The following is a 252,886-nucleotide window of genomic DNA, read 5'->3' as shown; positions in this document are numbered from 1 at the left end:
ACTCCCTTCTGATATGACATACTAGAAATAGATGTCTGATGTTTTTGAGTCTGGTCCGAGTTACAATTTTGATGATTTTCACCTGCCAAATATTTTCTGAGTTTGGAATGTGTATTGAAGACAGATTTCTGAATTCTGCCACAGTGCAGTAGCTGTTCTGTGTATAAAGTGCAATGTATGGAATGTTAGTGTATGCATAGTTCAGTTGCAGAAAACTCCAAGTGAGCAAAAATTCAAATATTGCACCCATGTGTTTGCAAGGAAATCTAAAAGTAATAAAGTCCATGCAGCTGCATTTAACATCTTGAAAATTAACATGGTAAAACGTTTCTCTATCCACAGAACTCCGGACTCTTAAAACCCTTTCTGCAATTTGTTATGGAATCCTTACTGAAGTCCAATCGAGCAGCAGTTTTCCTGGTGAGAACATGTCTTATGAAGTGTTGTGGTTGGTTCATCAAATATGATGGCATCTCAATTAAATTTCATGACAGTAGAATTCTTACAGCAGTATTTTTTGTATACAACTGGTAAATAGCTTTTAATAACTGTCGTCTACAGCATTCCAGTGAGTGATTTATCTGAATTGTGACATAGATATGAAAGCATCTATCACTTTATTTTGGCTTTCAATTCCATTATTGGTGTGAATAATTGTGATGAAATATTTTTCACTAAATGCCTGTTCCCACCTGTGTTTGTGAGATGGCCAACGAGTAGCGAAATTGGAACGTTTTAAAGTTTTGTTTTGTTTTTTACCAATTATGATTTTGCAAGCACAAGTGAACCCTTTCTGGAGAGGGGCTTTTTTATCCGGGCGAGGGGGGCTAGGCCCCAATTTTCCGCCCCCGGATATACACCCATGATTGTTGACATACTGAATATGTATAATTGTAAGTTCATGCACAATTTTTCAAACTATCTGAAAGCACAGAAGTTTACAATACAAATGTATGCAAATATTTTTGAATGCAGCTGGGTTCAGTGAGTTTATATGAAAAACTGTGCATTCAAGCTACCTACAATCAGTTTACATTGTACATCAAGGCTGTTCGAATGTCTGATTTAGTACTTTGACCTTTGAAGTGTAGTTGCTTGGAGTGCAAACTCAGTTACGTGGGAATTTGCTTTCAAATTCCGGGTATCACATGGGCCATAAAAAAACTGCCTTTGGCATACATTGACTTACACGTATGAGTCATGAAATGTCATTAACTGTTTGAATTTGAAACATATTAGGTATAACTGTTAGTTGACCAAGCATTATATTTTAATGAGTTGTTTCTATTAAGGATTATCATGAATTTGTGTAAACTTAAAAACTAGTAATTTTGGTACAATTATAAGAAACTGGTGTCAGCATTTTTATTGATGTTATCAAAATGTTGATCTATTGTTCCAGAATAAAATTATGACATGAAATATAACTAGGAAATGTGGTGTTTTTAAATTATATGTAAGTAGTGAATTAACAAAAGAAAAGGCTGTGTTTTTATTTTATGGCTTGAAATGTTCAAGTTTACCCATGTTATTTACAAATATGATAATATATGTTCTTTTTATATTTGAGGCATTGAAAATTTTTCTGATATAGCGGTGTGAGACTCTATAATGGCTGAAAAGACCAAGAGATATGATGGACACATGCTTCAGGTTGTGGTATCTCAAATTAGAAGTCACTTTGTAAAATGTAATATTCTGTTTCAAAGAACTAAACACATCATATTATTTACATGCTGCATTACAGATTATAGAACGTTAATCAATATTTAATGTGTCTGTGTAAATTGTTGTATAAGTTTAGTGTGGCTCAGAATACAATTATTTCACATTAAAAATAATACTTTATTTTGGTATCTAATTTGGAACAAAATTTTTACCTACTTTTTTATGTTGAGGTTCAGTCACTAATTTACTTACATATGTACATACTTGCAGCATGAGCATTTAAGAACTTCTGTACTTACCAATACACACACACTCTAGCTTTTCAATATTAAATTGGAAAACCAGTACAGAAAAAAGTACAACTAAAATAGTTATGAGTTATAATTATGCAGTCTATTTGTCTACTGTTGCGGACAATTTATACCTATGTCATAAATGTAAACAGTTTATACAAACTTTGAACGTGTGGGTCATGGTGATCATTCTAGTAGACATCAACCTTAATGGCTATGTTGATAAATTTAAACAGTTGGTTAGTTATTGACATTTTACTTTTAGTATGTTATAAATTTATTATGTGTTTTACTATATTAAGAAATAAAAGAATTATTTAATTAAAAATAAAAATATGAAATTTTCATGTCAAAAATTTATAAAGTGTGACTGGAAGGACTATCTCATATGACAATGGCCGGGTCAGGTGTTGTCATTTCCAGCATGGCCTTCTTTAGCCATAAGCACTCAAATTAACATTAAATAATATATGTTGTGTTGCTTGTCTTGGCCTTATAGAAGAGAAAAATTGGTGTTAAGAATTAGGATGTAATCTAAGAATTTGTAACAGGTATTTAACTTATAGTAAGTTTCTTCTTCAAGTTTGACGAAGAAAAATCTTGGCTAACACATTTGGTTGCCATAACGGCTGGTCAATCAATTTTCTTTCAATTTTGAACCTAAAACTTTTTTTTCGTTGTGTGTGGATGATCAGGCTTGAGGGAAAAAAAAACCAGATCCAAATTTTGTTCTGCAATTGATCAATTTCAACTTTACATCCAAAGTAACCATCCCTAAAAGTAGTGATGGGTGAAAATCCCATCATGTTATAGTCATGATGACTAATTTGAAAGTTACTGTTGTAAACCGGTGCACAAGTCTGTATGAATTTGGGGAAGTGGGAGGAGGGTGAAAAATCTTCTCAGGGGAATACGACTTTGCAAGAGTAAGCAGGCCTTCACAATGAGGAGCTTTTCAATTCCACCCCCCCCCCCCCACCCCCTCGCCAAATCTACACCCATTAGAAACATATGTTTCTGTCTGGACTCAATAAACACAACTTTGACACTTTTACAACAAATTTTATAGTTTTCGAATGCAAGCTCAGTAACCAGTTCAAGCAATTTACATGTGACACAGATTAACTGAAAATGTCTTTCAGCTGAAACTTTTTCATGATTAATTAATTAATCTATTAATATAATTTAATTCTGTTTTAAACTGATACTATATTATTAATATACTGTGGCTGTATAGCAGAATTAAATTAAACACAATAAAGTAAGTATCTTTAGAAAACTAAAAAATTAAAATCCAATCCCCTAACAATTAATACTACAATGAACAAACCAAAATATAAATTTATTTAGCAAATACAGTAAATTCCAGCAAATCAGAAAATTTTTGCCTAAAATTATCACAATCTTACTTATCAATAACTGCTCACAATTCAACTTATACACATTGTATTACATGTCCAACAATTTACACACTATCAGATCAAGTATTTTCATGTTTAAATTTTTTCCCTGAGAGAATAAAACTTTGCTAATTATCAAAAGTTTTCGGATTATCTGGAATCCACCTTAAATACAAAATGTTGGATTTTTCTCATAAAAACAATATAAGTATCAATTACAACACAATTCACATAACTTACCAGTTGATCAACATTCTGTTTCGAATCAAAATACTTTGAACCTTGGGAACACTGCATATTCGTCTTCTTATCTATTGTAAAAGGTTCCCCGAAATAATCAATAGCAGGTCCCAGGTTCCCATAGCTATATTGAAAAAAATTTCTTTTGTTTGAAATTTTTTCATCTGAAATATATGAACAGTGCAAAAACATATTTGCATACCCATCATATATTCTTAAAATTAGTAACAGAGAACCAAAACAAAGCCCTTAATCTTTAAGGCTCCTGGCTACCTACTCATTTGCTGTAAATGCAAGGTAATTTACTGAAGGGCAAAAGAAAGAGACCTAGGGGTATATGGTTTCATCTCATCAACAATGTGGTCTTTAACAACACACTTCGGACCATGGTGGTTGAGTGGTCAGATCACTGGCGTGCTTCCAAGGTGTTCCGGTTTTGATTCCCGGCAAGGTTTAACTCTGCTTTTTTAGAGGTGGAATATGAAACAGTTTTGCAGTGCTCTGTGGGTGTTCTTGGGGTACTCTGTTCACCACATTTTCTTATTCTGTTTATGCTCCATTAGCAACTCATTGCCTTTCACCTTAATGTTGATGAATCATTAAGCTCAGGAGAGATACATTTCAAGTCAGGGAAACCTAGGAGGCAATCAGGCATGGCCTGCAGTAAGATGCCATCACAGCACTTGAAGTCAGACATGCGTGTCAAATGGAAAGACAGTTAAAAGGACCATGATAGAACCCAGGTCATCCTGAAGGCAAGTTACTTAAACGATACCTTGTCTTGAAAAATCGTTATTTAAATCAGTACATTTTGTTTTTAACCGTATTTTTGTCATAGTTTTGTGTGTATCTAAACAGTATAAATACAAATATTAATATCAAAGTGAGCAAAAATTTTTATAGGTACCTACTATCACAATAATTTAAGCTTCATAAATTTTTAATGTTAGAATTATATTATATACGTAAATGAACTTACCTGCTGCCTCATGAACTCTACTTTCACGAACTCAAAAAGAATATCCTAAATTTTTCAAACCTAATAAAAATTGTCATATGTTACTTGATCATTAAAATACCCCGGATTTATTTTTCTGTTTCCTGTAAAGAGGAACTCTGTAATTTTTGCTTTGCAAATTCAAACAAAGTCATTTCGCTAGTAATAAAAATAACTTTCAACCGCGCTTTATCATTAGAAGAAAAAAAAAGATGCTACCGAAGTTGCACGAGCGAGCTACGAATTTCGGATATCATCGGATATCCTCTGCAGGATACTGAGAAGATCGGTAGATGTCGCTTGCCTTGTGACTTGGAGGCATAGGGACATTATATTAGTTGCCGAAATAGCCACGAGATAGCATACAGAGCGCGAAAGCAAGCATATAGGCGGTGCCAATAAGTATTAACTTTGTCTACGGGGGAAGGGGGGGATATATATATATATATACATGTATATATATATATATATATATATATATATAAATATAAATAAAGAGAGAGAGAGAGAGAGAGAGAGAGAAAATACCGGTAGTGTGACTGAACACGGCCTACCAACGGTGATCCATGTTCAAAGGGGGGGTAAACTTAGTACTTAAATTAGCAAACGGGTGTCGTGGCGCTGCAGCAAGGCAGGAGAGGGCTCAGTCCAAGGGTAATATCAAAAAGGTTTGGTCGCGTGGGGCTCTGCGCGGGGGCTGGGTGGGGGGGGGGGGGGGGGGGGTTACGACAGTTCGAGGAAGAACCAAAAAAAGCGTGGGTGGGGGTGGAAAAGCTGGCGTGGGGTAATGTCGGTGGTGCGCACGGCATGGAGGCGGATCGAAACGCAATGGCGGTCACTGAACATGGGTATCCATATGTTGCATGTTATCTGTTGCGCGTTATCGTTACGTATAACCCTGAGACACGAAACGATGCAACCATGTTGGAATTTCCACCATGCCATTCATTCATTACAGTGTATCCATATCAAAAACAAATGTCACGTCCCGTAGGCACACGAGAAAGGCAGTTCATAAGTAGCCATGAGCGCAGGTGAACTTGCAGCGGCCGTCTACAGTTTTACAAACCTCACGATTAAAATAGAAAGAAGAGCAAGCCACATCGTTGGTTAATGTCAAAAGTATTTCCTAGTAAGAAACTGACGATGGTTCGAGTTTGTTGGCTGATTTGAAGTTTCAGGCCGTGAGTTGCACAAATACTTTACGAGAATACATTCGACAGTGTTTGAATTTTTTTCTTCGTTCAATTGGGCCGAAAAATGAAGATGAACGACACTTGGTTCTTTCGTCAAGCCGTGAACTCCTGTGATGTGACGGCGAAAAACCGACAAATGATGGATCGAGCCCGTTTCGTATCATGTTTTGACATGCAATGCTACAACGAGTCCCGTCTTCACATGCTGATGTTGGTTGCATAACGGGACTACGTTACGGTCGTTTGCAAATTACAACACATGATAGCCACCCTCACCGGACATGCCAGATCGCGCCGGCCGTGTCTGGAGTATGTGTGGGCAGGCGTGGCAACACAGCAGGAGATCAGGACTGAGTGGCGCATAGCCGCCCATCGCTGAAACACTGAAACACTAGCGGCAGTAGAGCTGTCTGCGGAGGTCAAAGTTGGAAGGACCACACCAAAGCAATAGTAGGTTTAATTCATGAACCCCAGAAAGCATAACCTGGAGATCTTTACAAGGTACTTAAGAAACACCAAAATAAAACTTTCATTGGGCCAAGAAAATAACTAATTTGCGGCACATCTTTAGTTTAGGTAGAGAGTGACGAAATAAAATGTTTATAAATTTTTTTTTCACACTAGGCCTTGACATCATTTTTCAAGTGTTTTCTACAATGTTAATCTATGTACCGCAGTTTTGCAAATATTTTGACCTTTGCCTTGCAACAAAATGCGCAGTAATGTGCTTGGTGTTTGGTCAAGTGCTGTGGTGTTGTGGTTGTTATCAGCAATACTGATAAGGAACACGCGCCTTCACCACTTGGACCGCGGAAGATGAAAAAAACATTTCACTCCTTTAATTCAAAAACATTTTCAAGTTTTTGTAAAGATACAATTGTTTCTTCGGGAGTTTTAAGTGTCGTTTATTGCAAAAAAATGTATGCATTGAAAACATGTTCGCAACTCATAAACAACATACGTTTTTCAAAAATATGCTTTATCTTTCGCAAGAGTAAACCATAATATGTAAACACTTATAAGTAATATACAAACTTTCAACGTTTTGTTGCAAATGGTTTCTCGGGAATTTAGAGACGCAAATAACCTTATTAGTTAAATTCCATCTGGGCACTATCAGTATCCTAGAAAACCTTGTATTATACTCATCAAACAATAGCTGGGCGAGGCCTCCAGAGGTCTGCATCCAGAGGCTGCTAGGCACAGCGCACATGCGGGAGGTGTGTGCGGGGGCGTATCTGTTATCAGAAGTGAACTGGCTGTCCAACAATCGCACAACTGTGTACCGCGTTAAAAAAAAATTAAACAAACACGACTTCTGATTTTAAAGTCAATTCATTTTAATTAAGGACGGGCCAATCAAATCGTCAAATCCTGAAACACGTAGTCTACTATCAAATTTTTAGTATTAGAAGGATTCGATATTCGAGGAAAAAGACGCGAATATATATATATAGGAAATAAAGTAAAAAAAATCAACACTGAATACATCTGAAGTGTACTAGGTCAGAATTTTTCTCCTTAATTCTTATCCCTTTACCATTCCCCAAAATATTGTACTTTTTTAACACGCAATATATTATAAAATTACAATATATATTGATTCTGGAAACTTATTTGTGAAACAAACATTTAAAAGATTAAATGCTTGAACACCGTAGTTAATATTTTATATTTCTTGTATATTAATATATTTTTGACACTTGAACTTAGATTCGGATTCAAGAGGTGTATTATAAGTAATCTTTGGGATTCGATTTCGAGATTTGGATTTGAGAAAATTGGGATATAACACATCACAAATTCTAATATTTTATATTGCGTATTAGAATATTATTTATTCCAACTGCAGGGATTATAGTTCTTCTGTGCTAGCCTGATTATTTATGAGCGCTATTTTTTTGAATATTCTATACTTTTTACTGTTTGCTGTAGCGCCTCGTGGCACGTGTGCTCGCTGCCTTCCTGGAAGCGACTTGTCATGGGAACTAACCATCGCTCGGACGAAGGCTATGTGACTATCTCAACTGCGAACTAGCAGTTTTCAAAATCCCTTAGAGGCCCCAGAGACGTAACTAGAGGGGCAGACCGGGCTTTGGGCCGGGGGGGGGGGGAACTGGTAGAGTAATTTTCACTATAGATATTTACTTGAATATCGTAGTGTTCGAACACAAAAAATGAAATGTTGTAATGCAGATGTACTGAATTATTTGTTTTAAAAGATACATACATGTGTATCGTCAAAAAAAATTGCTATGTATGTAAATGTATGCGAGTGTTAAAAATGAAATAATTGCAAATAAATATATATATTTACAATCTAAGTTAAATCAGACATTTTTTTAATAGTGGAATTAATATGTGGTGGTGATGATATGGAATGTTGTCAGGAAAATTTTGATTCAGTTATTTTGAAAAACAAAAGGAGGGGGGGGGGGGGAGTTCTTCCCCAGGTGGAAACTAGCCCTGTCACGTCACTGAGAGGCACCTGTGCTGCGCATTGGAACAGCGAATGACGTTGCCAGCATCGTAAAGCGATGCTAGCCGGGGAACAGTAATGTTGGGAAAGGGGGTGGGGGGTCATCTCACATACCGCGGGTATCTCACAACGCAATCAATGTTCCAAACGGTGACCTTAACCAGAGTTCCTGATAGCGATCTGACAGCGTGACGCCCCAGGAACACAGTGTGGGAGTGGTTATCGGGAGAGCTGCTATAAAGGCGGGGCTCGGGCCGACCACCCCCAGGGCTTGCAGTCAGCCAGCGAGGATGAGACACCTGGTGATCGCGCTGACGGCCTGTGTGCTGGCGGTCGGCGGGGCAGAGGACCTGGAGTGGTGGCAGAGGACTGTCCTGTACCAGGTGTACCCGCGCTCCTTCAAGGACAGCGATGGTGACGGCATGGGCGACCTGCAAGGTGGGCCGACATACATGCACCATGTGCGTCTCTGCCTGAGGACGGGAGCAGACAGCTGTTCCCGAAACTTCGCTTGTTTCTGTTTTGGAAAACTATTGTGTTTGTTTCGTCTTATCGTTCTGTCGTGTTTTTTGTCTCGTTACAACTGTTGTGCTGAATTTTTTTGGGTTCAATATTTTTGTGATGTCATCATTTGTGGTTTTTTTTTCGTTCTCTTAGTCCATTTTTCTTTGTTTTTCTTTGTTTGTTGACCATATTCCTGTTATGGAATATAATGTATTATCCTGTTGACAACGGCAATTTTTTGCTTAATTTGTGTTTTTGTCTTTGGTTTTTTGTAGTTTTCTTCTACAGACATACATGTGCTCAGCAATGGGATATGTCCAAAAGCTTACATCAAGTCATTCTTTAAATGGTTCATGGTTCTTGGACATACACCATTGCTGTTGTGCATTCAAGAAAGCAAATTAAGAAATAAAAATGAAAACATAAACCCACAGAGAACAGACCTAAATAAACTATTTCAAGCAGGTAAATCCAACGATATACTTAAACATGTATTATGGACGACTCAAGAAGACAGCACAGACGAACACATTGGACTAACAAGGATGAGACAGTTTCAACAATAACAGTAAATGCAGGCAGAAAACAAAACCTGGACAACGCAGCAAATATACGAACACAACGATGCAGATAAACAGTTATTATGGACAACACAACTACGGCAACACTAAACGAACACGACGAACACATTTGGTTTCCGATGACAAAACACTGGCGACGTTTCGGGAACTGGCAATCTGTTTTTTTCATCGGGCACATCATCGTTGTGTTAATCTGTTTGACGCAGCTAATTTAGGCTCGTTCTCTGAGGGTTTATGCTTTCATTTTTATTACTTAATTTGCGTTATTGACAGTGCAAAACTGCAGGGACGTATGCCCAAGAAATTGTATTAAAATACAACTACACGTTATGTGTTTTCCAATTTGTATAAACTTGAAAATTAATTTTCTTTTAGTTTATAATTTTAGAATTATGGGGCGTAACGTTCAGTTGACGTGTTCGCCGTACAAAGCCTCGTGTCGCCACAGACGTGCAGTGGAACAAACATGGCGCCACATTGCAATGAAGATACACCACTCTCTTCCTGGGGAAACTTACGTTGCACAAAGCCTTTCCAACACCTGGAATACTGGCCTTCTCGTAACTTCAACGTTCCTTGAACTGCACACGTGCCTAGTCGCTTCAGCTCGCCAGTCGCCAAGATAGTCGCTACTGAGCCTGCAAACACTCGCCTCGACAATGAACCTGCGTCATGCGACGTAACTAAGATACCTGCAGCAATCCTCAAATATTCTTCTCTTCTTTAATGGCTTAAGTATCTTTGTTACGTCACTTGATACAAATATGCCACACCTTTAACTCACGCGTTTTTTAACTAAAAAAAAAAAATCGCGAAGTTACACGAAAGCCAGTATTCGGGCGTGTTGAAAGACTTTGTGAAGTGCAGGCTTCACTCTTCATTATGGAACCACTTTCCAAAACTCTATGAGAGTTACACTTTTTTCGTTACGCTTTTTTCCGTTACGCTCTGGTGACGTAATCGCCTCGATTTACTCTATCGTCTGTAAAGAAGTTTTACTGTAAAAACAATGAAACACTGACAAGTAAAAACATTATTCTCTAGCCCGCGAGTCCTCTTTCACTGTGAAATCAACTATTTATTCTTCTTATCCAAACCAAATGAATAACATTTATTTAGCTGTATATCAGTACATATACGTCAAAATAAATCTGTTTCGTTTTTACCCCGTAGCGAGTATACACGTAGCGTATTATACATATATATATATTTTTTTGTGGTAGACAATAGCGACACGCTTTTGGATTGGAACACAAGGACGAATAAGTGTACTTCGCGAGTACTCTGATAGTGGCTCGTGCAATGTACGTTATGTGTTCGAATCCTGGACACTGGTTGCATGCGTGTCGCTGTTAGAAGCACGTTTTGGAAAATGCGTTATTTTATCTGTTTCTCTGTTAGCATACCATCATAAGTATAAATCATACCTGATAATTATGTAAAACATGCCAGTAAGTATATATTTCTGATAAGGAAGTATTTTTCACCAAATAGAAAATCCCATCTGGCGTAATCAGCGAAACGAAACATAAAAGTTTTGAAAGATGGCGTGGGAAAGTTTGAGATAGGCTAGTTTGAGAGGTTATTTAGAGTACCTACTTTGATTTGCTATCGCAGATCAAAGATAGCCGCGCTTTTATCTTTCATATAAATGTTTTTTTATACCATTCAGAACTTCTTTGGATCTGAAAAAATGCAGTTCCAACCAGAAAAAAGGGCGATACCTGTTGGCAGAGTTGCCAAGTCGACACCTCACGAGCAAAAGGTTCCGCGTTCAAATCTCGGGCAAGCGATCTTTCTGCTGTTTTGGATGCTAACATTACCTTAATTTAGCGCAAAGCTTTGGCCTGATTAGCATTCCGGTGTTAACATTACTAGCGGTAGTAATTCATACTAATGATATAAAGGCAGTGTGTGATTAGAATCAGTGAATTACATATTTCAAGGATAGGGATCATGGCATCTGTAGGCGCCAGCAATGCTGACAAAGTCTAAGAGTTAAGGACACAGCCAACTCTCTGGTTAGCTGAGGCAGAGGGCTAAGGTGGTGACTATGCTAGGTAGCCCTGGCCTGGTCATGGCTGAAACTCTAACACCATCCTGATCAAAGGAGGGAGTAATCCCTTGACATCTTTGTATAACTATTACTTGTTCTGGAATGATAAATTGATCTGTAAGCCTATTCCCAACCTACCCTAAAGAGCGCATATTTGGGAGGACAGGTGGATGGTGTCTACCTTAGGTAGGAACACAGATGTACATGCAATCAATTAGTGAGCCTTCATTTAGCAACACTGCATTCTCAGGACATTTGCGTTAAATGTTTTTATTTTTCACTATCTATATCAGGGATAATAGAGAAGATGGATCACATAAAAGATGCTGGGGCGGACGCATTTTGGATGTCGCCCATATTCACTTCGCCAGGAGTCGATTCTGGCTACGATATCTCGAACTACACCGAGATCGACCCGATGTTCGGGACCATGGAAGACTTCGAAGACCTGATCTACAAGGCGAACGAACTAGGTAAGATTGTGAAGATCGACAGTTTTGTGATTTAGCACCAGAAAACGAATTTCGTTGATTGCACGCTTACGATTTGTTTTTAATTTCTTTCCAGATCTGAAGGTGCTGCTCGATCTGGTACCCAACCACGTGAGCAACGAAAGTGAGTGGTTTGTGAAATCCGTGCAGAGGATCGAGCCGTACACTAATTATTTCGTGTGGGCTGACCCGAAGTACGACGAGAACGGCACCAGACTGCCGCCGAACAACTGGGTAAGGAAACCACCGCCACACTGCACACGGGGAGTTCTTATAGTCACTCAGTGCCGGAACCCATGCTAGTGTTGTCTTTCACTCCTCAATAATCCACCGGTACAAAATATCCAATAATTTACTAGAACGATATAAAAAAAACAACTAAGTACACAATAAATATACTTAAACATACTAACACTAATGGGAATGTATTAAAAAATTATCACAATTCTAATAAAATTATATTGAAGTTCTAACGAGAGTTTTCAGCCTAACGAGAAATGTAGCATTGTAGCTTGGCTTCACTAACGGTTGTCTGACAGTGTGTAAGGAGTGGAACAATCAATATTTCTCCTTTCCTTCTCTATCATCGAGCATTGCACTTTTCGTTACGCTCTGATGAGTCATAGGCCGTGTGTATAATAAAGTTCCCGGACTGTAAATGTGACGTATGATTTGAAAGCCAGAAATGGAAGGCCACTTTGCCACGTCTCAGCTTCCTTGTAGCCTCGTGAGCTCTTGCTGAGGCAGGTGCTTGCTTGCAGCTGAGCTACTTCGGCGGGTCGGCCTGGGAGTGGCGCGAGGAGAGGCAGCAGTACTACCTGCACCAGTTGGTCTGTCAGCTTCCTTGTAGCCTCGTGAGCTCGTGCTGAGGCAGGTGCTTGCTTGCAGCTGAGCTACTTCGGCGGGTCGGCCTGGGAGTGGCGCGAGGAGAGGCAGCAGTACTACCTGCACCAGTTGGACTGTCAGCTTCCTTGTAGCCTCGTGAGCTCGTGCTGAGGCAGGTGCTTGCTTGCAGCTGAGCTACTTCGGCGGGTCGGCCTGGGAGTGGCGCGAGGAGAGACAGCAGTACTACCTGCACCAGTTGGTCTGTCAGCTTCCTTGTAGCCTCGTGAGCTCGTGCTGAGGCAGGTGCTTGCTTGCTTGCAGCTGAGCTACTTCGGCGGGTCGGCCTGGGAGTGGCGCGAGGAGAGGCAGCAGTACTACCTGCACCAGTTGGTCTGTCAGCTTCCTTGTAGCCTCGTGAGCTCGTGCTGAGGCAGGTGCTTGCTTGCAGCTGAGCTACTTCGGCGGGTCGGCCTGGGAGTGGCGCGAGGAGAGGCAGCAGTACTACCTGCACCAGTTGGTCTGTCAGCTTCCTTGTAGCCTCGTGAGCTCGTGCTGAGGCAGGTGCTTGCTTGCAGCTGAGCTACTTCGGCGGGTCGGCCTGGGAGTGGCGCGAGGAGAGGCAGCAGTACTACCTGCACCAGTTGGTCTGTCAGCTTCCTTGTAGCCTCGTGAGCTCGTGCTGAGGCAGGTGCTTGCTTGCAGCTGAGCTACTTCGGCGGGTCGGCCTGGGAGTGGCGCGAGGAGAGGCAGCAGTACTACCTGCACCAGTTGGTCTGTCAGCTTCCTTGTAGCCTCGTGAGCTCGTGCTGAGGCAGGTGCTTGCTTGCAGCTGAGCTACTTCGGCGGGTCGGCCTGGGAGTGGCGCGAGGAGAGGCAGCAGTACTACCTGCACCAGTTGGTCTGTCAGCTTCCTTGTAGCCTCGTGAGCTCGTGCTGAGGCAGGTGCTTGCTTGCAGCTGAGCTACTTCGGCGGGTCGGCCTGGGAGTGGCGCGAGGAGAGACAGCAGTACTACCTGCACCAGTTGGTCTGTCAGCTTCCTTGTAGCCTCGTGAGCTCGTGCTGAGGCAGGTGCTTGCTTGCAGCTGAGCTACTTCGGCGGGTCGGCCTGGGAGTGGCGCGAGGAGAGACAGCAGTACTACCTGCACCAGTTGGTCTGTCAGCTTCCTTGTAGCCTCGTGAGCTCGTGCTGAGGCAGGTGCTTGCTTGCAGCTGAGCTACTTCGGCGGGTCGGCCTGGGAGTGGCGCGAGGAGAGGCAGCAGTACTACCTGCACCAGTTGGTCTGTCAGCTTCCTTGTAGCCTCGTGAGCTCGTGCTGAGGCAGGTGCTTGCTTGCAGCTGAGATACTTCGGCGGGTCGGCCTGGGAGTGGCGCGAGGAGAGGCAGCAGTACTACCTGCACCAGTTGGTCTGTCAGCTTCCTTGTAGCCTCGTGAGCTCGTGCTGAGGCAGGTGCTTGCTTGCAGCTGAGCTACTTCGGCGGGTCGGCCTGGGAGTGGCGCAAGGAGAGGCAGCAGTACTACCTGCACCAGTTGGTCTGTCAGCTTCCTTGTAGCCTCGTGAGCTCGTGCTGAGGCAGGTGCTTGCTTGCAGCTGAGCTACTTCGGCGGGTCGGCCTGGGAGTGGCGCGAGGAGAGGCAGCAGTACTACCTGCACCAGTTCGTCGTGCAACAGCCCGACCTTAACTACCGCTACAAGCCCGTGGCCGAGGAGATCAAGGTGACCAGGGGGCAGGGGGGGGAGTCCCTCACTCAGGGTAGTAACTGTGGACCGGGGTTGATAAATGTAAACCGCAAATATATGTTCAAGGAAAACTTTCAGCATATTTTAGAGTTTTCTATTTATTGTATTCATTTGGGGAGTATACAACATTCAGGCACCTACCCAGAGATGACTTGTGTCGGTTACAAGCCACGCGCCAAACACTCGCCCCCCCCCCACTCCTCTCCACAGTTTTGCAGCCCTGGGTGAGGTCCGTTTCTTCATTATCAAATAAATTATTTTATTGCAAAAAGTATCCACTTAAGTGTACAGAAAGATTTTTTTTTTAAATAATTTTACAGATTTTTTAAATTAAAGGAATATGTTCGTGCCCTGAGATACCTGTATAACATTTTAATATTAACTGCTTCATAACGAGAATAGGATCTTTGACATTTGAACTCACACTCACCAATTTATTAAAGTAGAAATATATGTTTTGGTATGAAAATATTTAACCTTTAAGCAAGTCGACAAAATGTATTTGTTAAAAATGTCGTTAACTATGCGATGAATAATTTTTATTAAAAGTAAAAAGGCCATTGAAAACAGAAAGGAATATATTTCATGGCTATAAACCTGAAATGTTCGTGTTATTGTCTGGCGCCAGTCTGGCACGCAGATGTTTATTGAAGGAAGTTATCACTGGATTACGGGTTATTGACACGCTTTGTAGTACTTCAAACGAATAACAACGCTAAAAAAACATCTGATCGAATAATGTGAGACTTTATTTGCGCACGCATAAGCTACTGTGTATTTCTATGCCTATATTAAATTATTTAAAGCAGAACTTACCATCGTTTTTTATTTTACTTATTATTTTAGTTTTTTTCTGGAGCAGTTTTAATGAAATATACGCATTACAGTCTATAATAGTTATTTACGATTGGAAGAAGGTTGACAGTTTTAAGTTCGGTACGTTGTCTCTTAAAGCATAGCTTGATAATATTGTCAAAAATACAAACATATAGCACACTATTTTCGATGCAAAAGTTTTCGACATTTATTCATAAGTGAATTCAAAATAGGTTACGAGTTAAAGCACTACATTAAGTATTATATATAAACATTTCTACAGAAATAAAACGTGTACCTTTTGAATACCATTTTGATATGATTTCGCCAGGATGTTCTAGCCATACAGCAAGGCTCTGAGATGATCCAAATAAGTTAGACGAGTTATAAAAAGGAATGAATATGGAAGTTACATTCAGTTAGCAAGAACCGAATTGAATGAGCCAAATGATAAGTTAAATATAAATATAGTATGGTGACTATTTGTTAACAAACTTGTTGCATTGTTTACATGAGTATTTTGCTGGGAATAGTCATAGGCCATTGATGGCCTCACACGCAGAAGACAAGTGGTCTATCCTATATCGAGGTTACTGGGAAAGGTTGGTAACGAGACAAAATAATTACTTTCCAAAATAATTTTAATATGTAAACATTCATAAAAAGTTATTCTTTCCTGACTTCTCCAGAATACTAAAACCTGTTACGAAAACACCAGATGCCAGGACACACACACACACGACGCGCAGAGCTTCAGAACAAACCACACGATTTGACAACTGGATTTAAGAAAACGCCGAGTTAGTATGATTAGTTCTGGGTCCGTATTTCGATTTCAAACTGTATTTCTGGGAGAGTAAATATGGCTAAAACGCGTGTCTTTAGAATAATGTTTAGGTATGAAAAATCCAGTACGGATTATTGGAAAACCTCATTTCTCCGCCGTCTAACATTATGGCAACCACTCATATTTTATGGCAGTCCAATGCACGACGAGAAGACTGCGTGCCAGCCCACAATAAGAGGCGACGGGTTAAGTTCACAGTTATCACCACGGTAACATCCGCGCCAAACTAGAGGATGCGAGCATTCATCGCCACAGGAGACTTCCGTGGCGACCTTCAACAAGTATTGCTCTATGTACACCCGAGCCGTCACGACGAGCGCAGCTCAGATAACCAAGACCTGAGGTGTAGGCCAAGCTGTACGAGGCACGGCTTGCGCAGGGCGTGATGCGGTTCTGGCTGGACAAGGGCGTGCACGGCTTCCGGGTGGACGCCGTGTCGTGTCTGTACGAGGACAGACGCCTGCGCGACGAGCCGCCGTCGGGCCAGAACGGCACGGCGCCCGACCAGGAGGGCTCCCTCAGCCACGTCTACACGCACAACCAGCCCGGCAACTACGAGCTCATCCACCAGTGGCGCGAGGTGGTCGACGAGTACACGAGGCAGGACGGCGTCGCGAGGTGAGGCGGCGCTGCTTTTTGTGGAAGTGACTGTCTTCAAACGACAGGAATTCTAGTTCGTACTCACTAACCGCCATCAGGCGCGTTCAAGCACTATTTCAGCAGTGTTTTGGGTGTTGCAGTTGGGCGATGTCGTAGACAGGGGCATATGTTTTGTTGACAGTTCCATCGCTGAACAATCTGTTTAATGCTGGGTTCACAAACTATTAACAATGCACAGCTAACGATAGTGAGTCTATGACTTTGGTACTCCCCCACTCAAGGAAGTTCTCATTTTGCTTTCAACAATATAACATAGCAAATGTTTCACACACTGGCTCCCGAAGTTCCTGTCTCCATGGAGCATAAGGCCTGTTTATGGGTGACATGAGCGAAACCTAGGAAAGGAAGTGTTAATTTGTGTGGAAAGGGGGGGGATATTGTTAGTAGTAGTGCTAGATCACTAATTTGGAGGTTGGTACTAGCTTGAAAACAAGCTGTGTTTGCACTGAAAGATATGTAGCTATGGGCAATGACACGTTTCAAGGTAGAAATAAAAAGTAAATGGACTGATGTATTAGTTGGTTGATGTTTACAAAACGAAGGTTTGGTGAAAATAATCTCAGCGATAGAAATGATTGATATTTAGAAAGAACCGAACTACAGCAAAGGGACGTGCAAAGGTGCATGAAAGTGCTCATATTGCGAATATTAAAATGATATTTATTTTCTCAGGATCCTGATCACTGAGGGAGACTCAGGACTGAACTACACCTTCAAGTACTACGGACCGAAGACTCGGCCAGGCGCTCACCTGAACTTCAACCTGTTCCTGTTCCAAGTCCTGTACAAGGACGCCGACGCCTTCGCCTACAACGAGACCATCAACACGTGGCTGGAGCACAAGCCCGACCACTGCTGGCCCAACTGGCTGGTGAGTGAACGCACTGGCCAGTGGAGGCGAGGCTAGGAGGAGGACTGCTCCCTGAGCGAGGCTAGGAGGAGGGATGCTCCCTGAGCGAGGCTAGGAGGAGGGCAGCTCCCTGTGCGAGGCTAGGAGGAGGGCAGCTCCCTGAGCGAGGCTAGGAGGATGGCAGCTCCCTGAGCGAGGCTAGGAGGAGGGCAGCTCCCTGTGCGAGGCTAGGAGGAGGGCAGCTCCCTGAGCGAGGCTAGGAGGATGGCAGCTCCCTGAGCGAGGCTAGGAGGAGGGCAGCTCCCTGAGCGAGGCTAGGAGGAGGGCAGCTCCCTGTGCGAGGCTAGGAGGAGGGCAGCTCCCTGAGCGAGGCTAGGAGGAAGGCAGCTCCCTGTGCGAGGCTAGGAGGAGGGATGCTCCCTGAGCGAGGCTAGGAGGAGGGCAGCTCCCTGAGCGAGGCTAGGAGGAGGGCAGCTCCCTGAGCGAGGCTAGGAGGAGGGCAGCTCCCTGAGCGAGGCTAGGAGGAGGGCAGCTCCCTGAGCGAGGCTAGGAGGAGGTATGCTCCCTGAGCGAGGCTAGGAGGAGGGCAACTCCCTGAGCGAGGCTAGGAGGAGAGCAGCTCCCTGAGCGAGGCTAGGAGGAAGGCAGCTCCCTGTGCGAGGCTAGGAGGAGGGATGCTCCCTGAGCGAGGCTAGGAGGAAGGCAGCTCCCTGAGCGAGGCTAGGAGGAGGGCAGCTCCCTGAGCGAGGCTAGGAGGAAGGCAGCTCCCTGTGCGAGGCTAGGAGGAGGGATGCTCCCTGAGCGAGGCTAGGAGGAGGGCAGCTCCCTGAGCGAGGCTAGGAGGAGGGCAGCTCCCTGAGCGAGGCTAGGAGGAGGGCAGCTCCCTGAGCGAGGCTAGGAGGAAGGCAGCTCCCTGTGCGAGGCTAGGAGGAGGGCAGCTACCTGAGCGAGGCTAGGAGGAGGGCAGCTCCCTGAGCGAGGCTAGGAGGAGGGCAGCTCCCTGTGCGAGGCTAGGAGGAGGGCAGCTCCCTGAGCGAGGCTAGGAGGAAGGCAGCTCCCTGTGCGAGGCTAGGAGGAGGGATGCTCCCTGAGCGAGGCTAGGAGGAGGGCAGCTCCCTGAGCGAGGCTAGGAGGAAGGCAGCTCCCTGTGCGAGGCTAGGAGGAGGGATGCTCCCTGAGCGAGGCTAGGAGGAGGGCAGCTCCCTGAGCGAGGCTAGGAGGAGGGCAGCTCCCTGAGCGAGGCTAGGAGGAGGGCAGCTCCCTGAGCGAGGCTAGGAGGAAGGCAGCTCCCTGTGCGAGGCTAGGAGTAGGGCAGCTCCCTGAGCGAGGCTAGGAGGAGGGCAGCTCCCTGAGCGAGGCTAGGAGGAGGGCAGCTCCCTGAGCGAGGCTAGGAGGAAGGCAGCTCCCTGTGCGAGGCTAGGAGGAGGGATGCTCCCTGAGCGAGGCTAGGAGGAGGGTAGCTCCCTGAGCGAGGCTAGGAGGAGGGCAGCTCCCTGAGCGAGGCTAGGAGGAAGGCAGCTCCCTGTGCGAGGCTAGGAGGAGGGATGCTCCCTGAGCGAGGCTAGGAGGAGGGCAGCTCCCTGTGCGAGGCTAGGAGGAGGGCAGCTCCCTGTGCGAGGCTAGGAGGAGGGCAGCTCCCTGAGCGAGGCTAGGAGGAAGGCAGCTCCCTGTGCGAGGCTAGGAGGAGGGATGCTCCCTGAGCGAGGCTAGGAGGAGGGCAGCTCCCTGAGCGAGGCTAGGAGGAGGGCAGCTCCCTGAGCGAGGCTAGGAGAAGGGCAGCTCCCTGAGCGAGGCTAGGAGGAGGGCAGCTCCCTGTGCGAGTCTAGGAGGAGGGCAGCTCCCTGAGCAAGGCTAGGAGGAGGGCAGCTCCCTGAGCGAGGCTAGGAGGAGGGCAGCTCCCTGAGCGAGGCTAGGAGGAGGGCAGCTCCCTGAGCGAGGATAGGAGGAGGACAGCTCCCTGAGAGAGGCTAGGAGGAGTTCATTAATTTATGCGAGGCTAGGTGGAGGAAAACACACTTTGTGAGGCTAGAAGAATAAAAGTGAACACTGATGCTGTGGAGATAGAAAAGTGTCACTGGAATCAGATTTTGGTGTGTGTTGAAATTTTATTTATATTTTCTCTCTTAAACCCATATTTAGGTCGCTGAGTAGTATTGAGTTTAATATACAGTACATTATATCGGATTTAAACTTATGCAACGTATATATACATATATACACACACCTTCAAAACATAAACTTCTTATTTCTGTAGCAAAGCAGACACGACTATTGCAGATTATCAGTGGCGATTCATCAGTGAGTCCAGTGCTCGTCATCTAACTGGACCCTGGTGATTGCACACATGAGCTACTGAATGATCTCTCAGGTTGAAATGGTCCGTATGCGTTCAGAAAAAAAAAATTCATGGTTTTGGTTGATTATTATACCAAAGCGTATTTTTAAATTCAAACAAAACGTTTTGTCGAACAGTGTATTTGTGCTCAGTAAATGCCGAATTTAGACAAGTGTATCTCTGCGGTGTTTTTATCGTGCTCTTGGAGGCATGGTGACCCATGTTTGCTATTAAAATAAAAATAATATGTACATACAAAATACAATAAAGGCGGAAAATTGGAATAGATAAAGGTGTTTTGAGGGATAAATAATCAATATCAGCACCTCTGCAAATCACAAGTTTTTGGGATTTCTGGAATGATATTGTAATTATTATTTAAAAAAGTCTCTAAACTCCACAATTACTCGTTGGACCCTGAACCAGCTGGAAGCCTGCCCGGTGTTCCGTTCCTGGCGCTGTCCGTGCTCGCTTCCTCCGAACCGCTTAGAACAAATACAATTGTACTCAGTTTAGCCGTCGTGCGTATAAGTAAGCCTTAATGTAGCCTGTAAAAGTTACCTGTACGCTGGAAGGAAACATAGTAACGCCGTTTGGAAAAAACTGCAAATTCAAAATGAATTCTTTAATAATTTTTGACTTTTTTTTAGCTTTGCTTTATTATTTTATTCTTAATTCCTTAAAATAGTTTAATTTGCCAAGTCCAAAAATACTTAAATATGATTCATATATTTTTAATATTTATTCCATTATCAATGTACTTAAAAAAAAAACCACATATAAAAAGTCAGATCTTGAAACTTGCCTTCTGAATTGATACCGATGCAGTTAATACAAAGTGTAAACATTATCGAGGATGTGCTATCTTCCATTGGTCATTGTGTTCATTATTTATCACGTCATGAGCTACAATTAGTGATTATCTATTATCTGTAAACACACACAAAATAAAAAAAACACAATGTTTTTAATCTTCTATTCCAGCCCTCAGATAGCACTTGTTTACTTTTTTAGCAGATAACTAGCTAGCGTGATAACTTTGAAGAAAGTTTGCAACAACGGGGAAATTCGCAGAAGTGACAGACAGCTACAGGGTGACCAGCGCCGAAGTTAGATTCGTGCATACCCGGCGGTGCAGAGAACGAGTTGTTCTAAACAAAATAACAAAAAATAACTTTTTATTCTTTCGTAAATTTTCGAACCACTGACCAAGTTTTGTAGCCAGATATTTGGACCACCATTCATCATAATCGTGATCTCTGTTTAAATTAGAATTTACAAAAAAAAAAAAAAAAAAAAAAACTTTAAATGTAGGAAGAAGTTCAATGACCCAGGGTATGTGTTATATATAGGGACACCTGTATTTCGCGATTTAATTTCATGTCAAAGTATTTCACAAAGCACTGTAGCTTTTTCTAAGAGTCATGGCAAAAATTGTGAGGGTGCAGCAGTACGGTGACCACATTCTCATTGGCCCCGTCAAGAGCGGGACGACACCTCTCACCGACCTCAGCCAATAACCACAGGAGAAAAGCTACAGTATTTTGTGGAATACCTTGACACGAAATGTATTCGCGAAATACAGGTGTCCCTAGTTATAAGTATATAAAAAGGGGGTTGCCTGTAAATTCGGTTTACGGACGATAATTTTACGTGATAACATCATAAGAAAACATTGATGAAAAATTGCATACTTTTTAATTTTCAAATATTATTTACAGTTTTTGCAAATTTAATTTTAAAAAATTGTTTGGATATAATCACGAAAAATTAGTTATAGAAATAAACTGAAATTGGACAAATAAATAAAAAGTTTTAAATTGCTGCTTTTAAAAAGCCCGCCTTCACCTGTTTGATATAGAAGATGTTCTCGCACGGTGGTCGGCCGGTTCTCGCACGCTCGGCACGGGCGGAGCGTGACAAGGAGTCGTACGTGTCAGAAAGCACGCGTGCACAAGGCGAGATCACGCCAGGAAGACCGCGTGTGCTGGCGCAGGTGGGGAACCACGACAACGCGCGGGTGGCGACGCGCGCCGGGCAGGCCCTGGTGGACGCCGTGAACGCAGTGCTGCTGTGGCTGCCGGGCACCGCCATCACCTACAACGGCGAGGAGATCGGCATGAACAACACGCACGTGAGCTGGAACCAGACAGTGGACCCGCCCGGCAGAAGGGCTGGCCCGCAGAACTACAGCTCGTTCAGCCGCGACCCGGAGCGCACGCCCTTCCAGTGGGACAACTCCACCAGCGCCGGTCAGTGGCTCAGTCCAGCGCGCAATCACTAGGGACTGGAAAAATTCGCAGTTTCGATCACCTCTAGGATAGACTCCACGATCCTCCATGTACACGAGAAAATTACACCAGCCCATTGGCTACTGACTCGTGACACCTGCTAACTGGGATGCTTGCGATTCGATACTTCTCACGTTGAGGGTCATTAATTGGCTCGCAGTTATTCAGGCAAACTGTGTTCTAATCACAGAAGCGGAAATAAGTTACACGCACTTGGATTCTAGCGTAACGCGAAATGAAACCGCGAATTTTTCCGGTCTCTAGCAATCACTTGTTGCGCATCAACAAGTACTGTTGGCGGAAAAATTTTTGGGCATGATGGGAGTAAAATTTTAAGGTTTTCGTGAAACATTGTTGTGAAACTTTTTTTTCTTAACCTAACTTAAAGCTATGAGTGTCTGGGTAGGGAAGACTCTTAAGTGTGTCTCAGGCCGAAGCCTATACGCTCTAATCATGCAGGTTGTGAACCATGCAGGAGAGGAAGCATGCATCATGTGCTAGGAGGGGATTGGCAAGCCATGGCAACGTTTTGGCCATGACTAACTCTCCTCACTGACTGTTCTAGACTAAAAACTAGATAAGTTGGGCCCAGGTAAAATCTGCATAGACACAGGGAAAACCCTGGGCACTGACATGCGGGATGCAACATTTCATGCATTAATTACAAGCAGGTTGGTTACATTGCTTCATTTTTGATATAAAGTTACAATCCTTATCAAACAAAATGCTACAAAATCCTTTTTAAAACAGAGCGAATGTCTTTACACTTTCTGAGCTCAGCTCTTAGCCTTTGAAGTTATTTTACATGTTATTTGTTTTTGATATTAGTGACTCTGTTACTTTAATATTTTCTGATATGTACCGGGTTTTCTTTGATCATAATTTTCCATGTTTATTTTGTTTGTTTCAAAGTCAGTTTAAATGGGTGTAATCCATTTACAGTTTCAGTAGGTCACTAGAGTTTGTGAATTATGTGCTTAAAAAATTAAAATATATCACTCCGTGAAAAGAAACATGTCTTATGAAATCAAAGCTCTAATTTTTTGCCTTAATTTAAGCTAATACGCTAAAACACTTGGTTGTTCTTGCTGTCTCCTAGAACCAGATATGTAAGGTCACCTTAGAATACTCCCTGCCAGCTGCTTCCAAATGAAGTTGATTAGATACAGTAAATTGGAAGATAACCTGTTCAAATGGTCGAGTGTTGTGATGTTGTCAGGGTTCTCCAGCAGCAACGACACCTGGCTGCCCGTCAACAGCAACTACAAACAGTTGAACCTCCAGCAACAACAAGAAGCCAGCGAGAGCCACTACAAGGTCTACAAACAGCTGGTGGCTGAGAGGAAGTCCAAGACCCTTCAGAAGGGAAAAACTATAGCTGAAGCCGTGACGAAGGAAGTCTTTGCTCTTGTCAGGTACGGCAAGCCAAGTATTTTGTATATCATAATTGTAGAAACATTCATTGCATTAATAATTCAAATTCAATTCTTTTTTAACTCAGGGCAAATAATTAAATATACGAAACTGGGATATTTGAAGTGAGCCGTAAACATAAATTACCTATATAAGCAACTCAGTTTTCTTTACTAGACTTAATCGAGATTCAACCTCGTTTACTCTAGAATGTATATTCTGTATGAGATCGTGTTGCCATTTGGCTATAATTATGATTACTGTCGTGATACAGCGTTGTTTTAATTCTTAATAGTTTCTAATGGTTTATCATGAAGATCATTAGAGAAACCCTCCAGTTTCTTGGATAAAACTGGCGCCAGGACAGCACAACGCTCATTTGAACACTCGAGCAACATTCTCCACTTGATCGTCTCGTCGATGTAGCGATGACTTGGTGACGTCTGGAAGACGAGACGCGCAGAGACGCGTGGCTTCCAGGATCCTGAGGCGCACGCGACCGGCGACTGTCGGCAAGACCACACTGTCGCCACAGAGGACGCACTTCGGGTCGTTGGTTCCTGGTTACATTCAATACTTAGTTCACGAAGAGTTATCAGTGTACAGAATGAGACAATCCGACCGAGAATCTTCGACAGCATGTCCACTAAAAAAAGTTAAAACCTACGACTCATGTTCTTAAAGTGATTCCCAAGGCTGGTGTCGGCCTACGCCTTTGAAGTCGGAGCTGAAAAATGATATTTTATTGAAAATAATAAAGCAATTGAGATGGCACACTCAACGTCTGGGTAACGTTCAGTGAAACAAAGTTCTACGACAACCGCAATACTTGTCGCTGTCGTAAAATGATTTCATAAAAATTATTGGTGATAAAATTCATTATTTTCCCAAAAATTTCACGATTTGTTGCGTGATGAATAGGGCCTTGTATTTTTCGCGAAAATATTTCCAGACCAGTTGTGTGTTAAATGTTTTCAGCAATATCTGTGTTTTCGTGATTGACTGGGTTTCTTTCAAGTACCTACATACCTACGGTCAGCACACCAATCACAGCCATCCAGCGTAGAAGCACACGCGTGCTGAATGGCCCGGACAAACAGGGCAATGGCTTCTCTTGCAGACGGCTGCCAGTCACAAGGGAACAATCACTAGCGCGTACATACCTTGTTGCAGTCTAATGAGCAATCATATTGTTTCGCTAAAAATACATGCTCCTAGTGATGAACCTCAGACGCAGTTTGTATGTCAAACTCTGACCCACTCTGTATGATTGCACACATTTCGCAAATTCTGTGTGCATGAAGATACGTTGTATTTCTTTTCTTAGGGAGTTGGACGGCGAAGATACGTACATTCTGGCTGTGAACTTGGGCAACGAGACAACAAGGACGGACCTGACAGCATCCATCCCCTCTCTCCCGACCAGCGCGGCGGTGGTGGTGGCGAGTGTGGGCTCTGGCTTCATCAGAGGGTAACTAGGACCTTTGTTATTGGTGTGGCTGGTTTTCCTTGAACGTTCTTCATAACATACACTGACAAAACAGTTTTACTGTCACCCCAAAATGTGTTTTAATTATTCACCCATACATAGATTTTGTTGTGGTAATTAAGTAATTATGTATCGTACACAATACTATTTAATAGAAGCAACAAACATATTTTGTTACAAATAAATATTTTTATGGCTTTAAATTTGACTTGGAGCTTTAAAGCAGCGTTTGTGTTCACTTATGGACACTTATGGCTGGATAAATTCTCAGGTTCATTTTGAAAGTGTTTTAATAATTTAGAATGCACTTTAAGATTAATTATGTGGTTAATTCATTCATCCATAATACAACTTTTTTTTACGGAGGCAAATTTTGTATGTTTTCGCAATTCAAATACAAGTTCTTACAAACCAATACTATGCAGCCTGGAATTAAAATTTACATTTGCTAGTTATCTTTGATTAACGCCTACTTCACAAAAATAAAATGCAAGCTATATTGTACATTGAAAAGTATTTGTTTGTTATTTATTTTCAGAGAGATACTGAACACGACAGAAATCTCTATCCCTTCGAAAGGCTTCGTGGGTTTGAAAGGATCACCGATGAAGTCACATTCAGCTTCATTTTCTTCTTCTCCGTCGTCTTCAGAAAGTTGGAAAGCGTTGTTCTTTTTCTTCAAGAGGTGGGACAGCGCACCCACAGTTACACGATGTGCTGACGGCCATGCTTGTACTGAAAGTTAGTTACTCGGCCACACTTTAGCATCGTCTGAGACACGAAGTTAGATGAATACTGCTTGAATGTATTGAAAAGGCGAGATGTAAGATCGAGTTAGATTTGATCGACTACTTGATTGTAGAAGTTAAATTAACGGGACCTCATGTGCTGAAAGGGTTTGACCATTTATGATATATTGGTGTAGTGGCACATGAGCTTTGTCACTGGGAACCTGGTGCCAGCTGGATCTAGGAGTATACTCTACCTCCGCAGCGTTATTTCATGTGAACCACTTTCTTTAATACTTATAAAGTCGCGAGCTACCAGAGAACTTGCACGATGGCGTAAGGAATTGAAAACAGAAAGTGGAAGACGTTGAATCAAAATCGAGAGGGTGCTTATGTTAGGCTTTTTAACTAAAGTACTTATACGGGAAGTCCAAAGTTCTTTAACATCTACGCGCTTACGTGTTTATACTTTGTTTAGCTTAGTTAATTTTGGGTATAAGGGAATCATCATTTTGCTCGCGAATGTTTGGTAGATTTGAGAAGTAAGTCATTTATAAACATTGACTTTAAACATTCGCACTTTCTGCGTCAACAGTAAAAGCTATTCCGTGGTCTGATTTGTTTAAGTCTTTAAAAATGTATACCTGCAGATACTCTTAACTCATTGTATAATGTGTACGTTATAAATAGTTGCGTATTTCTTGTTACAAATAGTTGTGTATTTATTGTTACAAATAGTTGCGTATTTCTTGTCATAAAGTCGTTTGCTATCGAGAGATTCAGCACAAAAATAAAATATTTTCGTCGTTACCATAAAATGCTTAATGCAGCTTATAAATGCACACTGCCAAAGTTGTGACAGAAAGAAAAAATGGCTTTTATTTTTTAAATAGGCTTGTGCTAAAGAAGCCCATATAAGTTATTGCTGTATATTTTTACTTTTTTTTTGTACCGGATTAAAGTTCAACTAAAAATACTCTTGACAAAATGAAAAAAAAAAATCTTAAAGAAGCAAAAAATAAAAAAAATAAATGTACTAGCTAAATTTGTATGTTGCTGATTGTAATCGTTTGTAATGTCAACACATATATTTCATAGCAAATATTTTTTTTTTGTTTTTTGTTAACAAAACAACATGTAATGTTCTATCTAGTAAAGTAGTAAACAAGTAAATGCAGAAAACAATTGTTTGTGGTAACATGATTTTACAGTAATGAATTTTATATTAATGAATATAGTTGATTTATGGTATAAATGAAAGCCCTGTTCAGTTTATTTTTTCTAGACACATTTTATTATTCCGAAACATGGCAGACTGTTCGTTGCCATGTAACTAGCGAATAGTGTTCATACGCGAGCCAAATAGAACATAAATACAGTTGATACTAATATTTACGTTAGTATCACACTGGCTCTCACTCGAATGCAAACACATTGCGAACAGTTACAGATTTCACTGGCCACATTCTCTACTTTTAAATTGTAATAAGATGTTAAAACACCGAACTACTATCGAAGTAAGTAGTCAACGGTTACAGTTATGCGAGGAGTCGATAAGTCATAGTCAGCGACGATTCTACAAATTTTCTCGTAATAGTATTGAGATAAAAGAAAATTTACTAAAACTACAAAAAATATGTGATTGTCTAGTCATAATAATAACTCATAAATTGATTCCTTAATTTTTTTAACATTGTAAATGTATGGAATTATATTTTTTATCTTTTATATCTTAGGTATAAGTTTTAGTTGCATTTTATTCACTTACTAACAATCATATTTGTTATATAAAATTAATTTAGTTTGTAAGTTTTATTTTGGTATTTTCTGAAAATATTCTTGTTAAACATTTATTGTATGGACATTCATTTTTGTAACTTAAAAATGATAGAAATTGTAACATATTTTAAGAGTCATAATAAATATTTGCACTTTTAAGACTATAATATTGTATTATTTCACTATTACATACTATAATAGGAATGGCGAACCTTTATTAGTGGACGTGCCATTCTTTTTTGTGAAATAAATAATCACGTGGCTATGATTTGCCATCAAAGAATCTTGACTTAGTGATAATAATAACGGCCAAAAATGAAACAAGATGCTATTAACTTAAAATTTCTTTATTTTCAACTAGATATTGGTACAGCAATCGAAATGTTTACTATTTTATGTTTATTTAAATAAAAGAAAAGGTTAGTGTGATTTATGGTGTTGCAAATTAGATGCTAAATATTTTATAATAGGTTTGTGCTTCTTTACTTATGACAGAATACAAGCCGAACTGTTCCAGAAAATAAAACACACATTGCTTTATCGCCTTGATTCATCAAGCCGTATTTCTCAGTCCACCAAGATTGTAAATATCTTTGACACTTATCTTGCATTTGTTTTTGGAAAACTAGCCATGCCAAATGATAAGATTTAAAAACGTTGAAAACTGTTGAAAACGTAATTGCAGTCGACGACGTACAAACGAACACAAACGAAGACGAAGACGAAGTGCGCACTCACTTCTCCCCGCGTCTCGTAAATCCGTCAGTTGCTCACTTCATTCGGAAGCTGTCTCTCTCACGCAATCTGTTACCATCCTGACACCGATTCAAAGGTTACACGACGCCAAATTAATTTTTTACAACAAAAATTTTTTTTCGATCAAATACATAGATTCTTTAATTGTTGGCGTCCCCGAATTATTTTGTCGCGTGCCACCACTGACACACGTGTCATTGGTTCGCCGTCCGTGTACTATGACCATGAAAACTTACCACGTTCTACTCAAAATGTGGTTGTCTTATTGTTGGCTACCGCAGGAAACTTAATGGTAACTAATGTTGAATCGAATTGTGCCTCATTGCAGTGATAAATGTATTGTAGCTATAAAATTTTCACGAGGCGTTACATCGTACGCAAGCAATGAAAGAACACAAACGTTACTCCAGTCTAATACTTTGTTGTGAAAACCAAATTGTCTATGAAATTTCACTATAGCCAAATAAAAGTTAGCACAAAATATTTGGAAGAGTGAATTTTCACAAAATATGTAGTGGCTACAAACTAGTCTCGGCTCCATCCGTCACGTTGATAGTTTTCTTCTTTTTTTCGCTTATTGAAGATTTTCGCCGAGAAAATGAGATCGTAGAAGGAAATATGTGTATATTAAAAAACTGTGGAACTACAGAAAAAAAAATTCTACTGAGTGACCTCGACTCAAAAGTTAAAGGAAAAAAAATAAACTATTTATTTTTGTCCAAATTTTTTACAAATATAAAATGACAAGTAGCGTATATATGGCGACAGACTGATCCAGAAAAAAAATATAAAGCTTATAAAGGGAGACTTCAGAAGAAATTGTGGTGGATGAAAAATAATGGCACGCAACATCCAAACCTCAACATTGTGCGTGAAGCCGAGGCTAGTGGCAGTAAACACAGTACACACAGAATAATTTTTTTTTAAAAAAAAGCAATCCACATTAGAAATGTATACAAAAAGTAATAAATGAGCATCTGAAACACCAACTCGGCCGGCGACAGTCGCCTGAGAACAAGCACCAGTCGCGCGGGGAGGGGGGAGTGGCTCAGACACCGAACAGGCGTAGCAGATCGTAGACGGTGTCATCGCCGTCATCGCCGTACGAACCGCCGCTGTAGTCGGACTCGTCAGAGCTGTCGGACTCCTCGTCAGAGCTGCCGGACTCCTCGTCAGAGCTGCCGGACTCCTCGCCGGAGTAAGAGTCGGCAGCGCCCGGAGGAGAGCTGACGGCCTCCCCTGCGCCAGAGGAGCTCCACTGGTCGGCGGCGGATCCCGCGAGGCTCGTGTTGGCGAGGATGGACTCGACCACCACAGAGTCACCCGGGGCTGCGCCCGCGTGCTGGACCGCCGGCACTCCTGGCGTCGGGACGCCGCTGGACGCCCCTGTGGACGGCCAGGGTGGACTGCCCTCCTGGGGCGCCGCGTCACCGCTGTGACCCCCCGCGCCTGCCAGGGTCGACGTGTCCCGGAGTGTGGTCGGCTCGTCTGAGGAGGAGACGGTCTCGTCAATGCGACGGAGACGTCATTTTTCACAACCGCGTACAAATACACACACGTGTTCATTAAGACACTTTATAACTGTAAACCTACAAAATCAACTGCGTGACTAGGCATTTAATTCTGCATTATCACTGGAAAATTATTTACGTAAGTGATGATAATACCATGGAAGGTCAGGAAACGTTTTCGCTTACGACAGGAGAACGAATTTTATAGACAAGTCAGATTAGTTCAGAGGTTAGTTTGTTCATTGCTGCCTGAAGATGTGTACCGCGTGGATGTGCTCTAAAAGGAAATGTTCAAATATTCACCGCCATATAAAACAATTTGTTAACTCACAACTTTTGAAGTTATGCTTCTTTAGGCGCATTAAGGGTGCAATTTTAGTAATCAACGGAAACGCAATGAAGTGCGCGCGCATCACGAACGGAAGCTCAACATGAAATCTATAGCGCATGCGCGTTTCTGCAATACCCAGGAGCAGAGGTCTTTCAGACAACATATATATTTAGCCTATATATTCGTTTACGTGAGCACATACCAAGCGCATGAGTGAGTGAAATACATATTTGTTACAGCAAAACTATTTTAGAAATATTATGATCTTAAATAGTCACAAAAATAATCAATCGCAAATTTAAAAATAATTTCAGATCCTGGAATTACAGCAATGATAATGTATCGATTTGTAATCATTACATAAATTATTGTATTTTTTTGCTAGTAATTTCAGTACAAATTTTAATGTAAAAGCGTATGCAGTCCATATGTTGTTTTGTTCAAAGGAAGTTTTAATCTACTTCCAATTGGTTAACTCTGTCAAGTATTTCTCTATACTAGTGCGATGATTACTGGAGTTATATATCTTTGGTAGGAAAAAAAAGAGAGAACCAAGAAAGGTTTAGTTTTAGGAATGATTCAGAAATGATTTTAGTAATGTGGTTATTTATTTGGGACAGTATTGTTTTAATAATTAATATGAAAATAAAATTCTGAATTATGGTGTAGTCAAAATATACCACATTGCGCCAAGAATAAATTATAAGGTAAAGAAACTTATTTAATATAAACTAAATATCGATATTAAACCACCTCACGTGCACAGCTGTTTTAATAATATCTAATGATACAGAAAGCACATTTGCCTATCTGAAACCAGGAGTCGGGTCATAATAACAAAATATTTTCTGCAATTTATTATTGTGGCAATATAATTTAAAGTTATGTGCGTGGTTTCGAACTCCAAGTATCAATTTTCGAAACTCATCATTAGAAAATACTTTTTTAACCATTTTTATTATATAACTTATTATTGAATTTTTAAACTATAGTAAGATAATTATATTACATCTATTTATTTAACTAATTGTTATAATCTATATATATAAAAATTTTGCTTCCGTATGTATTTGGCCGCAAAACTCGGAAAGTATACGATGGTTTGGATTGAAATTTTTACAGAACATTGCATCTTAACAGAAGAGTGTTTATATGAAATAAAAGTTTGGGAAAATCCACCGGAAAATTCGGAAAAAAAGTTTCTATAACTAAATATCATGGTCACCCAACTTAGTTGTGACCACGCTCGACGATGCTGTACAATATTGTCGAAGTTCAAGCACATCAGGCTACTTTTTTTTTTTTTTTTTTTTTTTTATTAGTTTATTAGTTTATTGTGATATCATGTGCATGTACATAACATTACAGCTCACATCAGATTACAGTCAGCACAAATGGGTTACACGATACTGATACCTCGCCCCTGCGGATTAACACAGTCCCACACCATCTGTACAAATTTCAAAACATGAAAAGGTAATGTCCAAACCTCCTTCTTAACGTATTGTTTTTTACCATAGACCATCTGTCACGTCGTAGCTGGGATATGAAGTCCCGCAAGAAGTATGGCACTTGAGTTTTGAGCACAAAAGCTATCAAATTCGCCATCAGCCACACAGCCGCCCGCCTCTTCACGGTAGGGAAGGCCGTGATGTCGAGGTAGCACATGCGGTCCGCGCACACGTCCCGTGGAGGTAGGCAGAGCAGTCTGGAAAGTTTGGTTTTACACCACTCCCACAAGGGGCGCGAGAATGAGCAAGCACATATGCGATGGAGGGCGGTGTCACGGTAGCCACAGAGTTCGCAGTGGTCATCCTGGGATAACGCAATGCGTTTCTTGCGACAAAGGGTGGGTGTCAGGTCGTTGACAAATGTGAAAGCTTCGGCACGGAGATGAGTAGGTAATTCAGGATCAGAAACGTTTTTCCATATGTTCAGCCAACGCAAAGAAAGGATCTTATTCTGAATATTCGGCACAGAGGGTGTTGCTCGTCGCTGGAAACCATACAGTTGTCTTGTGGAGACATGCGTACCTTCGGGAAGTTCGGAAATCGTCGTGCGAAGGTGATCGGCGGCGGACTTGTAGTGTCGGGGTAGGCGCTCCCTGGCGCCCCATGCGGCTGTGTACAAAGCCGAGGAGCGACCACCCTGTAAGACACGTTGTATGACGCATTTCTGGAACAAGGCTCGTGCTTTTTGCTCATGCTCAATGAGTCCGAGACCACCTTTACTGACAGGCATCGTCAGCTGATCGCGGCTGACCTTGAAGAGGAATCCTTTCCAGATAAACCATCCAATGTATTGCCTGATTTGAGCTGCAATCGCAGCTGGCATGGGGAACACCTGTGCCATGTACCAGAGTTGTGAAAGGGAGTACATGTTAACGATATATACACGTTGGATGATGTTGAGGTTTCTAAGGTGTGACTCAAGCAGGCTACCACGAACATTCCGCACCACTCCGTCCCAGTTCTCTTGAATGGTATGACCGATGTCACCCGTGAAAAGTATTCCAAGTGTCCTGATCGCATCCGTAGACACGAATGAATGCTGTGGCACAATCACATCTGGCGCTGCTTTCAGATTCAACACTTTGGTTTTCGCGAAGTTGCATTTTGCATGCGTTGCCTTGTGGAAGGCCTCAAGAATAGCATGAGCGGCCGTGAGTTCATGGTCACTACGCACAATGACCGTAACATCATCTGCATACCCAATGCACGTTAAAGGATTCCCTTGAATACTCAGTCCTGAGAGAGTAGAGTTAAATTTCCTTATAAGGGGCTCAATATAAAGGACGAAAAGTACCATCGAGAGCGGGCACCCTTGTCGGACAGAGGAGCGAATCGGAAATTTGTCACCAAAACAACCATTGATGGACATCTTCGAGGTTAGGTTCTCACGGAACGTGCGTAGGACAGCTCGAACTGTCGGAGGGAAGCAAAGGTGCTCGAGCACCCTGTCGAGGAAGCTCCATTGCACCCGGTCAAAGGCCTTCTCAAGATCAATGTTCAGGAGGGCGACAGCGCCCGGCGTAGTGCGCGCCAGGAGCTGCACATCGCGGAGCGCAGAAGTGCCATGTGTGATGGACGTCCCCTGCACAATACAATGTTGGTCCGGCCCGATGACATCAGACAGCGCTGATTTAATACGATTGGCATACACCCGTGCGATGATTTTGTAGTCAGCACACAGAAGCGTGATAGGCCTATAGTGGGCTACTTCACGTGGCTGTGGTACCTTGGGTATGAGCACAATGATTCCCTCTGTTTGCGTGCTGCACAGACGCCCTCGTCGAATGACCGTGCGCGCCATTTCGCAAAATTCCTCTCGAATCGTTGGCCAATAGTGCTGGTAGAATTCGTAGGGGATACCGTCCACACCAGGGGATTTGGTTTTTGGGGCCCTCCGAACGATGTGTGTGATCTCTTCGTCAGTTGGGTCGGCCTCCAGATGGTGCTGTGCTATGTCGTCAAGGCTGCTGTCATACACATCGAGGAATGACGTCCCTTCATCATAGTCAATGTCGTGGTCCGCATAGAGTTCCTCGTAACTACTTGTAAATGCTGCGAGGATGGTTGTGGAATCCCTGACGACCGTGCCATTCGCGTCCACAACCGAGCTGATGTGCCTTCGTGTACGCCTCTTCCGATCTCGCATGAGGGAGTGAATGCTAAGCCTTTCTTGCTGTAGCGCACTCTTGGTGTTATTGAATACAATGCGACTTTCCATGTTCGCTCGGTGTATGGCGATGATCCGTTCCTTAAGGCGACGGGCTTGATCCCTCGGATTGGTAACTGCGGTTGGATGCGTACTTAATTCCCGCAGGGCCCTCTCGTGCAAATAGAGAAGGGAGTCCTGCTCCCGTCTACAACGCCCGCCATGGTGCTTAAATAATTTGGCCAGACCTGGTTTGACGCAGCCATCCCACCAATCCGCTGTGTCCGCGTACCTCTGTTTACATCGCAACCAATGAGACCAGCGCCGATGAAAATCATTGTCCACTTCAGTTTGACCCAACAAGCGTGTTTGTAGTCTCCAGTAGTTACGCCCAGGTGTGGGTGAAACCTCCGGAGCAGCCACAGTACAAACGACCATGTAATGATCTGTGACAGCCACTGGCACCACATCATATGATCGCGCGTTGTGTCGATGCGTGCGGGACATATAAAACCTGTCTAGGCGCGAACTAGATGAATAGGCATGAAAGGTGTAATGTGGTGTGGGTACTTGAAGAATGTCGACCATGTCCTCCACATCAATGGCAGTAACGAGCTCATGCAGTGCAGTGTTAATGGGGTAGTGTCCACCAACGTGATCACTGGGTGTAATTATACAATTGAAATCTCCACCTAGAATAAGACCCGTGCCATCATTCCTTATAAATGGAAGGATTTCCTGGCGAAAAAATTCCTGGCATTCTGTTCGACGCTGAGAGCCAGAGGGGGCATAGACATTCACACATTGTCCGATAATGCTCCTGCCAGTAGCGCTGGAGGGATTGAGCGCTATGAGTGTGCCAGAGATTATCCTCCCAGATGCGTGCGCTCTGATGTGCGTGAGTTCAAGATGGTTCTTCGTGACAACAATGGTTCCTCTCCCTTGAGGGCCGATGTTGGGGTACACATTATATTGGTCAAAATATGGTAGCCGCTCTAGCGCACACTCTTGTAAAAATAGTACGTCGATAGCGTGCGCACGTACAATGCTGTGTAAAGCATGAAATTTGAAAGGAGCTTCAATTGCACAAATGTTGACAGTGGCAATTGTTAAAACTCTAGTCATCCGCTACGTCTTTGCTACTAGCTACGTCATTCCCTCCCCCACTCTGTTCCGTTATGCTGATCGCGCCCCCCTTGATTTGCTCGATCGCATGCTGGGCAATGCGGAGTGAATATTTACGTTGTGAACGCGGGCTGTCCGGTAGGGCGGTGTCGCGACTTGGACTGCGACTCGCATGACGGGCCTTTTTGTCCTTGCGCCCGCTCGGGGGCCGTTCACGCCCACCGGACTTTTTGCCTGAGCGGGGGTTGGTGGAGTGCGCCTCCTGTGAGCATTCGGACATTCCGTCATCCTCCATGTCAATGGGCGTATCGAGTCGTATATCCGGGGCGGGCATGTCCTGTTGAGTCGGAGCAAGAGGTGATGCGGTAATGGTGGACAGCAGAGTTTTGAGTGGGACCGCCTCATAAGGCCTCTCCTCCCTGTCTTCTGACGTCAGAGTTTGTGCCGGCGGATGTAAGCTCGCCCCAGAGGTGGTGGGCCGGTCCCGCACTTCGTGCGGTTCTGTCGAGCGACTGCTCTGCGCGCCACTCTGCAGTGTCTGCGCCCACGTGCGCGGCGCGCCCGACCGCTCGCGCGGAAGAGTGGGGCAGGCCGCGCGGTGGTGTCCCGCCTGCGAGCAGTGACTGCAGGTCTGGAGTTGTCCGTCATACACTACGAACCCGTGATGCCCATCGACTACCAGCTGTGAGGGAATATTTTGATTGAGTTCCATTTGCACTATTCGTACCCCTGTCTTGGCTTTGAACTTGCGATACACCCCCCACATTTCGTCCACGCACGTGTGTATCTTTCCGTACGGAGTGAGCGAGTAAACAATCCGTTCATTTGGTACTTCCACGGGAATGTTTACGACCCTGACGGTTTTCAGGTTGTCTAGCGCCAGTTCTATGTCTACTTGTAGTGACTCACCGCTCGCTGCGTGTATCTGAGACGTTCCGCCGGTCTCTCGGATGATCCTCTCGCAGTGTAGTAGTGATGTCAACTTCACAAAGATGCACCGTTGGCGTCCGTCGACCTGTACAGCAATCACTTCGTCATCCTGCAGCCCAAGGGTCTCGTCGAGCCATCGGAGTAAGTCCAACGCGAGCGGTTTGGTTTGACACTTCACGCGAAGGGTATTCACTCGTGGGGTCGGTTGGCAAGTCGCCATGATGGTCCTGCGAAAGTCAGTAAGAAGCCTTTAGAATACGTTACGTGTAAGCCGCACGACACTTAACTCGCTCTCGCACTAAACCAGGAGAGTAACAGCGCACGAGACACGTCGCGTCGCACACGTCCGCTCACCACGCGAGCACGGGGCGGACTGCTCGACCATTGTGCCTTGACGATCATAGTTTACACAAATATGTATATATATATATTTCAAGAAAGAATAAAAAACTTTATTTAATTTGAAAGTATATTCTTTCGACTCTATTGATAAAAATACGTTTAAATTAAAAAATACATTTCGTACAATACATTTGAAAATTAAATAATTCTTATCTTATAGCTTATATCTTATATATTGCTATTATAATTTGTTATAATCACGTACGTTGTTATGATAATTGTTCGTCCAGGAAAATACACCGAGACTCCTTCAAGAACAAAATATAGTATATAATACTATCATACAAGCTGTGGCCAACCAATCCGGTGGATTGTACTTTTTGGATGCTCCAGGTGGAACTGGAAAAACATTCTTAATTTCCTTAATCCTTGCTACGATCCGTTCAAATGGCCATATTGCATTAGCTCTTGCTTCCTCGGGTATTGCTGCAACATTAATGGAAGGAGGTAGAACAGCGCATTCAGCTCTTAAACTATCACTAAACATGCAATGCACAGAAAGTCCAACATGTAACATTTCAAAAACTTCAGGAATGGGAAAAGTTCTTCAGACGTGCAAAATCATTGTATGGGATGAGTGTACAATGGCTCACAAAAAGTCATTGGAAGCATTAGACCATACACTGAAATATTTGCGAAATAATCCAGATCCATTTGGGGGAGTGTTGGTGTTACTATCCGGTGATTTCAGGCAAACGCTCCCAGTGATACCTCGCTCAACACCTGCTGATGAATTGCATGCCTGCTTAAAATATTCAAATTTTTGGAGCACAGTAAAAAAAATGCATTTAACCACGAATATGCGAGTTAAACTTCAGAACGATCCAACAGCAGTCATATTTTCAAGACAATTAATTGAAGTTGGTAACGGCACTGTACCTACAAATCCAGAAACAGGAAAAATCAGCTTATCATCTGATTTATGCAACATCGTAGATTCAAAAGAGGAATTAGTAGACAAGGTATTCCAAAACATCGAAACAAAATTCAAAAATCATGCATGGTTGAGCGAAAGAGCCATTCTAGCGGCTAAAAATGTTGACGTACACGATATGAACAATAGTATTATAAACAGAATCGAAGGTGAAACAATGACATACAAATCTATTGATTCAGTAGTGCACCAAAATGAAGCAGTGAACTTTCCAACGGAATTTCTCAATTCACTCGATGTTCCAGGATTACCACCACATATTTTGAATTTGAAAATTGGTGTGCCAATTATATTGCTTCGAAATATCTGTCAGCCTAAATTATGTAATGGTACACGATTAGTAGTTAAAAAATTAATGGATAATCTTATTGAAGCAACAATTTTGATTGGACTTCATAAAGGTATTACTTCCACGAATGCCACTTATTCCGACAGATATGGCGTTCGAGTTCAAACGACTTCAATTTCCAATACGCCTTGCGTTCGCTATGACCATCAATAAAGCACAAGGACAATCTTTGCAAGTGTGCGGTTTGAATTTAGAAAATGAATGCTTCTCTCATGGACAGTTATATGTCGGGTGCTCCAGAGTCGGTAAACCATCTGATCTATATGTTTATGCAAAAAATGGGAAAACAAGGAATGTAGTCCTTCCATTAGCTTTACAATAAAAATATTTAAGCTAAACACATTTTTATTTCTTCTATTACATTCCACAGCCATGCACAGTAAAATATTAAATTAAACAATGAATTAATATTAAACTGTGCCACAGCAAAGCGTGGCCGGGTTTAGCTAGTAACGTATAATACATTGGTCAGTCCGTTGGTTTGGCTATTTTCCCCTAGGTGGACATACAGCATATTTATTTACAATAAACTATTTTGAAATGACTTATTGTTATCCTGTGCAGCAGGAGAGAGGCCGCACCTGCAAGAGTGTGTGTACCTGGGTCGTCGGCCAGGGCACATCTGCACAGCAGGATCGCTAGCGCCGCAACCAGCAACAGCTTCGAAGCAGCCATGACGTTAGCCGCGCGTGGTGGTCGACTTCTGACTGGCTAAAACTGCGGCTTCTCGCTCGCGGCACCACCTCTTGTGTTCACAGGTGTGGTGCACCTGCGAGTAGTGATGCGACACACAGCTGCTGTACGTGCCCGTGTTTACCTTCCACCTTGTACATAGCTGATGCCAAGTCGTCTCTCGCAGCACCAGCGGGTTACGGAATATGACGGAGTGCGTCTGTACAAGCTGTCAATCTCAGTGCAGTTGTAACTTACTGCATTATGAAAATATTGGTGGACGGAAAAGAATGACAAAGAACTTCTGATGTACTTACGCTGAAATAAAGGGCTCATTGTCTATAATAACCTAGATATTTAAAGGTTTTTGAAAAAATAATTCTTTACTCATGAAACTAGTTCATCTCTTAAGTTTATTTTGTTGTATGTATGTACCGGTACATCCCAAACCAATTTGTTTGCAAATAAAAATGATATGGGTAAATGAAATTTTTATTCCTGTTAAAATGTGTTTTTTTCTGACTGTTTCTTCTCTTGGCGTAAGTAAATTTGTGTCTCGTTTAGTGCATAGAAAATATATTGTACTATATTATGCTATAAAACGAGAATATTTTAAAAACAGCTATACATAATTTTCATGTACTATGAAGTAATTTAATTTTGATTCTGCAGAGTGAAGCTCAGTCACCTAGATAATCAAAAATTTTATTTACGCAATAATAATTAAATGTACAGATGCCTAGACTAGTGTAATTTTCCACAGAAAACTAAAATTAGATGAAAATAAGTAAAATGTGCCTTTTTATTCTGAAATCCATTAATTCCAAGCGATTATTCCAGCGTGCCGAACCATTTGTTAGTAGGCTATGCAGTTGTCCACTAAGTTTGCAGCCTCGTCTAAGTGAAAGCCACAGTGCTGTTTCAAATGTCACCTGCAGCCTGCGATCTGCCCCCCCCCCCATGAGTGTAGCATGCTGCACGTGGCGGGCGTTGAAGATGGCAACTGTCTACAATTCATATGTTAACTAAATATTGAGAAACCACTTTCCTGTCTTAACTCGGGTAGGTACACCGGGACAGGTCTTTAAGCTTGCATCCAGTGGTCGGCACACCCTGTAGTCCGGCACCAAGCAGGACCCCGGGTGGACTGGGGTTGCTGTGTCGGGACTCAGAGGTTCCCCTTTTCCAGCGGGCCGCAACACGACACGAGAGAGACAGTTCTGAACAACAGCGCTAATCTATACATTTATATTTCTCTAGAGCAGTTCATCACGACTTGCTTTAGGTACCATAAGTACTATACTCTTATTACGGTTGAAACTAGAGTGATGTTCGATAGTCATGCAAACCACTATGCCGTGGTCCGGAATGTGCCTGAATAAAGATACTTCAATGTAATTTACTAACAAAATAAAAATAATTTTTTTTAGTAAATATATTTGCATTAATACTCTTTATTAATTCATGATGTCTATTACAAGTGCACCAAGCTTCGTACGTGCTGCAGCTTCTCAGCTCATGTTCTTCCTTCGAGCGCCACAAAACCCTTCGCAGCGAGCGTGAGGGCTGAAGTGGTTTGGTTCGTCCTGGAAAAAGAATTAACATGGCCACAACATCATTGTTTACATTCATCAACATGAAGAGTGAGTTATCCTACTCTAATGTTTGATACGCTTGTTGAAGGAACTATCCAACACACTGTAACCCTTCTTCCTCCTTAATTGGAAGAGGGGTTGCGTCCCCGACTCACTCTGGGCGCGAAGGGAAAAAATAAATATTAAAACCAGGCATAAAAAGCTAAACAATATAAATTCCCCACACCACTGCCCAGGGGTCAGGCCAAAAAATTCAAAGGATATAATAGCAGAGTAACCATTAAACAAACAAGAGGCAAGACTTTGGACGTATGTTATTAAAAAATAGAAATTTGCAAAAATAATTTTTACTATACATAACCATACAAGCTTAGTTACAAAAGCTGACGTTAATAATGGCAGCATCTTATCCCCATTTGCGATACTAACAATAACCTTTAAAAAATCGTAAAAATATAAATACTGATAACAACAAGTATAAAAAAATATAAGGGCGTGAGGCGTGGCCACTATAAAATATCAAAATTTACTGACTGCCCTAATACCAAAAAAACAAACAAGACAATCAATACAAATATATAAAAAATTCTACAATAATAAAACTGAAGTACAAAAAATTTATTTAAATAAAGTTCTTAAACTCTCAATCAACGGTTTAGTCTTTCTTCAGATGTTCGTTGCTAAAGACTTGCCAAAAAAACAAAGTTAATATCCTAGGCGTACGCTGGCTTCCTGACCTTCCTCACCAACTCCAGAGTCTAATGCCACGCCGGGCCATAGGTACGAATTCACAAAGGCGTGAACGATGATCAAAAAAAAATTATCTTATTTTTAAGGGAAATGTAGCAAAAACTCTTCACGTAACATAACCATGTTACCACAGAAGTATTTATCATCAGCTTCAAACAAAGTCTTACTTCTTTATTAACTTGCCAATGATTTTATAAAAACGTAGAATGGCCGCACCAACCAACATCAGGCTGCGCATGTAGTCCAATACCGATCGCATACATTTAATAATACTGCACAAGCTGATATATTAGCTAAATGCCAACTTTACGTATGCCAATTCCGATGACAAAGTCTCAAAAACAAATTGCAAAATGTTCGTTTCTTCCAAACTTATACTTTTATTGCAACTACAGGCAAACGGGCGACCTTTTAAAAAAATCCCACACTGGAACAACGTGTGAAACAAATGGGCCTCTTCACCAAACTGGCTAATAAAAGTTCCGTCCAAATAAAATTTAGTATGGGAAAATACACAGTTCACTAGGTTTGCCAAAAACCAGTGCAGCACCACGAGGGTAAAAATCAAAATTGCGGCCTCTCTTTACCTTGATAAGTCCAGTATCACAGGGCAAACCATTGCCCTGTCACCCAGCGTGGAGCCTCCACCCCTATACTCTTCGCCGCCCGTTGCCGTCCGGCACACCAGTCCGCGCCGTCACATGGCTCTGTCCTCGACGGTCGCTCGGCACAAACACTTCTCCCGGCCCCAGCTGATTTTTTCTTCCCGGCAAGCCGAATGTCTGACGTCATCAGCCAACCGCCGGGCGCTCGCCAAGTGGTATTTACGTGAAACACAATCGATGTTCTTAAACTCATAATCGATAGCTACCAAAATGCGTATAACTAATTAACAGAAACAAATATAATTTAAAAAAAATTTACAGATAAATTAACATTAATTAAAAAAGGCGTAAAAATACGTGAAATAAAAAACCATATAAAACTAGAGACCAGCAACAAAAATAAATTACAAGTAAAAATGTGGCCCTGCCGGCCACAACCTCCGCCTTGAACAAAAAAAAATTTAAACAGCAAAGAAAATTTTAAAAATAACCACAACTACAAATTATAAAAAAAAAACATACCAGAGTAAGTTCCAAATAAAATAAAAATAAAAATATTTAGCCATATTCACCCTAAAAGGGTCATCCACATTCATTTTAGGAACTCCGCCTTACAAACATTTTCAAATGACTAACATGGGCCTTTTTTACCTTATTATTTCTTTCAACTTCTTCCAACAAGACAGTAACCGGCCCTAAAATCTTTACAATCTTATACGGTCCATCATACTTATTCTCTAACTTAGAGCTCTGATACCCTACTTTGTCACTCAAAACAAATTGTCTGCATAGCACTTCATCACCAATTTTAAATACATTATCCACTCGCCCCTTATTATAAAACTTACTCATTTTCTTTCTAACCTTTTGCAGATTTTCGGCTGCTTCTTCCCACATTTTTTCCAACAAACGGGGGCTTCGGGTTTCCAAAAGGGCTGGACGCAAACCCCAACAATTTAGTAAAGGATGGGGTACATTTCTTCCCAAAAAAATTTCCGATGGTGTGAATTTAGTACCACTGTGTATGGTCATGTTAAAAGCTAAATTTAATACGTGGATAACACTGTCCCACTTCCGTTGGTTACGTTGATGAAAAATCGTGAGGGCCACTTTGACATTTTTATTCACCCTTTCAACCAAATTAGGGTTGGGATAATAGGGGCTGGTAGTAATATGTTTTATACCCCAATCTAAACACATCACTTCAAAACACTTACTCTTAAAATATGTAGCATTATCTGATACTACTTGCTCCGGGCTACCAAACAAACCCCACACTTTAGTTTCTAAAGCCTTAATAATATTCTCGCTTTTCATATTACGCAAAGGCAAAAAAAAAACAAAATTTAGAAAAACCATCTACCGCTATAAGTAAGCAATTATTCCCCCCTAATGATCTAGGTAGGGGCCCAAAAATGTCCAAATAAACCCTTTCCCAAGGTCTAGTCAGAGCTTCAACAGAGTATTTACCTATCTTACTATGTCTAGATTGCTTAGCGCGCTGGCAATCTTCACAGCTTAAAACATGATCTTTTACGTCTTTTTTCAAACCTGGCCAAAAAAATTCTTTAGAGATTTTATCTATAGTTTTTTCGATTCCGCCATGCGCGCCTATATTAGAATCATGGTAATACCGCATTATCATTTTCCTTACCCCCTTAGGAACAAAAACTTTATGTTCTCCATCTTTCATCCAACACAAAAGCCCGTCTTTCATTCCTAAGTCTATAGTAGTATCCTGTCCCAAACGCGTTATTAAATCTTTAGTCTCAGGATCCTCTTTTTGTATTTCGCGCAAATCAATAAATCCTTGAGGGAATTCCCTCAGGATGTTACATTCTTCCTTGTCTTCAGTTCTCATTTCGTCTTTACACTGAAACTCATGTTCATCAAACATGCGCGATAAGGCATCGGCCACTACATTATCCTGTCCTTTCATATGTTTGAGGTCAAAACGAAAACGCGTCAACCGCATGATCCACCGCCCTATTTTCCCTAGTTGCCGCGGGTGGGAAAAAAGCCATGTCAAAGCCTGGTTGTCAGTCCATAATTCAAATTTCTCATGTTCAAGAAAACTCTCAAATCTCTCCAACGCAAATATGCACGCTAATGCTTCCTTCTCATATACACTGTATTTTAACTCGTGCTTATTTAGGGATTTACTAGCATACATAACAGGTTTTAAACCTCCCTCACGTTCTTGCAACAAAACCGCCCCCAGACCTACTCCCGAAGCGTCCACTTGCACAATAAATTTTTGCTCAAAATCCGGAAGTATTAAAATGGGGGGTTGAGCTATGGCTTTCTTTAAATTCCTAAAGGCCTGTTCTTCCTCTTCCCCCCATACAAACTTAACATCTTTCCTTTTCAAATTATTTAAAGGCGCGCATAGGTTAGCGTAATTCGGTATAAAACGGGAAAAATAACCAAGCATTCCTAAAAAGCGCATCACTCCCTTAACATTACGGGGGGCCGGGAAATTAACTATGGGGTTTATCTTATCTTGGTCCATGACCAATTCACCTTCTCGGATTATGTATCCTAAAAATTTTATCTCGCTACGGGCCCAAACTATTTTTTCCGGATTTACGGTAAAGCCGGCTCCCTTTAGTTTCTCAAGTACTTTTCTTATATGTTCTATATGTTCTTCAAAACTATTTGAAAAAACACAAATATCATCCAAGAAACTTATTACAAATTTATACTGATATTCTTGTAATATGTGCCCTAAAATTCGTGACAAACATTGGGCCCCAAAATTCACCCCAAAAGGCACTCTAGTCCATTCAAAGTGCCCCCAAGGAGTGACAAACCCGGTAAATTTCTGACTACTTGCTTCTAATTCACATTGATGAAACGCCGAGTTCAAATCAAGCACCGTAAAAAACTTGGCTTTTCCCAAATATTGCAAAACAATTTCAACTTTAGGCATGGGAAACGGATCTAGTTTTACCCTGTCATTAAGGAGGCGATAGTCAAGGACCAAACGATATTTGCCCTTATTTTTCTTATCTACTAAAAAGGCCGGTGAGGCAAAATTGGATTTAGAAGGGACTATTACCTTATTATCAAGTAAATCATTAATAATTTCTCGAAAGGCTTTCATTTTAGGCGGTGCACATTGATACGGCACACATTTAATAGGGGTTTCATCTACCAGCACGATCTTGTATGGCATTAGCGTACATTTGCCAATTTTAGTAGTGATAACATCCTTATATTCCTCGCTTAATTGCTGTATCTGCAATTTTTCCTTCTCACCCAACCTTTGCTCTAACCCTTCGATACCACCACAAACCACCTTTCTTTTTTTTTATTCTCCCACAATTTTATCTTAATTTTATCATTAAAATCGAACCTCATTACTTTCTCGCCGCACACTATTATAGCCTTACTATCTTTTAAAAAATCCATTCCCAAAACTACTTCATGGATCAAATCGGGCATTACCCAGAATTCACGTGTCCAAGATAAATGTTCCAATTTAAAATGTAAAAATACTTTCACCTTTACCTGAACCTTTTGCCCGTCCGCCATGGCCACATTAATGCCTTGACTACTTACGATCTTAGTTTTCAAAAATTTATGATCGCGCACCAAATTACTCAAAAATTTCTGCTGGATGAAACTACAACTAGCCCCCGTATCAAGTAAAGCTTCTATCTCACGATCATACAACCAAACTTTGACACATAAACCTCTTTTTGCCTGAATGACCGCCAAACTATGCTTATTGTTAAATCGATATTTCTTAACTTCCTTACGGAAATTACATTTCCCGCTATTATGACCATCTTTATTACAAAAACCACAAACTAATTTTTTCTTGCGATTACATTTTTTTATCAAATGGTCCATGCTGCCACACCTAAAACATGTCTTGTGTCTTTCCTGCTCCGGTTTCTTTTTAAAGCAAAATTTTTCTAAATGACCATATTTGCCACAAAAACCACAAACAAATTTATTAACCTCCGAAACCGAGCAATCCTTAGCAAAATGCCCTACCTTATTACACTTAAAACAAGTCTTATCAATTTTTTCATTACCCGGCGTTTTAAAACAAACCGGTTTAAAATTGATTTTGCCTTTACACTTATCGAATTCACATTTAGCGTAAAAAATATTATCAACCTGGATAGCCCAAGTGTTGAGTTCCTCCACACTATTAGGTCTGCCAATAAATGCGCATTCGTGTCTGATGGCAGGATTTAGATTTTCCAAAATAATAGCTACAAAACGGTGATCATCTAACTGCAGACCAAATATATTAACGTGATTTCTAATATCCTGTATAAATTCTAAGGTGCTTTCATTTTCCCGTTGAAAACGGAAAATCAATTCCTTAATTAGATCGTCCTTCACCCTCTTAGGGCAAAAATATTCCCACAAATTCTCTTTCACTACCGACCATCCAACAGACTTATTTATACCTGACGTAATCACGTCTCTAGCGATCCCGCTACATTTAGTCGAAATACACCTTAACAATTCTTGCTCATTTTGTAAACAACAATTAGTTTTAAAACTATCTACCCCCAAGCAAAACTTTATTAAATCTCTTGGCCCACCGGAGCATAAAGATGGCAACCTATCCAGTTCCTTAAAAAGCAATTTACTTTGCATAGCAGTATTCAATGAATTTACTTGGCTGATCTCCGAATTCTCCACATTTTCCTCAACAGGTTTTTCCCTCCCTTCTTTAATGTGGGTACTTAATTTCCTGCGTAAGGTATCAATGCCATCCTCCAGACCACTCTCTACTCCCGCTGCTTGCAAATTAGCGTAAACCTGTTCTTTGGGAAGTTTATAAATCCAAGAAACTGCCATTATTAAAAAAATCAAAAAAGTCAGCAAAATCGCAAAAGTCCAAAGTCTCTGCCAAGCAGAGTGGCGCAGGTTGTAACCCTTCTCCCTCCTTAATTGGAAGAGGGGTTGCGTCCCCGACTCACTCTGGGCGCGAAAGGAAAAAATAAATATTAAAACCAGGCATAAAAAGCTAAACAATATAAATTCCCCACACCACTGCCCAGGGGTCAGGCCAAAAAATTCAAAGGATATAATAGCAGAGTAACCATTAAACAAACAAGAGGCAAGACTTTGGACGTATGTTATTAAAAAATAGAAATTTGCAAAAATAATTTTTACTATACATAACCATACAAGCTTAGTTACAAAAGCTGACGTTAATAATGGCAGCATCTTATCCCCATTTGCGATACTAACAATAACCTTTAAAAAATCGTAAAAATATAAATACTGATAACAACAAGTATAAAAAAATATAAGGGCGTGAGGCGTGGCCACTATAAAATATCAAAATTTACTGACTGCCCTAATACCAAAAAAACAAACAAGACAATCAATACAAATATATAAAAAATTCTACAATAATAAAACTGAAGTACAAAAAATTTATTTAAATAAAGTTCTTAAACTCTCAATCAACGGTTTAGTCTTTCTTCAGATGTTCGTTGCTAAAGACTTGCCAAAAAAACAAAGTTAATATCCTAGGTGTACGCTGGCTTCCTGACCTTCCTCACCAACTCCAGAGTCTAATGCCACGCCGGGCCATAGGTACGAATTCACAAAGGCGTGAACGATGATCAAAAAAAAATTATCTTATTTTTAAGGGAAATGTAGCAAAAACTCTTCACGTAACATAACCATGTTACCACAGAAGTATTTATCATCAGCTTCAAACAAAGTCTTACTTCTTTATTAACTTGCCAATGATTTTATAAAAACGTAGAATGGCCGCACCAACCAACATCAGGCTGCGCATGTAGTCCAATACCGATCGCATACATTTAATAATACTGCACAAGCTGATATATTAGCTAAATGCCAACTTTACGTATGCCAATTCCGATGACAAAGTCTCAAAAACAAATTGCAAAATGTTCGTTTCTTCCAAACTTATACTTTTATTGCAACTACAGGCAAACGGGCGACCTTTTAAAAAAATCCCACACTGGAACAACGTGTGAAACAAATGGGCCTCTTCACCAAACTGGCTAATAAAAGTTCCGTCCAAATAAAATTTAGTATGGGAAAATACACAGTTCACTAGGTTTGCCAAAAACCAGTGCAGCACCACGAGGGTAAAAATCAAAATTGCGGCCTCTCTTTACCTTGATAAGTCCAGTATCACAGGGCAAACCATTGCCCTGTCACCCAGCGTGGAGCCTCCACCCCTATACTCTTCGCCGCCCGTTGCCGTCCGGCACACCAGTCCGCGCCGTCACATGGCTCTGTCCTCGACGGTCGCTCGGCACAAACACTTCTCCCGGCCCCAGCTGATTTTTTCTTCCCGGCAAGCCGAATGTCTGACGTCATCAGCCAACTGCCGGGCGCTCGCCAAGTGGTATTTACGTGAAACACAATCGATGTTCTTAAACTCATAATCGATAGCTACCAAAAGGCGTATAACTAATTAACAGAAACAAATATAATTTAAAAAAAATTTACAGATAAATTAACATTAATTAAAAAAGGCGTAAAAATACGTGAAATAAAAAACCATATAAAACTAGAGACCAGCAACAAAAATAAATTACAAGTAAAAATGTGGCCCTGCCGGCCACAACACCTGGGTTGTAAATGATAGGCTTTGGTGAGCGATGTAGACTAACATCGCCTAATATAACAGCTGTAATCTCAGTCATTATAAAAACACGTTTCTGCTCATTGTCCCATCTGATCTCACCAGTAATGTTAGAGAATTTGTGTTACATAAGACAAATGTTGCAGCCCAGTGATCTACTACAAAAAATGAATTTCATTAAAAAATATTTTTAAACTCAAGAGTAAAATCATCTTCTGGTTATTGATTCTGAAAAAATTAATTGAAATGATAAAAGACACTCAAGTTTAAAGACTACGAATTTGTGTAAACGTAGGCTTACCATATGTTGCTAATTTAACTATATTTATAAGTTTTAACGATTAACAATCTAACAGCACAGTGGCAAAAATTTTAATACTGAACAATGAATTGCAAAATATTACTTATGTCTTGAAAATTCAAGAAATTATCTGATCTTCAAGGGCAACAGCATTTGAGTGGTCAGATCACTCACTTTCCGTCAAGGGTGATCCAGAATCCAGGCTCGATTCCCATTGGGGTCAAAACTGGATTTTCTTTTCCAACGGGAAACGGGACTTTACATTGAGCAGGTGGGTTTCTTCAACAATTCAGTCATCGCTTCATCCTCATACCAGAGGGACACAGCAGAAGCATCCATCAGTTCTATGGTTACACATGTTCATGTGATATTCCAGTCCAGATACCTCCCCTGTTCTCACAAGACACGTGTCTTACCCTCTGACCAACGTGGACCCAACGCTAGCCACCACGACGGTCGCGGTGGCCGGCAGCCCCGAGAAGGACCTGGTGAGGTCCACCGTGGCGGAGGAGTTGCCCACGTTCATGGCGACGATGTAGGTGACCTCGCCGTCCAGAGCCCTGAGCACACATCCCCCGTCTCAGCGATGCGGCGAGAGTTACAACAGAAACATGACAATTTAATACCAAGCGTATCTCTACTTATATTATAGATGCGGAAGTGTGTTTGTCTGTTTGTCCTACTTTCACGTAGCAACGGAGCAACGGATAGACATGATTTTTTTTTTGCATAAAGACAGTTTATGAGCCTGAGAGAGACACATACTACATAAAATAATGAAATTCCATCCCTAATAGAGGGAAAAAGGGGTAAATTCAGTTTTATAATAGAAAATCGTAGGAGGTAGGTCATAGACAAAAACAGTAAGTATTTCTCATTTCATTAGATCTGCCACATGGTCATAATATCGTAAGATCTTGCAACTTACTATCCTTCTTTGCGAAACCCATTCGCTTGGTGAAGATCGCGGCTGATAGCGAACTAAAGGTGCTAATAACAGTTCAGTTTAGAACTCCGTCAATAGATGGCATTGCCTTGAATTTGTAACGCACTATCGTTTGGTGCACCCACCATGTTGCCTTCCCACATGATCCTCGGAAACTCGAATCCAGACTAACTGCATGACTTGAAGAATATTTGTCATGAAGAAGTTGGTAGGAATGTTTAATGATGTTTTTATTCTGGTCCTTGACTTTGTCTGGATAATGAAAGCAGTCGAATGCCTTGTAGTGAGGTAACCACTATAGTGCAGCTGTCGACAAAGGCTGCTTACAACACATCAAGCAAACAACAAGACCGAAGTTTATAAAACATCAGTTGAACGCTAGTGGACTTCAGCCTCTAATATTAGCAGAACCCGAGGGATGTCGGAAACAGTCTGTTTGCAGGCATTTTGTTAATTTTAGAGCTTGCAATTTTAAATATATAAACATAAATTTATGAATAATTTGATTGCAGAAATTCTCTTATTGTGCAAAATATATTGGTTAGAAGAAAACCCCTCATTGTGTACCATTTCTGCCTGCTTGGGTATCATACTACATTATTTCAAGTTGTGGTCTTCATTTCTTGTGATGTGATGATTTTTTTAGGTCCTGTAGCTTTCACACTTGCCCTTACCCCTTCAGTTTTCTTGGCTTCAGAAAAACCTGTTTTGCAAGCAGCTTCATCAACAACCACACTACATAAGTTTTCTAACTACTCGATATTCACTCAGTCATTTGAACTTCAATTTCCAATTTGCGTTTCTGTCCCTAATGAGCTACAGCAAAATGTGTCCCTTCAAATATCCAGCCCGAATAGTCTTCGTGAGAGCAGGTAGGATTATCGGAATACTTTTTAAACAGGCATGAAATAATAATAATAATAATAATAATAATGTCTTGTTGCTAACTATTCATGTTTATGAACGAGATATAATAATTATCTTTTTTTAAATTTAGAGACGAATTTTCATCATTGCCTCATGCCAGAAGTCTTTAGTGAAGGAAAGTTTACAAACTAATTATTGCTAAATATATTTATGCCCTAGACGACATGACCGTGAACCTAATTGAAGTCAGTTTTTCTGACCCCCACACCGAGCTAAAGCTAGCTCGTATAATCGAATGTGTATGTCCTACCTGACGAATGCGAACACTTGTTGTGTCACGGCGGCAGTGTGAGTTGTCCCTCGCTGTATCGTCTTGGTCTTCCTTAACTGCACCAGCTGCTTGTACACCTTGTAGTGACTGTCTTCATCCTCTTGTTGTTTCTGGAGATTCAGCCATTTGTAGTTAGAGTTTACTGGCAGCCATGTGGTATTACTGGTCGAGAAACCTACCAAAGCAATGGACAAGTAAGTAAAACAACCTGTAATTGGTTGACCACGAATCACAATATGCTACTGCTGTTTACATATATACATGTATTAAAATAAGAATTTGTTGTTTGGCTAGTTATGGTAAAAATAATTGAATGTCTTTTGGTATGATTATTCACACAGATTGTTCTTCTCTATACATGCAAGGCAAGCTGTGTACAAGTATGGTACTTTAAATTGTGACTGTATGATTGTTTTCCCACCCGACAAAAAATGCCTTATATATTTTGATGCTCTTGTATATGATTTTACTATATAATAATTACTTAAAAGTATCCATATTATCCATTTAAACAATCACCTAAATATAAATTTAGCAGACACAGTAAAACCTGGACTACCCGAAAGAAAACTGTCAAGTAGTTTTACGATAGTGGAAATATTTGTAAAACTCTGCCCATAAGTGAAATGGGCAAGCAGGTTTTTTATAAGGAGATTTTCATCTCAGTGTGGAACAAGAGTGTACATTTTTGTAAGTAAATGCTTTGCACCTTATAAAGATTTTTACATAAATATCCATCGGCATATAGTACTAGTTAATTGTAATTTTAAGAAAGATTGTTGCACTGCATGCTGCATTTATGATATTTTGGTATAAAATCGGTTTTGAAATATTTCCCCCAATTATTGGTATTAATTCACATGCTTCACAATAAAAGTTCAGGGGGAAAATAGTTGTTGATTCTACGTGAGCGACTGCAGGTAATTAACAGTTACACTAAGGCACGAAAATTGTCCAAAACTATGTATGTCCCGTTATTTTCCTCGGGTTAAAAAATTAAATAATAAATGTTTACTGCAATGTGTGGCTAGTAACTGAAAAATAATTAAAACTGGATTGTGTTAAATGCTCCACCAGTTAAGGGTGAATGGCAATACTCAGATAATTGGTCTATATGAGCACAATTGCTATTGTTCAATTTGAATTAATATTTTTTTTCGTTATTCTGGCATTCTGGGAACTCACTACAAAGGAAAACAAAATTGATGACACACTGAACCTTTTACATAGAGTTAGGATTTTTCAGGAGCTGGTAAACTGTGGCATAATTGAAGTCACTTTCTTCATCGCCATTACAATATTATAACACCCAAAAACATTGCTGAAATTTTGCTTGACCATGATTAACAAGCATAAATTAGAATTCCGTCGTTTAACTCAGTCACTTCCATGGGAAGCAGTTTTTTGAACCTGTTTCCCCAAGGCATACACTACACCTCACACAATGTTTTGGGTGTCCAGAAAACATGGCATGGAGCATCAGTTTTAGGTGGTATCCATGCAGCAATGCAAGCATGACGACCTCTAGGAACTACTTGGGCCATAGTTGTGCGAGAGAACGCGACCTGCGCTGGTGGTGTTGTCCCACTGGAAGGGGGTGCGCTCCGGGTCGCGGCTGAACAGTTGGTAGCGCTGAGGGCCGGCGTTAAGCCCCTGCGGGTCCACGGTCTGGTTCCAGCTGATGAAGGTGTCCTCCATGCCGATCTCCTCGCCGTTGTAGGTGACGGCGGTGCCCGGCATCAGCAGCGCCAGAGCATTCATGGCGTCCACCAGGCCCGGTCCCACACGGCTGGCCACCCGGTGCTGGTCGTGGTTCCCCACCTGCACCGACCAGCGCTCCTCAGCCCTTCCCCACAGCCAGCAGCGCCAGAGCGTTCATGGCGTCGACCAGGCCCGGTCCCACCCGGCTGGCCACGCGGTGCTGGTCGTGCTTCCCCACCTGCACCGACCCAGCGCTCCTCAGCCCTTCCCCACAGCCAGCAGCACCAGAGCGTTCATGGCGTCCACCAGGCCTGGTCCCACACGGCTGGCCACGCGGTGCTGGTCGTGGTTCCCCAACTGCACCGACCAGCGCTCCTCAGCCCTTCCCCACAGCCAGTACCGCCAGAGCGTTCATGGCGTCGACCAGGCCCAGTCCCACACGGCTGGCCACGCGGTGCTGGTCGTGGTTCCCCAACTGCACCGACCAGCGCTCCTCAGCCCTTCCCCACAGCCAGTAGCGCCAGAGCGTTCATGGCGTCGACCAGGCCCGGTCCAACACGGCTGGCCACGCGGTGCTGGTCGTGGTTCCCCAACTGCACCGACCAGCGCTCCTCAGCCCTTCCCCACAGCCAGTAGCGCCAGAGCGTTCATGGCGTCCACCAGGCCTGGTCCATCACGGCTGGCCACGCGGTGCTGGTCGTGGTTCCCCACCTGCACCGACCAGCGCTCCTCAGCCCTTCCCCACAGCCAGCAGCACCAGAGCGTTCATGGCGTCCACCAGGCCTGGTCCAACACGGCTGGCCACGCGGTGCTGGTCGTGGTTCCCCACCTGCACCGACCAGCGCTCGTCAGCCTTTCCCCACAGCCAGCAGCGCCAGAGCGTTCATGGCGTCCACCAGGCCTGGTCCAACACGGCTGGCCACGTGGTGCTAGTCGTGGTTCCCCAACTGCACCGACCAGCTCTCGTCAGCCTTTCCCCACAGCCAGTAGCGCCAGAGCGTTCATGGCGTCCACCAGGCCTGGTCCCACACGGCTGGCCACGCGGTGCTGGTCGTGGTTCCCCAACTGCACCGACCAGCGCTCCTCAGCCCTTCCCCACAGCCAGTAGCGCCAGAGCGTTCATGGCGTCCACCAGGCCTGGTCCATCACGGCTGGCCACGCGGTGCTGGTCGTGGTTCCCCACCTGCACCGACCAGCGCTCGTCAGCCTTTCCCCACAGCCAGCAGCGCCAGAGCGTTCATGGCGTCCACCAGGCCTGGTCCAACACGGCTGGCCACGTGGTGCTAGTCGTGGTTCCCCACCTGCACCGACCAGCTCTCGTCAGCCTTTCCCCACAGCCAGTAGCGCCAGAGCGTTCATGGCGTCCACCAGGCCTGGTCCCACACGGCTGGCCACGCGGTGCTGGTCGTGGTTCCCCAACTGCACCGACCAGCGCTCCTCAGCCCTTCCCCACAGCCAGCAGCACCAGAGCGTTCATGGCGTCCACCAGGCCTGGTCCAACATGGCTGGCCACGCGGTGCTGGTCGTGGTTCCCCACCTGCACCGACCAGCGCTCGTCAGCCTTTCCCCACAGCCAGTAGCGCCAGAGCGTTCATGGCGTCCACCAGGCCTGGTCCAACACGGCTGGCCACGTGGTGCTGGTCATGGTTCCCCACCTGCACCGACCAGCTCTCGTCAGCCTTTCCCCACAGCCAGCAGCACCAGAGCGTTCATGGCGTCGACCAGGCCCGGTCCCACACAGCAGGCCACGCGGTGCTGGTCGTGGTTCCCCAACTGCACCGACCAGCGCTCCTCAGCCCTTCCCCACAGCCAGCAGCACCAGAGCGTTCATGGCGTCCACCAGGCCTGGTCCAACACGGCTGGCCACGCGGTGCTGGTCGTGGTTCCCCACCTGCACCGACCAGCGCTCCTCAGCCCTTCCCCACAGCCAGTAGCGCCAGAGCGTTCATGGCGTCCACCAGGCCTGGTCCAACACGGCTGGCCACGTGGTGCTGGTCATTGTTCCCCACCTGCACCGACCAGCTCTCGTCAGCCTTTCCCCACAGCCAGTAGCGCTAGAGCGTTCATGGCGTCCACCAGGCCTGGTCCCACACGGCTGGCCACGCGGTGCTGGTCGTGGTTCCCCACCTGCACCGACCAGCGCTCCTCAGCCCTTCCCCACAGCCAGCAGCGCCACGGTTACCAGGACAGACATTTGGTTCATAACGTCTCGCCTTAATATGTAACTTATTGCATATTTCGAACTGAAGCGTGTGTGCTGCTGCTAACACTGAGAGCAGCAGCGAATACCTAAGCATACTTTCCTAACTTTCGCATACTTATACGTACTTCTGCATGCTTTCGCATAATTCTTCATAATTTTGCATACTTTCGTACACCTTTTCATACTTTCGCATTTTTTGGCATAAATTTACAGATCATACTTTTTCGTACATTAATACACTTTCATGCACGTTTACATACTTTCACTTACTTTCACAAAATTTCTTATCTCTCCACTGTAAAGCTGGATGTGATGCTAGAATATGAATGATTAAAATCGTATAAATATTTACAATAGAGATATGTGCCATATTGTGGCTATCATAAACCTTATCATTCGATCTTAGATTACACTTACGACATGGTATATTTTCGATGCATAATTACACGTGTTTCAAATATTGGTGTATCCTAAGAATATTTTATTCCTCTCTCTGTGTACTAACGCACATGACAATCAAGCACAAATGTTTTTATTTGTTTTATTTAATCTTTCGATGTTAAAACAGTATTTGTTTCAATTGAAATACCTAATGTTTTTATAGCAATGTATTTTAAGGTTGCCATTTATTTTTGTTGGACAAACTAGGGAATATAAAAATTCTAAAAACAATTAAATCTTTTCTAGAATGCACACAATTGCCATGAAATCCCCAAAGCAACTATATACAATGCCTAAAATATTACATTCAAGAACATTTATAACATATCCGAAACGAAAGAATTGATAAAAAAAGAGTTTACACTCCCTCGTACGAAAGAAAGCCATGGTTACGATGTGTTATTTACGTCATGGACTTTCAGTTGATTGAATTCTTTGAGAATTGAATATGATTTGAGTAGAAATTTGTTGATGCAAATTACAAGAAAACACACTCACCACCCAGTTGGGCCAATCACCGGCTGGTATGTTCTTAAGCCACAAGCTCGTTATGTTCTCGTAGTCGTCGGCGGTCGACGTGTTCTTGATGTACTCGATGACGAAGAAGTTGAACGTGAAGTGTGCTCCCGGCCGCTCCTTCGTGCCGTAGTACTTGAACGTGTTGTCGAGGTCCGCGTACGCCTCCGTGAACATGACCCTGGAACAGTTATCATCGTGCAGTGGCCACGATGTCGTGGTATGCTTGATTGCTCGCCTCATACCTCGGAGATCGAGGTTCCATATTCGGTGTGGCCAAAGCCCTGATCTTCACTCCAGACGAATGTCGGGATGGCTTCCTACTATATTGTACACAGCCGATTCCTCCCCCAGTTCCCCTTCCTTATGAATGCTGGGTGTGTCTGTTCCTACCAAACCGATGACGAGACACGAGATAGCTTCTTTTATTTTGTGAGATAGTGCTGATAAGGAGTTTACAGGGTGGCTTGGTTGCCCACTGCCAAATCCTCATCTAGGGCTACGAGTACCCCCTCGGGGCTTGGACTGGCAAGAGGAGGACCTGAAAGGCCTCGGCCTCAAGAAATCTTGGGAGGGATGAGACTAAGACAGAGCCCACTGGATGGAGGTCTCTTGAGAAGACAGCACGTGGTCTGTAGGGCTTGTGGTTGTTGCAGTGAACGATTGGTAAACATGGTGAACAATGCAGTTGCAGAGGGCCATTCAGCTTTATAATACACAAATACTCCATTGCTGGGGCCCTCATTCCTTAATATGGATCATCCTTCAGGGACTAGCCACACTCTCCATACGCCCAGTCCTGAAATCTGGATATCGATTACATATGTGATGCCACTGTATCCATGTACACACATGGTATTATTAATATTTTATGTTAAATTTAAAGGTGACAAGTCCTCCATAAAAGTTTTCCTTTCATGTCGAGGCAGCATTGTGATGTTGAGGTTAAATTAAGTTTAGCTGTATCTTAGTCAGAATCATCACAGTGAAAATCTTTATCACTGAGAGCTCAAAGTTGGAGTTGGCACTTCGTTGCCAAAGCCAATGAGAGAAGGCCTTGTTTCTTTGACCAATGTAAATATATTTATTTACATTCTGACACTTATGTGAACAATAATATTTTTTCTCTACATACACACACACTAAATACCGCCTATGTCTGCCATTGGACAGTTTTTTAAAAATACATTTCGGCTTAACTTCTCGTCGATGAGATCGTTAGAGATGGCGACCTCAAAAAACCATGAATACTGTGACAGCAATTGGCCAAGACCTGTGGCGAGGAACCACGCCTGAAGTGACTCCGGGAGATCATGGATAACCAAAGTCAGAACGGTCGGCCCTCCGGAACGTCAGTCCCGTGCTCCACGGACGCGAGTCGCACCTGGTGGAGTGGTCCTTGCTCGAGTACTCGTCGAGGAGCGCCCGCCACTGCTGCACCATGTCGAAGGTGGCCGGCTGGTTCTGCGTGTACACGTGCTTGAGGTAGCTCTGGTCCGTCGGCTCGGCCCCCGGGTCCCCGGACAGAGGCTCGTCCCGCAACTGCTCGTCCTCGAACAGGAAGGTCACCGCGTCCACCCGAAAGCCATCCATGCCTTGGTCCAGCCAGTAGCGCATCACGTCCTGCGGGAGGAGACACCCGTCACCATGGCAACACGGCTGGTTGCGAGTCAGACCACGTTTGTATCTGCAACTCCAGCTAGAGATGTCTTTTAACTATTCCTGCAACTCTTGGAACTGTTTTGAGCTATGTTATAGAATGCTATTATACAGAAATTTCTGTTGGTGGTGCTGACATATTGCTACATATGTTTCACAACTGTTCTGCTCTACTTATTTGCTCATTTTACCCCAAAGAAGTGTCCGAAAAAATTTGCTGTTTCATTTCGCGATAGGTTGAAATTCAAATATATATATATATATATATATATATATATATATACAATCTTTTGAATTCTTTTACAATTGGCTCAGGGTTTATTTGAAAACAGCGAGTGAGCCAATGAAAAACCTCCTAAGAAGGAATTATTGCATTGTAGGCAACACAGTTGGGATTTCTCTCATGTCAGCAGTGAATGGAGAGGTGGCTATTATCCAACTATGTACAGGAATTTGGAGTCCGCCCTAAATTAAATTTAGCGAGGGATTTTTCCAATGCCTAATATTGCTTTTTCCCAATAATTATATGATTTTATTTTTCTTTAGGAGAGTAATTTTTATAAATATTTTATTTGTCTCACAAATATCAGAACAATGACAGAAAAATAATCATGTTTGATTTAATGAGGTAATCCATTAGTTCAAATTACTATCATTGAAATGAATAACATATATTGGTGCTAAAATATGTTTTACTGTAATGATTTTTGGTTATCTGCTGCTGTGCAGCAACGAATTTGAGGCTCATTTGTCAGTAAAACTATCCGAAGTATGAGTTGTGGCCAGAGATTCTAACATCTCAAACACCCGTGATTTTCTTCCCATTGTGTGATTGGACGATATGTTTTAAGACACGATCCGGAAGGCCCCGAGCCAATGGTAAACATTTGGCTCCATGAGTACAAACTCAACAAGGGCCGAGTTGGGGATGGAGGGGGCACTAACATGTGTGGCAGTCAATGATAAGTTAAATATTTATTTTGATGTACAGACATTTATCGCGTGGTAGCAGAGGCTTGGCGAAAGAAGTAGCCAAAATGGGCTCTAGCACGTCCTTATAATTAAATTGATGACTGAGATAATACCCCCCCCCCCCCCCAAATGGCCAAATTTCAAAAGTAACATGTAACAATTTAAGTGTAGTTAAAATGCTGTAAAGCCCAAGACTTGTTTGTTAGAATTAATTGAAATTGAGATATTATCTTACAGGTAACATTCTTTTGGCAATAATAAAGTTTTCAAGCAAAAATTGTTGTCTTTATGTCCTCCTCACTACGGACAATAGGTTACAATATTAGTGCCCTGATTTTTAATTCTCCACAATGGTTGACAAATTATTGGCCACGTTACTGCCTGGTGGTCAAACATACTGTGCAATGGTAGGGTCCATGACCCAAAAGCGAATACAAAATATTGTGAGGTGAGATCTTGTTCGGAAACTAATCCTCAGATTTGGTAGGATCTACCTCTACTAGTCATAATTAGGGACGGGAAAAATTCGTGGGTTATTCGACCTATAGGATAGACTCCAAAGCCATCTACATACACCGGTGAAAGTAAACTGTTTAATGCTGACTTGAGAGATGTATATTCTTTGGATGAAGTTTTCTCATCAACCTAGAGTTCTTCAGGTAAACTGCAACCAATATCATGAGTGAAATGACAACGCGAATTTTTCTGGTCTTCAGTCATAGGTTGTGTATTGTTTAGGTCACAAAAATGACATTGTCTTTTTAACTTAATAAAAATATTTTCCAAGATCAATTATAGTGTTTTGTTACAAAGAGAAGTCAATGTTGTCTAAAATGATGTATGCCAGAGATCAGGCATCCTCGCTTCGTGGCAAACAGATACCAGGTACCACAATCTTAAATTTTAAACGGTTAAAACCACTGTAAATCAGTGCAAATTAAGTTTAAATTTCTTCACTGATGGAGCACTCTCGGTTGTTTATTAGTGAAATGTTACTGATGCGCAGAAGTCTTCGCAGCAAGTGAAAGGATTTTTCCTGGGAGACTGACGTCACCTTGATCTCCTGCACCACGTGTTTGTTGCGGTAGTTGAGGTCTGCTTGCTGCACGGCGAACTGGTGCAGGTAGTACTGCTGTCTCTCCTCGCGCCACTCCCAGGCCGACCCGCCGAAGTCACTCAGCTGCACATATTAGAGGGAGTGGTAGGAACATAATTGTGCTGTATTAGTTTCTATTTATTTGGAAAATTGGTATAAATAACAGAAAAAATTTCCTTCACTAAAGCAGAAATCACACATAAGGTGATTAAAAAAATTGAAATTGTGTTTATTGACATTATTATAGTCACTCCCAAAAAATTAATTAAATACTAAACTCCAGTGACTTCACAGGGAAAACTATTTGTAGCAGTCATTTACTATTGACTTAGAGCATTTTATTAAATTATACACTATCTGGAGTACTCGGCGTTGCCCAGGCTGAACACAGGGTGATTTATTGTCCACGAGTTATAGCAAAATGGATATCGTGAAAACATTCTCCGTGTTCATATATATATTTTTTTCGTGGAGATCGGTTGAACGGTGTAGATGTTGATGCACTGCAACGCCATCTAGCGGCGAGTTACAAAATATGGATAGCATAAATACCTTCTCCATAAAAAAATACTTCAATGTGCCAACTTTCATGGCAATCGGTCAAACGGTGTCGGTGTTTATCAACGTCATACACACATACCAACATCATATTTTATATATTAAGAAGATTCTTTAACAAAGATAAAATTTAAAAAAATCCAAAAACAGAAAATTATGGTCAACAAGCTGTTTGAAACCAAAACGTTTACTTTATAACTCCTATCTCGTCCTCTTTTATCAATCAGTGTTGTGTAAAGTTTCGTAAAAGCTTCCACCTGGTGTTACCTTTGAAGCACAACATCAATTTCTGAGTGAAGTGTGTATTCGAAATGTACCGGCTCAGTCATTCTTATCTCACTCTTCCACAGGTCCCCGAATCAGGGCCAAAGCTGGAACAGGGCTTATTTTTTCTCCAGATTCCATTACTTGAATTGTCTATAATGACCTCGTTGAAGAGATGTAAACATCGAAATACCTACATACCAATCAACCAACAATGTAGATTGATCAGGATAAATTGTTTATTTGTCTGTGGGATTGTGTGCTCTGTGACGAAATTGAAAAACATTTATTCCCTCACACAAAAACACAGTTAAGCAAGCAAATATTAGCTAGGACCATATCATTACTAATATCAAACACACATATTTACTTTATTTTGCTGATTGATTATTTATTCGTTTCCTTCATGTCTAGCTTTTTTGTTTCGTAATTAAACTGACTAAATTATTTCTGCGAAATGTTGATGGTTTTTTAAAAGGCAAGGACTAGCAAACTGATAGTTCATTTGTACTAAATTGGGGGGATCAGAAGGAAAGGCAGTTTCACCCAATGACTATAAGTAGCGCGCTCCGAGCCTCTCTATGCTGACTTGGTGTGCTCACAATGAGGCATCAATCATTGGCCAACAAAGTCCTCCCGTATGCTAATATGTTACACAGTTTAAAAATTTTAACGGATATGTTAACAACAATGTAGTTATTATTAAAGCTAGCAAAAACAAATATGAAGAGGAAAACAAAAACCTTTTTTTTACCCAGTTGTTTGGAGGCTGCCTGGTGCCATTCTCATCTTTTTTTGGATCCACCCAAACAAAGTAATCTGTGTATGGGTCGATCTTTTGCACTGACTTTTTGAACCATTCGCTTTCATTACTCACATGGTTCGGTACCAAATCAAGCAACAGTTTCAAACCTGAAATCATGGAAGGATTTATTCAAGAAAAAGTCGAAATTTTGTGTACCTCTGAGGCACTCATGAACGTAGATGCAATTTATAAAGCATACAAGTTTATTTGCAATCCGTTAGTTCATACTAAGCTTAAAATAGTAAAAAATTATGTTCTTTAAATTGTTCAACTTCTGGAAATATATCTCACCAAGTTTCTCGGCAGCAGATTTAAGCTCTCTCAAATCTTCGATGGTCCCGAATAACGGGTCGATCTGAGTGTAGTTCGATATATCGTAACCGAAGTCAACTCCTGGAGAAGTAAATATAGGCGACAACCACAATGCACCGATTCCTGCGTCTTTCAGATGATCCAGTTTCTGTGTTATACCTAAAAACAATAAAAGCATCTTGATTAAAAGTGCATTCATTATAAGTATGTATTATATTTATGGATACAGGCTGTTGTTATGGGTTTTGACTTTTTCTGTGCGACGCTTGACATGACACAGAAATCGGATTTGTACCACCGAGTTCACCCAAATGTTCTTTCCTGGCCTCACAGTTTATTAGTTGTGAGCATGGGCGCAAATCTGTAGGATTTCCAGGGGGGACCCGTGAATTCTGTGGTTTAAGAATTTTGCGCTAGAGGTCAACCGAAACAAGTCTTCTCTGGATGATAAGCTCGTATGTTATACACTTTATTTTTACGTAAGTGATATTAACAATAAAGCAGAGCAACATATGTTTTAGTAATTATTAATTAATGACTATAAGAAATGATCTCTCAAACATGTTTGTATAATTTGCTAACCTAAATACATAAAATATCCATGAAAAAATCTATTAAAATAATATACGTGAATATAACGCTGTCCGTCCGTCTGTCTGTCCGTCTGCCACCAGGCTGTATCTCATGAACCGTGATAGTTAGACACAAATACTAAAAACATAGTAAAATAAATATTTAAGGAGGCTCCCATGCAACCAACGTGATTTTTTTGTTCGTTTTTGCTTGATATTGAAAACGGCAACAGGTAGATGCTTGAAATATTCACAGAATATTTAGTTATATATTCACTTTAAAATAAATGATTAAATTAAAATAAAACAAATTTTTAAGGGGGCTCCCATACAACAAACGTGAAAACAGAATAAAATTTCACAAATGATGTATTTCTGTTGCCGCTATAACAAGAAATTCTAAAACAGAATAAAATAAATATTTAAGAGGGGCTCCCAATCCCATTCAACAGACATGATTTTTTTTGCCGTTTTTATAGATAATGGTACGGAACCCTTCGTGCGCGAGTTCGACTCGCACTTTGTCAGGTTTTTTATGCCACATCACATAATTACTGCGATTCAAATGCTGTTCGTGAAATTCTTTGTTCACAGTTTTTGATGCGCCCTAAAAACCCAAAGCTCCAAAGCTAATAAACGGATCAACATCAAATGAACGATCGAATCATATTAAAACCCTTAAAGACTCTTTTATTTAGTAAAGTCATCAACCAGGTAAAAAAGAAAAAAAAAACTTAATGACACAAATGAAAAATCTCGTAGATAGAACTATGAAATTTATCCTACAGCTAATTGAACCACATACATTTCTCGGCTTATTTTTAGTATAATCAGTATTTTGGCAGTGAATATTATTTAGTTAAAATATACCGCTTGATTAGTTATTAAAGAGACGCGTTTGCTTCCTTATTAACTTAAATACGGATGTGTAACGTTTAAATACTTCTTTCTCAATCTTACTTTTGTTTACTCGTGCAGTGTTGCAGTTATCAAATAACAAATGTTATAAAGTGATTATCGGCCATGAATTGTGAAAATTATCGTTTGATAATAAAAGGGGAGTGATTTTAAATTCCATATTGACGAGGAAAAAAATTATTCCCTGTATATTCACATGTAACGTACAGAGCAGCTAGCCTTACAGAATGGAGATGAGCTAAAAAAAATTCCAGTAATGGTATATAAGTTTCAGTTCGTAAATAAACTAAATTCTGCTATAATTACTGTTAAAGTATTAAGTTGTTTATTTACTGGAAAAAATAACGTTACATAATCACTTAAATAAAATATATTACCTAAATAATAGTCACTACTTATAAAACAATCAAGCTTACCAGGTGAGAATCAGATTCTGTTTTCCGTTTCTTCCGCGTCACGAAATTATCCATGTTGATGTTTGCCAAGAAAGCAGAAGACTGGCGCACACGAGAGCAAAACCACTTTAAAAACAGACTACCTGAAACCTTTAATACTGTCATTTCAGAGGACAAGGTAGTGTGGGTATCAATGGGGAGGAAATGCTAACGGAACCCTACCCTAGCTTCGTCCTTTGGAATGAACGGTTTCTAGGAATTAAGGGTTTCAAAGTTCTCACTGGAAAACTCCATACCATGGCTTTCGCAGAAGGGGTAGGGGAAAATAACTACGGAACTCAAAGGTAGGAATATAAAGCATGTCAAAGTGTCTGTCGTCGTTGTAAATAATAATCTGATATATATGCTGTGTACACCATTAACTTTAAAACCACGAAGTGGGCCCCCCCAAGGAGGGGCCCATTAATTCCAGGGGGGGCCCGGGCCCCCCTGGCCCCCCCGGGATCTACGCCCATGGTTGTGAGTGACATTTTACTCGAATTAAGTGCCGGTAACTTGTTTATTTAAATAATATATTTACTTATAGCAATATAACTAATGAAATGTTCTGAGAAATACTTTACTTAGCGTAAATTCTCACCTTTAAGATCACCCACTCCGTTTCCATCACTGTCCTTGAAAGATCTCGGATACACCTGGTAGAGGACTGTAGTTTGCCACCAATCTAGTGCATCCTTTCCACTGGCAAAGAAAGCGAAAGAAGTAGCCAACAAGAAAAAATATATTAAAAACTTCATTGTCCTCAGCGTATCGTCCACGGAGTCCTGTACAGCGCTTCACACGAAACTGACAAATCTAACTTATATAACACTGTGTTTACACATTGAAACTGCTTTAAGTGTTCATATTTATATCAAGATAAAGTTATCGTATTTATGAGATAAAGTGATAATTTTCAAATATTTTGTTTATTTGCCACTTGAAGTATTTTATTTCATATCGTTATTGATAAGCAATAAAGGAGACCTAAAGTGCTTATTAAAAAATACAACATATTTATTTATACATTAAAAGTAATTTGTAACATTGATGTGCATGAATACGCATCCACATATAAAACTTAATGTTACGACCATGGTTTGCCTATTTCCTCTAGATTCATAATAAAACCTAGACAGTGGAGATGGCATAGCTAAAATCTCTTAGTGATGTGGTTGTTTGTTGCAAGCACATCAGACTGTTTCTGTCGACTGATTTAAGAGTCAGCTGCCCCTTTTGCTTCAAAATTAGATGTTTCTGACTTTGTTCTGATATCTGCTCGTTCCTAAGACATATAACTCTCAGGTTCACGAATATCTTCTGCATGATGTTCTCTTGGTAGGTGGACGGATGGATGGGATTGGAATATGCTTTAGTAGTATATAATAGTTCTTCCTGCGGTGAGGTGCCTGATGCCGTATGCCCTCTTAGAATGTGACGTCACTGCGCCCAACTTGGATGACCTTGACCCTAAACCACCATCTTGGATTCCGGCATTTTTAATTATTACATCACCGCCAACATTTTGTTTTCTAGAACTTTCCGCCATCGTGGGTTGTAGAACTTTCAGCCATCTTGTTTTTGTCTGATGGAGGTGGCCATTTTTGTTTCTGCTGTTTGTTCGCAGAGTGTGCCAGCATCACTCTGGCTCAAGCTCATAAGGTCTATGATACATCGGAAGGGAGGCCATTCGAACCGACAGATCGGACCTCTTGTATGGATGACTTACGCCTTCCACATACATCGAGACATATGCAAGACTAAGACTTAAACAAGGTATATAAAAAAATAACACATATTTAAACATGTTTTTTTTTAATGTTAGGAGGCCGAGGAACCATCTTTGTTTTAAATATTTTCTACTAGAAGCGCTAGTGTCTCATATTGTATATTTCTTCTGCTAGAGTGTGTTATAACCATCTTTTTTTTTAAATGCTTGTTCCTAGGAGCACTAGTGTCATAAATTGTTCACGTCGTCTGCTAGAGTTCGCTAATGCTATATTAGTTCATTATTTACCAGCTAGAGCTTAGTGGTGTCAATAATATATTGATTGATTGCATCGATAACTGACCTTGTTTTGATCTGTGGCTGATGCATAAAAGGTTATTTTACTCTAAAAATACTTATTTAATTAAATATGAAGACGTAGATTATTGCCTTGTTTTTACTTGCATTTGAATAAAATTAAAAAAAAAGTAATTATATTTTGGATTTTAAAAGTGATTGTTTTATTTCAAAAAATCTGATTTATAACTAAGACTGAGTTCTCAAAATACAATGTCTAACTTAAAGAAGTAAAAATCATCATATAGATGACTAACAAAATGGAGAATAATAATAAAGTAATTCCAGCAATCGGGGCATGTTTGATTAAAATGAAATTGAATTCAGTTGGAACTAAATGCACTTGGAGCACTTGTAGAATTTCAGAACTTGGAGCTATTGGAACACTTGGAGCAATTGGACCAGTTGTAGCAATTGGAGCTTCGTAACCACTTAACCCAGTCGAATATGATTTGTTAATCCTGAATTTATAGAAAATAAAATTATTACTTTAAAAAAGGAATCAAAATTGATTGTTGTCTTTACTCGTGTATTTATGGAAAATGAGTGTTGTTTTGACTCGCATCTTATACGAGTCGCTGCGAGTATTTATGTGATGTCCAGACGATGGAGTCCTCAGTCCTCCTCAGGCCACGGTGCATTGCGGATTGACTCTCTTCAGGACGTTTCCTGAGATTCAGTTGGTATTTGAATTTCGACCTTTGATGACCGGTTTAACATCATGTACTTTCATCGTGCCAGTGCAAATACTGTGGTACGTCATTCACCACCACTTCAAATGCTCGCAGGCATGAAAGAGGCGGATGTCGGAATAATGCACAGAGAATACTGTCTCAGTGCATAAAATGTGGCAAACTAATTTCACGGCTAAATAGTCTAAATCGACATTATGACATCTGTACTGGGTCAGCTAAGTGCAGGCAAGAACATGTTTGTAAAAATGAAACTGCCTGTTGTTTCAACTCGCGTCTCACGCCAGTTGCTGCGAGTATATAGGCGATGAGAGACTCAGTCCACCTCTGGTTGTGGTGCAGTGCGGATCGCCTTGTTTGACTCCTCTCACACATTAGTCCGGTATCTGTGAATTCTTGAGAACTCGATGGCATCATTACCATCATTAACTTCGACCTGGATGGAAGGTTTACCATCGACGGCATCGTTGCTGACAGTACAAAGATCTCAATGGTGACGACGGTGGCGGCGACGGGGCAGACCTGGTGGAAACGGCGTCAACAGTTGCGCCTACTGTTCCGGCAGAGCAGGAGGTCTTAACGCCAGCAGTGACTTCAGCAGCGGAACAATGGATGTCAATAGCGTCAGTGACATCGATAAAGGATCCTGCAACTAACGGTGTTCCATAATCTAACTGTAAGTACTTTGACAGCATAAAACACTTGAAAATTCGTGATTACATAATAGACGATTGTTATAGTAACTTTGGCTGCATTAAGTATCATTGCAACAGCTGTTGTAGTCTGTTTATACGCTACGGAAACCTGATAGAGCACACGTAGTTTTGCAAAGAACTGATTAAATATTTATCCGAATCAAACTATATATTCTGCATAAAACATGGAAGGCATCATAAATATATATATCACTGTGCTTTTATCGAAATTGGGATCTTGGGATTATGCGAATATGTAACTTTATTGGTAATTTTAATTAAATAATATTTTTTTTACCTAAAATTAACTTTTCGTATTGATCAACGATCGAACCGAGGTGATCGAATCAATCAGTATTTTAAAAAGTGATTTTTTGTAATGATTTTTGAAATTTTAAATATTTCTCACATTTTACATTTCGTGCGGCGACACCAACAATAATTTAATGAGAATATGTCAAAATCGAATTTGCGAACGAGTGGTAATTTTCTCTGCTCGCTGAGATGCGGCGTTTTCTTTCATAGAACCATTTCGGACAGTCTGCCTGGTCGTATATTGTTACAGAAATTAATACGTTTATATTTATATTTATTTTATATTTAATTACATCTCTCTGTTGACCCCTATACATGTATGTAATACAATTGGGGTATAGAGAACGTCAATAATTGCACATATAAATTATAACAAAGATTACAAATTGATAAAAACAAATAGACATATTAACAAATCATAATCACGATACAAACGTGATACAAAAAAGACAACATACCACACCATATTGAATAACAACTACCTATATAAATTATAAATGATTTTTAAAAGAACTACATGAGTTAAAATATTCATTGATATTATAAAAACAATTCTTATGTAATAATTACTTTACTTTAACCTTAAATTTATTTTTATCTTGACAGCTTAATACTTTATATTGGTTAGGTAGTGAGTTAAAAAATTTTGCCAGAGACACAAAGGGACCTTTCTGAACAACTGATAATGATACAGAAGGTAAATGAATGTTTTCATTATATCTTGTATTATATTTGTGCACTTCATGATTATTTATAAAGAATCCTAAGTTATCAATTATGTATGATAAGGCATTGTAAATGTATTGATTAGTCAGAGAGAAAATTCTTTCACTCTCAAATAAACCTCTACAAGAGTCTCTGGGTCTTTTATTACACAAAATTCTTAAGGCTCTTTTCTGAAGAATAAATACGTTAAAATAGGTGTCCGAGTTTAGTATTATGAGTGTATTTGCAACATGAGAACACTTGTTGCTCGTTACCGATGTTAGATGTTTACACATCACTAGCGAATTCTAAGAGACTAGCTGACAATTATTATTATTTTTTGACTGTTCTGAAGATGCAAGTAGAAACCATTCGTTTGAAATAAGTAAAGAAGCATTATCGTGGTTTGATATTTTCTCGAAAAATAATGTTAAATTTGTCACTTAACTGTCTTCGCTAGAAGCACTTAGAAGTCAATATTGTCTCGTGGGAAAATCCAACAATAGCTAGTTTTTAGTGTGTTATCAATTATCATAATCCAGAGGGATAATGAAAACATACATTTACCATTATGTAATTAAATAACTACTTAAATGATTGAAAATAGTTTATTCACTGTACATGTACTGCGTTTATTCAATTATTGCACTAGACGGCATACATAATGCTAAAATATTAGTTTCTGGGTCAGTAAACGAAAATTAATTCCTTGTTTTTTTTCTGTTAGCATACTTGATTCAAAATATTCAATACTGTACATAAAAATGGCCCACAAATTTTCTCCACACTGAAGCCAAAGAGTGATTTAACATTATTGTAAACAAACAGTTTTTAAAAATGATTAATGCCCTGCGTAATGCCGGCGAGGGAGGGGTAGCTACCTGACAAGCACGTTCAATGTTAGGCAGTTAGTGACGCCTGCCAGGTTACGTTAAAAAAATAGTTCGATGTGACGCCGTACAGCATTTAGCTTAGGGAATGTTTATAAAATATGCATTTTCTTTGAGTATCGCATGCATATTGTCTTTATGCATGTTTTGGCACCTATCGGTTTATTATTTTATATATACGTGAAACTTTATTTTTTCTGAAGGGGGAAAAACACGTATCTATAGTTTGCGTACTAAGCTGTACAAAATAGCTATTTTAACATTCTGGCTGCCTACCCACGACTGAAACTTCCGCATAGAAGTCAGTGTCACTGGCTTCTTAGTGACATGTTTATTATTTGTGTTACATAAATTAATTTAACCTTACTGAGGTGTCAAATATGACAAATATTAAAAAATTGACATTCTAAATAAAGCTAAATATATTTTTTTCTTTGATAAACCTGAATTATCTGGGTTGGAAGTAAATAATGAAATAAATGATTTTAATCTTTAAACAAGCTAATCATTTTTGTATGTAAATTATTTCAGTGTGTTATTCTTAGAAAATAAATTTAACGAGATATTCTTATATAATAACTTTAACATTACAACAAGTTTTACTCTGTAAAGCAGCAGCATTTAATTCTTTGGTATCACGTGAATTGTGCTGTCGTTTCATTTGGTGCTTGGCATGAGTAAATATTAAATTCTACTATTTGTGGTAAAGACAGCTTGGATTGATCATTTCAGATCCCAGGGTTATTTTGGTCTAGGCAACTGATGACTTTGGAGCCTTGTTAATGTAAGTCTTAGGGTACCCAACAAAAACTGTAAAATTAAAGCTATGAAGCTGTGTAAGTACATCTGGGAAGTATCTGAGATAAATGATTATGGGTATGTTGAATGTAAAATAAAAGATTTATATATTTAAGTATATATATAACTAGATCATCATTGAAATAGCGTTTGCTGCAAACGTTTTATAAGCAGTATAATGTGTCAGAGCAGTAGAGTTCTGTTTTGCATCCCTTTTTTTTTATTTGTCTGTTGACCAAATAGTTGTAAATTGTATGTATAAGTTTAATGATCTAGTCAAAGAGTAAGCACACACACATACATATATTTCATATAACTATCCCAAAGAATATTGTAAATTCTAAAAAGAAAATTGTAATATAATTATTGATGAGGTATATAAAATGGTTGGTGAACCAGGCCTGTGTTTGGAGTAACATGATGTTGAGATGTATGTGTGGTTTAGAGCAGTGTGTGCTAGGAATGCGCATGTGAATTGACCAGCACACGCAATACTGTAAAACATTCCTCATAGTTATACACCGTTTCCCCTTCGTTCGTAAAATATGATCAAATTTCGGTGATGATAAATCTATTAATATCTAATGCACTGATTTTCTTTTCTCGAGTCTTACATTTCCCCTAATCTATCATTATTCTTTTAGTTAACTGCCTTTTTCTAGTCTTACACCCCCCTTTTTTATTTGTTGTTTGACTGAAGGAAATGATAGTTACGATACGAACACAAAATAATTATTTTGAAGTATTACCAAAACCATTGAGTATTTGATAAGTGCACAGTAAACACAGTCTTATTTTGACGCCGCTAGTTCAGCTTGTTTACGGCGGAACACAGAGCTCAGAAGTCGGGATCTACGAAGATCCAGGTTACTGGAACTACAAAGAGCGCTAAGTTTATATGAAGGTCAATAAAAACTGAAAAGTCCTTAAAAATGTAGTCATTACACCTGCAGCATGACTACAGGTGTGTGGAGAGGGCGAGCTACGCCACTATCAGCCTGGTGTGGTTGTTCAGCCAGCCGAGGTAGGCCGTGACCCTGGTGTGCGCGCTGGGCAGAGCGGCGCGGCACACGCTCCTGGCCGAGAAGGATCCCACCCCCACCTGCACGGGGCCTCTCTGGCCGCGCAGCACCACCGGGTCCCCGCTGTCGAACTGCAACAGTGCAGGTAGTCGCGGCACACGCTCCTGGCCGAGAAGGATCCCACCCCCACCTGCACGGGGCCTCTCTGGCCGCGCAGCACCACCGGGTCCCCGCTGTCGAACTGCAACAGTGCAGGTAGTCGCGGCACACGCTCCTGGCCGAGAAGGATCCCACCCCCACCTGCACGGGGCCTCTCTGGCCGCGCAGCACCACCGGGTCCCCGCTGTCGAACTGCAACAGTGCAGGTAGTCGCGGCACACGCTCCTGGCTGAGAAGGATCCCACCCCCACCTGCACGGGGCCTCTCTGGCCGCGCAGCACCACCGGGTCCCCGCTGTCGAACTGCAACAGTGCAGGTAGTAGCGGCACACGCTCCTGGCCGAGAAGGATCCCACCCCCACCTGCAGGGGGCCTCTCTGGCCGCGCAGCACCACCGGGTCCCCGCTGTCGAACTGCAACAGTGCAGGTAGTAGCGGCACACGCTCCTGGCCGAGAAGGATCCCACCCCCACCTGCACGGGGCCTCTCTGGCCGCGCAGCACCACCGGGTCCCCGCTGTCGAACTGCAACAGTGCAGGTAGTAGCGGCACACGCTCCTGGCCGAGAAGGATCCCACCCCCACCTGCAGGGGGCCTCTCTGGCCGCGCAGCACCACCGGGTCCCCGCTGTCGAACTGCAACAGTGCAGGTAGTCGCGGCACACGCTCCTGGCCGAGAAGGATCCCACCCCCACCTGCAGGGGGCCTCTCTGGCCGCGCAGCACCACCGGGTCCCCGCTGTCGAACTGCAACAGTGCAGGTAGTAGCGGCACACGCTCCTGGCCGAGAAGGATCCCACCCCCACCTGCAGGGGGCCTCTCTGGCCGCGCAGCACCACCGGGTCCCCGCTGTCGAACTGCAACAGTGCAGGTAGTAGCGGCACACGCTCCTGGCCGAGAAGGATCCCACCCCCACCTGCAGGGGGCCTCTCTGGCCGCGCAGCACCACCGGGTCCCCGCTGTCGAACTGCAACAGTGCAGGTAGTCGTGGCACACGCTCCTGGCCGAGAAGGATCCCACCCCCACCTGCAGGGGGCCTCTCTGGCCGCGCAGCACCACCGGGTCCCCGCTGTCGAACTGCAACAGTGCAGGTAGTCGCGGCACACGCTCCTGGCTGAGAAGGATCCCACCCCCACCTGCACGGGGCCTCTCTGGCCGCGCAGCACCACCGGGTCCCCGCTGTCGAACTGCAACAGTGCAGGTAGTCGTGGCACACGCTCCTGGCTGAGAAGGATCCCACCCCCACCTGCAGGGGGCCTCTCTGGCCGCGCAGCACCACCGGGTCCCCGCTGTCGAACTGCAACAGTGCAGGTAGTCGCGGCACACGCTCCTGGCCGAGAAGGATCCCACCCCCACCTGCAGGGGGCCTCTCTGGCCGCGCAGCACCACCGGGTCCCCGCTGTCGAACTGCAACAGTGCAGGTAGTCGCGGCACACGCTCCTGGCCGAGAAGGATCCCACCCCCACCTGCAGGGGGCCTCTCTGGCCGCGCAGCACCACCGGGTCCCCGCTGTCGAACTGCAACAGTGCAGGTAGTCGCGGCACACGCTCCTGGCCGAGAAGGATCCCACCCCCACCTGCAGGGGGCCTCTCTGGCCGCGCAGCACCACCGGGTCCCCGCTGTCGAACTGCAACAGTGCAGGTAGTAGCGGCACACGCTCCTGGCCGAGAAGGATCCCACCCCCACCTGCAGGGGGCCTCTCTGGCCGCGCAGCACCACCGGGTCCCCGCTGTCGAACTGCAACAGTGCAGGTAGTAGCGGCACACGCTCCTGGCCGAGAAGGATCCCACCCCCACCTGCAGGGGGCCTCTCTGGCCGCGCAGCACCACCGGGTCCCCGCTGTCGAACTGCAACAGTGCAGGTAGTAGCGGCACACGCTCCTGGCCGAGAAGGATCCCACCCCCACCTGCAGGGGGCCTCTCTGGCCGCGCAGCACCACCGGGTCCCCGCTGTCGAACTGCAACAGTGCAGGTAGTAGCGGCACACGCTCCTGGCCGAGAAGGATCCCACCCCCACCTGCAGGGGGCCTCTCTGGCCGCGCAGCACCACCGGGTCCCCGCTGTCGAACTGCAACAGTGCAGGTAGTAGCGGCACACGCTCCTGGCCGAGAAGGATCCCACCCCCACCTGCAGGGGACCTCTCTGGCCGCGCAGCACCACCGGGTCCCCGCTGTCGAACTGCAACAGTGCAGGTAGTCGCGGCACACGCTCCTGGCCGAGAAGGATCCCACCCCCACCTGCAGGGGGCCCCTCTGGCCGCGCAGCACCACCGGGTCCCCGCTGTCGAACTGCAACAGTGCAGGTAGTCGCGGCACACGCTCCTGGCTGAGAAGGATCCCACCCCAACATGCACGGGGCCTCTCTGGCCGCGCAGCACCACCGGGTCCCCGCTGTCGAACTGCAACAGTGCAGGTAGTCGCGGCACACGCTCCTGGCAGAGAAGGATCCCACCCCCACCTGCACGGGGCCTCTCTGGCCGCGCAGCACCACCGGGTCCCCGCTGTCGAACTGCAACAGTGCAGGTAGTCGTGGCACACGCTCCTGGCCGAGAAGGATCCCACCCCCACCTGCAGGGGGCCCCTCTGGCCGCGCAGCACCACCGGGTCCCCGCTGTCGAACTGCAACAGTGCAGGTAGTCGCGGCACACGCTCCTGGCTGAGAAGGATCCCACCCCCACCTGCACGGGGCCTCTCTGGCCGCGCAGCACCACCGGGTCCCCGCTGTCGAACTGCAACAGTGCAGGTAGTCGTGGCACACGCTCCTGGCCGAGAAGGATCCCACCCCCACCTGCACGGGGCCTCTCTGGCCGCGCAGCACCACCGGGTCCCCGCTGTCGAACTGCAACAGTGCAGGTAGTCGTGGCACACGCTCCTGGCTGAGAAGGATCCCACCCCCACCTGCAGGGGGCCTCTCTGGCCGCGCAGCACCACCGGGTCCCCGCTGTCGAACTGCAACAGTGCAGGTAGTCGCGGCACACGCTCCTGGCTGAGAAGGATCCCACCCCAACATGCACGGGGCCTCTCTGGCCGCGCAGCACCACCGGGTCCCCGCTGTCGAACTGCAACAGTGCAGGTAGTCGTGGCACACGCTCCTGGCCGAGAAGGATCCCACCCCCACCTGCAGGGGGCCTCTCTGGCCGCGCAGCACCACCGGGTCCCCGCTGTCGAACTGCAACAGTGCAGGTAGTCGCGGCACTCGCTCCTGGCCGAGAAGGATCCCACCCCCACCTGCAGGGGGCCTCTCTGGCCGCGCAGCACCACCGGGTCCCCGCTGTCGAACTGCAACAGTGCAGGTAGTCGTGGCACACGCTCCTGGCCGAGAAGGATCCCACCCCCACCTGCAGGGGGCCTCTCTGGCCGCGCAGCACCACCGGGTCCCCGCTGTCGAACTGCAACAGTGCAGGTAGTCGCGGCACACGCTCCTGGCTGAGAAGGATCCCACCCCCACCTGCACGGGGCCTCTCTGGCCGCGCAGCACCACCGGGTCCCCGCTGTCGAACTGCAACAGTGCAGGTAGTCGTGGCACACGCTCCTGGCCGAGAAGGATCCCACCCCCACCTGCACGGGGCCTCTCTGGCCGCGCAGCACCACCGGGTCCCCGCTGTCGAACTGCAACAGTGCAGGTAGTCGTGGCACACGCTCCTGGCTGAGAAGGATCCCACCCCCACCTGCAGGGGGCCTCTCTGGCCGCGCAGCACCACCGGGTCCCCGCTGTCGAACTGCAACAGTGCAGGTAGTCGCGGCACACGCTCCTGGCTGAGAAGGATCCCACCCCAACATGCACGGGGCCTCTCTGGCCGCGCAGCACCACCGGGTCCCCGCTGTCGAACTGCAACAGTGCAGGTAGTCGTGGCACACGCTCCTGGCCGAGAAGGATCCCACCCCCACCTGCAGGGGGCCTCTCTGGCCGCGCAGCACCACCGGGTCCCCGCTGTCGAACTGCAACAGTGCAGGTAGTCGCGGCACACGCTCCTGGCCGAGAAGGATCCCACCCCCACCTGCAGGGGGCCTCTCTGGCCGCGCAGCACCACCGGGTCCCCGCTGTCGAACTGCAACAGTGCAGGTAGTCGCGGCACACGCTCCTGGCCGAGAAGGATCCCACCCCCACCTGCACGGGGCCTCTCTGGCCGCGCAGCACCACCGTGTCCCCGCTGTCGAACTGCAACAGTGCAGGTAGTCGTGGCACACGCTCCTGGCCGAGAAGGTTTCCCACCCCCACCTGCACGGGGCCTCTCTGGCCGCGCAGCACCACCGGGTCCCCGCTGTCGAACTGCAACAGTGCAGGTAGTCGTGGCACACGCTCCTGGCCGAGAAGGATCCCACCCCCACCTGCAGGGGGCCTCTCTGGCCGCGCAGCACCACCGGGTCCCCGCTGTCGAACTGCAACAATGCAGGTAGTCGTGGCACACGCTCCTGGCCGAGAAGGATCCCACCCCCACCTGCACGGGGCCTCTCTGGCCGCGCAGCACCACCGGGTCCCTGCTGTCGAACTGCAACAGTGCAGGTAGTCGCGGCACACGCTCCTGGCCGAGAAGGATCCCACCCCCACCTGCACGGGGCCTCTCTGGCCACGCAGCACCACCGGGTCCCCGCTGTCGAACTGCAACAGTGCAGGTAGTCGCGGCACACGCTCCTGGCCGAGAAGGATCCCACCCCCACCTTCACGGGGCCTCTCTGGCCGCGCAGCACCACCGGGTCCCCGCTGTCGAACTGCAACAGTGCAGGTAGTCGCGGCACACGCTCCTGGCCGAGAAGGATCCCACCCCAACATGCACGGGGCCTCTCTGGCCGCGCAGCACCACCGGGTCCCCGCTGTCGAACTGCAACAGTGCAGGTAGTCGCGGCACACGCTCCTGGCCGAGAAGGATCCCACCCCCACCTTCACGGGGCCTCTCTGGCCGCGCAGCACCACCGGGTCCCCGCTGTCGAACTGCAACAGTGCAGGTAGTCGTGGCACACGCTCCTGGCTGAGAAGGATCCCACCCCCACCTGCAGGGGGCCTCTCTGGCCGCGCAGCACCACCGTGTCCCCGCTGTCGAACTGCAACATTGACCACGGTTTGTACTGTGTCCCCACCCACGGCCCGTCACTTGCAGGCGTTCTTCTGTTTGCACGTGTTAAACAAGCAAACCTTTCTTGACGTGATATCGTCTTATTAATCGACGAACGCCGACTGCACGCAAGAAAAATTGTCATGTTCTGCCTTAGCCGAGCGTGCAAGAAGCAACCAACCACCGTGCGAGAAATTCTTCTATAATATCAAACAGGTTAAAGTGGGATTATTATCTAATTGTTGTGATTATATTCTAACAAATTTTTGAAAAGTAATTGACAAAAACTGTAAATAATATTTGAAAATTAAAAAAAATTATGCAATTTTCATCAATGTTTTCTATTACGTTATCACGAAAAATTATCTACCGTAAACCGACTTTACAGACAACCCCCTGTTTTTTCTTTTGTGACGAGACTGCTGTAGACTGCCGGACGTCGTGCTCGAGTCGCATGATACTTCTAGGTTGTTTGTTGAAGCCACTCTCGCCCGTGGCTCACACGAGGCGAGCAGAGCTCAACTACAAACCACGCGATTAGTAAACTGCTCAGCATATCCGAGTGGTGTCTGGTCACGAAAATCTTTTAAGAATATTCCGAGGTAGGATGATTAGTCCTGTTTCCGTATTTATTTTTTTAAAAATGTAATTTTGGAAGAGTGAATATGGCTAAATGGCGTTTTACGAAGATAATTTTAGGCGTGAAACATCCGGTACAAATATTACTACTAATGTTTTTGTAGGGATACAGTTGCATTCACGTGCAAGGAAAAAATTTAATAATAACATCTATAATTTTACACGATGGTTTCAGTTTCATTTACATCAAACATTTACAGTAAAACATTATAATTTTCCTACAACGTTTAATTTATGCATTTGAGACTGCGGTGTTTAAAAAAAAACTATCATTTCAACTCATGGATTAGTATAAAAAGTTGAAATCTGTTAAAACTCGTAGAATATTTAAGTAATGAAATATTTAAGAAATAAATAAAAAAAAGCATTGCCCCATACTTGTCCTTAGCTGGCCGCGTGTAAAGGCAAGTTCACTCACATGCAGCAATCCCTCGTTGCGAGAGTCCCAGGTGCACAGCTTGCTCGCTGGAACCGCATAATCCGGGTACACGCCGGCGCACCGGGCGTTCGATATGACATACGTGCTGATGAAGTGCAGGTTGTCCACGTAGTTTCCACCTTAAGGAAAACACGGAGGTAACTTGAATTGCAATATCGTCTATTTTACAGAGCGATACATGAAGGCATTATACAGTACTAGTGCTAGCGCGGCTGGCTGGCGGACCAGGGTCCAGGACTGGGGGTTTGTGGTGTCCCTTCCACCGTCATCCCGCGGGAGGCAACACATTCCATCGCGGAATCATCCTGTCTCGGTAAGAATGGAAAAGAACAAGTAACATATGCAGACAACAATAAGAGATATGGATGTCAAAACGTCAATTGGGAAAAATTTGATAAAGCACTGGTAAATGAAATGATCCATTATAGAAGAATTAAAAATGGGAACCCTCAAATAGATGCGCCCCTTCTGACAGAAGCCATTCAAAGAGTTTGTGACAATAATCTACATGTGGTAGAAAACAAAAACCGAGAAAGACATAGATGGTGGACGGAGGAGTTGGAGAGACAAAGAAGGATCACCAGACAAAGGCGCAAGGAATTTAAAAGAGAACACAATCAAGGTCGAAGAAAATCTTTGATTGACCAGTACAGATTAACCAAAAAAGAATACAAAAATATGGTTAAAAGAGCTAAGCGCGAATCATGGATGAATCTGGTAACTGTAGAAGGGAACAACAATCCATGGGGTCTGGTTTATAAGTTATGTGCCAACAAAATCAAGAACCCCATTGAAATGCCTGGGCTCATAATAAATGGTATTCAGACTACTTCTGTAGCTGAAAACCTAAGGCATATTATACATGGACTGTTGCCTGACGACAATATGGACACAGAAAACAATGAACAACAAAATAAACGTCAGGAAATGAAGATTCTCCCTAATACAGAGAATACACCAGAATTTACCAAGGAAAATCTGAACTGGATCATCAAAAACCTAAAAGCGAAAAAAGCGCCAGGTCATGACAATCTGACCACCGAAATAATATGGAGAGTGTACAGTAGAATTAAGGATGATTTACTAATACTGTACAATCAGTGCTTACATCAAGGCATATTTCCGGACATCTGGAAAAAGGGCATACTTAAAATACTGTACAAGGGTAATGGGAAAGATCCTGGAGCTCTCAACTCCTACCGGCCATTAACTGTGTTACCGATTCTGGGCTAAATCTATGAGAGACTACTCTCACAAAGATTAACGGACTATCTTGAAACCGTCCAAGGACTCAATTGTAGACAGTATGGATTCCGGAGAGGAAAAAGTACGGAAACTGCCATATTGGACATCATGAAAGAAGTTAATAACAATGGGCAACAATACACAATGGCAATTACTTTGGATATTGCCGGAGCGTTCGATAATGCGTGGTGGCCCCAAATTATGTGGAGGCTAAAACAACTACAATGTCCATCTAACCTGTATATGGCTATCAATGCATTCTTTGAAAATAGAGAATGTCAGTGCACATTGGGGAACTATACGTATGTCAAGAAATTGACAAAAGGATGTCCCCAAGGGTCTGTCTTAGGCCCTTTGCTTTGGAATGTGCTCTTTGACGATATATTAAGACTCCCACTTCCTGAAGGATGTATTATATACGGATATGCGGATGATGGGTTGCTCATAATACCAGGAACATCTCGAAGAATGCTAGAGGAAACAGCTGACATAGCACTTCAGGAAATAGGTAGTTGGACAAGCAAATGTAAACTTCAGATAGCCCCACATAAGATGGAAGCCATCATGCTCAAAGGAATACTTAGTGCAAACAGACCACCTGCAATACGATTTATGGGAAGACCAATAAGAACTGTCAAAGAACTGAAATACCTAGGTGTACATATTGATGTCCGCGGACGGTTTCAAAGTCACATAAAGAATATAAGTACAAAGGCTATCACATTGTTCCAGAAACTAAGAACTGTTGCACCTTCTAACTGGGGGTTGCAGTTTGACACGCTGAAGACTATATATGAGGGAGTATTTCTGGGAGTTACGTGCTACGCAGCGGCTGTCTGGTACCAGGAATTGGAAAACTGCCATAAGATAAGGCCACTGATCTCGGCACAAAGAAGTACCTTGATCACAATCACCAAAGCATACAGAACTGTGTCAACAGAGGCACTACAGGTGATTGCTGGAATACCGCCAATCGACTTAGTTGTCAAGCAAAGAGGAGAATTTGCATTACTGGCATCCAGAAAGGCGATAACATCTGCCGATAAGAAGACTTCAAAGGAACTACTGCTGGATCAGTGGCAACAAAGATGGGACGACAGTGATAAAGGCAGGCATACATACATGATATTCCCGAATATCAGGGAAAGACTTCAGAGGAAATTGATTAAGCCAGAACACTATGTAACGCAATACCTGTCTGGCCATGGTAATTTCAAGGATAAGTTACACAGTATGGCCCTGGCTGACAATCCAATATGCGTAACCTGCCTGGTTCCTGACACCGCCATGCACGTATTACTAGAATTCGAAAAAGCAAACGACCTGAGAAACACTGCAGCAGGAGAAGCTGAGGCTGTCAACTGTGACCTCCAGAACACAAGGAACATGTTAAGCAACAAGGAAAGCTATGGAATCTGGAGAAGATATGTGCTGGCGCTTGGCAAAAGACTAGAACAGTTTGATACGTGGTTCGAACAAGAAGGCCAATTCGAAGAACAAGATGGCTGATAAAAGATGCACATCTGCTCTATGGCCCTTTCAGTGGAAACCTCTCTGCTTTGTCAGAGAAGGTCACACTGAAAAAGTAACCGGTAAAGAAAGAAGATCTCAAGAGAGAAGAGCAGTGCATAACTACAGCAAAAAAGTCAATGCGCCAGTAACAGTCCAACCAGGTCCCACAAACAGCATAGAGGCGAAGGACGAGCTCAAAGAGGAGAAAGAAGGAGGAAATGAAGTTGAACAACTAGAAACATCTAAGCAAGAACCTTCAAAAGTTCAAGAACAGAAAATTGGAGGGATTGACCCAGCCATGATCTACAGCAAATGGGAATACGACATGAGGCTTGCAAGACTTGACGAACGAGACATCCAGAATGCAGCAATAGCTGAAGTGGTAAGAAGTATGGAGGGTGGGGGGAAGATAAATTTCCCAAACCTTCCGCTTCAAGATAAACATCTCTTGGCAAGAAACAACCTACCCCTGGATGTCGAGGAACTCAAGGAACTCCTGCAAGTAAACTTTGGTCGACTGGGCATACCTCTGGATTTCCAAGATCTAAAAAAGCAAGCGGAACGGACCATCGGACGTTTTGTATTCGATCATACAAAACCCTTTACAGGCTACCGGCTTGTAAAGAGAGAATGAAGGAACACCGCAGACCAGCTTATCACAAGATACCCGATCAAGACAAAAACCACCCAAAGAGAGAGGAGAAGAAGAAAAAGAGGAGAAAAAGGAACAAATATTTTACTATTGGACGAGAAATGAGAAATCTTAATCTGTGGACCATATGTTTTTATGCTCGAGACTTGGAAGAAAAGTTTTATGTGTGGACAATAAAGATCTTAAAAGAAGACATTCCATGTATCCAGTATTTTAACAATATGACCAAGATTTTAACTATGTATACACAGAAGACGGAACCAGAAAGCTATGGTTGGAAACAAGAAAGCAGGAGGAGGAGTGAGGCTGCGGAGGCAGCAAGAAGGACAAGGAAAGGCAAAGGAACAGTCACAGAAAGATTGGAAGAGAAACACCAGAAGGAAGTGAGGTCTGTGCCCTTACATGGTACTGTGTCAGGGTCTGGTCAACCGACCTGTCACAGTGGCATGTGAGTGACCTCACTAAGGAAAGAAAGGATGTTTTATTAATTACCGCCGTGTTTTTATGAGTCGACTCAAAAAGGACAAGGAGCATATTATCATCTTGACAAAGCTTTATTCTGGCTGCTGGCACGGTGGTGAAAACAGAATGGGCAAGTTATTTTCTGGTAAAGGCGAATGGTATGATATACCATTCAGAGGAGTGAAGTACATCAGAGGCCAAGCCACCCAGGGGTCCTCACCGAGGTAACCTGGGTGTAGCAAAGAAGAAAAGTTAGTGCTCTTGGTACGCCCTCACGGGTTTAGTTCCAGGAGGTGGAGGAGGAGAGGCCAGGCCGGGCTTTTGCCCGTAAATAACTTGTCTCGGTAAGCAAGCTGGCTAAAGGGCCTTGCGTACCACAGGGTTTCCCGTCAACCCTGTGGGATGAAGAGTGGACCTATGAAGTGTCGGAGCTGTAGTCGGCTCTAGTATCCGAATGATGCTCTCAGCAAGATCCAAAAAGGGCGTGTGATGCGAATATATAGCCTCTCCCGCTTACGGCAACCCATAGCCTTCTCGTGGCGCCAGTGTTTAAACAAATATGGGATATTCCGGGGGTGCCCACTGCTCTGACTTCAACGGTGCGTCGGAACGGGAATTCTGGTTGACTAGTAAGCTGTGGGCAGGTGACTACGCCTTGCTCCTGCAGAAAGTCCACTGGGGGGTTTTGGACCCCCAAACCCTAGGTGGTGTCTCAAAGCATCGGATTCAACGTGAAGAATCCATGATGCATATGGAATAGCGAAGGGTGGTAGCGCGGTGGGGGTGTCCTCCCGGCCTGGGCACCCGGGCCCTGGCAAGGCTGTAACCCTTGGGCGGGGGATAGTCTAAGGGGCATTAATTAAGGCAGTCTTTGGTTTGGTGATATCTTACCTACCCGGGCTTTGGCACAGCTGTAACCTTCGGGCGGGAGATATGCTGATATTGAAGTACCCAAGGACATCCATGTCCGGATTCGGGGGTGCTCTGCCGCCGTGTGGCTGCCTGGGAAAGCACTATACCTGAAGATGAAGGGTGCCACGGGACTGATCCTTTACTGTGATAGTTCCCTGCTGAGATTTCCTCTAATGGCTCAGGATCAGGATTGGAGTTGTAAACGTGGTGGTAGTGGTCCTCCTATGCTTGGAGAACACTCCGAGGGGTCCCCGCCCCGCTGACGAGTGGAAGTGTTGAGCTACTTAAGCTCGGGTACTAGTCTGCTGAGCTAGTAGAGGTTGGATAGGCCTCAGCTGGATCACGAGTAACTGGGTGACCGAGGGGTCCCAGGGATGTGAGAGGTATGGTTCCGTGTCGGTGCTACTCAGATCCCACAGAGGGGGCTGGCTCTGCAGGTGGTCTGGGGGTGGACGGCGGAGCTGGGGGCGGGTCGGTGGGGTCGAAGTTGGGATGGGTCTCCTCAACCTCTCGACCTAGCCGTGCGCTCACCAGTAACATGCCGCGATTGGAAATGGCGTATCTATTTCCCGGTTCTAGGAACCCATATTGGGCACTGGTAACAGTGTCTGGTATGTAAAAGACCCATATTTCTGCTAACCAGGATCACGCCCTAGCGGGATTATATGCCTGGGGGAGTATTGATGCAAATTTGAGGTGTGAACCTAATGTACATGTCTCGGTAATCATAGGAACATCATGTCTTCCCTCACTGTGACGTTACCTGTTCTCGCGACACCCTGTACCGGGTGAAATGACTAATCGTCATTGTACAAAGCATTCGTATGAAAATAATAATATTCATGAAACGACCAATTCAGCTAATGATCGGTTGTATAGTGGTCATGATACGAAGTTACGTATTATTAAATACACATCACTCTAAAACAACTGTAACTTAAAAAGTGGTTTTAACTATTTAACATTCTTTTGAACACGTGACAAGTCCTTCCTCAAAGTGCAGACAAAACAGCTGAACGAATTTTTTTTTCAACAGACTCTTGTGACGTGGTTAAAACAAATTTATCTTTGTTTCTGTAAAACGACGTAGCCTGTACATCCATGCAGTTGCTGAATTATGGGCCTAGTACACAGTAAAGACACTGTAACGTGACAAAAAAAAAGATTTGTAAAAGTTCAAGAATACTACTGTAAATGTGTAAATTATGAGCTAATTTATGGGTAAAATACAAAGAAAATCCTGCGGGTTTAGCTAGCAACAAGCTCAACAAACTGCAGAACAAGTGTCTGGGTCGCATTGGCAGTGGCTGGCTGCCAGAGTAAGGACGATCTCTAGTAACAGTTAATTTTATAAATATTGCTGTTAATTTTTGTAGTTGTTCGGAAGTCACAGGTAAAAAAAAATTCGGAGCTTTGCAAATATTTAAACTTTTACAAAAATAAATACTTTAGCTCTGATTACAATGTTTTCTTAGTGTGAAGGTTGTTTGGAAAGCCCAGCAATCACCACGGGACTGACCGAGGTGGACTGAGCGAGACGATCCTGCAGTGGCTTGCCGTTCCCTTCTGGCGTGTGGACAATCAGTCCTGGACTCGGGAAGGAACAGGCTGGGAATATAACCTGCTATCTTTAAAACCGATTTAAATATTTATTTTGTACATAACCTCACTGCTAAATTACTCTTCATTTCATACAAAAAACCTGAAGAACGGACAAAGAAATATGAATACACAAATACATAGAAAACGTGTCAAAATGAGCCAATGTCAAGTGTAAACTGTATAGACAGCACAGAGAATTCCTTGGAAGGAATGTCACAGCACAGAGAATTCCTTGGAAGGAATGTCACAGCACAGAGAACTCCTTGGAAGGAATGTCACAGCACAGAGAACTCCTTGGAAGGAATGTCGCAGCACAGAGAACTCCTTGAAAGGAATGTCACAGCACAGAGAACTCCTTGGAAGGAAATTCACAGCACAGAGAACTCCTTGGAAGGAATGTCACAGCACAGAGAACTCCTTGAAAGGAATGTCACAGCACAGAGAACTCCTTGGAAGGAATGTCACAGCACAGAGAACTCCTTGGAAGGAATGTCGCAGCACAGAGAACTCCTTGGAAGGAATGTCACAGCACAGAGAACTCCTTGGAAGGAATGTCGCAGCACAGAGAACTCCTTGAAAGGAATGTCACAGCACAGAGAACTCCTTGGAAGGAATGTCGCAGCACAGAGAACTCCTTGGAAGGAATGTCACAGCACAGAGAACTCCTTGGAAGGAATGTCGCAGCACAGAGAACTCCTTGGAAGGAATGTCGCAGCACAGAGAACTCCTTGGAAGGAATGTCGCAGCACAGAGAACTCCTTGGAAGGAATGTCGCAGCACAGAGAACTCCTTGGAAGGAATGTCACAGCACAGACGAAGACAGTGAGCTGACGCCGAGACAATTGCAACAAAAATAGTAAAGATTTATGAGGGGAAACAAATCTCAGTTACCAACCGTCGCAACTGCATCTTGGAAAGTTTACTGTGTTCTGTACTGCCGTCGTTGTGTTGTCAGAATAACTGTTTAATTTAATCGCTGAGTTCACTTGTGCGCCGCTGTATTGTCGATGTTTTGTCCTGTTCATTTCTTTAGTATCATCGTTGGGTCCATTTGTCTGTCTCTGTGTTGTACAAGGTTGTTGTTTGTCTTTATTTACTGTTTTTGTTCTAACTATCTCGTAGTTGTCAGCCCATTGCGTTTGTCTGTGCTGTGATATTGTTTTGACTAATTTCTTCCATGGAAATCTCTGTGCTGTCTATACTTTAACATTTAACAATGGCTAATTTCGAATAGTTTTCTGTGTGTTTTTGTATTCAATTTTTTCATCTGTTTCCTCTACGACATACTGTGTAAACTAGAAATGTTGTATGTACAAAATAGTAATTTAAATCAATCTTCTCCATTGCATTGGATATCATCAATTTAAATCTCTAACCACTTAGTAAACAGATGGGTCAGTAAAACAATATTAACTGAATATTCTGTACAATTCTCTGCAAATATTTGCATTATATTGTGGAATACCTTATGAAATCAATGCACTTGGTTGACAGAGAAGTGAACTTCAGCCACTAAATCAAACTGGAATATTTCACATATTCAATTTGGGAAGTTTTAACAGATTTGTAGTAAAATTTAATTAATCTCTGGGCAATATTTCAAAATTTTAAATTTGTTGAGTGTGTGTCCACGTTCGACCTTGTGCCTCTTAATAATTTGTTAAACTAGTGGCCTGTGAAAGGAGGTATGACGACTGTACCGTCGCACATCTCTCCCCAGCCAGACACGTCCACCTCGCGGTCGTCGTAGCTCTGGGAGGCGTCGGCGAAGGCAGGCAGTCCCACCGGGCTCAACAATGCTGGAACAATAAAATAATATCATGTCTATGGCCGTGTACGGGCAACATCAGTTTCATGTCGCTCTACAGCTTGAGTCGCTCTGGTTGGCATTTGGTTAACAATACAAGTCGTCACTGTGTAGAGGCTGACGCTAGAAGTTTGCTCAATGGCTTGAAAGGGAGAATCGTAAATGCTGAGTCTCCATGCTTCTCTTAATTTTGAAAACAATTTTCAGATAGTTAAACGTTTTGTAAACTATTCAAATTAAAGAGTTTTATTGGCAGAATTGTTTCTATATGTACATATATACACATATATATCTCCGCAAAGTTCTTCCAAAGAATTTATTTGTAAAATATTATTTTTTTTAGTTTGCCGACAATATGTAAAGTTGAATTTAAAATATAAACAAAAATTCTTCTCTTTGGCCACATGCTATTTTACGCTAGTTGGCAAAGGAAAAACCTCAGGAATTGACAACTTTATAACAAAGGCGAGTAAGTACATAAACACACCGAGAACAGGCCAATATCAGCTGATAACAAATTAATGTTACATGCCTAGGAAACACAGATAATCCCGCGAAAACATTTGTCAGAAAAATGACAAAACTGACGAGCGCAGGAGCCTGACAACACGAGACAGTTGCCACATTAACAGTAAATACTGAAGAACAACAACTCCTGAAACACATCGACGCGCAGACGAACCCAGTGCTGAAACGAACAGATAATCTGGACGACATACTACGACAGCATGGCGAAACGGTTGTGATGATTCATGAACTGGTTATCTCATCCCATCATCGTCACACACAATTGAACAAACAAGCAATGACGTAAGAGGATAACTCTTAATGTATGGAACGTTTTTTTCTCTAGATATTATTATTTAAAATAACGAAACAAAACTTATTTTAAATGAATATGATAATTTAGTTACTTTTATACGTAGTCGCCATACGAATTTACACATTTTTTATAGCGTATCACCAGCTCTTCTATGCCCTCTGCATACTCAGTTAACGCCAATTTCAATAAGAAATGTTATTAAATTTCAGGAAAGAACGAACTCAGTCCGTCTATAGTGGAACGTCTATCCTGTTGAATTGTTTCCTCAATCCTTGTTTTAGTTCGTGTGCCTCAACTGAAGGTCGGCCCGAGCGTTCATCATCGTGAGTATTCGTTCGCTCGCCATTAAACATGGTGCACTATTTTCTAACCACATTACCATAAACCGGGGTTATCTGTGTACAAATGTCGATATGATTGACTTATTTGCACTATAACATGGACCTCACACTTGAAGGTAACACTACTACCAGCACAGGAGTTGTCGGACTGACGGAGGAATGGGCGGGTTGGCAGAACTGCTCGGCTCCTTACACCTTCTTTACGTTTAGAATCCCCCTCGTATGTTCAAGATTTTGTGGACATAAAATCTTCTCCGTTGTTTGAATGATTATAACAATAGGGAAGATTTTTTAATATCACTGCAAGTATTCCTCTGTTAGTCGCGGCGTTGTCCAAGATTTTGGTTTGTTTGTATTTACTGTTGTTGTCGCAACTGTCTTGTCGTTGTGAGCCCACTGGGTTCGTCTTTGCCGTGATATTGCTCTGACTAATTCCTTCTACGGGATTCTCTGTGTTGTCTATGGATTCACGCAGCTGACATAGGTTGATTTTGGCTTGTTTTTCTGTGTGTTTGTGTATTCTACTTTCTTCTATATTCTCGTGGTTTCTCTAAGACCACACTGTGTCAACTAGCAACGGCGCGAGCCCAACATTATGTTTTGAAGCAATCTTTCCCAGTGGCAAGAATCCTTCACTGCTCACGTGAGAAGATGACGTGAGCCGTGACATGAATGAGCGCAATGTCGTTGACGAAGGTGTAGATGTTGAAGTCTTCGTGCAGTATCGCCTCCCGGGAGACGAAGGTCTTCTTGCCACGCTCACTGTCCGACATGTTGGTCAGCCCCAGAGACACCTGGAAACTGGACTGGCTGCAACAGCGAACAAACGAACTATTTGCACAATTTCCCAAGGACTGGGTGCGTTACTGAAAATAAGATAAGAACATGCCTGGACTTCTTTTCCTTTCATTTATTTATTACCTACTTTTATAGTTCTTTCGACTTAATCATTTGGCCTACTTCACAAAAATTACGTTACACAAACTTAGGAAAGTACTAAACTTAACATATCTAGTGCCCTGGCCGTCTTTGGAGTGGGAGCCTGATCCCCCTGAGATACACTTCGTTACGTTGTGCACGCGTGTAGACCACGGTTGGGTTCCTTGTGGTTTAATTCGTTCAGCTATAATGGTAGCAGTTTCAACATTATCATTTGGAATAGCTGTGTCTTCTTCAAAAGCCTTATCGTTTAGCAACAATTGTATTGCTGTAACTGTACTTTTTAGTGCTAAGACGGAATCGAATATTCGTGAGTATCATCTCGTAGAAGCTAACACCATATTGAAGTGTCTATTGTAGGGTATTCGTAGCTCCTAGCTGCTCATAATTAGCCGAACAGCCACTGGGGTCAAACAAGCCACGAGTCTGCTCCTCCACTCGATGCTACTCAACACTGAGGTGGCGCCGGGCATCTCCAACTCTGTAAGATGTTCCCATCACGTAGACATCCGCCACGCTTTCATCACCTCGTCGGGCGTGGAGGTAACACCTATTTTAAAATATGTCACCAAATGACTTTCCAAACACAGCAGACCTTGTATCGATATAATTAAATATGAAACTATTTTATTTGCTAAAATGTATTGCCGGCAGGAATAAGGCATGCAGGAGGGGAAATTCATGGACGAATCAGGCGTTCAGGAGTAAATGGTTTGGGAAGTATCAAGAGTGTAGGTGCACGAGGGATTCGTGTCCACCCGAGTGTACACGGCACACTCGCGGAGTAATCAGGCACAGGAGCAAACATCGAGGAATAAAGCAGGGAGGAGAAGATGTGCATGGGAGAATCAGAGAGAATGGTTGGCAGGTACCAGGAATGCATGGATTGAGACATATATGCCAGCAGGAGTGTACGTGCATGAACAGGAGAATGCACCTGGAAGTACCGGGAGTGCAGGAGTGGAGGGCGACTCACTGGTAGGCGCAGAGGCCACTGGTGAGGACCCACGCCTCCGAGATGAGCGACCCGCCACACACGGAGGTGTGGTCGCCCACTATGAGCGCCTGGTAGGGGAACTGGCCCAGGTGGGCAGGCTCGCTGTTCGCCAGGCGGCCAGGCTGCAGCCTGCTGGGTTGGGCAGCGCCCGCTAGCTCTGGGGACAAGGGTCACCACACCCTCGGGCTGCATTTTCAAATAAACAACAATTTGAAGTTACACTTATTTAGGCGCATTATAAAATAAAATTATGAGAGTAATTTTTACTTTGCGCGCGCACCACGTAACAAAATTTTTACAGATTGAAAAGTTTCAGGGGCGTACAAATACGGGAAATGAATTGAATTACAAAACAAAATCATTTTAGGTTTTAAGGCAATGCTGCTAGATACTTATGGTGTGGTTTAAATATCTTTCAGAAAGAAGTAGTTCTTTACTTTCTTTGCTTTCAAAATACTCACATATTTCATACATTTGAATGTAGAGGTTAAAATAACTATATAATGAATTAATCAATATCATTTTATCTGAACCTAAAAAGTTTCAATTCTGTAATGCAGTTAATTTTTGTCTAATAAGCGCGCCCCCAGAACGTTAAAAAAAAGTATTTATAACGGCTTACTATGCAACAATTATGCAATATATTTCTTGTTATTGTGCTAAAAATAAGTCCCTCAAAAATTCCACTAGTCAACAGTGTTCAACGTAAATAAAAACAGTGTCCTGAAATGTAATTTGCAACCAGTGCTTCAGTATAAAGAGTACTTTAGGATCGCGGCAGTGCAGAAACTGTATTAAATCGTTCTGACTGGTCCGTGTACAGACAAATTAGTAGGTAAGAATGAAATAAATGCTAATAAATGGCTGTGCGAATAAGGTGACTTACCGTGGCTCGCAGGTACTTCAGCTCGCACGTGTGTGAACTCCCTCGCACGTGTGTGAACTCCCTCGCACGTGTGTGAACTCCCTCGCACGTGTGTGAACTCCCTCGCACGCGCACTGCGGGCTTGGGTCGCCTGTACGTGCACCACACACAATTCAATTATGTACTTTAATAAGTCGTATAATAGGCGCCATAAATACGAAACAAGCAACGGTGGTTATAGAGAAAAAATGTTGGAACGTATAACGAGTACAATATAAAAAAAAGAACAGGAAAAAGACACATTTAAAAAAAATTATTTGAATAATAAGATGAAAGCATGTGGTGTTTAAGAAGGTAACTGGGACAGGAGGATATAAAAAGAGTCCACGGTAAAATCTTGCTTTCCTCTAGTCCGAATGCTGAACTAGGAATTTGAACTGATGTGATGTTTTAATTTAATTATATTTTTCAATTTAGACATATGTATGTGCTAAAAAACTCAATTTATAGAATCAAGGCTGCAGGGAAACAACTTTACTCAACTGAAATGAATAAAAATAAAACTCACTCATATAACTTAGCGAAAAATTGAAATTTAGGAACGTGCTACTAGTAAGTTTACGTGTAGAATCTTTGTTGGGTTCAGTTTAAGGAAGTTCAGTTATAAGTTGAAGGAAAGCACTATCACAAAAAGTTATTAATTTCTTTGTCACATGATACCTAACTTACAATCATCTAGTTAAGTTTGAAGTTACATTCAATTTAGTTTCCAGAATGTAAGAAATCATGCCTCAGAGAACTTGCTTTAGACGAGAGTGAAAAACATATGGGAGAACGTGACTTTAAACCGTGATAATTATTTTCCATTATAAGAAATCAAACGTAAAGCTTTTAAGCTGAGTAAAAACGTATAAGCTATGTCTGCATTGTGCAGTCATAAAGTCGAAAGTGAATATGATCCACCAGCGAAGCTAGGCCGTATTGCCATCAGGTATCTACGCACGATTAACATTACAGTTTTACTTTTTGAAATGTAACCTCAGGAGATGATTGATTGCAAAATCAAATTTTTTTTTACTATAACTCACTCAATAATCCCGTTCATAGAAAGACTGAGCGTCTTTTATTGACTTATCACTTGAAATGAGTGAAAAAAATATTATTGAATTACCCTAAACGACAATTTAGTCTTCACACAACATATTTAAATAAACTTGTTGACGTAATAGTTAAATGAGTCTTATGTGTAATGAAATCTACGTCAACTAAAGATAAAATAAAGAATACGTTAATTATTGCTCTTGCTCTACCTGCAATGCGTAAAACATATGCAATTAAAACGTAACGTATTGTAGACAAAAAATATTACTTACGTAAGTTACGAAGATGAGAAACGAAACAGCTACACGCATCTTGCTTGATAAACAATGCGATGTAAATGAAATTGTGAGAAGTTCCCCATTTATATCACATTAACTCGGGGAGCGATAAAAACCGATAACATTTAAGATAAATTGATAAATATATCGTAATGACTTGGATGTAGTCGCAGTCCAACAAAAAATTCAACTCTTAAGAACACCCAATAGTTAACAAAATAAAACATCCTCAGAAATATTTAGAAAAATAAAATAATAACATTCCTCTAAATAATAAACAAGAAACTAATTACTCTACGGCTCTTCTTTAAAACCAATATAATTCAACCGTGAATTCAATCTCTGAAAAGTTTATCACTGTGAATTCAGGCGATGCACTGCCACTTCACTCTCACTCTGCCCTCGACAATTTTAAAATAAAACCTTAAAATATATTTGCGCGTTACTTCGAAATATTTAATGCATTCGTTGCCAAGCACACACCTTGTTGGTGGCGAAATATGTCATGTAGTTAGTTACACGTCTTAACGTCTTACTAAGTGCAATTTTTTTGTGGCATTAAAATAGGTTGGATTTTATGCCATACAAAATAAAACAAGAATGCAGCAATTATTTAATTTTAGTGTTGTTAAAAGTATATTGTTTCACAAAGTCTGCAGTGCTTTAGCGTACTTTCCCACGAGATTTAATGTCTCCGAAGCACTAGACAAGGGTCGAGGTTCGTGGTAGCAAATAAACTCAGAGATATCATATCTACTGTAAAACGAGATAGAAAAAAATTGAAATGAGGATTATCGTAATAATTACATATTAAGGTTTGTAAATTTACCTTTCCACCGAAATGGAAACGGAACAGGGTTTTGAATCGAAGTACAAATCTTTAAAAGAAAAATTTCAATTATAACAACTGCTTAATTTATTTTTATTTATTTGGTTACTAACATAATTTAAGAAACATTTATAATGATATGATAATTTATTGCTCTGTTTCTTGCGCTGTTTATTATTATCAAAAATGGCTGAAACTTATATTTGTACAATTTTTTATAGGCAAGAAAACTACAGTATGAAATATTTTACATTCCATGGCACATGCAGCACAAGTTTATATCTGTCATTGATGATGAAGGGCTTATCGGCCCGGATGCTCACTTGCATCCGAGGACATCGCCACAGAAAATAATCCAAGGGCGTGACTGGGACCATTCTACGATGGTTCACCGTTGCCTTCTGCACCTTGTGAAACGGCAACCAGTGTGAAATAATGCTTGGGATTTCACTCATTTCGCAGCAAAGTTATTTTCAACCTTTTTTTCCAGAAACATTTCTGTGAAGTTGAAAAGGAAAAACTACAGTTTTCCAAGAAAGCGTTAGTTTCTCACAGTCCGCAGTTCGTTAGAGTACTTTCCCACGCGATTAGATGCCACCAGTGTCTCGGGCTCGTGATAGTGGCAAGTAAGCTTTAAGTTATCATTGCTCTGGTCGACATTATGCTCTCCCAGATAAATAAGATAAATACAGTTAACAAGCCACATTCAACCAACTCCTTTGATGAAATGGAACAATTATTTCTATAATTAATTATGAGTGATATTGAAATTTCATGGGCTTTCCTACTGATTAAAGATATTATCATTACTGAAAATAGTTATTGAAAGGGATAAATGTGTGTATTAGTGGTGATGCGAAAAATGCCAAGGAAGTAAAGAGAGGCGACATTTCTGTATTAAAAGCAAATTGATTCGGCAAATGTATTTTACTCTTACACCCTACCAAGTAAATCTTGAAATTGGTAATCAATCTCCCTGCGTTTATACATCACTATTTTTTTTTTGTTTTCGTTGTTTTCGCAAATTGACGGCAAAAGAAATGTTATAAATAGATACCGTCCTTCATGCCCAGCAGGACTTGGGAATTTCTGTAAACGCGTTGCAGCAGTCTTCACTGAATTAACAATGAACATATTATTTCGAAAACAGACGTCCCATAACATGCGGAAAACCATGTTAGAATACTAGTGTAATATAAAATTTTTTTTAAAGATAAAGTGAATAACTGACATATTCTCTAAGACAGATCTATAATATCCTGTACCCGCTTCTACTTTATAATTAGAGGTCATTACTGATATTCCATGTACATTGCGTTCAAATATTGCAAACTGAAAATGTATGTGTTAGCAATGCGAAGGCACTTACAATTTCTCCATCTCAGCGATCAAAGAAAATTTTCACTCGTTTGCAAATTACTTTTTGGCAGATTCTCATTAAATTCAAGTTGATATCGCCGCACGAAATGTGAAATATGGAAAATATTTTAAATCTGAAGCCACAGTTAATTATCAAAGATAATATTATACAATATAAGTGTACGCTGTGATCTGATAGTTCATGGCTTTGTGGAAGCCAGATGGTATTGCAATAAAGCGGAGGCAGGGCTGAAAGAGTATAAAAGTTAAGTGTAAAATTTTATGAACGAATAAGTGCATAATAGAGGCGGCAGTAAGTATTAATTGTAATATTTTATTTCTAGACAAAAATAATATTTGTAGTGAGTATGATTAATTTCACTAATGATTTATAACTATAATAACTTTTTTGCATCGACCAAAGATAGATATATTGAAGTAATCGATCTAATCAATCAATTAGTAGGACATTTTTTTATGTCTTTTGGATTTTTTTTCCGAATTTTTGGATTATTAGTTATATATTTTCAATATGGTGGCCAAGTTGGTCGTCAAGATGGCGGATACTACGATAGTTAACAACCGGTGATTGACACTACTGCATTTTAGCAGGTAAAAAATGAACCAACATGGTGGCAGCGAACTCTAGCAAACGAAAACAAAAAATATGCGGATACTAGTTGGCCACCAAGACGTCATACGGTTTAGCGTAATATATTCTTTGACAGTAGTGGGATGGGATCAGTCTGATTGAGGACTTCAATGAGAAAGATCCTGTCACCATTTTTAATCGAATGACCTTGTCGGAAATCGAATCAAGGACTCCAAGGTCCATGCTAAAGAACATTTTTATTAAAATTGTAATGAAATTAATTTTTTTGTAAATTTTAAAATTTTCCAATTTTTTGAAAATAATTACGGATTTTCAATATGGCCATTGTGACTCATAGTTAAATATGGTGGATTCCAATATGTTGGAAATATATAGAAAACAATATGGCGGAATCCAATATGGTGGCCGGGTTGAAGGTTGAGGTCAAAAGTCAAGGTCAAGGCTATCCAATATGGTCGGCGTGACATCACAATCCAAGATGGCGGTCGACGTCACCACAGACACCACCTGGCGAACCCTGCGCTGGGACATACATTTCTATGCTACTGCTTTGTACATTTACATGAAAGCATCTGTATCGCTATAAAAAACGTTCGCAGTAATTCTGAGTTCGGATTCTTGCCCGTGCATTTAGGTGTTGTGTTGTTTCAGCACCTGCGTTAGTTTAAGTTATTTGTGACCTTTATCAAATATTTTTACTGTGTTAACTGCTTACATTGATAAGCATAATAAAACAAAATATAGTCAAATTGTTGAATATTAAATGTTTTATTATGGTTAAAAAATTGTATGCCTGTGTAAAATATCAATAGAATTTTAAAATTACAGCGCAAAATTTCGTAAACGAGATAAGAAATGTTCAATATTTTCTTTTCCCCAAAAACGTACTTTATATACTGTATGCAAAATTTACCATAGCAATGTGTTGTACAAATTTACAATATTTTTCTTGTAGTATTATAAGCTATTTCTTGGCAACTGGTTCCCAACGGAATCTTTTGTGACAGAACAAAACATTATTTTCAGTGCAATAGCCCTAAAATGAAATATCTAGGGGAAATAAAAAAAAATTGCCATCAAGAAGTTAGTATTGATGAACAAATTAATAAGCAAATATTGCTTGAATGATAATATTAAAGACATATTTATTTTCTGAATAACATTTTTATTTGGTTTCTTTGGGAATTAATATTCGTGAAGAAAGCTCGCGAGGAAAAGTGTTTATTGACAGTTTTATCTACTTCACATGTTCACATAATCGCTATTCATTTGTTAACAGTTTTAGGAATGCTGCACCAGTTTCTTTAACCCCTCTGCACAGATCCCCGTACTGGAGTAGAAAAATTGTGGCTACCGTTTTTCCGGACGACAAGGGACTCATGTTGGTTGATTTAATGAAATGTGGGCCAACAATTACATAAAAATTTACAAAATTACGAATGTCAACTGTTTTAATTTACAGTAATTGTCAATAAAAACTTTTCCTGAGGAGTTAATTTTTAATGACCAAACTGGGATTACTTTACGAATAGCCCTCGTAATAGTAACTGATTTTAGAGTTAATAAACTTTTGACCTATTTTTATGACAGCAGAAACTTATTTTTTTCCTTCGTGCAAGTATTTTAAACTTATATTTGTATATATGAGCGACGTAAATTTGAATGGTTCGAAAATTTTGAAAGTTAATTATTTGTCGTAACAAAACTTTTTTTTGAGGTACAGAAAGCACTTTATAACCTCGGCTAGTAACATTCACATGTTACGTCAGTCCGAGACAGCGGGGAACCGTAAATTACAACTCGCGGATTTATTCGATCGATATGTAACAAGACGTATGACTGCCATAGAAATCAATAGTGATAGGAGACGCGCATTTTGGTTAGGCTTTCAGGAAAGTAAATTGAAACCTTATAAATATAAATGTATAAAATATAATTTTCTAATATGCTAAGCTTAAGTGGTTTTTACAGATGAATACTTTTTTTTTTGTTGTTGCTAACATCCACAACAACTCAGGGACGGAGCATGCTGTACATTCAAACGTTCAACAATCTGGGACACATTTATTTATAGTTACAGATATACTTGTGGGAACAAAATAGGATCTAACAAGGCTCGTACAATGCTGTTTTAAATAAAACAAACAAATAATATTGAATTTTAATAAGTTCTGGAAAATCCACATACAATAGACATTTTACAAGAAATCTTACAATAATGCATGTAAAAATGTATTACAAATATTATAAGATTTTATGAAAGAATTTATTTATTTTGCTAGGATTGCGTCTTCCAATTGAATATTTATTTTCAACCTTCTTCTCCTAATTGAAATGGTCTTTCAAGAGCTTCCAGACACCTGTCCAGAGGTCAACACGACAGTTGCCTTGCCCTTAAGTTTCAAGGATGCTGGGCTGCTTTTGTCACTGGAAAAAGATTACACAAAACTTATAACCTTCACATTTAGTATAGTTACTCTTATCAAAACACCAAATAGTATTCATAAAAATATATCAATGTTATCTTAGAAAGAAATAAAATAGTTGTGCATTATTTTAGTTTCTTTACGTTGATGCCATTAAGGCCCGGCTCATTAACTACGCAAGGACGCAAGGACGCAAGAACGCAACACGCAACCAACACACGGTCGTTTAAAAGCACGCAAGTTGCAAGACGTTACCAACCCTATAACTTGAAATTGTAAAACATTGTAAAATAAATTTCTACGCCAGTATTTAAAAGAAAATCATATTTTTAATGAAAATAGAATATATTTTCAATAATTTAAATTTAAATTATTATTTTCTTTCACTGTGTGAAAGTTTAACATGTGAAATCATGGTGTATATGGTACAAATAACACCGTGGGTTTTTATAATTACATATAACCTTTGCGTATTTTTAATATTTTATGGAACTCTACTCTTAAAAATTATGGTCGACGGAAACGCAAGCCAAAACGCAAGAAAGTTAGGACAAGAACAATACTTGCGTTTTGTTACTGCGCCTTGCAGATATGTAGTTAATAAACTGGTGCTTAAAATGTGGTTGCTGAACACTTTGCGTCTTGCGGTCTTTGCGTTTTCGAGTGGTTTATAAGCTAGATCTAACAACAGATGCAGAGTTAGTCAGTAAGAAAAATGCATTGTTTATAATTGGGGATTTTAGAAATAAACTATGGTAAATACTACTCAACTACCAATATGTGACATTGATGTAAGTGCACAGGCATTGTGGACATGGATGAAGCTAAGAGGGTTCCTGACTGCATGGCTGAGTGGTTGTGTGTTTGTGTGGTTGCGTGGTCCTCACCCTCGTCGCAGTCCCGAGTTGACGCTCGCCGTGGCCACAGTTGCCATCTGCGGGAGACCCGAGAAGTGCTGGGTCAGGTCCACTGTGGACTCCGAGGGACCGAGGTTCACTGCCGCCAGGACGGTGTCCTCGCCGGCCAGCTCCCTGCACGCAGAACTCACACCCTTGATCCCCTTCACTAGCTCATCGGCACCTTCACTAGCTCCTTGGCAACACCACTAGCTCCTTGGCAACACCACTAGCTCCTCGGCAACACCACTAGCTCCTCGGCACCAACATTAATTAATGAAGAATTTTTGTATTAAATATCTTACGAAAACAACAAGGGGTTTAGGCAGTTTCGTAAACATTCTCAACATGCATAATTGCATTTGTGGTTTTTTGTGATTCTTGGTGTTGTAACAGCTCATTTTGCATCGCCCGAAATAACATACTGCCTTCACCGACATCAGGATTATTTTTCATAAATTCTGAAGGAAGGGAAAAAGGGGGTGGGGTGAATTGTTGTATATCCCCATCCCATGGTCCGCCACTGGACCATTGGAACCTAAAACTTTTATGTAGTAGTGCGAATATAGAAAAGCAGAAATGAACGACTGATTACTACATACATTAAGGAAATAGGTGCTACCTCAAGATGAAAACCTACAGAAAAAACTATGAAACAAAAATTAACACCAAATTTAGAAGGTTTTCAATGATATTTTTTCCCCACAAACATAATATATACAGTTAAGGTAATTGAATCAATTACAGAAAATACATAACACCAAAAACTGAACGTCAGAATTAATGTAGTACCTTTTTACCTGTGCCCAATGTGGAGACTGTGTTGCAACATTTGGGGATAGCAAAGTATAGTACTATTTTATATCTGAATGCGACCGAGCTACCTGTCTGCCCCTGAAGATGGCTGCGGCACAACGGGCCGGAACGCCAGGAAACAGTCAAGGTGTCCCAAAGAACCAAGGAGCTACCAGCAAGGCAGAGGAAGTGCGACTGTGCCCACCTGGTGAAGGCCAGCACCCACTCGGAGACCACGCGCACCGTCAGCGACCCCCTCTGGACAGTGCGGGACCTGCGCAGCTGGTTGAGCTGCTGGTAGACCTTGTAGTGGCTGGTCGGGGCCGCCGCCTCCGCCGCGAGGTTCAGGGTCTTGTAGTTGGGGTTGACGGGCAGCCAGGTGCGCGGGTTGCTGGAGAATCCTGCGGACCCACCAGCTGGCTGAGTACCTGGCGTCACTGCCGCGCGACGGGCAAACATTGTCATCACGCACCTACCAAACATCAGGCAACCACCACAGGTTTCAGAGAAATACTTTGATTTTATACAATTTCTTGGACTTTCGCCATTGAAGTATTGTACTGTTTGTCATGGAAAAAATTTCAAGAATGCAAATTATATATATATATATTTATAAAATATGCTATCACTTCAGAAAGTAAAATTTACCGTCATTAGCTATAAAAAAATCTTGCGAATCCTGGATTCTTACGAGTCTCCCTCTTGTCTTATTAGTAAGTGCCGAATGTCAATGATGGCAGTATTTTCTGTATCGGCTTGGATTTTGGGTTTCAGCCACACCAATTTCCAAAGAAATTATCTCTGATATCTCGGTAAACAGGGCAGTCACCATATTCAGGGTAGAAGTTGCCTACTGAAGCTCTCCAGTTCCTATGCGTTTGTATATACTTGCCTGGGTTGGTTACCATCCTGATTGGCTGGATCCATTGGCCAAAAAGGCTTGCCCTGACTGACCAATCCACTCAGCCTATCAGTAGGACAGTGACCATTGACAAAAATTTCAACACTGAAGATTTAATTTACTAACATACCTGGGGAAATAGTTTGCGAAGATTACATATGTGATGTTTAATTAATTAAATTAAATTAAATGCGGTATAATATATCACAGAAGGTTAGTTAGACAATATTGTTGTTTAGAGGGGAAAACAAATACAGGAAAATACTTTTAGGGCTTAAAAATAAAACCCCAATCAATTTCTTTGAATGTTTTAAATATAACTAACAAATCACATTGACACGTATGTAAGACTAGCGGGCAATAGGTGCGCGCGAGGTAGGCCGGCGGGCCAGCCGCTCACCGGCGCTGGTGGAGTTGTCCCACTGGAAGGGCGTGCGCTCCGGGTCGCGGCTGAACGAGCTGTAGTTCTGCGGCCCGGCGTTAAGCCCCTGCGGGTCCACGGTCTGGTTCCAGGTCAGGAAGGTGTTGGTCATGGCCAGCTCCTCGCCCATGTACGAGATGGCGGTGCCCGGCAGCAGAGTCAGCAGAGTGTTGATGCCGTCGGCCAGGTCCGAGCCGAACCGCGAGGCCACGCGCGGCTGGTCGTGGTTCCCGAACTGCCCGCCGCGTGCGTGCATCGGTGCATCAGTGCATCAGTGCATCGGTGCATCAGTGCACTAGTGCACCGTGGCCCTGGATGGGAAGCCTTCATGTCACGGACGAGAGAGCCACGCCCGAAGTTACCCGAAGTTCATGCTCGCTTTTTTGTTTACATGACTTCACAGTATCTTTAATGTAGCTATCCTAACCAAATCAACCGTCCACAATGTTTTAAAGTATTTATAATGCAGCTAACCTAACCTAATTGACCATTAGTTATCATGAGTTGCAATGAACAAAAAAAAAACCGAAGATGCACGATTGGCCGTTTGGCTCTCTCGTCTGTGAAAAGAAGGCTTACCTGCCATGTCTGCCGTGTGCCAGTGACCCTGAACGACACTCCACATGGTGTACAATCGTACACGTGCTTTCCATCGAGACTTGGAACTGCCAAGAGTTTTTGCTGTGTAAACAGATCAGCTTTCGGTATACGGCACTTGGTCGGAAGGAAATTGGAAGGAAGAAGTGAACGAAAATATCGGACACAGATGGCGGACCGTAGAGTAGAAACATGAAACCATAAATGTAGTCACTTTTGTAAAAAAAAAATAAGGGTACATACCAAAAGTATTGAAGTGCCAAATGAAACTTTATGTTAGTGAAACTACCCTGAAAAATATTTAAAATTATTGCGTATTGAAGTTTTAGTTCGTGTCTTGTTACCAACAATGCTGTTTTGTGAGTACACCTGGATTTTCAAAGCAGGCCTAATCCTGCATTTAAAAAATATCCTTCTTTTATCCTACTTTGTGTCACGAGACAATTTTATTTATTTATTTTTCGACTCTGGAATTAATTTGCATGTTTTAGTTATTATTTCACACTTGTTTGTCAACTTTTTGCATGAAAAACTGTGCTTTCATAATTTTCGCTTAAGGCCCTGTCACAATGTCAATATTTGTCTTCAATATATTTGACAATAGATTTGGAGGGGAAGTATTGGACGAAAAATTGCTTCCAATTTTCTCCATCAAATATGTTTGGACATATAACCTAAAATATGTTTTCAATCATCTCACACAATCAAAGTTTATTTTTGGTCTGAGCTATCTCAAACTTTTCAGAATCTTCTTAATTTTATAATTAAATAATGCATCGCAATGCGGGAAGGATTTTTTTTAACTTCTTATTATATTCGTGCATGGTTTTTTTTTTTAACATGAATACATTAAGTCACAATAATATTCGTGATATAATGAAATAAATTTTCCGTTATTTTTTAAAGCAAAAAAAAAATTACTTTTACACAGAAAATATTTTTGCACACGACATTAATATTAACATTATTTCAGTTATTTAAGTTTTTAACCTCTTTAATCGGTCATGTGCAATTCGTCATTTTAAAGAATCATTGAGGCGCAAAAGAATGACATTTCCGGTTTCATTAGGCACGATTTTGATTGGCTGATCGCATCCAACATCTAACTTATTTTAGAACTCGTCTGATATGCAAAACATTTGAAGGAAACTAAAGTCATCTAACTTGTCTGTGCTAGTGACGTTGGAGGTGACGTCATAACCCTCCAACTTTATTGGATGAAACATATTGGAAGGTGTTGGAAGCGAACATTTGACAGCGTGACAGGCCTTTAACAAATATTATTATATACATTTTTTTTTCGTCGACCATTGTGATATGTTTGAGTAGTGTGTCGTATGTACTTAATTGGAACAACAGAATGAAGCCAACTTTGCTTACACATCTTGCACACACCATGCGCACCAAAGCATCGTGGCTGTTCCGAAACCACCTGCAGCGCATCAAGTGCACAAACTTTACTTTTTATTCTTTTAAGCCACCCTGTCTACAACAGCACACGAAATGCATAATAACTGTCCCGAAACTACCAGAATGGCATAAAATGCACTGACTTTGAGATAAATGGTAGGAAATAAATAAAAATTAGCCTAACCTAAACTAACCTGGGTTGGGTTCGATTCGGTCAGATATTACCATTTTGTTAAATAGACTTATAGTTAGGTTTTAAAAAGAGGAAATTTTTTAAAATTTGTTTGCTAAATTTAATACTTTTTGTAAATTTACCACGCTCGGTATTATCTTAGACAAGTCTACGTTAAATATTCGTGTCCGAGATTCGTATGATAAATGAGGACACACGAAGCACTCACCACCCAGTTGCTCCACCTGCCTTTGGGCACGTTGTCCAGCCACTCGAAGATGACGTCAGAGAAGTTCTGCGCCGTGGACGAGCGCGACAGGTGCATTATGGGGAGGAAGTTGAAGGTGAAGTGGGCCCCGGGTTTCTCGTCAGTGCCGTAGTAGCCCATCATCTGCGAGATGTTGGCGTACGCCTCGGTCATCATCAACCTGAAGCCATGGCGCACCATTTCCTTCAACTGGACATTTTTGGAAATCCTGGTATAATTAACTTTATATTGACTCAGTGACGTGTGCATGCATCGATGAAGCGGAACTGTCAAATCGACTCAAATACAAGTATGTTGATTATTAACCAACCCTTACTGTAATGTTCATAAAATAAACATAAGTCAGGGAACAGCCATTGTTAACGTAGCACTTTCAAGCACTCCTGGGCACAAACCGTGTGCGAAGCTTCAGAAAAAAAACCACACAATTTGAAAACTGCTCGCGTTATATCAGCGTGGTGTCTGTTTGCAAAAAGCGTTTTAATAATATGCTGAGGGCAGATGAGAAGTAATGTTTCCACATTAAATTTTAAACTGTATCTTAGAAGAGAAATAACTGTCAGGCGTGAAACTGCCACTAAGAACTCGAGAGACTACCACCCTGACCAGGCGGGCCCGCTGAAGTAAGTGCCAGGCTCCAGGCCAGGGGAGGAGGTGCAGACGGCGGGCGGCTGGGGCAGCACCTGGTGTGGTTGTCCGCGGCCCGGAACTCGTCCAGCACCCGCCGGAACTGGTGCACCATGTCGTAGGTCTCGGGCAGGTTCTGCGTGAACACGTGCTCCGTGTAGTCGTAGTCCGTGGGCTGCAGGCCGGGCGTGTGCGTCAGCGGCTCGTCCAGGAAGCGCGTGTCCTCGAACAGGTGCGGGATGGAGTCCACGCGGAAGCCATCCACCCCCAGGCGCAGCCAGTAGCGCAGCACGTCCTGCCAACACCACCGAGACTGGTGTTGGTCCTGCGACCACCCGGGTCTCAGCCCTCAGGGGAGCTACCATTATGTGGTCAAGAATAGAGAGAGACAATTTCTATGAAGGAAGGTTGCCTTCTAAGGTCTACTATAAAGGAATGATGGACGAGCGATTGACTACTATTGACGGAACTATGACATAGGGAAAACATGCAATAAAGTAAATCAAGAAATGAAAGAGATATTTAAGTGCAATTTCTATGACGAAAGATTGTTTTCTCAGATCTTACATTTATGGAATGTTAGAGGAAATAAAATCTCTTTGGGAAAATATACAATAAATTAAATCAAGAAAAAAGAGGCATTTTGGTGTAAATTGTATGATGAAAGATTTCCTGTGGATTTCTGCTACTGAGGATTTATAGGAATAAATGGAAAGACAGTGATAAAAGAAAAATAAATTATATATAAGACATAGATACATTTGAGTTCATAATGCCTGCTGATGTACAACTCAAATATTGATCGGAAGAAAAAAAACTTTGAGAAAAGATAAAAGAAATATAAGTAAATAAAAGGAAGAGAAAATTTAATGGATATTGTATGACAAACGATTACATGCTGCTCTCTAGAACTGAGGGAATTGTGGGAGTAAAAAGTACGAAGAACATTCCAAAAGTCAAACGACACAAAAAAGAAAGTGGCTTAGGTAAAAGAGACATGGAGATCTGTCATAAATTAATCAACCATGTTTGATTTGAATGTCACTAGCTAATTCTTTAGCGGGTTTCTAGAATAATGCCATAACTGATAATTAAAAACATATCTCTGATGTAAAAGTCCAAACGATTACGGTTTAAGACCAAAACAACTTTCAAAGGTTATTGGATTTTGGAATGCCTAGGAATAACTGAATCTGCAAGAGACTTGTTGGAAGATATTTCAACCCTGTAAATTCGAGCTAACCCCATGAGAAAAGATTATAACAAAAATAGAAAGGAGAGGTCTATGTAATAATTGGATATATATACAAACATATATGTGTATGTATGTGTGTATGTGTATGTGTGTGATTGTATGCATGGGAAACATGTTAGAAGATGGAAAATGTTAAGTAGATTTTCTTAGGCAATCAAGTGTTGGTATCCATCATTAAGTGTCACTCATCGAAGGTCCATCTTGTCGAAAGTAGAAATCTCATGGAACGGCACTGCTAATTTAATGAAATTTGATTCTACGATCATCTGGGTTTCTGTTTCCCCGTGTTTATTTTTTTGCCTTTTTTGGTTTCGGGATAATCTCGATGGCGTAGTTTATGACCCCTTAACTCTTATACCAGTTATCCAATAGTCTGCATGACATTTTAAGGTAAAAGTACGAAAAAGGTTTCAATATAGGAGAGGAAAATAATTGAAATAACTGGATTCTTTCCAGATGTTTTAGTGAGCTCTCACACCAGGTGTAACAGGATTGTTTTCGGGGAGTACACAACGGAACAGTGATCTTGGCTATGTAGGCCTATCCTTTCTGCGGCTAGATTATTCTACCACAAACATCGTTACATTGGTTGAATGTGGACGATGATTCATGCAATTCAAAAACAAACATATGCCTTTTTATGAGAATGTATTAGAAATAGTTAATCCATTAGCTGTGATATTACAGGGGATAAACTGTGGTAAGTTAAATAATAGCATTTTGAAGATACATTGGGTATTACATGACATAGGCAATTTAGTGTTGAAAATTCTCCTACAGAATATAATCACATATCTACGGAGAGGTAATTAGCACGTATTAGGATTCTAAATTGTAGGTACTAAACGAGGTTCATCCATCAGGGAAGACGTTTTAGCAAGAAGTGAATTATATTTTATCGTGAACTAAATCATAAACAGAATGAAGTTGGCTGTTAAAGGCGGTAACTGCGTTGAGAGCAAACCTTCATGTCCTCCACGAGGTGTTTGTTCCTGTAGTTGAGGTCTGGCTGTTGCACCGTGAACACGTGGTAGTAGTACTGCTGTCTCTCCTCGTTCCACGCCCAGGCGGAGCCCTTGAACGCGCTCACCTGTAAGGGAACATGCATTTCATTGTATTCAGTTATTCTCATAGACTAGGCACACGTGTACAGGGAGAAAACAACAGAAACACGAACATATCGTGGGGTTGCTGAACAATCTAAGATTAAGTAAGTAATTTGTTTTTTTTTAAATTATGATACCGTTTAAGTGTTTGAAAGAGTTAAGCATAGGTGTTTTAGATGATGACGAATTGTGACTTAATGCATTGTTGACAAAGGAATAATTATTGGAAAGGCGGTTTTTATAATTAAAAAAAAATTATAAGAAATGCTTTTTTCTTCTTGTTATTAAAAACAAAATAGTAGTACCAAAATCTGTTAGATACTGGCGTCTTCCAATAACCACACAATATAAAAATAAACAAATTTTATTTTACTAAAACAAATTATATAAATAATTCTTTTACTAAACAAATAATGAACAAGATTTAGAGTGACAATGAGGCATAAATAATAATGGGAACAGGAGCAAATCAAATATAAGTATGATTAGAAAACATATGTTCCAATGCAGCTCTTTATCAAATTCCACTAAACTGCAAAATGTTTGCGACATCCTGTGTTCTCACTTAAGACCCAAGGGACGACACATTCCAGGATACCCATAGTTTACTGTATAAAATCAGCAATAGCAGGGAAGAGCATATTGCAATTTCTGCCTCCTCCCCTGAATATCAACACCTGCGCAGTCGCCCATGCTTTTTACCCCAGTACAGACAATACAGTGTAGTCGTTGACCTTACCTGGACCGAATAATTAAGAAAACTAAACCACAAGACATGTGTGTAATGGGCGTCAATTTAATTCCCGAACTCGCAGAGCGAGGAGCGTACCAGGGGTCTGTGAAAAGACGCGAACGTCGCACGGGAGAGCGGCGACCGGTGAAGACTTGGCATCCGACCATGTGGTCGGGAGTAGGGGAAGCTTCCCAATGAAGGGAGGGTATCTTCCGAAACGATCTACTGGCAAGCAGTCAGTTGGACTAATGCCAGAAGTAGGCACTGGTTGTCCGCTGACTGCACGATGACGTCTCCGTGCCGAAGAGGTCGTCAAGCTCGCAGCCAGGACAGTTAGCTCTCTGGTGGGGTCTGGGTCGGGTCCCAGCTGCAGGAGACGAGATGTCGGATCTGGCTCCGGGAACGAAGCTCGGGCATCGCCGGCGGGCTTTCCTAGTCGCACCGACCGCGTGATCCAGCGCGATCAGCAACTCGCCTGGCGAGTTAGCCGTGCGGCGAGTGGTACTCGCTCGCCGAGTTCCACTACGAGAGATGGACGAGTCGGAGGCGCTTCGCAGGGCTGGAGGCCGTGCCATCCGCAGAGAACACTCGCCGGGCGAGTATGAGCGAGTATGTCAAGGTCCCGGGGTCACCCAGCTGCATGGCGGTCTGCACTGCTGGGGTCGAGGAGGGTCCATGGAGCGGGCGAGTCTCCAGACGAGTGTGAGACCTGGGAACACTCGCCGGGGCCGTGGTCAGTGAGGTTGTGCTCAGTACACCACACATTTTAAAATCCAAGTCCATTGAAGTTTATAATAGATCTGAAGCGAGTAATCTGGTTAGTGGGAAAGACGTGTGAACGTAAAAATTTTGAATAGCGCATGGAGATTATAGTCCCAATGATGTGTCGGAACTATAAGATACAAAGGCTTGAAGAATTTACTTAGAAACTGATAGTGGCCGGTCATTCTTACTATTTAAGCTAAGTTATCTTTGAGGACTTCAGAACCCAGGTTATTTTTGTATTAAAGGATTGTCTTGTTAAATATAATTTTTTCAACTACGTAATTCATGTGTTTTTTTTAACTTATGTTTAATTGTTATTTTGATATTCCTTTTTTTCATGACATCGAATATAAAGGCCTTAGAAGCAGATGCCGAATCAGACAATACGAGAAGTCGATTAAAATCATATTTTGTACTTATATAATGAATAATAATATACTTGAAAGAATGGCGATTAGTGTCACTTGTACTACACCCTCTGATTATTTAAGTCGTCATCTCTGTGGCAACTTTGTGTTCAAAGCTACCATTTTATCACTTCCTGAACACAATTTTATTATTCTAGGTATAGGCCACCCACCATTTCGGAAAAAAATTACTTATATATCAGAGATTTCGTTTAAAATTGTTAATTTCAGAGCTACGTTGTTTTGTTTATAAAAGAATAATTGGTGTCAGATTTTTGTGTAATATTCCTCTATAACATTAATAACACTTTTATTATGCATAAACTGTGGCCAGTTCATGGCCTGAATCGGGAAAAAAGACGTTGTTGTTAAATTTACCTTTTTAAAATGATTATTGAATTTTATATTTTAGTAATTTTTGTAGTATACATTTATATAGTTTTTATGTTTAGTGTATTTGTAGGTTTAAAGAATTTTTTTGTAATTTATATCGCAACTATAAATGTTGGCTTATAATGTTTTCTTTTTATCACTTATTAGTTAATTTTCTATGGATCCATTTTGGTATAAACAAAATTATTTAAAAATCCTGGCACCAGGTAAATGGCAATTTTTTTATAATATTCTAACAATGTGTTCAGGATTAATGGATATTATTTTTATAATATTTTATCAGTATATAATCTTATTAGGGAATGCCATTTGTCAAGTATCCTATTCAGAGCTTGATGGTTTTGAGTAAGAGGATTTTTATTTTTACGATCGTGTTTATAAAATAAAAAGTATATGGAAATTGTTAAGCGATGGTTTTGTTTGTACATTCGGCCAAATCCGAATGCATAGCTTTTGTTAGATACTTTCAGCTCTGCTTTTTGACCCGACCCCTGTCGGAAATGTTTTCTTTAAAAGGGTGTTGTATAAAATTGGTAAAATAATTAAGGATGTTTGTGACGCTTCGCGCGGGATGTGCGGATCGTGTGTTCGTCCTCCAAGAAGGAGGCGAGCACAACATGTTGAGTGCTCATTGTAATCCTCCTAGCGGCACCGACCCAGTTGTTGGGGGGAGTCCTCTTGCCAGTGGCGTTGTCGATCTTGCCGTCGTGCCAGACATAGTAGTCGGTGTACGGGTCGATCTTCTTCACGGACTTCTTGAACCAGATGTGCTGGTCGCTGGAGTAGTCGGGCACGAAGTCCAGGATCAGCTTCAGACCTGCGCACGGACCACTCGCTGGGACACGACTTCCCAGAGAGTACACCGAGTCTCAACCAGCCTTCTTGCTGAAACTGATAGTGGCTCACGCCTCGGAGATGATGCGGGGACTGTCGCTAGGAGCTCATACCATCGTAGTTGTGGGGGAAGCGAGGGCGTTTTAACTCTTTTCCATCTTATATACGATAATTATGTTTGTAGTACCATAATTATGGTTCACTGGAGGGCATTTCGCTAATTTAATGACCTCTGGATATACTACACAGTCCCTGTAGACGCGGGTAAAAGTCAATTGTTTCTTGTCTATACGTCAAACTATCAACAGGGTTTCCATCATGATTCGATACTTCTTTGATTGCTTGTAATTTACCTCGTGTCCTCCAGATAAACTGTGAGCGAATTGCAGCTGCAAACCAAAGTTGTAAAATATTTGAATTTAAGCTTGTCATGGAATTAGCTTACGAAATTTACCTCTCTTTTAAATATTGCACATACATATTTAAACATTTTATGGGGTTTGACATTGGTATAAAGATTTAACTAATAATAATCAACTTTAAACTGCTTTGCAGGTGCATGTTTTGAAGTTAAGAATCGTTCACGAATCTTTATTTTCTTTTAATAAGAACAACCTAAGTTATAACAAGAAACCTGGTCACTTATTCCATTAGTGCATAACCTTCCAATTGTCTGAATACAAGAGTTTTTTCTGGTGTGTTGTAGACGAGTACAGGAATGCGCTGTATATATGATAAACTTAAGATGTCGTAATTCTGTTTGTTGTTTTGGTTATCAGGAGCAAGAAGGCAGTGATTTTTTAAGCCATCTGGCAATGGGCGAGGCCTGCTGCAAATACTGTTCTTCGTGACCCTACAAAATGACTGTCGTTGTATTCTACTATCATGGATGAAAGCACTGTGAAATACTTTAAAAAAAAAGGTTAAGTAATTTAAATAATATTTAATTTTAAAATTTCATATAACTTACACAATCATGTTTAAAGAATTTGTTCAACATCGCCTTAAATTAATATTTTTAATGAATAAGTTTTTCTTAATTTTTTTTTGTTTTTGATCTACATTGTTGCAACGAAAGTTTCGAGAAAATTATTTGTCACAATGACAACGAAAAGTTTTTGAATATTTCAGGAATCAAACATAAATTTATTAACATATATATTCACATTTATCATTAATTTATCCTAATTTTTTTACAACTTATCTGCAGCTTATCAATTAATCTAAGTGTCATCGTAACATTTTGATTTTAAAAATGATCTGAACATAACTAATCCTCAGCAAGTGCACTAACCGAGTTCCTTGGATTTCTTTTGCAGAGCCTTGAAGTCGTCCAGGTTCCCGAAAATGGGATCGATCAAAGTCTGGTTCGAGATGTCGTAGCCGAAGTCCTTCATGGGCGACGCGTAGATGGGCGACAGCCACAGCGCTCCGCATCCAGCATCCTTTATGTGCTCCAGCCTCGAAGTGATGCCTGCAACACATCACTTGTGGCGACTGGGCTAGCGAAACTACTTGTATTTTGGAACTGAACTGGTTGAGAATCAATAAGTCACTACAAGTTGCTGTTGTAATGTTAGTATCTTTCTTTCGTAGCTCTGCTATATTTAACATACATTAATAAAATTTAAACATTTGGTACACAATATCACAATAATTTTTGGGAATGAGTATCGCCTGTATAATATTATTTTTGAATCACTTCGTAATGCAATTTGCCTTGTGTATCAATTGAATTGATGGTCAGCTGCATAAGAAAAGTTCTTGGTAGTATTTTGATGATACGCCTGAAGCCATATTTCGCAACCGAGTCAGTATAGATTTTGTTGTTACTTTACATCACAGTAGACACTCCGGAAATTATGAATTTTTCATGACCACGATGCAAATAACATTATAAAAAGATTCAACTACGAGTACATATATGACTCGCAATAACTACCAGATCTGGTGACAAAATAGGCAACAAATAACCACATGAGAACTGAGTAACCCCAAATGGTGCACAGCGAGAGAGGGAGGTACCCAATCTGGCCGTCCTGCTTGGGGATTGGCGGGCTTCTCGGGACATCGCCAGCCCACTCATGGGATGGTTCAACGCCATTGGCTGAATTCTCTGTACTGTTTTCGTGCAATGTTTCCAACTATCGTTGACAGGCGTACTACACCGATGAAATAAATATTACTAATTTTTTTTTGTGTTGGACCGGACCTTTGCTGCAAATAAAAATATTCAGCTCAGTTCACTAGCTATACCTGCAGCAGAATATTATTAAAACTGGGACTTATTAAATTCAAACGTGGTGCAGTGTTTCTAAAAGTGTTTGCAACTGAATGGCGATTATGTGAAAATGTGGAGATATGTAATAAACTAAAACTGTCAATAAAAAAGTTTTTCTCACGAGTTTTTTTTGCTTACCAAAACAGCGCTTACTTTGAAAATAGCCCTCGTAGTTTTCATGGATTTAACTCGAAAATTACTTGACTGATTAAAATATTATTATATTTTTTAAAGATTATTCCAGATGGACATACAAAAAGTTTTATTTATTTTTTAAATGCCTCCACAAATTATTTATATTCACAAATAAAATCATTTTCGATACAACATTGGTAAAATACTTTTAAATCGATTTTAAATAGATGGCCAGACACGAAAAAGACGCCAGACTGCAGAAGAGAGCGAGTGCCTTTGAGGTCGCCGATGCCGTCGCCGTCCGAGTCCTTGTAGGAGCGCGGGTAGATCTGGTAGACGGTGATGTTCTGCCACCAGTCCAGCGGCGCCTCGGCCAGGCTCGGGTCGGCCACGGAGACGCCCGAACAGCGGGCCAGCAGCGCGAGCAGCAGCAGACTCAACATGGCGCTCGAGAGTGGCCTGGCGTGCCCGGGGCGGCGCCTATAAGCGCGCCCTTATCTGATAAGGCACTTCACCGCCTGGCCTCTCATTGTTGCTTATACTACAACACCTTATTTTAAATAAATTATTAGTAAACCAATATTTTATTGTTTATAACAGTTTTTTTTATCTAAACAAGGCCTAATTTAATGGTTTTTATGTACTTAAAGGCAATTTTTCATGTCAGCCCTAGCATGTACTGAAATAATGAAATGTTTTATTCAGTTTTGGATTAACCTATCGTATATAGCAGTCATCTTAAAACGCTTTACTTTTAGCATATCATTCATGCTTAGTTTGTGTCTTTTTAACTCATGTGTTCACTTAAAAATGCCTAAACGATCTTTGAAAAAAAAAACGCTTATAATAAATATATCTTCACGAAGCCGCAACTCGTCTCAAGAACACCTTGAAGAACATCGTCATCAAACTGGTCAGGTTTCTCAAACTTCACACAGTGAAGAATCATATCAAGAAAACCTTCATGAAAATAATCAGGTTTCCGCTCGTCCCACACGTGCTGCTAAAGTAAGATACTTGCAAAACTTGACTAGCATTACACGAGCAGAAAGGTCTTATGATTTAGATGTTTCATGAGAGCGTGCGGCACAACGTGTGGCCGCTGAAAATGACGAACAACGAGAGCAACGTCTGCGATATTTGTGGCAGCGTGCGGCACAACGTGTAGCTAATGAAAATGACGAACAACGAGAGCAACGTCTGCGATATTTGTGGCAGCGTGCGGCACAACGTGTAGCTAATGAAAATGACGAACAACGAGAGCAACGTCTGCGATATTTGTGGCAGCGTGCGGCACAACGTGTAGCTAATGAAAATGACGAACAACGAGAGCAACGTCTGCGATATTTGTGGCAGCGTGCGGCACAACGTGTAGCTAATGAAAATGACGAACAACGAGAATACCGATTAGAAGAACAAAGACGTCGAGACGGAAGACGTCGTAGGGCTTTAGAACTTAATAATTATTTACCGACTTATAAATGAGCCGTTACTGCACCTGTGCAATATCACGCCTTAAGACCATTTGAAATTTTGTGTATCCATTGTGGTGCATTGCATTTGCCTAAGGAACGCGTTTCTAAACGTATAAATAGAAATTATTTTTGTGCCTGTTGTTTGCATGGACGAATTTTAATAGAACAGCCAAAATTTTCAAATGTATTAGTACGTCTCTTTTTAAACCTTCACCCACATTCGGAAGAATTTCATAAAAAAATAAGAAAGATAAACAACGCATCTTTTTCTCTAGCTTCCTTGAATGTAGAAGATGACAGAACAATAAATAGCCATGGCATTTATAGTTTTATTGTTTGTGGACAAGTATATCATAAAATGAATATGACAGCTCACCCGACGCAAAATGATGTTGGTGTATTTGAAAGACCACTGTACGGGCTACTATACTTTTTAGACCCTGATGAAGCCGTTAATTAAAGAGTTAACCATCCGCTTGATTCTGGAAATACTACCTCAATGATGAAGTTATTGGAGTTCATCATTCGAGCGTAAAATCTTTATTTACAGGGATATATAATGATGCGATAAGTAGAGGACGAAATGAATCGGTTAACTTCTGCCCAAGGGTTACCCCCACCATACGTAAAGCTTTTATTTAGACTTCCAGATCAAGCTGATCGCAGAAGGTTTAATATACCGGCGTGTAATGAGGTTTGTGCAGTTTTTACACTAAATGCTGATCAAAGCTTTACAGAAAATGAAATGATTGTTCACCAGCGCAATAAAAACATTGTCTCTTTAAATGATGTTTATAAGCGATTCGAGCCATTTACTTACCCATTATTTTACCCAGCCGGCACGGATGGTTTTAACAACAAAAAAAAAAAAATACCGAGCAAAGCTCGGTCATCCAGGTACTATAAATTTCACAGAGTTAAAACCATAGCGTGTATAAAATTTAAAGTGATGTAAAGTCTAAATTTAAAAAAAATCAGCTATAGTTGGTTTGCAGCTAGTGAACAATTGTGCTATCATAAGATTATGTAGTTTTAATAGACGTTTTGTATTCTTTCACCATCGGGTGAAACTAACATTCCCGTGAAACGTTAAATTATTACTGACATATTTGTCATACACTTTATTTCTGCTTGATCTGGGAAAGTAAAGATGTATACTCTCTTTCATATACTTAACATGTAATGTGAGAGCGTGAATTGCAAACTATACAACTTATTTCAATAATAAAAGTGGCTTTAATATACACCAAAAAATTACAACCCACTTACAAACGTTACTTGTGGCCAGTTTACACTAATAGGCGATGAGTGCCCACTATTTTGGATATTAAAAATATTGCCACTACTAGTTATTATTAAATTCTGATGCTTGATAAACAATGGGACCCAGCTGTTGACGCTAGTTGTAGTCAAAAATTGTGGGCTATAGTAACTGGTAGATACATATAAGTAAACAATTGATTTTCTTGGTCTAACCTCAAACCAAACACTCATTGGCTTAACAACACTTAAACAACAGTTTTAAAAAAATGGTATGATTATCGATAAAGTTGATAATTGAAAACACGGATAAAACGACATTTTCTAAAAATGAATCCTAGCTAGATCGATTTATCGCCCCCGAAAACCTCTCCATACTAAATTTAATGAAAATCGTTGGAGTCGTTTCCGAGATTCAGATTATATATAGGTATACAAGAATTGCTCGTTTAAAGATTTAAGATACTGAAAATTTAGACTGGAATATATACAAGAATTACATGCTACATTGGTTTAATATTATAAGATTTAAGAATTCTGTTTTTCTTTAACATTTAATTAAACATTTTTTGTACAAAACCACAACAGTATGATACGTACATTCCTATGTACTGTATTTACACTATCGATGAACTTGAACAATACAAACACAAAAGGTTTCGGAACATCAAGAAAACAATAAACATTTATACAGCTTTTCTTAAGTACAAATTTCACATGACTTATATTTTCGGTCTTATATCACTGAACTACGTCAACATCCAGCCTTAAAATAAAAAGGTTCAAAGTCAGGGCACAAATAAAACACAACACTAATGTAAATTTATACAATTAATCCAACTTCGTTACAATACAGAAGTTTACAATTCTGCAAGAAAGCAGCGTTTCTCATTTCTATAACGATAAACACAGCACTAAAACAACTCCAAACTGATACACGTGACAAGGTTTTGATAAAGTCACGAAAACATTGATGCGTTTGTTGTTTGATTTAAAGTATTATTTTCCAAACTAGAAATTCTTGTAGCGTCATAATATGAAAGCCTTAAACAAGTTGAACTTTTGTTAGAAATGTACGTTTTTCATAATCATTACAGCGTTATTTATTCATTATAGCATATTTAAATAAATCTGCAGTAAAGAGCTCTCTTACCACGCTATTAAAATACTTTATTAACAAAGCACGTAAACTTCTAATTAACATTATCTCTACCTATAAAATATTTTTTGAAGCATTTGTTACATGTCTCAACCATTTAAAATGTCTATTGACTCGTTGGCAGCATATGGAACAATAAATGACAGGATACGCTAATTATACTTGGACTTTTACCATTAATAAGCGCTTCACTTCTTGACTTCTAAAACCATACACTACAGCTATCAATACATTTGTTGCACGATAAACATTTTTAAGCTGATCAGAAATGTTGCTACTTATATCGCTTGCATAGAGTTAATGGTACGTTTAGTCAGTGTTACAAAATTTTACAGACAAATATTTAATATCATATAGGTTTTTACAGGTATGGTTTTCAATAACCGAATTTTTTTTCTTGAAATATTCTAAGACCAAGGGAATTTTTTTTTAATGTTAGGTGTTGTGGTTACATGGGTTAGAGTACAAATAGTAAAACAGATTTTTATGTTATCTTAGAGAGTTTAGATTTGAAGTACTATTTGTCATTACACATTGTTTCATTCTGTTTTCAAATTAACATATTTTTGCACGCAATAAAAATAATGGTAATTTAAACTTTTATTTACAATATCTAGGCTACCCTTTAAAATTAAATAATAAATTAAAGCTATTATAATTTAGTTTTATTCCTTGTAACCCAGGAAAGGGCTATGGGTTGGAGATATGAACTTTAGAGGGGAAATAATGTATTCAAAAATACAACAAAGTATCTTTTTTTCTTTTAGTGGGGATGGTTTCCTTTTTTGAGATGAATGATTCACGTTTTGTGTTTGCAGTCAAATATTAGCGAAGTTTTTTGCAGTAAAATACTAGTTCGTAAGGGCGCTGTGTTTATGTTATTACGTTACTGATTATGTTGCGATTATGATGGCGTGAATAAAAAGGGATGCATTTTCTTGGCCTTGTTTTATCTACTATTTAAGATTATGTTGTTCCCTAAACTTTATATCTCTCCAGGCAAACATGATAGTAAATTGTTACTTCGAGGGCTTATATCATTAAATATACACTTGCTCGCTTTATAGAAAACTGACTCACTAATGATGCCAAATAAATGTGTCTCTCAACAGTGTTCATGTTACACCTTTACTTGTGTGTAAAATTTTTGATTTGCTATTGGAATCAAGACACTAGCTCAAAAATTTTTCGAACTTCCCGCTATAACACTAATTTTGTCCTAAATTATATCTTATTCGGTCCCTGTGGGTAACCAGCCCTTGAACTAGTTAGTATAAAACTTCTTTCAATTAAACTCGAAAACTATAAAAATTACACTCTACTTTTTAAATAGATCAAAAAATTTCATTAAAAATTTATAGTTCGACTAAAGTCCAACGTTATAATATAAGTAGAACAATTATCAAAATTTTAATATGCAGAATCGGTAAAACTTGACTTATCATATACTTCATGAATTTATAATTTTGTTTGTAATAAGTATTGTAGGTATACATATATTTAGTTTACCGCTCCACTAACACTCACATTGAATCTTGTTGAACGTTTTACATACAGTATTTTGAAATTAATAAGATATTTCGTAACACTAAATACAAAATACTAACTGCTCATTGCTCATCGTAGTGTTGTGAAGAAATATACATTTAATATTATATCTTAATGTTTACCACTAATGTTGCATCTTTAGTGTTTGCTTGTTTAAATATAGATACAATAATCAATATTAAAGCAGTAGGCTGAAAAATTTACTGTTTAATCACTCGAAAACTTACGAAACGTCTTGGCAACTAGTATTCAAAGGAATATTTACATAATACAAAATCAAATTTTGTGCATGTAATATTTCCTTCTTTCAATTTAATGTTAAGTTTGTAAATTATATAGTTTAATAGTTTTTAGTTTCTGACATTGTTTGTTGTTTCACGCTACTGATTCAGCTAGAACCATTGCGAATAAATAAATGTAGTTAAACTATTTTTTCACTTTACCAAATTTCACTAAGTAATTTTTTGTTAATATTTATTATCTTCTTGGTTATCTTTGATGTGAGATTAGGTGGTGGAGTGGTTGTTATTAGATAAAGTGTTAGTTTTATAGTTTACCCAGCCATAAACTGCAAAATTTACTGTCCTACATGCAGTGCTAAAGAAATGTTTTTTTAGCTAGTTTGCAATATTAAAAATATTATTTTACTGTGTACAATAAGAATAATATTTTAATATGTTATCTGCTATCTTTACGCACGTATTCAATATAAAATATATTCTTAAGTTACAAGCGGTATATAATATTTAAAATCATTTAAATTACAATATTTATGCAAGATCTGTAAAATGTAAAAAATGATAATAAAAATACAATGTTTCAATACTTAATTACATTATCAGAAACTATCACATTTATGACTTTATTACGGTTGAAATATGTTCAAAATCTTAACATAATTTTCGTTTTATTTCACAATTTAACAAATATACTTTCTAAATTATCAAAATATCTGGCCCAATTTTAATCTTTGAGGTCGTATATCAAATCATTTTTTTTCTAAGAGTGCGTCGTAAAATCATAATTTTCAGTAAAGCAAATTTTTCCTCACTTTAAACGCAAAAACATTTTGTGAAAAATATATAATAATTACTTATCATTATATACTTTCAAGTTGAATATCCCGTTTTATATAAATTTCAAAACTTGTAATATATACATATTTTACACAGGCTCATGGTAAACTGATAAATTTGTTTAAGTATTTAATTAATTTAAAATATTAATGTTTTTGTTTTATTCTTGTATACAATGTTTCAATCAAAATTAATATTTTGAATAAGCAGCACAGGGCCTTGCTACGAAGTTACACCTATCATTGTTTTCCATTTTACAACAAGAAAGACGTACGGGTCTACGTAGTTTACACTCGAGTAATGATATTATTTGTATTATTTTCTTCAATAACATACTTTTTAATTTCTATGTCTTTAAAGTAAAAAGAGAAAAGGGAATAATAAAACAGTGACTTTGACAGCATGTTGTCAAACTTTGTAAATATTAGACTTATATATGTCCTAATAGATAACTAATTAATAAAATATGTCTATAAAATGGTATATGATATTTATTAAGTATTTGGAAAACAATTCCAAAATATCCAATACTGTATCCTACAATATTATAAAAGTAATTAACAACTTAATCCAAACGGGAATATTGGATACAGTGAACAATTTTGCACTTTCCCAACACTTTTGTTACAAAAATTCGATATGCTTCAAATGTTTTATGAATACTTAGTACGAAGTTTCAATCGTATCACTATAATACTAAGATAACTGTCTTATCCACTTTCATCAAATGGTTTAAAAAATTATATAGATGGTCTACTTTCTAGGCAAATTACCAAGTAAAGATTTTCATAATTTAAGCTACTTCTGTTGTTAATAGGTGTCAACATTTTTTATGTCTTCAAGAAATTTTAAAATGTATACCAAAGTGGATTGAAAGAATTTCGCATAACTCTAAATAGGAAAAAGTAAGAGATAAAAAAAGCACAAAAGCGTAGCAAAGATTAGTAGCGATGGATCCAAATAACACGGAGCAAAGCATAAGGCCACAAAGGAGCTTGAGAGAAAACATTTTCAAACAAAAAAACTCAAACTCTGTAAAAATAATAATTTTCAAATAGGTAATACTCGGTACAACCGAAAAAGTTAGTAAAACATGGCAGAAGGTAAAGGATACAGCTTTATTTATTCCAAAATGGAGAGCACTGATTTCGCTGTGTCGACTAGACAACTGTGAAAAAAAAAATCTTGGAGATGGATAAATAATTAAATCCTGAAAACATTAAAAAAAAAGTTGATTCTAAAATCATTCAAAGTTATTTCAAAATGCTTCAAATGACGCATAAAGTACCAAATATCATAAAAAGTTCAAGTTTCGTCTACAATGATCATTGTGGATATTTACTTTTAAATGTGTTCATAAAATCATCATGTGACAATAAAAGTATGTTTAAAGTCCAATACATGAAAAACATACTTTAATACGATTAAAATTGTGAATTAGCATTAATTTAATTTTTCGTAACTATTGATAATATATTGTAATTTCAGTTTAAATTTATTCTACGTTCTATAGCAGATACTTTATCCTGCAAGTAGACTTTTACATTATTATTTGTATATAAGTCTTAAAATTGTTCCACTGCTATTTATATAACACATATGTACATTGATATGTTTTATGTAAAAATAACTGATTAAAATTGCACAACACGGTAATGCACAAAACTTTAGAAAAAGAACATACACAAACAAATAAATATTTCCAATAAAAAATAAAAGTTTAAATTTTTACGGATACATAAACTCACAGGAAACATTTTATCCTTGTACACATTAGTTAAACACTTAAGTTTTTAATTACAACATTAATCAATAGTGCTTGATTCGTAATTGAAATTACAATTATGAAATAATTAACTTCACTTATTTGTTTGCAGAAAAATTGCTGCTTATGAAAGATGGTTAAAGTAAAGTAAATTTTTCTTACCGTTCGGAAGAACCCACCGTTTAGTGTTATAAGTTTATTCAATGTCATTCTAAAAATAGAGATTAACAAATATTTGGTCTGAATATTCCCGTTCATCACATAGATTTGTAAAGTAATTATTTCAATAAATTGATTAATAGTAATATTTAGCTATCCCTTTAGCAATGTGTTTAAGGTATAAGTTTAAAAATTGTAATAATGTTACATCAAGTTAACCACTTTTGTATTGGGTTTAAAGAGCTAAGCAATTATTAATAAATATTCATGAAATAATTTTCTTTCATTTATGACAATTCAAGCCTTTTACTCATTCTTTGGCAACAATAAATGCCATTCTGTAAAGTAACCAATGCTATCAAAAGATTTTTTCTCAACAATTAACTAAAAAACGTTAGGTTTTCAAATAACTGACTTAATATTATAGACTCTTAAGTGGAAAAAAGCTTAAATCGTGTTGCTGGGTTAGTTCATAAAAACTGAAAATAAAATTGCTGTAATGCTCTTGTAATACATTCAAATGCAAACAGAAATTAATTTATTCAAGTCAAGACTTGTCGTCAAAGAAATGTTTCTGTAACAAATACTTTTAGTCAAAATTCGCTGCACATAAACAACGTTGAGTTTTTAAGCCTACGTGATATAAGTTATGTTGAAGTTTTTAATATTTTTAAGATGCAAGAATAGAATTTTAAAGTTAGTTAAATATATATATAAGGATTATATGAAGTCGCCTGATCTGTACATGATTTATAGTAGGATGCAAATAATTACATTCACTTCTACCATAATTAAGTTAGGAGAGATATACAATAGACGCTCATTAAAAATCGAAATTATTGTTATGTTTTAAACTACACGAATTATAGCTAAATCAATGCCGTAATAGTCACTGAAAAATTAACGTTTTAGAATTCCTCGCTTTTTTTTAGGTATCCAAAGGGCACTAAATCACCAGTTATTTGCTAGGCACATTTAAATATTCTTTAAAGAGTGTTGTCACCAACTTCTCAGCTTATCTTTGAAAAACACAAGGAGGTATGCTAACCGGGCAACGAAGATTACTGTATTTGTTTATGATGTTTGGGGCTTCATTAACAGGCCCTTGCCAAAGTGTGTCGCCAACATCTTCCACATCGTCAGTGCTTCTCGTGAAAGCTTATAGACACGTGTAACTTAACCAAAAGCTACAGTGTAAATAAAGAAATACCACTGTCGTTCGCCTATCAATGTGTTGAACACAACCGCAAAACCAAAACATTCAGATGATGTTTATCACACCTTCACAGGACACACAATCGATATTTATGATAAAAAGGTCTAAATAACCTTGCGTAACAGTTATTAAATGTTTTTTTCTTGTCCTCCGAAAGAGAAAATCGAAGCTAACCGCAAGCAGTACAAAAAAACATTCATAACATCTAGTGATAACATTCCTTTAAATGTTCTAGGGCTACCTGCGCCGATTAACTCATGCATAACACGTTTAAAATATTTTTTTTACATCAACGAAATGATAGTCTCATAAGCCATAGTTTGTGCCTTGAGTAAAATAACCTGAGGTTTCAGTTAGTTTCTTAGGACCACGTGTCAGCTTTCTAGGGATTACACAATCCCCTTGCGTGCTGGAGCAATTCTCATTAGTCAAAGTAAATGTCTTTAATCGCAAGAACTGGAATTACAAGAAGAAACCTCCTAGCACATCAGCATCCTTCAGAGTAGGACGGTGCATTGCAGACAGGAGCCATCCTGACATGTCAAAGTTTGATTTCAATTTATGGAACTGAAACTCAAGAATATAATTTTTGAGACTTGTGTACTTGAACCCTCGCACGAAGCACATTACTTAACTGTAACTGAACTAACAGTAAACAATATCCTGACACCATGATTTGTAGATGCCTTTAGTCTTCAAAGTGATGCTCCTATAAAACAATAAGCTTTACCCCAAAGGGGTGAGTCATACCAGATGTCTTCAATTTCCCAAACTGAAGTAAGAGCAAAAAATCTCCCGATGTTTTGAGTCATTATAAATTCTCCAGTCTTCGAAAATGCTGCCCCTGGAACAGTTTTCTTAATGTGATGATTCGTAGCAGATGCTTGGAATCTTCAGATGCAGAGTTTCAGTAAACAATCCGTCGGAGCGATGTGCCGAAGCAAATGCCTTCAATCTTTTGAACTTGAGTTCCAGTAATCGATGTTCTGACGTGATGCCTTCAGTCTCCGCAACTGTAGTTCCCCGCCGCGACGAGTCCCAGGAGATGCCCTGGATGTCGGGAGGTCTCGCAGAGGAGCGCCGAGCCTAGAAGCCCTCGATGACGTCGTACACCTCGAGACTGGACAGCACGATGTAGACGATCCACAGCGATATGAGGAAGCCGCCGGTGAAGTACTTGATGAGCAGCGGCCCGCCCAGCTCTCCGCCCGTGAGCTTGGAGCGGCGCGCCACCAGCAGCAGGATGGCGAGGAGCGCCTCCGTGCAGAAGATGGTCACCGAGAAGGCCATGCTGCGGACAGGCGATCCAACAACACCGGCTCAACCACAGCACATCTCCAGATTCACTTCTCGCAGTCACTCCTGTACTTCACTTTTACTTTGCCTTTTTGACACGTGTATGCATTAATTCAAATAGTTTAATAATTTAATGCATTTTTGACTGAAATAAAGCATTTATCAAGAACTCGAAATTCTCAAAGTCCTTTGGTTTAACAGATTACATAGATAACCTCAATTTGTTCTAGATTGAAGAGGATTTTGATGACTTTTGGATTCGCGTGAGGAAAAACCTACTTTGACTTGTGGGTTTTTAGCGGGCCATTATTTAGTTAGTTGTTTTGCAGATTTGATATTTTTTTTCCCCTAAATTTTTGTAAGATGTGGCAGTTTCTTTATGGATTTGTTGCATGGACTGATGGTTCTTAGTGATTTTGTTACAATGAACATGCAGTTGTTGGTCGTGAATAAGTAGTAGTGTTATGGCCTCAATTTTGTAGGTTTTTAGTGGATTTGAAAACTGTTAACATGTTTGTAAGTTTTAGAGACCAACAAAGTTTTTATTGAACTGTTTATATCACTTACAAACAGTTATAAAAATTAAAATACAATTGGTTGTTCTAACAAAATTGTTTATTTTATCTACCTATGTTTTGTGATACTAAATATTGATTTTGGTATTTAAACTTTTTGTTTAGTTAATTATATATTTGGTGACTTGATGTAGGCTTTTGGGCATACGCTTTTGCTTGGCTAAGCAATGGCGTATGTCCAAAAGCCTACATCAAGTCATGCACTCCCATTGCACAAATCTTTCAAAGATAATATATGTTTGGTGGGATGAATGTCATTGCCATTCGACATGAAATGATAATTTTGAACTTAACACAGCAAAATTACTTTTATATAGAAACGTTTACACGGCCATTTGATGTCCTTTGTAATGGAAATTAATATAAATGCCTGCTTTTCTTAAGCTAAATGGTTTGTGAATTTATAAGACGAATCACTACAAAAAATACTATTCATGGTTTTAATCATTTTTTTAAACTACAGCAGTCCCCAGTATGTTTGCAATCAATGCACTGAAGTAGGCTATTGAAGTTCGGTATTGGATAAAATGGTTAAAATCATATAAATAATAAAGTAGCTTCTTTGTGAAACATAAACCTAGAACTTCCAGAACTAACCAATATAATATTCGAAGAAGCATAATGGAAACTACCCAATTTTTTGAAAATACAAGATAAACTAACAAGGTGGCCAGAGTACAAAGTATTCCTTAAATTTATACACCAGAAGATGAAATATTTATTCTTTGAGTATGAGTGTATGATCAATCTAAAACTCCCGAGCACTCGAAAATGTTTATAACAATCTTAGGCGGATTGCCTCTGATAACTGCTGTCTTTATCTTATCAGTCAAAACGCAAGGAGTGTGTTGTGAATATACACTTGACCTTTCCTTCAGAAGATTATTCAATATACATGCAGAAAACAAGTTTTCAAAAATCGTTACAGCACATTCACTCCGAAAATTTACTGCAATTCTAGTTGTTTTTATTCCCAAGAATGCCACGGTTCATGTACAGCCACAACTTCTGTGTACCCAGGTGGCACCACATACTAGTCCTCACACCCAACACACTTCGCACTCAACCCAGGAAATGCTTGCGGAAACAAAGGTTGAGTTGTATCACCAGTCTAGAAGGAGAGATGCTCCTTTCAATCGTGATGGAGGGTTGGAAACATCTCACCTCCTAAGCCCCTTCTCCGGCCGCACAAAGATTTGAATCAAATGGGGCCACCAGAGAAGGGGCGAGGCCCGTCCCACATGCCATCATGGTCGTGTTCCTGTCAACCACACCACGGCCCACTGTGGCACCCGCTGGCACGTGTGTCGAGCTGGAGCTGTACTCACAGATATATTCCGACTTCGCGGCCGGCATTTCTCAACATTCCCCTCCCAATGTGCGTCCTTGAAGGGTAGTGTGGGAGTATCTTCCAGTTCTCTTTTATATACAGAACTGCTAGGGATCGCTCCCTGTTGTTTATCGTGAGGGTATTAGACCAGCGGCTGGGGCCACCAACCCAGCATAGTCACCGCCTCAGCCCCTCTACCGCACTCAGCTGACCAGACAGTTGGCTGTGTCCTGAGACTATCAGCACTGCTGGCGCCTAGATCACACTGGGACCCAGTGACCCCGTGGTCCGGTGGAGGACTGTCCAGGCCAGCACTCCGCATCGGGCCAGGGAACCCTCGGAGCCTGCTCCAGGCCGGAGGACACTCACTTGCCCGGGTCGACGAGGAACTGGGTGCCGCGCGCGGCGTGCACGATGGCCGCCAGCGACCAGGCCACGCCGATGCCCAGGAACACATTCACGGCGTTGCTGCCCGTCACGTTGCCGATGGACGCGTCGGCGTACTTGTCTTGGATCGCCGCCACCTTGCTGGCGAATGTGTCTGCGAGCACACACACCACCGAGTATTACTGGTAGCTCTGAACCTCGCATACAGACCACTCTAGATGACATTACCCTTTTTTGTGGCTGAAGCTACAAGGACTGCCACCTTTTCGTGGCTGGGGACTCGATGGCCTCAATTTTATCATGGGATGAGACCCCAATGGATCTAACCTCAATGGCTTCAACGTTTTCGTGGATGGAGCCTTAATGATTGCCAAATTTAAATGGATGAACCTCAAATAACTGCAATTTTTTGATTCATGATGCCCTAATGTCTGCCATTTCTTATTGTGTGAGACCCCAGTTACAGCAACATTTTCTTTGGTGAGGCCCCAATGAATAAATAATATGTTTTTCATTTTATAGAAACCAATAATTACTTGGATTTTTTTCATGGAAATATCTATGCTGAGAGTTTATTATCGCTTTCAAAAAATGTTGCCTCAATAAATAACCATTTCATTAAAATTCAATATGTTAAAACGCATTTTTCCACTAGAATCTTTAAAATGTATTTAATTAGGTAAAAATGTAATTCGTTGTCACAGTGACTTAAAGTTAAGAATTATTATGAAAACTAACTTATTATATTGTAATATATTTAAAAAAATAAACAGAGTTAAAATATTCATACAACAAAATTATACTTACGATTCTGTACCACAATTAAATATTTAACTCACTTAAAAATTCAAAAGAGAGAAAAAGGTTTTATTGCAAGCCAAATAACAACATTACGTCTGCATTTCAAATTCCCAAAAAAAGAATCTCAATTAGTAACATTTAGCAGGAAAAATAGTTCACAAAGTTAACAGTGGTAGTGTTAGCTCATGCGGTGCACTTTGTGTTGGGTTCAGCTGACAGAGACAAGCTAAGACGTGCTAAGGTAAGAAACAAGTCCAAACATTAAAACAAAACTGTCCAAGAAGTTTCTTTGAACTTATACTAATCCTAGGTGTCTTTGTGTGGACTTCGGGGGTGACAAAATTTTCCAATAAAATGTTTGTTACATGAACACTACTCATATATACAGGCAATTGTTGACGAGGTGGAGTAACCGGAAGGGCTGTTGACTGGAAAACCGCACCAATGTGAAGCGCGCGCTCGCAGCATTGACCGGCAGTAGTCGCCGTAGAGCACGCGTGGGTGAACTATGCATCGCGCGCAGCTCACATGAGTGAGGGGGAACTCATTGGCATAATGTAAAGGCTGGTAAACATTAACATAACATCAATTACCAGCTCCTTCTTTTATTGTACTTCGTCACGAATCTTTTTTGTATGGTAGTAGTAAAGAAATGGAGTTACGACGCCAAGGTCCAGGGTGAGGTGCATGAGGTGGCGACCACCATATTGGGTTCTGACATCACGGCGGCCATCTTGGATGAATAAATCACCATTTCACTTTTCTTTATTGTCTCCATCTTGAATTCTGATGTTACGGTGGCCATCTTGGATGACCTTGACCTTGACCTTGGCCCTTGGTCTCCATCTTGAATTTCACCATCTTAAAATCGAGCGCCCCAATCCCTGAACAATGCAATTGTAGTTACGGCCAGCATCTTGCATGGGTATGATGTCACCATTGCATTTTTTCGTTACGGTCACCATCTTGAAATTCAGTCATTTGTATGCTGGAAATTTGGGGGAAATTTTAAAATTTATATAAAATATAATTAATAAAATTTTAATAAATTGAACATTCGCTGTTTTAAAAATTGTCCGTCGTATTAAAAATCTGTATTTTTTATGCCAGAAAATCGGGGAAGATATTAAATTCTTAAAATTAATTACTAATGAAATTTTTATGATAAAATTAATAAAAAGGGACTGTGTTCGGACCTAGTGAGGTCAGTCGATTAAAAATGGCGACGAATCCTTCCTCCACGGAAGCCATCAGCTGATTGCCCTCCCACCCTAATGCCAAGGCAGACATTATGTCAAACAGTGTGATATCATGGAATACATCTAGGGTCCGCCATCTTGTTTTCGTCTGCTGGACGTCACCATCCCATTTTCTACTGCAAGAGTGCGCTGCTATTATATTAGTTTATTGTTTACCCGCTAGAGTGCCAATCACCAGACTGTCATTGCATCCGCTATCTTGTTGGTTGTCCCGGTCACTATCTTGAAAATCTGTAGCTAATTATTGACACAGAAATTCGAAAAAAAACTCCAAAATTATTAAAAAAAATAGCTTATTCAACCCTCAACCCTCTCCATACCTAAAATTCTCCATACATTTATGTCAAAGTATGCCTTTTATAAAGTTAAAATTACTCGTCTAGACACGCCTATATTTTAAGTGTTTTAAATGATCTTTACTGTTTTAATAAGAATTGTTATTTCATCCAAATCACATACTTTATTAAAAATATAATTTTTTAGCAGACCCTATTTATATTTCAGACTAATCCCTTTTTTAATAACTTTTAAACATCACTATGTGATTTGAGTAGTTATTAGGAATCAATAGATATGGGGCAGCAGCTGCAAGGGCTGCTATCTTGTGGCGATCACATAAACTATTTGCTAACGTTATCAAAATCGACTGTAGCGTCTTCATATCTTTCCAGTCTACCAATATAAATGTACTTCACATTTTTTTTCCACCGTTTGCTGTTGCAGCCACGGACTGAATGTGAACCATCGTGGGCCACGCAAGCGAACATCGTGTAGTCCCAGTATGTGTTCGTGCAACCATTGAAAGAATGATCTTGGATAATTCTTGAACTAAGATCATTTGACTGTAGAGTGAAGAACAGAATGGTGCAATTAGCCATCAGAGGTGTTTATTGGGTGTTTTTTTCACCGTATCGCATTACAAATGTTTCAAAATAATCGATATGTCGCATTGTGACCAATGCATCGATGTATCGCATCGTAACTGATATATCGACGTATCACTCCGTGTCCGATACATCGACGTATCACTTCGTGACCGATACATCGACTTATCACTTCGTGACCGATACATCAACTTATCACTTCGTGACCGATACATCGATGAATCAGTTCGTGACCGATACATCGACGAATCAGTTCGTGACCGATACACCGACGTGTCACTTCGTGACCGACACGTCGACGTGTCACTCGGTGCCCGATGCGTGGACGCTGGCGACCCACCTGGCACGCTGGTGCCGAGCGCCACGAAGGCGATGGCCGTCACGGCGTCCTTGAGGCCCACCGTGCAGCCGAAGTGCGAGGCTACGTCGCCGATGACGGCCGTCAGGCAGCCCACCCCGAATATCGACACAACGAAACACACGTACCCGTTTAGCATATCTGCCGGAGAGACACACACAAACACAGGCCACGCCTACACACACGGAAATGCACAGACGCAAGGGAAAGGAAGAGCACACACAGAGACAGAATATTATTCGAAACACATGTCATTTCCAGAAGGATGGCGGCAGGCAGAGAGCAGGAAGATAACTCGAGACGCTGGACTGATCTGCCATTGGCTGTAATTCTGGATCGTCCACTCAGTATATGGATTATTTTGCAAACAATATCTAGAGCTATACACACAAAAAAAAACTCGCAAATCTTAAGGAACGATTTTTAAATTTTTTTAATCGATGAAAACAGTATGTTTTTACTAATATTAGAATTGCCCAAAAAGTAAAAAAACCTCAAAGGAATTTTCCAAAACATTTATGATATTTTCTATTACAAATTTATTATTTCCAGAACGAATGAAACTGATGTAAATAAGTGTAGCTCTTTGATATTGATGCACCTTAAAATTACATCTAATACAAAGCTATACCATTATTATTTACTGATTACTTATGAACTGGTTCAGGAACTAGTACAGTGAGTTAGTATGTTAAGAAATACTGCGCGAAGAACCTAGAAATATGTAAGAGAGATGTCAGAATTTAAGAACATGGAAATTTGGGAGGATCGTGACACAGTGCAATCAGTCCTCGTCTCTTTATGGAACCTGGGCCCAAAGAGAAGAGAAGAGCAAATGTTAGACACAGATAAAGGAAAAAAAAACAAGTAGATAAGTGACAGCGGCAGGCAGTTACAGAGGTTGAGAAGAAAAATCTAGTTAGTACCACAGAAAATCTGAAACATAACACACAGAAAACTGAAAGATTAAAAATTCATTACCTTTTTTTCAGTGTTGCTGATGATGAAATGTAAACCTGCATTACTATGTTTACCGTATTGATATTTTCATTAGAATAAAAAATGTTTTTAATACATAAATGATAGCCGATAAAATTTCCCATGCAGAAATTATTATTTTAATATCAATTTCGATGTGTAAATTGCTTTCAAGTTAGCTGTGGCAAATAATATGTTTCATGATCATAACAATACAGTAGTCTTATCAGCCCAACTGATTAAGTTTTTGTTTATTGATTGCGGATATGAAATTATTTTTTTAAATTAAGATTATAATCCTTCAAAAATTATACTTTAAGATTAATTATGAACGAAAACCGTCTCACAAGCTAAAAAATTCATGCATGTACACAGAAACATGGGCAAGCATAGTAATGCACAGTTGCGTTTTTGCTTCATGAGGGATTTCAACTGGGACTGCACCTACCTGCGGTGGTCGAGTCAAGTGGACGGTTCGGACCAGGTGGACGACGGACAAGTGAAGTGCAAGCTTCTGCTCAGCTCCCTCATGGAGCCGACAGCTACAAGGGTGAAAACACTTACCGAGATCTGTGCCACACTTGACTGCACAGAAGCGTATCTGCATATTTGGCTGGATACACAAATTCTGATGTCATTACAACGACTAGATTTCAAAGAGTTCCACTAGTCGATTGCATTTGCACGTGCAAATTTGCAGATGACACACAAATTGTTTTTTCAAGACCAACACTTTATTCCCCCTCGTTGACTTTAAAATATTTATATCAATTTTAACAACATGTAAACCGCGGAATAACTCTCGAACATGTACACGATTGTTAAAATCAGCCTGTTGTTGCGAGGGCAGAGGTAGTCTCCTGTTACGGTAGTCTAGTTGTATCATACCCATGTTGAGTTGACCAGTGTCGGTCCATGATGTACCAGCTGGGTAGTGTGGGATGGGAGAAGTTAGGACTGGGGGTGCGAGGGCAGAGGGAGTCACCTGGTACGGTAGTCTAGTTGTATCATACCCATGTTGAGTTGACCAGTGTCGGTCCATAGTGTACCAGCTGGGTAGTGTGGGATGGGAGAAAGTAGGACACGGGGTGCGAGGGCAGAGATAGTCACCTGGTACGGTGTTCTAGTTGTATCATACCCATGTTGAGTTGACCAGTGTCGGGCCATGATGTACCAGCTGGGTAGTGTGGGCTGGGAGAAGGTAGGACTGGGGGTGCGAGGGAAGAGGGAGTCACCTGGTACGGTAGTCTAGTTGTATCATACCCATGTTGAGTTGACCAGTGTCAGTCCATGATGTACCAGCTGGGTAGTGTGGGATGGGAGAAGTTAGGACTGGGGGTGCGAGGGCAGAGGGAGTCACCTGGTACGGTGTTCTAGTTGTATCATACCCATGTTGAGTTGACCAGTGTCGTTCCATGATGTACCAGCTGGGTAGTGTGGGCTGGGAGAAGGTAGGACTGGGGGTGCGAGGGCAGAGATAGTCACCTGGTACGGTAGTCTAGTTGTATCATACCCATGTTGAGTTGACCAGTGTCGGTCCATAGTGTACCAGCTGGGTAGTGTGGGCTGGGAGAAGGTAGGACTGGGGGTGCGAGGGCAGAGGGAGTCACCTGGTACGGTGTTCTAGTTGTATCATACCCATGTTGAGTTGACCAGTGTCGGTCCATAGTGTACCAGCTGGGTAGTGTGGGCTGGGAGAAGGTAGAACTCGGGGTGCGAGGGCAGAGATAGTCACCTGGTACGGTAGTCTAGTTGTATCATACCCATGTTGAGTTGACCAGTGTCGGTCCATGATGTACCAGCTGGGTAGTGTGGGATGGGAGAAAGTAGGACTGGGGTGCGAGGGCAGAGATAGTCACCTGGTACAGTGTTCTAGTTGTATCATACCCATGTTGAGTTGACCAGTGTCGGTCCATGATGTACCAGCTGGGTAGTGTGGGCTGGGCGAAGGTAGGACTGGGGGTGCGAGGGCAGAGGGAGTCACCTGGTACGGTAGTATAGTTGTATGATACCCATGTTGAGTTGACCAGTGTCGGTCCATGATGTACCAGCTGGGTAGTGTGGGATGGGAGAAGTTAGGACTGGGGGTGCGAGGGCAGAGGGAGTCACCTGGTACGGTAGTCTAGTTGTATCATACCCATGTTGAGTTGACCAGTGTCGGTCCATGATGTACCAGCTGGGTAGTGTGGGATGGGAGAAGTTAGGACTGGGGGTGCGAGGGCAGAGGGAGTCACCTGGTACGGTAGTCTAGTTGTATCATAACCATGTTGAGTTGACCAGTGTCGGTCCATAGTGTACCAGCTGGGTAGTGTGGGATGGAAGAAAGTAGGACTCGGGGTGCGAGGGCAGAGATAGTCACCTGGTACGGTGTTCTAGTTGTATCATATCCATGTTGAGTTGACCAGTGTCGGTCCATAGTGTACCAGCTGGGTAGTGTGGGATGGGAGAAAGTAGGACTGGGGTGCGAGGGCAGAGATAGTCACCTGGTACAGTGTTCTAGTTGTATCATACCCATGTTGAGTTGACCAGTGTCGGTCCATGATGTACCAGCTGGGTAGTGTGGGCTGGGAGAAGGTAGGACTGGGGGTGCGAGGGCAGAGGGAGTCACCTGGTACGGTAGTCTAGTTGTATCATACCCATGTTGAGTTGACCAGTGTCGGTCCATAGTGTACCAGCTGGGTAGTGTGGGATGGGAGAAAGTAGGACTCGGGGTGCGAGGGCAGAGATAGTCACCTGGTACGGTGTTCTAGTTGTATCATACCCATGTTGAGTTGACCAGTGTCGGTCCATGATGTACCAGCTGGGTAGTGTGGGCTGGGAGAAGGTAGGACTGGGGGTGCGAGGGCAGAGATAGTCACCTGGTACGGTAGTCTAGTTGTATCATACCCATGTTGAGTTGACCAGTGTCGTTCCATAGTGTACCAGCTGGGTAGTGTGGGATGGGAGAAGTTAGGACTGGGGGTGCGAGGGCAGAGGGAGTCACCTGGTACGGTAGTCTAGTTGTATCATACCCATGTTGAGTTGACCAGTGTCGGTCCATAGTGTACCAGCTGGGTAGTGTGGGATGGGAGAAAGTAGGACTCGGGGTGCGAGGGCAGAGATAGTCACCTGGTACAGTGTTCTAGTTGTATCATACCCATGTTGAGTTGACCAGTGTCGGTCCATAGTGTACCAGCTGGGTAGTGTGGGCTGGGAGAAGGTAGGACTGGGGTTGCGAGGGCAGAGATAGTCACCTGGTACGGTAGTCTAGTTGTATCATACTCATGTAGAGTTGACCAATGTCGGTCCATGGTGTACCAGCTGGGTAGTGTGGGATGGGAGAAGGTAGGACTGGGGGTGCGAGGGCAGAGGGAGTCACCTGGTACGGTAGTCTAGTTGTATCATACCCATGTTGAGTTGACCAGTGTCGGTCCATGGTGTACCAGCTGGGTAGTGTGGGATGGGAGAAGGTAGGACTCGGGGTGCGAGGGCAGAGATAGTCACCTGGTACGGTGTTCTAGTTGTATCATACCCATGTTGAGTTGACCAGTGTCGGTCCATGCTGTACCAGCTGGGTAGTGTGGGCTGGGAGAAGGTAGGACTCGGGGTGCGAGGGCAGAGATAGTCACCTGGTACGGTAGTCTAGTTGTATTATACCTACGGTGAGTTGACCAGTGTCGGTCCATGGTGTACCAGCTGGGTAGTGTGGGCTGGGAGAAGGTAGGACTCGGGGAGCGAGGGCAGAGATAGTCACCTGGTACGGTAGTCTAGTTGTATTATACCTACGGTGAGTTGACCAGTGTCGGTCCATGGTGTACCAGCTGGGTAGTGTGGGCTGGGAGAAGGTAGGACTCGGGGAGCGAGGGCAGAGATAGTCATCTGGTATGGTAGTCTAAATGTATCATACCCATGTAGAGTTGACCAGTGTCGGTCCATGGTGTACCAGCTGGGTAGTGTGGGATGGGAGAAAGTAGGACTGGGGGTGCGAGGGCACAGATAGTCACCTGGTACGGTAGTCTAGTTGTATCATACCCATGTTGAGTTTACCAGTGTTGGTCCATGGTGTACCAGCTGGGTAGTGTGGGATGGGAGAAGGTAGGACTGGGGGTGCGAGGGCAGAGATAGTCACCTGGTACGGTAGTCTAGTTGTATCATACCCATGTTGAGTTTACCAGTGTTGGTCCATGGTGTACCAGCTGGGTAGTGTGGGATGGGAGAAGGTAGGACTGGGGGTGCGAGGGCAGAGATAGTCACCTGGTACGGTAGTATAGTTGTATGATACCCATGTAGAGTTGACCAGTGTCGGTCCATGGTGTACCAGCTGGGTAGTGTGGGCTGGGAGAAGGTTGGACTCGGGGTGCGAGGGCACAGATAGTCACCTGGTACGGTAGTATAGTTGTATGATACCCATGTAGAGTTGACCAGTGTCGGTCCATGCTGTACCAGCTGGGTAGTGTGGGCTGGGCGAAGGTAGGACTGGGGGTGCGAGGGCAGAGGGAGTCACCTGGTACGGTAGTCTAGTTGTATCATACCCATGTTGAGTTGACCAGTGTCGGTCCATGGTGTACCAGCTGGGTAGTATGGGATGGGAGAAGGTAGGACTCGGGGTGCGAGGGCAGAGATAGTCACCTGGTACGGTGTTCTAGTTGTATCATACCCATGTTGAGTTGACCAGTGTCGGTCCATGCTGTACCAGCTGGGTAGTGTGGGCTGGGAGAAGGTAGGACTCGGGGTGCGAGGGCAGAGATAGTCACCTGGTACGGTAGTCTAGTTGTATTATACCTATGGTCAGTTGACCAGTGTCGGTCCATGGTGTACCAGCTGGGTAGTGTGGGCTGGGAGAAGGTAGGACTCGGGGTGCGAGGGCATAGATAGTCACCTGGTATGGTAGTCTAGTTGTATCATACCCATGTTGAGTTGACCAGTGTCGGTCCATGGTGTACCAGCTGGGAAGTGTGGGCTGGGAGAAGGGAGGACTCGGGTGCGAGGGCAGAGGGAGTCACCTGTATGGTAGTCTAGTTGTATTATACCTATGTTGAGTTGACCAGTGTCGGTCCATGGTGTACCAGCTGGGTAGTGAGGGATGGGAGAAGGGAGGACTCGGGGTGCGAGGACTGAGGGAGTCACCTGGTATGCTGGTGCCGAGCGCCACGAAGATGAAGGCCGTGATACTGTCGAGCATGCCCAGGGTGCAGCCGAAGTGTGAGGCCACATCGCCGATGACGGCGGTCACCACGCCGATGACGAAGATGGACGCGAAGAAGCAAGCGTACCCGCGGAGCATATCTGCGAGGCCCCAGGGTCATAGTCCACCTCAAGTCTCCTCCCCTCAATGCCGGCCATTACACCCTGTTCCGCTCGGGAGGGGAGGAGACAGGCTCTCCACACTCTCGTTCAGCTACTTGTGCCTTCACTTCTCAGGTCTAACAGTGTTACATAGCCCCATGTCGGGAGAGAAAAACACCGCTGTCGTTTTCACAAAAGCTCTTCTATTCTATTGTAGATGCAGTGTTTACATATAACTAATCAGAATAAAACATAATCTTGCAAAATATTCAGCTGAATGCCATGTCATAACGAAATGGGCATATTCACAGTTTTAAATTTTGTTCGGTTTACAGAAAAAGTTAGTTGGTTTCGCTCTGGACTCAGCCCAACCGAGGTGCTTAATTGCATACTTAATGCTGAATTCAGTTATCTTAATTCCTATAAAACACTCTAAATATATCTCGGGCTACTAAGACATATACTGTTTACTTATATACACACTCGAGTATAGTCTGTGGCGGGCTAATGAGGATTCGAGTGTTTATAGCAATATGAAGGCTGGTGGGATGTTCTGTTTACTGAACAATATTCTCAACAGTTACCTTACTCAATAGTTCTACAATCTACATCTGAACAGTATATTTAAACTAACGAGTGGTTGTAACTGAAATTTCTGCTTACTGGATCTTTCGGGGATTATCGTTTCGTTGACATGGGGGTTCACTAAAAGGGGAACACTCACTTCGAGGAGCAGGGGGTCGGTAAAGAACCGGCCGAGGGTCGCAGTGGAGTGACTGTGTGGACCACCGAGCCTGTGTCTGGCCCAGGCCCTCTGTGATGCGAGTGGAGTGTGTTACCACTGTGTCACCTCGCTCCGTGGTCGGGAATCAGGCAGGCTGTGCAGACTTTTGACCAGGGGGGGGGGATGTGAAGCAGGTAAAGGGGTAGCAACACACAGACATCGACGGTGGTGCAGCTCACATCTTCACAACTGCAAGTTCTCAATCTGAAACTCGACCTTATCACACCCCAAATGCTATGGCCTTTTACACCAGCTGGAAGAAGGTTGGGGGATTTCAGGATATCCTGTATTCGTCAGACATGATGATAAATAATTCTTCAAATGTTTATATATCTACGCTTGACTTTAACCACATAGCCATCATCTAGTATTTATGGTTGGCTTTAGTCACAGTGTGCCTCCTTCCTTCCTTTCAGGTGGTGTCCGTGAGTTCAATTCCATTACTTCACTCAAATTTTCCAAGGTATTACTAATTTACTAAGCACAAGCATTGTCCCCTACACCCCTTTACCCATCTTTTAGTCCGTGCCCTTCCTCCACCTGTTCCCCCCGACCAACCCCTTTTCCTTGATTGCCCGGGCACGCCAGCTCCCTCCCCCCATGACCACACTGCCCCCTCCCTCGACCGCCTGACCACTGCACATCCCCTCTCACTTCCTACCCCTTACCTGGTCCAACCACCTCCCCACCTCCGACCTTCCACTGTATCCCTCTTGGCACTTGCTCAACCAATCCCTCTCGACGGCCCTGAATGTGAGCACAAATCAACAAAAACCAAAACCAGCCATTTCTCAGTTATACAAAGATAATATGTCTAGACATACAATGTGGCACAGGTGTGTACAAAAATCCCAATGTTGTTGTGTAACAAAAAGTTGAGTATTTGAAATTATAACGTGTAGCATTAGATCGTAACCAGGAAGATTCTATCATTTCAAGTTTTAGCTTGAATTCTCTGGATGTCTCTGAAAAGTAATAACATACATTAGTTGCATTGAAAAAAAAATCTTCTTGCAGCGTTCAGATGGCAATTATTTCACAAGCCTAGAAAAAATAAGCAACATTTTATATAATACAAGTCATTTACAAAAGCTAGCCAGTAAACATACAGAATATAAACCATCACACCATAATTAACTTACTTCCAAATTGTAATTTTATTTTTCAAAATTGTATTGGAAGAATGTTAAGGATTGTAAAAGAAACTGTACCACTATAAATGATTTAACTATATCCTACCAACATTAAATACACGAAAAATAAAATATATTCATAACTTTAGAAAACTACCTGAAACAATTAGAAGTCAGATTTTTAAGATATTTAATAAAAAATTTATGATGCCCTAGAACAATCAAAATAAAACTATATACTACAACAAAAGTGGGTGATACATACTTATATGAATGGTAAAATAAATAAAGGAAGAAGGATAACTTTGGACAGTGTGGGAGTAGTTAGTGTGGGAGGGACTAACGTGAACAGGAGCTACCTATCAGAGTCACGGTGGACTGCCAGTTCGGGAAATGAGGAAGAGTAAGGTTGGCGAGCGGTTATGTACCTGTGGGAGGGACGAAGGCGAACAGGAGCTACCTATCAGAGTCACGGTGGACTGCCAGTTCGGGAAATGAGGAAGAGTAAGGTTGGCGAGCGGTGATGTACCTGTGGGAGGGACGAAGGCGAACAGGAGCTACCTATCAGAGTCACGGTGGACTGCCAGTTCGGGAAATGAGGAAGAGTAAGGTTGGCGAGCGGTGATGTACCTGTGGGAGGGACGAAGGCGAACAGGAGCTACCTATCAGAGTCACGGTGGACTGCCAGTTCGGGAAATGAGGAAGAGTAAGGTTGGCGAGCGGTGATGTACCTGTGGGAGGGACGAAGGCGAACAGGAGCTACCTATCAGAGTCACGGTGGACTGCCAGTTCGGGAAATGAGGAAGAGTAAGGTTGGCGAGCGGTGATGTACCTGTGGGAGGGACGAAGGCGAACAGGAGCTACCTATCAGAGTCACGGTGGACTGCCAGTTCGGGAAATGAGGAAGAGTAAGGTTGGCGAGCGGTGATGTACCTGTGGGAGGGACGAAGGCGAACAGGAGCTACCTATCAGAGTCACGGTGGACTGCCAGTTCTGGAAATGAGGAAGAGTAAGGTTGGCGAGCGGTGATGTACCTGTGGGAGGGACGAAGGCGAACAGGAGCTACCTATCAGAGTCACGGTGGACTGCCAGTTCGGGAAATGAGGAAGAGTAAGGTTGGCGAACGGTGATGTACCTGTGGGAGGCACGAAGGCGAACAGGAGCTACCTATCAGAGTCACGGTGGACAGCCAGTTCGGGAAATGAGGAAGAGTAAGGTTGGCGAGCGGTGATGTACCTGTGGGAGGGACGAAGGCGAACAGGAGCTACCTATCAGAGTCACGGTGGACTGCCAGTTCGGGAAATGAGGAAGAGTAAGGTTGGCGAGCGGTGATGTACCTGTGGGAGGGACGAAGGCGAACAGGAGCTACCTATCAGAGTCACGGTGGACTGCCAGTTCGGGAAATGAGGAAGAGTAAGGTTGGCGAGCGGTGATGTACCTGTGGGAGGGACGAAGGCGAACAGGAGCTACCTATCAGAGTCACGGTGGACTGCCAGTTCGGGAAATGAGGAAGAGTAAGGTTGGCGAGCGGTGATGTACCTGTGGGAGGGACGAAGGCGAACAGGAGCTACCTATCAGAGTCACGGTGGACTGCCAGTTCGGGAAATGAGGAAGAGTAAGGTTGGCGAGCGGTGATGTACCTGTGGGAGGGACGAAGGCGAACAGGAGCTACCTATCAGAGTCACGGTGGACTGCCAGTTCGGGAAATGAGGAAGAGTAAGGCTGGCGAGCGGTGATGTACCTGTGGGAGGGACGAAGGCGAACAGGAGCTTCCACAGCAGGGTCACGAAGTGCATGACGTAGTCTCCGCACGAAGGCAACTTCTCCTCGTCTCCATCTCCTCCGCCGTCGTCGCCTGCACACACGGAGGCACACACGTGAATATGCTATAGTAGTAATTTAGATTGTTACCACGGTTTTATATACTAGGTTTATTGTCTGTCTATTTGTCTGTTCGGTACAAATTTTGCAATCGATTCTAAACTAACTTCCTGAAGAGCTAAAGAATTGAAACATGTAACATATGTCAGAACTTGATGACAATGCAATATTTATCACTTTCTCTTCTGTACGTTGGCTTGTTTGTCTGTTAGGTACATATGTTTTGGTTTTGTTTAGCAATGCCCCCGGATTCGTGGTGTTAGGCTAGAAGCTTAACAGCACATAATTGCGGGATGCATAAAGCATCACTATGCAGGAGGTGCCTACAACACCGACGCTTTGCTTTAGTTTTAAATAGGAATAACTTCATAAACATGAAGTAACATTTAACCTAAATCTTTTGTAAATTTTTCAGTTCTGTTATTTGATGCTCTTTACAAATTCATTAATACATTTAACCCCATATAACATAACCTGACAAAATACAAGAATTTCTCAAAATGTATATATATATAGGAGTTTCAAATTAATTTTTTTAATTACTTAACGATTTAATTTTTTTAAATAAAAATTTAAACAAACGAGGTGGAAATGCTTAAAGCTCTTTTAAAGTAATTTTTTTCTTTTATTTGACCAACTATAAACATTTTTTTTATACAAACTGTACCAGCGAGACAGGATTTGATGCTCTTTCTTCAGTCAGAAGGAATTTTCTTAGTGGAAAAGACATCAATGTATTATCTAAAAAGAAGAAAATAATGATGAGGTAAAATACGTTTATATTTGTTTTATAAACTTGTATACGGAGCGGAAGTGTAAAGTGGTGACGGCAGGAGGTGGGGAGATCAAGGAGAGACGGCAACAAACTTCTCGGTAATCCGGAGGTAATCTCCCGAGCCGGCTCCTGAGTTGCGAGTTCCCGGAGACGGGACTCGAGTTAGCGGCACGTCAGTGGTCAGAGAGTGCCCCCAGGGGCCTCTGTCGGGGAGAGATCAACTTCACTTTGTAACGTAATAACAAAATTTCCTGGCCGGGAGGAAAGAGCGCAGAGTGAACTTGCCACTTCACTGAACAATAAGGTAGCTCGTGGATGAAGACGGCAGACCATGTACACACTTTAGTGAAGTTGGGCCAAGTTACTTACACGTGTCTGCCACCCGTCAGAAGTTCCTCATAACTCCAAAGAAATTTCTTTTGAATTCGCGAGTGCCTCTAAGAAGACTGAAAGAGGCATTTAAAAAAAAATTTCGCATATTTATTTTCTTTCATCTTACACCCAAAATGAGATGAAATACTTTGGATATCTTCCACGTATATTTATGACAGTGTTCAGGGATGTCAAATATGAAATGAGAAAAAATTTATTGTGATTTTATAGTAATACTGCAGAAAGAAGAGAGAGCATATTACCAAAACATTGTTATTCTACATAATGAAACACGAACGAGAAACTGGCGTTTGTTCCCGCATCCGTGCATCTTCATTTGTTTTTTACTTTTGTAAACATTTTTTGGTTAGGTTGTGTCCACAAATTTGGATCTTGTTTTTTTCCCCGTTGATTTTTTTCACATTTACGTGATTCATAACTACTATTTAACGTTGGTTAGATTTTGTCAGTTACATAAATAATACAAAACATTGTTGTTAAAATGTATAAAATGCTCGCAATAGGTTTTTCTCTCTGTAACTGAAATGAGCCGGGTGAGACGAGCGAGCCACCTGGACTGACGGTGATGGCCTCCATGAACTGCTCCTTCCACGAGGACGTGCCGATCAGCAGCGACGCGTTCGCCCTCTGCACCAGCTTGTCCACCGTGTTCTGGAACAGTCGCCCGCCATCCCCCGCAACTCCAATAGCCACTGCTTGTTTCGTCACATCTTTCTTACCATGACCAATACCAACTAATTATAGCTTTATTTGTTTAATATGCGTGAAATAATGTTTGTTACTCAAGTTGTACCACAGGACACCTTTCTGGGAAATTCTGAATGTCATACTGAGGGATTGATTATAAAAATTTTATCTGGGAACTATTCTATAAAAGGATGTAAACACATATTATATTTATTATTAACTGAAGTACCCGGCGTTGCTAGAGCTAAACACATTGTTAAATAAGAAACATCACTACCGGGTTTCAAGTCTGTACGACATACACACGAGAAACGAGAAATTTTGAATTTAAAGACCCATTGATTGCTAAATCTCGGTGCATCATGGCTACGCATCAGAAAAACCGGGACGCCAATCTACAGTTTCATTTTGTGGGAAGGCAGGTAACCCCTAGGCAAGACATGACGGGCGCACCAAACGATAGCGCGTTACAAATTCAATGCAACCCCATCTTGCGATTAAGATTTAAGACTTTACTCTGTATTAATTACATACGGCCATGCTGTATAGGTTTATTTCCCGTGTCACTCAGTCGACATACCAACACACAGACACGATCCCTGCAGTTGTTTCTGAACACCTCGGGCCAAGAAGTGATGACCTTCATTCTTGGGAACTGTGGCCACAATGAAGTTCATATTTAGAATATCAGTTGAGAAACAGTTTTTTACGGAGCTTTGTTCCTTGTATGAACGAAACCACAGATTATGTACACATCTAACGATGAAAAGGTTATTTATTTATTTTAAAGGCTTTTCACTATTTACACCCGAGGAGTTCATTTTGCCTTTGTTTATTTGTTGAAGGAGCTGCCTGACTTACAGACGCAGTCTGTTAAGTTGTTTAAATACTAAAAAATTAAATAATCAATACTGAGCAGCCTTATAGCCCAGCTGACGCATGTCCTATACTCATACCCGCAGCAAGACAGGGCCGTTTAGATAAACCAAATAAGCATTTTAAAGTGTCGGAAAAATTGTCACTGCACATTTTGCATGCTCACTCTTGTCATTTTCCATCTACGCTGTCGAAGTTTATCTAATCAGACTAAAGTGCTAAACTGTAAACTATAGCTTACCTTGAACTCTTTACTTTCCTTGATGCGTATTTGCACTCTCGTGTTTTCACCGAGTCGTGGCCTCCCTAGCAGCGCCATCTTGTCGTCCATCGTGAGATCTTCGGAGCGCTTACTTTCGGCTTCCGCCACCAGGCGCGCATCATCTACAACAAAACCGCCAGCGCTATCTGAGCGGTGAAACGGTGAACTGGTCAATCCTATACTCAAACGATATTGAAAATAACACACATCAATAAGCACGCTTACATATAAACAAAATACTGATATCATCACATTTGCTCCAGTTATAGGTACTGTATATTAATAACTTACTTCTAATAAATGTTACATATTTTTTCTTTGGTAGCCTAAGATTCATTCATATTAAGTTAAAAGCAAAAACTGCAAGTTAAGTTTTATTTTGCATGTACAAAAAATCATTTCACATTGATATAGTAAACACAGCCACATTGATACCGTAAAAAAAGTGGTTATCCTTCCGAAAAGCAGATTTCTAAGTTTCACTAGCCGAGATCTTTCGGGCGTGTTACTGTAGAGGTGTGAATCTTAGGCTTCTCATTGTGTGAAGCCGATGTTATGAAAGTTGCAGAAAACAAGATATTTACAAGTGACCCAGTGTCAACCCTAACAAACATAACCGTGCATTAGTCGGGTAGACTAACAGTAATTTACGCGAAACATCACAAATACAAGTTATACCAGGCTTCAAGACTGATAATCGTCAAAAGGAAGGGAGTATGTGTTAAATTCCCAAGCACTGGGGAAAGCATTTAGGGGGCAAATAAAATATTTTGTGGAACAAAAAGAAAGGCAAGAATGTTACCTGTAATTCGGTCACTTTCTTGCAGTGACCAGTGTAAAACTTGCTTCAACGCCGACGGAAAGCGAAGGTAAGGGCCTGACCACTCAACCGACGCAGAAGAATGTGAATAGACGGCGAAGGGGTTACCGAAGGGAGTTATAACAATATTCGTGGGCGTACAAGGAAAACTCACCAACTTCATAAATTGAAGCTATCATAACCATGGATTTTTAAGTTTATATGTTAGTGTAAAATGATGGCACTCGTGAATGGTACCGATACTTGTTTAGTGTGATGTATAATAAGTACCATTAAGAATTTGCACAGAAAATTACTATCACTTATCTGCCAAACAACAAAACAAACAAATTTACCAAAACAAAATTTACACTTAGTGGATTTTCATCATACGCCCAAGATATTTTGGACAGTCCTGTCCCCGTGAAGAAGGGGGAAATGGGGGGAGGGGGCGGTTGATTACGCTCCTGGCAAGGGAATCAAGTAGTCCTCTCACGAAGAAATTCTTAAAAGATTATGCTTGAAAATATATTTTTAGGAAATGTATGGGCTTTAACGTATTTTTAAAAACCCGAAATGTTATACAAAAATCGCTACTACTTAAAAAGGTAGCTCATTACCTTACATTACTACTATTGATGTTTATGTCACAATTCATTTTAAGCTGGTCAACGAAGTGCATCTAGCTCCAGGAAGAGAGGGGCACCGCACCGCCCTGCCCCTCCTGGGCTGTGTCCAGGTCTCAGCTCGGAGATCCAATCCGCGACGCACACGCCACTAATGTTATTGCCCTCCTGAACGGGCGACCCTTAAGGGCGCCGCATGTGGCCGGGCAGGGCTGTACGCCCCTGAGAGCCCTGGCGCCGGTGGCTCCCGGGGGTGTAATCCGCTCTTGTTAATCTCCCCCCGGGACTATCGCCAGCACCCCCCCCCCCCTCCCCCGGCGAGAGTGGGGCGCAGCTGGCCGCGGCTGTTAGGGCCTGTCTCAGGGCGGAGGGGATATAAGCCCTGCAGCATTATGACCGCAGTCCATATAAAAGGTCGGCCGCACAGTAGAGAATGTCCACAAGGTCTATCTGCACACACTCACTGAGCGCGTGCACGCTCCAGTGGATTCGATCCCAACTCGCCCACTCGACTAAACCTTCTGAGCTTCCAGTCACAACCACGTGAAGCGCACAGACAAGCCCGCGATGCGCGCCGGGTTCGGAGCTGTCTGGCGGCCATGCACGGCTACTGACGTCACGCGCAGTCCACTGACGTGAGACATGCCACGCATGACTGGCCGGATCACAAGGGTTCTCACTAACCACCCCCCCTCTTCCCATCTCACCCCGGGCTATTGTCACCTTTAGCGGCCTGAGGATTCCGGGCTTGCAGAGGCCACCGCGAGGAGTGGCGTGAATAAGCGTCGCTATTCTGGGTATTTCAGGCACCGTGTTGTCCCAGGATGTCGCCATGTCACAGCCGCTCTCGTTCCTTCAAGAACGTCACGGGGACATAAGCGATGACGCCGGCCTCCGCGGGAGTTCCGAGGGTTTGGAGAGATCTGAGAGTAAGAGAGAGAGTCTCCCCCTCGGGGAGTGATACTGGCGACATCCGTGCGATCGGCGAGAGATGAAGAGGGCAGGTGGCCCTTGCTGAGCGAACCGGACCTATCGGGAGGCGACACCTGCGAGTGAAGGCCTGGCGAGCGATAGTGGATGATTGTACAGCGGCGCGGTGTGGGTGAGTGTGCGAAGGAAGCGGACAGAAGAGCGAGCCACTGTCGAGCCAGGCTCCAGTGGAAAGGTTTAATGTTTCAATGATCAGTGTATGACTAATGGTCGTGGACAAAAATCTTGAGCGCAGTAATTAAATTTATAGTGTAGACATTAGTAATTACGAACCCAGTAGTTCTCCCCACATAAATCTAAACAATACTTATCCATTTTTAATGTATAGTTCTTCCCAGATGGCTCTTTAAATAAATTTTAAATCCAAGCTTTTGATTTTTTTCAAAACATATTTCAACACCAACCAATAAAGAGAAAGTAAAACTTTTGAAATGAGAATTCCAGTAGCATAATGCTATTTTTTGTTACGGAACCAGCATTATGATAAATAAATAAACATGTTTTGGTTGCAAAAATGTGCAAGGCCTACAGTGTGTTATTATTTGCGATGGTAGAAGCTTCTACAATGGCGCAGACTCAGAAGATAAACGATGTCATGAATGATGATAGGGTGAACGAGGCTCTGCCAAGAGGAAGATTGCAGTCCGCGAGGTGTTCAACTGAGCTCAGAGCTACAGCCAGGCTTTACGTCACGTCGACTCCCAACGGCGCAGTTAAGGCAAACACGTGAAGAAACCAGCCGTTACTCGCGGTGGGATAATCCTGACATGTTGTTTGGAGTGATCTGAGGATGGCCGGACCGGAACTCCACCCTGGGTCCTCTGACGTGCGAGTGCGGTGCCGGGAACACTGGCCTTGAGCCTCCAGACTGGAGCGACAGGAGTGCAGAGACATAGTCCAGGCGAACTGAAGTGTAGAGTCCTGCCACTCTGAATAAGAAACTTTAAAGCTACGGTAAATAACTGGCAATCACTGCGAGTCTGTAAAGGATGTTTCAATGACGACCATCAAAGAAGTAGTTGTGACCGATTCCAATCAGTGATCTGCTGTGGGATGAGTGAAAACTTACGTGGAACGCTATCTGTAGCGCAAGGGCGTGCGGTATTTGCGTCGGTAACGGGCCTCTGTAGGATTTAAAGACATGAATCATTGTTTTAAGGTAGACATTTAAAGTTAAAGATTTTATTTACGTACCTATACTACTAAAATACTGTGATATATTTTTTAAATATATTTGAAGCGTTTTTGAAAACATCCTTTCTATACCCTCTTTTGCTGTCCAAAACGTAAAACTTTAAAACCATACAAACCTGAAACACATGGAGCACAGTAATGGACCCTAAATGCTATTTTTAATGAAAACCTTGGAGACCGCGCGCTGTTAGTAAATGTGAGCTAACAGCTGGAGCTCCGCCTTGAAACGCTAGTTTCGGAACAAATTTTAGGCATAAAACATCCGGTACAGATTCTTGAAAGCACTCACGGGACTTACATTACACCTTTATCTTCATTTCTCCGCCATATGATGTCATGGGCGCCGCTCAGATCTCACAGTTGTCTATGCACTGGGAGGAGACTGCGCCAGTACAGAGGCGACGCCGCGCTAGAAGCACCGGCGACGCAGATACGCCCCTGACCGTCAAGAGGGGCTCAGGTGGTCCAGTGGTAGGCCACTGTGTGGGTTCGAACCAGACCATCTGTCACCACTGCAAACGTGGCGGTCGATTCCGAAGTGGGCGGGGTTTACTCAGAGCTACCCGTATTTCCTCAGATATCTTGATCACCCCTCATCACCTCTACTAGTGATCTCGATGTTGTCTACACGTTAATCATTCATTCAGACATTCATTCATTCAACACGTCACCGAATACCAAACCTGCCCTTTGTTATTGAATAGCATTAAGTCTCTGTATCTTTACTAACAATTAAAGCTTTCTCGTGTAAAATCATTGAAAAAACATTTAAAAAAAAAAAAAAAAGCTGGAAAAGGTCACACAAATGGTCACAGTTAATAACACTTTCGTGAGATCTTAACGATGTATATAATATTTATTCAATATATGCTGAGATAACTTCAGACGAAACATAAAAAAAACATGCTCTTATCGTGATAACATTTACAATGAAAGCCCTCAAACAATACAGATGACAATGGAATGGAATGTCGACGTGGCGTGAACGGGGGAGGTGCTCAGCATGCGGGCTGCAGGCCGGGAAGAAGGGAGAAGTTCTGGAGTTTGCTCGTCTCCCATGGAGCGGGCTCATACCCCCTCCACCAGTCTTCTGTTAGGCCTCGCCTTTGTCTCGGGCTGGGGTCGCAGGAGGCGCGGGGTCTAGATGTCGGCTAGCGTGTGCATCACTGCAGTTCCAGTTCAGAACCAAGTCTCAACTGTTCAGCCTCGCAGATCTGGTTTTTCGAAGATACCGAGCTGTGTGTTGCAGGCAAGCAGGAACTGATGAATTATTCCTCCCAGAAGATGAACTTTTTCCAACACCCACAGGTGGGCAACATTGTAAAAGTATGTCTGGCTAAACCATAGCTGTGAAATATATGCTCTTATAACTCTCGCTAAATGCTTGGAATATTTTTATTTAGTTTCAAAAAATAATATTTTGAGACATAATATACAGTAAAAAAATCGACATTCTCCGCCTTAAGCTTATTCCACTCTGAGGTACAGTTTCAAGTCCACACAACACTCCAGTCAGTCCACACAACACTCCAGTCAGTCCACATTATGAAGAATAACTCTACAAATCAACGGATGCAATCATTTTAGACAAACTGTCTACTAAGCTCTACAAACGCGCTCTGTAAACCATTAAAAAGTTTGTTTCGTACGAAAAATAACATATTAAATTGAATATGAATCACTGCAAAATATCGTTTCTGCAAACTAAAATTTTGTATGAAATATGTGCTACTGCAGTCAGAGCAAGCTTGAATTTCCATTAAACTATTGTATGAAATTTATTAGTAGTGTGAAGGTTATAAACCATGGTTTGTTTTACCAGAAAGAGTATTGTAACCGCAAAGTAATATTAATGCCAAATAATCATAATCAATGAGAGAAAAAACCTAGCATTTATCAAACTTATATAAATAGTGTTTTTATTTAAAATAACATTAATTAAAATTTAAAACTGATCACTTTAAAAAAATTTTTCCTTGCTGTGAAGAAAATAGTTTTAGTGTTAGGTTATGTGTATACAGAGACCTACTGGAACATGGATTATAGACCAAAGAACAAATTCGTATAAATTGTGTTGCTCTTGAATTAAGCGTGCTGTTCTTATTAAAACTGATAAATTTTATTATAAATGTTGATACCTTTCACTGTTGTATTAACTGTTCAGGTGTAAAATAACAAGTAGTTGAAGTAAATTTCCCTTTATTTCGAGATAAATTTTAACTAACAGCAAAATCATATCACTTAAATAAGGGATAGCTGAAGTAGAAACTATCCTGAATTCATAATAAATAATAAAAGATTGCTACAAAATCAAATCGATTTCCAATTAGCGAAAGCGGGTTGCCGCGTCAGTCAGGGGCGAGGCAGCCGTACTTGGAGGTACAAACCCCGACACTTCAGGGTCAGCCTCATGACCTTCATGACGATACCCAAGTGCAGATTGTCTGCCAATACGCAAGCAACACAGTATCTTGCGAACGAATGTAGACACTCAGAACAGCTGTAGACTCACCGCCCAGCATTCGCAGTTCCTCCAAGTTCACGTAGAACAGCACGTCCTTCTCGTAGCTGTCTTCGTCGATGATGCGCAGCGGAATTGTCTGCCTGAAACACGCAAAGCACGCCGCAACTGGTAACAATCAGCCATCCGTTCTACGAAACACAAGTCATAACATTTACTCTTGTAAACGGTACATTAATTTATCACTATAGTTAATCATTTCACCCAAATTTTCGGGAGTATTTAGAACAATTGTCTGACCAAAAAACTTAAATCGTTCGGCACTCAATTTCAGTACTTTGGCATAAGAAGACCTCAGCACGTTTTTTCTTTAGAACGAAACAAGTGAGTACAACTTTAAAAAACCGCGTGTTCCGTAAAATATACCTGTATAGTAAGTACAAAGCATAAATGTATGTACACGTGATAAATAAAAAAAATTGTGATTTTCCAAACTCGCTGCTTTGGAAAATGCTAACGTGTCCACCCTCCATGTCGGGTTGATGTATTACAAAGTCATATTTTTTTTTTGTTGAAATTCTTGCAAATATTTCAGTATGTAGGTCTTTCATAGTACGTTTTGTTGCAAATGCAGTCCCATTCTTATATATTCTAAACTTAAACTAATTTTCATAAAAGTTAGGTAAATAACAATGATTAAAAATATTTGCATGGATAATTATGTATCGGTCACTCGCTAGAAGTTAATATTGTCTGTGTTGACGCTGCTGGGTGATGCAAACAGCTCACTTCTATACAAAACCATTTTGGAAATATTTCCTAATAACTGACAATAGTCAGACGAAAACCGAAAATTCTACAAGGTGGTTGAACCCTAGCCTAGACACATGGGTAGGATAGGGAACATGTTTAATACTTCGGGAGCGCCATACTTTCCGTTCGGAAATATTTCCTTTTGCCAACGCGACACGACGAGAATTTACTGACATGTCAGATTTTTGTTTTCAAATGATGGTTGGACTGGTTCAACGGTAATATTATAATTCACTTTTTTTAAAGGCATGTTCATTTAATTTAACTGCAAAATATTTTAAATGTATTCACCCACAGATAATTTTCTTAATGAACGTTGAATTTTTTTTTTAACATATTTCTCTCAAATTTGTCGATATAACCTTGTAAAAATTGATGGCTGTCATATGTATGGTACCAGAATATATATATACACACACGTTTAGTTTTGTTTGTCAGTCAGATTATTCGCATGTTCTCGGTAAAGCGATAATTAGCTGGCGCGACATGTCCTCCCGAAACGGAGGGGAACATATAGTCTGTATTTCCATGAGAAGACATTAGTGAACTCGCCAATTTTGAGGCCGAGGGTAAACTTTCGGTTGGTATTCCATTCTGTCGACGCTGCAATCAAAGCAAAGGTATAATTATCGTGCAGACTGACCAGCCAATCAAACACGGGGGTTCGGTTGGTGCTCATAGTCGCTAATTTCAGTTCGTTCATTTCATTGACCTAGCGTGACTGGCGTTCACCTTTACAGGCGGATTTCTCTTTTTGTGGGTGTTTCCCGTTCCGCTCTTTGCTTGACATTTCAAGTCGTTTCCCAATTCGCTCCGAACTCTACCCTTCAAGAGTCGAGCGCTGGAAGAACTCACGATTTCCCAAACGAGCTAAACTAGTTTCACCACAATCAGGTTCGACTTAAGTTCGCTACATTATCATGGTTATCTAGTAATGTAGTGCAGAACTATCTACTATTCCACCACAGCTGTTCTTTTAATGAAACTATCTATGCGTAAACTTATTTCAAGTACTTTTTAATCTTATTTGATACTGAACGCTTAGGCTGAGTGTGATTATGAACGTTTTGTTTAATAAACGATGCTTTTATGTTTTGAAATAAATACAAGCCTTTCATTTGAATTGTGAGAATACACAAAAATAGTCTCAAGAACTTAGGTGATAACTCATCAATTCGGCAGAGTCCAGCATTAGCTCCTATACACGATACCTCTGGATAACTGAAGAAAACACACATTCGGCACTTCACAGCCTGTCTGAAAATGATTACTATTATTATTTTTTTGCGCAAAATATCGAAAAATACTAATTAAAACTACAATTCCAGGGATAGAGTTATATGTTAGGGAGTTATTTGCCATGTTAAAAAAACTCAAATAATACTTTCTCCCTTCTGGCGAAATATTAAGGAATGGTGTTCTGCGACAGCATCATGAATCCACAGTAGGTTTGGCAGTGCCTTTGTAACGATAAGGTTTTATATTTTTCTTTAAAGATAATTAATAAACTGCAGTGCTGTTTTAGTTGTGCAATTAAAAATGCCTGTTGCGAACAAGGCAGCAAAATAATTTATTTTTAAAAGAGTCTCATATCCTTATATAATATTTAAAAAATATATATTTAAAATGTTTATAATATGTTTATCTTTTAGTAGTTCACTTACTATTTTTACTTTATACTCTTATTTATATTTTTGACAAAGGAAAATATTAAATTGTATCTAAAAAGGAGCCACATATACAAGGACATTCAAAGCGGTGACTGTATCGCGTAGTACGAAACGTTAAGTTGCCAAAAATGAAAATGCATTACAGTTACTTCTTTATGCTTGCTGGTATAGAATAATATGTAAAGATTAAATGGATTTTGTTAAAACAATAACTCTCTTATAATATTATATTTCTTTCCTAAGTTACATCGTTAGTCTTCTCCTTGGCGGAACTAATGTACCTAGTTTCTACCCAGCGTGCATTTTACTATTGGAGTAGCTCTGTTGCAGTTGCACTGTTGTAGTTGACCTGTTGCAATTTAGGGGATAAATGGGCAGTGACTCTTGGTGAATGTAGAACTCTATGGTGAACGAGACTCGAGTTTCACTGGAAAGCTCAACATCACTAACTATTCGCGGAACGCTTGGACATGTCGTGAGGGGCACTTGACTATTTTTGACTCTTCCCACATCATTCTCGGCACCAGATGGAGTTTCAAAAGAAACCCTCTTGCTTGCGCAAAATAAAGCGCTAATGTGAGTGTAACTGGAATCAACACGTTATTATAGAATCACAAAAAATTTCCGCTTTATTTTTTAATGAGCTTATCCGGTGAATGAAATATTAATATTTGTTCAACTCAGTCGATCTTTGACCCCACCTCACAGCTATTCTACTCCAGTTTCAGGACCGGCTATCATACAGTGCTTACGATATTAGTAACATGACGACCGCGAGGGAAAGAAAGTGAACCGTCTCGATTGGAGCCAAGTTCTCCCCGATCAGCTAGAGCTGAAGCAACAAAACGTTGCTGAGCCTTACGAGTCACGACAGAACTGACTGAAAACATAGCAATCACTGCGATACCGGGTGGAGCAAGGCTTGGCAAGGCCTATGCACACACATACGGGAGCGTAACATATTTAGAAAACGCCAGAAAAAGAACAAAAAAACTTTAACCAGATGGAATACCGAAGGTGGAGGGCGAAAGGTAAAAATCAACAAACCTTAACTTGGCAAGGTTCCTACCACCACGGACCTCGCTCCAACAGGATCACCTGAGAGTTGTCAAGGCCACCGGTGAGTGTCGTAGCGACGCTCCGGCTGACTTCAGTGACGACTGTGACAGCACAAGATGGAAGCCAAGCGCACGGCTACCACTACTCAGGGAGGGCTACCACTACTCAGGGAGTAGCAGTGGCCACACCAGGAGGAGAGCAAGAGGATGGAGCAGGACTGTCCCGTCTTCAAGGCTCCAAGCACCAGCCGCACGGGTCTACCAACGATCTTGTGGATCGACTAACGTTACGTGACAGTCAGTCACCTGAGTTGCCACTACGCCCATGCTATGCTCATTTCATTTTACTTTATATATTTTGCAATTTAAAAAATACATTGTAAGCACTTATATCGTAACACGAATATATTTTCTACCTCGTGAAGATTAACAGGTTCGTACATTTATCCAGGAAGGTAGCCATCTAAACAATAAATTATCACAACTGCATTGGGTAACTACACATTTATTTAAATACATAAGTTCTAATAACTTAGCAATTGTTCCTTATTTTGGCACTTGGAAGAAAAAAAGAGATACTTTTTTCGGTAGCTAAATTATGTTACCTACTTGAATAAATAGTTAAGTTTCTATAGTTTTAACACAAACTATCTAAGACATCATGAAAAGTAAAGTAGTTGGGACTTCTTTCCCTATTCTCCGTGGAGATAGGCGCTAAATGTGTGATGCCGGGTTGAACAGTAACTAAATGATGTATTTGTCTCTGAGAAGACCCCCACCTCGCCTGGTTACGCCACTGGGCTCTAAGCCACGAGCTCCAGCACAGTAAAGGTCCTCACACACCATCAGTCCATCTCCCAGTTAGGACTGCTCAGCCCCAACTGTGGCCCTCTGCACACACGGTCAGTCCTGTGGTTGCTGTTGCTGTTGGATGCATCGTTTCATCGTAGAATATGGAAGAAACTTTGGGTGTTGCAATTGTGGATGGACTTTTAGTTACAAAAAGGAATAAAAAAATAGCAAAGCAACCAAAGAGTATAAACAAATATGTCTGCCCCGACATCCAGCTGATGGACGGACAGTTTGGACTGTCGTGACGCTGTTCCCACACACGGCCCACACGAGCCCACAGTCCAAGATGGGAAGCCATCAGTTCCAACCGACAAGTCCGGACTGGTCGTCGTCCTGGCTGCGCCATGCCTGGCATTAAGCGCCAGCGCGCTCTAACCGGCTGACTCCGGCATGCAAATTAAACCCCGGTGTTTTCAAAAGGGACGGGGGATAGGTAGAAGTGCAAGAGAGGGGATAAAACTGCCCTGAAATAAAAATAAAAGAAGAAAGCAACGCGCTGCGATTTAATGTCACGGAACGCTTTAATGTCCGCGGCGCGGCGCTGGTTGTTCCGACCCGAGCATTCGCGAATCATTTTCATTTTTATTATGCGCTTCCCCCCCCCCCTTTTTTCCCATCCTCCCCCCACACACGCGTCTTTCTCAGACCCGGCATAGCAATTCGTGAGCAATACGCCCTCATGAACACGCAGAAAAATGGCGGATTTCAGCTTGGAACTGCAAGAAGAAAAAATGTTGCAGTTGTTTTTCACCTCAAACTGTTATGAGCAATAACGCCCCTGCATCATCAGTAACTCCAGACCCTTTATCTCCGACATAAAGCGAATAAGGAAAATTTTTCACTAGGCTTATGTAAAAACCACTCGGGAATAATAATAAAAAAATTTTTTTGGACGCAGTCTTTCGTGACAAGAAAAACTGATTATTCTCTGCTTAGTTGACATAAAAATCAGTTCCTATGTTTAATTTTATAGAAAAAAGTTAAGTATTCTTTCAGTGTGGATGATTATACATACCATCAGTTTTACTCCCTTTCTTGACATGATTATTTGTGAGAAGAATAATTTAATCTCAAGAAGCATTTCCAGATTTTTTATTATATTTGATAAGCATAATAAATCAATATTGTTCCCAAAATAACAGAAGTACAGACGCGATATTCGTGCCAGGCTTTGTGTGAAAGGGAGAGAGGTAGTAGGACATTTTCGCTCCTCCATAGAAAATATTCTTCAACGGTTCATCACATGAAATACGTGTAAATATTTATGTAGAAACTGAAGTTTAAGTTACCAAACATTTTCATAATTGTTTGCGTTTTAATTGGTGATATAATATTATAAAGTTCCTATATAAATAGTTTTGAACTAACTTATTTTGCGACAACGTATTAACAGAAGCTGGGAAATAATTAAAGCAATTATTAAAGCATTGACAGAGAAAGATCTTTATAAGTCTAACGGAAACACCGGAAAATGAGTGTCTAACGTCACCGATGAAAACTACTTTTTTTTTTAATTAGTAGCGTAATAAAGTTTTGAAACGTTGAACATAAATGCAACTACATTTTCAAGCAAGATATATTTTATTATAATATCACGTAGTGTGTGTATGCATAAAGCGAAAATTTTCAGCCGGTAGTAAGTTCGCTTAATACTGCGGAGAGAATTAAGTGACTGTATTTAAGTGCGTCCAAGTATTAAATAAAATTACAAAATAGAAATAAAAATCTGTTTTGAGTTTCAAACCACGTAGAGAACTGAAACAAAAAGTAAAGAATGTAACATTCCCAGGTAATCTCGGGGATGTTGATGCGTGTTGGGAACAAACAGTGCAACGTAGCGTGTTCCGCTTTACGCTCACCGCTCATTAAACTAATTTTATAATTTTCATTCGCAAAAAGAAGCCCCGCTCTCGCCTACGCACGCCCGCGGAGGGACTATATTCACCGCGGCATTAAGAAGCGAATGCAATTACTTCCATTCCCTTTCGCCGTGGTCGGCTGTGTGTGCAGCCCTGCGAGGCGGGGGTTCTCTTGTTGAAGATAAACTACTGTACAGCCCGCGGGGGGACGATGACATCAGAGCGTAACGAAAAGTAGAGAAACGAAAAATAAAACCTTGACGTTCAGAGGGTTGTAGATAGTGTCACGTGGCGTATCTTCACTGCTGTTTGGCGCCATGTTTGCTCCACTTGCACGTCTGTGGTGACACCGATCAGTTGATTGTGCGAGGCATAGTGCCTGCGGATACGCTAACTGAACATTGCAAGGATTATTCTGAAGCCTTTTAGCACAACTAAAAAAAAAGATTACCAGGTTTATATAAATTTGAAAAAAAAAACTTACACATAATTTGTGATTGTACTGTTCTAGCATTAACACTAAAGATCTTAGAATTCGCGAACTGATGTGTCATATTTCAGGTATCAAGTTATAAATAAGTTACCGAAAGCACAAAAGTCGACATCAGCGCAGCCTGCAGCCCCGCTAGTGAGCTGAGGTGTAACTACAACCAGTCCGAGTACCCATGTGTACCCCTGTGTACCCCTGTGTACCCCTGTGTACCCCTGAGCTGGCGAGAGGCTTGACGCGCACGCCCAGGGGAAAAGGGAACAGGCATTAGCCCTTAGACGCGCGGGTCGCACCGTGTGAACAATGCGAGGAACGCGGCGGATGAAAATCCCCCTCGGGAGATGAATGTTGATGTTCTTCCCGGCTTCCAGGGCCCAGCACAGCCTCGGTGCAGAAGCGGAGCTAGCCCGCGGGTGCAGCCGGTGGGAAACACGGCGGGCGTTTCCACGAGCTAGCGGGTTTTCTCAGGGTACTCTCGTTCACCCTCACCAAATCATTCCGTCGTCACCCCTAAGTGTCCCTGACCAGACGTTATGCTGCAATTCAGTCATTCGCACCTACCAAAACAGCTGGCCTGGCTAGCAATATGATAGAAAAAATAATACATCTATCTGAAGGGACCTGTATTTTTAGCGGAAAAATCTGACCGCTCAGTCTTTCCTCCCTCGAAGTTTTCGGCCGTCTGCAAGATAAGCCATTGCCTTATTCTTCCGGGCCAATCAGGACGCGTTTGCTTCCGCACACACAGGTCTGTGTTTGCATGGAGGACTCAGGCCAATCAGTGACTCTCGTCCACAGACCCCAGATGAGGCGTCTCACAGGTCAGCGACCAATGAACAGAGGACGTTTGCCCGAGAGTGCGGAGGACTGTCAAGACTTTCCGAGAGGTCAACGAACCCGCGAAAGCTCCATAAATTTCAAAGCATGAATTTTTTGCATTGCACGCGTCTATTCGCGAACCATTGGTGTATATTTTTTTCGCATCTAATCTCGTCTGCCTAGTGGGCTTGGCAAATGTACTGTCAAAAAGCATATACAATTATTCGTCAAAATGAAAATGGGTTCCTGCCTAGTTAGCATGCGCTGTCTACCCCATAGTTCCTCGATGTGCACACACGTATAAACATAATGGTAGTCTCTCTGCACATGTAAGCTCCGAGAGTACGCATTGCGTGCGTCGTAAGTGGTTCGTCGCCGCACCGGCGGCTGTCCTGTACGTAAATTTCGTGAAACTATGGCAACCCCCCCCCCCCCCCATCATGAAACCTCACGTCGTATTTAACAAGGCCGGAAGCAGCGTGGCTCTGTAAGTCAGGCACGGCGTCGCCTGCTATGGCCTTATAAATCGCGCTGAACGTCGGTATATTACCACCTGGAAGACATATTGCCCCATACATGCGGCCGTATTTGCGGCGGCTACGTATATTAGTCCGGCGAGCAACAGCGGTCCAAGTACGGTGTATATTATGCGCACATTCGCAGATTCTTTTCGAGAAATGCTAAAATTAAAATTATTATAACTTTGTGTTGCTTATGCCATTGGTTAGCTGTTAATTTAGAGGACTGTGGGCCAATTAGATGTCCTCAATCAAATAATTATCGAATCACAAGTTACCTAGTTGAGAAGTCTCACAAGTCTGCAGCCAATGCACGGGTGAAGTTTGCCCTAGTATGCATAGGACCGTGGAGTCTATCCTGGAAGCCAATGACCCCGCGAATTTTTACAGTACCTAATTATGCTTCATATAATTTACCTTGAATTTCACAGTTTTCAAAAGTCGTAATAATGATCTAACATAAGGTATCCTTATTACAAACAGTGTTTGATGGCAACTTCACGTTGTAGTCAGTGTTTGTAAAAAAATCATGTGATACTTTAAAAGAGACAGTTATTTTTAAATGGGGAGTTTAGCACTACTTGTGATAATTGTCACGTTTGAGACAAGTTAGACACAACACAAACGTCGAGCGTGGAAACAGTTGTAGGCCTACTTCGCGGAAATGACCCGGTTCAATATATTAATTTTTTTCACTCCCTTGGTTGGAAATACAGTTTTCAAAAGCAAGAAATTATTCAAACAAATCCCGTACATTAAACACCACACAGACACCACGTATTTGACCTAATTACTAGCCCACAAAACACTACTTCACCGATCCTAGCCAATTAAGAAAGCTACGCTTTAAACATGAACAAAGATTAACGAAGTCTATTCAGCAGTCAACCTAATACGAGGAATACGGCAGACTCTCTACGTAGACTAGAATTCACGATTCTATATACCTGCTTGAACCCCTGACAACTTTTTAATGACTACCACTATTGACAGAAATAAATTTACCATTTAAAGCCAGACACAATAAGTTCGAAAAATACTAGGTAAAATATGTTTTGCATTGGGTGCGAGTGGTGAGTTAAAACATTCATGGTCCAATCACAAATGCGAGAGAAATGTATAGTAATTTTTAATATAGACTGTTGGTAAAACAAAACGATGATTTATTGAGTCTATATACAGATGTTTCTTTGGCTACGAATAACTGAGTAATTTTTGGGACTTACGTTTCGCTTATTCTTTTACGTCTATACAGTAATAATTATCTAACATTTATAAATAATTATTTGAAAACTAGATACCAATTATTTTTTTAGCATCGCAAAACTAACAGCACAAACTTCATTTTAAATTAATGCAAAATTTGAGCAAACCGTTTGGTGTATGTTTATTATGAACTAATTGTCGCACCTGTCGTTTACGGGTAATATTACGGCAGCAGTAAGGCGTTCTGGTGCACTCAGTTGGGTTGAATGATAGTGTTCATTATCTTTAGCTCGTAGGTGTATATCCCGTGGAGGGGGGGAGGCAGATTATCCCAATCCCCCTCCCCTGTACCTAAAACTATGCAACGAGAATGATAAACGTATTCCATAGTGAATATTTTTAAGAATCCGCTTAGGTATATTTACGTGTTTAAGAGTTACATAAATCGTTTATACTAATATTAATTATTACTTCTAACTTTCTCCAGTATTAATACATATTGTACCTATTAGTTTTTAAATGTGTTGGTTTTAAAAACAACTTCCACATGCATGCGGTGGTTTATTAGCGGCGGTGTCTACCAACCACTTCTCTCCTGGGAAGGTAAAGATAATTCGCCATTGCCGCAGCGAAGTGCCGCGCGGCTGGTGACGTCACCACAGTAAGAAGGGGGGAGGGGGGCTGGAAGACACGAGGGTTGCCGAATAGCGCCTCGGCAATTAGCGAACAAAGCCGAGGATCGGTCCTTGCAGCGAGGCTGCGTGTCTGAGAGCGACGCCAGCGCTTCACTCGCGACTTGCGGGCGCCGTGGAAACTAAAACTGGAACTGAATGAATTCAAACAGACGTAACCCATTGCATTGCCTTAGTAAAAATAAACAACATGACGATTAAAATCTAAGTCTACTCTCAGATCTCCGCGTACTAAACATTTTTTTTTAAATATATTTCTTATGTCTTTGGAAGTAAGTACGTAACATTACGAAAAATCGAAACCAGAAATATTTCTTACATTAATTCTGTGCCCACTCATATTCTAACAATAAAATTTTAATTAAATATAAGGATAATAAAATTTTTTGTTATATTGCAAACAAATTAACTAGGTGCAGGCTCGATAGTTAGAAGCAAGGAAGTAAACAGTTAGGGAGTCGGCGTGTACAATTTTTGCCATGTCAAATACTTTATATATCTGCATGGTGGCCTGTATTAATTATTTATGAGACAGGCTTACTCTCAAAATAATGTTTTACGACATAATGTAGTAGTATTTTACTGGGATGCTTGTTTGCTTAGTGAGAGACATATACCTGAACTACAGCTTCTGTTGCAATAATGTAAAATTCCCTTTGGATATAGTTTTTTTTTTTGTGTTGAGTAATGAATTTAAGTTTAATGGTCTTTGTGGACCTCCTTTATTCTTTAAATGATTTAAATAGCGTATTTAATTCGTCACCCTTTGGCTTGATGACTTCACCTCTCTGAGTGAAGTGAAATGTTTTTATCTTAATCCTAACTTATCTTGCAACCTAGTCTATTTCCTTACGTAACTACTTAGGACTACTCTACAATCACCTTTTTTTTGCTTGACTGGAAACGAGGCAGTCACAGGCTGTTTAACTTTACTTCCTTGCGGATGTGTTGTTAACATCTTTATTTAACGATACCCACTTCGGGTGTTATTTATATCTACGACCTTTTCCTAGCGCGTTCTTCTCAAGATATTCAACACTTCTAGCAGAAAGCTTTATGCAGTTACGGTTTGTATTGCTGACACCTTCATGTCAGATTATGTCCAGTTGTAAACAGTAATATTAATTAACATATAATTATTATATTCAACTGAAAGTGTTTTTGCAACAATGAAAGAGTAATCAAACAATTTTCAGTCTCGCCATTCAATATTACTAGTTCATTTCTTCTCCCTTTGCGTATCCATGATCTCACAGACCGTCAAAATGCAACAATGAAATTCACGAATAAACTTCGGGGGCAGCTTTTTTTAAATGTTTTCCGCCATGAGCCGTAAATCTACACCCGCTAAATGTCTTGAAACTTTAGCGCTCATAAAAAAGAGGCTCCTAACCGTTGACGTGTCTTGGCCCCGTGCAGAGTATGCAGTAAATCCCCCCCCCCCTACTACTCCTTCTTCTTTAAGGAGCTCCGCGGCCGGGTGTGTGTGTCAGAGGCGGGGTGATAAGTGCGAAGTTCGCTGCTGCTTCTAGCGCGGTGTCGCCTCTAAGCGCAAGACTGAACTGGCGCTTAGTCTTCTCGTCGTGCTGCGAGCATCTAAAATATTTTTAGAGGTGACCTATACATTTTACCGCATAGAAATGAGGATAAAGTTGTTATAAGTTCCTGGGGTGCTATCAAGAAACTTCACCAAAATGTTCATACCTAAAATTTTGATTATATAACATCCGTTTTTACTGCTTTCAGTCTCAAATAAGACAGTTTGAATAAAAATAATTTACGTGCCTACCTCTACGTGTGCTTAAACACAAAGGCGTAGTCAGACCTCAGCACGCCGTTTGCAATAGGAACATTTTGATGACATTGTTCTCTGTTAGTTAAATTTAGTTTTCCAAGCATTGCGTGTGCTTTATTTACACACACGCATTGCTTGGAAAAATAAACTAATATCTTAATTTCTTATCTGTTATTGCCATATGATAATAAGGTAGATAAATATTTATTTGTTACATTATTACAATATAACACAAACCTAACCCCCCCCCCCCCACAATCAACTTCTTACAATGTTTACGAAAGCGAATAAATTTAAAACAACTTTTCTGACTCATCACAGGAAAAATAAAACTGTTTGGGTCCAATTTTTTTATTTTTAGCAGTGACAAGCGTCAACATGGCATTTATGAGTTGATTTAGTTAAAAAAATATTTTAGTCTAATTAGTTTTTTTTTTGTATATGGTGCAATATTCCAACAGAAAAGTTTGAATGTTACTTAATACTTTTTTTCAACGAAATGAGTTATCTTTTGTGGTTCAAGTCACTGTTAACTTACAACAATAAATTTATTGGCAAAAATTATTGTTTCAATTATATATATGTAGGTAAATGTGAGGTAAAATTGAGGTGAGTAAAGATTATGCATCATCAATTGTGAAAATGATTAAATTTAAAATTTACCTTGTCTTAGTATTTTGTTACCAACCACTTACTAAAGCAATACGATACTTTAAATAGTGGAAGCTACAAAATAAAATTTATTTATCAGAATGAAGTTGGTTCAAATTCTATTTTCAATCATAATTTTCCAGCATTTCGGTGTATTTTTTTTACCGCAATACTCCATGAAAGTAATGTTGTCTTCAACAATGACGGCAGTAATCCGGAACAATAGGAACGTCACGGCTACATCACCGTGGCGGTTTTGTGCTCATGACACGCAGCATGGGTGAAGACTCTTTATACATACATATAAATGATTTTAACTTCTCTTTAAATGAAATATTGGTTGTATGCATTGATTATTTTTAACTTCTATAACTGTATTTTTATTTCGCAAGTTGATTTACAACTTTTCAAATAATATTATCCGCCCTTATCAAAGCACGCGATGTAAAATAAAAATCGCTAAAATGTATTGAATGGACGACCGCTAGGTTTTGAAAAGTGGACTAACGTCATCAGCAGCTAGCCTGTCGGGAGTAGAGCGGAGCGGAGAGACAAGTGGCTTGTGGCGACAGGAGACGAGACGCAAGGCCAGGTAATGGCCGGCCGGAGATTGTTGGGGCAGCGGCTACATTGTCGCCCGGGGCCACGTGCGGCGATAATCGGCCCAATCAGCGCGGGTCGCGGCCAATTTGTGGCGTCGGACCTCGCGGGAGGAGTGGGGGAGGGGGGGGAGGGCAGAGTGATCGCTTATCGACCGATCACCGAGCCCGACCGATCACCCGCCCGTCACGTCGAGCGAGTGGCCCGCTCGCAGTCGACACGGGCTTCCGGGGGGGGGGGGGGGGCAGATGCTCCCCTCCTCTAGAATAAATAAAACAAGAAGCTTGGCCCTCAAGTTAGAGCAAATTTGTAACTACGCATCACAATTGATTGTTAAAAAGATAATAAATAATTTTATCGCCATGCATTTATCGCGAAAACATTTCCATGCCCATTTGTGTGTTAATGCTCTGTGTTTAGTGTTGGCTAACCTTGTTTGTGCTGCGGTCGATTGGGAGTATCTCCAGTCCTGTCGTCATGTCTGGCTCGATGATGCAGGTCATGTTCCTCCTTTGGTCTCCCTGTATTCCGGTGCTATTATCTGCTCTGGATTGGCCAGCGTTCAACTACTGCCTGCATTATGGGCACTTATAATTTTTTTTGGGAGACAACAATGCTACCAGTTTCTCTCTTATTTGCAATATTGGGCCCTTCCATGTCGAGAACAAATCCGTAACGACTCAATTCCCAATCCCAAGAAAACCTCTTCAGTAACATCGGCAACAAGAAATGCACACAAAAATGTCCAAGACCTTACCTTCAAAGTCTTAACCTTCAAATTCAGCTGACCATGCACAGGTGATGGGTCTCTATTTGCTGTATTCAGTTTTTATGGAAGTAGTGTCCTTTTCAGCTGTTACTTATCAACGATGTATGTACAAACTGTAGATGCTGATGCTACGATGGTAAATAAGCACTGTCTGCAGTTGACCCATTCATTAAGTAATATACTGCCGTGTCACTCTTCACAGCATTTTTCACTTATAATTTGCTGTTCCTAATTTCATTCTATTTCGTTTTGATTACCTTCTATTTTTATTCTTAATTTCATTTGATTACTCTCCATTTTATCCTGGCTACTATTTATTTCGGCCAAGAAAGCCATTATGTTTCCAAGTTCGTCGGTCACCATCTTCCCGTCATCATGCACCCCCAATGTGTCACCCATGTCCTCTCGACTACACTTGAGTCTCACCTACGACCTGGCCTCATTTTCTACTCAAAACATCACTAACCCTATCACACTCAAAACTGACAATAAATATAGATATTTACACATTATTCTCGAAAAGCAAAATACTTTATTTATTTTTTATTTATTTCTAATGAAAAACTGAATCTTAAATATATTACTTAGGGATGTCACGAGTGGGAAAACAGGTTCGAAAAGGATAGCCCAAATAATTAATTATAATTTTAGTTATTACTACTTTTTACACTGTTAATTTAATTAAAACACTGAAAATGTCTGTCCACAAATTAAAAACTCTTTCATCAAGTCCACAGTTTTCTCTCCCCACTAAAGCTCAACTCGACAGTGGCTCTCTCTACTGACCGTCTCATACCGAGCACCTCTATGCTAACACACTGCCTCGTACTTCTCACTCGTCCGCAACACACCACGTGGTCCCGACGCGCCTGTCTCCACTCACGGAGCCCGTCGCTCGTCTTCCACTATCGCTCGCCAAGTGGCTACACGCCCTCCTACCTCACTGCCGACACGACATGCATGCCATCAGTCCTTTGGGACCATGTCCTCTTGCAAGTTCGCGCCAGAGCTGCTAGTCTCGAGCGAAGAAAGGGTGAATGTAACTCGACAATCCTATTGGACGTATTTATAGTACTTCGCGCGTCTGCCAGGTGTTGGCGCAAGCGAACTGCTCTGGGGGCTTAGAAGCCGCACGACTTCACTTCACGCGACCCCAGGAACTGTCCCAGGTCGTACGTAAGCCGAAACAGGCAGAGGCTCTAGTTGCCTTGATTATTTTTTTTTTACATTTATTTGTTGACTAGATTTCGTTGCTTCTAATACGGCCACTTGGAGATAATTTCTGGCCCAGGGATCGTCCTAGGAATGTCGTTATATGTGTTATATAGTCATTGATGAAAAAAAAAACTTTAGGGCGCACATCATGCAGGGGTTTATTTTCCATTCCAAACAATCCGGGATCTATGAAATATTCTTCCGATCCGGGTAGCTAACAATTAGAGACTCGGTAATTTAGCGGACTCATTTGAAAACCATATTAAGTTTCAGTTGCATTGTTAGTCGCTTCAGTTTCAGCTGTATCGTTTATTTCATTCACCCCCAAGTCATAAGAAATTACGTAACTAAGAAGAGCCTTACATTAAGTATTATCATATATATACTGTATATATATATATATGGATGTTGGTATATATTACATTGATAAACTTCAATACCGTTGGACCGATCACTATGAAAGTTGGCCCAACGAATTGATTTTTCACGGAGAAGGATTTTATTCTGCAGCGCATCAACTTATATATCTTTCAACCGATCGACATGGGTAAATTCATTTTTATAATAGAAAATCATGGGTCATAGGCTTACAAACAGTGAGTGTGTGTCATTTCTCTATGTCCACCACACGGTCATATAGTAAGTTTTGGTAACTTCCTAACCTTCTCCTTGGTGAGACCCATCTGCTAAGTGAAATGCTTTGTATGTGTGTATATAAGTACTTCAAACACATCACAAATTTTTTTTTAATGAGGCTTTAAAACCAATGCTGGGCATTTGCGAGATAAAGGAATCTCTTCATTATCAGTATTCTTCCATTTTTTAACTTTTTTCTGCAACGCTTTTTAGATTCTTGTTTATATACAGATTATCTTTTTTTCTAGATATATAGAGGTAAATAAATATAAACTGGCAGGTAAACGTCTGCCGGGTTCTGCCAACGATAGAAATTTTTTTCACACTTGACGTTCAGATTAAGATGTTTAGGTACTGTCTACATCTGATTTTGGAAAACAATTCTATTCACCCTGTGTTCAGCCCGGGAAACCTGGATACTGCAGCTAGTAAATGTTAATTGGTATTTTATTCTTAAATAACTCGCTGGAGGGAGACTGCTATCTTCAGAATTTACTGTTAAAATGTAATAATAAAAAAATGGAGTAACAGGATCGTAAAATGTGGAACGCGAGAGATCAAAAATCATCAACATACGCGATAAAAAAAACGCATACTTAGAAAGAAAAATAATCCCAACTTTTATCGTAAAATGAAATAAAAATTTAAAAATAAATTTTAAAAATAAGTTTTTTTTGTCTAACAGCCAAATAATGCACCACAACTCTGTATGTTTAAAATCGTGGGGTGCTTGATACCATTTGTCTTAAATGTTCTATCAGTAATAACAATATGATTTGTAATAGATTTTCTATCACTGATTTTAGGATATAGTCAATACGAAAATTTTAGGATAGTCATTATGGAAATATTATGATATAGTCATTAAGGAAATGAATATATTATTTTAATAACAATAATGAACACAAAATTATTAATGGGGTGCTTCAGGGGCGAAAATCTGTAGAATTTGCAAGTGGGGCCCGCGGAAATTTACAGAGGGGGAGGGCAGCGGCCCGAAAATTTTGCATCTGGCGTTAACTAACACGTCATATCTGGATGAAATAATGTAATTAAAAGGAATACAGGAATGCAATATAAAGAATATCCCTGCAGAGTTTCAAGCCTGTAGACATATACATGCTTGAAAGACGGTAATTGTCTGCATTGGATAAATAGGCTTAGGACTGAGTCGCATCTACATCCTATATGTGCATATACAACTAAACTAAAAATAAATGATAGAATAGAAAAAAATATTTATTAGTACACACTGTAAGTTCTCAGATCTAGGGTGTATTTGTATTCATACTACAAGGTAGAGTATAATAATTCATTACTATGAATAAAACTCATGTATACATATCGATTAACTCCACTCGCAAACATTTGCGAAAGCACACTTTCTCTCTCTCTCTCTTTCTCTTACACACCCCCCTTCCCCCATCACCCGAGTGATCAATGAGCTTGTTTATGTTCTCCTCCTAACTGCAAATAATTAAGTCGCGGAGCTGCTATTGACAGCCTCAGAATGGCTTCCAAAAAAGTTAATGGATCCGTAGAAGATAAAAGCGAAACTACAATCGCGGCTATCGATGCCATGGTTAATTTACTTCCTGTCATGCCGACATTGAGCAGGGAGGTGGGGCGTCCTCGTGCCAATTTATTCCGCGCAATTCAAACTCCCTCCTTCAAAGCCAACTGGGGAAAAAGAACGTTGGTGTGGAAAGAGAACATTAAAATATCTCAAATATGGCCGCGTCCGACCGTTGTCCTAGTCAGAATGCATGGTCCGGAGTGCCCTCTTAGACTCCCGATCCTCAGCGTGGGAACATGCTTCCTGGTTCAACACCACTTATTGCTTTCGGCTGCTGTTTCCTTGTAAGTACTTTCATGTTAAAAAATTCTTGTTTGAAATATCTACGCGCATTAAACGAATGAATTGAACGTCAGAAATAAGCTCTTAAGACACTGCTCGCCATCCTGGTTACAAAATCTGTGATCAATTTACAGAAGAGCTCGCAGTTAATTTTACACGCCCCCCTACGAAAGACTAATGCGAGGAACTATGCCGTCCGTCGCTGTTAGAAATCTGGTAGTTTTGCCAGCCATGTACCGGAAGTCATTAACACATTGACTACATGTATGGGAATAAACTGACTTGGCTTCGAGGTTAAATCAGGGAGTCAACTGAGCAATCAGGTAGTTGGTTTCTCCACCCTGAAGATGCTTGCTGCAATCCAGAGCGAAACGTTTATGTACCTAATGTACGACTTGGACTTGTCTCAGTCTCTGTAGGCATTGTCGCCCGAGCTAAGTCTATGTATTCAATGTGTGGAAGCTTCACGTTGCTAACAGTGTTAGTTTCCTACGCATATGATGCATTTGACCCTTTTCTGTACAAATGTAAGAGAACAAAGATTCCTGGAAAATTTCCCAACAAACTGTTTAGAATGTAAACGTCAATTACACGTTTAAGAACAACACTCAAGAGTGTACAACGATAACTTTCTATGGATATTGTCACCGCAAGAGGGACCTATCTAAATGATTTGCACGCACGGTTTAGAGTCTTATATAACGTACAATTAAAAAAACTAACCTTCCCACTTTACAGTCCCATTGGCCAGCCTTCAGCGGGAAGCCCCTAGTCGCCCGCGGGGTTCTGCTCAGAGAACACGTGGGAGCCAGGGTAGCGGAGGAAACACCCATGCTTCATCCTGGGTCTCCCGTCTCTCTCAGGCAGCTCGTGTGTGAGGGGGGGGGGCAGGCACTGTCTCTGGAGCTCATCCTGGGTCTCCCGTCTCACTCAGGCAGCTCGTGTGTGAGGGGGGGGGGCAGGCACTGTCTCTGGAGCTCATCCTGGGTCTCCCGTCTCACTCAGGCAGCTCGTGTGTGAGGGGGGGGGGGGCAGGCACTGTCTCTGGAGCTCATCCTGGGTCTCCCGTCTCACTCAGGCAGCTCGTGTGTGAGGGGGGGGGGGCAGGCACTGTCTCTGGAGCTCATCCTGGGTCTCCCGTCTCACTCAGGCAGCTCGTGTGTGAGGGGGGGGGGGCAGGCACTGTCTCTGGAGCTCATCCTGGGTCTCCCGTCTCTCTCAGGCAGCTCGTGTGTGAGGGGGGGGGGGCAGGCACTGTCTCTGGAGCTCATCCTGGGTCTCCCGTCTCTCTCAGGCAGCTCGTGTGTGAGGGGGGGGGGCAGGCACTGTCTCTGGAGCTCATCCTGGGTCTCCCGTCTCACTCAGGCAGCTCGTGTGTGAGGGGGGGGGGGCAGGCACTGTCTCTGGAGCTCATCCTGGGTCTCCCGTCTCACTCAGGCAGCTCGTGTGTGAGGGGGGGGGGCAGGCACTGTCTCTGGAGCTCATCCTGGGTCTCCCGTCTCACTCAGGCAGCTCGTGTGTGAGGGGGGGGGGCAGGCACTGTCTCTGGAGCTCATCCTGGGTCTCCCGTCTCACTCAGGCAGCTCGTGTGTGAGGGGGGGGGGCAGGCACTGTCTCTGGAGCTCATCCTGGGTCTCCCGTCTCACTCAGGCAGCTCGTGTGTGAGGGGGGGGGCAGGCACTGTCTCTGGAGCTCATCCTGGGTCTCCCGTCTCACTCAGGCAGCTCGTGTGTGAGGGGGGGGGGCAGGCACTGTCTCTGGAGCTCATCCTGGGTCTCCCGTCTCACTCAGGCAGCTCGTGTGTGAGGGGGGGGGCAGGCACTGTCTCTGGAGCTCATCCTGGGTCTCCCGTCTCACTCAGGCAGCTCGTGTGTGAGGGGGGGGGCAGGCACTGTCTCTGGAGCTCATCCTGGGTCTCCCGTCTCTCTCAGGCAGCTCGTGTGTGAGGGGGGGGGCAGGCACTGTCTCTGGAGCTCATCCTGGGTCTCCCGTCTCACTCAGGCAGCTCGTGTGTGAGGGGGGGGGCAGGCACTGTCTCTGGAGCTCATCCTGGGTCTCCCGTCTCTCTCAGGCAGCTCGTGTGTGATGGGGGGGGCAGGCACTGTCTCTGGAGCTCATCCTGGGTCTCCCGTCTCACTCAGGCAGCTCGTGTGTGAGGGGGGGGGCAGGCACTGTCTCTGGAGCTCATCCTGGGTCTCCCGTCTCTCTCAGGCAGCTCGTGTGTGAGGGGGGGGGGCAGGCACTGTCTCTGGAGCTCATCCTGGGTCTCCCGTCTCACTCAGGCAGCTCGTGTGTGAGGGGGGGGGCAGGCACTGTCTCTGGAGCTCATCCTGGGTCTCCCGTCTCTCTCAGGCAGCTCGTGTGTGAGGGGGGGGGCAGGCACTGTCTCTGGAGCTCATCCTGGGTCTCCCGTCTCACTCAGGCAGCTCGTGTGTGAGGGGGGGGGCAGGCACTGTCTCTGGAGCTCATCCTGGGTCTCCCGTCTCACTCAGGCAGCTCGTGTGTGAGGGGGGGGGGCAGGCACTGTCTCTGGAGCTCATCCTGGGTCTCCCGTCTCACTCAGGCAGCTCGTGTGTGAGGGGGGGGGCAGGCACTGTCTCTGGAGCTCATCCTGGGTCTCCCGTCTCACTCAGGCAGCTCGTGTGTGAGGGGGGGGGCAGGCACTGTCTCTGGAGCTCATCCTGGGTCTCCCGTCTCACTCAGGCAGCTCGTGTGTGAGGGGGGGGGGCAGGCACTGTCTCTGGAGCTCATCCTGGGTCTCCCGTCTCACTCAGGCAGCTCGTGTGTGAGGGGGGGGGCAGGCACTGTCTCTGGAGCTCATCCTGGGTCTCCCGTCTCTCTCAGGCAGCTCGTGTGTGAGGGGGGGGGGCAGGCACTGTCTCTGGAGCTCATCCTGGGTCTCCCGTCTCACTCAGGCAGCTCGTGTGTGAGGGGGGGGGGCAGGCACTGTCTCTGGAGCTCATCCTGGGTCTCCCGTCTCACTCAGGCAGCTCGTGTGTGAGGGGGGGGGCAGGCACTGTCTCTGGAGCTCATCCTGGGTCTCCCGTCTCACTCAGGCAGCTCGTGTGTGAGGGGGGGGGCAGGCACTGTCTCTGGAGCTCATCCTGGGTCTCCCGTCTCACTCAGGCAGCTCGTGTGTGAGGGGGGGGGGGCAGGCACTGTCTCTGGAGCTCATCCTGGGTCTCCCGTCTCACTCAGGCAGCTCGTGTGTGAGGGGGGGGGCAGGCACTGTCTCTGGAGCTCATCCTGGGTCTCCCGTCTCACTCAGGCAGCTCGTGTGTGAGGGGGGGGGCAGGCACTGTCTCTGGAGCTCATCCTGGGTCTCCCGTCTCACTCAGGCAGCTCGTGTGTGAGGGGGGGGGGCAGGCACTGTCTCTGGAGCTCATCCTGGGTCTCCCGTCTCACTCAGGCAGCTCGTGTGTGAGGGGGGGGGCAGGCACTGTCTCTGGAGCTCATCCTGGGTCTCCCGTCTCACTCAGGCAGCTCGTGTGTGAGGGGGAGGGCAGGCACTGTCTCTGGAGCTCATCCTGGGTCTCCCGTCTCTCTCAGGCAGCTCGTGTGTGAGGGGGGGGGGGCAGGCACTGTCTCTGGAGCTCATCCTGGGTCTCCCGTCTCACTCAGGCAGCTCGTGTGTGAGGGGGGGGGGCAGGCACTGTCTCTGGAGCTCATCCTGGGTCTCCCGTCTCTCTCAGGCAGCTCGTGTGTGAGGGGGGGGGCAGGCACTGTCTCTGGAGCTCATCCTGGGTCTCCCGTCTCACTCAGGCAGCTCGTGTGTGAGGGGGGGGGCAGGCACTGTCTCTGGAGCTCATCCTGGGTCTCCCGTCTCACTCAGGCAGCTCGTGTGTGAGGGGGGGGGGCAGGCACTGTCTCTGGAGCTCATCCTGGGTCTCCCGTCTCTCTCAGGCAGCTCGTGTGTGAGGGGGGGGCAGGCACTGTCTCTGGAGCTCATCCTGGGTCTCCCGTCTCACTCAGGCAGCTCGTGTGTGAGGGGGGGGGCAGGCACTGTCTCTGGAGCTCATCCTGGGTCTCCCGTCTCACTCAGGCAGCTCGTGTGTGAGGGGGGGGGGGGCAGGCACTGTCTCTGGAGCTCATCCTGGGTCTCCCGTCTCACTCAGGCAGCTCGTGTGTGAGGGGGGGGGCAGGCACTGTCTCTGGAGCTCATCCTGGGTCTCCCGTCTCACTCAGGCAGCTCGTGTGTGAGGGGGGGGGCAGGCACTGTCTCTGGAGCTCATCCTGGGTCTCCCGTCTCACTCAGGCAGCTCGTGTGTGAGGGGGGGGGCAGGCACTGTCTCTGGAGCTCATCCTGGGTCTCCCGTCTCACTCAGGCAGCTCGTGTGTGAGGGGGGGGGGGGCAGGCACTGTCTCTGGAGCTCATCCTGGGTCTCCCGTCTCACTCAGGCAGCTCGTGTGTGAGGGGGGGGGGCAGGCACTGTCTCTGGAGCTCATCCTGGGTCTCCCGTCTCACTCAGGCAGCTCGTGTGTGAGGGGGGGGGCAGGCACTGTCTCTGGAGCTCATCCTGGGTCTCCCGTCTCACTCAGGCAGCTCGTGTGTGAGGGGGGGGGCAGGCACTGTCTCTGGAGCTCATCCTGGGTCTCCCGTCTCACTCAGGCAGCTCGTGTGTGAGGGGGGGGGCAGGCACTGTCTCTGGAGCTCATCCTGGGTCTCCCGTCTCACTCAGGCAGCTCGTGTATGAGGGGGGGGGGCAGGCACTGTCTCTGGAGCTCATCCTGGGTCTCCCGTCTCACTCAGGCAGCTCGTGTGTGAGGGGGGGGGGCAGGCAATGTCTCTGGAGCTCATCCTGGGTCTCCCGTCTCACTCAGGCAGCTCGTGTGTGAGGGGGGGGGCAGGCACTGTCTCTGGAGCTCATCCTGGGTCTCCCGTCTCACTCAGGCAGCTCGTGTGTGAGGGGGGGGGGCAGGCACTGTCTCTGGAGCTCATCCTGGGTCTCCCGTCTCACTCAGGCAGCTCGTGTGTGAGGGGGGGGGGGCAGGCACTGTCTCTGGAGCTCATCCTGGGTCTCCCGTCTCACTCAGGCAGCTCGTGTGTGAGGGGGGGGGGCAGGCACTGTCTCTGGAGCTCATCCTGGGTCTCCCGTCTCACTCAGGCAGCTCGTGTGTGAGGGGGGGGGCAGGCACTGTCTCTGGAGCTCATCCTGGGTCTCCCGTCTCACTCAGGCAGCTCGTGTGTGAGGGGGGGGGCAGGCACTGTCTCTGGAGCTCATCCTGGGTCTCCCGTCTCACTCAGGCAGCTCGTGTGTGAGGGGGGGGGCAGGCACTGTCTCTGGAGCTCATCCTGGGTCTCCCGTCTCACTCAGGCAGCTCGTGTGTGAGGGGGGGGGCAGGCACTGTCTCTGGAGCTCATCCTGGGTCTCCCGTCTCACTCAGGCAGCTCGTGTGTGAGGGGGGGGGCAGGCACTGTCTCTGGAGCTCATCCTGGGTCTCCCGTCTCACTCAGGCAGCTCGTGTGTGAGGGGGGGGGGGCAGGCACTGTCTCTGGAGCTCATCCTGGGTCTCCCGTCTCACTCAGGCAGCTCGTGTGTGAGGGGGGGGGCAGGCACTGTCTCTGGAGCTCATCCTGGGTCTCCCGTCTCACTCAGGCAGCTCGTGTGTGAGGGGGGGGGCAGGCACTGTCTCTGGAGCTCATCCTGGGTCTCCCGTCTCACTCAGGCAGCTCGTGTGTGAGGGGGAGGGCAGGCACTGTCTCTGGAGCTCATCCTGGGTCTCCCGTCTCTCTCAGGCAGCTCGTGTGTGAGGGGGGGGGCAGGCACTGTCTCTGGAGCTCATCCTGGGTCTCCCGTCTCACTCAGGCAGCTCGTGTGTGAGGGGGGGGGCAGGCACTGTCTCTGGAGCTCATCCTGGGTCTCCCGTCTCACTCAGGCAGCTCGTGTGTGAGGGGGGGGGCAGGCACTGTCTCTGGAGCTCATCCTGGGTCTCCCGTCTCACTCAGGCAGCTCGTGTGTGAGGGGGGGGGCAGGCACTGTCTCTGGAGCTCATCCTGGGTCTCCCGTCTCACTCAGGCAGCTCGTGTGTGAGGGGGGGGGGCAGGCACTGTCTCTGGAGCTCATCCTGGGTCTCCCGTCTCACTCAGGCAGCTCGTGTGTGAGGGGGGGGGGCAGGCACTGTCTCTGGAGCTCATCCTGGGTCTCCCGTCTCACTCAGGCAGCTCGTGTGTGAGGGGGGGGGGCAGGCACTGTCTCTGGAGCTCATCCTGGGTCTCCCGTCTCACTCAGGCAGCTCGTGTGTGAGGGGGGGGGGCAGGCACTGTCTCTGGAGCTCATCCTGGGTCTCCCGTCTCACTCAGGCAGCTCGTGTGTGAGGGGGGGGGGCAGGCACTGTCTCTGGAGCTCATCCTGGGTCTCCCGTCTCACTCAGGCAGCTCGTGTGTGAGGGGGGGGGGCAGGCACTGTCTCTGGAGCTCATCCTGGGTCTCCCGTCTCACTCAGGCAGCTCGTGTGTGAGGGGGGGGGCAGGCACTGTCTCTGGAGCTCATCCTGGGTCTCCCGTCTCACTCAGGCAGCTCGTGTGTGAGGGGGGGGGGCAGGCACTGTCTCTGGAGCTCATCCTGGGTCTCCCGTCTCACTCAGGCAGCTCGTGTGTGAGGGGGGGGGGCAGGCACTGTCTCTGGAGCTCATCCTGGGTCTCCCGTCTCACTCAGGCAGCTCGTGTGTGAGGGGGGGGGGCAGGCACTGTCTCTGGAGCTCATCCTGGGTCTCCCGTCTCACTCAGGCAGCTCGTGTGTGAGGGGGGGGGGCAGGCACTGTCTCTGGAGCTCATCCTGGGTCTCCCGTCTCACTCAGGCAGCTCGTGTGTGAGGGGGAGGGCAGGCACTGTCTCTGGAGCTCATCCTGGGTCTCCCGTCTCTCTCAGGCAGCTCGTGTGTGAGGGGGGGGGCAGGCACTGTCTCTGGAGCTCATCCTGGGTCTCCCGTCTCACTCAGGCAGCTCGTGTGTGAGGGGGGGGGCAGGCACTGTCTCTGGAGCTCATCCTGGGTCTCCCGTCTCACTCAGGCAGCTCGTGTGTGAGGGGGGGGGGCAGGCACTGTCTCTGGAGCTCATCCTGGGTCTCCCGTCTCACTCAGGCAGCTCGTGTGTGAGGGGGGGGGGGCAGGCACTGTCTCTGGAGCTCATCCTGGGTCTCCCGTCTCACTCAGGCAGCTCGTGTGTGAGGGGGGGGGGGGGCAGGCACTGTCTCTGGAGCTCATCCTGGGTCTCCCGTCTCACTCAGGCAGCTCGTGTGTGAGGGGGGGGGGCAGGCACTGTCTCTGGAGCTCATCCTGGGTCTCCCGTCTCACTCAGGCAGCTCGTGTGTGAGGGGGGGGGGGCAGGCACTGTCTCTGGAGCTCATCCTGGGTCTCCCGTCTCACTCAGGCAGCTCGTGTGTGAGGGGGGGGGGCAGGCACTGTCTCTGGAGCTCATCCTGGGTCTCCCGTCTTACTCAGGCAGCTCGTGTGTGAGGGGGGGGGGGGCAGGCACTGTCTCTGGAGCTCATCCTGGGTCTCCCGTCTCACTCAGGCAGCTCGTGTGTGAGGGGGGGGGGCAGGCACTGTCTCTGGAGCTCATCCTGGGTCTCCCGTCTCACTCAGGCAGCTCGTGTGTGAGGGGGGGGGGCAGGCACTGTCTCTGGAGCTCATCCTGGGTCTCCCGTCTCACTCAGGCAGCTCGTGTGTGAGGGGGGGGGGCAGGCACTGTCTCTGGAGCTCATCCTGGGTCTCCCGTCTCACTCAGGCAGCTCGTGTGTGAGGGGGGGGGGCAGGCACTGTCTCTGGAGCTCATCCTGGGTCTCCCGTCTCACTCAGGCAGCTCGTGTGTGAGGGGGGGGGGCAGGCACTGTCTCTGGAGCTCATCCTGGGTCTCCCGTCTCACTCAGGCAGCTCGTGTGTGAGGGGGGGGGGCAGGCACTGTCTCTGGAGCTCATCCTGGGTCTCCCGTCTCACTCAGGCAGCTCGTGTGTGAGGGGGGGGGGCAGGCACTGTCTCTGGAGCTCATCCTGGGTCTCCCGTCTCACTCAGGCAGCTCGTGTGTGAGGGGGGGGGGGGCAGGCACTGTCTCTGGAGCTCATCCTGGGTCTCCCGTCTCACTCAGGCAGCTCGTGTGTGAGGGGGGGGGGCAGGCACTGTCTCTGGAGCTCATCCTGGGTCTCCCGTCTCACTCAGGCAGCTCGTGTGTGAGGGGGGGGGCAGGCACTGTCTCTGGAGCTCATCCTGGGTCTCCCGTCTCACTCAGGCAGCTCGTGTGTGAGGGGGGGGGCAGGCACTGTCTCTGGAGCTCATCCTGGGTCTCCCGTCTCACTCAGGCAGCTCGTGTGTGAGGGGGGGGGCAGGCACTGTCTCTGGAGCTCATCCTGGGTCTCCCGTCTCACTCAGGCAGCTCGTGTGTGAGGGGGGGGGCAGGCACTGTCTCTGGAGCTCATCCTGGGTCTCCCGTCTCACTCAGGCAGCTCGTGTGTGAGGGGGGGGGGGGCAGGCACTGTCTCTGGAGCTCATCCTGGGTCTCCCGTCTCACTCAGGCAGCTCGTGTGTGAGGGGGGGGGGCAGGCACTGTCTCTGGAGCTCATCCTGGGTCTCCCGTCTCACTCAGGCAGCTCGTGTGTGAGGGGGGGGGCAGGCACTGTCTCTCTCCTCTCACAAGCGATGATGTACTCTTCGCCTCAACAGTTGCCGGGGGGGGGGGGGACGCGTGGACGCAGGGCCGTTTATCTACAAAAAATGAAGTTGCAAATGTTGCTGGCGAGGATGTGGAGGGCGGAAGGGGGTACTGGGCTCTAATCTTCATCCTCGTTAGCAAGGATAAGGAGGGATGGATGGAAGTTTGTATATTTTTTCCCAAAAAAAACCTTTCTAGGTATACTTTCTTCGAATAAGTACTTTGTAAGACACCAGGCATTATTTATAAAACTTTTTTTTGTTTCGGTAACTGAATTCTTTTTGGGCATTGTTTGTTTTGTAATTTATTCATCCCGCTGAATCTTGGCGCGAGCACTTGTGCCTGTTTTCCACGAAGCTACTGTGCAGCGATTCAGGGAGTTAGGTATATCTCTGAGCTTTCGGAGCAAGACGAGCACAACTGCAAAGCTTTTATTTCGACGAAAAATCCTTCTGCGTAATTTTTTCCTGTTCACTTAGCTGTGAATAATACGAGCGGTGGAAAAGTAATGGGAGGGAATTTAGAAGGAACATAACGAAGAAAAATACGTCAAATACATAAAAAAAATTGTAAAGAGTAAGAAAAATTATTTAAATACAACCAATTAACTCATGAAATACGTGATATAAAATAAATTTACATTCATAAAATTGAAAAATTCACTTAATCAATTCAATCTTTTAATGATAAATATGAAATTTCAGCTTTTAAAGTCAGTGAAGTAAGATAAAACATCCATTAATTACGATTTTGCACAGAACTTTATGCAGGACTATTGCTAACGTAAACGTAATCACTCAGGCAAATGTAGAATCCTCACGTTCAATTAACAAAGTGAGAGAATAAAATTTTAGCTCTTTTTTTTTTCACACTACGTTGTCCTGAATTTATGTGCTTTCATACTCAAAACAGATATTAGTTTGGTTAATAGAGACTACTGTGTATGTATATATGAAGTAAACCTTACGCAACCGCACCTGCTAACAGACGGGGCCCTTAGCAGAAAATATTTCCTGTAAACTGCATAAGTTGTATATAAGGTCACGGCAAACGCACTTCGTGAAGTATATAGGCATTGTACGAAGTACGATCATATTAAAACCATCAACAAGCAAAACATATTTTCTTTCGCTAACATCTGTTATTTGGTCATTCTTAAAAAATTTGAAATTATTTGTTTTTCTCTGCTCACGGGCTTGCACATAATGAGCAGCTATCATGATTATCGCGGTGAGTTACAACTGAAAGTTTTTTAGCGATTTTAAGTTGCGCGTTTTGTTTGCCGCGTGTAAATGTGGCTGCTTCTCGCAAGTCGTGGGGACTGTCACTGCGGGGGACACTGAGACTAAGTTCTGAGACAGGTACCGTTACCCCACTCGACTTAGCCAATTATAATAAGTATACTATATTTTTACAGATTTTGTTTGATTGAAAATAGCTACGCTATTGTTCTACCAATCATCACAGCAATGATTGTAACCTTTGAAAAATATCTTGTCACGAAACCCAGGAATCTCTTCACACAATGTTTTTGGGCATGCCTGTGGAGTAACACATACCTTGTCATTCACAACTTTGTGTATTCTCGTTCATGTGAGACAAGTTAACCCCGCACTTTTAACGTGGCATTTTTGTTTTCATCTCTCTACTTCGTGCAATATAATAAATATGCTTGTAAATAACATTTCGTTTCCATTTAGAGATTCTTGGTTTTTATCACGTCACCATTCCCATTGGGTTTGTAGGATCACCCGGAGCTGTGTGAGAACTGTTACCGGAACCCGACTGGCGTTCATTGACCAAACGACCCCATTAAAGGCCAATGGATAAAAAATCAATTTCTGGCACAGCACGTGTTTGCAGTAATAATGTTTTATTTTTTAATTTAACTATGAAATTTAGAACGATGTCGACGCCGATTTGTTTTCCATGTTGCACTCGTTTCCCACGGGCTGCTGCCGTCAACTGCTCGGTCGTTCATTAAAACAATATTGCTGTGAGTCCGGCGCAGGATTTGGTTGCGTGGTGACGCAGGGTTGAGGGGGGTGGGACATAGTTTATTCAGCGAGCCCAGCCAATTACGGAGGCCGTAATAAATCTGTTTGGCGCGAGAGTGGTTGCTGCGGGAGAGGATGGGGGGGGAAGGGGTAGGCATTTAGGCTGCCCACCCCTCCCCTGTGTGTGTTGGCTCTCTCTGGACCTTTTGTCATGTTGCAGCCCCTCCCCTCCTAATCTGCATTGCAGATCGTCCTGAGCCTTGGCGAGTGAGGGAGGGGGTGTGTTGTGAAGATGGGATGTCTCTTCACCTCTCTGTTCCCCCTTAAGTGACAGTCCGAGTCCCGAAGAGCAGTAGCTTGGCCAATGATATCCGCGACGCGTGAAGCTGGGAAGGGAGAAGGTAGTTGGGGAGAAAACACAACATTAATGCCTGGTGCTGTCGTCAGATGTCTGCTCGAACCACTCACTGGGTCTGCCGGCGTGCTGTTGTCAGCACGAGCGCAGTTCAGAGCGGACAAGCTAAATTGCGTTCCGTTTCCCGCACAATGGTCGGAATGCTGCGTCGCAATTGTTACAGAAAGGACGAGACACGCTCACGGATTGGGATTCTCTTGTACCCTCTGCAAGGGCCGAGAGAAATACTTGTCTCAACAATATAGTTACGAATTATCAAGGCATCTTCGAAAATTTCCGTAAATTTTCGAGGACTGTGTTTACTTACTTTAAACATGAAATCATGAGCATCATCTTGGAATATTAACAACACCTACAAAAACTTGTTAAGTCTACACAGAAAAATTGTTTGCAATTGGTACTAATGTTTTTCGAAAAAGAACAAATATTTGTAAAGTAAAATTTTATTTTTTAAACCTGTGTCTTCTGTAAAATTACAATAATAGTAGCATTATCATTACAAAAAATTGTGTTAATACAGAACATTTTTAAGCGGTCATAACTTTGGTATATGGATTTGGGAAGTTGAGAACACTGCCGATAGATGACACTTACAGTATTGCTAAATACAATTCAGATAACCGTATGGTAATTTTTTGTGCTTTTCGGCAGTCATACGTAAGCCTGTATATGCAAGTATGTGAAATCCAGATGACAATACAATAATTTAATGACTATGACTTGATGAAAGAGGGGTGAGGGTCATGGGTGAAAAAAATCACAACTTTCGAGGATATGGGCAAGTTTTTTTGTCTATTCACGAGACCAGGGCATGGTGGGAAATTTACCTGGGGTACGACTGCCCCCTTGCACCCTTTGTAGGTCAACCCCCAAAATTTCGGAAATTTCAAAAATCGATTTTATTTAGATTTCGAGTGATTCCGATCCAAGAGGCCGGGCATGGTGTAAAATATACCCCCCTCCCCCCGGCGAGGGGATGTCACTTGCCCCGATTTCTCAAAAGTCAGGAAAATTGAAGTACGTTGATTCTGACGTCCTCCCGGGGTCTTCGAGTACCCAGAACCCCTCATTTACTACCAACAAACTGCGCTCGATCTATGAGAACAAGTTTTGGTTTCCAAACGGGCGTCAGTCCACTGTAATCACCGGAGGTCTTTCCAAATCATTTTCTCTATACCTATCCGCTCGACGAAAAATCATACATTAGACATTTAAATATCTTCTTCCGTTACCAGAGAGGAGGTCAAAGTATCACAGAGTCACGCAAGTAGCAATTCTGAAACTAATTCTGCAACGCACACGAAACCCCAACAAGGTCTACTACAAATTTGAAAAAGTGGATGTTGCTCTAACAAAAAGTGTAATTTGACTGAAATTTTTTTACATCTGGTGGTCTTTATCTAACAGATATAATTATCCTATTAATATATTCACCTCGAACTGACGGAAAACGGTGGCTACAAATTATCTAGGGGTCTTCATCAATTTACGGTTATCTTTGTCAATTTGCAGGTACTTATTTCACTCAAATTGACCATGACTTTAGTTGGTATACCAATAAAACATTTCAAACCTTGTTTAGTGAACAGAAAAAACACCCACTGGCCCGTGTGACTGTTCACAACGGCGCACTGAGCTCGGAAGTCGTCATCCGGAATAGTATTTTTTACGAAGATCCAGTTATCTGAAGGAACGAAGAACTCGTCTTTTATTTCAGGTAAATTATTCATCGGAAATTCCTTGAAATTACTACTTAAGGTGGATAAGCACAGCGAAGCCTACTGATTCGTCAAAATGATTTTGAACTACAACCTAATAATTTTCGCAGGCTTTCACGGCCATTGTCTGAAGTAGCTTGGCTCCTGGGATGTAGCCGCGTCCTCGGCGAATAATTCACCGACGTTTCGGTCGACATTGCAGTCGCCATCGTCAGGGAACAGTTACTTGTAGCAGCAGTAGTAAACTGCTCCCTGATGATGGTGACTGCAATGTCGACCGAAACATCGGTGAACTATTCTCCAAGGACGCGGCTACAACCCAGAAGCCAAGCTACTTAAACTACAACCGTTAAACTGATTCGAATCAGTGATTCAGACTCAGAGCGTGAAAAGGTAATCACGGCCGCTCAGTGACTCACGGGCATGCAAGCAGCATTACGTGCGCTCGGCCGCTGATTGTATCCAACCATGAGGGGCATTAGCGACGCAAAACACACTCGTGTGTCGGCCGCACAACGAGCTAGCTACGAGCGAGCTACGAGCGAGCCGTCCACGTCACTCTCAAGCAAGCAGCACCTGTGGTTGGCTTCACCACATCTCCGCGGAGCAGCTATCCGTGAAGTGGCTGGTAAATACCGCGCACTTGTGACGATGTAGACCGCGCAACAGACACTGCACGGCTTGTTTGCCAATATAACTGTAAAAAACAGGGGTCCAAACAACCTTTAGCACTGTGTATATTTGACCAAGCCAGCTCTTACGGAGGTCAACTGTTTTGCGGGTGCCACGATATACGAGGGAAAATATTTTCAATAATCAGGTTGCCAAAAATTTTTTTCGTAACGACAAAATAATTTGCTAGTAATCTAAAAACCGTTTAATAAAGATCAAAACTCTTTTTACATCCAATAAATTATTTTGATAGTTTTTGAGCAGTAGTAAATAAATGTGCATACTGACCCTGGTTCCTGGGAGGAGCATGAGGAACCTACCCCAAACTTGGATTATGACGTCACGGTGGACAATTTTGAATCAAATTTCCTCAAAATTCTTTTAAAAAGCCTCAAATACCTCAAAACATCCCTATTTAAAAAATAAAAATTCCCGTTTTAGGGAAAATTTTCGGTTTTAGCACCCAAATATTAAAATATTCGACATTTGAAATGCCTCAAAATATATTTGCCTGTGAAAATACGAAAATTCCTCATAGAGACTTCAATTCCCCACCGACAAGCCTCCAATAAGCGACCTTGACCATAAACTTGGAATTATTAAATGTTTTACCAAAAAGTTCTGAAAAGATTTTTCAAAAATATAAAAACCAAATTGTTTACTTCAAATGTTTAGCAACTTAATCCATATCCGTCCTCGGTTCGATTCTCGGCAAGAAAACGTGTTATTTTATTTTTAAAAATTAAAAAAATACTTAGAATAATTATAATTTGAATGTTTTTGAGGAATTTTGAGGAAATATGTCTCAAAATTGGCCACCGTGACGTCATAATCCTAAATTTCTGTCGGCTCCTCATGCTCCTCAACCAAGAACCAGGGCCAGTATGCCTATTTATGTTCTTCTTTGAGGATTTGAGAATTGTATCGTCTTATCCCAAGTAAAACATATTGTGAATACGTTAAGTATAGTTTTCTTTTAAAACATGCATCTCAAATACTTACCATTGCGAATTCAAGCAAGCCGATAGTAATTGTAGTATGTCTAGGAACAGTAGATTCGATATATTACGAACAGCTGGGTCCCCGTCGAATTTCTTGGTACTACAACGAAATATTGATTTTTTATTCCGTAGAACGGAGCTGTTTTTAGACCGACATTTAATAATAAATAGGGTCCGAGCGGTGTGTCTGTACGTGTGTGACTCTATGTACAAGCGTATTTCGGCCATTGCAACTGACAGTGTATCAACAGAGGTATTATTTCTTGTCAAAAATATATAACAGGGTTTTGGGGCGAAATGTTTATTTTAAAAAACTCAAAATGTTTACAAAAGATAAATAATTATTGTTTAAAATAATATTCCATTTTAAATGTATAATTTCATTGATTCATTAAGTTTCTATAATTATAACTTTTCTTCGCGGAAACGTCGATGCTCATTGCACTTCAATGAGGTTTGCTCAAATCAGTGTATCTTCCCTATGATTGGAGACAGTTGCCTTTTTTACATGCTTTATATATTAGCTTCACCTGTATGTTTGTCTGTCCGTCTGTAACTCTGTCTGTCCGTCTGTAACTCTTTCGACTAAGAGTGAGTGACTCATCACTGTAAAATGTCCCACCCATTTCATTACGTTCGTTAGCCGAGCGGTCTAAGGCGCGCGACTTCTGAAAAGTCAGCTTTCGGATTCAGCGATCGTGGGTTCTACTCCCGGCCACGCCGAAAAAAAAATGTTTTTTTTTCCCGGTAAATTCTAATATTATTTCCATACATCTAACTGCAAATGATTCGTAGAGACTTTAACATTTCTTTGTGACGTTGCAACTCCAAATAGTTATCTCAGATGGTAATAGGTAGTGTCGGTAACTCATTTCCCTATGATAAAAACTAAAAAAAACATGCTTTTAAAGAATATCAAACTAAAAAGTTAAAAATAAATATAGTTTAAAAAAATAAAAAACATGCTTTTAAAGAATATCAAACTAAAAAGTTAAAAATAAATATAGTTTAAAAAACTAAAGAAACATGCTTTTAAAGATTATCAAACTAAAAAGTAAAAAATAATTTTAAAATTAAATTTATGACAATAGTATATAAGCAATACTAGTATAAATGAGAAAAAATCATGGGGCGCTTAATATTCAAAAAATATGGCACAAAGCGCCTCAAGCTTTTTTCTCATTTATACAAGTATTGCTTATATACTATTGTCATAAATTTAATTTTAAAATTATTTTTTACTTTTTAGTTTGATAATCTTTAAAAGCATGTTTCTTTAGTTTTTTAAACTATATTTATTTAGTCGGGCCATTCAGGACGCGTTTACTTCTGCACTGCATGGCTGTGATTGGTGAGTCGACAGTGGACATGTATTTGATATAAAATAGAGAAATACAGAAGATGCTACAGTGTTTAAACACACAGCTGACCGCTAAGAATACGTGCTCCACTCATGTAGCGTGTTCAGTAGCTGTCACCTCTGGGGTGAACAACTCATTAACACCGACTGTAAGATAACTAAAGGGATTACACAACCGGAAATACGCAGGTTGAATCTACAGGCTGGTGGTTATTTCATAACTGTGAAACTTATTTCTGATGAACTTTATCTTAGTTAATTTAGTTAAAAAAAAATCACAAAATATTTTATAAATTTGACACGAAGGTTTATTTTTGTTTAGTTTCACAAATTTATATTTAAACTGTTTCTGTAAAACGTCTGAGACTCACCTCTTTTTTTCTTTAGCAAATTTGGTGTTTGCAATTTAAAAAAAAATATAAAAAAAATATACGGGAAAATGAAGCAGGGGGGGGGGGGGAAGCACACCTTTATAAATAAATCTAACAAACAAATTGAAACATGTGATTTTTTTATGTATTTGATAGCTAGATAGAATAAAGTTTTTGTTAACGATTAAAAAGTAGTGTATTTAAAGGTTTTGAACAATCACTTCGGCGTTACTTTAGAAGTTAACTTGTTTTTTGTGATGTTTTCTCCCGCAAAGACTAGATCACGACTGAGTTCCTACTTATTAATTTAACAGTACCTAAGAATAAGTCCAGTCTTTAAATTACGATTATGTGAATGCGAGAGATCGTTGCACACGAGCTGTTGGCGAGATCATAGCCATTACACTCGGTTTTACACGATCATAATTTTATTGAGAGCACCGATTATTACTGTTAATTATTGAGAACTGGATAGTAAACCAGTCTTACTGCCTAGACCAAGATGGCGGCCAGCGACATCACTTCGTACTGCCCGACGCAGGAATATTATTGTCGCTGTGTATGTATGTAGGAACACTTGTCAGCATATAGTGTGCAGATGCCACATAATGCTAATACAATAAAATTATTATTTATAATCATGCAAATTAGTACAGTTTTCTAATAATTAGTACTATTTTTATTAGATTTTTATTTCTTTTTTTTAAACTGCTATTTAAATAGATCTATTTTTCGTTACTGCATATCATGTTGCGTTTGCATTTATTATTAGGTTCGTGAAATTACCGCGAAAATATTTCGATTCTAACTGCGTGTTCAAGCACTGTAGCTTAGTCTGTGTTTTCTAAATGGTTGAGTTTCTTTCAGGTAGCTACATGTTTTCTGTAGTCATTCAGCATGGGCGCAAACGTATCGTAGGCCTAAATGGCCCGGTTTAGTAAGACAATGGCTTCTCTTGCAGACAGGAAAGAAACCGCTGGCGCGGACATACCGTATTGCATTCTAATGGTCTTTTAGATTTTTTCACGAAAAAGTACCTTCATGTCCCAATTTATTAGTTATACATAATTATAATAAATTAAAGATTGTTTTGAATGTATCGGTGCTGTACCCTCGCACCCGCGAGATGGTGGTATTGTCTAAGAGCGCGGAGCGCAGTCAGTGGGCGGTGCAGCTGAGTGCCAGAGCCCGCTAGTGGCGGCGAGGACACACAGTGACCCCGTGGGCGGACACACATCGGCATGCGAGCCGAGAGGAAACTCGTGGGCGCTCACAGCCGCTTCCCGCCAGAACTGCTGGCACGATCCGAGCCTGCAGCCAGTCTCCCAACACCGTCCCAGCGACAGGCAGTGGGTCAACCAAAGTCGCTTTGCGGAAAGTCATTAAAAAGAAACGTCATTTGCCTGGCAAACCCGAAAATTTATCTCGCTGGGAAAATGTGTTAACCCCCGTGAAATACATTTTACCGAAAGCTGGTCTACTTACAGAATGGAAATATTCGCGGATTCAATTTGTGATGGGCTAAACTGAAAGTACTTATATCGTGGTGCTGCTCCTGTTCTTGGCTCACAGTTGGTCAGGAGGACTCAGGACAGTGAGTGACCCTCGGCCAGAGAAGTGACTTCACACATTCCTCCCAGTCGAGACGTCTCACAGGCGAAGAGGCGAGTGTGCAGAGGACTGTGGATACTATCCTTGGGGTCACTGAACCCACGGGGTTTTACGAATGGCATATCAAGGAAACGTCATTTGGCCGACAGTAATTTGACCAAAAGACGTTTCGACAACGTTTCGAACAAATGACTATCGTGCTACTGTCAACCAAAGGAGGCACAATCACTTCCGTGGCAGTGTGCTTTACGATCCACAATAAAATAGTTTACATATTAAATATATAAGTACTTATTTGTAGTTACACTGAAGAATAGTATAAATTTAATAATTGTTTTGAATTTCAGTGACATTGTACTATTAAGTATTTTAAAGGTTAAATTGCTGTTATAATAAGAAGAAAGAAGATATTGAAGTAAAGTATAATGATTGTAATGCTATTACAAATTTGTGTAATTTAATAATATTATTTATATGATATTTGTGTGGTCTCATAAGAAAAATATGTCAAACATTAGATTTTTAAGTGTTGGGGTGGCTAACAAACCTCGTCCCATTTCATGTTAGAAGGGAAACTTCTCCCTTCAACAATCCAACTGAATGATTGTAACGAAAATATTCAATAATTCACTTAAAAGTTAAAACTAAACAATAAACTTCACACTGGCGGCCCGGAGTTGTAACAAACATGGCGAAGAACTATTTAAAAAAAAATACTCACAGTTGTCCGACACTACTTTATTCACTGTTCCCATGCGCCTGTCCACCATTGACCGCCCCACTCCTGAGCGTTGCACTTTCCGTTGCGGGCTGCAAGAAGTGTCGCTCGATAACAAACCTCGCCTGCCTGGACTGCAGGTGGTGTGACCAGCACGTAAGGCTGGGAGGACTGATCTCACAGCATGCCGCGAGCCACGAGCACAGCTCAGACAAGCTGCTGCCCGCGAGAACTCGTCAAAATGGAAATAGCCTCTGCCGAGCAGACAGCCCTGACGTAAGAACACGAGGGAAAACTTCCTCTTGTGGCAAATATGAATTCATAGCTCGGTAGTCGTAGTAGTAGTAGTAGTAGTAGTAGTAGTAGTAGTAGTAGTAGTAGTAGTAGTAGTAGTAGTAGTAGGGTCTACACGTGAACTCTACATGCGGCAATCCATTAAATTTAGTCGGTGTTTATGAAGTTTTATAAATATGTATCCAGTGAATGGAGGCACGACAAAGTAATTATAGTAGTTACCTTAATAATGAATTGAATTATCCTTTACGGCTGACATGTGCCGTCATGCCGTTTGCAACTGGCAACTTATGCGTTCCCACTGTTATAATGATGCTCTACTCGAGAGGGTTAGTTTTTAATCATTCATGAAAGTATATTAACTTTACATCTACTTTTTAACGTCACGACCGTGGATGCCGTGCAGACGTGTCACGTGTGAAATTCTCGCCGGCTCTTACCACCAGGAGTAAAAAGGGTCGGTACCGCACTACCATGTTGGTTATGTGTTTCATTTCCTTGTCGTTACCACTGTGAATTAATTCCCAAAGCGCACTTGTATTTTATTTTACATCTCAAACTGTCTCGTCTGATATTAAATAAATATTAGCTAATAGCAAAAATTATTCCATTTGTTTGTAATTAGGAACCCCTGTGTAACCTTTCACAACTCTAAAATAATGTTTAGGGATTATCTGGTGAGAGAATTTTGCTCGCGGCAACATAAAATTGCAGTAGAGATATTTAAACGAACCATTCATATTGGTAATAGAAGCCGTTTCAGAATAACCAGAACTCTAAATCAAGACGAAAACATTTCCTAGGTAAATTAATGACGGCTCTGGATAAAAAAAAATCAGAATTAAAATTATTACCCTGCAGAAAATTATTAGTTACTGCGACTAAAAATATATGTTACTCAATACTGAATAAACCTGCTATTAAATAAAATTGAATATAAAATGAAAGATGCTATACTTTTAGGGTAAAAAATTAATTGCACGATTTATGCGGCCAAACTTTTAAGTCAGGAAATTTTGACTATTCATACTGATAAAAATTACTTTACTAATTTATTAAGCTACTAGAAAAAGTAGCTCATTTAAACAAGATTTCAAAATGGTACAACACTGACAACTTCTTTAAAAATAAAACTGAAATATGATAGATAATGATGATGAATAATATTCTTGTAAACAATTTTTTGTTCCTTAAAAATTTTATTTTTAATTGTTATAAATAGAAGAGAAATTCAGAATTTTGTAAAAAAAACATTTGTAGTCACAGTAACTAAATATGTGGTGCAGGTTGGTATCCTAAAACTAAAAATATAAAGCCTATAGATCAAAAATTGCCACAATTGTATTATATAATATTTTTTGCTCTTTCCTTCAGAAGCGTGATTATCTGACTTCTTAACTGTTCTCGGCCTTGACGTTGAGCTGTATAGTGTGTAGAGCAAGCGTAGAGGCAGACCGCATGCCTTGTGCAAGCTCCACACTGTAGTCGAGGGCCCTCTATAGTGTGTAGAGCAAGCGTAGAGACAGGCCGCATGCCTTGTGCAAGCTCCACACTGTAGTCGAGGGCCTTCTATTGTGTGTAGAGCAAGCGTAGAGACAGTCCGCATGCCTTGTGCAAGCTCCACACTGTAGTCGAGGGCCCTCTATAGTGTGTAGAGCAAGCGTAGAGACAGGCCGCATGCCTTGTGCAAGCTCCACACTGTAGTCGAGGGCCTTCTATTGTGTGTAGAGCAAGCGTAGAGACAGGCCGCATGCCTTGTGCAAGCTCCACACTGTAGTCGAGGGCCCTCTATAGTGTGTAGAGCAAGCGTAGAGACAGGCCGCATGCCTTGTGCAAGCTCCATACTGTAGTCGAGGGCCCTCTATAGTGTGTAGAGCAAGCGTAGAGACAGGCCGCATGCCTTGTGCAAGCTCCACACTGTAGTCGAGGGCCCTCTATAGTGTGTAGAGCAAGCGTAGAGACAGGCCGCATGCCTTGTGCAAGCTCCATACTGTAGTCGAGGGCCCTCTATAGTGTGTAGAGCAAGCGTAGAGACAGGCCGCATGCCTTGTGCAAGCTCCACACTGTAGTCGAGGGCCCTCTATAGTGTGTAGAGCAAGCGTAGAGACAGACCGCATGCCTTGTGCAAGCTCCACACTGTAGTCGAGGGCCTTATATTGTGTGTAGAGCAAGCGTAGAGACAGGCCGCATGCCTTGTGCAAGCTCCACACTGTAGTCGAGGGCCCTCTATAGTGTGTAGAGCAAGTGTAGAGACAGGCCGCATGCCTTGTGCAAGCTCCACACTGTAGTCGAGGGCCCTCTATAGTGTGTAGAGCAAGCGTAGAGACAGACCGCATGCCTTTTGCAAGCTCCACACTGTAGTCGAGGGCCTTCTATTGTGTGTAGAGCAAGCGTAGAGACAGGCCGCATGCCTTGTGCAAGCTCCACACTGTAGTCGAGGGCCCTCTATAGTGTGTAGAGCAAGCGTAGAGACAGGCCGCATGCCTTGTGCAAGCTCCATACTGTAGTCGAGGGCCCTCTATAGTGTGTAGAGCAAGCGTAGAGACAGGCCGCATGCCTTGTGCAAGCTCCACACTGTAGTAGAGGGCCCTCTATAGTGTGTAGAGCAAGCGTAGAGACAGGCCGCATGCCTTGTGCAAGCTCCACACTGTAGTCGAGGGCCCTCTATAGTGTGTAGAGCAAGCGTAGAGACAGGCCGCATGCCTTGTGCAAGCTCCACACTGTAGTCGAGGGCCCTCTATTGTGTGTAGAGCAAGCGTAGAGACAGGCCGCATGCCTTGTGCAAGCTCCACACTGTAGTCGAGGGCCCTCTATAGTGTGTAGAGCAAGCGTAGAGACAGGCCGCATGCCTTGTGCAAGCTCCATACTGTAGTCGAGGGCCCTCTATAGTGTGTAGAGCAAGCGTAGAGACAGGCCGCATGCCTTGTGCAAGCTCCACACTGTAGTCGAGGGCCCTCTATAGTGTGTAGAGCAAGCGTAGAGACAGACCGCATGCCTTGTGCAAGCTCCACACTGTAGTAGAGGGCCCTCTTTTGTGTGTAGAGCAAGCGTAGAGACAGGCCGCATGCCTTGTGCAAGCTCCACACTGTAGTCGAGGGCCCTCTATTGTGTGTAGAGCAAGCGTAGAGACAGGCCGCATGCCTTGTGCAAGCTCCACACTGTAGTCGAGGGCCCTCTATAGTGTGTAGAGCAAGCGTAGAGACAGGCCGCATGCCTTGTGCAAGCTCCACACTGTAGTCGAGGGCCCTCTATAGTGTGTAGAGCAAGCGTAGAGACAGACCGCATGCCTTGTGCAAGCTCCACACTGTAGTCGAGGGCCTTATATTGTGTGTAGAGCAAGCGTAGAGACAGGCCGCATGCCTTGTGCAAGCTCCACACTGTAGTCGAGGGCCCTCTATAGTGTGTAGAGCAAGCGTAGAGACAGGCCGCATGCCTTGTGCAAGCTCCACACTGTAGTCGAGGGCCCTCTATAGTGTGTAGAGCAAGCGTAGAGACAGGCCGCATGCCTTGTGCAAGCTCCACACTGTAGTCGAGGGCCCTCTATAGTGTGTAGAGCAAGCGTAGAGACAGGCCGCATGCCTTGTGCAAGCTCCACACTGTAGTAGAGGGCCCTCTTTTGTGTGTAGAGCAAGCGTAGAGACAGGCCGCATGCCTTGTGCAAGCTCCACACTGTAGTCGAGGGCCCTCTATAGTGTGTAGAGCAAGCGTAGAGACAGACCGCATGCCTTGTGCAAGCTCCACACTGTAGTCGAGGGCCCTCTTTTGTGTGTAGAGCAAGCGTAGAGACAGGCCGCATGCCTTGTGCAAGCTCTACACTGTAATCGAGGGCCCTCTATTGTGTGTAGAGCAAGCGTAGAGACAGGCCGCATGCCTTGTGCAAGCTCCACACTGTAGTCGAGGGCCCTCTATAGTGTGTAGAGCAAGCGTAGAGACAGGCCGCATGCCTTGTGCAAGCTCCACACTGCAGGTGAGGGCCCTCTTTAGTTTGTAGAGCAAGCGTAGAGACAGACCGCATGCCTTGTGCAAGCTCCACACTGTAGTCGAGGGCCCTCTATAGTGTGTAGAGCAAGCGTAGAGACAGGCCGCATGCCTTGTGCAAGCTCCATACTGTAGTCGAGGGCCCTCTATAGTGTGTAGAGCAAGCGTAGAGACAGGCCGCATGCCTTGTGCAAGCTCCACACTGTAGTCGAGGGCCCTCTATAGTGTGTAGAGCAAGCGTAGAGACAGGCCGCATGCCTTGTGCAAGCTCCACACTGTAGTCGAGGGCCCTCTATAGTGTGTAGAGCAAGCGTAGAGACAGGCCGCATGCCTTGTGCAAGCTCCGCCCTGCAGGCGAGGGCCTCTTCAAGCGCTGAAGAGGCGCGACGCCTCGCATGCATGCCTACTCACTTGGGCCCTTGTGTCGCCCGCCGGCCGCGGCAGAGCAAGATGGCGACCCTGCAACGTCACAAGCACCACCTCAGAGGTCAGTCTTACATACAGGGCGAGTCTGAAGTCCACCGCTGCAGATTCATCACCGAATAATAAGTTGGTAACGTGTGCACGACCTTTGGCTTAATTGCTTCCCAGGACTAGTGTATACGCTTTATATTTGAGTGGCTCAACTAGTTTTATTACAAACCATAGAAAAATGTTTTAAGATGGAATACTAATTACTGGATAATGTTTAATTGTACATAATTCTACAACCACCACCACACTTCTCGCTGTCTTAAAATGATATCATTTATATAAAAGGGGATAAAAACACCCCGATGGTAAAATAGGATGTTGCCAGCGATTTTTTCATAAAAATCATTTCACGCCAGCATTAAGTCTTGTGGTTATCGTAGAACTTAGCTCAACCAAACACTACCCAGACGCTCAGTGATCCATCTTGAATACTCACTCTTCTGTGTGCCATACATAAGTTGTTAAACTCCAGCTTCAAAGGCGTCTACCAGCTTTGGGAAGTCATTGAGACCATAAATCCTAGAAGGCTTTCCGCTTGTTATTTCCGTGTCGAACCGTAAGCAGACTTACCCTGTATTTATAAGGTGACAAGTTTTAAATGAATTATTTGGTATTTTCACTTTAACTGTTTTTATAAAACAAAGTTGATCAATAAAACTCGTAAATGTTAGGTAAATTTTGGCACAAATATAGTATGACAATGTGCAAATCACATAACTTAGTCCCCAACCCCCTTATACAAATTAACAACGCATTTGTTGTTTTTTTTATTCCATCCATCTTGGATTCTGCCAACTTGGATCATGTAATATCCGCCATTGTTCGCCATTTTTAATTATGACTTCTCATTCGCCATTCTGTTTTCTAGAGGTTTGCGCCATTTCTAAGTGGTGGAATTAATCTGAAATATTCGGACACTCACGCTTTTAGACTGAATTGATTTTTTTTTTTTTTAACATTCTTATACTTGACCTCGTCTAGTATTCATTTCAGAATTCTTTGCAGAGAGGTTCATTTATAATTTTGATGGATTTAAATACATTGCATGGGCTATTTTTGATGGCTTTTGAAGAAGGGCTTTCGCAGTTTAAATGCCCTTGCTTGTTTTAAAGAGCCTAGTAATAATTAATTATTGGGATACCTAATGTATTTTTATTGAAATGGATCACTTTGTTGTGCCCTGACGACTTCGAGTAACGTAAATATATAAAAACCCTTTTTATAAAACTTTTAATATATTTTTTATAAAATGTTTTTCGAACATTAATATAGTGATATATTTTTGAGGTCACAGATTCCCGTGATACAGACATGTGGAATATAATTTCGTCCAAGCTAGAATTGTTCTATTGACATGCATTTAATTGCCCTGTAAGCCGAATTTAATTGTCTACGTGCCGAATAAACATCAGTCAAATTTGTACGTCTTGTTAATTTATGAAACTTGTCTTCACGGCAAGTGTTTTACATTTAAATGTAAAAAAAAATTTTCTGTGATTGCTTAAACAACCGAAACCTATAACTATGAATTTTAATTTATGTTTAGTATTCAACGTTTAAATATTTTTACATGGTTGTGTTGAATAACTTTCCTGGATTATTTTGATAGTTTTGCGGAGAGTCTATGGTAGAAACGAAACTGAGTTTATGGGAAACTTTTAATGGATTGCTGTAGGATACTGTCATAAAGTACTTTACTGCATGTTTTCGGGATGAAGCACAAGGTGTGTATGTTGAACACAGCGCGACAGTTCAGCTCTGGACCTTGTATTTGGGTGCTTGTTTCCTGGTCTGTCACGGCGGCTAGTTACGACAGAAGGAGGGGAGGGGGGTATCGACCCGCGGCGGCACATTCACGCATCACGCACCCGCGTCACGAACAGAGCAGTTGCCGCGGCGGGCGTGACGAGCGAGCCGCTCGTAAGACGTGGGGCGGCCAGGGCAATAAAGGAAAACTGGGGCGCTTGCGGTCGCGTCGTCTCTTCGGGGCAGGAGGCGGCAGGGGGCGGCAGAGGTTGGTTCCCCGCCCCCTCGCACAGGCGCCCGTCCGCAGAACGACTCTGCCCGCCGTCACCCCCAGCTGGCGGCGTCAGGAATCTAATCAACGACGACAAGACAAAAAAGATAAAACCTGCGGTACGCTGTCGTCGCCGGAATGTGACATCGCGCATTTCGCGAGCATCCGCCTCCTTCGTCGACAGGAGGTCACTACAGATGGTGGCTATCAACACAGGCTAGCATAAACCTCATGCTATCGACCCCAATGTGGTAGTCTCTTTTCTGCCGCGAACAACTCTTCTTCCTGGACCATATTTCTTGTCCTGCTGTACTAGCCCGATGCGGAGTCGACGTGGTGAGCGACGACACAGCTCCGGTGCTGGCCTGGACAGTCCTCCACCGGACCACGGGTTCACTGGGTCCCAGTGTGATGTGGGCGCCAGCAGTGCTGATAGTCTCAGGACACAGCCAACTGTCTGGTCAGCTGAGTGCGGTAGAGGGGCTGAGGCGGTGACTATGCTGGGTTGGTGGCCCCAGCCGCTGGTCATTGCCGAAGCTCTTATACCCTCCCGATCAACAACAGGGATCGATCCCTAGCAGTTCTGTATATTTAAAAAAAACCTCTGGAATGATTTTAAAACTGAACTGGATGTTACTCCCACACTACCCTTCAAGGGCGCTTATTGTGAGGGGAACTTTGAGAAATGCCGGCCGCAAGGTCGGAATATATCTGTACTGAACCTGCTCGCTTAATGCTTGCCATATTGAACCCAGAATGACTGAGTCCAAGGTTGTCTTGTGTCCATGCAGGTTTTACCTGGGCCCAATTCAACTAGTTATAGCAAAGTTAAGTTAGGGGAGTTAGTCGTAGCATCAATTGCTGTCATGGCTGCCCAATCCCCGAACAAAGCACACGATGCATACGACCCTTTCTGCATGGCTGAAAAGCATCTTAATAACATAGGTTTCGACCTGAGACGCACTTAGAGTCGTCTCTAATCCAGACCCTTTCCAACCCAATACACTTAGGAAACGTTAGGTGAGGAAGAAATTAAAAATATTTATGCGTTTGTGAGAATTCTCCTCCTCTGGGGCCTAACCTGTCACGCACCTCGGGAGCGGCAGGAGGGGGGGGGGTGTAACACCGAGAGCCGAACACGCCATCACAAAGCAAGCGCCGGTACAATGGCCCAACCCCTCTCCCGCTCCCGGGTCGGTTATTAATGTCGACGCAGTTACAACGCAAATTGAAATTCCGACGTTGCGATGAAGTACGCGAGGTCGTGTCACCCCCCAAGGCAACCTAAACGCCCATTGCCGTTGAGCCTACTGCGCCGTCGTGTGATTTGCAATGCGCCAATAGGAGCTCTGATAATTTAAGGCCAGCGCATTGCTATCCCTGGATTCAGCAACCAGAGAGCCTGCTGTTAACTACGAACATAATTGCTATTTTTTTTATCACTGTTTGGAAAAATTTGGTGTCACCAGCGCTGTACAACGGTGAAAAATTTTGCTTCTTAAAATAACATTTATTTCATCGTTATATATTTAAAGTATGAATCTTTACCGCTATTGTAAGAAAATATTATTATTATGATAATTCAATATTATTACATTGGTTGGAGATCACCAGTGAACGTGTTGCTAGTGAGTAGGCTATTCCCAAATAATGCTTAGCTGAATGTACAATACACACTTGGTTGAACCCCAGTTGTAAATGAGAACCGAAAATAGGAAAAGGTAAAAGTGCCTCCTGCCTACTTGTTATTCAGTAGGTACATTGACATTCAGTATTCATCCGCGACCTCTTGAATTTAACGACGTTTCATTCATTGGTGCTTTTAGGATTAAAATTTTCTTGAAATAACAAAATAAGATATGGATTTTTTGAATGAAATAATGTTCAACTTAGGAGTATCATGCAACGTAAATGTTCTAACTTGATTCCATAGTTACTGCGATATTCTGAAGAACAAAAAAAAATATTTCTATCAATAACCCACAAAATGTATTATCTGTTTGCACTAAAACAAATAAAAGTACTGTGACAGCCAGAAAAAATACCCCATCAAATAATATGTTCTGCCAGCGAAATAATTTTGTAGCCTCAAAGAAACCATTTGTCAGCTTAAACAAAATCTTGCTGTCACTACAAAGCCACTAAGTGGCCATTACAAAAAAATTTTCTTTCTTTTTTTGTGATCATAAAACTTTTTTATACAGAGCGGGCTTAGAAATATGGAGGAAAGACTTTATCAAGTTGGTGTGTGCTACCTTAAGTCAAAACTTGAATCAAACTCCACCTACCCTCACCGCTTACCCCACCCATTTTCCATCGGGTTGTATTTTTTATTTCATTTTACTTGAATGATAATCCCTTGCTGATGTGTTTTAACATTTTTGTTTAACAATATTCACTTCATGACGGCATTATTTCAGAACTGCCTCCCGAGTTCTTTTCAAGTGTTAACAAACTTCTAGCATTAGCGTTTCTCCAGCTATGGTTTGTTTTTCTCATAGAGTTCAGAATTGTCAGACGACGGAATGATCTGACGTAGATGAAGTCATTTTTGATGAGTAACATCTTAGCATTCGGTTAATGGCATTTGGTAGGAGTAATATGGTTAATGAAACGGAAGGCTCATGAGACGGAAATAACATGTAATAACCACGGTGCTGCCATCTGTGGCGGATAGCGCGAACCAAAATATACAAAACCAAAAGGAAACTTATAGTATTAACTGCTTAGTGCATTTTAACAAGATGGGCAGTATCTCAATAAAATTTCTTGTAGAAAATCAGGTCCAAATCCATTTCATTAGGATAGTTTAACCTTTCGGTCTGCCAACCAAATGATTTAATAGTAACGTAGCAGTTCCGGCAGCGAATTCAAACGGTGCGGAAACTACGTGTGATTCCCGTCAAAAAACATAGTTGAAAACACAATTGGCTTATAAATTTATCACGCTCGGCATTATTTTAAAGTATTATACTTTAAATTTCGTGTCCGAGTTTCTTATTATAAGTGTTTTTGCAATATAAGAACACATGAATTTGCTCGTTCATCTCTGTCGAATACTGTAAGACTTGCTCATCATTTTTTTTTTACTTCTTCATCGCCATACTGCACCACCCGAAAATTTGTAGAAATGGTGCTCCACCATATTATAGCTAATAATTATATATAATCATTTCTGTCTCAAACACAGTCACTGCCATAAAATACAGTCTTTTAAAATTATTTCCACAACGCAAACACAACAGTTCAGCCGATATTATGCTCCCGCTAACATGGTGCAGACCTTTAGCTGGAGAAGAAAGGTTGTTTGACGCAAAATCCGTGTAGCAATTATTCATGCCTGTTTCATACTGTTTGTTCCACAAACCTACTTCATAGAATAATACCAATGCACTTCCGTATTGGCCTGAATTAATGGTAAGATAACTGGAAGCTTCACTTTGAAGAAACTGAAAACCACGCGAAACAGAAAAACCTCTATAAATGTATTGATGAATAAATGAGTTTTCGTGGCACTTTTATTATTTTATCCTCGCGCGAAGAGAGAGAGAGAGAGAGAGAGGGGGGGGGGGGTACTGTAATGGAGTGTCGGCGAGCATCACGTGATTGCTGACGGAGTCGCATAGCAACGGCCGACCTCGCGGGAGCAACTGCGGCCAGCCCACGAAGCGACGAGACGAGGACAGTAGACACAGGGGGGGGGGGGGGAGGGCACTCTAATTGCCGAGACTGGGACCTAGATTTCTGAAGTAGATTTGGGCTCGCCCGCCAGATAGTAGCTTCCATTATAAACTACTAACATTGCTACATTCATTGTGAGAAGAAACGCATAATCTGTTATCAGACAAACAAACCAGCTAAAATTAATTAAATTTATTTAGGTAACCACATATTTTGTGATCTGGCATACGAGAAATTTTGCGTCTCCCACTAATTTATGTAGAACATGATTTTTTTTTATTACAAAACATCATTAAGTGTTTCTCACACAGTTTAAATCTCTGTTACCAATCGATTAGTCGTCAAGTACATCAATTGTCATTATAAAGCTAACACTTTGGATATAAACCTTCAAACCGAGTTTTTTTTCTAGTAGTTTCGGGGTTACCCGATAGCAAGACATGTCGCGCAAAACATGGATTCAGTTTCCGGTGTAAGAGTCGCACTTCTCTCTCTCTATTGTTCTATGGAGTCGTCGAGGCAGCGAGCTGCTGCTCAGACTGTTTGCTTATCAGACAACACTGCGACACAGTGTGCCGCAAACTGTATTGTCATCATAGCAGTTGCGGGCCTCGTGGTCCGTATGCCAGAACAAAGCATCGAACCAAGGGCCCGCGAAGAGTTCCAGGCCGCGGATTGCCGCCCACTACCTCTTGTTTTAAAATAGAGTTTATGTGTGGATGTCTGTGAAAATATGATGCTGAGTTACTTCTATAGTGTTGTTTAACTTGTATCCTTTGGTGGGGGCGGTCGGGGCTTTAAAAACCTACCCCCTGCTGGGGGCTATTTGTGGATAAGAAAGTGGGAAGAGGGAAGAGGAAAAAAAAAAAAAAAAAAAAAAAAGGAATGAGCTTTAGAAACGGGTTCGAGTCCCAATGTGAGCAGTTTCAGTCATACTGCCTGCCCGGTGCTCTAGTTGCCAGAGTTAACAGCCTGGATATGCAGAGAGCGTGTATGTGTGTCAGCGTTGAAAGATTGTGTAGTTTTGTCATTTTAGATTTTTTCCTTTCTTTCCCTCCTCCTCCCCTCCCTTTCCCCTTCCCTCTCCCTTCCTTCCTCTTTTCTTTTTCTTTTACTTTTGAGTCTTTCATTTCTGGGCTCTCAGAATGTGGTGATGATGTTGATGATCGGTTTCGGCGCGCGGGAGTGAAAGGCCCAGCCCCTGCTTCCAGGTATGCTTCCCGCTACTGATGTGAATTATTGTGGAGATGAGTGAAGTGACACACTGCACAGGGCGACAGCCCCGCCCAATACGACCCCTGGGAGCTCTCGCAGCTGAAGTCGCTCCGATCACAACTGGTCAGCAAAACCATTTGAAGCTGTGTAAAGGTTAGTGCTATAGGTTTGTTTGTTGTAAACCAATAACCTTTATAACGAGCAAATTCATATGTTCACATGATGTTCATGTTACAAATAAACTTATAATATGGAACTCTGACACGAAATTTAAGGTAAAATTCTTTAAAGTAATGCCGAGCGTGAAAAATATACTGGTCAATAAAATATTCGCTCTTTAATTACATACCAAAACTTCTAGACGCTAATCACACACCGCCGCTAAAATTCTCTGCTAGAATCGTAACAGTTTCTCGCAACCATCACCCGCAGATAGCAGCACGAAACAAACAGCAATTTTAAACTATTGTAAATGGCTCCGATGAAACTGAAAAAGACATGAAAAAATTCTAAACCATTTCTTGGACCAGATTTATGACCCGTAATTTATGAAAATAATGTTCTTCTTGTTATAATTCATCAAACAGTTAATACTTTAAATTTCCTGCTCACGCTAGAAGTTATACTTCTATGGCATTACTAAAATATTAACATGAAAAATTTTAAAACACCTATTATAACACTAAATATATGTTTGCGAGTGCTCGTCTGCATATTTTGCAATTGAAATGAAGTTAGGTTTTACAACACCCATACTTTGCGCCTATGCCATTTTTAAGTTTTGAAACAAAATATAAAGCACATCAACATAGTGATTTGGTAGTTTCATTTTGAAACGTTTATGGTAAATATTCCCAGCAACGAACGACCAAAAAAATACTAAAGGTAGCCAACTTTTTTTTCTTTTTTTTTTTTTTTTTGGAAAAGTTAACGACCTAGATATTGGTAGGTTGCCGATAAACACCGCACAGCTCACTGGCTTCCGAAGAAAGGAGTTGGCGGCTCGTGGTAGTGGAAGCGACGGACGGCACCGTGAGCGCTCGTCCCAGGCGACCTTGACCCCGCGGCTCAACTGGGTCGCTTCCCGCCAATCAGCGGCGAGTGTGTCCCACCTCAGCCTCGCTGGTCGCGGACCTGCTGTGGCATAGCGGCCGCCACGAGTGACACCACGACCAGACTTACCGTTCTGAGCGTCTGCTAGTATTGCTTCTTGAACTTTCGATATTAAAATAATTGCAGTCTCATATACTTTGACGTCGGTAGATCATCTACAAGTAAAAAACTGTCATTTTTTTAATTAATTTTAAATGGCATTTAATGTTATGAAGCTAAATTTAAACATAAAAACAAAAACGTTATAAAATATTTCTTGGAACTAATAATTGATTACACACCTTTCTTCACAGATTACGATGTTAAAAATAAACCCATTCTTACAATAGGCACATTTTTACTTCAGAGAGAGAGAGAGAGAGAGAGAGAGACCTATTGTAAGAATAAGTTTATATTTAACATTGTAAATTGTGAAGAAATCTGTGTAATTAAATATCAGTTCCGAGAAATATTTTATAACGTTTTTGTTATCATGTTTAAATTTAGCTTCATGCCATTAAATTACATTTAAAATTAATTTTAAAAATTACATTTTTGTATTTGTAGATAATCTACCGACATAAAAGTTTATTAGACCTCAATTTAATATAGGCTATATATGTATACATAATTTTCGTTATTTCAAAATACATTTAAAACTGAAGTAAAGATTTTCTGTAACTCTTAACTTTTTTGTACATATAACCCTCTTATGCTATGAACAAAATTTTTATAATAATTTTCTACAAGTTAAAAAAATACTTGCTATTTTAAATATAGCTACTACTAAATAATATAGCTCGGCCGGTCCGGCTTTGGAGCTTGGAGCCGACCACCATCTTGGTTTATGACATTACAGCCGCGATCTTGATTGATATATTGACCTTTACCCCGAACGCCATTTTGGGTGACCTTGAACCCGGTCGCAATCTTTGATTCCGCAATCTAGGTTTATGATGTCACAGCCGCCATTTTGTTGTCTAGAGCATTTGTCTATTTTAGTTTCTAAAACTGACCGTCATTTTGAATTATGATGTAAGGGCGGCTGTATTGAAACTCCTCAATTATCATGAAATAAATAGGAAAAAAATTTTAAACTTATATAAAATATTTAGGTAATTACAATTTTAATAAAACACATACATACTTAATGGAGAAAGGAGTCCTGGGATCGAACACAGACTTGGCAAACATATGGCGACGTGCCTTCCTCCACGGAGGCTACCTGAAGACTGAGCCCCCACCACTAATGTGAAGGAGCATATATATGTAGGATCCAAAATGTCGGTCATGACGTCATAATAACTGGCATAATAAATATTCCTTAGTGGTGGGGGTAAGTCTGTTGGTAGCCTCCGTGGAGGAAGGACGCGTCACCATATTTGGAAATACTGAGTTTTTTTCCGATGTTTCCTAGCTCTATGATGTAATTGCGTTTTTTTGGTGTAAAACTGTAATTAAATAATTTTATATACATTAATATATATATATATATATATATATATATATATATATATATATTTTCATTTTTCGACAATAATAACGGATTTTCAATATGACCAATGTTACGTAGTATTTAAAAATGAAGAAAACCAAAATTACACCTACCCTTACCCTAGTCACTCAACAAATATAACTTTTCTTTTCAATCCTGCGGACATTTATGTCAATAATTAGTGGTGGGAGTGACTTGGTTGGGATTTGCCATTCTTCTTCTTTCTGAGACGTAACGCCAGATGGAAGGCTTCCAAATTGAGCACAAGCTCAAATAAAGAGACAGTTTTTTATTAGGTGCTTTATGTTTTCCTTTTCTCACATTTAAGAATGTCTGCAGTGCCTAAGAAAGTATACTTAAAGATTATGACGCAGTGAATGAAACACCATGAACTGAATGTAGAGCCAGATGAAATTGTATCGAAATTTTTGTGGAGTATGATCTTAAACCAAGTTGAATAGCGAATGTCTTCGGTGTCTGCTTAGCATGTAATAACGCGAGCATTATACACGAGACTGTGGTGGGGTTTGCGCTGGGTCCTCGGTTTTAACAGTTGGTGCTACTGCTCGCGCCCGTCGATACTGTACAGCCCGCGGTGGTCGTGCTCGCCTCCGACGATTGCATTACCAGCTCTCGTGAATATTTCACGCGCTGCGGCCGCGAGCTTCAATTGTGGCTTCCCCGCTCAAGTAATGGGCTATTTGCAGTGGAGCTACGTCGGCCACTGCAGACGCTTTAGGACTCGTCGCTAATCCTCGCCATCTTCTTTCTTTTTCTCGTCTAGCCGTTTCTAGCGGCACGTATTTCTCGCGAGAGGATTTTGAGACTAACTGTTGTTTTAAAACACTGTAGCATCGTCTGCTTAGGTTTTCTTCTCTTACACGCAACAGCGCGTCCTGAAAGGCGGTTGCTTGTCCCGCGGGCGGCTCTAGTCTAATGAGCGTTTAGATTTAGTTCGCGCAATCTGCTTGCCCCCAGAGACACAGGACGTTCCGCGTGTTATTCTACTACGGCCTGTGTTTCTTTCTAGCTAATTAGCGGTTTATCAATGGTTTGAAATGCCCAGAACGGTTCAGAGCTAACGGGAATTTTATTTTAATTTTTTTGAGCTAAGTAGTTTCACACAAAATAAAACATGGACAATAATTTTAATAGAAAATGAAATTTAATAGAAGTTTAACACTCCTCCTCAGCTTTTGTTTTTACGCATTAGAGTTTAGTTTTAACATGTTTCTGCGGAACTTCGAAATGTCGCACGACTTCCTAAAAAATAATGCCACAGCTTAACAAATCTAATTTGCAGCTGCTAAGTACATTTTTTATGGAAAAATTTGAAACTTTGTAGAAGTGTATTGCACGAGTCCATAAAATTCACATTGAAAAAGTACCACATTTGTAGATGCCGACAGAGTGTTTGCAATAGAACCATAATACCTAAAGTGGCATTGACGTTCTGGATAGAAAAAAAAATGAAAAAATTGCGAAAGTGAGACACGCGTTAAATAACAATAGACTTTAATTTAAATTTAGCTGGACTTCTTTCAGAAGGTAAAAGAAAACTTTGTGACATTAAAATTAGCGTAAACTAAAGAAAAAATAATTTTGATGGTATTTGAGGTGTGCAGTGTGTCTGTGCCTAATATGGTCCCAGTGGCTTAGACATGAATTTATTTCGCAAGGGGGGGGGGGGGGGAATCTAAGCGAAGAACCTTACAAATGAGCCTATATCTGGCTACAGATGACCGAAGGCTTAAAATTCAAGCGAATAAAAGAGTTTCCACGGACCTGTTGAATAGTAAATACAAGACTGTGATGAATGGCTCATGGCTCGCCACCTCTACTGACTTTTTCCACGTAACTTGAGTATTGATTGGTGCCGAGTCTAAATAAGTCAAGTATACATTCATTAACTCAATTCTAAATTATAAACGTTTCAAGTATACCCTGTGTTTGTAAAGTATTCGAGTGCAAGTGCGGTGTATAGGGAATTTAAGGCTGAGTATAGTTTTTTTCCCGGCATGTTGGCAGTGAGTCAGGAACAGTAGTGGTAACAATGTGCTCATGAGTTCCGCGAGTTCAGACTCGGGTCGCAAGTGAGGACTGCCCTCCGAGGACGTGATGTGTCCACTCCAGGAGGTGGCGGCTGCCTGCATGTTCACGAGAGCGTGCGGCGGTCAGGTTACGATTGGAAACACCCTGAGACCAAGTAAGTGCGTAAAATATCCAGGTCTATCTTGGTTGCTCGTGGGATATTCGCAGCGTTGATTTGGAAGAAATAACTCCAAATGTTTCGGTCGACATTCCAGTCACCATCGTCAGGATGTCGTCAAGTTTACGTGACACGCCAAGCCTATTCAGACAATATCAGGTTTTTTATCTATTACAAATTCTTTATTATTTACATCATAAATACTAAACTTTTTTTATCGCAAATCATTTAATAATGAGTTGATGAGATTATCCTAATAATTAATAAAAAAAATGAGCTTAACTGAAGAATTTTTCAAACAATATCAGTGAATAATTATATTTCAAAGACATTAATTTAACGGCTTATGGATCGTTAGTATAAATGAAAAATATTACATACCAGCTTAACTTCGCTTTTATCTCCGGGGAAAAAATGGTTTTAATAACGCGAAACCTCCCATTTTGAAATAAAAGGAAAGCCAATTATTTCTTGGATTCATTTTTATTGCGGCTACAAAAAAGAGCCTCGTTTAACTTGGTTCCAAAATATATGTAAAGAAAGCTCTCTCGTTGGCAGTCAGGATTAAAGGAAATAATTACGGAAAGACTGATTAACTTTCAACTAGCTTTTCCCATTTTTCGTCAAATGGTTGGCATGGTATTTGATTTTTCGTCCGCCAGCGAAAGGCATGGTGGAAGGGGTGATAAATTGCTTTAACGGAAAAAAGTTTGAAAGACAGGTTATTTACCCACCCATCAAAAACTCTTTTTTTTTGGTGTACATATACGTACATAAGCCGCAGGTTTCCTTGTTTTGTTGACATATAAAACCTACGCTGTAATGTAAAAAATCTATCTTGACTTATACATTAAAAAAAGTCCCATTTGGCACAGCCTACAGGCTTAGGTATATTTCGAAGTACAAATATCCTCCGATAATGTTCTGGAAACTTCTATAAACTTCTGGAACAATTTTAGAATTTAATGGACATGATATTCCAAAATTACTCATAAAACATTTTCACATATTCCATGCAGAAAAAATGTTTCGAATGATTTTATCTAATTGCAACTAGCATTGAATAGCTTAGAACGAATTCCATACTATGCCGACTAAGGTACATATTTATGAATTCCAACACTATTATTCTTCTCTTGAACTAATACGTAGTAGAATGAAAATAAGCTTTAGAACAAGATTTAAATAATATTAAGATGGTTTAAAATCTATTGGAACAATTTTAATGGTAAGGAAGTATTTTTTTAAATTTTAACCCATGTTTTTACGGTAGTAGTTTGTTTCATCAAAAATTATAACGGATTTGATAGTATACATACTAAACAAGTTATAAAATTTTGGTCTTTTTTGGTTGTTTTACATAGATATTTATTCTAAACAATATTTAGAAAGTTTAAAATAAGAATGAATTAGATATTGAACATGGTACAGAAGATAGATATATTTAATTTTTTATTCCAAACTCTTATTTTCAACTCATGAAGTAATGGTTCGTCTTATCAAACATTGTTTCAGACCAAAGATTTATATAATTTTTAAAAGATTTATAATTAATATTTATAGATTTTACAAGTACCTTATATGGGAGTTAGTAACTTTTTTGTTATTTAACCGATCTTTATTTTTCCCTTAGCAACACTGGTTTGTTGTATCAAAAATTGTTTCAGACAAAAGTATTAGATATGATTTATAATATTTACAAACAGTTTGAAATGATTTGATACTAAGAGAGTTATTAATATTTTTTTTGGCTTTCAAACCCTTTTATCCCCCCGCCTTTTGCAGTATAAAAATTATTTTTGACGAAAGTTGTAACTAATATTTTAAGGTTTCAAATCAACAAGAATGGATTTAATAGCGTACATAATACGAAATTATGATTTTTTTTATTTCTGTCCCCTTTTTTCAACCCCTTGTAAGTTTCAGACAGAAGTTGTAGAAAATACTGATACGGTTTACAAGCGGCGCTGCAGTGACGGGACTGGTGGGTGAGGCGCTCCAAGAGAACTCAGCCACGGAGACAGGAGTTGTCAGGAGACGTGCTGAGACATCGCCTTTGTCTCGCCCAGAACACCTCGGACATCAGTCCCTAGCGCATTCACTGCCATTAAACAGTAATTTAAAAATGTTTCCACGGTGCACACACTGCACTTCAGGCAATGTTCTGGGCGTCCAGCCAACATGGCGCAGGTCACGAGCCCACGTGACCTTGAAGAGGTGTGCGACACACGGCGGGAAGGGGGGGGGGAGTTCCGGCGCAAGCACGAACAGGAAGTTCCGGTGGAAGCTGGCGCCCAACGCCGTCATCACACCGTTATCTGTGCAAACAATTTATTTATTTTAAATTTTTAGTAGTCGTTCTTCAGAATGGCTTACATTCGCGGCTGCGACCTTGAAATACTCGCCGTGTTTGAAATAACTAGGCCGGAAGCAGGCTACGCTCACATCCTGCTTCCCCCCCCCCCCCCCCGCTTCCTGCTTTTTTCAAGGTGAGGTCGAATCCATAGCCTACATGCAACAACAGTGCAACCACATCTACAATCTACACGCCGCACTACCAACGAGTGGCCAATGACTGAAAAAAACACTGGTCAGGCACCGCCAGGCAGCTCAGCTGAAACTGCTTCCACTGGGGTTCGAACCCAGAAAATCGTTATTTTACTATCCACCCCTTTTCCATCAAGTTACAGTTATGTATTCACGCGGCTTTGAGCCCCGAAATCTATCTTTAAATTCAAATTAACATTAACTAGGGCCATGAAAATATCGCTAAAAGATCCCGAGAGTAGCTGGAAGTTAAAACACTGTAGCATCGTCTGTGTTTCGAGATTGGGTGAGTTACTTTGAGGTGCATGTCGATTGTTACAACAACCAATCACACTAATTCAGTGTGGAAGCAAACGCGTCCTTAGTGGCTCGTGCAAACAAGGCGACGACTTCTCTCGCAGACGGCCGCCAATCACAAGGAAGAAACCTTTGGTGTGGGTATACCTTGTTGCAGTCTAGTACGCGTTCAGATTTTTTCGCGAAAATTTCCTGCCCCTAACAATAACATATCAATGCCTTGTCTTTTCTAAATTCTCTACGTTGCTAATAGAGGTAATGGATGTCGTTCCGTCTGTCCGCGGGTACGTGGTTCGATGCCCAGACTACCAGTGCACGAGCCCGCTCCTGCTGTGGCAACACAGTGCATGGCAGATATGCCCCTGCTCCGAGTGGCAACACAGTGCATGGCAGATATGCCCCTGCTCCGAGTGACCGAGCATTTCAACCTTTATGGCCACCGGGTTGTGACTGGATCAACAGTATATTGGTCATAAATTTTTTATTATTTGATTTTTAAAAGTTTACTTTGTTAAAGCATAGTGTATAATGAAGGGGCCCGCCTCGCCAGCGGTGTATTTGTCAGTGAGGCGGGATGATAAGGTCGACACTCGCTGATGCTTCTAGTGCGGTATCGCCTCTAAGCGCAATGCTGTGGGCTGGCGTGCAGTCTTCTCGTCGTGCATCGGGCAACTATAATATTTGAGTGATGTAAATTACATGGCAGTTCAATGCAAGTACCTTTGAGTGCTTTCAAGAATCTCTACGGGGCGTTTCATGCCCAAACATTACTCTAAAAACAAGCGTTTTAGACATTTTCACTCTTCTTAAACTACAGTTTGAAAACGAAGAACCGAAACAGAACAACTCGTTCACCTTCAGCGTAGTCTTAAATGTTTTTCGTAACCAGCAGTTTTAAAATAGCGTGGTTTTTTATGAATCTCTACACACTGCATGCGTCCCCAGGTAGACGGGGCCTTATGTGAAATGCCTGAAGTTAATAGTGACTGGCTGCTACAAATAGTTTTCAACATAAATCATTGGCGTTTAGTATCTAATTATTTTTTTTTGGAAATGACCTAAACACGGTAAGCATACTGATACCAGTCACTACATATGTTACGGTGTTTGTAAATGTCTTAAAGTGTTATCTATGTTTCAACGAAGGCAAATTGTCAATACCCAACTCTAACAACGTTTTATGGCTGTATGGAAGCAGTTTTTTTAGCGTATCGTCTCATCGACAGCAAAGTCATCATTAAACAGACCAAAGATATTGCATTTGCTTGGATCTGTTTCGGGAAACCACGGAGAAAACTAGAAGCAGGCTGTCTGTTTCGTGACTAAAGTCCAGGACTCTGGAACCTCTATGTGTAGGGCAGTTATCTGGTGAACTCACATATTTTGTTTGGTAGCAAACATTTTCTCGGGGTATTTGCTTACATGTATCGTTATTTGCGAGCGTAAAATGTCACGCAAGTTATAACGAACATAAACACTTGCGTGACTTGCTTTACCGTTGTCAGATGGCACTGAGAAAATAGGTTGTGACGAGTGAGCAATCGTGATGAATTAACAGGAATAGACATTAAATAATAGTAATGAAGAAGAACTAAATATCCGACATGGCGTGTGGGATAGAGTCCCTGAGAACTGTAATATTCCAATACCCAGCTAAAAGTTGCCTTGCGCTTCCGTGTTACACGTTATAGCTCAAAGGTCACAAGAAGCAACTCTGGGCACTTTATCAAATCAACATTCGTACAGAGCGGTGCAAGTTTTATAGTAGCTGTGGTTGGAATATCAGTGAGTACTTCCTTCCAAAGGTTCCAGGCTGCAGCCTGTTAGTGCATATCTTGCTGAAAAAATATATGTACGACACATCTGAGAGATGATAGCTATTATTTGTCATGACATGGATAAATGAACTCGCAATTGAAAAAACAAATCCCAAAAATAATTGAGAATTCAAGACAGTGAGAATAATCTTCCCCTCTACCAGCAAACACTTAAGTCAACATCGCGTAAGAAAGACAAAGCCAGATAATTATTACTATAGTTCATCACTGTTAACATGAACAGTTTCGAATTTTGGGCTTTTTTGTCACGAAGACTGTAGACTTGTAGTCGTGTGAAGGCTGGCCTATTTAATCATAGTTTTGTTCGGATATCTCCAGGAATAATTGCAGTTTACATAGCTGGACGCAGTACTGCAAACGTGCTCGCATTAGCTTTGTAAAAACAATCACAGTCTCCAGCTTCGCTCTTCCACTAAACACTTTGTTCCTGAAACGCGCTCTCTGGGGTCTGCCAGTCATCATCAGACAAACCACCGCCGCTTTGCGCTCTTGTCCCTAGTAGTTTACCCCTCCCCCCGCCCAAACCTTTGTGACTGCTCCCACTCATGCCCTTTGACAGGTAACGACCCCCCCCCCCCAGCCTACCACACCCCGCCTGGGCCACAACTTCGATCCACTTCGCTCCTCCCCGGAGCCTTCCAGTGGATTGTTTTCCTCTGGCCCGAAACTGTTTATCTTTCTTGTCCCGACTTCTGACAGATAATAGTGCATGCAAATGGAGCATTAACGTTCTAATCCGGTCATTCGCGAAACACGTTATTTTTCAGTCTATGTGGCCATTGAAACAACTTATACACATAGTTTCAGGCTACAGGATTCTAGGAATGTTTAGAAAAATGCTAACCAAATGTTTCTTGAAGCTTCATACAAAACCAGGATTTATCATTGAACGAAGAATCCACTTTTTGCACGTGGTTAGTTTTTTTTATCTATGATTTTAAAATATACTATTGAAGATTTTGGTTTTCAATGTTATATCTAAGACATCATACCTAATGACTTTAAAAGTGTGTTTTAAATCTTGAAAAATTATATCGTTGAAATGATTGAATGATTAGACAAGCTAAATTAGCTGAACGCAATGTCTGTATATATAGTATACCTACACGTGTGTATGTATATATACACCACTATATTTTATTCAGATGAGTGTAGGAGTGATTTAGGTAACTGATTTGTTTCTACTTGGTTAAGATTGTGCGAAATAACACGAAAATTATACTTGGAAAAAATTTTAATCACAAACGAAATTGCACTAAAACATTTTTGTTTAGAAGATTATTCGTAAAGAAGTGTAGTAAATGAAGGTGCTGATGTCTGGCGTTATTTCAATGGTAATCAGTTTCTACAGCAGATGTTCAAACACATGCCACTTGTATCCCGTCCTTTTCTTAGTAAATGCCGTCAGTTACGTCCCTCTGTTCTGCTCTTTGCTCCGGCTAGGACAGGGTAAAACCACAAGACTGGTTGTGGGATCAGACCAATGAAACAATTGAATTTTAAAATTTTCTGCTCGTTAAACTTGGCTGCTGGAGGTTAAAGTTATCACGAATTAAACATAATATTTATTCATTCACCTTTAGGAACATCGTAACCACGGACAGTCTTATTATTCAATCAAAACTAGCTCGGGCCTCCAAATGCCGCTGCAATTCGTTCACGCTTCAGGCCCCAGAACTGAGCCAGTGACAAACAGCGCCGACCCTACGAGGGCCGGACGAGGCAGTGTTGAGACTCATCTCTGATCCACGCATCGTCCCTCGAGGGGACCAGCTCCCAGTCCACAACCAGCACTCGGCGAGGAACTCACCTCCGCCCTCGCAGCCAGGCTTCACTTCTGTGGGCAGAGTTTCGTTTCGATCTTTTGAATTTTCATATTTGTTACATTTATGTACTGGTGCGCGAATTTCTTGAATCAGAATTATTATTGGTTTTAAACTGAATATGCAACTGGTCTCTAATTGTCCAGGAGGAAAGAGGGACAGACGGGACAGTGACCCTGGCTGTACAGTCAGCTCCTGAGAGGCGAGCAGCTAGCAGGCTGTCCCTGGCAGTAGTCGCTTGTCCCGCGCTGCTTCGTTTAACACCTTCGGCCAAGAAGATACACTTGCTTTTGATTACTCTTAAATTAAAATAAAATATAAATTCACTGATAGCTCATACATTAACAATAACAAATTAAATAAATTAAACGGGCGTATTACACACTTTAAGCGTCAATACGCCGTCGCACTCATGTGAACTGCGCGCGACGACTACCGACGGTCAATGTTGAGAGCCCGCTTCACATTGGTGCGTTTACGTATTGCGTTTAACATTATTTACCCCAAATGACGTCAGTCATAAGCTTCTTCGTTCAATCCACTTCATCGCGAATCACCTTGTGTCATCGTAGGCGGTTGAAAATTAAGTAATTTCATCTCGCTAGATTTCTTTTACGTTGGTGACCAACGAAGGATATCAAATCCCAGTGCCACCAACCCTCTCTCTCCTGTGCCTCCTGGCTCCGTCTCCTGGCGAGCCTAATTAGCTGGCGAGTGGTTTCCTGCGGACAGGGGGGGGGGGGAGGTGGTGGCGTCTTGCGTTGGGCGATGTGAGGCAACCACTTCCGAGCCGCGCGGCGCGAGACAACTTAGTTCATTAGCACGCACCGGCGCGGCGGCCATCTTTTATCCGGAGTAGTTGCTCCCCTCGTCTGTGGTAAGATCTTGTTTTATAATCTTAGTGGATGGTTTGATGGAAACAGGTTACAGATATCCTCTTGGTTTTGTCTAATAAACAGTGTTTATTTTATATCTATAGCTAAAAACAATGTTTTTTTTTGTTTTCATGAACATTTAGAAAAGTATTATTATTTTTATTTTGTTTTCCAATAATCCAAATATAACTGCGTAAAATTCACAACATTACGGTGGAATATGTAAAAAAAAAAATCATGTTTTGAACAAATACAGCATAATTGTTTCATGTTTGAAAGTGACGTCACTGCCGACTCCGGACGCACTTCCTGGTCCCTGCACTCAGGCGCAGCCTCGGGTCTGCTCAGCGCCGGAGTGGCGGAGCTGAACAGCTCGGGAAAAGTACTGAATATTTAACGTCTTTTCCAGTTCAAGTGATTATTCGATACGATGGAAAAAAAAAGAGACCTAGCTTTAATAAATAATTGGACATTTCCGTAAGTTTCTTCCCAAAGTGAATCATTAATAAATAATTTTAATAAATGTTCCACCTTATAGGAGTAACATATATGCTAAATGTTTCACTTTTATTCTGGTAAAGTTAGTGTAAGATTGGTTTCTTACCGATAGTGATCAATTCTTTCTTTGGCGAATAAATATTTTGTGAGGTTATACGAAAACCTTCGATATTTTCTAAGGAAAAGCCTTAAGTTTTATAGTAAAAGTTTGTAAGAGAATACGTTTTGATGGTAAAAATGTTATGTTTTCAAAACAGCATATGCAAATGCGGGATGTTTCTACTGAAACTGGCATCGCCAGGTTCATAGTCTAGGGTTTCAGACAGACCACGGCTGGCCAATCCCCGGTGCAGGGTTGAAACCCAGCATGACCTCGGCCTGGGCTTCCCTGACCCAGGCGCGGTCCCAGTCGGGTCGGGAGGAGGGGGGTATGTCCGGGGGAGGGTCGGTGCACCCGCGGAACTGGCCAGGGACTCGCAAGCCGTCAGCACTGGCGGGCTTCGAGCGAGGCTTAGCGCAAACTGGATTAGGCGCGGCCTCCCTGCGGCGCTAGGCAGGGCCTACCTCCCGGCCAGCTCCTCACGCTCATTCACTGCTGGGCTGTGATCACTTGGTCGAGTGATGCTCATTGTTAGGGACCGGAAAAATTCGCGCGTTCAATGACCTCTAGGACGAACTTTATAGTTCTACGTACACTCGGTCAAATGTCACCCTCTCATTGGCTGCTGTCTTGTGAAGGTGTCCCAATGTATTGCGGCCTGTGATTCGACACAGCTTCGGTTGAGAGTTTCTCACTGGCCCGGAGTCGTCCAGGTGAGTTGTGAGCCAATAGCCGAGGCAGCACTCAGGTATAATTATATGAAATTTAGGGTGTCGTGAAATGAATCCGCGAATTTTTCCAGTCTCTACTCATTATCCTATAATCTTCTTCAAAGAACGAGGGCGAATCACAGAAGCTGCCGACAATAGAATTTTACTTCATCATTTTATTATATTGTGAAATGAAACTGCGAAATTTGTTTGTGTCCCACAAGGATCAGTAGAAGTTATATAGAGTCAGCACAGGACTGCGGAGTTAAGCCTGGTGATACAATACGCCTCAATATGATATTGTCTCCGTATCCAATGCTAGAGAAAGAGAAAAAGTCTTGGAATCATTCCGCAATAGGTTGAATTGCCAACTGCTTTAACTTTATGCTGCTGTTGCGATAGGCCTGCAGCCGACCCGGAAGACAGCGGGCCAATGAGGAACCTCCAGTCAAAGGCAACGCAGTGTGTGCAGCCAATGACTCTGCAGAGGCCCTGGAGGTCGCTGACTGTTGTAGTCCTGTCCGCGGCCCGTGCGGGCTCGCCTCTTGACCACCACGTGACCGCTCGTGTTGGGGGGAGACGCAGCTCCATTATTCAGCGGCGCCCGGCGTCTCGACGTCTTGAGGCGTCCCTCTCGGCCGAGCCGGGGATCGATGCGTGGACCTCCCTGTGTGACGTCAGGACTCTTCCTGGGACTCGAGGAGAGGCCGCAGAGTAGGCAACATGGCAGAGGCAAAAGGGCCGCGGTTAGAAAAACAGTGGGGTGGGGACAAAAAGGGTCACTTTGCCCCGGGCCACATATTACAAAGGAGCCACATTTCCCATGAAAGTATGCGAGATTTAATAATAGTAAGTTTAATTTCATAGATTTTATATCAAACTCACGAGTATTCATTCATGAAGTATATGCACTCTAAATAGTTCCAGGAAAACAAAACGCTAATCAAATACTTTTTTTTTCCATAAGAGTGAATTTTTGTGAAGAAAAAAAATTCGTTTTCCATTGAGGTAAGTGGGCCTGCTATCATTTTAATCAAGACACTGCTCCCGTTAAAATTAATTTATACCACATATATGTCTAAATACATTTTAAACACATTAAAATAAATGTTGAAAATGATTTAATATTAAACAACATAAAATTAAATTGAAAAATGCATGTGTCACATTTTTTGCATAGTAGGGCTTTGGTATAGCATTAGTAAGTAGGCTCTAACAACATTTTTGAGTTAGAAAATAATATTATTTTTAATATAGGAGATATATTTAAGTTCTAATAAGAATTTTAATAACGCATAAATGTAACGTTTTTTATTATTATAAAGATTATTTAACCAGTTAACGCGATTCCCGACTTTTTTGTTTACTAAATGCGTGTCGGCCTGTAGCGTATTCCATCAGGCGCGAGGCAACTGGCCTGGAAGCTCTCAGAGCTGCTGACTGCAGGATGGCTGAACACGCGAGCCACTTCGGAGATAAATATGCGATGGCGGAAGCAAATAGCTATACAGGAAAGAGCGAAATATTGCTTGTTGATTCGTCACATATTAATTCGTTGGATTATATTTATAACCACACAAGTGCCGTTGGCACTGTGCGCACAAGGGAATAAAAATTCCCGTTAAAGAAAACAGCGCTACTTAGAATTTATGAGCGCGCTACTTCAAATCATGCCGTAATTTATTGGGATCGTCACTTGAAAACCGCGCTAATCGAGGGGCGGGTGTAATACGAGCAATGCGGTTTTTCTTTGTGATAGTACTCTATATTTTTAGACAGTGTGTATTTATTTAATCTTTTATAATTAGTGTGATTACTCTTCGGCGTTTTAATTAACGTATTTTGAAATACATGTTTACTGTCACTGGAGTATAGTTGTATTTTACGAAAATGTTTCATGCCAAGATACTTTTCAATAGACTGTTGCTTCTGTTTATTCTTTCAGTTAGTATAAATGTGTTTTAAAGGGTGTAGCTTCTTTCGAGCAAATCAAAGACGCTCACTATTACAGCAACCACATCATAATCGATCAAGTGAAATGCATAATGAACTTCTTTCAGATCGTAGCATAAAAAGATTGGATATATGGAAAAAAATTGACACAGAGATTCAAAGTCTAACAACTAGTGATATTATTTGCGTTGAATATCTAGTATTGGATAAAATGAGTGAATTGTGAGGGTGATGAGATAGTTTATAATGCATTGTGTGATTCTGTGTCGTTTAACGTGGAAAACATTTGTTGTGATAGATGTGTGCATGTGTGTGTGTGTTTCAATACTCTTGAGTGCACACGGTAGCTTTTATGTATATTTTTGTCATTCGCTGGTCGTCTGTGCGAAAGCCCGTCCCTCTACTGAACCCAGCCAATCACACTTCGGTTTACGGTGGACAGGAACGACCGCATGCCGCCCGTCCAATGGCGATTCGTCTCTGGAAACCTTCATCCCACCGAGGCAAGTAGAAAAAAACTGACGGTTCTGGTGTTTCGGAACACACCCGGCCGGCACTCCGGTAGGCACTTGAAAAAATTCGTAGGTTCAATGACCTTTAGAATGGGCTTGGGTTTTCTACACAATAGGTTAAAAGTTACATGTTTTTGGGCTGAAAAATTATGAGATATGTCAACATGGAAGCCTGTTTTTTTTAACATCTTTGGTTGAAGGTTTCTCATTGGGCCAGAGTTCTCAGACGAACTGCGAGCCAATAGCAGAATTTTAATGGTAACCTATCGTGAAAATAATCAGCACATTTGTTTCCAGTTTCTAATTATTATTTATTCTTAGTATACAGCAGAGATGTCGGTCGACCTGCAATATCATTTGTTTAGAAGACTGGAAAACGCTTGGTATTTACATTTATTTTCTCATAAGCTAGGACTAATATTAAGGAGGAGTGAGGTATCTTGTTAAGTATCTAGACGTCAAGTATATCTCCTTCGGAAGCGCTTCAGTAGCGCTACTTCAAACAGTCCACATGGCGGTGAAGGTTGGTCAGATGTTCACCTCCGATTCACAAAGGTTCCAGCCAAGTTGAGGTCACTTTGTGAAAAATTATGGACTACGCCATTGTAGACGATCAACACCGATAAATAAAATACATTAAGTACAAAAAAAGTAAACAAGCTAATATTAACTATTGCCAATAAAAGTAAACACATATGGAATTTCACTGATAATAAGCGGGAATGAAAACAAAAACAAGCAAGAAAAAATATTTTTATTCTACGGAATTCCATGAGTATTTAATATTTGGCAAAAGCTAATCCTGACTTTGTCTTAGTGTTGTGTACTTCTATACTCATTTTCTCTTTCAGTCTGCGATTTCTGTCGCGGGTTAAATAATTTGAAGGTGAGATTGTCCCATTCAAATACTCAAGCCCATTGCAACCTTCAGTTTAATATAATACTAGACAAAAGCGTTTAACTTCCATGAGGGTACTTAAAAGGAAGCTAATTTCGCCCTCATTTAGTGTGTGTTTGTGTGTTTCTTGATAACTTAGCGAGTTATTTTCTTAATTGATCAATATTTTCAAATAACTTGCTAAGTTAGCATAGGAAATTGTTTTACAGTATGGATAGTCAAAGTTACCAGATTAAAAATGTTTGCCTCACAATAGGAGCAAACCTTTCCCCCAAAAGTATGGTAGGTATGGTTGATTTTATTTTTAATTTTAATCAGTAGTATAGTTGTGTGTGATTGCTTAGCAAAAATTTGTAGACATAGTATATTAATAAATTGGTGAACGGCGAGGAATTTAAAACTTTAAAAAAGGCTGTAACTCAAAAACTAAGATTTTTTTAAAATTTTCTTTTTAAATACAGAACCATAATTATTTGGCCTATCCACTATACTCGTCACGAAGTTCAGTTCTGAGACACCCAATATGTCAGCAGGTGGAGCGATGTATGCCTCCTTGTGTCTACCACTAGGGTTGGGAGCTGTCTAACAACTCCGCAGTATTTTTTTCCTAGACGAACTAGCACAAAGTGTATTCGTCGGGACGGTCTGGGTAAGGGAAGACTCTGGGTGCGTCCCAGACAGAAGCCTTTACGCCTGGTCATGCCGGGTTTCAGCCATGCATCGTGTGCCTTGTTCAGGGATTGGCCAGCCGTGGCCTATCTTAAACCCTAGACTATAACTAGTTGAAACCTGTACAGGCACAGGGAGAACACTGGGCTCATTAATGCAGGTTTTAACAGTGCAAGCACTAAGCAGGCAGGTTCAGGATGGTCCAGGAAGAAGAGAAACGTCAGCCGCGCTGGGGTCGGGAGGTAGCGCGTGGTCGCCTCCTCGGGGACTTGAGGACCTGGCCTGACACTCGCCTCTTTGTTTGCCCGAGAGGCCACGAGGCCGCATTGTGCCCGGTCTCCACCGCCCTCGTCCACAATGGCGGCCTTCTGGAGACCTTGTCTCTCTCTCGTGCACCGTGTGTGCAGAGATCCGTGCCCTCACAGGGCCATGCATCCGAGCATTCGTCAGTAGGAGCCGGACAAGTCTGCGGCTTCAGTGTCATCCAGGACAGACTCCACAGGCAAACACCCCCCGCCCATTGGTAGAGACCGGAAAAATTCGCGAATTCATTTCGCGATAGGCTAAAACACAAATAGTTATACCTCAGTGCTGCCTCTGCTATTGGCTCACAACTCACCTGGATTACTCTGGGCCAGTGAGAAACACCCAACCAAAGTTTTATCGAATCACAGGCTGCTACATTGGGACGTCTCACAAGACAGCAGCCAATGAGTGGGTGGCATTTGACCGAGTGTACGTAGAGCTATGGAGTTCATCCTACGGGTTATTGAACCTGCGAAATTTTCCGGTCGCTACCCATTGGTCGCTGACCTGTGAGACGTCTCGACTGGGAGGAATTTCATTGGATACTTCTCGGGCCGAAGGTACCTCACTGTACCGGAGTCCTCCTGACAAACGTTCAGCCAATAGGAGACACAGCACAAATAACTTGAAATCTGTTCTATTGCGCAATTTATGTGCGAAGATTTCCAGTCTCAAAAAACGCATGTCTGATTGAGGGTGCTGATTGGCCCAGATTCCCTCATTAAGTGTGAACTAATAGCAGGAGCAGGGCAAAGATGGAACTTTTATTGTAATTTTAGGATATCGCGAAAATAATCCGTGAATTTTCTGGTCTGTACTCATGAACTGCGATAGCCAGCAAAATGAAACCTGGAGTGTGGCCGGGCTCTGTCGTCTCCTCGGGGGCAAAGTGGTTTCGGCCGTCGAGTGCGGCACTTGGGGCCATGGACGTCACCTGGAGGGGGGCGGAGCGGCTGTATTCCCCGGGCACCGCCACTCTCGAGCAGCTCCGTGGAGTGCGAACTCGTGTATGGCTCGTCGTCGCGATGAGCGCGGCGACGCGGCCGGGACCCACTACTGCCAACTGAACCAGTCTACAGACGCTATACCGCATTTGGTAGGAGTATTTTCATGAATGGAACGGAAGTCGATTGGAACGGAAATGTGTAACCACGGTGCTGACATCTGTGGCGGATGGCGCGAACCAAGTTCACAAAGCCAAAGGAAAAAACTATGGTATTAACTGCTTAATGAATGATGGGCCGTATTTTAATAAAATTCCTTGTTGAAAATCAGGTCCAAAATCGGGATTTTTATTTTTTTTAAGTATTTATTATTTTTCGGAGCTGTTTCATTAAACACTACAAATAAAATGATTAACAGTCGACATAGCTATAGGGAAGCAATTCTAGCGGCTGGTGCGGAAACCATGTGTGATTCGCTTAAATAAAAGTACTTGAAAATACAATTTTCGTATATTTATCACACTCGGCCTTCAGTTAAAGAAACCTGCGTTAAATATATTATCCGAGTTTCGTATTTTAAATGTATTTGCAACATGAGAACACATGAATTTGCTTTGTTATCAAAGTTTGATGTTACACACATCTGGCGAGTAGATACTGGAATACTCGCTCAATGTTTTGTTACATCCCTTATAACTGGTGGCCGTCTGCAAGAAAAGCTATTTTCCTATTGGGCCGGGCCATTCAGGACGTGTCTGCTTCCGCACTGGATGGCTGTGATTGGTGGCTGGCAGTAGACATGTGCCTGAAATAAACCCACCCAAATGCGAAAAACAGAAAATGCTACAGAGTTTTAACACACAGCTGGTATATAAATCTTTTCGCAAAAAAAAGTGACCTTAGAAACGTCTTCTTCTGCAGACAAGGAAGAAACCGCTGGCATGGGCATACCTTATTGTAGTCTAATGAAAGTACATATCATATAGCGAAAAATACATGGCCCTCGTTATAAGTATACAGACTAGAAAAATTCACTAATTCATATCGTAATAGACTAAAATTGAATAACTTGTAAATTTGTGCTGATTATGTTACTGGCTCACAGTTTAACAGGTGGGTTCCAGGCAATGAGAGCACTCGGCCAAAGAATTTTCAAATCACATTCTTCACATCAGTTGGACCACCCACAGGTCAGCGACCAATGAGCAGGGGATATTTGCCCGAGTGCAGAGGACTGTGGAGACTAGAGGTCTGTGAACCCGCGGATTTTTCCGGTCCCCAGTTTTGCGGAAATTAATTTAACAGAAACATCATATGACTGGTGGTATTTTGAAAGAAAGTCGTTTCTTCGACAATTCGGACAGATGTTTTTCGTTCTAATGACTGCTACATTTTCAGGAGACCTATAATTTTCACGTTATTTTCTAGCTCAAATATAGACTTCACACACATATACACGTACAAGTCGATAACTTTTGTTAATTGGGTGCTGTTACAATGTACCTTCTATTTTGATTGCATGTGGATAGGTCATATGAACTTTGATATTTCTCGTTGGTTTCATACCTTCAAGATGAGTAATACAACTCGATCATAATATATCCGTATTCATTCTTTCCTGTGCTCGAATAATAACGCTAAATTTTCAAACTTACAGCAACTTTGTGTTCATCTGTCTGTCGCTGTGTTTTCCAAGTTTGTTGTTTGTCTGTATCTACTTTTCTTGTTGCAAATGTCTCATCAGCCCACTGAGTTCGTCTGTGTTGTGATGTTCTTCTGCCTGATTACTTCCAAGGAATTCTTTGCTGTCCATGCAAGTAACGTTTGTGTGTGTTTCCTCTTGGTTCGTTCTTCAGGTCTTCTTTATGACTGCGAGTGTAGAGCAGCAATGGCTGTGTCCACAGTAATGTTTTGAAATGTTAGTAAGTAAGAGTGCTGGATCAGTAATCGCTGCCGGTGGAGTGGAGATGGAGTGTGTAGTCCCGGGGAGCAAATGGCTGGCCGCAGCCACGCCTGTACTGGAGCCACAGGCAGCAGGGAGGGGGGAGGGCGGAGCCACTTTGCGGCCCGCGACACGCGCGACGAGCGCGACAAGATCAAAAGCCGCGCGAGGCTGCGCCGGGAAGCCGAGCAGTGAATATTTGATGCGCCTTGCCGCGACGGCGGTAGCTAGAGCCGAACAACAGGCAGGACGCGGAGTGGGGGACCCCAGCCAGGGCTCATAGTGCCGTGCGAACTGCCTCGGTCCAGGCCAGTCTGTGCGTACTGCACTCCAGGCTAGACTGCACCTGTCTGTGCGTGCTGCACTCCAGGCTAGACTGCACCTGTCTGTGCGTACTGAACTCCAGGCTAGACCACACTTGTCTGTGCGTATTCAACTCCAGGATGGAATTTTCAAAATAATATTTAGGCACAAAACATAAGATATAGATACTTGATAGTAGCTACTTGAAAGCATTACACTTTTATCTTCAATTATCATTAGAGACCTGCAAAATTCGCGGATTCATTGACCTCTAGGATAGTCTCCACAGTCCTTTAAATACTCGCGGAAATGACACTTGTTCATTGGCTACTGACGCGTGAGACGTCTCAACTAGGCTGTCCGTAATTCGGCACTTTCTTGGTTTAGTGTTTCCCATTGGCTCACAGTTCCCCGGATAAAATGTAGGCCAATCGCAGAAGTGGTATGAAGGTATAGTTGTTTTGATGCTAGCCTATCGCGAAATGAATCCGCGAATTTTGCATGTCTCTTATTATCATCCATATAATTTCATGGTTACTGCTCAAATCTCACAGTCGGCCTGTGCACGACGAGAAGACTGCGCGCCAGTTCACAACCTTGCGCTTAGAGGCGATACCGCACTAGAAGCACCAGCAAGCATCGCACTTATAATCCCTCCACACTAACTAAAATACACCCCTGACTATAGGTGTTACTATATGGTACCCACGTAATACTCGTATTATTTGGCGAAAGTTTATACCGGTAATGTTTGCACACACTGAACCTCGTGAAATGATTTAGGGTTGCAAACACACCCAGTAGGACAATAAATAAATAAAAAACCACGTTAGCAAACGTCTGACCGAATGAACCACGAACTGAAGGAAAGTATAAAAGTGACATCAGTAGAGACCTGCAAAATTCGCGGTTTCGATGGCCTTCAGGATAGACTGCACATACCCCTGTACACTTGGGCAAATAACGCAAGTTCATTGGCTGCCGACTTGTAAGTCGTCTCAGCTGGTTTGTATGTGATTCGATCCTTCTTTGGTTGAGGGTTTATAACTGGTTGAGATTCGTCCAGATGAACAGTAAGCCAATAGCAAAATTATCTAAGAGGTATATGTGTTTGAATTCTAGCCTATCACCGAATGAATCCGCGAATTTTGCAGGTCTCTAGACATCAGTTAATGAACACGTGGCATAGATTTGATTATGCACACGTTTGTGAAGTCTTACCTGATACACAAAGCAACATAAATTTTGGCAGGATCCTAATGATTTGTTAAGTTTCTTCCATATGTATGTCTGCTGTCGGCTCCAATCACAGCCGATCTGTGCGGAAGGAAACGTGTGAATGGCTCGGCCAATGACTTCTTGCAAATGGCCGCCAAAAAAAAAAATTGGGGAAAACTGTCGGTGCAGACATAACATACATTGCAGTGAGCATTAATATATAATTTAAAAAAACACTGCCCCAAGTTATGATTATAGATACGGAAATTTCGCGACATCATTTGGCCGCAAACTATATTGCAAACCTTCATACTCTCGTACCGTGTTCATGATTGGACCGCAATTATTTGGACACGCCCCTCCACGACCGTGAGCCAATGATGCACAGGTGTGAGAAAGTAAGCGAATCAGTTAGTGCCAATTACAACAACAAAAAGGTTCTCGCAGAGAAATAAGCAAATGGAAAAGGAAACATTGGTAATGGCAAACATAGGGTCTTGTATTTTTAGCCTGAAGCCAAATGTAAACACGAAATTTCTGGATCACTAGTTGTGCTCAAAGACCAAACTTCAAGTTATGTTCCGGCGCCAGGCTAGACTACACAAGTCGCTGTCACGTGTTCATTGGCTACTGCCACTCCACCGTCTCTTGGGGCGCACATGCGGTCAGATGTTCCGGTGGCTTGTTCTTGGCTTCTGGCCCTCCTGACGTGACGGAGGTGTCATTGTTCTGAATTAAAGTTCTTTCATTGGGGAGGAGGGTCCATCGTTCTATTCAATTATAAACAATAATAAAAGGAGGAATATAATGTATCGTAAAAAAATTTTGAGCAATAGTATTTCATGATAAGTTACAAATTTTTAAAACTACATCCCCTTTTCTAACTATTTTTTGTAAAATTGTTGAAAAACCACTAACCAACCTATTAAAAATAATTTTGAGAAGTTTGTTGCTTATAAATCTAATATATAAAATTCTCGTGTCACAGTTTTCGTTGCCATACTCCTCCGAAACGGCTTGACCGATTTTGATGAAATTTTGTATGCATATTCAGTAGGTCTGAGAATCGGCTACTATCTATTTTTCATACCCCTAAGTGATAAGGGTTGTCCACCCCTAACATTTATTTTTTTTAATTTTTTGGACAAAATTTTAATTTTTATTTTTTTATAATGTGGCATTAAAAAATACATACAACCCTAAATTTTCACCCTTCTATCACCAACCCCTAATTTTTAATAGATTTTTATATTTTTCAACCCCGGTCGATAGCTGATCAATTAACACTTGATCAACCTTCCCCGCCTACAGCGAGCTCATTACCTGGATTAACACACCGACCACATATTAATATGAAATTCCATCCCTAAGGGAGTGAAAAAGTGATAATTTCATTTTTCTAACAGAAAAAATCATAGGTCAGAGACATACAAATAGTGAGTGAGTGTCATTTCTCTATGTCTGCCACACGATCATACACATAGTAAGGTCTGGAAAATTAATATTTTTCTCCTTGGTGAGACCAGCCCGCTTAGTGGAGCTCGCAGCGGCTAGCAAAATAAAGGCGCTCATAACAGATTTTTTCTTAACTTCGTCAATAGATAGAGTTAGTTGCCTTGAATTTTAAACGCACCATCGTTTGATGCGTTTGTCATGTCTTTAATTTTCGTTTGTTTGTGCCGTATGCGTTCCTATACCATTCATCCGATTGCGATGAAATTTTGGTGAGCTGTTATGCGCATGCCCGTGAAGGTTTCTGAGACGGTATAACTATTTTGCAATAGTTGTAGCACAAATAGTTTTTAAAAAAATTGTTTATTTATTATTATATAACGGCACTTCGTCTGTTTTTGTTGTATAAGTGCGCATGCATGACACAATTTATTTAAATTTAAAAGAGAGATAGAGATAGAGTATACATATAGAGTGAGATAGAGAGCGACAGAGGGATACGTTGAGATAGAGCGAGGTATAGAGAATGAAATGGGTTAGATATAGAGATATATAGATATATAGAGCTATATAGAGATTTATATATAGAAGAGATAGAGATAGTGGGAGTTATATATGTATATATAGATATAAAGAGATAAATAGATATATATATATATAGATGTAGATAGAGATAAATATATATTTAGAGAGATCAATAGATGATTTGTATATGTGTAACTACTTCAAACATATTACAAAACAAAACTGAATGAGGCATTGCAATGCATGCCGAGCATTAGCTAGATAATGGAATCTTTTCAATATTAGTAATCTTTTATTTTTAAGCTTTTTTCTATAGTGCTTTATAGAGTCTAGATTACATACAGACCTCAAATTTTTAGATATATACAGGTAAATAACTATACACTGGCAGAACAACGTCTGTCGGGATCTGAAAGTGATATAAATTATTTTGCACACTTGACATTCAAATTAAGAAGACAATTACTAACTACATCTGATTTCGAAAAAGGTCCCCTTCACCCTGTGTTCAGCCCGGGCAACGCCGGGTACTGCACGGACAATTATACGTGGCATGCTCTCGAGCCATCCAGTTTGTTTGTGTTAGCTAAATATGGGCTAACAAAAAATATTGTTCACGCTATAGCATTAAGATATTGATATTGATTGTTACTGTTACTATCGTAATAAACTAATGATATATATAATTTTAAATAATACATTAAAATAAATTAAAAATATTAATTTTTGGTTTTTTGTTATTTTTATATTCCCTCATCGTTCACAGCGCTCCATGCCTCTTTCACCACATCCTCATATACCACATCCTTAAACACTTACAATAAGTTAGGTTTTTTTTCTACACTATAAAATCCCTAGAAATAATTTATATGGCACAACAACGTTTGCCGGGTCAGCTAGTATAACTATATTCTCTTTGAAAAATAACGTTTCCTCCCCCTCCTTATCAAAATAGGTACGCCCTAGCACGGAGAACAAATATTCGATAAAACTTACATTTATTTTAAACAGAAACAAAAATAAACATAAAAACATGATTTTTAAATGCAGTATTTACAGAACTTAATATCTATTCCCGAACTGGAAAACAAAAACACATGACAAAAATTTTCTGCGTGCGCAATAATGGTAATGAGTGTAGAGTAATAAAAAGTTAATTAAGTGCGCAAACATGTAAATTTAATTATGAACACGCTGAAAAAACATTTTCCTCTTGTTTTTGCAAATGTTACGAGGCACTGGTTTCGTGTGGGAAAAATCTCGCTCATGTGAAGCAAAATGACAAACACAGGGTAAAGGGTATATTGCGAGATGAGTAAAATATAGCTTGAAAATGCCTACGGTTTTTATGATTTTAAATTTTTAAGTTGGTACACAGCCTCAACCAAGCTTCCTTAAAATGAAATCACAATTATCGACGTAAAATTATATCTGTGAATATATACGTCTGATTAAATTATACACAAACGCATGAGTATCTGCTCTGATTTTATGATTTTGCAACATGTAAACCTATTTGCAGCAAAATTTATGTAGAGTTAGCGATCAGTTATAGGGTAGGCTCTGTTATAAAATAACATAGACACTTTTTGGCATCGCGATCGAACCGATTTTAATACAATTTCTTTTTATTTTAATTGTATGTATTTTGACTATGTCCTTTCTTCATGATTTGCAAAAATGTATTTTTCTGTGATGATTTTTAATGTGTTACGATATACTCGAATAATATACATTTTGTCGGAAACTACGTGTTTATCCATAGAAAACTAGGAGTCCTAGTCATAATCCGTTGAATATACGGTATTAACCGAGCACGATGATTGATAACGGCAGTTCACGTTCCAGCGCCTACGCACACGCCATGTGCACCAAGTGACATACATGTCATACGGTCCATTACCAGGACACAGCCGCTGAGACCGAGAGCTGTTGTCGCTCACTAATTATACCAACTCCCGGGGCTGGAAGAAAAGACGGGATATTTTTACTTCCTCTCCCTTTGCCAATTCTTTTTTTATACCAAGGTTACAGCCCGGGGCTGACGGAGCAGACAGTAGGCGCGCCGAAACTACACTGTAACTACACTTTCAGCCGAAACTACACTGTAACTACACTGTCAGCTGAAACTACACTGTAACTACACTGTCAGCCGAAACTACACTGTCAGCCGAAACTACACTGTAACTACACTGTCAGCCGAAACTACACTGTAACTACACTGTCAGCTGAAACTACACTGTAACTACACTGTCAGCTGAAACTACACTGTAACTACACTGTCAGCCGAAACTACACTGTCAGCCGAAACTACACTGTAACTACACTTTCAGCCGAAACTACACTGTAACTACACTGTCAGCTGAAACTACACTGTCAGCCGAAACTACACTGTAACTACACTGTCAGCCGAAACTACACTGTAACTACACTGTCAGCTGAAACTACACTGTCAGCCGAAACTACACTGTAACTACACTGTCAGCCGAAACTACACTGTCAGCCGAAACTACACTGTATCTACACTGTCAGCCGAAAGCCGAAACTACACTGTAATTACACTGTCAGCTGAAACTGCACTGCAGAGCATGGAGTGATGATTGTTCAGGAGACGGCAAGCTGTGATGAAGTTGAAATGACTTTTGGCCAAAGTTCTGTGTGTACAGCGATAAACGGCGTAGATAGTCAGCTAGACTGCAGAGAAGAATATATTATAAAGCCCCTATCACAAGATGGAAGTTTCCTTGTAACGTCTTCTGTGAAAGCCGGTGCGGATGGTTCTGTGGAAGAATTAGCACAGCGCTGGCTGATTACACGGAAGTTTTTGTAATCGGTTCATAGAAGGTGGAAAGTTTATCCAATCAGGATGAAGTAGTGGTGTACCCCTAGTGTTAAAAATTATAATTTATTCCGGAGGGATTGAAGTTATCTTGATTAGTGATTTGAAACTCAGTGAACATGTGGTCTTTTGAATCAGTTATAGCATCCATGTTTGTGAATTACAAAAATTATTAACCACCATAACAAAACTATTCGCACGAGCTAGGCCTAGACCAGTCTCAGTTCTGCATGTTAACCTGCGGCCGGGAGGCTGGCTGGGTTTGCTGGGAGCTACTGGAGGCTGTGTGAGATAGCGCGATGCAGCCCAGACATGCACCAATGAAACTGCGATCACGGCAGCTCGTGTCGCGACCCACGCAATAGCAAGACGGGCAGAAGCGAGGCGAGCGACTGGCGGATAGTAACGCTCCTTTGATATTGAAGAGAATTAGGCCTCGCAGTCTTGCTATTTCAAATATTTTGATACTGCTTGCAAAAAAAACTTTCATGATATATATATTTTTTGGTTTGGCATGGCATAGAACTCATCTTTGGCTACTTGTCGAAGTGAACACTTGTGTAGTGGTGTGACTATCTCGATAGTTCTAGTCGCCCACGTGAAGCGATAAGTTATTTCTTCGCGGTGCTCGCGGACTAGTCTGTTAGTGAGTGTGTGTTTGCAAACAGGTGTAGAAGATCTGAGAGATATGATTTACGCCTTGGCATGCCAAAAATTGGGATAAATAAATTCAAAATTATAATTATAGTTAAAAGGTGAAAAAATCCTATATTGCGGGTTCTAATCATCCTTAAATCAATTTTTCTTTTCCATAGTATGTACATTTAATTTAATTTTAATTTTAAATATTTAGATAAAAAAATTTTCTATATATATTGTAATTTACCTCAATTTCAACATAAGTGATATAGTTTTTTTGTTCTTCATTTCTTATCACAAGGGTTCCCAAAGTGTCCACCGTGGCTTTTTCGTACCACACTCTCACACTCCATCGACTGATCTGTGTGAACAACTTGTGTGAACAACGTAAGGGCCGTAAGCTTACACTTCCTTAGAGGTGCAATTAGACCCTATCCACCATCGCGTGTTATTTATTTTAAAAATAGCTTTATTGATAAAGATTGTCAAAGCTAAATTAAAATTACAAATGTAAGTATTTAAAAAATTCAGTTTAAACATTATGGTTGTTTTCCACTATGAAACTTGTTTAAACGATATAGGGGACGACCCTCACACTGGTTCGTACGAGGGTTCGCCGGAAGTGATGCTGATGAAGGGAGCCGTGGGGTGAAAGATTGGGCATTCAGAGTTTACAAAATACCGCATGCAGCCGCAAAGTAGACTTTCAACAATCACCCACCTATTACATGCTGTGTTTTGTGAGTTACTTTTCCGGTAAGATAAATGTTTTTCGAATGTTATGCAACTGATATATTAAGGAAAATATATAATATTAAAAAAAAAAAAAACATTTTATGGTTAGAATTTCACTCCGTGTGGTTCGAGTTGGGGAGAGCCCTCATACAAATATTGGGTGTGGTTGCTGTTTGACTTGGCAACACGGTGTATGACTCACGCATCTCTCGAAAAGTCTGCTGTGGAATTGGTGGAGCTTGCAGTCCTGTGTTAAGGCGTCTCCACGCACCTCCGTGCATTCTTGGAGAAAAGCTCAGCTTTTTATTTTGTGGATTTATTTATTTTAGATGAAGTCTGCAAATGGGATCAGTGCTTCTCGGCATATGGTTCTTAGTACTTAGACCGGGTCCACAAGCTAAGCTAGGCACGCAACGTCGCAACAAAGCCACTCTCAACCCATGTGAGAAACTAACGGATTGTTTATAAAGCACGTACGTCGCAATACGTCAACAATCCTACAATTAGAATTTTAAAAACAGTAGAAAACTACATTTATCCTTCGGGCTTTGTTTGATAATGCATGATTATCATGAAAACCGATGAAATTATCAATTACATATTTGTTTTAAAGGAGTTGTTTTCTTTCACTGTGCGAAATTTTAACACACGAACATGTCATTTATAGAATAAAAACATTGTGTACTTCTACGGACATAACGCTTGAGTCTTTAAAATGTTTTTTAAACACTTCACTTCAAATATGGAAGGTCGAAACGCAAGAAGTTGAAAGTTGGGCGATTCTTGCGTTGCCTTTTTGCGTCTTGTGTTTCTTGCGTGGTTTTAAACCCGCCTTGGCCCTAGCTTGCTGCACAGTATTTCGTTTCATGTCTCGCTAGAGAAAGGTGTTATTTAAGTGAGTGTTTGTGGACTATATCGTAACTGTTTGGACATCTATGCCCCCGTGTGTTATAATCAGTTGTTTTGCTGGTTTGAATATAAAAGTAACTCGCGCCGTTTAGCACAGAAAGATATACGACGACGGTCCTAGATAAGATCCTGGCGCAGAACTAGTCCGTACGCCATGGCATGATGCACGCACGGGGCTGAGATCGACCAATCAGGGCTCGCCTTAGAACGGCCCCAAGGACCCTCGCATACACTTTACCGAGAAAAACATTCACCTTTTGTGCGCGTGACTCCAAACTTTGTTAAAGGCGGTAGTTTCCTAAATGATTTTGCTTATTTGATTTCGTGTTTTTGATCATGAATATTTATGAAAGGTATTATCATTTCAGCAAATGTTTACTTAATGGTTTCGATAACCTCAAAAAAAATTATATTTCAATCTTATCATGAACTGAGAGCATGAATACGTGAAGGTATGTAGTTTTGAATTAAACTTCCCTATGTAGCCATGGTGATGAAAATCTTTATTCCCTGGAAATAATTCTTAAGTGAATAAAAATATGGGTTTCCCAAAATACTGAAATACTATGATATAAAGGATTTGGGTAAAAATCAAATTTTTATGAATGATATGCTAAAAATGAATTTTATTACAAAAGCTGCATGCGAACTGTTCGGTGAATACTGTTTAGGTACTTCACTACAACATGCTCCTAGTTCATGCTATGGGTTAAGTATAAACTGGTCTTTCAGGATATAAAATCTGTTAAATAAAAACTTGTTTAAATGATAAAACGTTTTATAAAAAATTAGTTATTTATATTATGAAATAATAATTTAAAATCATGAGTAATATCATGAAATTTTGGAAGAAAAATATTTAGGTCACTACCCCCTTAACCAAGATGCAGCAATCTATACTAATATTATAAAGCTGAAGAATTTGTTTGTTTGTATGTTTGTTTGAACGCGCTAATCTCAGGAACCAGTGGTCCGATTTGAAAAATTATTTCAGTGTTGGATAGTACATTTATCGAGGAAGGCTATAGGCTATATTATATTATCAATAACATTAGGGATCCTTACTAAAAGTCCAATTTAGAATCAAATGCGTTGGAGGGGGTTAGATACAACATGCAGTACACGTACGAAGTGTGTGTTGACAATGCCGCAGGCGCTAGATGTTTATTTCCTATTGCCTATTAACATTGTTGCCACGCACTAGATGCCTTATCATTCTTAATTTTCCTATACAAGTAAAAAACACCCGTGTGATATTAACAACGAAGCAATCAGTACCCTCATATAGAATACATAGAGATAGTGTGAGGTACATATGTAGATATAAAGAGATAAATACAGATAGAGATATACATAGATATATAGGACTATAGATGTAGATAGAGATAAATATATATTTAGAGAAATGGATATATTATTTGTATATATGTAACTACTTCAAACATATTACAAAACAAAACTGAATGAGGCATTGCTATGCATGCCGAGCATTAGCTATATAATGGAATCTTTTCAATATTAGTAATCCCTTATTTTTCAGTTTTTTTATATATTGCTTTATAGAGTCTAGATTACATACAGACCAGGTAAATAACTATAAACTGGCAGAACAACATCTGTCGGGATCTGAAAGTGATATAAATTATTTTGCACACTTGACATTCAAATTAAGAAGACAATTACTAACTATATCTGATCTCTAAACAGTTCCCCTTCACCCTGTGTTCAGCCCGAGCAACGCTGGGTACTGCAGCTATCCTATATACTTTCCACTACGTCTAATTGTTCCAGAAAAAAAATCAAAATTTTCTTTAAATGCAGAGATATATATATTTTAATGCTGAATATTAGTTCTTGCTACTAGATGATTAAAAAAAATTATCTGCTGTCCTAGTGCTGATTTTACTGTTCACAAGAGGAAAAATATTAACTCCGAACTATCTGGATCTAAAGCGAACACAGAATTTGATTTGGGGTGGGGGGGGGGCTGTTATAACAACTATACCCGTTGTTTGTTTTCAAATTATTTCCATTTGCTAATGGGAATAATGTATTTTTCTAGGGCTGGGTTTTCGTAGATGGTATTAAGACATGCCCTGTATCGGCTTTGAACCTAGCACGAACCCAACAAAGACAATTTCTTAGGGAAACGGTACGAGCCATTAGTACTTATACATTGTGAAAATAGTTTTGGTCCCAGAAAGATGACAATTCAAAATAAGCAGTTCTTCGCTTCACCGTTCCTGTTCCTGACTTCGCTGGGTATTGGATAAAACTTCACTAGAAAATAACAATGGAATACCAACACCACACGTACATAGACACTATTGGTTTTCATTACTATTAGTATTATTATGAGCGATTATCTTTGATGTTTTTCTCCCTTACAAGGTGCTGAGAGTTCAACAATTCCTTATGCCTTTGTAACTGGCGATCGTAGAATTTTTACTCTATTAGAAATCAGAGACAGCCATATTGCAACAGATTATAGGAGTGTCATTTAGAAGTTAATAAGAAGCGTCTATTTTTAAAAACGTTTAAAACAACTTTTTGCCCGATTAATTGTTTTAAATATTTAGCAAGTAAAATAAGTCTTTAATCTTTAGTGCGAATTTTCAAATATTTTTTTGTTTATAAAGACACAGTATATCTCAACAAACTTATAGTTTATATAGATTCAAAAAATTTTAAAGTTGTAGTGAGTGTATTTGTGTGTTTCCACTTTCTCAGTTTGCCAGTTTCGTGCCTCTATAAGAACACTGCCGCCATACGGAACAACTCCAGCGCATCATCTGAGCTTCAGCTGCTACTTCGCGCTTGAATTAACATTTCCCGAAGCCCTTCTCAATATATACTTCGAGTATTTGTTTCACCTTCCACCTGGGAAGCATTGTCCCGAGACTAGTGAGCTGCAGGCATGCACCAGGTCGAGCAAGAAGAAACTAACCGCGCGTTGTTTGAGGTACAAAAGAATTGGTATCTTGCTAAATCTTTATTATGATGTATTTGGACGAAAAATCAAGCATTTACTGTAACCATCAGTTTTAATCATGGATAAGTTTCGCAAGAAATTTAGCCGAGGAAATACTCTCCGGCAGTAGCGGATCCAGAGGGGGGGCTAAGGGGCTCAAGCCCCCTCCAAAATCATCTGGGTCCACTATTGTTTTAGTGTTTGCCTTGATAAATCCTAGCCTCAGCTGAGTCAAGCCCCTCCCAAACCAAAATCCTGGGTCCGCCACTGCTCTCCGGTGATGGGCTGACGACCTGACCGGGCGGACACAGCGTGCAAGCAGGGAGAGCGGCACTCACTCAGACTGGTTGTTGTCGAAGACCAGCTCGCCCGCCAGCGCCTCGTACTCCCGACCCGCCTTGGCGGTGCCGTCCTGCGTGCTGAAGCGCACTGCCACGCGGCCGCGCGCGCCGCTGTAGCGCACCACGCGCAGCTCGTGCAGCCCCACGGACTCCACCAGCTCCACGTCGCGCTGCGCGAAGCCGAACACGCCGCCGTGGTCGTCGTCCAGGATCATGACGGTGGCCAGCGAGGGGCTGCCCAGCCGCGGCGGCGGCGGGGGCGGCGGAGCCCTGGCCGAGAGGCGGCGGGGCAGGCCCGCGCCGTTGGCGTGCGGCGCGCGCAGGTTGCTCAGCCGCACGTAGAAGTGCTCGTCCTCCTCGAACACGTCGTCGTCGATGACCTGCAGCCGGAAGGTCTTGCTCGTCTCGCCCGGCTGGAAGACCAGCGTGCCGCGCGCGCCCACGTAGTCCGAGCCGGCGTTGGCCGAGCCGTCCTCCGTCTCGTAGTCCACCATGAGCGAGCAGCCCGGGTCTCCCTCGCGCACCACGCGCACCTCGAACTCGCCCACGTTCTCCATGACGGTGTAGTGGCCCGGGTCGAAGTACACCCGGGTGCCCAGATCCTCCTCGCGCTGCAGCTCGGCCTTCACCTCGGACAGGTCGCTCTGCGCGCGCTCCTGGATCTTCTTCATGATGTTGCCGCCGCCCACCATCTTCCTGGTGGCCTGGATGCGGTAGAAGGCGCGGCTCTTGGGGCCCCTGTTCAGCACCTGCTCCTGCGCCATCACCTCCAGCTGCTCCAGGTCCGTGGTGGGGTGCGCCTTGCGCAGCTCGCGCAGTGTGCTGATGTAGTCGCGGCGGTGCTGCTCGAACTCCCTCACCTCCTCGCTCTCCGCCTGCTCCTCCAGGCAGCGCAGCGCGCCGTCCACGTGGTTCGCCTTGGCCGCCAGCTCCACGTCGCCCTCCGCCTCCACGATCACGCCGCGCCGGTTCATGCGGTAGTTCTTGTGCAGGTACTTGTAGATGAGCAGGCGGCGGTCGGCGATGTAGGCCGTCCCCACGGTCATGGGGAAGAAGGCGAAGGTGAGCAGCGCCTCCCACACGTCGACGCGGCCCGGCGAGATCACGGACAGGATGAGGTACAGCCACACGTAGGCGAACACGGACCACGTGGCCGTCACGAAGAACACCCGCAGGTGCTTGATCTTGCGGACCTCGCCCTCCGGGATCACCAGCACGCAGATGGCGATGATGACGAACAGGTTGTAGGCGGCCGAGCCGACGATGGTGCCCGGACCCAGGTCGCCGGCCTCGAAGTTCTTGGCCATGATCTCGATGACGGACAGCAGGATCTCGGGCGCCGACGAGCCGAGCGCCATGAGCGTCAGGTTGGCCACCGTCTCGTTCCACACGCGCACCACCAGGATCTGCGTCTCGCCCTTCTTGTTCTTCACGCGGATCTCCTTCTCCTGCGACGTGATCACCTCTATGGCGGCCATGAAGCGGTCCGAGATGATGGACACGCCGATGAACAGGTAGATCATGGCGAAGAAGTAGACGAGGCCGCGCGCGATGCGGTCGCCGACGGTGAGGTTCTCCTGCGGCATCCAGCGAGGCAGCAGCAGCCCGTCCTGGCAGCGCGTGTCGTTGGACGAGGCCTGGGCGGCGGCGGCTAGCAGCAGCAGCAGCCACGGGGCCGCCATGGCGCGCAGGGTCGGCCGGGACTCAGGCACGCGACATGAGCGGCGCGCGACGCGGCCGGGGGGCGACTGGAGCGGCGCCAGGCGACCCGCCAGCTCCCCTCCCGCGACGGCCCGGCGGCAATCGATGTGGCGCGGGGCGCAGGCGCGGGCTCGTCCACATCTCCACATCTCCGCATCTCCGCGTCCTGCACGTCTCCACATCTCCACGTCCTGCACGTCTCACACTCGCGCATTTCCTTCAGTTCTGAAGTCATCTCCTTGTTCAGCATCGTTTAGAGACTAAGATCATTCAGAAAATATCAGAGTTGTCATGGTGCTTAATTTATGGCTAGTTCTGTGGATTAATTAAAACGTTGATAAGACAATAATTAATTCAACAAATGATGGTGAGAAAATTCACAAGAGGTTGTGACTTCGTGAGACTGTAGATTTAAAAGTCCAGTAGGAGAGAAATTTCAAAGAGACTAGCTTGGACAAAGAATAATTTCAAACAGAAACTCGAGCAATCAGGTTCCTCGACAATTTTTTGATCCCAATATCCCTACAATAATTATGTAAATTCGCAGATGAAACTACGGCACATGTTGCGCCTCTTGATCGTCTCACGAGCGGAACCACGTGACCCCGGGTGGGCGCGTCGCTGCTTGGTTGTTCCTCGCGCCGTTAGCCACGCGTGTGCCGCCCTTCCTTACAGAGGCAAGTTAGCTTTCCTAAAGCTGGTAGGGTAAGTCAAGGCGATGACCCATCGTGTCGTAACGAAAAGTGCAACTTCTAGGAGTAGGGGCAGGAATTTTTCGCGAATAAATCTGAACGCCTATTAGACTGTAACAAGTTATACTCACACCAGCGGTTTCTACCTTGTGATTGGTGGACGTCTGCCAGGGAAGTCGTTGCCTTATTTGACCGAGCCACTCAGGACGTTTTTGCTTCCGCACTGATTCACTGTGATTGGTGTTGTAACAATCGATATTGACCTGAAATAAACTCACCCAATCACGAGACACAGGCGATGCTACAGTGTTTTAACTTTAGCTAGCCTCGGAATCTTTTCGCGAAATTTGCATGCCCCTATCGATTATGAATAGGGACTGGAAAAATTCGCGGTTTCAATGACCACTAGGATAGACTCCACGATTCTCTATGTACTCGGGCAACTATCCCCTGGTCATTGGCTACCGACTCGGGACACCTGTTTACTGCGATTCTTATGATTTGATACTTCTTTTGTTGAGTGTTTGCCATTGGCTCTGAGTCCTTCAGGTAAATTGCGGTCCAATCACTGACGCAGCATTAAGCTAAACGAGTTTGGATTCCAGCCTGTCTCGAAAGGAATCCGCGAATTTTTCCGGTCTATAATTATGAATAAAGAAGAAAGAATAAAGCAGGAAGTAAGATATTTGTAAGACTCTTTGCAGGTCTTCAGCCGCGGGCTAGCCACGACCTCCGCCCCATTCACCAGTCAGCACCTGCTCTCGGCTAGTCTTCACTTTATTGTGATACCGTGAACGGTTGCGAATATATGATGCTAATTGTAAGCTAAACTCTTACAACAATTATAGTTACTTCAAATGTATTACCTGGTACCTAAATTAAATAAAAAATAAATATTTTTTTTTTTTAATTTTACAAGTATGGGCATGCATTTCTTATCGAAAGGAATTCAAGACTAATGGTTTGTTTAAACACTCTTTACACATGTACTCATCAGTGTGTAAGTGTACATTTGTACATTTTATTTTACACGCTTTAGTTAAAGAAATATAGTAGTGTACAAGGTTAAAAGGCCACTGAAATATTAAAAGGAACATGTGGTTTTAATTGTGATACATTGTTGATTTACAACACTGAAAAATTATTTGACAAATTACAGAAAGTAAACTTACTTTTTCCTTTCGTGTCGCCTCAGTCTGGGCCCAGGGTTTTCCCTGTGTCAGTATAGGTTTTACCTGGACCCAACTTAACATGGTTTTTAAGATGTTAGTTGGCCACGACTGGCCAATTCCCGCGACCTTGTGCCAGCATGATGGGGACCCTGTGCCAGCACGATGGGGACCCTGTGCCAGCACGATGGGGACCCTGTGCCAGCACGATGGGGACCCTGTGCCAGCACGATGGGGACCCTGTGCCAGCACGATGGGGACCCTGTGCCAGCACGATGGGGACCCTGTGCCAGCACGATGGGGACCCTGTGCCAGCACGATGGGGACCCTGTGCCAGCACGATGGGGACCCTGTGCCAGCACGATGGGGACCCTGTGCCAGCACGATGGGGACCCTGTGCCAGCACGATGGGGACCCTGTGCCAGCACGATGGGGACCCTGTGCCAGCACGATGGGGACCCTGTGCCAGCACGATGGGGACCCTGTGCCAGCACGATGGGGACCCTGTGCCAGCACGATGGGGACCCTGTGCCAGCACGATGGGGACCCTGTGCCAGCATGATGAAGACCCTGTACCAGCACGATGGGGACCCTGTGCCAGCACGATGGGCCCACAGTGGCAGTGGTCCTGTCAGGTTGCAGAGGAAGGCAGCTCGCGGTGATCGGCGAGGCCGAGGCACCGCCCAGCCTCCCGGGGCTGCTCGCCGCTGTTGCCATGGCTACCGCCACGCAGACGTGACGCACATAGACGCCGAGTCCCTGCAGCACTCTCTTCGGTCCGCCAGGCCACGACGACAATCCCACTGACGGGAGGGCACAGACTGACCTAGGAGTGGATAGCTTATACTTCACTTTAACTCCTCTAGGACCATGTGTTTTTACACGAGTAAATATCGAGACCCTTTGTTTGTTAAAACACTGCAATATCGACTGTACTTCGTGATTGGTTGCATTTCTTTAAGAAAGTGTCTGCTATCAGACCAATACCACGCGGGAGCAATGACGCCCTTGATGGCCGGTCAAATAAGAGCGATGGCTTCACTGGCAGATGGCATACCTCATTGCAGTCCAGTGGGTGGGTCAGATTGCATGTGCAGACGAGACGGCTTTGGTTCAGCCGAGTGCCCACCAGAGTCGGAGAGCGAAACAAAATGTCGCGGACGGACATGTCTAAGATGAACAAACCGTCAGACATCCCCACGCATGAGCAGTCCTTGGAAGTGACGACGCGGAGGAAAGAGGCGTATCTCCGCACGTCGATGAGTCACGTGATGCAAGAGGCAGCGACCTGCTTCTCGGCGGTATTGGCTCGATGCCGCGCCGCTCAGTTCCCCAGATGTAATGTTTCCCTCTGCTGGCCGCGGGCAGTCTGCTAGCAGCCACGTCACTTACTCCCCACGTTATCAATGCACGCAATATGTCTGCGAGCTTGGACTGCGAGCTTTCTTTGTCCAAATCCAAAAACACAGTTAGCACTACAACTTTTCAATCACGTTGATTTATCACCACGCTACCGACCCCGGGGATCCAAACAACCATTCACTACGTCAAAGCATTCCATCTCCTGTGAGTTCAGGACCTCGGCTTTAAATAATAGTGGACTTAAAAAATAAATGAAATTCCAGTTTCAAATTTTTATCACGAAATTTGTAAACAACATTTTTCTGTGTTATTTTTTTTTTTTTTTCAATTTATGAAGTTAAGTTTAGGGTATGTTTGTTCTTAAAAAACCAGCAATGCAACAAAGATTTTCTCACTGTTTTCCTATACACAATTCACATTAACGTTGGTATTCCCAGCTACGTGATTCTCCACTCGGAGATGTCTTCGCCCGGGGCTGTTCTGCGCGGGATGCTGGCGGATGAGGACCATTTCCCCCGGAGCCGAGATCTGGAGACTGCGACAACTCCCCCGATGTCCCGCGACAAAGAGGAAATGAGTGTTTATCTCGTGCGTCTCCCTCCCCGACCTTGCGCTGAACACTTCCTGCCCTGAGCAGACGGCCCCAGTTTGTCCCTCATTAAACTGGCATTCCAAATGAATTTCCCGCCATCTCTGGGGCGAGGTATCGACCTGGCAAGGCAAGGGGGAGAGAGATGGAAGATGGAGTTATGGAGGAGTACCGGTCGACTTGCTCTCTGCAAGTCAGCTCTCTCGGCAACTCCGCTATCAGCGATACTAGCAACCTCCTGGACTTCACGTTCAGACTGGTTGCAGGCTGATCGTACTGACTAAAACTGATCAAAGCTAAACATGGTGAATTTTAGAACAAAAGTCTTAGTGCTATTTGGGCCATCAGTTAAAATTTAAAAAAAAATCGATTTAAAATCATGTTGTGAGCTATTATCTTGTTTCGCTTTACTTCGTAAATACCTTCCTAGAATTCTGATAAAAAAAATTGTTGTCTGTAAAGTCAGTTTACGGACGATAGTTTAACGTGACAACGTCATAACAAAACATTGATGAAATGATTGCAGACTTTATGAATAAAATTGAATCATTTTATTTTAATAATAAAAGAATAAATACTTGAAATTATACTAGTAATCAGATTTTTAAAATGCAAGAATAATTAACCTTTATTGCCGAAATTATTGTTGTAATAAGCAATGAAAACCACATTAACTTTTCACTTCACTTTATAAACAGTCGATTGGAAGAGAGATAGATGCGGTGCAAGCGTACAATGAGCGTAATGGGACACAGCGTGTAACGGAACAATGTGCGTAACGGGACACAGCGAAACGGAACAATGTGCGTAACGGGGCACTTTTTCGTGCGTGCAGCCGGCATTCATCGATTTATTTGACGTTGTCACGTCAAAATGTTTTTATTTTTTCCTGATCAGGTAGCGAGGTCATTTAAGGCCGAGAGATGGGCACACAGACTCCATTTTGGTTTCAACAGTTGTTACAGGGCATAACAAAATTGTATCTTCAAAATGTTGTTGTGTTAAAGTGAAGTACATAATATAGTAGAATATCTTAAGTGACTAGCGGCTACAAACACTTTCACCTTGAATTCATTAGCGTTTAGTATTCAGTTCAATTTCGGAAATGACTATAGCTGTAATAATATTGTATATAGACTGTTGCTTCCAGACGGAGATGCGTTATTATTTATTATCCTCCCCCGCTCTTCACCCCTTACTAAATACGTCCCAGAACTCCTCCTTCTTTCTCTTTATATTAAATATTTTATCTCCATGGAATATTATCTCTCTGCATTTAGCAAATGTTTGTACGATGAGGATGTTTTATCCACCGTGTCTCGAGTTACTTCAGTATTCTCGGCAATGGCGCAGTTCAAAAACAGATCAATATTTGTTCAAAAATCGTCGAGAAAAATTATGGAAAAAAATAATGATTTCTAATTGCTGTAACTATAAAAAGGTTTGGTATTAGACAACAAATTAATCAAATTATATTAAGAGCAAATATTTTCATCTTTAATTTTTACAACACAACTTCACTAGGACCTATTTCTATCGAAATATAAGAGAATAAAAATAAAACACATCTTGTTATGCACAGTAGTCAGGGCCCCAGAGAGGGGTGGGCAAAATGGGGAGGGGGAGCTGTTATAACTTAGAAACACACAACTTAGAAACGCACAACTTAGAAACACTCGTTAGCAATTTATAAGTTATGACCATTCTGATTTATGACTTTCTAACTTATGATGTTTCTAAGTTGTGTGTTTATAAGTTGTGTTTATCTAAGTTATGATCGTTCTAACTTATGCCAGTGTTTGTGATTATTTCGATAATTCTAAATTATAACTGCTCTATGTCGTGACTTTATAAATGGTTGGGATCCCTTCTGTGCTGCTGAGTTTACCCTGATAGTAGGACGAGAATTTCAAGTTTGTTGCTAATAGAATTATTGGTAAATCTTACAAGTTATGTGATCGTACTTATAATCATGACTACGGCATCGTTCACAGTATTTATAATTTGTATTAAAACTGTCGGATTTGAAAGAGTGGTACGTGAAGCACTGAACGGGAGGCTCAGAAGAATGTGCAGGAGCGAGTACAGGAGGTTGCGAGGTTGTGACTGTCTCCGGTCTGGCCGCAGAGCGCTCTAGGCCCACGCGACCGCCGCTTGTGTGCCCCCTCCCCTCGCCCCGTTGTCCGAGCCCCTAATTGCTGCCGTGCCTTCATTAACACTTCCAGTCCGCTCACACGCCGAGGTGGACAATTTGTACATCAGTGATACAGGCAGTTCAGGGTGTACATTTTTGCTTCAGACTTTTACAACAAAAAACATCCAAAAATAGTGTAGTTCAAATAAAGAAATTCAAAATTATCTCTTAGGAATTGACAAAGGGTGACTTAAAGGGTTCCTTCCAATGTAATGCCATTACATTATTATCTAAAATTTAGTACTGAAAATTTGCCTTCGTTAGGAAAGAGATATAAAATTACGAGTTTTTCAAAGATAGTAAATTAGTGTATATTGACAGTAGTGTTACCGTCATGGTTATTCCCAAACATGAATTTTAATATTAAACGCCAATGACTTCACTGATGACTCTGTGTCTAGCATCTAGTCACCATTAACTTCAAAAATCCTACTAAATTATAAACTATGGTTTAACGAAGCCAAATTTTGTAAAGAAAACTAAAATGGTCAAGTACGCATTAGCAAGCAGTGTTGTGAGCTATTGAGATTGGGGATTGTTGGTGGAGGCAGCGCAGATCAGTGCACTGGTGCGTCTGGTGCAGGGAGCGGAACGACCGTCGCGCTGCACGGGGCGCACCGTGCAGCCGGCGAAGACCTCCCGAGGAACGGCCGCGCCTCAATAACGGACAATAAAAATGGGTGCGTGTACTTAGGTACGCGCGTGAGAAGTTATACTTATTTGGCATCATTAAAAAATAGTTTTTAATTGCATGCAAAAATAGTGCGTGGAGTTCCTCCGCGCGGAAGAAGTGAAACTTCGTAATGTGGAAATGAAAATAGGAAGGGGTAGAAATTGATTTTTAGTGAAATCATATTGTATCAAATTAAACTAAAAAATAAAGGAAATAAATTTTGTAACGATTCATAGATTGATTTTCAGAGAGAGAGAGAGAGAGACCTATTGAATGTCTATAAAACAAACTTTTTTATGAGAGCAGATTTTCATGAAATAAATCATGAAATCATTCAACGATAAAAGCTGTTTATTTAATCAAGCGGACGGGTTTGCCCCAAGGAGAAAATTGACGCGGCGAGAACTCGTGGACATAGAGAAATTACACACACTCACTATTTATGTGTCTATGAAACATGATTTTTTTTTCTGCAATTTAAATTGTAATATACAAAAAGGGTATTGAAAATTGAAACAAATATGGCGACACTACAAACTGTCAGGATCTTTATTTTTTTCTTGCTCTCTACTTAGTTCCTTACAATAGCAAAACTTAATGGCTTCTTATAATTATTATATTGTATGTCATAAAATTAAGATTTCTTTTCTTTCCTTGAGCCGATTTTGATGAAATAAAACTTATATTTCTTTCTCTGCTACGCTCAAGTTAACTTGAAAATCCCATTAAAATTCGTATAGTAGTTTTGTAGAACACCGCGTACAAACAGACAGTGCTTTCATACCTCCTCCATGGTAGCGTTAAACGTTTAACGCAACCTTGTTGGAAGTCGCATTAGAAGTATAACTTAAAAAAAAAAGGATGTGTACGCTAACACACATAAATCAAACCAATATCAGCCGATATAAAAATTTAATTGCTCAGTCTACACGCATAATTCGCAGAAATAATAAGTCAGAGAAAATGTCACAGGACAGACAGGTGTTCAGCCGCCTTGTCCGTCTCTGTGTTGTGTTGTGTTGCTCAGTATCTTCCTGAGTTTGTCTGTTTGTCGCTGTCGGTTTACTGTCATTGTTGCAACTGTCTCCTCGTCGTCTGCTCGCTGCGTTCGTCTGTGCTGTGAAATCATTCCTGATGAATTCCTTCCACGAATTTCTGTGTGCAGTCTGTGGATATAAATTTTTTTTATCGGTTGATTTTGGATTGTTTTCTGTGCGTACGGCTACTCAAATTTTTTGTTCGTTTAGGGGGTTCATCTATGACGTACAGTGTATTCAGCAATGGCGCATGTCAAAAAATTTTTTTTTATCAATAATGGCCTCGTGTTCCGAGCACGGACTAGACCACGGACGAGGAGAGACGCGTGGCTCTGGAAGGAGAGCAGAACTAGGCTGTACTCCGCTCGTCATTAGGAGCGACTGAGACCCGGCCGTTATCAGCGCCGGCAGGGCCCGGGTCGAGGGGGGGGGGGGGCGACTTCAGGGCGACACGAAGCAAAACATTCCACCCCCTCCTCCCTCGCAGTGGTGCAATAAGAATGAGAAGAGAGAGAGGAGAATGAAAGGGTTGTAAGGAACTCTCTCTCGAAGAAGGGCGGAGGGGTGAAAGAAAGAACTTCACCAATACTTTCACAGCAGACGTTCGCGTGACTCGCTGTCGAGGGCGACGTACTTTTCTTAATCGAAGCCGTTATTCTAAAAAGCTTCTAACGGACTGAAACGAAAAAAATAATTCCAAAACCCTTGGGTGTGGGGCGGCGACCTCCTGGAAAGCATGTATGTTCGTATTACGATGATCTCGCAGAATTTCGAAATTTCCCGCTGTGGCGATTAGAGTCTTTGCGACAAGTGGTTTTATTAGTAGCTTTATGGTATTTTTCTACTACAGTAATACTGGTTATGGATACAAATCGTGTCCACTATTTTTATGCATACTTTATTAAATTAAAAAAATAATAATTAAGGAGTTTCTAATGTGCCAAGTGTTTAAAGTTTCGTCTTCTCCAAATAAATTCTAAGTACGTTCAACTCGAAGGGTAATGTAATGGTGACAGGCTATATTGTAAAGCAGATCTCAAAACAGTACTTCTCACTCGATGGGTAAGTAGTTAATGGTGATAAGCTATCGTGTAAGATTGATCTCAGGAATCACGTTTGCTGTGTGTGGTGTAAACCAGAAACAAAGTGTAAATAAACACGTCTGATTTTTATTATTTCGTGGACAGCAGTTTATGACTGTCAGATCTTTCCCAAATTCTGGTGTCAAAACCTTTCCACTTATACTTAGGTAGGTATGTATTAGTTTTCTTCTTATGTAAGTCTAAATACTTGCCTAGAACTTATGACGTTAGCGAAGGCTAAGTAAGCACCCAGAGAAAATAATACCAGAGCAGAAAGCAGATTTTTAAATACGACATTAAATTTCCATATGGGTTCTGATAGTTACTTGAACAAACCCAAAAACTCTTGAACCACGACACTTAATATAGGATATTGCACTTCTGGAATACGGCTTAAAAGGGAATGATGGTTGTAAAATTAGATAATTTTTCTTCCTCTGTACAATGTAAAGTTTTTTTATGATTTCTTGCGAAGTAATAAAGCTATAAAACGAAATAATAAAAATCAAATGTGTAAATGCCATATTCTTCACATTTGAATCTATAATTTGGCCTTTTTAAGGTCGATTTCAGCTGTTTTCCTAAGTAGCAGAATTCATTTTAAATTTCAATTTCATTGTGCCTTAATACATAGTTTATAAGGGTATAAGGGAACCCGGTAGAAAATCTGTACCTCATTTACACGAAATAATTATCTGCGCATTATCTTAGTTGCAGCAATCAAATATAGAACACATTTCTTCCAATGCTTCTGCAATTTTCTTTTGTTTCACCTCCCTTTTTTGTTCCTTATTCCATTTCTTTCCATTTACAACTCGAGAAAGTAATCGTAGATTCTGTCTTGAGCTCTTGGATCTCGAAACTTAAAAAAAAAAAATACAATTTGCGTGTCGCATTAGCTAATTGGCTTTCCTGAATGACTTCTAGTTCAGAAAATTAAGCCAAAGAGACATAATATTCAAACAGATTAACGCCCCCTCCCCCCCCCCACGGCCGCGCCAAGTGAATAGTAAAAAAGTAAAGTATCGATTATTTGGAAAACTCAATTTTATTTTTTTTAAATAATTATCTTAATTACTTTAACTCCAAAAAGTTTCATGCCAAAGCTCCGTCAAAGCTCTGCACATGGCGAGAAGTAGAGTGGGTGGGGACAATACCCCGTCCTTTCTGGTCCTCCGAGAGCAGGTTGCGAGACCAGAGATCTCCCCCCGCCTCAGCAGGACGAGTGTGTGATTGGCCGGTTGGGGGTAGGTGCTGAAGTGGAGCGAGGAGGAACCCCCAAGAGACAGCACGTGTCGTGGTACAGTCGAGAGAGGCATGGGACTTCTGGTTTGGACGAGGGCAGCGAGGTGACTGGACTAGCAACACGTGTAGGTGGGCTGGAAGCAACACCTCTCTCTCTCTCTCTCTCTCTCTCAGAGGCCAGGAGTAAAACAACCAGTCCTTCCGTCTCTCGCCACGATGCGGTCTCTCACCTCTTCTTGTGCCCGGCTGGAGTACACAGTCTTTGTGTGAAAATATATACATTTTATTTCAAGTAATATGTTTTGACGTGATAACGTCTTATAAATCGATGAACGCCAGCTGCACGCACGAAAAATTGTCACGTTCCGCCTGAGACGAGCGTGCAAGGAACCGGCCAACCGCCGTGCGAGAAAATCTTCTGTAATATCAAACAGGTTGAGGCGGGTTTTTTTAACTAATTATTCGTGATTATACGTAAACATTTTTTTTTTAATTAAATTTTTAAAAACTGTAAATAATATTTGAAAATTAAAAAGTATGCAATTTTTCATCAATGTTTTGTTATGACGTTATCACGTAAAAAAATCGTCCGTAAACCGACTTTACAGACAACCCCCTTTTTTATTTGTAATTGAATAGAGTGGAAATATTTTGATTGTACTTTTTAATGTGTAATTTTTTAAAATTGCATTTATTTTTCATCATTTCTGTATTTCAGTATATGCAATCCGCCTTACACGAGTGTTCTGCGGAACAAGCTGTGTAGCAAGGTGCTCCTGAAAGTTGTATAAACACTTAATAAAAGAAAGGAAGGTATTAAGGGGAGGGGAAGTGGGGAATGGTTTCCTTAAATAAGTACCCTGGCAAATATGTCGGTGTTTAAGAATTAAACATTTGCATGTATGTTGTAACTATTACGTCCAATGTGACAGCTTCTTCAATAAACATAACACAATGTGTCTCAGGTTCCGTCAGCCGTGAAATTTATTCAATTAATCATAATCCAGACGCTCAATGGTGCATGTTAAATACTTTATTTCTTATTTACAGCAACTCCAACTTCATGTGCACATTGGAGCATTAGGTCACATGCATGTTTTCACATTATTGTTTTGTTTAATGTACCTGCAGTCGAATTCAGACTTACTCTGAGTGGATCCATATATATTTATTTCTGTTAATTTAAGAAACAAATATGTGCTTGGATAGCTTTGAAAAAATAGATAAGTAATAATTTCAATGTTATATTCCTGTGTTTCATAAAAATAATTTGGGCGTTTGTTTTATCTATATGAGGATAAAAGGTTTCAAACTTCTAGGAACATAAAAAACAACATTTAAGTTGAAATGAAATTAGCTTCGACATTAGAGATAATGGTCGGTATTATTTCAGTCAAAACATAGTTTTCTCACGGTGCTGGTAACCAAACTTCGTATCAATAATTTCTTATCTGGTAGTAGTTATTACCATACAAACAATTTAATAAAGTTTTATATTAACATATATGATTTTTACAGTATAAATTAATTCTAAAACTAATTGCTACAGTCCTATTTTATTTTACAACTCCTTGTTTTCAAGGAGCACAGTCATATAGCCATAAACAAGAAAACTGCAGTTTGTACTTGCTCGTGCGGATTACGTAAATTTTTCGCACATTTCTCAGAAACGAGAGTTTAAATTGCCACCTTTTCTTCTGAGGTGCTAGGAGGAATAATCTGTCAGCGGTGGATGCTATCTCTCGTCGCGCGCTGGGAAACTGCACACTCGGCGACAACAAGCAACTCTTCTTGCGAACAAGCGACTGTTTTTATTTTGTGTGTGCCTCCGCTCTGCTAGGGACCGCGACACGAAGAATAACGAGGAAGGTCAAAGTTCATGCGAGTTCTGCTTTCAGTATCGACGAGTTGCTCGCCGCGAGACATCGTTCTGCCACAAAGTATGGAGGATGTCACTTCCTCGCAGTGCGGTCGAAACTAGGGCTACAGTATCTGTTGTAACACAAGGGCGCAAGTGCGGAAGTCTCTGTGAGAAGGGGAGGGGGAGTGTAATCTGCAGCCCAAGGATATCGCGCGTGTATGCATGGAATAGCGGAAAACTTTGTAATATTCAACAAGTTTTCTTTACAACATAGTTCTGGGGTTGTTAATAACTTTTTATCCAAACCGTTTCACAGTTGCAGTCCTCCTGCTGGGTAACAGGTGAGGTGTAAGTGTCAGGGAACGCCATATTGGTTTTTGACGTCATGGCAGCTATCTGCTAAACATTTGCAGAAATTTACCAAAACTCCGACAAAATGACTCAAAATTTCCAGTTTTCAGAAACAATTTTGTAAAAAAAAATTCTTTAAAACATCTGAAAAATACACATTTTCCTATTTCGAAAGGCAAAAGTTTTCCTCAGAGAGGATACATTTCCTCAGGGAGGAGAAATTTTACTTAAAGTGAGGCAATTTTCCTCAAAAGCCCCATCAAAGCTTTACCTTGACTTCAGTCTGCATTTTAAATTCGGTTATTTTGAAACTATTACGTCACATCAGTCATCTTTGATGCTTTAAACCTTCCACTAACTTGAATTCCGCAATCTTGGACTAACGTTGAAAATCAGGAAAATTTTAAAATATATAAAAATTCATTATTATTTTAATGAAAAAAAACTTAGCTCATGAGCTTTGCGTCCTCGTATTGCCAACTAGTGAGGGTAAGAAAATGTCGGTGGCTTCTTTCTCCACAGAAATAACCGGCAGGCTGACCACCTACCACTTTCGTCAAGGAATACATAACCCCAGCCAATATGGCGTCATGGAGGCCATCTTGGATCCGACAATTTGTTTTCGTCTGCTAGACTATGCTTTTCTCATTGCTAGATTGCAGTAGAGTATTTACTACCGTGGCATCTGCTTCTGCATCTTGTCAGCCATATCGAGAGCCATCTTGAAAATCTGCAATTTTTAATTTAGAATTTCGCAGAAAAATTCACAAAATCATTTTAAAAAATTCCCCTCTGGACTTACTGATTGATTAGGTCAATTCTGGTTTTCGGTTGGATACTTGGTCATTATTGGTTATAATAAAAAAATTTCATTTAGTATCAGATTTGTTTTGTTCGGCATGGCATAGGGAAATTATTGGAGTAAGCGTCCATGGCCATGCAATCGCTCCGAAACGAGGCAATTCTGAACTAATACAACCTCGGTTAGCTTTGAAAGTCGTACTTATTCCTAAGAGATTGCACGATCGAAATAATATTTTACTGTTTCCAAGGCCTCAACACAGGTTTTTTTCTGCTCTGCAGAAAAAGTTTCAAATGTTTGCCCAAACAGTCAAAAATAAAATAAAATAAATAATTTTTACCGTTCTTAATTAGGCTAATGAGAACGCAATTGCTACGCTAAAATTATTTCTTACGCAAAGTTAAATAAGTTAATATTTTTTGCAAACTCTCTTGACCCAAAAAAAAAGGTTCACGGTTGTTTTAAATTGTTGATTTAGGCCTATTTGTGCTCTGTCACGTCAAAATATTTTAGGTTGAAACTGTATGGGAAATTTTGTTGAGTCCGATGGCAACGTGACCATTTCCTTCAACTCATTTCTCCCGACTGATGTTTTACGACATCTGGGGAGGGGAATTTTGGCTTCGCTGTTGGTACCACGTGATCTGCGTGAACAACGCTGCGTGGAGGACGAAGAGCGTAAAATATAAATGGCCACCGCGTCTCAGTGCGCCACGAGACTCCTCGTTTATTGCTGGCGTCCCCCCTTCCCCCCTAACTACCAAAACCCAATAACACAGGTCTTTCCAGGGGCACTTCCGCTGTTCGAATTGCTGTTCCCGAGGGAAAACCACTGTTCTGGCTGTTCTGGCTGTTCTGGCTGTGGCGCCTCCCCAACCCATGGCCGTTTAGGGGGGGGGGGAAGTGCATGGAGCCGAGGCCGCCATCTTGGATTCGACATTTTTAGGCCGTAACCATTTTCTATCGTTTGATTTTAAAATTTCAGCATCGTTTAATCATATCACATAATTAAAGGAAATACCTGAGGATAAAAGTGACTGGCTGCTAAAAAATAGTTTACTCTGCGAAATCATTGATGTTATAAAGTATTCAATTTATTTTGGGGAATTATTGCAACTGTAATAATACTGTTAATATACATTGTGTTATGGTATCGTTATTAGTTTAGTGATTTAACGAAGGCATAAAAATGATTGAGTAAAATATGACATTTTTTTGTTCCCATCTTAAAGTTCCGCCTCGCACGCCATCTTACATTTGTATTATTTCATCGCTAATTGAAGATTTTTGGGAAGAACTATTACTAAAAAATATTTTGAAACCGAAGTTTAGTCCCAGCTGTGCATCCTTATGAAATAAAGATTAAGGGAGTTAACGCTAAGTACTAAGCGAAACAAAATAAGTGTTACTTATGATGTAATCGTCTAGAATTTTACAAAAAAAAATTCTGCGCTGCATTTAAATGTATAAAAACATAACTCTGCAGCAAAATATTATACCTACACCATTCTTATAGCATATTGTGAAACATCCGTAAAACTTGTCCTTAGGCGAATCAAATCTAAATCTAAATTCAGTTTCCCTACTTTATTATAGTTGAAGAGGGGCCTTGAGGAGGAAATTTTATTTTGCTTTAAGGCCGTAGCATCGTAATTATGTTGCTTTTAATATTTCGTATTTTAACACATGAATGTAAATAAATTTAAAAAATAACCATATTTAAATAATAAAATAATTTTTCTATTAAAATCAAGAAAGAAATTTTTGAACGTAATTCTAACTCGTCCCAATCCCCCCCCCCTCCTTATTCGAAAGTGTTCATGGGCTAGATTGTATTAAAGCTCTGTGGAAGCAGATTTTTATGTCAGTCCTAACATGCACTGAAAGCTTGAAATCATGTGGTGAACAATTATGGATTAACCGTTTGTATGCAACGTTCGTCTTTAAATTCTTTGGTTTTGTTTATCAGTCATTAAATAAATAAAAATTAGGATTCCCCAAAGCCATTGCAACCTGAGTTCTTCAGGTTTTTATTAAAACTAATTTTTATTTATTTAAGGAATGACATACTTAAACTAAAGACTTTAAAGACGAAGGATATATAGGAACGATTACTACAAAACTGTGTACCATGTGATTTCATACTCTCAGTACATGCTAAGGCTGACATAACAATTGGTTTCTACTGCATAATAACAATTAAATAAGGGCTTATTTAGTAAAATCAACTTTTATTAACATTATAATATTATTATTTTATTTAAAATCGTGTGCCAAAACACTAAATAATAGAAGAAGAATGAGCCTCCTCCGCAGCAGCGAGTTGCGATAGACAGCGAATAACGTCACCCTGAGAGCCGGAGGTGAAGAGTGTGTCATGGCTGCAGTGGGCTGACCCGGGGTTCGACTGGTTTGACCGGTTCCGACCCGGGTCCGACCCGGGTCCTCTGGAGCGCGAGTGGGGTGTGGTCCCACAGCGCCACCTCGCTCCGTACCAGGAACCAACACGAGCCACAGACGCAGTCCCCAACTGAACAGTTTTTAGGTCATAGCAAAAATTTCATCTTTTATTATTGAAACCAATATGCTTTTTTATGGCAGAAATCACAAATTAACATAAATTTTAAGTTCGTAAAATTAATTGACTGTTTAAAACATTAAAAATTAAATATATACATGATGTAAAAGTATTTCCCATGGTAAAATATTGGTTATGACTAATCGAAGAGTAAAACCTTCAACAAATTAAATATATATATATAGACACTGGTTATTGTTAAAAATTCAACAATTTTAAAGAAATAGATACACTCGATCAACTGTTAATTATCGTTAATTATCGCTAACCTAAAAGTGCTCCTCCATCCCTCCGTTTCGGTCCGTTTAAAACTAGATACGCCTTTGAGTCGGTCCCTGGCATCAAACATTCAACTAAATAATGTGTTCTGCCATAAATAAAAATATTCAATAAAAGAAAATAAAAAATATTGGGACTGAAATAAGCTGCCTTTGTGTCCAATATGGCTTGTTGCTGTTTCTGTCCCGCCCCCTTAAGACTAGAGTGTTGCCTGGCCTGCGGGCAGCCACTATCGCCCCTCGTGTATCTTGATCCTGTTCTCGCATGCCGAGCAGCGCACGCACGAGCGTGTAACACGGGCCTGCCACACCACGTGGCTTCTATCGGGCAGTGGGCCACGCTACTGGGTCAGTAGTTTACCATTTTCAACGTTGCACATTTTTAACATCACGAGAATGGTCGGTTAGGACACCTACATTAAAAATACATTTATAATAGTGGATGGTTGGTGGGGTTAGGTTGATTACATTAAATATACCGAAAATAATTATACTCCCAGGATAAACATAATTAAGTATTTTTTTCTTCTGAAATCGTCCACCTATGATTTTGACACTTCTAACGCCACGTCTTGAAGCCAGATAATTTTAGTTTTGTGCCAAACGATATCAGGATCTTGGGTAGCTACAGGATTGTTCGGGTTCAGGATCTAGGACCTTGTAATAAATTTATAAGTTTTAATAAAATATTGTTTTATTTGTACTTATGAAAAAAATTAACAATTCCTTACGGGGTTATTTGATAGTATAGGTTGTGTTCGTTGATTATGTTTAGCTAAAAAATATCAGGTTAACGTATGTGTTTCACGGTAACCATCTTTGACTCCTCAAATCACTAAATCAATTTCCATAAATGGCTATCTAATAAAATACTCATAAATTGGCTTTTTATAAAGTAGTAACTATACATACCTCAAATATGTAATTTTCAAAAGGAAAAGGGAGGGGAGTGAAACAGGTTTGGAAAGGATAGTCCAATTAATTAACTGCAGTTTTATTTATTATATAATATTTTCACTATTAATTTAATTGTCTGTCCACAAAGTAATTAAAATGTGAATAGGTCCACTATTTACTTTTCCCCACCGGAGCTCGGCTGATAGTGGCTCCCTCCTCTCAGAAGGTCTTCGATGAACTCGAAGCCCGTCGCTTGTCGCCCACTATCTTTCGTAATATGATGTCCAGTCCAGCTGTGTGTTAAGACTTTGCAGCATTGTCTGTGTCTCGTGGTTGGCTGGGTTTATTTCAGGTACACGCCCACTGTCAACACACCAATCACAGCCATTCCGTGCGGAAGCAAACGCGTCCTGAATGGCCCGGCCCAATAGGGCAATGGTTTCTCTTGCATACGGCCGCCAATCACAAGGAAATCATCACTATGCGAGGGCATACCTGTTGCAGTCTAATGAGCGAGCACATTTTTCCGCGAAAAACACTTGCCCCTTGCTATATTATTTCAAGATCCGCAGATCTGTTTCTCTGCGCTAGTATTTCAACTACCCGTTACCATAGAAAAATCCTGCAACTGTAGCAATATATTCCGTAAACTCATCACTTGGTCTACAAGTACCGTACAGCACTAAACCTGCAATTTTATCTCTGTTACTAAGTTAGCCAGTTTAGACAAACCGGAATGATTTTATTTATCTGTGTACAACTAGACGATATTATGTATCAAGTAACTATCACCACACACGTCTACGACTCACCTTGTATTCAAGATGCTGAACTATCTTTGTTACCCTACATACCGTCAAAGATTTTCGGCAAAATGTCTCGAACTTTATGATGCAATAGGCTTACTTGTAAGATTACTGCTGATATAAATAAATTAGATTTTTTAATTAATTACTGTAAACGCAATTAAAACCCCTAACTTTTATTGTAAATATATTATTTTTAACTAATGAAGAATACCAAAAATAATAGAGTTCCGTAAAGCAATTCATATTTCTAGAGGACCAACCCTGGAAATAAAGTCTCGGTCCCGATCTACCAACATAACCGACACTCGGTGAAGCCCTGCGTCTCAGCCGCCGTGACGCACAGAAACTGCGTCACGAGTGACGCAACTGCCTCCCTCTCCCCCCTCCCTTACCATCACCTCCGTGGCCGATTACGTGTGCGGAGGTAACAAGATTCTGCCAGAGTCAGATTAGGCACCTCATCTGTAAGGGCGCGTGTTATTCGCGAAAATATTTCCAGACAAGCTGCGTGTTAAAACACTGTTAGCATCGCCCGTGTCTCGTGATTGGTTGAGTTTATTTCAGTTACAAGTCCAGTATTGCCACACAAATCACGGTAAAAAAACGTGTGGAAGCAAACGCGTCGTGAATGGCCCGGCCAAATAAGGCAATTGCTTCTCTGCAGACGGCCGCCAATCACAAGAAGAAACCACTGGTGTGGGCATACGTCATTGCAGTCTACCGAGTGCTCAGAAGTTTCCACGAAAAATATCTGTCTCTACTCATCTGCATGTAGGAGAGGAAAAAATGGGCAATATAAATTGGTTAATTTATTACAACAGCTCGAGAAGAAGAGATCTTTGGGAGTACATAGTCAATAAAAAATAAAAACATACGGCAAGTGGACACCAATCAAAAGCAATGGTCCGGCCATATCTGAGATCTTTCATGATTCGGAATAATGACACGACCTATGGAGTGTACAGACAACATAGTAAGTTATTCCTCAGCACTAAATAAATACACGTTTTACCAGGAAATCTCATATGTTTAAAGGATTAAAAAACACATGTAAATCCAGGTCTGTACGGATTTTTCATTCGCTAGAAACCTTAAAGCTATTCCCTTTAGAATTTTCAAGAGGACAAAAAATTGTCATAGTTAACTCATGCACATTTTCACAACGATCCATAAAGGGGCAAATATAAAGACACTGATCATTAAGAAATCGACAAATTTGCTAATCTCTTCAATGAAATTTCAGTGCATGGTGAAGGAATAAAAAAACTAGAATGTGGTCTGAACTACAGATATGTATATTGGGACGACCCGAACATTGATCGATAAGCTGAAACTTTTGGTGGCTGCCAAAATTTTTGATTCCTCCATTTTGGATTCTAGGTCTTTGCATAATATTATATTATGACGTCACAGCGGCCATATTGTTCATCTGCTTCGAGCAGTGTTTTCCAACATGAAGAAGAAAGATCTTAAAAAGCATAAAGCTAACGTCGGTGACATTGTGCGGATCTCCAAGCAGAAAAGTGTCCTCGAGAAAGGTTTTAACTGCGAATTGGTGTCCCGATATCTTCCTTGTGGCCCAAGTGCATTAATCGGAGCCTAGGACCTACTAACTCGAAGATTTTAACTAAGTGTCTATTCGTGGGGGCTTCTATGCTGAAGTGATTCAGCCTGGGATGTATTCCGACACGTGTTTGGTGGAGGTAATTCTCAAACGAAGAAATAGACGATCCTCATACAAGTGGCTGGACTGACCACCTCGCTTTAGTGATTATGTAGCAGATGCAGGAATATAGAAATGCTAAAGAGTTAAATAATTTGCTTGTTTGTATTTGAAGTAAAGTAGAATTTATGTAATAAATAGCGTTTGTAAAAATTTGTTGTTTTATTTCTTGAAACAGAGACTTCGACTTTTATGGTAAGATGTTAAATTGAGGTTATATTTAATTATATATATTTAAAAAAATACTTTTTTGTTTCAACCAAGGATCAAACTGAGGAAATGTATTGATCGTATCAATCAATATATCAAAACAAAATTCCTAATTTTTATGTATATAATTACAGATTTTCAATTTAGTGGATACTATGATCTGGTGATTGACACTACTGCACTCTAGCGGATAAAATACACAGTAGCATCGACATATTGCAGACTAAAACAAGATGGCGTATCCAAGGTAACCGCCATGACATCATACTGGTTGACATAATATATATTCCTCGGCCGTAGTTGTTGGGTTCAGTCTGTCAGCAACTACCATGAACATTTTTAATCGAATTACCTAAACAGGATCAAACTGAGGACTGCAAGACGTGAATTTTATTAAAAATTAAAATTAAATATTTTTTACAAATTTTAAATTTCGTTCCGAGTTTTTGAAAATTAATTACTGATTTTCAATATGGCGGACGTGACATGACATTTAAAAATGCGATAGAAATAATGGCTGTGACATTATACTCCAAGATGGCGGACGTGACATCATAATTCCTAGTAACGGAGAGTTCTATAAAACAAAATGTTCGAATTCAAAATGGCGGAAAAATATAGAAAACAAAATGGCAGACTCCAAGAGGGTGAAATCACGGATGGCGGCCGGGACCAAGTCATTAAGGTCATATTCAATTGTGTTCGGGGTCAAGGTCATCCAATATGGCAGCCGCACCTTCACAATCCAAGATGGCGGTAGTAGCAGGAGGAACCAACATGCACTTCTCGTGCGGGACCAAATCACGCGTGAACGAGGCAGGCCAATGTGGCCGCACGCTCCTGGTTGTGTACAACACTGTGGAATCAACTCGGAAAGTCGCAGGTCTATAGGTACTACACCAGATTACAAATAAATGTTTTCGTCAAAATTACATTCTAGGCAACAGCCTATAATGTAAATTATTTCACATTTTCACGGCCTCTGTCATTGGTTCAAGGGGCTATTTGGCAAGCCCTAAAAGGCTAGAAGCCAATTTGTAATTCTGGGACCAAATAATGTGCAAACGGGGTAATGGTAGCTGCCACTCAAAAGATTACACCATCCTGGTTGCGTACGTACAGTAATGTGGAATCTACCCTGAATTTCGAAGGGCTATACTCCGCCCGATTGTTTTGTCGACGTTACACAATTATTGAACTGCCCCTACAAAATAAGGGTATTTGTTTGACAAACATGGTTTGAAACACATGGTTGCACACCCCGGAGCTCGCGAGGTCTCGGAGATACCCCCTGCGCCGGAACTGCCGCCCGCTATCTGACCGGAAGCGAGCGGCCGTGAGGACATAACTCCCGCAGGGCTCTTCTGCCCGGCCAGGTGACCCCAAAACCGCCGCGGGGGGAGGGGGGAGGTGCTACACCCGCCTGCACGGACCTTACACTCGGGATATTAACCTATAAACCATACCACCGGCGTGAGCCGGGGGGTGGGGGGGGGGGATCGTGCTTACAACACGGTTACCGTGAAGTGGCAGTGATAAACTCCCCGCATTGGGAATCAAAAATATTTTCGCTTATGAACTGTACTGAACATCAGTGACATTTTAGTGAGAAATTTTAAAACTGCTAAGTCAGGAATAAGTTCGAAGCAGATCTGGCGATTTTGCAGTAATGTTTCACTTGTTAGATTTATATATAGTTTACAAGCCTTGCCAGAAAAAAAAGAGTGGGTTGAATTATTTAATTTTTTAAAAAACAATTCTCAATTTATAAATCAACTTAAAAAATATAAATTTATTTATTTTTGATTGAAAAATTATTTTTAAGTTTCATGATTTCCACAGATATTTTAACAGTGTAAATGTCACATTTTATTATGTGATGACCAATTATACTGCAGTATCCCGCTCATGCAAAGGCGCCTGAACCAATACTGAGTCATTGCCGATAAATTTTCGAGTACTATTTCGAAGCCCACCATGTCTTGGAGGTATTGCATATTTTTCTGTGAGCTGTACATCTAAATCCCTATGCTTGTGTTTATCGTATCGTATCGTTGATCAGTCAGAGAATGTTATTCGAGCCTCGGTGACAGCAACCAGTGCTGGCTCCGGGCAACAAAGCGCGCCCATCTGCAAGCGCGGATCAGATTGCGCAACCCGCAGCGCGCCGCCGTCACGCGGGCTCGTCTATCCGCGCCGCAGCAAGGGGCACGGCAATCTCGCGCGGTCACGCCACCGAGCTAAGAATGCCTGGCGGCCAGGATCGACCCTGCTGGACTGGAGTGATTGCCTCGAGCCAACCGCAGATACTCCCGCTCCTTGTGCCGAGTGAACATCCACACACGCAGTATTCGACTATACTTGTTGCGTTTAAGGAACCACTCTTTAGCTGAAGTAATTGTGTGTTAGGATTAACAAAAATGGATAGACTTAAAAAATAGGTTGTTGTTTTTGTTGAATGTACTAAATATTTTTTGTAATAACTATTTTGCTCAATTAATTGGTCTGAAATATAAATAATGTAAATCCATGTGACAAACGACGCACTATATTTTTTGGATAAATTTAGCTCGCCAAGATGGGCCAATCTTCAAACTGGGAAGGCCTCGGGCGTGAAGAGAGTTTATCAGCTCACCGAGAGTTTATCAGCGCGGCTTCAAGCGGACCTCCCGCCGAGTGTCGAAGGCGTGACTGCACCCTGGCTCCTAGACAAGTGACCAACTACAGGCGTATTCTTGTTTTCCGCGGACGACTGACTGACGCCTTTTTTTAAGTTTTTTAATATAGTATAGAAAAATACGGAGAAATATACTTTAATTGAATTATGATGAATCATCAAAAACTTTCTGTACTAAACTCGGACACGCAAAGTGCTGAGATAATTTACAGCCGCTATAACACGGGTATGGTTTTCGGCAGTTCCAATGGAAAGTAAGACTTTCAATCGGTTTCAGTCACCAACTACCTCTCGGCTCCCGGCTTGAGGCCCGTTCGTGGAAATAACCATTAACTACCCTTGAATATGGTTGTAACAAGACATGTTGCAACGTCTACCACGCCTCGAGCCAATAAGTACGGTAAGTGTTTGAAAGTTTGGCTGAAAGGTTTTCTTCTTGGAGGCTTGCACGGGTGCTCGGTGCCCTTGCTGCGACTGCGACTGCGACTGCGACTGCGACTGCGACTGCGACTGCGACTGCGACTGCGACTGCAGGTAGACTCCCCAGGTCGCGCTGCGATGGCCGCTGCTCGCGGCGGTAGATGTTATCGGCACGAGGAGCGGTCGGCGGCCATAGCGGGGCAGTTAACCACCCCATTTGCCCCCTCCCTCCAGCCCAGAGCGCCCAGCCCTCGTCGTTACGCCCTCTGGCGTCCGGGCGCCCGCTGCAAGTATCGTGCCCCTGCGAGGCAGGCTACATGCACCACCTTGCAGGCCCGTCATTACAGCGGCCGTAACTTGAAACCTGAGAGCTGCGTTTACGACATGCACAGCTTGCATGCTAGCAATAAACTGGTGATTGCATTCTACTATCAGGGAAACTCAATCATTGAAAAAAAATCTTGAAACTCATCGGGCCCCAAGGGAGCACGGATCCAGGGGATTTTTCCAGTCACCCCCCCCCCCCCCCCCACCTTTTATATCCGACACCTGGTCTTGGTTTCGAATTCCTGCTAAAGAACGTCCAGCAGGTTTATTAAAAACATACCTAAGCTTGTCTTAAGGTTCCCCTCCCTATAACCAGCGGCAGAACCGCGACCACCCTCTTTGTCCTGCTTAGTGCATGCCTGTGTCCGGGTGTTATGTGTGTCCATGAGGCTTAATAAGCATAGTTCCATTAACCGCTCCCATGGCCGGCCAATCCCCGAACAAGGCACACGGCGCATGCTGCTCTTCTGTAAGGCTGAAACCCCACTTGCCAGGGCGAATAGGCTTCGGCCTGAGACGCAACTAGCCCGCACCTCTACCTACAGTACACTTAGTTTGAGTCAGGTCAAACAAACACGTTGGATGGTCGGTTCTCCACTAACTTCAGATTATTATGAAGAAATAATTGGAAAATGAGGCCAAGAAACGATTTTATTTGTGTGGGGCGGCCACGGCCAATCTGGTGAAAATGCATTACTTTTACTACCCGCATACACCTTGCGATAAAATTTGCTACAGTACACCAGCTGTAAATATTATTAAAAGGAAAATACGAGGTAATTTTCCTAAATAACTAGACAAATTTACTACACATGTCCATAAAGAATTTTTCAAAACAAGTTGGCGTCTACTTGTATAACACGTGTTTAATAAAATGTGTACTATACATTTATCGGCTTTGTTTATTCAATTTTGTCATTACTTGCTCAAAATCCTTACCTAGCAGTTTCTAATCTACGTTAGTATCTCTAGTCTTTTTTTAAATCAAGAAGTTCATTTTTTAAGCTTATTTAAAATGTAGTCTCCCAAACTTCATCCCGCGTTGGTCGTGTTTCGATAATATTTCAGTTTCATCCAGCATAACGATTACAGTTTTATGTAAAAACTTGGCAGAAGTTTTTAATGGAATCTTCAATGGAATAGCTTATGAGAAAAGTTTCACGTGCGTTTGAAAGAATTCACTAATGCTATTTAATGGTTATTCCTTACATCGTGAATATTATTTTCTAAATATGTATCATAGGTAAATTTGTTTAACTTGTTTTGTTTTTGATTTTTTGATAGTAGCTGGTTTGTTTGATGCTTAAAATGTTTATTTGGTAGAATAAATGTAAAGTTAATTAAATAAATATGTATACGTAATACAAGTAATAAAATTATAAGAAATTTACATGTGTACAGTATAGGCCTGGTTTATTTCTCATGAAGGTAACTATATACAATATTTAATTAATTACAAACTTGAGATTCAGAAAAAATATCTGCAGTTATACACTGCCACTGTTTCGGCCGCTACCTCGCTGCATCAGGATTAATTGACAAATTACCCATACATCTAATCCGATGGGAACGAATGATTTGCAACTTAGAGCACCAAACTCATAAACAACAACGTGTGTAATACGTTTGCGTTAGGCCAGTTAATGTAGGTTTAGAGAGAGAGAGAGAGAGAGCCGTTATTAATGTGTTTCGCATGCAAATTGATTAGCGTGGTTAATGTTCAGGGCAGTTGCATGTTGAAGCAATTACCCTCCAAGCGGAAACTGAGGGTCACGCAGGTCAGCTGAAACAACCCTAATGACGACCGAGTAACTATGTCCTGACTCAGGTTGTTCGAGGATAGCCAGAACTCTGCAGCTTCAGTGATTGCACGATCGAAGCACACAAAGCGCCAGCAAGCAACTGGAAATAACCAGCACCGACCAGGTTTCTCGGTTCTGCTCTCCGGCAAACGAGTCATGCGGCCGTTCGCTTCACTTTTGTCCGTAAATTGCATTCATACAAGAGAAATATTAGCGGATGGCAGGAATTTCTTATAATATTCTTTTCTTAACTATGCGAAACATACTAATTGTTTTGAAAATTTAGTTATAATATTTTTAAGTGTCTTTTGTCATGTGTTTATGTTTGTGTTGTCCCATTTTATTGTTGTGTTATTATTGTGTTTTGTGTATGTTATTGTTATTTTTTGTAATATTTGTTAAGTGCCCACCTGTTAAAGGCTCTGACTGTTGGTAGGCACTCAAATAGTTATAATAAATATAAATAAATATAAAAAATATAAAATAACCAACTGCTAACCGTTCTGGGCCGATGATGAAATGAGTTTCCCATGCGATGTTGTGAAGGTGTCTTGTAAGAACTGCCCCTGGGGAGAGGGCGAGTCCAGCAGACAAGCACATTGCTCGCGCCAGAGAGGGGCGCAGTGATAGGTAGCGACCTCGGGAGTCACTGAGGGTCGATAGCTGCGTGTCCGGGGCTGGCAGGTGCGTAGCGCGAGGCACTTCCTTATCCGGGCGCCTGATCGAGGCAGCATCCGTCGCCTCGGAGGGACGGGTCAGGGGTGACGTCATTGGAAAATCACTTTAGCATCGATTGGCGACAGCCGAAGGACACCCCCCCCCCCCTCCCCCCGGGCTACTGGCTGCCTGGAGGCAGGCCACAGAAACAGCTACAAGGTCACTTAAGGGTCCAAGTGTGAGCGACCAACCCCCACCCTTTCCCCTTCTCCGGCACCGTTATGCCCCCAGACGGTCGGTCTGAATGCCATTTCATCTGAGCACTGGCGCATCTGTAGAAACGTCATAAGTGTTCTGTTCAGTCAGAATTCAAGTCACTGAATCTATTGATTCTCCACTATGGAAATATACTATATCTACAAATCAAATTTTAGTGTTATAAAACATTTTTACTACAATAGAAGTTCTGTTTTTAAGGTATTTTAATAATGGAATTTGTATTACTTTTTTTTTTGTGTTTGGACGAAACTACTTGTAAAAATTAATTACTAAATAAGGCTGTGTAAACAATTAAACAAATTTTAAAAAAATCTTATCCCTTTTTACTTTTATAAAATATTCAGATTAGGAATTAAATTACACAAAAGAGTAATTTTAAAAGTATTTTGGTTTTATCAGGATCAATACCAGCGTCAGAATAATCAATAGTTTGTTATGCCTAGTTTGCAGAATTTAAAAATTTAAATATTAGTGACAACAAAATTTTATAAAGCGT

At 42.2% G+C, this 252,886-nt stretch overlaps 7 protein-coding genes across 11 annotated transcripts; 2 read left to right on the top strand and 5 right to left on the bottom strand.

Moving 5' to 3' along the window:
• Nucleotides 1-8,544: 8,544 nt before the first annotated feature.
• On the top strand, nucleotides 8,545-27,846 carry LOC134536291 (maltase 2-like). Its single transcript, XM_063376042.1, has 10 exons — nucleotides 8,545-8,711; nucleotides 11,708-11,887; nucleotides 11,982-12,139; nucleotides 14,322-14,447; nucleotides 16,514-16,752; nucleotides 17,467-17,665; nucleotides 21,976-22,231; nucleotides 23,490-23,685; nucleotides 25,011-25,154; nucleotides 25,711-27,846. Exons 1-10 carry the CDS (start codon nucleotides 8,564-8,566, stop codon nucleotides 25,916-25,918), a joined length of 1,854 nt encoding a protein of 617 aa, XP_063232112.1. The 5' UTR covers nucleotides 8,545-8,563; the 3' UTR covers nucleotides 25,919-27,846.
• Nucleotides 27,847-28,010: 164 nt separating this feature from the next.
• Nucleotides 28,011-38,378, bottom strand: LOC134535672 (uncharacterized). 2 transcript variants are annotated; one of them, XM_063374867.1, is made up of 2 exons: nucleotides 38,256-38,378; nucleotides 28,011-29,923 (listed from the first exon to the last, which is right to left on the bottom strand). In XM_063374867.1, the coding sequence occupies exons 1-2, from the start codon at nucleotides 38,347-38,349 to the stop codon at nucleotides 29,484-29,486; spliced, it is 534 nt and encodes a 177-aa protein (XP_063230937.1). In that variant the 5' UTR covers nucleotides 38,350-38,378; the 3' UTR covers nucleotides 28,011-29,483. The 2 variants fall into 2 exon arrangements, with proteins under 2 accessions (XP_063230937.1, XP_063230938.1); XM_063374868.1 differs by having other exon boundaries at nucleotides 38,274-38,377.
• A 1,388-nt stretch (nucleotides 38,379-39,766) lies between these two features.
• Nucleotides 39,767-63,648, bottom strand: LOC134536290 (maltase 2-like). The gene is made up of 10 exons (XM_063376041.1): nucleotides 63,398-63,648; nucleotides 60,852-61,031; nucleotides 60,510-60,667; nucleotides 58,892-59,017; nucleotides 56,591-56,829; nucleotides 55,189-55,387; nucleotides 51,911-52,166; nucleotides 50,325-50,520; nucleotides 48,618-48,761; nucleotides 39,767-39,932 (listed from the first exon to the last, which is right to left on the bottom strand). Exons 1-10 carry the CDS (start codon nucleotides 63,552-63,554, stop codon nucleotides 39,863-39,865), a joined length of 1,725 nt encoding a protein of 574 aa, XP_063232111.1. The 5' UTR covers nucleotides 63,555-63,648; the 3' UTR covers nucleotides 39,767-39,862.
• Nucleotides 63,649-66,820: 3,172 nt separating this feature from the next.
• Nucleotides 66,821-89,849, bottom strand: LOC134535671 (chymotrypsin-2-like). The gene is made up of 7 exons (XM_063374866.1): nucleotides 89,790-89,849; nucleotides 88,438-88,567; nucleotides 87,531-87,708; nucleotides 86,259-86,425; nucleotides 84,345-84,443; nucleotides 76,239-76,378; nucleotides 66,821-70,109 (listed from the first exon to the last, which is right to left on the bottom strand). The coding sequence occupies exons 1-7, from the start codon at nucleotides 89,826-89,828 to the stop codon at nucleotides 69,939-69,941; spliced, it is 924 nt and encodes a 307-aa protein (XP_063230936.1). The 5' UTR covers nucleotides 89,829-89,849; the 3' UTR covers nucleotides 66,821-69,938.
• A 4,896-nt stretch (nucleotides 89,850-94,745) lies between these two features.
• Nucleotides 94,746-109,492, bottom strand: LOC134536289 (maltase A1-like). Its single transcript, XM_063376040.1, has 10 exons — nucleotides 109,293-109,492; nucleotides 107,897-108,076; nucleotides 106,425-106,585; nucleotides 103,329-103,454; nucleotides 101,166-101,404; nucleotides 100,444-100,642; nucleotides 98,015-98,270; nucleotides 96,919-97,114; nucleotides 95,910-96,053; nucleotides 94,746-95,023 (listed from the first exon to the last, which is right to left on the bottom strand). The coding sequence occupies exons 1-10, from the start codon at nucleotides 109,459-109,461 to the stop codon at nucleotides 94,939-94,941; spliced, it is 1,755 nt and encodes a 584-aa protein (XP_063232110.1). The 5' UTR covers nucleotides 109,462-109,492; the 3' UTR covers nucleotides 94,746-94,938.
• Nucleotides 109,493-112,288: 2,796 nt separating this feature from the next.
• LOC134536288 (sodium/calcium exchanger 3) lies at nucleotides 112,289-226,710 on the bottom strand. Of its 4 annotated transcripts, none has more exons than XM_063376037.1 (8): nucleotides 224,973-226,710; nucleotides 144,722-144,813; nucleotides 138,580-138,746; nucleotides 137,327-137,426; nucleotides 135,468-135,581; nucleotides 131,651-131,809; nucleotides 122,247-122,418; nucleotides 112,289-119,967 (listed from the first exon to the last, which is right to left on the bottom strand). In XM_063376037.1, exons 1-8 carry the CDS (start codon nucleotides 226,655-226,657, stop codon nucleotides 119,763-119,765), a joined length of 2,694 nt encoding a protein of 897 aa, XP_063232107.1. In that variant the 5' UTR covers nucleotides 226,658-226,710; the 3' UTR covers nucleotides 112,289-119,762. The 4 variants fall into 4 exon arrangements, with proteins under 4 accessions (XP_063232107.1, XP_063232105.1, XP_063232109.1 ...); XM_063376035.1 differs by lacking the exon at nucleotides 131,651-131,809 and adding an exon at nucleotides 125,549-125,707; XM_063376039.1 differs by having other exon boundaries at nucleotides 138,580-138,722.
• A 1,992-nt stretch (nucleotides 226,711-228,702) lies between these two features.
• Nucleotides 228,703-229,344, top strand: LOC134536368 (uncharacterized). The gene has a single exon (XM_063376122.1). The coding sequence runs from the start codon at nucleotides 228,703-228,705 to the stop codon at nucleotides 229,342-229,344; it is 642 nt and encodes a 213-aa protein (XP_063232192.1).
• Nucleotides 229,345-252,886: the final 23,542 nt, after the last annotated feature.

Source organism: Bacillus rossius, chromosome 10, assembly GCF_032445375.1.
Source record: "Bacillus rossius redtenbacheri isolate Brsri chromosome 10, Brsri_v3, whole genome shotgun sequence".
Lineage (NCBI taxonomy): Eukaryota > Metazoa > Arthropoda > Insecta > Phasmatodea > Bacillidae > Bacillus > Bacillus rossius.
This window is presented reverse-complemented; position numbering and strand designations above follow the sequence as displayed.

Coding starts and splice junctions, on each gene's coding strand:
- LOC134535671 (XM_063374866.1), bottom strand. CDS start 89,828: ATGCGTGTAGCTGTTTCGTTTCTCATCTTCGTAACTTAC. Junction 87,709..88,437: donor TGAAGTACCTGCGAGCCACG/GTAAGTCACCTT, acceptor CCTTGTCCCCAG/AGCTAGCGGGCGCTGCCCAA. Junction 86,426..87,530: donor AGTGGCCTCTGCGCCTACCA/GTGAGTCGCCCT, acceptor TCGCTGTTGCAG/CCAGTCCAGTTTCCAGGTGT.
- LOC134536291 (XM_063376042.1), top strand. CDS start 8,564: ATGAGACACCTGGTGATCGCGCTGACGGCCTGTGTGCTGGCGGTCGGC. Junction 12,140..14,321: donor GACTGCCGCCGAACAACTGG/GTAAGGAAACCA, acceptor GCTTGCTTGCAG/CTGAGCTACTTCGGCGGGTC. Junction 25,155..25,710: donor GGCTCTGGCTTCATCAGAGG/GTAACTAGGACC, acceptor ATTTATTTTCAG/AGAGATACTGAACACGACAG.
- LOC134536290 (XM_063376041.1), bottom strand. CDS start 63,554: ATGAAGTTTTTAATATATTTTTTCTTGTTGGCTACTTCTTTCGCTTTC. Junction 60,668..60,851: donor ATCTGCTGCCGAGAAACTTG/GTGAGATATATT, acceptor CCATGATTTCAG/GTTTGAAACTGTTGCTTGAT. Junction 48,762..50,324: donor CAAGTGTTCGCATTCGTCAG/GTAGGACATACA, acceptor ATGTGTGCTCAG/GGCTCTGGACGGCGAGGTCA.
- LOC134536288 (XM_063376037.1), bottom strand. CDS start 226,657: ATGGCGGCCCCGTGGCTGCTGCTGCTGCTAGCCGCCGCCGCCCAGGCC. Junction 135,582..137,326: donor GGCCATCACCGTCAGTCCAG/GTGGCTCGCTCG, acceptor CCGTGTGTGCAG/GCGACGACGGCGGAGGAGAT. Junction 122,419..131,650: donor GCTCGGCACCAGCATACCAG/GTGACTCCCTCA, acceptor GTGTGCTCGCAG/ACACATTCGCCAGCAAGGTG.
- LOC134536289 (XM_063376040.1), bottom strand. CDS start 109,461: ATGTTGAGTCTGCTGCTGCTCGCGCTGCTGGCCCGCTGTTCGGGCGTC. Junction 106,586..107,896: donor AAAGAAATCCAAGGAACTCG/GTTAGTGCACTT, acceptor GTCCGTGCGCAG/GTCTGAAGCTGATCCTGGAC. Junction 98,271..100,443: donor GCAGGTGGAGCAACTGGGTG/GTGAGTGCTTCG, acceptor CGCGGCGGGCAG/TTCGGGAACCACGACCAGCC.
- LOC134536368 (XM_063376122.1), top strand. CDS start 228,703: ATGGGGACCCTGTGCCAGCACGATGGGGACCCTGTGCCAGCACGATGG.
- LOC134535672 (XM_063374867.1), bottom strand. CDS start 38,349: ATGGCTGCTTCGAAGCTGTTGCTGGTTGCGGCGCTAGCGATCCTGCTG. Junction 29,924..38,255: donor AGGTACACACACTCTTGCAG/GTGCGGCCTCTC, acceptor TCTCCTCCTCAG/ACGAGCCGACCACACTCCGG.